At 45.9% G+C, this 288,358-nt stretch overlaps 1 protein-coding gene across 2 annotated transcripts; it reads right to left on the bottom strand.

The window, feature by feature from the left end:
* Nucleotides 1–4,829: 4,829 nt before the first annotated feature.
* On the bottom strand, nucleotides 4,830–217,467 carry SLCO3A1 (solute carrier organic anion transporter family member 3A1). Of its 2 annotated transcripts, none has more exons than XM_044980959.1 (10): nucleotides 207,649–207,967; nucleotides 179,415–179,880; nucleotides 54,527–54,625; nucleotides 45,193–45,456; nucleotides 29,719–29,883; nucleotides 25,139–25,337; nucleotides 23,048–23,186; nucleotides 16,315–16,490; nucleotides 12,554–12,618; nucleotides 4,830–7,404 (listed from the first exon to the last, which is right to left on the bottom strand). In XM_044980959.1, exons 1-10 carry the CDS (start codon nucleotides 207,817–207,819, stop codon nucleotides 7,025–7,027), a joined length of 2,124 nt encoding a protein of 707 aa, XP_044836894.1. In that variant the 5' UTR covers nucleotides 207,820–207,967; the 3' UTR covers nucleotides 4,830–7,024. The 2 variants fall into 2 exon arrangements, with proteins under 2 accessions (XP_044836894.1, XP_044836895.1); XM_044980960.1 differs by lacking the exon at nucleotides 207,649–207,967 and adding an exon at nucleotides 217,337–217,467 and having other exon boundaries at nucleotides 4,831–7,404.
* Nucleotides 217,468–288,358: the final 70,891 nt, after the last annotated feature.

The following is a 288,358-nucleotide window of genomic DNA, read 5'->3' on the forward strand; positions in this document are numbered from 1 at the left end:
CTTCCCTGTTGAGCTCTGATCTAGGACAGATGCTTTCCAGGTGTGGATGATGAGAACTGCTTTCATGCACTAAGGAATAAGACGCAATGGCTAGAACTCTTCAGCAAGTGGAAATGTCAGGGAGCCACCAGAGCGTTCAGGTCTGGCAGAAAGCGTCACAGACTAGGGTTGAAGGGTTGCATCTTTATTCGAGTTTGTGTTAGTAAGAGTCACAAGGACCCCAAAAGACAACACTGAGATATGGGTTGACAACGGTAAATGCATCAAGGTTTGTGAGAGACGACTCTGTAGGAAGGATAAGCTTTTTGAAGGGTTAAAAAGTTTGGGGAAAGAGGAAAGATACCTCTTTGTTGTCCTGATGATTGACAACCTGGTTAGGTAGATGGCCTATGACATGTTAGGCCTTTCACAACGCTGACTTCTACGAGTCTATTGTGCCTGATATTATAGCTGTACAAACAATGCAAACAAATTTCCACAAATACTTAACTTTTGGTACCAGTTTGCTTTGCCAGTGTTCATGACCCTATTGTGGTTGCTCTCTGTGATTATTCTAATGAAGGGACTAACTGGCAGAAATGTTCTGAGAACCAGAGACATTTAAGCAGCTATTCATGTACCTGAACAGTGAATTTTTAGAGTCAGATCCTCAGCTGGTATCAATTGGCCTAATTTCAATAGAGCTATGCTCATTTATACCAGCGAAGGATCTGACCCTGGACTCCTAATCATGAATAGATGCACCAAAACCCCAATTCTAAAATTACATTCATCTGGTTTGGAAACAGAGACATCCTGCCTGACTTACATGTCCAATCAAAATTAACCAACCCAGGCCAAGTATCAAATATTCTTAATAAGTGGTTCACAATCAATCTACAGGTGAAGGATTATATGCAGACATTTTTGGCATATAAATTAGAGAAGTTTTAAAGCTATTCACTGACAATTCACAAAGGGGGCAGGGTGGAAACGGAAATTCAGCTAATAAATTATTTGTCCAGCTTTTCCTGGCGTGTTTCTTATTGCTTATTGCCAGCGGTGGCATCCACTTCATGGAGAATCCCTCTAAAAAATGTTGCACTTGAAATTGTTGGACTATAACTGGTATTTTCCCTTTTTATGGGGACTCCTCACATCAGACTGTGACTGTCTGCTCCAGCCCACTTGACAATTGGCAGCTTTTGTTCATAATTTTCTCTCTTTTCTTTAATCACAAGGATAATACCGGTACATATTTTTTACTCATTCCAAGGAAAAGAATGTGACTATTTTGCTCATAATTACACAGAGCCTGCCCCTGTCCCATTGAATTCGGGGGACAAGATCAGAGCCAAAGATTTTACTAGGCAACACAAGTTAAAGAAAAAATACCCAATATCTAAAAATTATCTAGAGAGTATGTTCGAGTGAAGCAATTGAGTTAAGACTTGCATTTGCTGGAAAAGTCAGTGGAATAATGGAAAAATGTCATTTACAGCTTATAAGAAATGACAGATTTAATGTGTAAAAGCAAGAAAAAATGGGTCATGTGTTTAGTGTAGCTGATGGGCCGAAACCAAATGAGATGTTCTGGTCTCTCAAACCAATGTAAATGACAGTGTTAATGTCTTTGAACAGAGATTATTGGCTTGATAGGACTGCATTTCATTATTTGCATTTGACATCATTAAGTGCGGGGGGGAAGGCACCACCTAAGCAAAGGAACTTTAACAGTCCTTTGCAAAATTACTGGTGTGAAATTCAGGCTGGTGAAAGAGCCCAGGAGACAGCCTGGAAGAGATGCCTAAAGGCTGAGGCTTTGAAATGGGGCTAAGACAGTTAGATGCCCAAATCCCATTGAAGGCCAGGTGAAGTTGGGTGCCTAATTCTCGTAGGGACCTTTAAAAACCCAGCCACAATGCCCTCTCATTGTCATGGCTTCCCTTCTAGAGTCGGTCTGATCCATCATAAGATCACACCGAGCTGAGTTTATACCAAGTAACAAGTGGCTCTCTTCCCTTCAGTCTGCACGCTCATTTACAGGAAGTGTATTTTGGCTATCTCTAAGCAAGGACATACTGCAGGGGACTGAAACCGCCAAGTCACAGAAAACTGAGAGTGCCACAACCGTCCAGGATTGAAACCCCGCTCAGCGGAATGGTGAGTCATGACCAGAGTAGGTAACATGGGAGCAAGTGAACTTTGTTTTAGACAAGGAGAAGAGCGCAGGGGCCTTTGCCAGTTCTCTCTTGCTCTCTGAAAGGTCAAAGCAGCTCAGAATCATGACCTTTATTGCTTATACTTAGGAGGTGCTTTTCCAGAGCCCCAGGCACAAAGAAATGGTGTGAACTTTGCACACATTAATCACATCTAGAGAGCGAGAATGTGTGCGTGTGATTTGGAAGCCTCATATCTTTAAAGATGGCTCATGTGACATTAGGGAGGGATATATGTGGATAGCTGGCTTTAAAGGCAGAGTGGGAATTTGTTTGGAAACCTCTCTGAACAAAGAACAAAAAAAAAAGCAATTCAGTCCTATGAGGTATTTGCCTAAGGGCTTTTAACAGCAATTTTCCCCACTCCCTCTGATAAAAACAAAACAAATAACGCATCTAGATCATCTGAATCACAGGGAAGTGCTGAGCCCAACATGTCCAGCTGTGAGAAATAGTCTTGAACAGCAGCAGCAACAGACTCTGTCTCCTGGTAAAGTTTCACAACTCACAGTGTTGGTAGCCTTGAGGTTGCCTCTGGGTCTGTTGTGGAATGAGACTGCTGATTGCTAAATTGAGTCTGCTTTCCCTCCCAAGACACCGTGCACCCTGGGAGAAAGCACAGTTGCCTGATGCAGAAAGGTGTGGGTAAGATGCACAGCCCTTAGCATCCCTTTAGTTAATGAAAAATAATTGGGGATGACACTGCATTTTGAAGGGAGAATATAAAGATTGTCTAAAGATTTTCTTAAAAGATTTTTTTTACATGCCCTAGCTATTTGGATATTCTTAAATCCCTCTTCAAACGTCTGCTCACCCCACCATTTCATTTTTAAGCATTGCTAGTTCAACTCCCTGAGAGTGAATTCCCTCTCTCGCCCATGAGGCTCACATCCTGCTCAGACAGGATAACGGTAGCATGAGAGCTGAGATTTGATGCCTCGAATGCATCCAGAGAGTATTGAACAGGGGGAAGTGGGTAGGTTTGGCTTGGTAATTCAAGTGATCTTAAAATCCCCATCATGTCATCGTGCAACCAAAACCCTGGGGAAGGTAGACCGGGAATTTGAATGGAAAGATGTCTCCTCCTCCCGAGAATGCTCTTTGCTCTGGTGAAATGCACAAATAGGTGGGGCAGGGACTTTGAAAGATGATTTCCACAAGTATAAAGGGATGGTCTCAAAATGCACCACGTCGTTTAAAGAGCCCAATGTGCAAAGTACTAATGGCCTGATTCTGCTCTCACTTGTACCACTTTCACACTGGGCACCCCCTACACCGATTTCATTGGAGCCACTCCTAGTTTACATCTGTGAGAGTGAGAAGAGAATTGAGCTCCAAATGGTATGTTCCATTTCCCAAAATATCTCCCGAGAAGGCTGTCACCAGGCAGCGAAGCACAGGGTTTGGGGGCACTGCTGAATCCAAGATAGGCCTCAACAAAAAACCTGAATCCAAAAGGCCCTGAACCTGGGGGGAATGTAGGATCTGAGCCTCAGAACTTGGAGCTTGCCTCTGCTTTCTCCTCTCAGGAAGAGAATCTTTCCAATTCCATCTCCTGCATGGTTAAGTTATTATTGAAAAAGGAAGTGAAGTACTCCCTAAAGCTATGTGGCACCCATTTCTGGGGTGAGGGAGGCTGAGTTGAGATTATTCACCCCTGATTGTACAATTAAAAGTAGGGAACATGCAAAACTGGCTTGGGACTTTGAAATCAGCAAAGCAAAGCAAAAGCTGGGGCACTCTGAGTATTTGGTTTCATGTTTTGTTTTACATGCATGGATACACCTCTTTCCCCTGTGACAGCACCAAAACTCTATGAATAAAGCCCTTGATGATACTGGGATCTGATGCTTCCTAAAAAAAAGAGCTTTTCAAAAGCAATGTTATCAAAAGAAAAACAAAATCACGATTGCACAAGATACAAAATAATTAGGTACAAAAGTAATAAAACAACCCAGCTCAGGCTGAGTTTTCCATACACAACCAAGAAATCAGATTAAAATAAAAAAAATCCCCCAAACAAACAAGTGAAGCGACAGTTCGTGCTTTGCAATCTTGTTTTCCGTAACACTGGTCAGATGGGCTTTTGATTGTACATTCAATTACTGACAAACCACAGCTCTAGGACGCCTTTCAGTTTGTTTTGCGTCATGCCCACATGTTATTCTCATTCGCCCTGGATTTTTGGAGGGGGAAAAAAAAAATCCAAACTGCAAATGGGTTTATAGATTTTCAGGAAATCAGGCATTGCGACAGGTTGTTTGTGATGCGTGCGTAGTATAAAACTCTGAGCTAGCATCTGAAAAAGGCGGCATTCTATAAGCAATAAAATTTCAAAATAAGGAAAACTGTACAGAAAGATTTCAAAGGCTTATACTTGACAACTATACATATTTTATGAGACAGTTATGCAACCTGTCCCTTTGTTTAATTCATTGGCTTATGGATGCAGTATCTCTATTTTTGCAGACAGGATATAATAAACGGATCTAAATATTGTGGTTTAAAAGCATCATTTACCACCCAATAGATACAAATGGCACTGCATAATGCTCCTTCCCCCCCCCCACTCCTCTCTTTATCAAATGATTCTGTACAAGGCTCCAAGCCAAGAATAAAAACATATATAGTTACAATATTGGTTGAGTATTTGGCACAGTGCAGTTTATTTGATATACTGGGTTCTTTGCCCTTACTGTTGCTGAACATTTAAATGCAGTGCATAAATTACAAAACACACCAGTAAAGTAAGTCAGCTGGAAGCGGTCTTAGGCTGCCAGCTTTTAACTGTCTCGATTAGCGCCAGGTCTGCTAAAAGGGTACTGAACACGAGTGGCAAGTTAACCTCACTGCTCCATTATGAGGATTCTGGTGTGTCCATTGCCAGCAATGAACGTGCCTCTGGGAAGCTCACCCACTCCTGGGATCCATGGGAGCTACATCCTGTGACAGGTTATGCTTCTAAATGTTTGCAGGTTTGCAACAGCTTTAAAAGACAAGCCAAAACCCCCAAGATTTTGAATTAACAATGCTAACCCTTAAAATGCTACTGACATTTACTCCATTGGAAACATGGCTGGTTTCAGTTACGGTTGGAGAAAATTCATTAAACAGCCACTTTTTATTGCTTAACAGTAGGAATGCCCTGGAAAAAGATTATATAGGAAAAGTCCAATCCAGTGTCCACTGAAGTCTATAGAAAGACCCCCCTTGATTTCAAAGGGCATTGGACAAGACTCTAATTCAAAAGATAATGCTAGTTCTTCCCCAGGATCCATGGGGGCAGCTCCTATACAATTTGGGTGTGATTTTCAAAAGTGCTCAGTGTTGCCCTAACTCTGGTCCAAGTGAGTAATGGGTTAATATGAGCAATGGGTTAATGAGCAATATTGGGTGCTTTTGAAAATTCTGCCCCTTTATGGGAGCCCCGAATGCAACTCTAGGGGCAACATCTGGCCCATAATAGGTCACATCCTGCACCGTTTCCCCATGAGTGGTCTCCTTGAAATTAATGGGACTACTCGTGAATAGAAATTGTCTGAGTAAGGGTTGCAGGATTGGGCTCAGTATTCACTCACACACACACACACACACACACACACACACACACACACACACACACACACACACACACACACACTCTTTAAGGAATTCTCCCACCCGACCGCAAATAATATATATTTAAAAACCGGAGAGTACATAAACAAACGGTCTCTCCATCTATGTAGTCACCGAGTCATATGTCATATGAAAAAATAATCTGTAAATTATTATATCATACTAGAATTCTCCAACTTTTAGTTATTTTCATAGAGAGACAGAGCATTCACTCTCTCTTTTAATCTCTTTTTAATAATGCACGTCCTCATTGGTTTGACAGTGCATCAGAACGAAGGCATACAGACTAAAAAAAAAATGCACTGGATTAGCTGAATCCCTCGCATGATGTTGTGGCATATTGAAAAGAAACTGAAAAAAAAATGCAATTGGTAGAATAAATTCCCCTTATAGAACTCTGTTGGTGATTTAAGGGTTAATATAGATTTGAAAGTAGTTTAAAAAAATCTTAAAAGGATTATATAGGCAAATGTTTGAGTTTAAAAAAAAATGACAGAACATTTGGCAAGTGTAAGCAAATGACTTGAACTTTACTGGGTTTTAAAGATCTGAGCACAGCCGTTCACAGAGAACCGAAATCTGAGATCTGCTGGAAGGACAGTGGAGCCTTTGACCATTCATGTGTGCTGGCTAGAGGGTATACGGCATCATTCAAAGTATCTAACATGGAATCATGGCTGGTGACAGAGTGTAAGTAGTTTAATAACTCCAGCACTGTTCCCTCTTTGACATCATTGAGAGAGTGCATTGGACTTGAACAGCACCCTGGCTAACCCTTTAGCCCATATTGCAGAGGTGACAGGGCTGCACAGATCCCTAATGGCATGCAGTGTCTCGAACGCTTATTCTGGAATTGCTGTTATTTGCTTGTTTCTTCTCACCAGGTGCCCAAGAATGTCCATCTGATGAGTTCTCCCACAAAAACCTGGGTTTGCAGCTCCCAATGCCCTGGCAGGTGATTCTATCCTGGAAGATTGTACCATCATCACAGGGGCTGGTACCCAACTGGAGTGGTTTGGGGTTCTCTCCAGCACTCCGACAGGATTTCAAAAATGATCCCCTTTAAAGATTTTGTTATTCTGAATCCTTGGCTCTGGTTTTTGAGACAAAGACAAAAGTTTCCTGTTTTTTAAATTTTATTCTCTCTCTCTCTTTTAATTAAAAAGGACCCATATATTATTAATATAGAGTTCATCCATCCTTAGTCACTATAAAACAGACTCCATGTTTTCACACCATTCGTGATCTTCAAGGTTATAGATAAATTTTGTCCTCTGTGACTGGTTTTGGGGCACAGAGTCCCGCCCCAGATTGTCTAGGGTGAGAGTAGAGGCAAAGAATTCACTAGTGCTGAGCCCACCTTCGTGGTTCTTGATGTATCTTTTATAGTTTTTCCTCAAGCACTGCCAGGTGGTTGTGTATAAGATGAATGCGAAAGATTTCAGGGCTATAGCAATGCTAACATACAGGTATCTATAGACGACATTGTCATACAATACGCAGGCTCCTTGCTCGCCACAAAACGTGCTCCAGAACAGACATGTTGAGTCAATTCCAGCCCCAAAGATCAAGGGTGGCGGGATAAAACCTGTCAAAATAAAAGAGACATATTGCACTGTAGTGACCCTTGGGGTAAAGGGACAGGACTCGGCCATAGTGAGTGGAAAGGGGATTTTTTATGAAGGCTGATGGACACCAACAAATCTTGTGGTTCTCTCTGGATCTCTCATTCGTAGGCAAACTAAACACATCTGGTGGGGACTGTCACCCCACATGATCCCCTGAAGAACTGGCCTGGGTTCAAAGGTTATGGAGGTGATCGCTCACTATCCCATAAACACCGCAGCTCAGTTTTAAGTAGTTTGTCCTTACACTTCTGATTTGTTGTTTGAACATAGCCTATTAAGGCTGGTCACAGAGTTTCACAAAGGAGCAGAGAGGGGCCTAAGCTACAAAACGTGGCTCTGGATCCAGATCAAAATGTTCATGGTGTTCGCATCCAGGGTTTTGCTGAAGTCCATTACAAAGCCTGAAATTAGCCATGGAGTTCAGATCCAGATCTGAACTTTCCCCAAGTTCTGGGGGCGTCCAGATCCAGGATCTAAGGAAGAGGGAGAATGATCTCTAATAAGTGCAGGGGAATGGACCTGAAAGAAAGTGATTCTGTCATTATCCCACAAAGTGAAATACCACAGCAGAACTCTCTCCTTGAATCACTGCAGTTAAGGGCAAATCAGCATTTCTCAGCTGGACTCTGCTGCGAGTGGTTTATAACAGGGCCACGACCTTAAAGCAACGCCCGAAGTCTCATTAAACCCACACAGCAATGCAATCTTTGAGTTCCCCTTTCTGCTTGGATAACGCAGGGGTCTCCAGTCTTATATCATCAAATACATAAATATCTTTCATTCTGACAAGATCCACAAGTGCTTTACAAACAATGGGCACCAAAAGAGGAGATCTAAATCCCACCTTTGAGCACATAAATTGGCATTTGCACGCACCTAAATACCGAGCCCTTAACAATCAAAAGAAAGTTCTGGATGCTTTATGTAGTAGGAATCATTTCACTCACCTCTAAGATATTTTTGGGGGGTGGAAAACAACATTTATTTAAAACTGGTTAATAACATCACTGCTAGAGTTTAGGACAGGAAGTGAAGAAGAATATCATCTCCAATAAAACCACAGAGCCAATTTTAGGTTGGCAGAACAGAATTTCTCCTATTGGAATTTGGCCAATAACACCCCATTTCCAGATACTGAGGTGACTAGAGCTCTAGAAATATGTATCTAGACAGAGAGACATATGGGTTGCACTATCTGGAAGAGAGATGGTGAATTAAAGATCATGTTTCATCATTAACCTTGGATTTCTTAGCTTAAATGAGACACTGCTCCTTAGCTTGACATGAATGCCGTTTCTTTGCTGTATGACAATATATGGCAGGAATACAAATACATTGGTTGCCTTCTCCTTTGCCTCTGGGATGTGAAACCTCTTTACTTCACTCTGTTAATGACTAGAACTCTGCAGATTTTTGTTTGATCTTTCACATCGTCTAATAAATGCAGAAGTTATTAGGCTATGTCAGCTTTCAGTACTTCCTTTAACCAGTTATTAACACCAGGGATATAAAACAGTAAATAAAAATAGATAACTGGCTAACAAAAAGATATTCCCTTCAAATGTAAAGTGTGGGAATGCCCTGAGAAATGACACTGCACAGCTTGCTATTTGTTTTCTCAGTGCTTTCCAGATCAAGCTGGGTCGGTTGGCAAGTTAAAAGGTGATTTTCTTTTTAAATAAGTGCGGACAACCGCAAACTCAACCTGAGATCTGAAAATTTGGCTGGGGTGTCTCTAGAACCAAGCTAACAGATGGTGTTGATGATACGCAAGGCAGAATGGAATCCAATTTACACTCCCAGAGCTGAACTGGCTCTAGAGTGCCATAATAAGAGTAAAAATTAGATGTTGGCTGATCTGAACACCCTTAAGCTCTTGGGATCTGTTTCATTGGTCCCAAGAGCCAAACCTGAGGTACATGGAAGCTGTGAATAAACTGAGGCCTTTAGGAAAAACAGCTGTGAAAGACTTTCAACCCTAGCAACCAGTTTGTGTTGTTGACCTTTTCAGGGCTATCTCCACAAGGACAAGGGCTAGAGACGTCCAACAAGTGAGAGTAGACTTGACATTTAGAGTGCTTTGGAATTAAGGGAGGTCTCTGACTGCAGGCTTTGTGGCCTCCAAAGCCCAGATCAATGGGCACGTCTTGCACCTTCAGTGTGTCACACTGAGTGATGCTAGGAGGCTGGATTTAAAATAAAAATATCAGAAATTCCATTGGTAGCCAGATATTGCACTTGAGCTGCATGTTTTGGGGACAAACTGCAAACACCATCTGGGAAGGGAAATGTCCAGGATCTTATTGTCATGCATAAATCTATTTGCCATTTCAGCCGTGCATAGTTAATGCTGACAGTTGCCAGTGCAATCAGGATGGAATTACCAGACACGTTTGACTTATGTCATTTGCAAATGTTTTTTCACCTTTAGATAAGCCTGAGATGCAAAGTTCCAATCCAGATCTGAACTTCCCCAGCTACTAGGGATATTTAGATATGCACTTTCGATTCAGGTCCTTTCAATGACAGCATATATGAAGAAGTGAGATGGTATTTGGAAAAGAATCTCCATATCAGAGCCTCGTATACAGTAGCTGCAGCTTTCAATACCATTGGGGCTCCACTGGAACTGTTTTAGTTTCTTTTCTAAGAAATCACGGTAACACTTTTATACCAAGACATTAATATGCTGCTCTATCATACCAGAATTCCTATGGAATAAGATAATACATCCAGCAGGATATCAGGAGAATTCAGTCATGTTTCATGTTATTACAGTGAATATTAAAGAGATTCAATCATGCTTTACTTATTACAAAGTGTTGCACAAATTGCTGCTATATATATTTTAGTTCAGAAACTGCAGAGCTGTTTAAAGAAGCATTCTCTGTCTTACTAAAATGTATTAACGCAGATTGCACCTCCGGGTCTCGTACCTCAGATATTTAATACTCTCCTTTGGTTCATGAAGAAGCTATTATTGGTCGCTTTTTAAGTCTAAGCTTAAAGGTGAACTGAAAAAAGCTTTTAAAATCAATCTAGCCTCAAACCTCAAATTATTAATGGCGAGTTTTGGATCTCTCCACTCACATTGAGTAGTGCCTTATCCTTTGTGTAGTCCCATAGCTGACTTCCTCCTGGATGTATTATTGTATTCCACAGGGATTCTGCTGTGACAGGGCAGCATGTGTTTTGCTACAAAAAAGAGTCACTGCAGTGTCAAGGGGACTAATGGAAGAGTAATATGCAGCTAATGTAAGAGTAAGGGGGGGAGGGATAGCTCAGTGGTTTGAGCATTGGCCTGATAAACTCAGAGTGGGGAGTTCAATCCCTGAGGGGGACATGTAGGGATCCGGGGCAAAAATCTGTCTGGGAATTGGTCCTGCTTTGAGCAGAGGGTTGGATTAAACAACCTCCTGAAGTCCCTTCCAACTCTGATATTCTATGATTCTATCTTATCCCAAGTATGGGTAGCAGAACCTAGGCCTCACAGAATTATACATGCAGACTTCTCAAACAATAATAATAAGCTACAATACAACTACAAAATTAGTAACTACCATTCCCAATACATTTACATTTAGAATGCAAAATCAAAAAGCAGCTTCCCTCCCTTGCTTAACTGCCAGGTTCTGCATTTGGGATTCTGCATTCAACCTGCAAGAGCTGAGAACAGGACAAGAACCTATAGCAGTATGGACAGCAAAAGGAAACAGTGTGTGTTAGGGCCTGATTCAAAGTCCAAGCAAGTCAACCAGAAGACTCCCAGTGATTTCCATGGGCTTTGGATCAGCCACCAAAGGCTTGTGGTGTTTTCTTCCTTTCTGAGCACTGAGCAAAGCATTAAGCTTTTGATGAGGGAGTGCATTTCAGACCTTTGACCAGTGCTGAAAGATCCCCACTGACGTCAGTGGGAGCTGGATGGGGCCTTTATGCTCATGCAATTCACTGGCTCCTGGAGAAAAACTTGGCATCAGAATTCTGATGCAAAATAAGGACCTTGCACTCAGAGACCATTCAGTAGGATACATGGGACTGTGGGGTTTTCAACCCCTCTCTATGAAAGAAAACAGGTTGCCCTGGTGAAAGCCAATGAACTGCACAAGTAAATAATCACCTAGTAGAGAAGAAACGAATAGCCAAATCCTGAAGGGCTTCATTGGAATAATGGCACTTGCGTCTATACCACACTGTCATGGTATGGGGTAAAATCCTTCTCCTACAACCACACAGTGGATGGATCTATGCTGCAGAAAACTTACGCTGAGCCAGATTCTAACTCTCATTGATCTGTACCTTGCTCAGTGAAATCACTGGGAGCACTCATGGAATAAGGGACTATTCAGCTTCTACTGGGCGAGAGTGAAATCTGTCCCACTGGACCAGCAGAAACCCACGAGTAGAATACCAACAGAACACATCCAGAGCAATGGAGAGGACAGAATTTGGTCCAAAGTTCTGAGAAACAGGGGCTGTGCCTTTAAGCCGGCTCTCCTACAGTCAGCCCGTTACAAAGGATGAAACAATTACAGGTAACGTTTTCACTTTCATTCAGGCATGAAGAGACATACATTGATCCAACGGTCTGACCAAATGTATTTTAATGGGAGATTAAGCCAGGTGACAGCATTAAGGTTCAGCTTGGTTTTTTTTCCCCCTTTTGTTTTCCTCCCCCCAGAGACGAGGAGGACTCAGCTGCCACCCCATGGAGTAACAAAGCTCCTATCCTCAAAGTGTTGTGAAATTGTTTATCCCTGTAAGTCAGCAGCACAATAAAGAAGTAATTTCACAAGCTGCTGACATGTTAATAATGACTGTGGAAAATTAACTAGTTGGGAGGGAGGGTTTCGCACTCAACACCATGATTTCCAACGTGAGCGTGACTGAAATGGCAGGAGAGGCCTGAGCCATGACCCTTGGAGGCCTTTCCAGCCGCACTGCAGAGAAAGGGCCTGGATCTTGCGGGTTTAGACCCACTGATAAATGACAGCACTGGACAGGCGTTCAACATCCAAAGGGGGGGAAATCAATGGACACTCACAGCTTGACGCACAGCTTGAGTTCGTTTTTAGGGTGTGGGGGAAGAAAGAAAAAAATCACTGCACGTACCTAGCAAACGGAGCAGCAGGAAAAGCACCCCCAACGCATAAGACTTAAGTTCAGGGCTCACTGTTCTGTACAGAGGAGAAAGGGAGAGAGGGAACTTGATTGTTATCATACTGCTTTAATTAACAAACCCGTCGCTGTGCTTTGCTGTCAATCAGGATGCCACTGTCACCTCTTCAGAAAATCATTAACAGGCTTCTTTTCTTTTCTTCCCCCTTGGTCCAACTGCCTGAAGCCTGAAAAATAATTGCAACTGCAGCCGCATGATGGGTTCTGGAATTTAGTTGCGTTGTTAATAATGGGAACTAATCTTGTCATTGGAAGGGAAAAAAATGCAAATCCCATCCCAGTAAATTATCATTTATAGAATCCCTGTATTACCTTTCAGGCCTCGGATGCTCTGAATCCGCAGGATATAAACCAACAAAATCCTTTTTCTTATAACTTAATTGTGTGTGCGATGGGGGGGGGGGGGAGGGAAATGTGGGTGAAATAGCAGAGAGGACAAATGACCAACTTGTCATTCCCAGGTCCAGCTATTAAAATCAGCCAGATCAGCAAAGGTTGATACGCTGACCTGCCCATACAGGGTGATGTTTTTGAAAGTGAGATTTGTTTCTGATTAGTTTTAAATTGGGAAGATAATAGGCCAGGCTAATCATGGCCCTTCACTTTGAATGTAACCCACTCTATCTGGCTGGCATTAATCTCTGAAGACACCTTAAGAACAAGAATTAACTTCCCATTCACATAATTCATATGATGCTATAGGCTAAAGTCATGCCACTGGTATAAACCCACTGGAATTTTACCAGGGATTAATTTGATCATGAACATGCATTCTCTTATTCAGCACTTTACGTTCCACAGTGCATAACGGTTCAGGGAAGCAGGGCAATGAACCCCTGATGAAAGGGGTCTGTGTTGAGAGGAAACTTAAAAGTGTCAGGTCCCTGCTTCTATTAATCCCCTGTTAGGTGTTCTTAGTGACACCTGTGCTTGAAACGGGTACCGCTGTACATGTGCAATGGAGGGGAATAGCCTTTTGGAAGACATCCAGTCTTGATTTAAAAAGACTTCAAGTGATGAAAAATCTGCCTCAATACTTTCAAAGGCATTCCAGTGGCTAATGGCCTGGCTCAAGGGAGGTCCTGTGAAAGGGAGGGAAAAAGTGAAGAACAGAGGGTTACCAAACGTAACCTCAGTCAGTTTTCTTACATAGGTGGTTGTGTTTTGGTTTTTTGGGGTTGTTTTAGAAGTGGCTAAAGGTTTTCAGTTGAAACTTTTAAAATAAAAAATGGCGTTTAAATTTTTTGTTTGAAATGTTTTCAGTTAAAAAAGTGAAAAATTGTCAGTTTTCGATTTTTAATTGAAAAATGTGAAGAGGGAATTTTTTTCTGATTTTTGTGTGTGTGTGAAACATACTTATCAACCAGCATTAATGTTCCTCCTTTTCTTCCACCTGTTCTTGTATATTTAGGATCTTATCTAACTCCCACTGAAGTTAGTGTGATTTTTCCCATTGAATCTAATAGGTACTGGATTGAACTCTAGGGGTGTAAACTCTTCAGGGTTTTGACCTGTCTTAATTTATGTCTGTGTAGCACCTACCACACCTTTGGGTGATGGATAAATAATAAGAATAATAATACCAGAGAGTCCCCAAAACGTCCTTTATATCTCTGATCACAGCACTGTTAGGACTTCCCGGAATGACATGAAGTTATCTCCCATAGTCTCCTTAGTTATCTGGTTCCAGGCTGTGTTGAAAACTTCAGTGCCTGAAATTACAGTGTGGACATTTAAACTAGACTCTGGGGTGAGCAAAGAGCCAGATGTCCTGGTGAATCCTCTGAATATGCCCCTGCTGGCTGGGCCAGGAGAAGACACTTCTCTGCTCAGCTGCATTCAGCACAATTGCAACCAGGTCAGCCAGGGATGGGCTTCATTTTGCCTGATTTGGGAGAGCTGAGAGTCGCAATTCAAACTCATCACCAGTAACATCTGGGCCCCTCATACCAAATGAGAGTGGTTTGTGGAATCAGTTGATTCAAACCCGTGGAGTGTCCAGAACACCAGGTGATGCTTGGCCCTTCACTGCCTCTTCTTCTGTGCATTTATTATAGTTCTTGGTGGTTCTGGTGGGAATATAGTTAAGATATGACTTTCAGTGCTGTGAATTGTCAGTTTCAAAGGGTTGTGAACTGAAGCTTTCTAACATTTCCTCTTTTCTCTTGTTTTCTCTTTCCTACCTGGCCATTGGCTTGTCTCATTTGAAAATGCACATTAAGAAGACTCTATTCAGTATCCTATAAGTGCTGATAATTTCTCTCAACAAAGAACCCTTCAAGCCTCAAATTACCTTTGCCACAATATTGATCGCTGAAAATTTGATTTCCGTTTAGCTACTGTAGATGCCAGGAGAGAAATGAACTAGTAGGTGGAATATCTCATTCTATACTCTGCAGGGAGACATGACCTCGCATAAGAGATCAGCCTGAGATCCACTCAAAAGTGTTTTTAACACAGACCCTATTGATTGAACTTTATTGGAATTTTCCAGGACGCAGAATGGATCTGCTTATTGCACCTCTGATTAGAATAGGCTGTAAGCAACGGCCTGGACGAATGCAGTGATTCTGAATAAAGGCAAAGTTAGGTACGCACGTGCATCTCAGGGGGCAGATAGATGTGTGTGTTTGTAGCTGCCTGGAAGGTCTGTGTGTGGAAACAGCACACAGTAATTCAGTTGGAGATGATGCTTTTGTCTTTTTATGCATGTTTGGCCAAATCCAGAGATACTGAGCATCTCTAATTCCCACTGATGTGAGCATTTGGGCCAGCATGAGAGTTTTCGTTTCTGGTGATGCGTGCGTATTGTCCTACACCAGCCATAAATCCATCCGTAGGCCATTTTGGGTTTGTTTTTGCAGCCTCCTAGGATCTCTAGGCTCTCTCTAAAAAAGCCTCATGAAACCACTGCCTGCTGGTGTCACGCAGTTGCAATCCTAACACCTGACTGATTTTAGCCTTAACAGAAGCGGAACTTTCCTGATTTCCTTTCCACTTCACGGTTTCTAGACGGATGGGGAGAACAAGGCCTGACCTTTTCTTTTGCAGCATACCTGCATGGACCCCTCCGTACCAGATTCACAGCCCTCCTTGCCACTTGAGCTGCACAGAATCAATTCCCTTATTCTTTCCTCAGGTCAGTATTAGACACTGAATTAAGTGGAGCTACCCCAGCAATGAATGTGGTCATGCTGAACTTATCAGAGACCTGCAGAGACAAAGAGACTGATGCATGCACAGCATCCAGCAGCTACCACTGCGCTTGGGATGCTGAGTTCTGAAACTCTGGCTGCTTCTTTCAGGGGCCTAAATGGGAGAGGAGCACATAATAAGGGACCTGGTTTTCAGAGGGCCTGAGCCCCCATTGAAGCCAAAGGGAACTCTCAGGCTGAATTCAGTGCAGCTGAAAGTATAAGGGTGGGTCATTTTGTAGTGCCCCCCCCCTCAAAGCAGGTCAACTCCTGAGATTTGCTGAGCGTCTGTAGCTCCTGTCAACTCCAATGCTAGTCAGAAGCACTCAGCGCCGAGAGTCCATCCTCCCTACACACCCATGGCCCGTGGGCAACAATGGTCCCCCTCGATCTAGAGCCAGGGAGGAGCCCTTCAGTTTTCAATTAATCTGCGGCAGCCTGATGAAAGAAGCGATGGATCGAGAGCCAAGCAACTCATCAGATCCTCAGCCCGGCTCTTACCTGATGAGTATGATAACTGACGGCGTCTGCGCCATGGCTCCAATCATGCTGCAAACACACATCACGCAGAGGAATGTCAAGAAGGCCTCTTGGCAACCAGGACTGGGGCATTTTCCGTGCATTACTGTAGCGTTCTCGGCTGGGACCAAACTGAGGCATGAGCAGCCAGTGAGATTCTGGAAGGCAGCACAGGGCATGAGGGTTAAAGGAGAACAAAGCCCATTTTCCAAAACAACAGGCACTTTACAAGGAGGGGTTTGCCAACTGGCAAGTGCGCACCCTCCAGCGATCAATTAATTAGTCACTAATAAGTCATTTGCTGAGCTGGTTTGGAAAGGCTTTTCCAGCATTCTAGCGGCAGTGAAGCTTCTCCTCCTCCTTGTTCTTTGCTTCCTGTCCTTTCACATCTCAAACAAATGTGTCTGTAAGAAAATTACCACCAAGTTGGACCCTCATGAAAAGAAGAAAGGAAGGCTCTGTGTATCCGCATCATGATAAAATATTGCCATATTAAAGTTACAACTACTTCCCAATATACCCCTGGCTGTTATAATTACCTCAGAGTGCATTACACGGAGGCATATTTCCCTGCTGCGGGTTCAACTGCCTCATTCTAGTGCCTTGAATGACGGCAGGGAGCGTACCAGGATGCGTGCCTACTCTCATAGCGAGGTAGGTATCAAAGGGAAGGTGGCAGAGACACTGGTGATTATGGAACCAACCTCAAGGGTATTACAGGGCTAACAGATGCCATCTAGTTTAGAAGGATTTGCACAGAACTGAAAGCTGCAGTCAGACAAGATAAAGTTTATCAATATGCGATCAGAAGGAGGAAAAAGCGACTGCATTCCCTTTGATCTTTCCTGCAAGCACAGGACGTCAAAAGCGGCTTTGTTTTCCAGTCACAGATGTTTTTTTGCGCTCACCCCTCCCAGACTTTCTGATGGCAGGGATGTCAGCACAATTAAGGCACAGAATAATAGCAAGGAATCCCTTCATGACTACAGAGCAAAACCGATCATAAATGATTCATTTCTTGTCTGTCTTTGCAAAGCTGCTAGGCTTGCAGGTCACATGCGTATAAGAAAAAGGAGCACAAAAATAAAATACAATACAATAAAATAAAACCTCCAAGGTTCAAATAGAAATTCCTCCGCTTTTATGCTGGGGTTTCTTTAGGGCTCCACACTAGCACATGTTCTAGTTCAGTGCCTCCACAGCCACAAAGATCCGTGGGGACCCCAGTCTATTCTTTCTGACATTGATCTCTTTCTCTGCATGGGAGTCGGAAGCATTGCCTTCTAAAATAACTGCATGGAGTGCGGCGGACACAAAAACCTCAGAGCTCGGTGAACCTAGTAACGTTAACGATATGACTGCAGGTGACTATACGGCTGGCAGGCAATAATGAATGTAAAGAGGCCCTCTCCCATCACTGACATGGCCACCTGAAGGCTCGTCTAGACAAGGGCAAATAACACCAGTGTAACGATATCGGTGTAGTTACACCAGTGCAAAGTCCTAATGCAGATGAGCTGCACTAGTGTGACTCATCCTGGTAAGTTAACAGGGTAAACCGCAGCCATGCAAGCCCTGCACAATGCATCTCCATGGGGGGTTGCACCAACGTGCTCAGATTGCAATAACTATCCTAGTGCAAAAATCCCAGCATAGACAGGGCATACATTAACTTTGCTAGCCCATCTATGGGGATCGTACCAGGGTGGTTACCTGCTCCTGCCTTGAGGGGTTTAAAACAGCCAGGGAGGAGGGCTATGGAAGGGCAAGATGCCTGGGCTGATTGGGAGGAAGCAGGCTCAGATGAGGCCATGCCCCAATCAGGGCCAGCTGGCCCTATAAAGGCTTGAGCCAGGAGCTCAAGCAGACAGTCTCTCTCTGCGTTCAGAGAGAGAAGGGCCTGGCTGCAGGGAGCTTAACCAGGTATCTGGAGTGGAGCAGGGCTCGGGAAAAGTCAAGGGAGCTGGGGAGCTCCAGCCTAGGAAAGCCCCAGGCTGCAGGCCTGGTAAGGCCTATTAGGTACTGGGTTGTAGGGGCAGCCCCCGGGTAGCCAGAGGCAGCAGGTCCAAACCCCTTTGTCTGTGATGAGTGGTTGACACTGCAGTCTGCCCCAGGGAGTGGGGGCTAGGTGATGACTGGCAGTAGCTCAGACTGAGGCAAGGTAGGGATAGTGGATGGGGGTTCCCCGAGGAGGGGACACCCTGAGTCTGAGGGGTGTACGGCCGGGGGCTGCACCCCATATAACGGGGCACCGGGTCTGGGAGGGACACGGGGGCCAAGCAGCAGCAGGACACCGGCCTACAGAGGGCGCTCTGGAGGCTGGATAAGCTAATTCCCCGAGACAACCAGCAGGAGGCGCTGCAGGGGTGAGTCCCGCATCGTTTACAGGGATGGCTGACTGTTCGGGAAGCCAAGTGGGTCACATCCCTATGCACTGAACTGGCTGATAATTCCATGTGACTTATATACAGTTGGAAGGAGAGACCCATCTCTTCTGTGCAGTTGGCCCAATTCTGCTCTTACTTACATGAATCCAAATCTGATGTAACTCTACTGAAGACAACGTAATTAAACTAGAACAAGCTGGCATGAGGTCAGAATCCAGTCTCCATACATCTATGGTAAGTGAAGGGCTAGAATGTGCTTTAGTTACTTTAGAGAGAATGAAAAGGGACTGCATAGTAACTGGAATCTGATTTGGCCAGGAATCCTGGATGCTGGCAATTCAGATCAACAAGCAGTTACACCATTCATAGGGAGCTCATGGCATATCCCCTAGTCCCTGTGCATCTAGCTCCGTTGCCTGATCTTTCTCTCCTCTTTACCGTGCACCCGAGGTGTTATCCTAAAGTACTGCAACGTAAATAGAACTGAATGCAACAATTTTTTTGCTGCTCTTCTGAGTTCTTACCCAGTAGACCTTTGATCCTTTGTTACTGACACCATAACATGTGCTATAGTAACACACTGACATCGAACACTGACTTTCACCCTCTTCTATGAAGAAGCAATATTTTGCTACATGTGCTAAATTGCTATTGATTTTCCTGGACTACTCTGCAATCCCATCACCATTCTGTGGTAAATTCATCTTTGTCTTTCTGCAGCTCAACAGCTCATGCACTGGGAACGGGATTTTTGAAAGTGCACGTGTACAAAATTTGCACACCCAGGGGGCTCAATTTCCGGTGGAAGTTATGTGTCTAATAACCCATGTTTTGCGGTTTTAAAAACCTGGTTCTAATTGGTGAGGAACAGGCTGGCATTTTGATGTGAATCCCTAAGACTTCAGCGCTACAACATTAGATTTGGAATTCTTATGCCCCCAGCCCAAGGGGAAATAGAAAAACAACTCCATGAAACAAAAAGGATATATGGACAATGGCTTAACTCGCAAGGGTCACCGAGAGCAGAGGACTGGCTAGAAAAAGAATTTGCTGAAATGAAAGTCCCACCCTGCGCCCCTTTAGCAATTATAAACCCGAAGCCTCTCTGCAGACCAACTTCACCACAAAGAACAATGGCATTCATATGAGAAAGGCAAACTGGAGAAGGAAAGCAGAGATACAGGACTGGACACATACAGTACAGTGCAGTAAAGTTAAATAAAACATTCGGAGAATTGCATGCCCCAGTAAAAAGCAACTCTTGGCTCATCACACGTATATAATAGCCACAAAATCCTCTAGACAGGCCATTATCTGGATTATGGGCTTAAAGCCTGGTCTGACAATTTGGTGTTGCTTCAGGGCCATTACATGGCCAAACTGGTCCATAATTCTTGATAATGCCCTTTCCAGAGGATGCTATTTGCTTCATTAATTCATGTCCAAAACCACTACTTTGAAAAAGCCAAGATGATGGTGCCAAAGAAGAGGTTAAACAGGAGAGAAAAGTGGAAGGGGAGGAAGAGAGAGGGAGACTTTTGCTGGATGGGTTTATGCTTATAGCAGGTTAGCTCTGATAGTTACATAGCAGAGAGACCTGAAACAATTCCTGGAGAGAGAGTCTGAATTTTCTTTACCATGCTCATTTCTAAGGAGCAACAGGTTTGCTTTGAGCAATGCAGTGTAAATGCCACTTTTACATCCTGCCACTAGCCAGCATTATTTTTCTCCTTGCCAATGAATAATTTGGCACATCAGAAGGACGCTTCTTTCCTACTGACACTTTGCTCCGTCCCAAAAATTTTGCTGTCAAAACAATCACATTGGAGTGAAGTGCTGGTTGTAAGGCAAATGCCAGAGGAAATGCACGAGATTAACATGTACAGCTTCTGCAGTTTTGCCTGCAATGATCCAGGATAAAATTATTTTCTTAGCTATAACATGAAGATCCAGGAGTTGGCATCAGGCTTTCTCCTTCGCTGGTAAGCACTTTGGTAGCTCAGAAGCCATTTCATTCATCTCAGTAGAATGCAAACAACTCAGGTGCTGGATGGGGAAGCCAGAAGTCGGGGTAGTAAAAATTGCCCATGTAGCACCTGCCTACTGACACTCTCTGACTCTGTAAAGATGTCTGTGAAGTCAAAGTGCCATTGCCGCCGCTCTACGGAGCAAGGGAGCTAATGGAGACAAGACTTCTGTTCAGCGGCTGCAGTGATTCTTCACTTGTTAGTCGGGAGCTTTTGTCTCAGCTTCCTGGCACCTCCAGGTCCATTAAGCCCTTCAGGGAAGGAACCAAGGCTCTGCTACGCACCTCACCATTTGGGTTTGACAGCTCCTCTTTCTTTTCCTAAGGCACCGGCCTGCCCCTCCCGCACACCCGACAGCAGCACCGCGAGTACGTCTCTGGACTCTCCATCTGCGCGTATGGCACAATGGAGAAGTGGGGATTTACACTTCCTGCCAGAGTGTTTTCAGACTAATCCGAACTGTCCACACATGACAGAATGGAAAGGAGAGGCCGAGCTTTGAGAATATCAGTGGTGGGGGGGGGGGCAAGCCAGGGGAACGGGAATGCAGTACAGTCTCGCAAATAAAGAAGGGCAAAGCAGATCAGGGATAATTGGATACAATGAGCGTTGCTGTTTCAGCAGCCATGAACAGCCACTCTCATTTAATAAGGCCCTATGTGCACAGAAAAGTGAGGCACTCGGAGTTCCTCAAATGGATTTTTGGCCAAGGCTCTTTGTGATCTAGGCTGTAGCTCTCTACGGATGCGACTAGCCACGGATTCCCTTTCATTCCTGCACTGACTCTTTTGCAGCATCACTCTTAACACACTCAAACTTTAAGAAATAAAAAAAATAATAATGAAAGATCGGCTCAAGATATCATAAGAGATTCCTTATCTTAACAGGTATCGTAGGAGATTCTGAGACCCCAAATAGCAAGTCTCCTTCACATAGAGAGAGTTTGCATTTTTTAAATGAAATAAACCAAGTCTGGGGATACAGAATATCCATGGCTATTAATTTCAGGGGATTGCTGGAGGCCACGCTCTTCATTTGGCCCCCTGCTGTTGGTGTTGAATCAGAGAGAAGAGGACAGGAAGTGGGTGAAAGAGGAGAGGAAATAGAAGAAATGGAGGGAAGGAGAGAGAAGAGGAAATGGGGAAGGCAGCGCAAGGGGGACAGCAGGGAGGGGAAGAACAAGGGCAGGAGAAATGGAAGTGAGCAGAAACAAGAAACAAGATGTCTATATAACCTGCCCGTAACAGAACCCACTAGTCCCCATGATGGGACTAGACTCTGCCTCAGGCTGGTTGGTCGGCCTTCGAGTTGTGCTCTCTCTGTTTCGGTCTCTGACTGATTTGCATTTGCAGTAAGAAGAGGTGGGTCAGCTGATTTTCATCACATCTGAGAGGCTAGAAGCCAGATGGCAAAGGTGGCAAGTGCAGACTGTCCCTTAAGAGCTTCAGCTCTGCCTATGGTCTCCCTTTGAGTGATTCTGTCCATGATGTGGCTTCCCACAGAGCCTCAGCTATGGCTGGGCTAAGAGGAGACAAGCTTCACATGTGCACCCAAGAGCACAGCATCCAATGGATGGTGTAGCGGGAAGAAGGGAGCTCCCTCCTCACTTAGAGACGATCCCATCGGGCCATGGCCAGAGCTAAAACGGCATAATAAAATGAGGTCCTCAGTTTCTCTCATCCTTAGGTGTGAAGACACAGAGGCCCTTAACAGTCAACCCTCACCCTACCTATCACGTCTCATTCACAACTGAGCTGTCACTGCTCACCTCGGATTGGCCCGATACCAGCCTCCATCGCCCACTTGGTACATTTTAAAACAAGCACTTTTGCGCTTTCTCCCATGCTGCCCCCTACGCTTGGGAGGTGCAAAAACTAACTCATAATCCTCCTTCAGAGCCCTCCTCAGCTCTCCTGGGATGCGACACCTACAAAAACACTTGACAAGGGTCAGGCTATTGGTATGCATAGACCACTGCCAATCATTGACCGATATTTCCTTGTGCTTCCCCGTCTGTCTGTATCCATCTGTTGTCTCTTGTCTTACACTTAGATTGCAAGCTCCTTGGGGGCAGGGAGTGTCTTTTTGTTCTGTGTTTGTACAGCACCTTGCACAATGGGTGCCTTATCCATTGCTGGGACTCCAAGGTACTATGGTAATCCACATAATAATAATAATAAGTCGTCAATCTCTGGGGCCTTCAGCCATCCTCAGCTGTAAATGAATGACTCTTACTATGTATACACACTAACCTCTCAACCACACACGGATAGGAGATGTTGAGTAAATCACGACAATTACCGTGCTCCTGCAGCCCGCGAAGCAGGCGGACAAGTAGGTGATCCCATCTGCCCCACAAACTGGAGTGAAGGAATCGGTTTGGCATTCACAGTTGTTATTGCAGGGGGAATATGGGTCCAAGGGCAAGGTCAGAGCTGAGCTGCAAAAGAAGCAGAATCAGAAATGGATGCACAATGCAATAATGCCAGCTGGCTTTTCTGAGAAGCATCACACAAAGGGGGCTTAGCCAATCACTGCAAACCAAGGGAGAGAAGGGTGGGTGGGATGTTTGGGTGCCGGCAGAAGGAACCCGAGGCCACACATTCCTTCTGTGACAGAAACACATTGAGGTTTATTATTTCCGGCTCCCACCATCTCCCCAGGGTGGCTCAGGACGGTGCTGGAAAAATCTAATGTGAAGTTCTGTGGGCGTTGTCTCAGCCCTGAGATCAGACCTCCAGGACAGGAGAGGCTGTATTTATCTAGCACAATGACAGCGAGCTGAAGACGTGCTGACGTTTTCATCCTCAAAGAGCCACTGTCCCATGTTGAGAAACTTCAGAAGAATGCAGAATCATTCTATCTGTGGTAGGTCCTAGCTCTGCGGGGCTTCCTGAGTCCGAACACCCTGCCTCAAAATGGGGCTCATCTGCAGCCAAGCAGCAAGTGGGAAAGCGCCTTTTGCTCATCATACAGGCCCCAAATTTCCAAAACTGGGTGCCTTGAGTTTGACTCCTAAATCCCCATTTAGGCCACCTCAGTAAAAGCACCCAGAGTTTCCCTAGATTTCAGTGGGATAAGCGGGTGCTTAGCACTTGCAAAGATCAGGCCGGAGCAGCTCCACTTATCTCAGTGGATTCACTCTGCGTTTACACCAGCCTACATGAGATCAGAATCTGGCCTCGTGTTTCTAGCCACTTGGGTCAGTTTCAGTTAAGCTCAGTGGAATTCAGCTCTCAAACTTGTTATTGTTCTGATTCCCCTCCAGGCACGTCTATAGAATGGGCCCAATCCAGCCATAGTGGAAGCAGGTGCCTCTCCACTGACTTCAGTGGAGTCCTCCCCACTTGCGTCAGGAATGCATTTACTGTAACACTATTACATACTCCTGGAGAGACAAGGTGGGGGAGGTAATATCAATAAACAGAAGTTGGTCCAGTAAAAGATATTACCTCACCCCATAGGCGCCAACTCTGTGGGTGCACCAGTGGCCCCACTGATCAGCTCCTCCCCCTTTCATCTCCATCCCCGTCAGGGCCGGCTCCAGGCACCAGCATTCCAAGCTGGTGCTTGGGGCGGCAATCTGCAAGGGGCGGCAGTCCCTGTTGTTTTGCCCCCAAGCAGTGCGCCGAATTGCCGCCGGTGACAGCGGGGGCAGTCCCCGTGCCCTTAGGGTGGCAGGCGCGTTTCCGCGGTGGCAGCTTCTATGTTTAGCTGTCCGCGGCAGCTTCAGCTAAACATAGAAGCTGCTGCCGAATTGCCGCCGCCACTGCGGAAACGCGCCTGCCGCCCTAAGGGCACACGGACTGTCCCCGCCGCCCGCGGCGGCAATTCGGCGCGCTGCTTGGGGCAGCAAAAACTGTAGAGCCGGCCCGGACCCCCGCACCTCCTGCTTGCTGGCTGGCCCCACCAATCAGTTCCTTCCCCTTCCTCCCACAGCCTCCCACCCACTGCGATCAGCTGTTCAGTGGTGGGCAGGAGGCGCTGGGGGGTTGGGGAGGTGTGAGGGTGGGGCGCACTCGGGGAGGGAACAGAGGGGTGGGAAGAGGTGTGGGGTGGGAAGAGACGGGGTGGAACTTTGGGGGAAGAGCTGGAGTGGGGGCGGGGCCTGGGGTGGAGCACCCTCAGGGAAATGAGACATTCGGTGCCTGTGCCTCACCCACTCTGTCTCTCTGACATCCTGGGACCAACATAGCTAGATCAACACTTCATACAACTTAACCCTAGAGGCACTCAAATACCAGTTATGGATGTGGTATAAAAACCTAGAAAAATAGAGAAACAGCACTGATAAGGGCAGGTTAGTTTAGCTAACACTGCTGTGCTATACTTTCTGGGCAGTATCATAGGGCTGGAGGTGGGAGATGCAGTTGAAATCCTCTCTGTACTCACTTGTTTCCATAGGGAACAGTAACCCCAGCTACAGGCCCCGTATCGCAGCCCAGGAATAGGAAAGAGACATAGCAAGCTGTGGACACTAGGTTAACGAGCATGGCCATCCTGATGGCTCCTAGAGCAGACAGGCTGAGCTTCTTCACCAGGAGACCACCCAGGAATATGCCCAGACATGCACATGGGATCGCTGTCATCCCTGCAAGAAGGAAAAAAAGAGTCAGGAAGATGCACAAGGAGAAAGTGGGAGCTAAAAAAACACACTGCATGTTGAAGCATTTTATTAGATCAATGACTAGATCAGTGCGCTAGTGACGGAGGAAGTGCTAAAGGCTCAGAGTACCCACTAGATGTTTATCCATTCATGTGGGTTCTCCTTAAGAGTGACCATGTGAGACTTCAGGTCCCAGAAGCTGTTAGCACTCACCTGTAGCAGAGTTGCTTCCTCCCTGGGATGATGGAAAGGCTATAGGTCACCGCTCCCTGCCTCCCTGCTGCCACAGCCAGCAAAGAACTGGTCCTCTGCAGTGCTTTGTCCAGGCAGTGGCGTCTCCACTGTTTTTCCCAAGGGAGACAAATCCACAGTCTAATAGAGCTCGTGCAAGATTTCCAAAAGTGACCAGTGATTGTGGATGCCCAACATGAGACGCTTTCAAGGGGCTTGATCTTCAGAGGAGAGGTGTTCAGTACTGTCTGAGAATCAGGCCTCTTTATGAAGTCTCAAGTTTGGTACTCAAAATCACTAGTTGCTTCTAAAATCTCAGACCCTCACTTCAGAAACATTCTCACAATATTCAGCCTCTTTTTGCTCACTTTCACCTCATCACTGCTGGTCAGACCCAAGACCATTCTGCAACAAGGTCTCTGGATTCTGCGGCAGGTGGGAAATTCTGCAGCAATTTCATTTAAATTTTTTTAAAATGGAGGTTTTCAATTAGTTCTGCAGAAAAATGCATAACAATCAGGACAGCAGCCTGCGTGCTATTCCTGTTGATATTCAACCAGACTCATTGTAAGCTGTCAGTGCTTGACAGGTCCATGCCAGGGGCCCATTTGGATGATGGTGATTGCAGGTTATTCAGAATCAACACCTAGATGCCTTAACCGGGTGCTGGGGAAAGGACGACTGTCACAAAGAGAGCCCTGGGACTTTGTGGGGAAGAAGTGTCAGGAGCAAATGAATACAGAGCCTGTGTTTGTATCAATGTCCTTCCATGTACAGGAGGGAAGAAGAGAAGCGCAGAGAATGCAGGGGCAGCAGCAGGATGGCTCCAAAAGAAAATGTTGTTGGAAAGGTGACCAGGATGCAACAGCTGGGCTGCAGAACAACTGCTTGCAGCTCTTTTGTTGCCTGTGTTTCCAATTTGATGCAGGCCAAATTGCAGGGGAGATGGGAGCTCAGCTGGGGAACTGGGCTCTCGATCTTAACCTGAGAACAGAGGGCAACTCTCGACTGCGTGAATCATCAGGCAGGCAGTTACAGGGGCAGCACTCGCTCAGACAAGGAGCTCTTCTCCCGTGTTCCCAGGTTTCCCGCATAGCATTGTGGGCAGCAGGCTGGTGTCTCTGCTTTAGGTGAGGAGCTTTAAAGACTATTTATGCCCTTGCTGCAAGAATGAAGAATATCATTTCTCACAGAAAGAACTGATTCTAGATAAAACAACTTCTGTGAGCCCTGGGGTAGGGAACATGATTTAGAGCAGTGGATCTCAAAGCTGGTCCGTGGCTTGTTCAGGGAAAGCCCCTGGTGGGCTGGGCCGGTTTGTTTACCTGCCACGTCCGCAGGTTTGGCCGATCGTGGCTTCCAGTGGCCGCAGTTCACCGCTCCAGGCCAATGGGGGCTGCTGGAAGTGGTGGCCAGTACATCTCTCAGGCCTGGTCTACACTAAGGGCGGGGGGGTCGAACTAGGGTACGCAAGTTCAGCTACGCGAATAGCGTAGCTGAACTCGAAGTACCCTAGTTCGACTTACTTACCCGTCCAGACGCGGCGGGGTCGAACTCCGCGGCTCCAAGGTCGACTCCGCCACCGCCGTTCACAGTGGTGGAGTTCCGGAGTCGACCGGAGTGCGCGGGAAGTTCGAACTATCGCGTCTTGATTAGACGCGATAGTTCGAACTCGGAGAAGTCGAACTCACTGTGTCGACCCGCGCAGTGAGTATGGACCTGCCCTCAGTCCATGCTGCTTCCTGCAGACCCCATTGGCCTGGAGCAGCGAACTTCGGCCAGTGGGAGCCGCGATCGACCGGACCTGCGGACGCGGCAGGTAAACAAACCTGCCCGGCCCGCCAGGGGTTTTCCCTGAATAAGCGGAGGCCCAAGTTTGAGAACCACTGGTTTAGCCCTTCCCTAAAATCATTGATACCTTTTCACATCACCACCCCTTAAAATATGTATGAAAATAAGAAAAAATATGAGGAGGACATTATTTCACTTAGGCCAAAATAGCCTCCCTTTCACATATTTTTATTATTTTTGTGGCTGAACAGGCACCTAGGACAACAGCCTGTATAACTGACACATTTTCACTATGTAGCAAGTATCCTAATTTCTGAGCGGGTGTGGCAGAAGGCCTCTGAGCCAGGAATGAAGATAGCCATTTAGTTCTCGGGTGGCAGTACAGGTCAGAAGACATATAAATAGCATGGTCAGTCTTCAATCTGGCCAGACCAGCATGGACAAAGATGATTATGTCTTTCAGGACATAACTGCATAGTTTGGACATGGAGACCTGTACAAGCCCTTCCGGGGTTGGCACTGACATGTTGCACGACGGACACTTGACAAAATTACCGTACTTAGTGACAGACATTGGTGGGCGAGGGATGTTATGTCATTCAGTCATACAATTTTTCAATTGTTCAGACTTCTTATTCAGCATTTTTTTAATATTCGCTTCTAAGGATAACAAATTTCTTACTAGAATCTGGGGAACCATTATTTCTAGCAGCCCCTGCCATGATCTGAAGCTGTTTCTTCTGGCTGGAGCAATCTGAATCATACCAGATGCTTTTACCTTTTAAAGGTAAACATGACCCTTGTTGGTGGTTAGGTCATCCTGTAATTTTTCAACAATCTTAATAAATGTTACATGGACTTGTGCTGAATCGCTAAAGTGCAAAAGCTTGTTCTTTAAAACTAACAAATCATTGGACGAGAGTTTCTTTCTGATTTAATTAATGGATTCAACTTAATTTGCCTTGAGTTTACAGCTTCAAAATTAGGAGTAATGCACAATCTGCCAGAATTTATCTGGGAAAATGTGGCTGGAGGGCAGAAATTCACTTGCAGGGGTTGGTGACAGCTGTCCAGTTTAAAAACCACTAAAAAGTTAGAGAAACAAGACCAGCATAAAATCAGAACTGTGATATAATCAGTCGCATGACTCCCTCTAGAAGAGGTGACTGTAAAATGACCCTGCAGATGATCACCACCTCTACCACTTCAAATCTAAAATGACAGAAAGTTTATGGCCCAAAGAATTTCTTACTGGGAGAGATGGAGGCAATACTCCTTTACTGAGTTAGAGGAAACCTTTACAATTTCCTTATCCTCCGCACCGAATTAGGTGTTTAAAGTTCCCAAAAGTACAAAATTTGCTATTGGAACCTTTTCCATAAACTGGTCAATGCCCATCAAACTCTGTCCATAAAGATTCATTATACAAAGGAGAGCCCAAAGGAGGCAAATGAACATTCAGAGCTAACAAACTAGATTTAGCTGAGAAACTACTACTATAGTCCTGGAAATAAGGGTTATTGAAGGCATTGACATGCTAGTTATGACTCTTAATTTGGTAGAAATGAAAAGGACCAGCCCCCATGCCAGTCTAACCATGCTTAACGTCCCTTCTCAGAAGGATTCAAAGCCCAATAAACAAAAGGATTCCTCCTTCGTGAGCCAAGTTTCCCGGAGGAAAACTAAATTAAATGGAGACAAATAATTCCTAAAATCCAATTCCTGGGATTTACTTTTCAGGCCTGTAATAGTCCATGAGGAAATTTTGCTAGAAATGTTACAAGAATCCTGATCAGGCCCACTTTGTCAATCCACCTCCCTTTTTAAGTCTTCAACTGAGAAACTGTCACGACAATGGCACCATTGTAGCTAGGCCTAATTCTCCCAGAATTATCATCTTCAGCCCTCTGAATGTGATCTTGGTCAATTCACAGAGGGCCACATTTTCTAATTTGGGGCAAATCATTTTTGGTGTGCCAGAGTTTAGACAGCTCGGGCTTGATTTTCAGAAGTGCTGAGCATCCCCGCATAATCAGTGAGTTCAGCTGCAGTTGTGAGAGCTCAGAACATCTGAAAATAGGCCCTTGGTGTCTAAATTTGGGTTCCTAAAAGCCAAGGCATCCAAAATGAGAGGATTAAATAGATATAAACACATACACAGCCTCTCCAGGACCTGTTTTCTACCCTGTAAAATGGGGATTCTAACACACTCTCTCTCTCTCTTTCTGTATACCCACTCATTTCACAGAGAGCTCTGAGATCCTCAGGTGAAAGATCTTCACGTGGAAGGCCAACGTATTAGAGACAGCAGAGGGACTGGTGGCCGGTTAATGTAGTTACTTACCCAAGAGCTGATTGGCTGATGAGGTGGTGAGGTTGAACTGCTGTTCCAGGTACTTCCCCAGGAAGGCTGCAAAGCCAGCGACCACAGCAATCTCCATGCAGGCAGCAAGTATGATGCAAGTGAAGACAGGATTGGCCAGCAAGTGCTTTGTTACTTTAGGTATCACTGCAACAGAGGAGAAAAGACGTGGTTTCATGAAGGTTCTTCCCATATGCTTCCCCAGAGGCATGAGATGCTTCTCTTTTCTTATGTGGGACAAACCCATGAGTCAAGGGCAAATTCTACATCCTATGTAGAAAAGGGGTCAGGCCCATTGTGACTTATTGGAATTTAGCAACATCAGAGCAGAAAGGTTAGCCCACATTGAACACTGATGCCATGAAAATCCTGACCAAGCACCAAATGTCACTCCAAACCAAGAACTATCACAAAGGGAGCTGGTTCCCAAAGCCACATGAGACCCCTTACAAGACGCCAGCATCTCAAGAGATTTCCAGAGTCTATTGCTGAGCCACAGTCCTGCTTGTGAAGTCCAGGAGGAAGAATTTTCAGCCCAGACCTGGGATACTTTTAATTAAACACACTGAAAAGCCTCCAGTGACGAGCTGTTTAACGGCTTCATCCTTTGTAAGTCAACTTTTCTGCAGGACAAATGACCGACTGCCCCCCCGAAGTGGGACATCAATATGTAAAATCACTGTGCTGTGAAGTCACCTCACAGGACAGAGCATAGTGACATCATCACTTTATCTGCTAGCAGAATCCCATGTGAGAGAGAGAGAGAGAGAGAGAGAGAGAAAGAAAGAAGTGAATGTAATTTTGTGAGCAGTGCTGGTATGACGGCCCTGGAGACTGAGGTCAATAGCTGGGCAAGCTTCCTCCTCACACCATCATCCTCTCTATGCCTTCCCGATACGTCTACACTGAAATTGGGAGGTGCAATTGCAGCACGTCGGCATACACAAGGTAGCTTTGATCAAGGCAGCTCACTATAAAAAATGGTGTAGACTCAGCAGCCAGGATGGCCGCATGGGCTAGTTGTCTGAGTAAAAACCTGGAGGAAACTTCCTCAGCACTGATTAGGCCTCAACTGGAGTGTTGTGTCCAGTTCTGGGCACCATACTTAGCAAAAGAAGTGGACAAACTGAAGAAAATCCAGAAGAGAGCAACAAAAATGATTAAAGATCTAGAAAACATGACCTACCAGGAAAGATTGAAAAAAGTGGGTTTGTTTAGTCTGGAGAAGAAAAGACTGAGACTGGACATGGTAACAGTGTTCAAGTACATAAAAGTTGTTACAAAGAGGAGGGTGACAAATTGTTTTCCTTAACCACTGAGGACTGGACAAGAAGCAATGGGCTTAAATTGCAGTAAGGGAGATTGAGGTTAGACTTTAGGAAAAACTTCCTAACTGTCAGGGTGGTTAAGCACTGGAACAAATTACCTAGGGAGGTTGTGGAATCTCCGTCATTGCTGGTTTTTAAGAATAGGGTAGACAAACACCTGTCACGGATGATCTAGATAATACTTAGTCCTGCCTCACTGCAGGGCAGTGGACTAGATGACCTAACAAAGTCCATTCCAGTCCTACATTTCTATGATTCTTTCATTTCTTCTGTGGGGAAAAAATATTAAGAGTGCCCTGTGATTCCCCGCTTCCTTCTCTATACCTCCATCTGCTGTCTTCCTTGTCCATCATTATTCCATCCAGTTCCTGCATTAGCCGGTGTGTGTCACAGGTACTTGGGTCAAAATACACCTTGAACTTCTTTCCTTCCTTTTTTATTTATTTTGCAAACTTCAGTCATAGGCAGAGGTAGATTTTAGCTGCTTTCACTTTTTTTCTGTAGTATGAAGAATCTCTCTCTCTCTCACACACACACAGAAACTCGCAGCTGAGACTTGACAGCTGTGACGAACTGGGCTCCACCCTCCCGGACACACCCCACCAAATTCACTGACTGGGAACCTTGTACTAAACTGCAATGCACACACTGAGTGGTTAAATATGCTCACTCCATCCCCATGACTCCCTGGCCCCTCTTTATCCATGAAGGCCTGAGATCCCCGTGGCCCTGTTTCTCTATTTCCAATAAGCCAAACATGAGTTGGGGAGCAATTACCGTACAAAGGGAAATCTGGCTAATGAATCAGATAGCACATTTTCTACTTCAGCGAGCAGTCTAATTATTCCAGAGATAAGACAGCTTGAACAGGATGGAATCCTAATACAGGCGAGAGCCTTGCTTTATCTTAATACCTGGTGACTAATTTCTCCCTGAATTAAATGTGAAAATCATTTAGGTTTAAAAATTCTCTCTCTGAAGCGCTGGTGAAGCCTCCATGGGCCTTGTTTGCATTTTAAAATATTTCCCCCCTCATTCCGCTCTGCGTATTAGGCTCTGGCAGCCAACTGATTTCTCCAGTGCACACCTCTGTTTTCTCGCAGGTTTTTCCTTCTGTTTGCAAAGTTTAATAGCACTGGGCAAATGCAGGGTCTTTGTTAACACTCTGCTTGGGCTCCATTGGTGAGACTATAATTAGCTCAATCTGGCCCTTTGCAAAGGGCTATTTCAGTTTCATCACAATGGTTTTCCATGCTGAACAAAATCCTTGCTTCCTGAGGATTTACTGGACATAATGAATGTTCAGTGGAGACAGCATTTTTCAGATAAACAGAAAAAAAATGTCAGTCTCACATCAGTTCCCAATGGCCACCCTGCCATCTCATTCAGCCCTTTGGTGGCCATCTACTGAATTTGTCCTCTTAGCGCAACTTGGAGGAAGAAAACAAAGCTGAGCTCAGAGAGTCATATTTAACATGTTACCACCTATTGTGCCTCTGGAGTTCAATTAGTAAAATACCAACGATTCCTTAAAATGCTGGTTTGCTCCAGCTCAAAGGCAAAGACACAAAAAAATCTGATAGTTTTTTACAACAGCAGGATACCTTTTAAAGTGATGGAAAAATATATCTCGGAGAGTCATTTAGACACTCTACATGGCCAGTGCCAAAGATACGTTGAAGGACCAAGGGTGAAGGCTTTATCTTGCACTGTACTGGCTTAGAGAGAGCCAAGATTATCTCGCAGTATCAATTATCTTGTACATCAGAGGCAGTCTGATCACTAGATATGAGACTGGATGGAGAGGCAGGAGACCTGGGTTTATTCCCAGCACCACCACTGACTCATTGTGTGATGTTCGGCAAATCACGCCACTTCTCTGTGCCTGTTGCCCATCCCACCCTTTGTCTAGTTAGGCCATGAGCATTTTGTGGTAGGTACTGTCTATTATTGTTGGTATATACCGTGCCTAATACAATAGGGATCAATATCAGTAGGAGCTACTATAACATAAAATAGAAATAGTTCAAAAGGGAAGAGGACAGATATCGTGCAGCCTATGCCTTCTCATCAGTAAGGTCCACATCATTTCCTTTAATTTTGCACAGGAAAGAAAAATAAATTGGAAGCTTTCCGTAGAAATATATCTCCTTTCATCACAGCTCTGCCATTTGCTCAGTTTGCCATCTGCTGCTGGCTAAGGTGCATCACTGCCTGGGGTGAAATACTTTTGGGAATGAAAGTAAAAGTTGGCATGGAGTTTTAAATCCCCTACCGGGAGGGAGGAACAAATGTTGTGCTTGTGGCTGTCTAGAGTAGGGTGCGGGAGTGAGCAGTTTGATGGAGAAGGGCTAATCCATGTGTAAAGCTGGCTAAGTGTGCCCATGTACTCTGTAGCTGATCCACAGTGGAAGCCACCAGCTACTGCTCCCAGCTAAGGCCTTGATTCAGAAAAGCAAGTAGGTGCTTAACTTTAACATGTGGTCAAGATTGGTCAACTTTACTGGGACTTAAACACATGCTTAAGGGCTTTGCTGAATGAGCACTGAGTTGTTTAGCTCACATAGTGGACAGTTGTACTTTGGCCTTAGTTTCAACTCCTACTGATAGCCAGAACGGAGGGGTTTGTTGCATGCAAAATAGACCAGGAGTCTCAGAAGAGAATCTATCAGCCAGAGCAGATGCTGTGAAGGAGGAATCACACTGGGACACTCGAAGGGAGTAACTCATCAGTTCATGTCCCTACCGCTATCACCACATACCGATACTGTGGAAATAGATGTCACAAGAGAGATTTTTGCCGTCATTGCAATATCTGTGTCTTTGATCTCCAGCACAGTCATAAATGCCTGAGTTTCTCCTCACTATGAAACATTTAATTCAAACTCTTAACAGAACAGAGCCTTCCACTTTCAGCCATTCGCTTCACTCAGACCCCTCCTTCCTTTTCTTAACATCTCCGCCCCCTTGACTTCACTTCTATAATATTCCATACTCCTTCCAGAATCAACCACAAGGGGGCTGATTCTCAGAGGTGCTGAGCAGCCCTGGCTCTAGTTGTGGTGGCAGTATGGGTGCCTGACCCTTCTGACATTAAGACCCTCAAAGTCATTGGCAAGGACTTTATTTCCAGTGAGTAGCTTTGATTTGCATCTAACCAGTGGAAAATACAGGGGAATAACCTCCTTTTACCAGGTTTAGCTATTCTCCAGAAACAACAAACAACAATTATTGCATCAGTGTTTGAAATTAATTGTTTGGGAAACTATTATCGTTGGGGGCCATTTTTCCAGTGGGCGCATCTTACGGAGACGTGTTTTCAATTTACAGTAAAGACAGGAACATAGAAAGCATTGGGGGAGAGGGGTTTAATAGACCAGTCTTCCAACAACAGTGCAATGAGAAGGTAAAATTAGATGTGAGCCTAAGACCCAGTCCCAAGCAGTACACATCTTGTATCTGAATAGGAGAGACAGGCAAAATATCAACCTGGCTGCAGGGTAAGGGAAGAAAAGGAGGCAAAGAAGATGAAGAAAACATCTCATGAAAAGAGACAGCTCATAAAAAAGAGAAGATGGAAGAAGCAGAAAGACATCAAAGATAATGAAATTTACCTTAATATACCAAGCTGTACAAGGCCTTGAGTAAAATTAATATCACAAAGGGCATGAAGAAATGAGATGACACCACGTCAAATGGGTTTCTTGTAAGAGACATGGGCTCGAAGCAGCTACAAATATTCTTACATTGCCATGTACTATGAAAAAGAGCGCTGGTCCTTCTGGCCGTGGCCTTTATTTGACTCTTCAGAGGAAGATGCAAACCTCCCTCACCCCTATAAACATACCTAGGCAGTCAGCTGTGCAATACCACCTCATGGAGACAGATTCTCTTCCTAACCCCAGCTGCTGATCAGTTTATTATGCCCTGAAGCATGAGGTCTGTGAGCCCTTGTGAATTAATCATAGCGAGTGACATGCAGATGCTGTACTTGAGAATGGTGAGGAAAGAATGTGCAGATAGAGGTGACGCTCAGACAAAAGCTCAGGTCACCAGGAACTCTGCTACATGGATGAGAAGCATCAAAGCCTTCTTTGACATGCCCCTACCTAGTTCAAGGAGCTACAGCCAGCAACTAGGAATGTGACTTGGGGCCATGCTGCGTCACTTGCATTTTTATGCTGAGGAACTATGTCTAGTTAACAGGTCTGGAGACTGTTCCCACTGCTCCTTTTCCCACTTCAGAGTCCCTCTGTCCTCTTCGCCCATCCCCAGCTCCATCCATGCTGCTTCCTTATGCCTAGAATGCCCCCTGGCCTGGTGTCACAAGCTCTAACCCTCTCCTTTTAATCCACAGAGCCCATCAGGGTTGCCTCCCCACCCTACTGAACAGCTGAAATATTAGGATTTCTCAACGTTCCTTCTAACAGGCTGCTGAGACATTAAGTATCTCTACTATGTGATGGCCTGGCACCAGATCCTGCAAGGTGCTGAGCTCTTCCAGGGTGATGCTAAATCAATGGGAGTTTCAGGGTGCTCAGCCCCTCTTAGGATCAGACCTCTGGTACATTAGGAGCTTTAACTATGTTTGACATTGTCTTCTTAGAATCATAGACTATCAGGGTTGGAAGGGACCTCAGAAGGTCATCCAGTCCATGCTTTGAGCAGGACCAATCCCCAGACAGATTTTTGCCCAGATCCCTAAATGGCCCCCCCTCAAGGGTTGAGCTCACAACCCTGGGTTTAGTAGACCAATGCTCAAACCACTGAGCTATCCCTCCCCCGTGACTGTAAGCTTCTTGGGGCAGGAGCATCAAACACTGGGGATGCACAAGAAATAAACTGATGAATAATAGTCATCAGGTGCTCATTAGAAGAGTTTTAGGCCATAACCCCCCGTTCACCTTTACAGAGTGACTTTCGTGTTGGGGCATACTAAGGGGGATCATTCTAAACCATGAATCCATTTGTCACCCAGAATCTTCCTTGCTACTTTAACAAAGATATTTGGCGGGGCGTTTCGAAGGCATCTAGGAATGAAAGGGAATTGTGCTATTTAGCTTAACAAAGAGAAGGTTCAGGGATGACTTGGTCACAGTCCGTAACTACCTACAGGGAGAACAAGTATTTAATAATAGCTCTTCAACCTAGCCTAGAAAGATACAACACAAGTTGTCTAGTTGAAGCTAGACAAATTCAGACAAGATATAAGGCACACATTTTTGACAGTGAGGGTAATTAGCTCAGGAACAATTTACCGAAGGTCAGGGTTCTCCATCACTGACCATTCTTAAATTGACGTAGGATGTTTTCCTAAAAGCTCTGCTCCTGGAATTATTTTGGGGAAGTTCTGTGGCCTGTGTTATACAGGATAGCAGACTAGATGATCACAGTGGTTCCTTCTGGCTTTGGAATCTATGAACCCAAATCCTCTGGACAGCTTTTATGTGCAAGCAGGAGGGTTTCATTCGTAATTGAGCTTTGTAATGTTACAGTGTTTTCCACACGAGGATCTCAAAACACTTTACAACCAACCAACCAAATAATCCAGGCCTGGAAGGCAGGTCATTAATGTTTCTTTCTTTCTTTTTTTTTTTTTTAAATAGACGGGGACCACCCAGTGAAGTAACTTGTCCAGGGCCACACAGAGAGGCAGTGTTGGAGCTGGAGCTGAGAGCCCTCACTCCCAGTCCTGTGCTTTAACCACCAGACCATGGTTCGCATTTATCAAATATCAGAATAGCACCAAGCGTTAAGTCTTGAATGATCCTATAGTGTCAGTATAAGGGCAGTATAACTGTAATACCTCAGTATTGGGGCATCCTGGGCTAACCAGGGCAGGAAGCAGAAATACCAGGGCACAAGAAAAGTTCATCTCATGGCATCTTTGACCCAGCCAAAACCGGGCAGTTCTGGGACTCTTGCAAGAGAGCTTGATCATGGTGTGATTGCCAGACCAAATTGGTTCACATCCTCATAAGCACCCAAACCTTTGGAGGCTTTTCCATGTATAGACAGAATGATTAAATCTGTGGCACCATTTCCATGGTACCAGAATGCAAAGCGGTAAACCAAGGATTATAACTTGGCTGCAGGATTAAGGCTCTGATTCTAACACATACACTGCGACTCCCCTAGCTCCCATTCCACTGATGGGATGCAGAAAATGACAAGGAGGTTAAAAGGACAAATCTAATCCCATTAAAGTCAATAGCAAAACTCCCACTGAGTTCAGTGGGACCAGGCTTTGGCCCTTAGTGCCTGATTCATTGCCAGTGCAATTAATTGGAAAAATTCCCATTGACTTTTAAATGGATTTTAGGGAGTACATATTATTTATATTACAGCCGAGCCCAATTGAGATCAGAGCCCCATTGTGCTAGGTGCTGTACAAACATATAGGAAGAGACATTATTTGCCCCCCCAAAGCTTCCACTCGCAATACCTACAGCAGCTTTTAACTCTCTTCCAGTATCACACCCCTCTTTAAACAGACGAACAGCCTGTGGAAGTTGTAGGCGTTCCTCACCCCACATGATCAGACCCAACCTGATTCATCTCCGATGCTGCTGCTCCGAAACAAGCCTTAAGGGCAGAATAGTTCAAGCAGAGAAGCTGGAGAGTGGGATGGAATGTAAATGTTATCCAACAGATTATGCTCAGCAGAAGCAAGACCTGCAGACTCCGAGTGCTAAACTCTGTTCTAATTTACTCCAAGGTGAATCCCAGAGCAACTTCATGGACAACTATTTTACATCAGTGTAAGTGAGAATAGCGTATGGCCCAGAATGTGATCGGTTATGCCCAAGAATACCTGTGATTTGGGGCATCCTTCCCTTTGCATTACCATCGAGCCCAGACAGACAAATGCAAGAGGAAACGTGCTAGGTGAGAGTACATCTAGGAAGACAAATTGCAGAATGAAAACCAATCTCCCATTTAGCCTGCAGAACAAGGTCTCTCCAATCACCAGCTTCTCACAACAACATTAGGGCTGAGAGGCACAGCTCCTAATTAAGAAAAATGTAGCAGAACGCTAGCGCTAGCTGGGGAAGGATGGAAAGGGCATTGACAGGAGACAAGGACGGAGCGAATCACACTAGCCATGGGCTAAAAAGTGATCGCCAGGGGCAAAGTGCAAGGAATGGCCCCAGAGAGAGCACACCCCCACCACGGCTGCAGATGGGATACACAGGCTGCTAGTTGACTGCAGGCACACTCACCCAGCCCCCGCTCACCAAGGCATCTGAAAGTTTTCACTAATGATCAGTTAGTGCTTTGAAGCTGAAAACCACTGTGCACACTAACTGTTAATTACCATTATTACTATTATGTCCCACTGTGGCGTACAGCCCTTTAATTGCCTGGAACCCACCTGCGGGATCTGGGAGCCTCTTGCCAGCCAGCAGCTTTCTGTTCCCAAGGCAGAGTTTCCTGGGAGGCGGAACATGGGAATTTGGCAGCTGTCCCACTCAGGTATCCAGAAGCACAGCAAGGAAAGCTGTGAGGATGGCACTGGGCAAGGAAACAGGGCAGCTGTTCTGTGCAGACAAAAGCTCATATATTGCGTCAGAGATGAGTAGGGGACTGTGAGTTATTTGCAGAAGGCACTGCCAATTGTCATTCACTTGCAATGGTAGAGCTAGGTGGCAATCTCAGGCCTAGATCAGCTGGGGTACAGGTGAGGAGTGAGGTGCAGTGGCAGAGTTGTACACTGTCCCAGAGCTGGAATAGCAGGGTTAGAGGGGCAGGTCAGGACTGAAGCTATACCTATCTCATACAGCTGGAAGGGACTCAGAAAGGTCATCGAGTCCAGCCCCCTCTGCCTTTGCTAGCAGGACCAAGTACTGATTTTGCCCCAGATCCCCTCAAGGATTGAACTCAAAACCCTGGGTTTGGGTTTAGCAGGCCAATGCTCAAACCACTGAGCTATCCCTCCCCCAAGGTGCATCAGCAAAGCCGATCTGAGTGCCAAGCACTAGGATAGCAAGGGATGCTGCAGGTCAGCAGGGAGGTGCATTCATGGAGCTGTATATACGGGGAGCCGAGGACTGGAATAGCGGGGGGCACTCCAGATCAGGAATAACGTGCATTGGCAGAGACGCCGGGGAAAGCCTGGGCAGCATCTGCCTAGCCTTTCTCTGCTGCAAACCTGTGCTGTTAACTCTTCCCTTTCCCGCACTCTAAAACACATCCACGTTTAATGACACACAACAGAAGACAGGGAGTGTAGTATCCCATTCTCAGGTGCAACAGTGTTAAGCCACCACCTGGATTGATCTAGAATACTCCAAACTAGGGGAAAGAAGGATGGGCCAGTGATTAGGTGCTCGTTAACCGGTGTTCAGTTCCCTGTTCCACCCCAGACTTCCTGACTGACCTTGGACAAGTCACTTAAATCTCTCAGTTCCCTACCAACAAAATGGGCAGAACACCATTGCCCTATCTCAGAGCAGGGCTGTAAGGATAGAGACGACGAGATGTTCAGACACTGCAGTAAGGAGGGGCCATAGAAGAACCATAGATAGATAGAAACCCATGTAGGAATCCACTCTGTGGCGCGCCCAGGATGTAAATTCTTTCCCACTAGAACCAGAACCCCAGGGTAACCTCTAATAGCCCATTACATAGAGTTTCATCCTTCCCACCTTGTGAGTGGGAGCAGAGTTCCTGGGTCACTCCCCTAGGCTGGCCAGGGCACAGCTCTGTTCAAGAAACGGGATTTGATGATGAAGCGTAATTTTGAGTTTTTTACTTCTGGAACCATGGATCAAATATACAAGTTAAGGCATCAAATGACATGACCCGAGCACCCCAGCCACTGCTAGGTTCTTCAGGGAACAGGTACAACCCACACAAGTAATGACCAATTGCGTCCGCTCAGAAGCCGTGGGACAATTAACTTCGTTAGCTCTGGAACCAGATGAGCCTCCAGCAGTTCCTGGTCATCCTCTTATCACCTGCCCAGAAACGCTGGTTAAACCAGATGGCACAGCTCCCATTGAAGTTGGAGGGGGGGAGGGGCCATCACGGTTTCCTTCCTCGAGGCCTGCTCAGACGTGATGCTATTCCACCATCAGAGACCGGAGAAAGCTGTGCTAGGAGCGGCTGTGCAGGCAGCGTGACGGCGAGGCAACTCTGCTGCCTTCGATTGCCACTTCTCCTTCTGATGTGCAAAGGCACAGCTTTCGTTTCAGGTTTTAAACTCCTCTGAAGGGCGCGTCTCATCCCAGCATGAAAATACCCCTGGGGCGAGATGCCGCTGCCTCAGACAGGTCGGTCCCTCCCTCCCGTTTAGACCTTGGCAGAGATGTGAAAGGCATTTCCAAGGCTTTGAGCTGCTTGCTTTTATATGAGAGTCACAGCCCTTCTGTACACTAAGATTTGCAGAGAACCAGAAGTTTCAGCCAACTCCTACATTTTACAGTCTCCCAACAAAGCTTGCTAGGCCTCAGAACTTCCTTCCACACTCCTGACTAAAGCATGCTGGTGTCTGACGTGAAGCACACCGTTGGAAACATCTATCTCAAAGTAACATGGCTCCTCAGTGTCCACTCACTTCTGAAGGGTGCAAGGTATGGAATGGACTGGAGAAAAGCATCCAAAAGAAGCTTCCATTGAGCCCTGAAATTCATCCTTTGTATACAACATACACATACAACTCCCCCAGACAGACAACATTTGTCCACACCACAAACACACAAGACCCTCGGGAGAGAGACAACACATACAAAACCCCATCCATCGACAGAAATGCACATGCACAAACACACACACACAACCTCCCTACAGAAATATGCACACAGAACCCCATGCAACCGGACACATATATACACCTGCATATTCACAAACAACCCCCACACCTACCCAAAGACATATTACATAAATACACACACACGCGCAACCTACCTGAGCACAGAGATGCACATCCACACAAATCCACACACACTACCACATGCAACACATGGACATACACACCCATCCTCCCCGACTCAGCTGCACAAATACATAAATACCACAACCCCATGCACCCAAAGACACAAACGCACACACACACACTAGCCCATATATATCAATGGCCCCTACTTAGAAGAGACGGCACTTATTTTTCAACAAAATAAATGCCAACTGCTTAACACTCCCAAAAGTAATTCTAGTCCAATGGATTTCATAGAATCATAGAAATACAGGGCTGGAAGGGACTTCAAGAGGTCATCTAATCCAGCCCCCTGCACTGAGACAGGACCAAGTATACCCTAGACCACCTGTGACAGGAGTTTGCCCAACCTGTTCTTAAAAATCTCCAATGATGGGAAATCCACAGCTGCCCTTGGAGTCTATTCCAGTGCTTATAGTTAGAAAGTTTTTCTTAATATCTAACCTAAATCTCCCTTGCTACAGAATAAGCCGATTGCTTCTAGTCCTACTTTTAGTGGACATGGAGAACAATTGATCACCATTCTCTTTATACCAGCCCTTAACATATTTGAAGACTGTTATCAGGTCCCTCCTCAGTCTTTATTTCTCAAGACTGAACATGTCCAGGGTTTTTTTTCCAAACATTTCCTGAGATCGGGTTTTCTAAACCTTTTAGTTTTTTGTTGCTTTCTGCTGTTCTCTCTCCAATTTGTCTATATCTCTCTTAAAATGTGGCACCCAGAATTGGACACAGGCCTCATCTGCAAGTAGAGCAGGAGAATTACTTCCCATATGACACTCTTCCTAATATACCTTAGAATGATATTAGCCTTTGTATTAACTGCATCACATTGTTGACTCATATTCAAGTTTTGATCCACTATCCCCCACATTCTTTTCAGCAGTACCACCATCTAGACAGTGGTTCCCCGTTTTGTAGTTGTACATTTGATTTTTCCTTCCTAAGTGAATACTTTGCACCTGTCTTTCTTGAATTTCATTTTATGATTTCAGATCCATTCTCCAATTTGTCCAGGTAATTTGCAATTCTAATTCTGTGCTTGCAACCCTCCTAGCTTGGTGTCATCAGCAAATTTTATCAGCAGACTCGCCACTCCATTATCCAAGTCTTTAATGAAAATATTGACTAGATCCAAGAGAGTCACCCTTGGGAACCCACTAGATTCATCCTCCCAGTGTGACAGCAAAGTCCTCTTTGAACATGTTTTTTCAACAGTTTTGCACTCACCTTACAGTAATTTCATTTCCCTAGTTTCCTTATGAGAATGTCATGTGGGACTGTGTCAAAAGCCTACTATAATCATGATACAGTTCATCTATATTTCTTCCCCCGCCCCATCCACTAGGCCAATAACCATGTCAAAGGAGGAATTTAGGTTGGTTTGGCATGATTTGTTCATGACCAATCCATGCTGGCTAGTCTTTATAACCCTATTGTCCTCGAGGTGCTTACAAACTGATTGCTTAATCATTTGTTCCAGTATCTTTCCAGATATCGAAGTTAGGCTGATTGGTCTATAATTCCCTGGGTCCTCTTTTTTCCCCATTTTAAATATATGTGCTACCTTTGCCCTTCTCCAGTCATCTGGGTCCTCACCTGCCTTCCCTGAGTTCTCAAAGATAATCACTAATAGCTAGTTTCAGCTAGTTCCTCAAGTACCCTAGAGTGAATTTCATCAGTCCCTGGCAACTCAAATACAACTCACTTACTTAAATATCCTTTAAGCTGTTCTTTCCCTATTTTGGCTTGTGTTCCTTCCCATTTCTTGTTCATATTAATTGTGTTAGGTATCTGATCATAATTGCAAAATAATGCAAAATAGGCATTAAACACCTTTGCCTTCTTGATGTCATCCGTAACTAGCTCTCCTTCTTTGCTAAGTAGGGAACTTTCCTTTGTATTTCTCTTGGTGCCTTTTATGCCCCTTGCTCTGTATAACTCATTTTTTCACTTGGTCTTTTTGATTTTGTCTCTACAGGCCTGCACTCTTCTTTGGTACTCATCCGTAGCAATTTGTCCATCTTTGCACTTTTTGTAGGATTCTTTTTTGATTTTCAGGTAATTAAAGAGCTGCTCATGGAGCCATATTGGCCTCTTACTATTCTTCCGAGCTTTCCTTTGCATCAGGACAGTTTGCTGTTGTGCCGTTAATATTGTCTCTAAGAAACTGCCAGCTCTCTTGAACTCGTTTTTCCCTCACATTTTTTTCCCATGGGACCTTACCTACCAGTTCTCTGAGATTGTTAACATCTGTTTTTTTGAAGTCTGTTATCTTTATTCTGCTGCTCTCCCTTCCCCTTTCTTAGAATCTTGACACCTATCATTTCATGATCTCTGTCAGTTAAGTTGCCCTCAATCTTCAGATTCGCAACCAATTCCTCCCTGTTGGTCAGAATCAAGTCTAAAATGGCCGTCCCGCGGTTTACTTCCTCCACTGTCTGAAACAAAGAGTTTCAATGGCGTTTGAAGGTATGTAGTATTCCCTTCCAAACACCCCTAATCATACTTTGCTGTTGTTTGCAAGAAGTGTCTCCTCTCAAACATACACACAGCCAGATTTATTCCTGGTCTGAGCCTATCGACTTCAGTGGAATGGTTTGTCCCTGTCTGCTTTCTATTGTAGTACTAACCAATCAGAACATAATAACCCTCTTCTGTAGTGCATTTCTAGGGATACAAACACTATCTGGTGTAACTGGGTGATGCATAAGCCCCTAGAGCATACGCAGTACCTATGCTGCAAGGCAGTCATTCAACAAATAACTCAATAACGCAGTCTGCTCCACACCATGCTTGAGCAGAATTCCTTCCACTTGGTGCAGCAGGTAAATTGTGTTACATGTTACAATACACCAATGTCTGAAATTGAGCAATGACCCAATTGGTCTGAACCTCTGCTGTCCGTCACATAAATACAATGCTTAGATCCAAATACGGACATTCAAATGCTATAGTGCTGACAGCCATGGAATTATCTGGATGGATGGAACAAATGTGTCCACTGGCAGAAGGGACTGGCTGGTTGAACAGCCAATCTCCACCCATGGAACATTCCATTTCCAAATCCTTGCAGCTTGAAGGACTGGATGACAGCAAATTTTTGAATTTTTTCCCCCTTTTTTGCTCAAATTTTTGAAATTTTCTGATCACAACTGACCTTCTCCTAAGGAGCAACAACATCCATTAATCAAAGCGTTCTCTATTCAAAATACGGCCAAGTTTCCTTACTCCCCTCCCCTCATTTGCACCATGCACGCCCCAATGAAGTCAGTAAGGGTTGCACAGGATTACGTGGTTTGGCCCTGGTTTATCAGGAAACTTTAAGGGATAAGGAAACCAACTCTCTGCTGTGTTGACAGCGAGTGGGAGGTGACCAGATGCCTTAGCAGAGCTGCCCTCTCACCTAAAGAATTCTGTAATACTACACATGTCCATAGTGTGTACACACACACACACACACCCACCCCTCAGCTGGTGTCACTTGACCTCCTTGGAGCTATTCTGATTTCCACCAGCTGAGGAGCTGGCCCAGGTTATTCTATTCTGACACGTGTTGGCTGTTTTATGCCCTAGCAAGGGTTCTGTTGATACTCTAGACTGTTCTCTGGCCTTGCCCTCTCTAAAGGCTCCCTCCTAAACCTATTCTGCATTCTTGTATTTTGCTCTGTCAGTGCCCAGCGTTTGCTGTTTTACACTCAGAAGCATGGGATTCCGTTGGCCCTGCCATGGCGCCATCAAAAGGCAGCTCCAAACCTCTTTGAATCAGCCATACTTGCTTTCTGCCCATCCCCACTGTGCGAGCTGCAGGCAGAGCCAAGCTACGAGACGGTGACGTTCCTGAGATTAGAAACTCAACTGTCTTGGAGAACTTCTGTCATCCGCTGCTTTATTCCCTCCATTCTCCCCCTCCCTTCCTTAGCCCCATTTTTGATGAACCCCAGTGGCTTACTCTGGATTGCCCCATCCTGTAGCTTAAACCAAAGCCTTTCAAGTGGAACAATGCCTCCCATTCAAATGAGTGCACTATCACGGATAAGTAAAAGTGAGGGAGAGAAATTCTAGCAGGGTTTTTGGGGTGGGGTGGGGGGAGGGAGGCAAGTGGGGCAGCCAAAATCAGAGCCAAATTGTGAATCTAACCAACGATGAACCTGCTGTAGAACTGCAATGAGTTACAGGGGAGTTTGTCACCTCTCAGCTGCTGGAGGCAGGAGGCACTGTCCTCCCCTTCGAGCGAGTTCCGCAGGACCCCATTGCTTGGCTTGGGCCGCTCGTAGTCTCGTTCGGGGAGCATGGCTTGCTCGCTCTCCACCGTGTGCTCCACCGTGGGGGACAGGGACTGCGGGAATCCAAACATCAAGAGGGACGAGAAGAAAAGTAAGGCACCACACAGCAAGAAGCCTGCCCACCACGCGCCGATCCACCGAGGGTCATCGGGGGTGATATCTAGTTTACCTGCAACGGCAAAGCCACACATCAGTGATTCCAATGGAGGGAGAGAGACACAAAGGGTTAAAGACCCAGAGGGCTAAAGTCAACCCCAGGGTATTTCCACTGATTAGCAAGCTAGGTATAAAACAGACACAGAGAGAAACTGCTTGGGGCAAGGAACCTGGCACCTTGGATTGTACAATACCTAGCAGAATAGGATCTTGATTCTGATTGGGACCTGTAGGTCATAGAACTGTGAGTTAATATTATTACTGATGAAGAGGGATGGAAGGATCTGGATCACACGTTTTAGGGCTGAATGCTTCTGAAACTCAGAAAGGCCCCTTGGCTTTTCTGCGTGACACAAGCTTGCAGACTGGAAACAGCAAGCTGAAATGACCGTTATCTGTCAGTAGCAACAGGATCCGAACAGCGATCTGCTCCATGACACTGCCCCAAGATCACTCCTTCCTCCCCAGTTACACACCCCTGCTCACGCTACTGTTATTTGTAGGTGCTGCACAAACACACAGGAAACAAGCTCCCCGCTCAGCAGTTTTCTCATTGCAGGTTCATGATCACTTTCAGATTTCACATGCGTCCGGCACAGGAGGTACAAAGCGATGGATGCCAAGTCTCGGAGGCACAGAAGGGGGACCTCACTCCCCCATGGGACCGAAAAGAAAGGAAACACCAAGAAAGGCAACTGGGAAGGAACCTCCCCTGCTCTTTTGCATTCCCAAAAGTTACCCCATCGCTCCTTGAGTGAAGAGACCTGTTGCTGGTGGCGGTGGCTCACTGTGAATGGGGGAGCAGAGGGATAGGAGGGGGAGTCTCGGCTGTGGGGGGAAAGGAGGGGAAGAGAGGGGCTGGGAAGACAGTTCCTATTGCCATTCCTATGGCAGTTCCTCTGCAGATGGTGCCCAGCACTCTGTGCTTCCCCTCTGGCACCCTGGGTGCCAATCCCCCCCTGGCCAGGTGCTGGTCCCCTGTCCCCCACCCCTCCCCGGCAGCTGGCCCCCATGCTCCCATCCCTCCCTCAGGCCAGGTGTCTCCACAGGAATTCTGGTGGCTGCAGGGCAAGGAGAGGAGCGCTGACCCCACCTACTCCCCAGCAGCCAGCCTGGTCTTGTGTGCCGAGATGGTTGCTCCAGGCCCTCCCCCCTGGTCCCACTCCCACAACGCACGTATGCAGAGGTAGAAACATAGCCGGGTCCCCCTCTCACGTCAGTGAGATATTGTGGGGGTGAAAAACGTTGGGGAGGGTTCATACGTCAGTCCTCCAACATTTCCACTGTGGGGGTTCTATCCCTCTCTGCCCCCCAATTCTGCTGCTCCCACCTGTCATTGTGACCAGGCGGTGAACCCCACTCCACTGCACGCACTGTCATCCACACCACATTTGTTTGGTCCCCACCTCTCAGCAAAAGACTTCCCGAGCAGTTGGTTCAATCAGTTCTTGCATTACAAGCAGAGAAAGGTCTAACATGATCCAGTGGCTGCAAGTTGAAGCGAGACAAATTCAGACTGGAAAGAAGGAGTACATTTTTAATGGTGAGAGTAATTAATCATTGGGACAATTTACCAAGGGGCATGGTGGATTCTCCATCACTGACCATTTTTAAATCAAGATTGGATGTTTTTCTAAAAGATCTGCTCTGGGAATTATTTCGGGGGAAGTTCTCTGACCTGTATTGATGATGATCACAATGGTCCCTTCTGGCGTTAAAAAAAAATCTGTAAATCTAGGTACCATCATGAGCAATGAAAATTGAAGGTCAATTGGTAAAAGATGAGAGGCAGATAGTCCTATGGATAGAGCTCTGGGCTGAGAGTCAGGAGATCTGGGTACTGTTTCTGAGGCTCTGTCGCTGACCTACTGAGGGATCTTGGCCAAATCACTTCATCTCCTCGTGGCTCTGTTTCCCCTCCCATCTACTGTCTGTTTGTCTATTTAGAGTATAAGCTCTTCATGGCAGGGAATGGCTCTCACTCTGTTTGTACAGCCCAGCGCAATAGGGCTGATCTCAGGTGGGGCCCCTAGGTGCTCTCGTAACAAATCATAATTAAATGGGTGAACAAAGCACATTTAGTGATGCGTCGGCCTTGCTCCCCTTTGGCATTTGCTCACTCATTCGCTGCCCAAATTCAGTGCCTGGCACCCGGTCTCCCAGGTGCCTGTGTGCATTAGTGAGGCTGGGCTGGACATCTCCGAGTAACTTCTGAGCCCCTGGAATGCGTTACTCTGAGCAGGTCCCTCAGCCACCCACATCCGTAGGTGCCTCGGTGGGACAGTCTCCCGGGAGAGCTTCTTGCTCTGGTGAGCGTATGAGACCACCCCATGCCTGACTCTCACTCTGAATGTGATTAGCGTGGCCGTCCAGCGGAGTGCAGGGGAACGATGGGCATGCTCTACTGAGCATGTATGGGAGCCTTTTTGCCTCACTCCAGTTTCCCCTGTTATTCCAAGCCAGAAATAGGTCCAGCTTCACTGAAGGCCATGGCTGCAACCCGTTTCCTGGATGAGATTACTAGACCAGGATGGGATGTCTTGGCTCCCAGTCTGTAACCCCCGCCACCCCCAGCAATCAATCAGCACACACAAAAAAGCCCACCTGTAAATCTTAAGAGTCATTTGGGGAGGGAGGGGGATAAAATCTGTGGTAGATGAGAAATTGTCTTTCAGACGGAAACCATAACATTGCGTCTTCTGACTGAGGAGATCCCCTGGGAAAGCAAGGCCAACGTGTGTCTCAGCTCCTGGGAGCTCATTCTGGGTGGGGGTTTGCGCGCGTGTGCTGCTCGAATAACAATCTCCTCTGTGTGTCTTGTGTTATAGTCAATCTGAAAAGCTGTGTCTGAAGTGAAGTAATCAAGTTGTCTCTCAAGCGGAGAGGGAAGGAGACTCTTCAGTCCCAGGGGAAAATACCATATAGCTCGAAAATATTTTCATTTTTGAGGGATTGAATTCGTGTCCCATTATTTCCCCCTGCCGAGATGCATTTCTTCAGCTCCTGGGAATGGTGTCAGATTGACAGCCAGGCCTTCTGTATATTCCCCAGACAGGTACAGTATGGGCAATGGAGCCACAATCTCTCCCCCTCACTGCTCTGTCATCGTGCCTGAGCCCTGGCCTCGGGATACGAGCACAGTTCAATCTCCTGGAACATTCATTTCCTGGCCGCTGGGATGTGGCCACCTTCATTCATCTGAAAATAGACTCAGGCCTCCAGTTTGGTTTCCATACAGCAGACCTCCGAACAACCCTCAGCTGACAACAACAGGCCGTCACCAACCACCCAGACCAGATCTAGAGAGCTCTCTATGCCCCTAATAATCAACTGAACCATACCATCCCTCCGGGTTTCCCAAAGTTCATGGTCCAATGCCCTCGTCAGCAGTGCCATAGTGGTACTAGGAACAGGCCATATTTGATTTTATTGTTCAGCAGTAAATGTGATCATCAGTATGGCTTAGTGGGCAGAGCACTGAACTGGGACTCAGGTAACCTAGGTTATAATTCCTGATTCTTCCACTGGCCTGCTGGGTGACCCTGGACAAGCCACTTCCCCCTCTCCATGCCTCAGTTTCCCCATCTGTAAAATGGGGGTGATGCTACTGACCTCCTTTGCAAAGTGCTTTGAGATCTACTGATGGAAGTGCTATGTAAGAGCTAGGTATTATTATTATAGGGCCAAATTCATCAGTGGTTTAACTCCACTGAAATCAATGGATTAAATGGGCCCACTCTATGTCTGAACAAGGAGCCCCCTGGCAGGGAGGCTGGGCAGCCAGAGGCGCTGCCCAGTAAGTTATATTTACAGGTGGGCAAGCAGCACAAAGAAAGCCAGTGAGTGTTTGGTTTTCAGATGAATTTGTACATGCCCCTTGTGCATGAGCAAGACACAGTGGCCATCTTTGAGGCAATTTTCATAGGTCTGTTCCGAGCCCTGCAAGGCAGCCTCACGGGATGTACAAAATTCCATATTTATGGTGCTGTGATGTGTTGCGATGTCACAGAAGCACAGCACGTTCCCAAAGGGGACAACATCCCTGAAGCAAGATGAGAGACGCTGATAGAGCCTGTTGGGATGTGGTGGAGTGGAGACATAGGCAAAGGCCTCTGAACAAGGCAGAGAAAAGTTCTACAAAAGGGGAGAAGCCCCAGGTTTGTTATCTAGCCAAGCAGTTAGGAAAACAGAGGAGAGGATTGGTTGGTTTGTAGCACCCTCTGGTGGCAAACGAATGACATTGGCAATGAACAAAGGGTTCTGCTTTTTCACAGAATCATAGAATATCAGGACTTTAGGAGGTCATCTAGTCCAACTCCCTGCTCAAAGCAGGACCAACACCAACTAAATCATCACAGCCAGGGCTTTGTCAAGCCTGACTTTAAAAACCTTTAAGGAAGGAGATTCCACCACCTCCCTAGGTAACTCGTTCCAGTGCTTCTCCGCCCTTCTAGTGAAAAAGTTTTCCCTAATATCCAACCTAAACCTCCCCCACTGCAACTTGAGACCATCACTCCTTGTTCTGTCATCAGGTACCACTGAGAACAGTCTAGATCCATCCTCTTTGGAACCCCCTTTCAGGTAGTTGAAAGCAGCTATCAAATCCCCCCTCATTCTTCTCTTCTGCAGACTAAATAATCCCAGTTCCCTCAGCCTCTCTTCATAGGTCATGTGCTCCAGCCCCTTAATCATTTTTGTTGCCCTCTGCTGGACTCTTTCCAATTTTTCCATATCCTTCTTGTAGTGTGGGGCCCAAAACTGGATGCAGTACTCCAGATGAGGCCTCACCAATGTCAAATAGAGGGGAATGATCACGTTCCTCGATCTGCTGGCAATGCTCCTACTTATACAGCCCAAAATGCTGTTAGCCTTATTGGCAACAAGGGCACACTGTCGACTCATATCCAGATTCTCGTCTACTGTAAGCCCTAGGTTTTTAAATAATAATGTATCCATCCACCTACAAAAATTTAAGCAGGACATAGAAGTTACTTGCAAACGTTTTGACACTTGCACATAAGAGTGGCCACGTGGATCAGACTATTGATCCAGCTAGGATCCAGCCTCTGTCAGGGACCAGCACCCGACTTTCCTAATAGTCTGAGTTTGTGGAATGGCAAAAGATATTGCAAAGGCAAAATGTATTTTCCTCACCCCTTTTAATGTATTTTCTCTTTTTTCCTCTTTTCCTCATGCAGAGGCAGTATGAGCTAGTGAAAGTGGGGAATCAGGACTCCTTGGTTTCCTCCCCAGTTCTGTCTTACTGGGAAACCCAGGGCAAATGACCCATCGCATTGCATCCTTTTCCCCATTGGTCACATGGGGATAACAACTTGGAGTCCCTGACCTACCTCCCCTGAAGTTTCATCTTTGGCTAATGGAATAAAGTGAGAGTATTATTACTGGTACGCTCTGTCACAAAAATGGGAATTCTTTTCCAATAAAAAAGTTTCAAACAAAATGAAACATTTTCATTTCATTCTAAACCTCGGTGCAATTTTTTGATGAAATGATTCAAAATGAAAAGCGATCATTTCCAGTGAACTTGGAAAAGTCCATTTGGTATTTTTCAGGCTTTTCCTCCCCTGTTCATAAACCCCATCCCGTTTTCCAATGGCAAGAAAGAACAAACCAAACAGAAACATTTTCATCTTGAATCATTTCATCAAGAATTTGGAAATTTTCAAACCCACAAACATTTGTCATGAAAAACGTCCCCTAATTCAAAAATATTTTTAACCAGCTCTAATTAAGACATTTTTCTGTTGCTAAGTTTTATCAGCATCCCGGCAGGAATTATTATTTGCTTTTGTGAGGGCTTTACCCCCCTAATTAATACCAAGGTTCTATCAAGTCTTATCTATGAGCTTGCTTTCCACTCACAAGTAGGCTCATTGACTGAAGTTATTGCATTGGCTTCAACTGAATTACTCCCAGGCATAAAATTAAGTGTGTGCTAAGTCCAGGGGCGGCTCTAGGAATCCCGCCGCCCCAAGCAGGGTGGCGCACCACGGGGCGCGCTCTGGCGGTCGCCGGTCCCGCGGCTCCGGGGGACCTCTTGCAGACATGCCTGCGGAGGTTCCGCTGGTCTCGCGGCTCCGGTGGAGCATCCGCTAGCATGCCTGCGGGAGGTCCACCCGAGCCGCGGGACCAGTGAACCCTCCGCAGTCATGACTGCGGAAGGTCCGCCGGAGCCACCTGCCGCCCTGCCGGCAAAATGCCGCCCCAAGCGTGCGCTTGGTGCGCTGGGGTCTGGAGCCGGCCCTGGCTAAGTCTTTACTGGATCAGGGTCTAAATAATAAATGATTTGAATTCCCTGTCCTGGACCATGAACATTTTTATTACCTATCTCCCTATAGTTTCTTTCCTCTTCCCCTTTCAGAGGCATGCTGGGCTAATGGATAGTGTAACCCAGGGGTGGGCAAACTACGGCCCGCGGACTGGATCCGGCCTGTCAGGGCTTTGAATCCGGCCCACGGGATTGCCACCCCTGTGGCACCGTGGGCCTTGCGCCGCTCCCAGATGTCCAGCACCACGTCCCTGTGGCCCTTGGGAGGGGGGGCAGAGGGCTCCGCACGCTGCCCTTGCCTGCAGGCACTGCCCCCTGCAGCTCCCATTGGCCAGGAACGGGGAACCACGGCCAATAGGAGCTTCGTGGGAGGTACCCGCAGGTGAGGGAAAAGCGCGGCGCCCTCTGTTCACCCCCCTCCCCAGGGGCCGCAGGGGACGTGGTGCTGACTGCTTCCGGGAGTGGCGTGGGGCCAGGGCAGGCAGGGAGCCTGTCTTGGCCCCGGTGCATGCTGCTGCCACCAAGGAGCTGCTCCAGGTAAGTGGTGCTGGGCCGGAGCCCGCACCCTGAACCCCTTCTGCACCCCAACCCCCTGCCCTGAACCCCCTGACGCACCCCACACCCCTACTGCACCCCACCCCCCTGCCCTGAGCCCCATCGCACCCCACACCCCTACTGCACCCCAACCCCCTGCCCTGAGCCCCCTGTCGCACCCCACACCCCTCCTGCACCCCAACCCCCTGCCCTGAGCCCCCTGTCGCACCCCACACCCCTCCTGCACCCCAATCCCTTGCCCTGAGCCCCCCGTCGCACCCCACCCCCCTCCTGCACCCCAACCCCCTGCCCTGAGCCCCCTGTCGCACCCCACACCCCTCCTGCACCCCACCCCCCTGCCCTGAGCCCCATCGCACCCCACCCCCCTACTGCACCCCACCCCCCGCCCTGAGCCCCGTCGCACCCCACACCCCTACTGCACCCCAACCCCCTGCCCTGAGCCCCATCGCACCCCACACCCCACCTGCACCCCAACCCCCTGCCCTGAGCCCCCTGTCGCACCCCACCTCCCTCCTGCACCCCAACCCCCTGCCCTGAGCCCCCTGTCGCACCCCACACCCCTACTGCACCCCAACCCCCTGCCCTGAGCCTCCTGCCACACCCTGCACCTCTCCTGCACCCCAACCCCTGCCCTGAGCCGCCTGTCGCACCCTGCACCCCTCCTGCAGCCCTGAGCCCCTTGCCGCACCCTGAACCCCTCCTGCACCTCAACCCCCTGCCCTGAGCCCCCTGTCGCACCCCACACCCCTACTGCACCCCAACCCCCTGCCCTGAGCCCCATCGCACCCCACACCCCTACTGCACCCCAACCCCCTGCCCTGAGCCCCATCGCACCCCACACCCCTACTGCACCCCAACCCCCTGCCCTGAGACCCCTGTCGCACCCCACACCCCTACTGCACCCCAACCCCCTGCCCTGAGCCCCGTCGCACCCTGCACCTCTCCTGCACCCCAACCCCCTGCCCTGAGCCCCCTGTCACACCCTGCACCTCTCCTGCACCCCAACCCCCTGCCCTGAGCCGCCTGTCGCACCCTGCACCCCTCCTGCAGCCCTGAGCCCCTTGCCGCACCCTGAACCCCTCCTGCACCTCAACCCCCTGCCCTGAGCCCCCTGTCGCACCCCACACCCCTACTGCACCCCAACCCCCTGCCCTGAGCCCCCTGTCGCACCCTGCACCCCTCCTGCAGCCCTGAGCCCCTTGCCGCACCCTGCACCTCTCCTGCACTCCAACTCCCTGCCCTGAGCCCCTTCCTACACACCCTACACACTGCACCGCCTCTCACACCCCGCACTCCCTCCCACACCCCAACCCCCTGCCCTGAGCCCCCTCCCACACTCTGGACCCCTTCTGCACCCCAACCCCCTGCCCCAGCCCTACATTCATGGCCCTGCATGCAATTTCCCCACCCAGATGTGGCCCTCGGGCCAAAAAGTTTGCCCACCCCCGGTGTAACTGGACTCTACTGACAAAAGGAATAATATACCTAAAAATAGAAGAGGAGACAGAAAGACAGATCGAGAGAGAGAGAGAGAGAGACATTCAGAATATCAGTAACTGTGAAAAAATAAAGAGCAGGGCTCAGGGAGGAGAGTCACATAGCAACTATCACCAAGAGAGGTAGTGCACAGACAGCACCAGAAGCTTCCTTATTGATATGCCTCTACCCTAGGGTGAACAGACAGCAAATGTGAAAAATCGGGACAGGAGGTGGGAGGTAATAGGAGCCTATATAAGAAAAAGACCCAAAAATCAGGACTGTCCCTATAAAATTGAGACATCTGGTCACTCTACTCTACCCTAGGCTGCAAAGACTTCCTGTAGTGGCAAAACGGGGGGTTTGTTCTCCATGGCCTATACTGTCCTCAGTCCCTTGGTGGAGGCTGCATGCATGGGAGTTAGCTAGCACTAGCTGTGATGGTGGCATCTCGATGCGGATGTCTGTCTACTAAGAAATGGGCTATGATCCCCTCAGACTCATTTAACATAAGATTCCAAACCACCCCAGATGGTAACAATTTCCAGCCACTTCCATCTTCTTCTCCACTGGAATCGAGGTGAAAGGCTTTGAATCCCACCCAGCAGCTGAGTCTCACTCAAAAGGATTTCCTTGTGCCTTGTTATGCTCATGAGCCTAAGAGACTCAGTGAGAGGGGGCTTTATGGGTGAATCTCAACATCTTAGTCCTGCCGTACATCGTTAATGCTCTTTAACAGCAACTCAGAAACAATTCGCCTTACTTGTGTCAATGAAGACAGCATCCACATAGATTTTGGTACAGAAGGAGCCCAAGATAAATCCACAGGCTGGTCCAAATACCAGCATTGTAAACAGGATCCCTGCAAAGAAGCAGAAAACAACACAGGGAAATTAAACACCAGGCACAAATTGTTCATCACACATTAGGCCAAATCCAGGCCGTACTGACATCGAGTCAAGATTTGCTTCCAAAGAATATTGTAGAGCGGGGTTCTCAAACATTTTTTTGCTGGGCCGCCCTTTGAAAATATTTCAGGCTGTGACACTGCTCCCCTTACAAGTGATAGCAAATTACGGTATATAATCAGAGGTGCACACTCATGGTATTGCCACCCTTATGTCTGCAGCGCTGCTGGTGCTGACTTCAGAGCAGGGTGGCCAGAGAGCAGCAGCTGCTGTATCCCCCACAACTCCTCTTTACCCCCAATGACATTGTTGTGATCTCGTGATCCCCCTACAATGGCCTTGTGACCCCCTTTTGGGTCGGGACCTCCAGTTTGAGAAACACGGTTGTAGAGCATGGAGATGTCATGCCGATTGGACACACGCTTTGAACACAAGGGCTCCCCCATAATGCTCTCTGCGCTGTCCCGGCTCCTCAGAGGAGAGGGATGGGTGGGGTTGAATGCCAGGAAGGATTCTATACACCTGAAGGGATGGTTTGTAAGTGAGACATTTTGGGGACCACCCAGACATTTTGGTTCTGTCACCTCCTGCCCTGTAATCTTGGTGCTTTTATGCTGGGCCTCTTTGGTTCAGAGCCCTGACACCAGTAGCCCCTCCACACGCACAAAGTCTTATCCTGGCCCCCTCAGCCTAGTTACACTTTGCTGGTGACCCCAAGCCCTTCCAGTCCCGAGTCTCCCCAAACCTGTCCATGCTGAGTTCTTAACTAACAGATACTCGGACTTTTCTCTTCTGGTTTGTCAGCCCCCACAAGGCGTGAAACCAGCCCCCAGCCTGCTCAGACATGTACACTCCATACAGTTTGCATACGAGAGACCCGCTTGGGGTAAAAATGAACAAAAAGCTTATTAAGCAGAACCCCCCCCAGAGCCAAAGATGAAATCGTGAGGGGAAGCAAACACATGCAAGTTACACAGAAAATAAACATCAAAATGGAACCTCAGGCTTTACTCTTAAATTAGATGAAACCCCTGTTTTAATACAAGGTACCTATTGCCTTTGAACAGTGTCCGAGTGTAATGCCGACAGACCCCGGTTGTCAGTGGACAGGATCGAACCGGAGATCTCTGGAGCTTAGTGCATGAGCCTCTACAGCGTGAGCTAAAAGCCAACTGGCTGTTAGCTAAGGCTGTAGAGCAGACTCATTTTATCTCTCTCTCTAAGTGGGCTTAGTGCCACTAGATGGGACAGAACACCACGCCCAGGAGGTGTGTGGGTTACACCAGCATACCTCCTAACTGCAAGGGCGATCAGTGTTTCCCAGACAGCTTCCCGCCTAGATGCTGTCCCTCAGTTTCTGGCTAGATTTCACTTCCAAACCCTTCCCTTTCAAAAGGGTTTGCAGTTCTCTCTCTCTCTCTTGCATGGTCACTGAGAGCAGGAGAAGTTCCTCTTGACTTGATAGCCAGGGTGTCTCAATGTCTTCCCATTAACTGTAAAGGCCCACCATTTGTCTTCTCCTAGGTGCTTGGAGCTAGTCTCATCTGGTTGGGGAGGCAGCCCCTCCCTGGCTGACTGCCCACCGCCGCGTCAGGAGGTGGAGCTGAAAGTTGTAGCACAAATTAGGAGTACAGTTTTATATATACAGACAAATACATGAACTCATGACCACAGTTTGTAAACATATCTCATAATGACCATCAAGTTCAGAACATTACAAGCTTTCATAGGAGACCTTACTCGATATATTTTTATGCAGAACAACATTGTATACGAGCAGTTAATTCAATTGCTTATTCTTTGGGGTTCAGACCCCCTGTTCTTCTGTTGGGGTGTCTGGACCCTGACTTTCATGGTAAGTGCAACAAATAGCTTAGTAGCCAGATGTCCCCAGGTCTCAACTGGTAGGGTCACTTCCCAGGACGCCTTGCTACGAGCACAAGCTACAGCAGACACAACTTTTCTCCCAGGGCAGATTCCATCAGAGAAATCCTCATCTGTGTCCAGCCAGGTTTAATACTGGCCATTTACCAGACAGGCCCGGATGCTTTCAGTGCCTGGGGCCAACCTATCCGTGACATATCGAGCTGGTATAACAGATGGTGTAAATGTGCCCTTTCAGCTGTTGAAATGCTCCCTGAAAGCTGCAGCTCCCACCCTGCCACTCCACTGATGTGCCCCAGCATAACACTGTTCATGGGGGCAGGTGAAGGGGGTGTTGTCTTGACATCAAAGGAGCTGGATGGGGCTCATCCCCCCTTGGGGCCTGCAAGGAGCTATCTGAGCCCCAGTGCAGCTGGGCCATTTCTCTCCCCACCACCCTGCCTCTGCCTGCGCTCTATATATTGAACTCACACTTCAGTTTGGCAGTGGGATGCATCCCTTGTCCCCTCTGCGAAGCCAGCCAGAGAAGCTGTCTGCCGCTGCCCTGACACCTTGACGGATCGATAACGCACTGGTTAACTGCAGCCTCCCAGCCCTTTAACCCGAAACATTATTTCATCCCGAAGCATTTTCTCATAGCGCAGTTCTCAGCAATCAGAGAAATGATCTGCACAGCTGGGGGCAGAGAGGAGCTGGAGAAAAGCAGTGGCCTGTTAATAGCCATGAAGGAACACCAAGGCTACTGAAAAAAAACAACACGTGCCCTGACGAAAGCCTGCCTGGGCAGAATGTAAGAGTTTGCCTGGCCAGAAATAACTTTGCCTTAGTTCTGAGCATATTAGTTCCTTTAAAAGCGCGGCTTGGCTTTAATAACTGACACAGTGGAGCAACCATTATCCCCTCCAGCGTCTTGAATGCAAACAGAGCTCACCGATACTGGTACCGAAATCAAGACCAATAAGGGGAGAGAGAAAGGGAGAGGCTGGGAAAAAGAGAGGGTCTCTGAGGAGATTTTTGTAAATGATGTAAGGGAGAGATGGTGGCCTTGTGGTTAAAGCACCAGGCTGGGAGATCAGGATTCGATTTCCCTCTTCAGTGCAAACTATGGGTGTGACCTTGGGCAAGTCACTTAGGGTAGGAATTTCAAAAGCCCAGTGTGTGCCTAAATCCTATGGAAGGTCAACAGGACTTGTGCTCCCAAATCACTTGGGCTCCTTTGACACTCCAAGCCTTAATCTCTTTGTGCCCCTCTGTAAAATGAGGATACTCCTCCTTCACTTCACATTGGTGAGGAAAGGGTATGTTTACTAATGTCTGTGAGGTGTTGTGAGCCTCTTCACAGCTCAAACACTAGAGGGATGGGATCTCTCTCAGAGGAATGGGGTCCAAGAATGACTGTTGCAGGGGGTGGGAGCTGCAGAGGAGAAGGATCTCTTGCCATCCGTGTAAAAATGCATGAAGGAAGCTGGTGCGGGAGGGGGCGGCTGGATGAAGACTGCAGAGGTTTCTAAAAATAAGCAGATCAACTTTCTGCTGGCCCCTGGAGTACTGTGGGGGGCTAGTGGATTTGTTTATGGATGGCAGTGACATGGATGGACGGGGGTGGGGGCAGAGGGGAAGGGAGCATCTCTAGATACAGCGAGAAGGGATGGAGGCAGTGCTAGGGCTGGATTTGTCCAAAGCACCATGCTAGCCTGGTGCTGTTACCGAAATGGATGGTTTTTAAAGGGAAAACACTTCTTGAGGTTATTAGTTATCTAAGAGGATTCACTTGTAATATTGTCTTGACGCACTTTGAGAGGCGAAGGTAACATTGCAACAGACCTACTGAGAAAGAATAAGTCGCAGCCTACAGAGCATGGCTGAACTCAGCATAATGGGAAACACTGATCTTGAGCGAAGATAAATCCCATTCAGTCCCCACTGCAGACTGTGTGCTGGAGATTGCTAGATACGAGCCCAGGCTGCCATCTGCCACATTTCAGACTCAGGCATATGGCACAGCGAATGTGCAGGAGAAACGTACTAACCTGAAACTCTACACTAACGCTGGCAGGATCTCCCCCATCTAGCTGCACTCCAGCAAAACCACAAGTGACGGAGACAATGGTACTTTTATCAAATACCCCACAGTAGACTTACTCAAACTCTCCGCAGCATCAGCATTCAAACCAAACTGCAGCTGACGAAAGGAAAGGAAAGCAGCACACTTTTTGCAATGCAGCATTCAGGTGTTATCAGCGTGTTTGAACACTTTTTCGCTAGTTGACAAGGTTCACTGATTCACAGGTGCTTTGCCAGTCCACATGGGCATGGGCAAGGATCTGCTGGGTGTGTGTGTGTGGGTACACACAGAGTTATGCACTAATCATTTGTTTATATGCCAATATGGAATATTAATCATCAGAATAGTGCTAAACAGTAATAATAATTGTGTGCGCATGCAAAGTCCGAGTTTTGTTGACTGAGGGATCCATTGCGAATTAGCCCCGTATGTGTTATTTCTAAGGCTGCGTGTCTGCCACGGAGGTCACAGATTCCGTGACTTTTGCAGTGGCCAGTGCGGCTGGCTCAGGGGCTGCCCGACTGTTCGGGCAGCACCTGGGCCAGCAGCAGTTTGGGTGTGGGAGGGGCCTCAGGGCTAGGGCAGGGGTTTGGGGTGTGGGGCGGTGCTTACCTGGGGAAGGCTTCCCCGGAAGTGGCTGGCATGTCCCTGCAGCTCCTAGGCGGAGGGGCCAGGGGGTTCTGTGCATTGCCCCCGCAGCTCCCATTGGCTGCGGTTCCTGGCCTAAGGGAGCTGCAGAGCTGACGCTTGTCGTGGGAGCAGTGTGCAGAGCCCCCCGGCCTTCCCTCCCCCTAGGAGCTGCAGGGACATGCCAGTCAGAGCCAGGTAGGGAGCCTGCCAGCCCTGCCAACTCCCCACTCCTGCAGCGCCAGCCAGGGTCCTGGGCTTCCCCCCTCACCCCCAGCGCCTGCAGAGGTCCTGGGCCATGTGCAGCCACCCACCCATCTCCCCCAGCACCAGCGTGAGTCCTGGGCCACCCTCCCAGCACCTGCATGACCCCCAGACCTCCTTCCCCAGAGCACCCATAGTCCCCAAGCCCAAGTTTTAGTCAGGGGGATATAGTACAAGTCATGGACAGGTCACGGGCCGTGAATTTTTGTTTATTGCCCATGACCTGTCCATGACTTTTACTAAAAATACCCGTGACTACAACGTAGCCTTAGTTCTTGCTAGATACCTGTAGGCACACGATAAGGCCTGGATCCTGCAAGTCTTTGCACAGCACACCATGTGCAAGCCTGTTGCACTCTAGGGTACGTATGAGCAGAGGCTACATAGGGGGCACGTATGGTTAAGCATTAGGCTTAGCCCTCTGCAATGAGCAGCAGTCTCAAAATCCCTGTCTCCCTGCTCTCATGTGCACAGGGCTGCAGGGGCGGGGAAAGAACAGGCACGTCTGAGCAAACACAGGGGCAGAATTTCACCTGCTGAAAACTGGCATAGCACCACTGAAGCCAATGGAGATGGCTCTTGTAAATCAGCGTGAGAATCAGCCCATAGGCTTAACGTGATCCCCAGCATATGAACGAGACCTTATCTAACAGGGACTCTTTGGGCCCTTGCCTGGGGAGTGCACACGGATGATTTGCTACTGGGAAGTACAATGTTTTCCGGCAAACACGTCCCCATATTATCGTTACAATAGTTACAGAGATTGCTCTCTTCCTGAGATAAGGTCACACATGGCAACAGAAGGGCTTAGAGCGGAGACAGACTCCCACAGACATCAGTGTCCTAATAGCCACACCAAAGCCAAGACTCAATTCCCATTACTCCCAAATGGGCAATGTGTATGTGGATCGAAGGTAGTTTCGGGTCAGCAGACAGGCTTTTCCAGGGCCATCACAAGGGCAGGCGATATGTAGCTTTCTGCAGCTTAGACTGAAATACACATGGTGTTGGGCTGGCGCCCAGAAGGCCGGCTAAATCAGCTGTGATTTGGGTCTGACCTGTTCTCCAGAGCCAGCGGGCGTCAGTCCTTTCTTTGTGACTGGGAATTGCAGCTGCTGACTTTCACAAAGTGTTTTGCGCTCTCTGGAGAGCTGTGAACTTTCAGAGGCTGCAGTCTGCGGCTGACGCAGGGTCACTGGGGTAAGTCACACATGGCATGTCACAAGAGGCCAAACCCTGAAATCCTTAATCCTCCACCAGTGGGGTCATTGAAGTCAGTAGGACTGGCCAGTTTTGTCTCATGGTGTTTGGCCAGTTTTGTCTCATGGTGTTTGGCCGTATAGCCACAAGTCCCAGCTTCAGTTGTGTCAGACTCCAGGAGTATGTAAGCAGGCCCACTTGAATCAGAGCTTGGTTTGGGACTGCAATGACCGAGGGAGGGACAGAGACAGATCTGAGGGAGCAAGACATCGGCATGGGACAAAGGGGACCCATTTTCTAAAGCAGGGAGCGAACAAGAAGGTGTTAGGTGAGCTGATAAAGCATTAGAGCCTGGTAAAACTGAACACTGGAAAACTGTTCACTCTGAAAGTTCACCACTAGAGGGCACTGTGGGATTAAAGTGTCTGCTAAAAGAAGACTTTTAAAGTATTTTATGCTAAGACATTAAATTATCTTTCACCTCCAGGTTAATTGCAATTACGTCCCCCCTCCAAAGTTAACTGTGGTTTTGATTTCTCTTAAAGTTTACACTAAAATCAAGTCTACAGGAAGCTGTTCCTATGCTCCTCTTCAGAGGATCCCATCTTAACACTCTCCATGTAACATCAATATATTACAGGCAGTCCTCGACTTTACGGCGTTCGAGTTACAAACAACAGCATTTACAACGTTTCCAAACTGACATCCTATTTCAACTTTCTGATGTTGCTTTCGACTTTACGACGCTCAAGTCAACATTTGTTCCTGTGAGAAAATCAAGTTATGTTTAGACTTAAGATGTGATGTTCAGGAACCACTTGTGGCGTGAGTCCGAGGACTGCCTGTACAGTATTACCGTTTAAAATAAAATGCAACTCATCTGAAGGTTCCCAAAGAACAGCCCGTATGTACAGCTATTCTGCACCTGGCATAGAGGTGAAGCGGAAAGACAGTCCACTGGGTAAGGTGATTGCCTTAAATTTGTGAGACAAATGTTCAGTTTCATGTGTGACCTTGGGTGGGCCACTTAGTCTCTCTGTGCCTCAGTTTCCCATGGTTACAATAGGGCTAACCGTTCTGCCATACTTCACGGGGGTGCTGTGAGGACAAACACATTACAGATACCTGTTGTGATGGGGGCCATATAAGTACCTAAGATAGGTGGACCATGACAGAGGTTCAACAGAGCGAGCCATGATGCACTACAGTTTGGGACAGGAACTGAAGAATACCGTAGCCAGATTTAGGGAAGAGGAATAAGTCATGTTAAAGTTTGCCAGTCACCTCCTTCCTCTGTGATCTTTAATGACCCCACTCATTAAGAATGCTTCCATCTCACCCACCAGCAACAAAGAGCCCCTAACGCCATCAAGGAGCAGGAGCTGCTTATTAGTAGAGATAGGCCTGAACCAGCACCCTGTCCCAAACTTGGGGGGCAGGGGGTACAGTATGGAAAGGAGGGTGTTTTAAAATCCTGAATCCTGAGGCTTGGCCTATCTGTTCCCATTAGTAAGGCCATTTCCAGTGTTTGTCTCTTGTTTTGAAATCAGTCTCATAAATATGCCCAATGGCCTGTGATGGGATGTTAGATGGGGTGGGATCTGAGTTACTACAGAGAATTCTTTCCTGGGTGTCTGGCTGGTGAGTCTTGCCCACATTAGCTGATCACCATATTTGGGGTTGGGAAGGTCCTGGGGGTTTTTCACCTTCCTCTGCAGGGTGGGGCACGGGTCACTTGCTGGAAGATTCTCTGCACCTTGAAGTCTTTAAACCATGACTTGAGGACTGCAATAGCTCAGTCACAGGTTTGATACAGGAGTGGGTGGGTGAGATTCTGTGGCCTGCATTGTGCAGGAGGTCAGACTAGATGATCATAATGGTCCCTTCTGACCTTAAAGTCTATGAGTCTATGATTTGGCTGTGGAGGGCATGGGGGACCCTTAGGCCATGCTAACCTGCTAATGGAAAACTACTCTTCCAAGCAGGTTGTGATCTGTTTTCAGCAGCAGAGAGATTGTGGGTCAAATCTTGGCTCCACTGTAATCTGTGGCAAAACTCCCACTGACTGCAACAGGCCCCAGGACTGGCATCAGCCTCCTTCCTTTGGTTGTCTCTGTGTTGGCTCCTCTCTCCCACCTTGGGCACACCTGAGGAGTGTCATCACCTCCCTGCCTCAATAACAGGCGTGAGCAGTGGTGGACACAATGCTGCCTTGGAAACGCAGCTCTCCTGGTCTTTGGGCCAGCTGCACTCACTCCAGCCAGCGTTCTGTTTTCCCAGGTGATATTCACCTGTTGTGCCCCATGTTTAACCGACTTGGGGAGCGACAGTCTTGTTTTCAGCATTTGACTCCTATTAAGGGTCAGTAACAGAGCTGGGCAGGAACTAGTTTTCCCATCCCAGGGAAACTTTTGAGATTTCCTCTCCCAAATCAGGATGAAAAGTCATAATCTAGAAAATTTTCACTGACTGATAATCCAATCGAGAGAGAGAAAGAGAGAGAGCGTGAGAGAGAGATTTTGTTCATATGTTTTGATTTCAAGGTCTTAATTAACCCCCCCCCGTTAAATGTCAAACCAAAAGTTATTTCAAACAGAAATAAACGGGGTTGTTGTTTTTTTGCTTAGAAAATGTCAACATGAGACCTCTTTGAAACATTTTTCCAATTTTTTTTTCAAAATGAAAAATTTATAACAAAAAAATCCCCCCCCCAAATCAGTCCTTTCCCACAAGTTTTGGTTTCAACAAATTGGCATTTCCCAACCAAAAAAGTTAATCCAAAAATTCCTGACCAGCTCTAGTCAATTATAATAAAACCTAGCACTTCAGTCATGCTTTTCATTAAAACTCTCCAAGCACTGTACAGAGGGGAAGGGAGGAGTGATAGGAAGTATCATTATCCCCATTGCACATAAGGAGAAACCGAGGCACAGGGCAGGTGAAGTGCTCTGCCCAAAGTCACACAGCAGGTCAGTGACAGAGCTGGGAAATGTTCCACTGAATGAATGAATGGATTTCAACATTGCAACGAAGCAGAGCAATCCTTAGGCAAACCCTGCTACACACTGCTGGCTAAGAGATATTGAAGAAAACTCAAGCCCCCTGTGTTTGCAATGAGAAGTGGGAAAAGCATCTGTCCTGAATCCCTGTAGTGAGTTAACAGGGAACAGTAACTCACAGCAGAAATGCCTCCTGGATGGAAACAAGACACCAACATGAAAAATACATGGACGAACATGCTTGTTCTTTAGGGAGCCCATTTCACGTTCGTTTCAGGAAGAGATCACTAGTGAAGAAGAGCAGCTCCAGTGCACAGTGGTGGGCTGGATAAAGGCAACAGGTCATGGAACAAGAACCTTTACTTCAAAACCCTTTAGTGCTAAACACTAAATGCCAGTCCCAGTGCAGGTGCTTCAGCAAAAGGAGCAGCGCGCACTTTGCAGAGACGAACATGAAGTGAAGCAGGTCAGAGCAAAGCCAGAAAGCTTTGCTGTGATCTCTACTGGAAAGCCTTGCAGAGCGATCCATCTGCCATGTCACTACTCTGGCAGCTGCCTCTGACGGGGGATTGGAGCCGAGGGAAGCCAGGTTGTGCCCAAAGCAAAAGATCAAGCGATGGCTATATTTCACAGCATTCCTGACAAGTGCGTAGAGCAGGCGAGAAATGCCAAGAGGGTGACAATATTCTCTTATCCACAGGGCATTCATGCAAAGGTGCATGTGATCATCGGCTATTCAGAACCCAAAACTCTAATTAAGGTCACATAACAGTTTCCATTCCTAACCTCCCGTTTTCACTCACTCAGAAATTTCCCAGGCTTGGTCTCTGCCCAAAGATGAATTTATTTTAGTGAATGACTGAGACAGAATGGTTGAGCTGTTTTTGAAGAGAGTAACGTATAATATTTATACTCACATGCACCCCCACTCCCCGGAGGATATATATTTATGCATTGCTCCCTGCAAGATTTAGAGTTACTGATTTAGGACCTGATGAAGAAGGGCACTTACGTACGTGCTTAACTTTAACCATTGACGTCAACGGAACTTTCCATGTGCTTAAAGAGGAGCTTTGCTGTATATTGGGGCCTTATGCAGGTGACGAGCCCCAAGCCAGAGACAATGACAGGGGAAAGGTTAACAAGGGGGGTGAGAGGTGCAGTGACGCAGCAGGTGTGTTGAGGCATCATAGGAGAAATATAAATACATAAGCAGATGTCTTTATTTAGCAAGTCTCCCTGAGATGTCAGCATCCTTTTAACACGCTCATCAGAAGCCAATGTAGAAAAGGGCAGCCATATGAAAAGGTGCGAGGGTGATATCCTTGTGCCTAAGATCAAGCAGAGTAACAGTTTATTTTAGGGCCTCTCAGTAACTCATTTCTTATTTGTGAGCAAGGGAGAGAGTGCTCTTACTGTGTCCCATTAAGTGTGGCCATTTATTCAGTAATCCTTTCCCCAGACAGACGATTTTGCTGTCTTGACTTCATTATTTTCAACAAATTGAATGTTTGGAATCAAGTCTTGCTGCAACTTTTTTTTTTTGGGGGGTGTTTAAAAAATTGATTGTAGAGTTCACAGATTCACTTAGATCATACTAGGAGAAAACAAAATAAATGCTAGTGCAAGAATCCAGAGGCAATCCCAAACAGAATTTGAATATGCAGCTCTCTGTGCTAAGCTCTCATCTACCGGTAAAATGAATGCACATTACACTGCAAATAGTAAAGTTAACTCATTTTTTAAAAAAACAGCTGAGAAGTATTATCCACCAGAAGGCGCACCTTCAATCCCAAGAACTAGCAGAGACACACAGAAACTGACAAAATCTCATTAATGATTTTACATATGGACTACATAGTTCTAGCAAAATGCATCTCCTAGTTCCTGCCAACCTCTGCAATCAGACCAAGTTATTGGAAGAACTAGGAATTAAGTCCTGAGTTCTCAAACTGGCTCTGCCACTGACATACACTGTAGTCTTGCCAAGTCCCTTTGCTCCCCCATGCCTCAGTCTCCCCACTGTAAAACTGGCCTAATACTACTAGTGTTGCCAACTCTCACAATATTTGATGTTGCACTTAAAGCCCCAGTTCCCAGAGGCAGCAATCAGGTGAGACTCTCTGTTTTCATTGTTCTTTAGTCCTGGTGGTTGCAGGGAAGAGCTTGGAATCACAATCTGACCCAAGGACACCTAAAGGCTCAGGAGGCAAAGAAAAGCCCATGTTTGTTCGATTAAAAAAAATCACCACAATTTTTAGGGACCTGACTCATGATTTTTGAACCCTTAGAGTTGGCGATACCATAGTACTGACCCATCCTTCGGGGCAGTGTGAGGATTCATTCATGGATGTCTGTGCAGCGCTCCATGTGGAAAATGTTATGTATTATTAGGGTTTCCAAAACTAATCATTGGGTTGGGACAGGCCTTTAAAGTGAGACCACATAGTCTTGGCAGCCAAGTTCAAACATAGAAGTTCTTATAGTCACTGGCCTGCTGGGTGTCCTTGGGCTAGACACTGCCCGTCTCTGTGCCTTGGTTTCCCTATCCTGCCCTCCTTTGTAAAGCACTCTGAGATCTACTAATGGAAAGAGACTTAAGTGCAAGGTATTATCTCTAGCATATGAGAGACTCTGCCACTGAGTCCCTGAGTGGCCTTGGCCAAATCACCTTATTCACCTCCTTGCCCCATGTAGAGTTGTTAACTGTTCCCTGCTTCATGGGGCACTTGCGCTGCTGAGTTAGTGTCTGTCCTGAGTGCTAATCTTGATGGTTATTTCTAGCTCCCTATCACAGGCATTATTATTGTTTATGCCGGCTATTACCACAGCACTAATTTAACTGTAAATTCCTTTATTAAATCCAGTCTGGATGCTATTTATACAACTGCTCTAACCATGCCTAAATAATAAGCCAATTGACTACATCAAAACAGTAACAAACCATTTATAAGCATTTGATCAAGATATTTACAAACAGCCTAAACCCTGGGGTGCTCAGACTCATATTGGTCGGCTCCTGCTTGGTCAGGCAGGGATTAGCAATGAATCCTTTAAGAATCCTCTTTCGATCCTTGAACAAACAAGTGATGTCACTGCCAGTTATTGGGCCTTAGCTAAGACCAGCTGAAGCAGTTTCTTATATAGCCAGTTATTTACTGCACCTGGTACCCAATTAACTGCGTTTTATTTCTGTTACTTCAGCCTGACCTTAAATAAGAGAACGCTAATATTTCGAATGGTCACTACAAGTTTAACACAACAACTCTTCTTTCTCATGATCTCATTCTTTCTGGTCACATACTCTGGGGCTATTGCTCATGTTATATTCCCAGCTCAATTTAAAATCATCATTCACCCAGATCTAACGTGGGCCTATATTCCCACACAGAGGCCTCTCTCGTCACCTGTAATACCTGCTGGGCAGCTGTTCAAGATAAGGTTGCCAATCCTCCAGCATTGTCCTGGAGTCTCCAGGATTTAAAAATTAATCTTTAATTAAAGGTCATGTCGTGTGATGAAACCTCCAGGAATAAGTCCATCCAAAACTGGCAGCCCTAGTTTGAGGGAGAGGCCCGCATGGGGAAGGGGTGATGCGAGCAGACAGATATAGCATCTCTCAAGGCTGCGTTTGAGACATGTTTAATAAGCAAGAGAGTTGCAACTCATAGAGGAGGAGAGAAGAAATCAGTTTTTAAGGTAGGGATCTACTGAGCACCGAGACGCAGGGAACCTAGATTTAGAATAGCTCTCGTCACGCAGCTTCCAGGCAAGGCACAAAAGCAACTCGCTGGCCCATAAAGATTCTGAGTATCGTTTTCAAAAGCACCTTTGTGATTTAGGAACCTAACCCCCATTTCCAACAGTGACTCGGACGCCTAAGTCACACTGCCTCTGAGAAGGTTACCCGTTCTCTGCACTGAAAACCCTACACACCCACTCCTACCCACCCCAGCAAAATCATCTTCCCTTCGGCAGAAGCCTTAATCCTGCCTTGATGCCTAGCGCCGGCAGAGCAGTACAATTCCAGAGCCCAGAATCCTCTGCCTAAGAGCAACCTGCCCCAGATATACACATCTAGGGCTACCAGGCAAAAGCATCGGAGCTGGGTTCAAGTGCAGCAGCAGCAGGTTAGGGATAGAAAGGGGGAGGGGGTGGATAAGAATTGCACTGGGTTCCCTCCCCAAATCCCTCCCCAAAGACAGACAAGTCCCTGGCATCAATACTGAGGCTCCAGTGTTGGTTTGTGAAGGAGCAGTGGTTGATCTGGCCTGCGATGGGTTGAGATCCAGAGCCGGGCTGCCGCTGTTCCAGGAAATCAGGGTGTAGAAACCTGCGCCCGACTCGGTATGAAGCACGTGGGCAGAGTGCTGACAGGAGGGATCCCTGCGCTGTGCTCTCCCGGACACCAGCTGTGCTGTCTAGTACTGAGAGCTAAGGGCAGAAAGGGACCGGCTCTCCCTGGGCCTCTTTGGGTTGCCAACTTTCTGACTGCAGGAAACCGAGCAACCCCAGGAGCGGAGGAGTGAATGGGTGGCTTAGAAGCACCTTTCCCCATAGCTCCTAGCCCCAGGTTCTGTCGAGTTTAGCTCAGTTGGGCCCAAGGGCCCGGCCCAATGTATTACACCTCTACCTCGATAGAACGCTGTCCTCGGGAGCCAAAAAATCTTACCGTGTTATAGGTGAAACCGCGTTATATCGAACTTGAATTGATCCGCTGGAGCGCGCAGCCCCACCCCCCCGGAGCACTGCTTTACCGCGTTATATCCAAATTCTTGTTATATCGGGTGGCAGAGGTGTATTTATCAGTTTGGATGCAGTGCTGTCTGGTGGGTAAAGACAGGAAGCGAGGCACTGAGTGTATTAGATCCTGGCCCGATCACTGGGTCATAACAGATTTGTTTTTCAGTTCTTTGGTTTGAAGAGAAGAGAAAAAACAAACAAACTCCTAAACATCCAGATCTGGAAATGTTTAAATTCTTAGTTGCTGAGAATGATGGTGAAGAGATCATTCAAGGGCAGCAAATGGCTGTGCGCACGTGTGTATGGTGTGGGGACGGGTTGCATGCGTGTGCGTATGTATGGCAGAGGATGGGATGCACATGTGTGCATGTTTATGGTGTGGGAGGGCGGGGCCGACTCCAGGCACCAGCCCAGCAAGCAGCTGCTTGGGGCGGCCAACGGTGAGGGGCGGCATGTCCGGGTCTTTTTCAGCAATTTGGCAGCGGGTCCCTGGGTCCCTCTTGGAGCGAAGGACCAGCCACCGAATTGCCGCCGAAGACTGAAGCAGCAGCAGTGGAGCTGCAGATCGCGATTTTTGCCACCTCAAACAGCAAAATAAAATTTTTTAAAAAGCCACAATCGCGATCTGCAGCTCATTTCTGATGCAAAGCACAAGGGAAGCAGATCATTAAGAACTTTACTATTGTTAACCTTACATCGTTCATTTTAGCTACCATTTAATAATTAAATCTCCCGGCGCCTCTGGAGGTAGGGAGGTGTCATCACCCCCATTTTACAGACGGGGAGCATGAGATGCAGACCAGAGAATGCCTAAGGTTGCATAATTACCAGAACAGAACCGGGCATTCCCACTTCCAGACTCCGTGCTTGTCCCCTAGACGTCATTTCCTCCCACATCCATCCTGCTGCTTGTGTCTGCTGCAGAGGATACTTCCTTGTGCTGAGAGCACCATGGGAACACAACAGAGCACTTGTAACAGAGATCTCACTGACAGAGATCTCACCCATTGCCCCATCCAGCAACGCCCAATGGCTATGAATACAAATCGCATTCAGGTTTAGGTGGGGTAATGAGCGAAGCCGCATTGCGCTTTGGAGAACTCTTCCAGAGTGCACTGGTGAAAGGTTATGGAGGCCACAAGCACCGAGCCCCCATCCTTTACGCTCACATACTTCCCCGTTATGACACAACTGTGTGAAAGCCAAATAACCAGAGCTGGAAAGACTCACTACAGCGTCTCTTCTTGCAGACTGATCCCACTCTATCAACGCAAGCGGCAAGATGCCCGTTGAGGAGGCCTTGAAGCTAGGAGCTCCCTTATCATCCATCACTGAATTGCTTAACAAGTACTCACTCAGTCCTTGAGACCCAGACAAGCTACTCACCAGCACGTGGAGAGGTCTCTCGTTGCTCCCACAGGAGAGCAGTGTGTTGATTGACTCGTATTATAATGTGTTCTGTTCATGATCATTCAGCGACAAATGATTTACTGCCTCAGGCAGTAGGTTTACTGAGGGAGGAAACTTTTCTGCTGGGAAGGAACTTCGTAAAGCTTCCCCAATAAAGGCCAGGCCAACTGGCTGGGTGACTGGAGGAGAGTGGGGGCTGGAATCCAGTGCATACTACTAGGAATGCACTTTGCAGGGACGCTGCAGGAACCTTAGTTTGTTCTCTGCCTCTTGGCAGGGGCATGAGCTTTTTAGCCTGGCTTCAGCATGATACATGTTCTTTTGCCAGTCGGGGCTAGCGCTCAAGTCAAGTCATTTTGAAGGGTTCCCTACCTCAGCCACAATGGCCTTACTACCTTACCATCCCTCTTCCTCCTGCTCTCTCTCTCACTTCCCTGACCTCCCCATTGATCTCCCTCCTTCCCCCCGCTTCAGGTGGGTTAATTATCCTGAGACCGTCTGGAAGATCAGCTCCTGGGCCCAGATCCTCAACTGGTGTACATCAGTAAATGCCTTTGACTTCAGCGGAGCTACTCTGATATGCACTAGCTGACGATCTAGTCCTTGAGGCATGCGGGGATCAGGATGCCAGGAGGAGAAAGCTGGTTTGATAACTTCTTGTGGTGAAATCCTCTCTAGTCATAATGCACCCTACCTCTCTCGAAATACAGCATGCCAGACAGCTCTCTGTTCAGCATGTGCATCCAGCTGCCCCGTCCCCATTCCTGCCTACAAAGCCTATCAAGAACCTTCTACCAGGATGCATCTCCTGACATTTCCCCAACCCCATTGGGGCATTTTTCATCTTTTTGCTCCATGGTTACCCAAGAAGAGACATCATTTTCCCTGACGTTTATTAACTCACATGGCATGAAGCCTGCGTCTGTGGCACCATTACTAACACCTAGCTTTATATTTGTTGTTTAACGCAGAAACCAAGATCAGGCATCACCAAAAAAATGGCTCATTTTGATTTGTTCTGCTTCCTCGGTGCGGCCAGTGAAGCAAAGGGAATGTCAAAGCAATCCTGACAGATGTTTCAAAGTGCCTGCAGCTGCTAATTAACGAGGAGCAGTGTTGAGATGGTTCACTTCAATGTTTAGCCTCTATTCTGATGGGGATCAAAGCAGATCCAACCATACACTTGCATCAAACGAATGGGGGGTGGGGGGGGGAAGGATTGAGTGTTTTCTTATTAATTAACATTTTTAATATTGATGGTATTGCACAAACGAATCACTGATTATGATTGCACCTGGCTAGCTATATCTGATGCCAAGTGCAGCTGGGTTTCACCGACAGCCAAAGGGGATTCAGGGACAGTGCACAGATTCTAAGAGCTGAAATTTCAAGTGCTCAGCGCCCACAATTGGGGCCAAATTTTCAGGAGAGCTCAGCACAAATGGGTCCCACATGTCACAGTGGAAACTCCTAGCGGGGAGGATGGACATATGGTTTGTGCTGCAAAATGAACTGCGGGTACCAATCCAAGCCCTTGTGCCTCTAAGGCAGTGTTTCCCAACCGTGGGACGCCGCTTGTGTAGGGAAAGCCCCAAGTGGCGCGGGCCGAGGGACGTACTGGCCCCCGCTTCCAGCAGCTCCCATTGGCCTGGAGCAGCAAACCACGGCCAGTGGGAGCCGCGATCGGCCGGACCTGCAGACGGGACAGGTAAACAAACCGGCCCGGCCCACCAGGGGTTTTCCCTACACAAGTTGCGTCCCAGGTTTGGGAAACACTGCTCTAAGGGTATGTCTACACGGCAACCAGACACCCAGGGCTGGCCCATGTCAGCTACAGGACCCTGCGAGGTGGGAGGGTCCCCGAGCTCGGGGCCCAGCTTGAGCCCAGAAGTCTACACCGCAGTGAAACAACACCGCAGCCAGAGCCCTGCGAGCCCAAGCTGGCTGGTACAGGCCAGCCGCGGGTTTTTCTTTGCTGTGTAGCCATATACCTGTTGGATCTCTGACTGGAGTTGGAGAGTTAGACCATTCCTACAGAGGATGTTTTACCATCATCATCAATCATTTGTTTGGCAGTAGCACCTCGAGGTGCCAGTCAGGATCCCTGTTTGCGAGGCGCTGCACAAATGTGTAGTAAAGAGACCGTCCCTCCCCCAAAGAGCCTACAGCCTTGTAATTGCAAAGAGTCAACCCAAGTGAATGAAACAAACGAGTGATGGGGTGAGGCAGCGAGGACAAGGGAACGCTAATACCAGCATGATTTCCCAGGGACCAACTGTGTGCAGATTCTTTTCCCAAGTTCAGCCTTTGGCATTCATTAGCCAGTGTTTACTAACCAACGAGACTATCAGCACGCTGCAGAACGGAAGCCTTATACTGAACTGTATTTCTCCAACCACCCCCAAAATAATGCCCCTCCTCCTACGCTCGTGGTATATACTTCTCTCCAAAGCCCCTTGAAATGCATGCCCCATCGCCCTGATTCTGATTGTGAACTGTGATCATGGCTTTGACGCTTCCAGTGGAATCTGCATTGGAGCTAAACTATGAATTTTATGCAGCTCAGAATGCCTGTCTTAGGATAGCTTCCCTCAACCCCCTTCTCTACACACCCTTAGAACAGTGGTTCTCAAAGCCGGCCCGTCGCCTGTTCAGGGAAAGCCCCTGGTGGGCTGGGCCAGTTTGTTTACCTGCCAAGTCCACAGGCTCGGCCGATTGTGGCTCCCAGTGGCTGCAGTTTGCTGCTCCAGGCCAATGGGGGATGCGGGAAGTGGCGGCCGGTACATCCCTCCGCCCGCGCCGCTTGCCACAGCCCCCATTGGTCAAGGGATGTGGTGGCCGCCCTTCTCGCAGCCCCCATTGGCCTGGAGCAGCGAACTGTGGCCAGTGGGAGCCACGATCAGCTGAATCTGTGGACACGGCAGGTAAACAAACCAGCCCAGCCCACCAGGGGCTTTCCCTACACAAGCAGCAGACCAGCTTTGAGAACCACTGCCTTAGAAAACTATTCTTCTCTGCAGCTAGACAGGGATTTACTAAGTCACTTGCTGGTGAGGAAGTTAACCCGGAAAACATCCATCAGCGACTATTTCACAATGTTTCTTTTAAGATGTTCTACTCTCCACGGTTGGTAGCTTATACTCCGGTGCTGAGATACGACTTTACTCCTCCTATTTAACAAACCATTATGTTCATATTTATTTCGCAGTGGGAGGCTGGTGCAGCATTTGCTTTCTCAGCAGGTGGCAGCACTGTGCTAGGGATAGAGATTTCTGGTAACATGACCCCGCAGAGCAGTAGAGGGAGTTCACACAGTATGCTTTCAGCGTCCACACCAAAAAGAAGGCTACTTATTTCAAGGTCTTTGTAACACAGTAACAATATCTTTGTTGTGAAAGATATTTAGAGTCAATCCACAAAGAGATTGCTAGAATTTTAAGGTATATAAATTTTAGGCATTTACCCAAGTTGGCAGTGTCCTTTTAAACACCGATTCCTATCAGAGTTTAGAAGGATATCTCCAAGGAGATCTCTGTTGACAGAGAGATGAAATGTGATTCCTGTATGCAGTTATTTTGCCTGGTGAACCATCTTGCACCTTCAATTATTACCGAGCCGTAACGTTTGTTTTTTCAGCAAATCCTCATTCCCAGGGCAACATATGCCATTAACTTGCCGTCTCAGGAGATCCAGATGAGCACGCAGTATTGTTTGTGCAGGAGCTAACAAAAGGATTGGACCCCTAAATTGGGAGCTGGGCTGACCAGCCAGCTCAGAATTTCCTGTGACTATAATTCCACTTCACCAAGTCCAGAGACACGGAAGGTCATTAGATCCCTGATATGATCTGAAGTAACAAAGACACAAACAAAAGGCAGGCTGTGGCTCGTATTGCCTGTTGGGTCATTGCCTTGGCCAGTAGCTGAAGCAGGGTGGGAATTAAAAACAAAAAACAAACCACCGCCCCAACCTGAAGAAGATTGCAAAAGTAAATCCCCTGGAGGGCTGTGTTAAAAATATTTGAATTAAGCTGACACACTGCAGCTGGCATTGAGAGTTTGTTATTCCCTTTGTCTGAAATATTCTTCTTGATTAGAATTCAAGCAAGGGAGACGCTGCTCCTTTTCTATCATCAGTTGTGATAAATCTTAGGGCCAAGTTGTTTATGTTAAACAGTCCACTGTGTGACTGGTACTAGATGCTAATCCTGTAGCAATCTCCATCAGTCTCTGCATATTTAACCAAGGCAGTGAACACTCGAGTAGGATTAAGAATGAGCCTGCATTGTAGTAGTATTTTCCTATTTAAATCACAGCAATTCTTTCCCGGTCTCCTAATATTTACATACGCTGTGTGTGTAAGCAACCTACAAGAGTCTCAAGAGACCACAGAATTGCCTTTCACCATGCTGGCAATCTATGCGTGCATTCTCTGCAAATCTATATAGTCTGACTGCCGTTTTAATGGGCATCTACTTGCACTGTACAACACCATGTTTCCATTACATTGACCTGCGTTGGTTTTTATTCATTGTTATTTATAGAGCATTATCTTGGAAGGTGCACACATTCCTCAGCAGCCCTAAAAGACCACATCTCTTCCCCAAAGAATTTAGACAGACACGCAGCAAGAGATAAGAAACTAACAACAAGAATTGGATCAAACACTATTGGAAAGGAGGCTAATGTTGATTTAGTCTAGTGTCCCATCACCCACCGTAACAGAAATGAACCCGTGTCCATCCCATCTGGTGTCCTGCTTTCGGGAACACTAACAGAACAGCAGTTTGGTATTCTGGCCCCTGCCGTACCTGAAAAACAATGGTCCAGCTAGTCCCCTATCTTGTCTTATTGTGTGCTTGAAGACACCATTGACTTGCTTCATTCATATACACCTCTACCCCAATATAATTCTGTCCTTGGGAGCCAAGAAATCTTACTGCATTATAGGTTTAAACCGCATTATACTGAACTTGCTTTGATCTGCTGGAGCACGCAGACCCCGCTCCCGAGCACTGCTTTACGGCGTTATATCCGAATCCATGTTATATCAGGTCACGTTATATCAGGGTAGAGGTGTACTTTTGCACTGGAACTTGTCCATTGCCAGATCATCAACAGAAGCCAATTCAACAGGCTCAAGAGGAAGATCCTGGCCTCAGGATGCATCTAGCTGTAGTTCACTATTCCATGCTAGATTTATTATACTCTGAAGTCTGACCCAGCCAGGATTTGAATTCTCTGCCTTTGACATACAATGCAAGCATGTTACTAATAGCCTTGGACCTGAATGGGAGATTTCCACATTGCAAACAAACATCTTTTCACTAATTACGGTGGGAAGCAGCTGCCATTTACTCCATGAAAGATAAGTGCACTTAGAAGACAAGTACACTTACAGGGTTTGAATAACATGTTTTTGTACCGTATTCATTCCAGTGTCATCCCATCCATTTAAAACAATACCTGTCTTTAATACCAAATATGCAGTGCTGCTTCATGCCAATTCAGAAACACAGCAGGCCTGATTAAATGGCATTATCTCATCCACTCCAGTGGGATTGCTCAGGATAGCAGATTAAGGCAGAACTATACTATTTGGTCAATTTTGGTAGCTTGCCCAGTGGCTAGAGTGGGGACAGGGAGCCAGGATTGCTGGGTTCCCTTCCAGTTTGTGGGTTGTCATTGTTCTACTGAGGTCTTCCTCCTGCTAGCGTCTACAGGAGCGCAAAGAAGATGAAACCCTGAAGAGAAATTGGGCACTAATAGTATAGTAGCCTAAGAGTGACTATTGACCACGGCTACATTGCTATTTCCAGTACTCTAGTTCAATCACAGCTAGCGCGGGTATGTCTCCTCAAGCGGGGAATTAGGCCTTCCGGTTCCAATGTAGCCATATGTTTCTGAGGGCAAGTGCAGAACACAGGCACAGCTCTACAGCTGGACTGTTCCACCTGGCAAAGCTTTCGGCCATGCCTACGTTATGGTGCTATTTCCTACACAGTCAGTAGTGGGCAGGTCTCTCAGTATTGTTTTTGTGGGAAAACTCCCCCCTACACCCTCCAAAGATGCATAGAGACCCCCAAAGATTTTCCTTCCCTCCAGCGTACGCGGCACCTGCCGTCATCAGCGTGGGGATTTTGCCCATAATTAAGCAGCTATAGCCAAAGCTCCAAGGTGAAAAGAAAGCCCCTTTGTCTTCTGTCCAAGGCAGGGACAAGATGGCCGTGCTGGATGATGTGAACACAATCAGCAGCCCACCCACCAAAGCTTCACTATCGTCTGGCGCTTTCTCAGCATGAGAAGCGAATTAAACAAATCCAGATTCTCCCCTTCAAGCTGGTTCTTTGGGGTCAGCTCTGGGTCTGAGGAAAGCAACAACAGCCTGAGATAACGGGCCAGCCACACAAATCCTAACACGAACATCGGGGTGGGGGGTGCCAGTGACCTGCTATATTAGCCTCTTGCCTCCCAAGACAGGAGGTCCAAATCAACCCTTTGCTTATCACTCAGAAGTTGCTCAGCAGCCCTTCTTAGTTGGGGTAGTGTGGCTCAGTGGATGCCCTAAGGCCTGCATTAAAATGCCAGCACCATCTCGCTTGCAATCTCAACAGAGGCTAAGGGCCGAATGGGGCATCAAGTCAGGGCAGCTCTTTCGGGCAGCTCTGCAGTTTGACACATGTCAACAGTAGGGAGAGGGGTTGCTTAGCATGAGATGACTGCCTGGCACTTCCCGTGCTGGGGCTAACTGGAAGCCTCCCATTTCTGGTGCTATCAACCATCACTAAATTCATTTATGAATTTAAAAAAAAACAAAAACCCTAATGCTCTCAGCATGAATGAGGCCCAGCCAGAACACTTATTCTTAAAACAGGAGACCATTATTCTGTCATGATGTTCTATTTCTTTCGTATTAAACAAGTACAACAAATTACTGTAATGGAAACCTGTGAGCAATCTGAACCGGCGGGACCAGCGGACCCTCCTGCCGCCAAAGGCAGCCTGCCTGCCGTGCTTAGGGCGGCAAAATGTCTAGAGCTGCCCCTGGCTGTCTGTGGTACAAAGCATTGCAATGGCTGCTCACTGCATGATGGCTGATGAACTGGTAAGTGGACATGGATTGTGCTCCGACCAAGACATGACGTAGGCTGGAACTCAGGGGGATCACAGATGCAGACAAAAAGATTATTTTAAAATGAGAAGAGGTGTGTTGGTGTCAAAGGGTGATGTAGACAAGTCAGAAGAAGCATTTTCTGATTGGTAAACAAACAGAATCAGCCATCTCCACCCTTGGGTATCTTCCTATAGGTTTCCTGCCCCTTTCAGCTAGGGCTGCCAATTTTGGCTGGACGTATTCCTGAAGGTTTCATCACATGACGTGATCTTTAATTAAAGATTAATCTTTAATTCCTGGAGACTTCAGGACAATTCTGGAGGGTTGGCAACTGTACATTCAGCCTCCCTTGCTATTTGCATAGGTGGACACTCATGCCTGCGACACAAAGACATTGGGAAAGGGATTCATGGGCATATCAAACAGGAAGTAGATCTCATGGGACGTAGTTTGTGTCGTGATTTTTGAGCTCGTGGGTTTTTGCAGTCCTGCTATTTACCATTTGAGGGGCACCACATCAAACTCTTCTGTGTTCTGGTCTCTGTCCCACTTCTCCACTAGCTTCCCAGCACCTGGCACAGTCACTCAATACTCCACAAATGGCACATTCAAACCCTATTACCCCTGTCTGCTCCAACTCCCCCACCCTTCTCAAAGAAAACAGGTTTTCTGGTTTTGTAAGTCACTAAATGCAATACAAATAAAATAAGAAGGGGGCAGAGGCCTGGAAATGCCACAGTAGAGGTTGGTCAAAACACCATAACTCTGCCCTCATGCCTTCTTACATCTTTACATACAAATCTCAAATAATGCAATATCGTTCATACAGTTTCGACCATAGTTGGTACAGATAACAGGGATCTTGAATTACTGTGCACTCTTCTGTACATCACACAAAAGAGTAGGTGATCACTGATCAGAAGTGTAGCAATATCAAATTTCATCGATCCAATGTACTTGAGCAACATAGGAATGGAGACAGTATAATAAATGGTTGTTAGGAGCGTTATGTGTGGGCTTACACAATATGAGAAGAAACAAATGGATAGCGTCAAAACTCCGTCAGTTATTACAGTACATCACTCTCTGTTTTGCTTCACTAGACCATTGTATTGGAGCAAATTCTGTAGTACTTTTCCAGGCTCAACTCCAAATAGTTTCAATATGATCAGGGAGTGACAGCTTCAGTTTGTCTTTGAGGCCATTTATAGGCTTGGCTTCAGCTAATCAGAACCTAGCCTCTTTATTTTTTTTCCCTAATCTTCTCGTTATGACAAGAAACTGGGTTGTGCTGGGTTGAAGTTGCCAGAAACCATCCCCTGCAGTATGCCAGTTGCCTGACAAGTAGCTACTGCCACATGTTTCATCTGGTATCATTTTGGAGGATGATCTACTTCTATTATTTTTGGCAGAGTTTGTTGTATTCTTTAGAACAGTAATTACATTTTCCAGGACAGGCTGTCTGCCAGAGCTCAATCTGGTGACCAACAGGCCCACTTTAATCACTTGTTAGGAATCCAGCCTCGAGTAGTTATTAAAACCCTGATGGAACCATTGCGAGAAGCATTCAATTCCAGCTATGATAGCCATCATGTCAATCTTTCTGCTAAAGTGCGATGTATGCTTGTAAGGTCTTTAGGAATAGGGGGGGAACATCAGCAGCAGCCCCCATGGCACAGGCTTGTAGGACATAAGCCAGCACAGATTTTGGAGAGTGGCAATGCACTGGTGTAAATACCGGCAGAAACTGGTTCATCTTTTGGCCTCATTTCAAATAGGGATGGTCGGCTACAATCAGAACCGACCCTGCCCCTCATCTCCACCCAGAACTTGAACCAAACTTATTGCAAACCTGGAACTTTATGTCTGAACAAGTTCCAGTTCGCTTTTCCCATTTATTTTTGTTTTTTTAGGTTGTTTTTGTGAAAAGCATCAAGGGCTCTTGGTAAGGGTGAAGAACTCAATTTTATCTCTCATCTACCCCGCAGCACAGTGCACCAACCCTAGGCTGGGGCATTAGCTCGGTTGACTCGGTGAATGGCAGCCTCTTCTGAATCACCAGAACTAGCCCCTGCAGCAGAGTCTAGAACACGGTGATAAGTACTGGCGCACAAGGACAAACATGCCCTCGTCAATCATCAGCATTGTGTCCTACAACACCCTGGGTTTTCCTTGCATGTTTCCCATTCAAATTCCTACCCAAGCCCAGCCCTGCTTTGCTTGCGAGAGCAGATGAAATCCCTACCTAAGGCGGTATGATCACTATGTGCTAAAAACAGAAAATCGTGTTTGCAACATTGGCATGGCCATGAGACCTCATAATGGCAAAGAGTCATTGCTTACATCATTCCCTAATTTCAGCAAACATGCCAGGTAACACCTGGATTCTGGTATGAGTAATTTGTCTTATTTTGAAGCCCAGCACTGATGTAACACCCTCCTTCCAATGATACAAACAACACAGGCTGATACATCTCCCACCTCCTCCAAGTTGACACAGCTGTCCCTTTTTACTTGGTCCCCAGATGCTGACATTCGCCTGAGAATTCCACTTTGGTTCCAAGTGTCGGCTGTGTGAAGTCAGAATTGCTAAGATTGCTTGCTAGCTCATTAGCACATATTCCTTCTCTGCCAGAGCAGGGGGAGGTCACAACAGGAACTTCTGCGGTGGCTGCAAATAAAAAGTCCCCTGCTGCGACTGAAATGACATCATTCTGACCTTTCTACCATTCTCAGCCCCAGGAGAACTCCAGGACCAAAGGCCGTGAAGTAGCAAACTGACCATAAATGTGTCCCCTTGTAATTTATAGAAATTACATTTATTTACTGCAGATATTTGAAATGAAAAAGACCAAAGGATGTGACTTTGCAGTTCATCTGCAGCAGGTAAGAGGTAATAATTCTGCCCTGACAGGAGGAGAGGTCTTCTTCTTCAACTTCTACCATGTTACAAGTTTCTCCTTGGAAGAAATGGTGATTGCTGACAGATACAATTCATGATGGAGAGACAGCCTGGTAAAATCTGAGTGAATGGCGTTGTGACTTGGTGCAGGGGATAGTTTAATCTCGGCAAAGTATGTCTGTAGAGGCAACAAAGCCCAGAGCCATAGATGCAACTTCTGAGAGGTGAGGAGGCCACGTTTCTTTTTACTAACCTATTGGTGTCCCCACTTCTCTGTGTAACTGCAGCTCTAAAGCATGCTCAGACCTAGTTCACTTCCCCTCATTTTTTTCCTGATGTGTTGGCTTATACTCACTCATATTCTAGTCATTTAAATGGGGATAATGCTCTGTAATCACCTACATGTACAGGCACAACTGGGCTCATCAGCACATCGCATACAATGCAGCTCAGGGACCAGAACTCACAACTGGCAGTTTCAAAGACAGGTCTCTATGGTAGGCTAGAAAAGCAGGCCAAGCAGAGCTGGTCAAAAATGGACTTTCCATCCTATGGGAAATTCCAAGATTTTGAAGTTTCATGTACTCCTAAATCAGGACTAAAAGACAAAATCTGGGATATTTTTTGCAAAATAAAATATTCTAAAATATTTCATTTCACTTTTATTTAAATGTTTCATCTCAATAAAGTAGAAATGTTTCATTTAGATTTTACTGTTTCAATAAATATTATTATATTCACGTTTTACCTTATCAAACCAAAACATCTCAACAATTTCCTTTTAAAAATTTCAACAAGTTCCTGTGAAACATTAAAGATTTTGCCAAATTAGTATTGTCTGGCAGAAAAGTGAGCCATCAAAACATGTTCAATCAGTGCCTGCTACCAGCTAAGCCATAGAGCAGTGGCTCTCAAACTTTTTTATTGGTGACCCCTTTCACACAGCAAGCCTCTGAGTGCGACCACCCCCCTTATAAATTAAAAACATTTTTTAATATATTTAACACCATTATAAATGCTGGAGGCAAAGCGTGGTTTGGGGCGGAGGTTGATAGCTCGCGACCCCCATGCAATAACCTCGCAACCCCCTGAAGGATCCCGACCCCCAGCTTGAGAACCCCTGCAATAGAGGGAAATATGGGAGGAGGGATAGCTTGGTGCTTTGAGCATTGGCCTGCTAAACCCAGGGTTGTGAGTTCAATCCTTGAGGGGGCCACTTAGGGATCTAGGGCAAAAATCTGTCTGGGGATTGGTCTTGCTTTGAGCAGGGGGTTGGACTAGATGACCTCCTGAGGTCCCTTCCAACCCTGAAATTCTATGCTGCTGCTGAGAGAGTCTGGCATTTTCCATCCAGTAGAGGGACACACTGATGCAATGACAAGTCAGAGCTTCTTGAACTTAATGCAAATGTTATGAACATTCTCTGAGAAACGGATAGTGCATCAGAGAATTTGAACAAGGCAACATGCACTTTTGTGACATCTTAAATGAGATTGTAATTGGAAATACGCTACTCAAGGATATTGTCTGGGTATTGGATGATGTATTTTATCATCTGCTGTGAAGAAATTGAAGACCTCAGGAAAGTTATTACATGTTACCATTTAGGAAAAAGAAAAGCAGGTTTCTTTCTCTGTGACTGACCATTACGCAGACTTGTAAAGTAGGTTAGTAACAATTCTGAATGTTAATGGAGGTATGTACACTTACACAGTAGATTCAGTTTGTAGTATCAGATCAGACCATCTAATCTGGCACCTGACTTCATTAGCAAAGTTTATAGTTAAATCATTGTATTATTTACCTAGGGACATACAAAATGCACATGGAAAATACTTATTAATTAGACCATTACTTGAAGCTCCACGGACGATGCAGGATTGCTTCTTCAGAATACTGTACTTTCCAGTCTTTGCGTAAGGGATTGATTTTCAGACATGTACATAATTGTGTAAAACTGAGGAACTAGAAACTACATGCACAGATGTCTAACTTATTAAATTGTAAGCATATGGAAGGCAGGGAGTACAGGAGAAGATCTGGTCCATTATATGTAGAAAAAAACATTATTGCTCTTAAAGAGACAAGGTGGGTGAGGTAATATCTTTTATCTGACCAATTTCTCTTGGTGAAAGAGAGAAGCTTTGGAACTTACTCTTAATTGAAGATTTAACGGCTCAGATAGTTTTGCGCTGATTGGGACATTTGCAAAATAAAACCCGTCTGGGTATATGTAGATCAACGATCCCATTTGTAAGGGACCCTTCATTTATTCCAAAATGACAGCTCAGTGGGGCATAGCCACCAAAGGGGCATTTAATCCAGCCTTTGAACTGCTCACACGCACTGAACCTGTTTGTGAAGAAGTGCATACTGTGACTGCCACATTTCACTAAAGGAGACCGTGAACAGAAACGCCTGCAGCTTGAATGATCACCGTGACTCATTTCTCCTCCACTATACTCTGAGTCTGGAAAGTAAAATGCCCACGGGCCTTGCGGCAACAGTTGGAATAAGGAGGTAGGAAAGCAGGTCTCCTTTTGGTACACAGACAATTACACAGAGCAAAACCAAAAGGCTCCCACAGCAAGAGGGGTTTACTGGAAGAGGGGGATAAAAAAAATAAGAGGAAGTGCTGTTTGGATGTCTCTTTATTCTAGAGCAGTGGTTCTCAAACTAGGGCCGCTGCTTGTTCAGGGAAAGCCCCTGGTGGGCCGGGCCGGTTTGTTTACCTGCCGCGTCTGCAGGTCCGGCCGATTGCAGCTCCTACTGGCTGCGGTTCGCTGCTCCAGGCCAATGGGAGCAGCAGAAAGCGGCGGCCACTTCATCCCTCGGCCTGCGCCGCTTCCAGCGGCTCCCGTTGGCCTGGAGCAGCGAACCGCAGCCAGTGAGAGCCGTGATCGGCTGAACCTGCAGACGCAGCAGGTAAACAAACCAGCCCGGCCGGCCAGGGGCTTTCCCTGAACAAGCAGCATCCCAAGTTTGGGAAACACTGAGGTAGAGAGTGACAGCATTCATGGGTGGTAGAGAAGAAAATGTAGTGGGGTGGCCACCAGGAAAACTCTTGATGCGTCCTACAAGGCCTGCTCTGACCAAGGAGTACAGGTCAAGAATGAGTTTCCTCTATCTGCCTATCTTGGGGTATTTATAGAAGGCCAATTGCTGTAATCCATGAGTATTACTTACATTATAACAACCAATAATGTGCTCTGCTTTGCCATCTTAGTAACTAGGCATTAAACATAGAAGTTTTCTGTCTGTCTCCTTATCTTCTTCCCAACCTTTGTCTTTCAGCTGGCATTACTGTGAGTAGGATTCTGCAAAGAAGTGTGGTTTGCCCCGAGCACGTTCTGACCTCATCTAAAAACTGATCAGGTAGGCAGTGAAAACAGAGGAGGTTAGAGAAAGGGGGAAAAGTAGTATGAAGCTGTGGGATAACGTCTGAAACTCTTCCTAGCCCGGATCATCATTACATACTCTCAGCTCCTGACATTCAGAATAGAGACTTCAGAGCTCCGTTTCTGTGCAAGAGAATGCCTTTCATCTGGAAATGCTGAATGTCTACTTCAGGTCAGCATTGTTCGGTGGCCCAGGGACTGGACTTCCACAAAACCATTACAACTCTTTCATTAATACTGGCACTTTGAGCAACTCTAGGGCTATGCAGAAATTTCAAAGACAGACCAAAAGTTCAATGTATTTGTTAAGAACAAGGCCCGTGCTTAAGACATCAAATGTAGCATTGCTGGAGTATCTGTGGCTCTGATCACCTGCCATTTAAGAGGCCAGTGAATTGCTGACAGCACACTCATCAAAAACGGGAGGTTGATGGATTTGATAGTTTTCTCCTGATGTTAGTCAGAGGTGATGCGGAGAAGTGAAAGACCCTTCAGACTGAATAACTCTGGACTCATGGTCTGCTGGAGAATTTTTTTAAGGCATCTATAATGTGCATTTTGCTACAGTTCCGGTATTCTGACACATATGTTGTGAGCCCCCCTGAAGTAAGCAGCAAAAGTCACAGGCTTAGGTGGCAGAGGGACCTGCGAGAAAACCACATTTCCAAGCATACATGCCCCTGCCATCTCTGGGATCTGTTGGCTATGCTGAGGGATAAGTGCCTACAACCTCTCAATGCTGCCTTCTGTACCCAGGGCCAGGCAAGGGGAAAAATGGAACTGATACTTGTCCCTTCCCCCCCACAAAAGAAATACAAGAGCATCTTAAGACGAGAGAGAGAGAAGATGGAGGTTAGAAATGGGCTTGAACCAACCCTCCAGAGCCAAGCACCCTGGGGTAAGTTCTCCATCAGATTCCAAATTTCGCAACTGACCTTATTTCTCTAATGGACCAAGGCAAAACTGCACGGCCGAATACCCTCCCTCCCCCAAAGTGTGATCTGGATCTGAATGTTGTAGCTCAGGGAAGATGTGATTTGCCTGAGGAAAACTATTCATATGCAGCAGAGTCACAAATCACATTTGCTTTATATTAAAACTGTCGCTCTTGCTAACAGTGAAGTGAAAGAGGTTCGCAAATGCATCAACATAAGAAGATTGAGGAAGCTTAGCCCTATGGTGGATGTGTCACCCCAGCCCCAAATCACTGTCCCTGTGACGTCACAACCAACTCCAGCTCAACTCCGAGACTTGCCTTTTTTTGCACCAAAACATCAGTTAAGCCTGAATACGAAGAGCTAAATTGTTCATAATAATGCAGTTACATCGTAATGCACTTGATCCTTACGATTTGCTATTGGTATTTAGGCAGCATGTTGCCTGGTTGGTGAATAATCCACAGGGAGAAGGCGAAGGCAGATAGTATATCTGAATGAAATGCTGCAGCTTAGGAAGAGTTGCAGTGCACAGACTCTGCCCTGCACAATGGCTCTGTTTAATCTTTGCTGGCAGAAGGAATGCAAATTCCTTTCCTGTCTCTCTTTAGCCCTACTAGTAAAGGAACAGCAGGGTGTTATGTTGTCATGAATTAAACAACAACACAGAACAGCAGACGCTACCTGGCTGAATGTTCTGCTTTGCACCCTCCTAGGCTGGAGTTCAGCCTGTAAGAGTCACATGCTCTGGACTTCCATAGCTATTAAGGAAGGCTGTGCAATGGTTAGAACAGGGGACTGGGAACCAGGTCTCCGGGTTCCATATTCAGTTCTGTTAATGACTCAGTGATCTTGGACAATTCACTGAACCTTTCTGTACCTCCATTTCCTCCTCTAGATAATATTGATATTTAGAGGAGGTGCTGTAAGATGTAGCTTTTATATAGCACATTTCATCCACTGATCTCAAAGAAGGATCACTATCATTATCCCCATTTTTAAAAATAAGGGAAACTTAGCCACAAAATGTCCTTGTCCGTGTTCATGCAGTAGGTAAGCAGCACAGGAGGCAATAGAAGCCAGGTCTTCTGACTCCCAGCTCCGCACTCTATCCACTGAACTACATTACATTCCTTCTGTCTCAAAAGCAATTTTGCATCCTCCAACAAGGTGCCAGGGAAGTAGAGATGGGGCCAAAACATGCAGCATCTGGAAACTTTCCTCAAAGGGTCTAAAGAAGTTAGACTGTGGGTATCTGTTCTTTCTGCTTCATAACACAAGAGGCAAAGGGACATTCAGTGAAATTAAAAGGTGGGAAAATCAGAACTGATAGAAGGAAATGCTTTTTCACAAAAGTTGTGATTGGACTGTGGAACTCATTGCCACCGGAAGTTGTTGGAACCCAAGAACTTAACAGGATTTAAAAAGGGATTGGACACGTATATGGAAAGCAAGAATATCCAGAGTTATCACTATTAATGATACCAAAAATTCTGGAAGAAACATTAAACCTCATGTTTCGAGACTGAAGGCAATCTCTAGCTATTGGAGACCAGGATGAGACCAAGCATAGGGGGCAGATTACCCCACATCTGCTCACTACTGCATTATTGCACCTTCTGAAGAATCTGGGGCTGGCCATTCTCAGAGACAGGATACTGGACTGGATGGACCTGCCAATTCCTACATTTGGGGTCTGTCATAAATAAACAGATCAGGGTTAAGGTCTCTTTTCCCTGGAAAGGGTTAACATGTAGTACCTGGTGACCACCTGACCAGAGGACCAATCAGAGATAAGATTTTTTTTTCAAATCTCTGTGGAGGGAAGCCTTTGTCTGTGTGAGAACTGTTCTTGAATCTAACAGAGGACAGTCATGTCTCCAAGTTCTCCTGGAGTAGTTTCTACTAATTAATAGTGAGTATTAATTAGAAAGGCGAATTAGTCTTATGATTTGATTTCTATATTTGCAATTGTGTGTTTGCTAAAGGAAATGCTTTATTCCTGTTTGCTGATATTGCTTTTACTGAGAAAAGGGGGAGAGGGGATTCTCTCCAGAGATTGATAAGGTTATACCCTATGAGTGTCCAGCTTGGGCTCATAGAGATTCTGTATTTTTCTTTTTATTCTTTAATAAATTCTTTTCTTTTCTTTGGACTTGGTTAATTTCTTCCCTTGGGGAAATTCAGGGGAAGGGGAGGGGGAAGTGGGCTGCTTCCCTGTGTGTAGAGATTCAAGGCGTTTGAATCCAGGCATCTCTGTCTTCAGAGCAAGCTGGAGAGAGGGGGGAGGGGGAAGGTTCCTCCTCTGTGAATTGATCTGTGTTCCCAAGGGGGGAAACAGGGGTGTCCCGGCCCACGGAATTGACCGGGTGGTGGCAGCCGAAGGGAAGACCTACCCTAGGATTTTGGGGTGGGGGGAAGACATGCGGGTCCTCACTTTGAAACCGCCCAGTTTCAAGTGAGGGTAGACTCCTGACATGGTGGCAGTGGTGTTTCGGACCCAGAGAGAGAGGCTAGGCTTTTCTACCAGAGGCACTCTGAGGCAGTTTCAGGGTTAGAAGTATTTTCAGTTTTTTGCAGGGCTTTCTGTTACAAAGCCCTCTTGCGTCCATTGTGATACGAGGTACCACTCAGGATTCCTCAGGTGGGGGGAAGTGCTCGCCAAAGTACATTCCCATCCAACAGGAAAAAACAGGTTTGGGGGGGGAGACAGAAACCCTCCAGCCAGGTTTTTTTTTCTCCCTGTGTCTTTTGAAAGGATCAGGAGACAGGAGAACACAAATCCCTGAGGAATAGACCAGATTTTTCTCAGGGGTATTGTTAGCAGCAGCCTTTCAGCTGGGCTGCTGAGTACAGCAACTCAGAGCAGAGGCAGTTTACAGTTTCAGCCAGGTTGGCTGGAGGCAATTAAGTTTCCAGCAGGCTTTGTTGGGAAACAGATTTTCTTTCTTGAAGCAGTTTTCAGGGAGGAGTTTTTTTTTCTCTGCTGGCTATGTTGAGGAAAAACTCTTCCCTAGAGGTGTGTCCTTCCTTTGTGATATCAGGTATCAGTCAGGATTCCTAAGGTGGGGGGAAGTGCTCGACAAAGTACATTCCCATCCAACAGGGAAACAAGGTTTGGGGGGGGAAGACAGAACCCCTCCAGCCAGATTTTTTTTTCCCCTGTGTCTTTTCAAATCCTCTGGAGCCAGGGAATACAAATCTCTGAGAGGATTTACTACACTTTTCTGCAGGTACTAAGTAGCACCAGCCGCTCAGCTGGGCTTATTAGGAAGATTGTTTTTCTTGGAAACAGATTTTCAGCTGGGTTTAGCTGAGGCATAAGGTTTTCTAACAGGCTGTGTTAGAAAAGGATTTTTTTCCTTCTTCTTTTCTTTTTTCTCCTTTTTTTTCTTTCTGTCTGCTTAAAAACAGCTAGGAAAGAGGTGCAAGTTTTTCTAGGAGGCTTGTTAGAAAGGACCCCCACTGTGAGGTACTTAGCAAGTGCTAGAAACAGGACAAACCAGTTTTTTTGGGTCTTCTCAGTATATCAGCAAACAGCAACTACACATTTGCAAATGAAAAGGTTTTGTTTCTTTTCTATTCAGTCTCTCGGGAATAGAGAGGGTTAGGAATTGGGGAAACCAATTCCCTGACTGCAAAGGGGTGTGGCCAGCACCAAAAAGCAACACCAGCAAGCCACACATAAAATTCACTGACTGCAGAGGGGTGTGGCCAGCACCAAAAAGCAACACCAGCAAGCCACACATAAAATTCACTGACTGCAGAGGGGTGTGGCCAGCACCAGAAGGCACTGTTCCCCATCCCAAGAAATTTCCCACCTACATGGCAGGTGAGGACACTAAGGCCTTCTTCAAAAAGGTTAAAAGGACCTGCCATGGGTACAGCATCCCTGAAGACCAGTACAAGGACTGGTCAGGAAAAAGGACTTTTGCTGTCTATTACAATTATTCCATCCCCATGCTACTGGGGGAAGACTTGGCCAACCATGTGCAGCTGGCCAAGAGTGGGGGAGTGGTCACCTGCGGCCAGGCCAAACAAGCAGGCACTCCCATCCCTGTTCCTGAGCCATCCACCAGGACCCTGTCTGTGTTACCAGAGACCCAGACAGAGGTGGTGGAACCGGATCTCATGCCAACAACTACAGCAGCCATAGTACATCCAGTCCCAGGACCGGAACTGGAAAAGCAACCAGCGGCAGAACCAGCGCCAGCACTGACGCCAGCGCTTGCAACTCCACCGCCAGGGGGCGCCAATGGGCCTAAACTGGCAGAAGCAGCAGACAACTCTACCCAAGAGGCTCAGCCAGAGCCTGAAATATCACCTTGTGCACCAGCGGAGAGCGGTCCACAGTCAATGAAAACAACCTCATCACCTACATCGCTCCCAGAGGAACTGGTGTCTCCCGCCTCAAGGGAACAGTTCCAGACTGAGCAGGAAGCCGATGACAGCCTTAAGAAAGCTTGGGCGGCGGCACGAAGCAACCCACCGCCTCTCAGCTCTTCTACCCAATTCCAGTTTGTTGTAAAACAAGGACTTTTATATAAGGACATTCTTTCTGGTGGACACCAGGAAGGCCAGCATCCTCAAAGACAGTTGGTAGTTCCAACTAAGTACTGGGACAAGCTCTTAAGCTTGGGCCCTGACATCCCAGTGGGCATTCTGGGGTCAACAAAGCAAAAACAGGTTAAAAACATTCCTTCCACTGGGAGGGGATGGGCAAGGACAATGCCAAGTATGTCCGCTCAAATGCATACAAAGTGTTCTTCAATGTCAAATATCTTGTTGTTACATACTTAGTAGTATATGTAATAGTGCATGTGTTTTGTTAATCTGTTTATTTTAAAGTTCTAGAAGGAAATCACCGCCAGTGTGGTTCCCCCACTGTCTGCGATTTGGGGGGCGTGTCATAAATAAACAGATCAGGGTTAAGGTCTCTTTTCCCTGGAAAGGGTTAACATGTAGTACCTGGTGACCACCTGACCAGAGGACCAATCAGAGATAAGATTTTTTTTTCAAATCTCTGTGGAGGGAAGCCTTTGTCTGTGTGAGAACTGTTCTTGAATCTAACAGAGGACAGTCATGTCTCCAAGTTCTCCTGGAGTAGTTTCTACTAATTAATAGTGAGTATTAATTAGAAAGGCAAATTAGTCTTATGATTTGATTTCTATATTTGCAATTGTGTGTTTGCTAAAGGAAATGCTTTATTCCTGTTTGCTGATATTGCTTTTACTGAGAAAAGGGGGAGAGGGGATTCTCTCCAGAGATTGATAAGGTTATACCCTATGAGTGTCCAGCTTGGGCTCATAGAGATTCTGTATTTTTCTTTTTATTCTTTAATAAATTCTTTTCTTTTCTTTGGACTTGGTTAATTTCTTCCCTTGGGGAAATTCAGGGGAAGGGGAGGGGGAAGTGGGCTGCTTCCCTGTGTGTAGAGATTCAAGGCGTTTGAATCCAGGCATCTCTGTCTTCAGAGCAAGCTGGAGAGAGGGGGGAGGGGGAAGGTTCCTCCTCTGTGAATTGATCTGTGTTCCCAAGGGGGGAAACAGGGGTGTCCCGGCCCACGGAATTGACCGGGTGGTGGCAGCCGAAGGGAAGACCTACCCTAGGATTTTGGGGTGGGGGGAAGACATGCGGGTCCTCACTTTGAAACCGCCCAGTTTCAAGTGAGGGTAGACTCCTGACAGGGTCTTTATAGGATTTTGATTCAGGCGCATCTCTTTATATAAGTGCGAAGTGTAATGATTACAAACCTCCCTGGGTACGTTTACACAGCCCACAGGCGTGAGCCTCCCAGCCCGGGTTGACAGACTTGGGCTCATGCTACCACACTAAATATATTTGTGTAACGTTGTGGCTAGGGAAGGGGAGTGGGCTTCAGAGCCCAAGCTGCAGCCTGAGCTGTAACTTCAAAGCGCTGTCCACACAGCTACTTCCAGTGTCGTAGCCTGAGCCCCCCAAGCCTGAGTCTGTCGACCTGGCCTAGGGGGCTTGCTGCTGAAGACTGTGTAGACATACCCGCTGTGTCCTCACTCCGGGACTAAGAGGTCACCGTCGGCCTAATTTTCAATGGCAGGCCGACACAGCGTATTGCACAAAACCAAAATGTGCAATCACCTGCCTAATGTGCACGTACAATGACTGTAATATTACACCCACCGGCCGTTTGCATGCCCGGCTGCAGTAAAGGTGCATGCCTGATTTGGAAAAGTGGACCTGTAATGGCACAAAACAACCTCATTCACTTTTAATACTTAAGCTGAATGCTGCAGGCTCACTCAGGCCATTTGCTTCTGCGTTAAAATGCATCACTTCCCTGTCTGCTTTACAGGCTCAGTAATCTCTGGGCAATTGGTCACTGCAGCAGTTAATGTCCCGTTCCGTCAGAGCATTAACTGCCCTTGGCTTTGTCATGGGCCATTAGCTGACTAACTCTTCATTAATTTGCTGGTAATAATTTCTAGAGGGCTGAATTTTTGCTCTCCTAAAGATCAGCTCTTGCATGGTGCTGAGCCATTTCAACTTCCACAGACTTCACTTGGAGCTGAAAACGCTAGCTCAGGAGACGTTCAGCACCTCACAGGATCAGGCCCATTAACTGCTAATACAGGGATGGGGAGTTTCAGTTATGGGGCTGAACAGATCATTTTCAGGGATTTGAACCTGTACAGGCATAATCCGCTGCATTCCGGTCAATGTAATCTGATTGTGGACCGTGCTGCAGGATGATGCTCTGGAGTTTCACATCTGCAACTGTGTCACCAAGAGACAGGCACTGCGGCCATATTACCGCTCTCATGGCAGCTCTGTTCCTGCTCGACCGTCTCTGCAGATATTTTTATTCATACATGAACGAGGAAGGAGATGCTGAGCTGAGACGCTGGCTCCCCCCTCATGGAGAATTCCTCCCCCTCCTTTCCTTCTCCTCTCTCTCCCTCCTTCGGATGAAAGCTCCCCTTTCATCCCGCTGTCATGACCGAGGCGTCTCACTTTCACTCGTCTCACTAAAGCCCTTCAAGAGCGGAGGCTGCTGCATTCTGATAATACCAACAAGCACCAGGATTTCAAGCAAAGGCTGCCAGGCTGCTGCCAGGCTGCGGAGCACTTGTGGAGAGAGCGAGGCATCCAAAGATACTCTGAGTGAGGGGGTCTAAACAAAACTGAATTGTGCTCTCTAGCCAGTAAAGGCTTCAAAAGCATCCCTGGCCCCTCTCCTTACTTGGGGAATGGATTTCCCTCTGAAACTTCAGTATGAAGAGTCCCATTGCACCAGCTAATTTCCCAGGGCCAATGGGTCTCTGGTAAACCCACATAAACATGTATTAGTAGTAGAGCTTACACAGGCTCTGTAAGCTCCAGCCACCAGAGGGCAAAGTAGTCACACTCAGTTTAGAGATGTCAGCACCGCAGGTCCCTAACAGGAGGAACGTGGCTAATGAGACACACTGGAGCAAGGCTGACAGGAGGACTGGTGGACACAGAAACACAGCCAGTGTTCTATCCAGCTGCACCTTTTCCATGCTTCACTAGAGGAAAGCAACCAAAATAACCATAAAAGATTGCTTACCACCTCCATCGGACTGCAGAATGCTGAGGCTGAGATGGGCACCGGGAAGACACTTGATGCTGGTGTTTTTTAAGAGGTGCCAATAATATTTGCATAATTGCCAGCTTTTTGAAGTGTCCAGCCAGGCTCCTCTTGGTCTCGGGTGTTGTCACCACACGCTCGTGATTAAAGGGATAGCGTGGCAGCGTTGCCCTAACAAGTCACTTGTGATGAAGTCATTCTCACAACAGCATCGTTAGCCTAGCTTTGAATCAGGAGAAACCACTTGGGGACCATCCAGACTAGATGGGGGCTGGGAGCTCCACAAGGAAAAATTGGAGGTCATTGGTCCAAACTTGAAGGGATGGCAAGTAGCTATTTAATTGGGACACAGTGATTTCGGCTATCAGACCTGAGTGGATTGTTTTTCCCTCATTTTGGAGAATCCCACTGCCAAGAAAGATAAAGCCAACTTGTTCACAGATACACAAAAGCATATCCAGGGTCATCAGGGACCGTTCTGCATTATGCTTGCTGCCCAGAGTATTTCCAAGGAACGAGGCTCATCCTTCACTTGTAACTTTTCCTAGTTTTTCTGATGGAGTGATACCACTTTTGTAGCTACCTGATTATTATGTTTCCTACAACCCTCCCTAGATACAATTTAATCAGGTCTCAAGCTAAGCAGTGTTAGGCCCAGTCTGTACTCAGACGAGAGACCCCAATTTGGTTGTGGGATAGCCTTTCTATAAGATTCCATAGCTCAGGAACAGCAGGGAACGCAACACCACTCTAACCTGTACAAGTGATGGTACAACACATCCAAGAGATGGCATCGAAATGTAGACGTGCCAGACTGTTAGATCCCATCCTCCAGGAGCCCACTGCTTTGTGTTCAGTGGACAAATAAAGACTGAGAGGTGTAGTCACAGAATTAAGCATCTACCCCCTTCCTATCTAACTACATCTCTACCTCTATCTATAAAAAGGGGAATAAAGACAACTCATGGAATTGCACACCAGTTGGCTTCACTTCCATGCCCGGAAAGATAACGGCACAAACAATCAATCAGTTTGTAAACACCTACAAGAAATAACGTGATAAGTAACAGTCGACATGGATTTGTCAAGAACACATCATGTCAAACCAACCTAATATCCTTCTTTGACAGGGTAACAAGCCTTATGGATAGGGATCAAGCAGTAATATCTCAACTTTAATTAGGCTTTTGTCACTGGCTCACTTAACCTTCTCATAATCAAACCAGGGGAATATAGCTTAGAGAAGCCTGTGATAAGGTGGGTGCACAACCGGCTGGAAAAGCATACTCAGACATAGTTGTTAATGGTTCACAATCGAGCTGGAAGGGCATATCGAGTGGGGTACTGCAGGGATAGGTCCTGGGTCTGGTTCTGTTCCATATCTTCATAAATTATTTGGAGTGCACGCTTATAAAGTTTGCAGACAATATCAAGCTGGGAGGACAGGATTAGAATTCAAAATGATCCAGACAAACCGGAGAAATGGTCTGAAATAAATAGGATGAAATGCAAAGTGCTCCACTTAGGAAGGAACAATCAATTGCACAAATACAAAATGGGAAATGATAGCTTAGGAAGGAGTACTGGAGAAAGGGATCTGGGGGCTATAGTGGATCACAAACTATGAGTCAGCAATGTAACACCGTTGCAAAAAAGCAAACATCATTCTGGGCTATATTAGCAGAAGCGTTGTAAGCAAGATGCAAGAAGTAATTATTCCACTCTATTCAGCACTAATAGGGCCTCAGCTGGAGTACTGTGTCCAGTTCTGTGTGCCACACTTCAGGAAAGATGTGGACAAACTGGAGAAAGTCCAGAGGAGAGCAACAAAAACACAGCCTATGAGAAAAGATTGAAAAAAATAGGTTTGTTTAGTCTGAAGAAGAGAAGATTGAAGGGGGACATGATAATAGTCATCAAGTATGTAAAAGATTGTTATAGGGTGATAAATTGTTCTCCTCATCCACTGAGGACAGAATAAGAAGTAATGGGCTTAAATTGCAGCAAGGGGAATTTAGTTTAGACATTAAGAAAAACTTCCTAACTGTCAGGGTAGTGAAGCACTCGAACAAACTACCTAAGGAGATTGTGGAATTGTCATTGGAGATTTTTAAGAACAGGTTAGAGAAACACCTGTCAGGGATGGCCTAGATAATACACAGTTCAAGGGGATGACTAGATTACCAATCAAAGTCCCTCCCAGCCCTACCTTTCTATGATTTTATGGTTAAAAGATCAGCAGAAAGCCTCGTTGCTTGCTTTTGGCTCCCTTACGCTTTCCCTGTACTGCCAAGAGCTCAGGTCATTGGGAACAGAGAACAGTGGTCACCATTAACAACTTTAATACTGCCATTTGCAAGTCATTCATGAATGTTATAGCTAGTTCTGTTAATCAGCCTAAAGGGAAATTGTGTAGATGTAATGGTGCCTGCGGTAAAACATTGTAAAGGGTTATGAATATGGCTGCAATCTCCTTCCAAAAGTTCCCTTTCTTAGTCAATTTAAAAAACAAAAAACAAAAAAAAACCAACCCACTACAGCCTGACCTGAATGAAATGGGTGCTAGTGGGTTTTTAAAGAGATTGCATTTTGGTAAATTTCAAATAAATGCCATGCAATTTACTTTCCAGGGCTTTAGCCAGGAGTAATATGATCCTGCTGTGTTGTCTTCATCTGTCTTCTAATAAACTGATTAGAGACTAACCCGTTAAAGCCCCGTGCACCATTATCTATTATTCAGGGCCCTAAAAGATGTTAATTAACCCACATGTCCTGAGACGCTCTATTGTAAGCTATACAATAGGTGGCCACATGGCACAGTCAAGGCACGTGTTGCTTATTCGTTTTGACTTAATTACATGGGCAACGAGCCAAGGTGGTTTGGAGGAAAAAAACATTATTGCTCAGACGCTATCCAGATAACACACATGCTGGTTTGTGGCTCATTATTTCACCAGAAAATGGAAAAAACAGACTCTGGCCACTTTTACACTACCAAAAAAAAATGTGCACAGGCCAGATCCTCAGCTGGTGTGAACTGGCACTGCTCAACTGTGTCTTGTGGTGCTGATTTACACCAGCTGACAATCTTGTCCAAACTGCTTCTGTGCCTCAGGACAGTTGCCCCAGAGTTATCAACAGTGTGAGCTGCTCTGCACTAGGGCTTTCACCCAGATTAGCACCGGGGAAGAAAAACACTTAGATTTTTCCCCCTAGTGTAACGCACACTCTGTAATGGCGTGTCAGGGAGTGCAGATTTCAGAAATCAGAGCACGGATTTCCCTTTCTAAACCCCCTTTGTCCAGCTTGGCCGTCAGAGCTTCTCACTTGAGTCTGCACAAGGGTGAAAGTTCAGGTTTGTGTTGAGATTCAGGGGTACCATCTCTCCAAGAGCCACTCATGAGATTTTAGGCTTACAACAGTGGTAATCTCATGAGAGCAGCTGATCTCGCAAGATTTTGGTCATCTTGGCGTGTGTGAGGCAGATCCAGAAAATAGGCCCCTTCTGGGTTTGGATGTAACCTGTACCCAAAATCGTTGTGGCAGGCCTCAGTCTGAGGGTTCAAATCTGGCCCCTCGTTGCTTGGTTTTTAGACCCTACACTCTACCAGTTTGCCTCTGGTTCCCTGGAAATTCAGGAAGTTCTAGTTTGGCTCCATCTCCACCATCTCCTCACTTCCCTACTCCCACTGTCCATTCCGTTTTGTGAACGATGTAATACAGGGGCTGTGGTTGGACCCTTTCCCTTGCCACCTGTTCCCAATGGGTGTATCTCTTCCATTATGCATTTGGGGTGAGTGTGGTCCCACTGAAGTAGGTGACAAAACTCCCATTAACTTCAGTAGGGCCAGATTTCACCCTCAGTGCCCACTGGCTTGGGGAAAAAGATAGACTCTTGGCCATCCTGGTGGGAAAAATAGTAATTAAAGTCTCATCATGCATACGCACACAGGGCCTCCATGTTGCAAGGGCAGACAACAGGCACGGGAAATTTCAGCCAAAATGGTTAAAGTCTGGCAAAGTTATAAGCAACTGAAAACAGCGTCTTATAATGAGAAGTGTCAGGCAACCTTAGCACTAGGCATTGCTATCTGCTCTGCTTATAATGAGGGACCCAAAGCTGAACAGGGTTCACACTGCGCCATGCTAGCCAGCCAAGCTGGGTTTAAAGTGTGTTGGCTGAAGCAATTTAACACTGTGTTTTAAACCCAGTTAGCAAATCCACATTTAGCTCCAGTGTGAACAGGGAGGGAGAGAGGTTGTCAGCACCTGAGCGCTTGCTACGCAGGGAGGTGTTGCTGGCTGACAGGGTCTTCAGGCCCTATTTGTTTTATTAAAGTATTGCTCTGAATTGTCTTGTGTATTTGTGTATTATTGCCCTCTACTGGATGGAATACGTAATCCAGCTAGAATTTTGCTCCGAGCTGTGGAATGGGTGACCTGCTCCTTCCACTCAACCCCGTAGAGTGGAGTGATTTATTACTAGCCAGTAGAAGTCATGATGAGTGCCATGTGCTGCAGACATGAAGTCAGCTGGTGCCTGTTTTGTTTCTGTAGGTGCACATCCATGGGTTGTAACGTGGTAACCCACAGGAGCACGTCACGCCCCATTTGTATGTTACGGGTGCCCTTTTCCTGTTGTGACAGTCAAATCTTATCTTTATGCTTAGTCACAAGATACTGACTGCTGCTCAGATAACAGGCCTTCACTGTCTTAGCTTACAAGGGGGTTCTCACAGCTCGCATCAGATGAAGTGCCACTGTATACTGCAAAGGGCAGAGAAACAACATAACTAAGAGAGAGAGGAGCAAATTATGAGCAGGGGAAGCCTGGTACTGCAGGGTGCGCAGTGGAACAAAATAGCATTTCATTGGCCAAGGAGGCTTTAGAGACTTTAAAATCCAGCCTTTGGTTTAAAGACCAATGATAACTTAACAGAAGGAGGATAGTGAACGCACGTATCACCCCAGTGACTTTAAATGGGTGTTGGGATTAGACCCCCTGCACACACACAAAGGACACTTGGCTTGGTTAGAAAACAAACACTAGAAGAAGAGTTTAGGGCTCAGATATAATGTCTCTGTGGACATTCGAATCCATCACCAGGGAGTGGACCGAGGCGTAATAATCTCACTATGATCCAGGCCACTGAATTCCTGACTGATTCACCCCATGCACATGAAACCAAATCAGAGAGTCCTTAATCAGGCAGAATTTCCACTGATACCAGTGGGAATTTTGTCTGAGTGAGGCTTCCAGGATCTGATCTGTGGTTTCTTCTGCCATGCACCATGACTTCCTTTCCCGTAGACACTGGTTGATCATACTGGTTCAGTTCATAAGTACCATGTGCTTTCCTGGATTACAATGGTGTGAATCCAGAGAAACTCTACTGATTTTCACTAGTGTCACCAACAGCAGACTTTGATTCCTGTTGCTTTGTTTTCAGACCCTGTATTCTATCAGAAAGAGATGGCAGGCTGCACTCTGTGGTACTGCAATGCCACCAGACGGATCTAGGTATTTGGGCCATATCAAGGAAGGGATTGTATAGAGATGCTGAGGCCAGTGTAAATCTGTGCAGATCCAGTAACTCAGAGAAACCAGGCTGAGGATGGCTCAAAGATGTTCAGAGCCATTCAGCACCAAGTTAACAACAACAGCTTGGTATCACAACCAGCGTTCTAATGGCGATTCTTCAAGAGGTAGCACAGTGCCCATTGATTAGATAATGCCAGTGGTGTCAAATACAGAGATCAGCCACTCTTTAAACCTAACATACTAAAGAATGACTAGTGTGGTCCCATTCCATGCACTGCCCCTTCTGGGCTGTAATATCAGCAGACAAAAACTTCTCTTGCCAGGCTGAAACTGCTGTTTCTCATGGGGGCGATTAAAAAACCACAAACAACCAAGCTGGTGGGTAAGAAATTATATTAAAAATACCTTTCTAATACCTCCACAAAATTTGAGATCAGGTCACCATCAAGGGCATAGGTACCAGAGTGGCATGACTTGCTAGGAATAAGTGTGACAAATGTATTTAGAGGTGTGCTCCTTTATTATGGATTCATCAAAAAGGTCTTTTATTGACCACTGACATTAATTGGTACAAAGATGTATTCATGTGAGAGCTTCATTCATCCAGCAGCTCTGATAATAATCATATTTCACTGTTTGATGCACAGGAATTTAATCCTCGAGCAAATGTATCCACTTATGTATCTAGGAGTTTCACACATATATAAGGGGATCTTTACCCAAAGATTCACACACACTATAGAAACTGCTCAGCCATCTTTTTATTTTCTTTCTCCACATTTCCATCGGTTTCTCCTGTCTTCAATTAGCCTACTTATCTAGGTGGTCATGGAAAAATATGCTGCCCACGAATAAGCATTCCTGAGAATAAGTCCCTCTCCAACTGGTATATTTCAACTCACATCACTCAAATTCATTGCATGAAACTAGATTTGTGGGAAATTCAGAATTTCCATCCCATGGAAGATTCTGACACTTCAATATATGTTTCTGTCCCAAATCGGGATGAAAAGTTGAAATTTTGACATTTTTCATGGAAGTGGAATTCTGAAAAATGTCAGTTTGGAAATGTCAGTGCAAACTGTTTCAACGTTTTTGATCAAAACGAAACATTTTGACATTTCCCAAATCAAAACATTTAACTTTTGACTTGTTGAAATGACCCAAATTACTTCATTTCAAGACATTTAAACATTCAACTGCATTTTCCCATTGTGGCGCATTGCTTTATGGAAGTTGTAGCTTGAGAGCCTGATGCCCCAGTCTCCTCTATGAGCAAGGCTCCTTGGCTGGACTACGTCTCCCATGATGCACCACATAGACCATGGTCAGAAGGAAATCTACATTGAATTATGGGAGATGCAGGGAGCTCAGCCCATAGGAGAGAATGGGTGCCTGAAATACAATTCCAATACAGCAATGAACTGACAGGAACATGCAATTTAATATTTTATTGAACTGTTCTGAAAAAATGTTTCAGATCAGTTCAACAAAACAAGTTATTCTAATTTAGGTCGAATTGACCCAAGCCAAAATATTTCCTCAAAGAAAAACTTTCCTTCTCTTTTTTCTTCTTCCAAAGAACCCAGCTCCAGCAGATTCCACCTCCTCACCCCCACCCGACACTTTGATTTTGTGCAAACTACAAATTCCTGACCAGCTTTATGTGAAATGTTCAGACTCCCACATGAAGTGCATCAGAAGCAACTTTAAAGCACAGAAAATCCCACAGCTCTCGGCCTGGCTCACGTTCTTCTATTAACTCTTAGTGCAGTAGCAAGGGTACCATCTGGTCCACCTCCACTACATATGGTGGAACCAGATCAGACACATCTAAGAGTGGCTCTTCTTGAAATTGTCTTACAAATGCTGTCTCTGCTGAGCACAAATTTCAGCTAACGTACCAGCCACTTCTGGGAGACCGGGGACTCCACAACATACAAGGCCTTTATGAGGTCATTCTGGAGGTCTCAGATTTCAAGATTTCTTGTGCAAATCCATAGGGAGGATTACAGATAGTCAAAATAGATGAGAACAGTAATCCCAAGACAAGACATAATGTTTGCTCCGTTTCTCAAAACTCTCTAACAGTGAGCACGAAACAACTTTTTTGGAAGGGGTATTAAACCTCATGTTTCAGGACTTAAGCCAACTACTAGGAGGAAATCTAATATGGGGGTGGGGAGGCAGACCTGTCTATTGTGGATTTCTTACACCTTCATTGAACCATCTGGTGCTAGACAATGTCAGAGACAGGACACTGGACTAGATGGGCCATGAGTCTGATGCAGTCTGGCAATTCCTATGTGCATACACTTTCTTTTGAAAGTAAAAGGAAACCTGTAGTTCCTGAAAATCTGCTCACTAAGCTACAATGTGCGTACTCTGGGTCTTGTTCTGTTCTTGGTAACGCCACTGTAAATCCACTCTGGGTCCCCTGATGTCAGTGGAACTACACCAGATTTGCACCATGCCACTGAGCTCTTTGCATCTAAGCTGCCTCTTCTGCAAGTCTACAGAATAGTTTTCAAGGTTGAAAACAGCATTTTTGTGCTACCAACCAATATTGATGTAGTGTCATTAATACAGCTGTATTATTTCAACGTTAAGTAATAGCACTCTATTACTTGAATTGTTCACCATTAGCTTAATCAAACATTAACACCGTTGAAAGTTATATAGGGAGCATTTTACCCTGTGCCATAAACTGCCTCTAGAAAAAGCACAGACAAAACAAATCAGAGGAGGATTAGAGGGTTTTCAAATCTCCTAGAAAGGGGAGAAGCTGCTGAGTGCCTTTATTTTATCAGCTTTGTTTCAAGTCTTTATCACGTGTGATACTATAGAAGTAACTGCCCCATTTTTGGTTCCTGTAGCATAAAATGTAATCAAATAGGGTGGTGACACAATTATACCAGAATCCTCCAGCCAAACTCGGCGGTTCCGTGGCAGACTGTGCAAAATATTAATAATCTGCTCCGAGTGCTGCTGCCGCAGTGAATAAATCCTGTATTTCATAGCACCCTGGCACGTCTCTTATCCCTAGTGTTTTCATAAAGCAGAACTTGTCATTTGTGGAACGGTAAGGTTTGCAAGCCAGAAATCCAAATCTACCCAGTATAGAGTCACAATGCTTTTAGAGATTACCTAATTCAGTAAACACCCCCCACACCCAAGTCTGAAGCTGAAGGTCCCCAAAGTTCATAGATGTTCAGTTCCTTCTCGTCTGTTTAGCTGAGTCAGACTGTAAAAAATGCACAGAAGCAAGGGATGATAAAAATCCCTAACTTTGGCTGCAATCTCAGCTTTGATGGGAAACGTATTGTAATAGAAAAGCTAATTCCAGCCATTACGCCTAATTACAAAGAAGATAAATCACTAAAAAATAATGGTTTAAGTGTCTGAAATATAATGAAGAATAATAATTAACAAATCAAACAAGGAGCTGCCATCTTGAGAGCCGAGTAAGTCTGGGCCTCCTGCTGGGACGCGCGGGGCCGTATCAATAAAATGGCAGACTCCACCGCCAGAGACGCCAGGCCCATTTCCCACCTGAAAATACCAGCAGAACAAAAGGGATCACTGACTATTCCTCTGAAAATTCAGCTTCAATATAATATAGCTGGACCCTGCGCCCAATGGCAATACTGACCGGGGGGGTGGGTTGGGCCCATAGTGTTATTTAGGCAATATCTATTTGAGTCTCCAAGAGAGATTGTGATTTTACCGGGAATAAGGGGCAGATGCCCTTAGAATACCAGGGACTGTGTTATGACTCAGAGACTTACTGTGTGGGCAGTAGTCCCTTCCCTTGCTCCATAGGGGATATAATCCTTTTAGCTGGCAGAGATTATTCCCCTCTGTGCCAGTTTAGCTGTGCTGGCTAGCACATCTGGATGGGGGCCCTGCCCACTCTAATTTCTGCTCACCCGCCTCACAACCACCTTCGCAAGATGGGAAGTAACAGCTCCCACAATATCACCTGGATAGGAGATTCAGGAGGTGCCATGTGCCTCCTTACTCCCCTTTGCTGGTACATAACACAGGCCACTGTTGTGCCCTAAGATAGTACAATCAGTGACAGTTCTAGGGACAGTCATGCAAGGTGGTGCCAACTTCCAGGGGGCGCAGTACTGCTGGGCCGCTCATCCGCCCATGGGGCAGAGGGAGGCGCAAAAATGTTTTCTGCCACGGCCAGCAAAACAGCTAGGGACGCTCCTGATCACTGATCAATGTTCATTTTCACGGCACATTAAACACTGTGAAGCACTTAGATACAATGGTGATAGGGGCCATATACGTATGACAGACAGACAGACACCACAGTGCGGTAACATGCCCACTTCCAGTCCTGATCCATAGGTAAGCAGACAGGATGATAACACCTCTGGGAAGTGTCATGGACCTCAGAAAGGGATTCCAGTTACGTTTGTGATATAGAATATTAAGCAACCCAGGCCTTTGTCCAGCTGAATGGATTTTCCCATCCCTCATTCGAGCATAACAGCATCAACCTTTTTCCCTCAGATAATTTCATAGCTAGGACTGGGGAGTTAATCTGCCTTTGGAGCTGAGGTCTTGTCCCTCCTCCTACTTTCCACATTCTCTTGATGGATCTAATTTATACATGCAAAATGAACAGAGATCTGCAAGAGAAGGAGCGATCACAAGGAAATCAACATAGCAGATCAGATCAGGAGAGAACCAGGACCACCTAGCAATCCAGGGGCAGTGCATGAGAGTTCAGGCACCGAGGTGGGAGTTCTCATCTGTGAGACTCCTTGCCAAAGCGCGACCGTGCGCAGACTAAAATGCAAGGCTCACTTTTTTTTTACACTAATGTCTTTCCCCAGTTATGATTTTTTTACCTATTAAAAAAGAGTGGCGTTATGGGAAGGCAGAGAAAAGAGAGTACCCATTGGGAATTCATCGATTTTAAGGCTAGAAGGGACCATTGCAATCATCTAGTCTGACCTGCAAAAGATACCCAGTCTTTATTTAAAGACTGTAAGAAAAGGATAATCTATCATATCCAAGTTAATTAATTACCCTTACTATTAATAATATGCACCTTTTTTCTACTCTGTATTTGTCCAGCTTCAGCATCCAACCATTGGATCTTGTAATGTCTTTTTCTGCTAGAGCTACCTACTATTGGATATTTTGGTCGATTTAAATAACTATGTCTGGTGCAGAGATACCAATGTAATAGACGCCTTAAAAATATGAGATTATAAAGTTAGATCAGACAGACACATACATACCTACAAACAGACGGCATTCATCAGCCCTACAAGAACCACATCTCCCGCATAAACGTGCTGGCTAAGCACAGAAGTGCCGAAGGAAGTATGCCAGCAACCAACTTCAATATAAACAAAGGCCTCACTCAATACAAATTCCTTTATGGGGCTTAATAGCACTTCATAAAATCTGTTAAGTAACTTTAGAAACATTTGTGCTGCTGCTTTAGAGCTCTTTTTCCAGTGGGAACTCCCAGGCAGTATTGGCTCTTCGAGCGATGTGGTGCAGGCTCTCTGAAGCATGGCTAAGCAGCAGCCAATCACACATACACACAGGACTGAAAGAAACATCTGTATTCAACGGAAAAAAAAATCACTCAGCAAGGAAGCATGAGGCACTTGGATTAAACAGTGCTGCCTAGTAAACAGAGCCACTCAGGGACCTGGGTTCTGTTCCCAGCTCTGGCATTGGCTTGCTGGGTGTTCTTGGGCAAGTCACTTCCCCTCTGCGCATCTCAGTTTCTCCATCTGTAAAATGGGGATAATGATACTGACACCTTCTTTGTAAAGCGAATGGAGATCTGCTTATGAAAAGTGCTAGGTATTATTTATTGTTGATACTATTAAACTGAGAAAGGGCCAATTTGCTTACACCTGAACATTCACTACTTTAAAATTATGAAAGCCAACTAAGGAAGAATTTCTGAATCTTTAATCTCTGAAATTCCTTTATGGGGCTTAATAGCACTTCATAAAATCTGTTAAGTAACTTTAGAAACATTTGTGCTGCTGCTTTAGAGCTCTTTTTCCACCACACCACTCTTGAAAAATGAACACAGCTTGGTCCATATGCTTCATAGCCCATGTCAACATCTATTAATTGGTTAGGGCTGGGATTCTACCCTAGGTTAAAGAATGACTGGATGAACCACTAGAGAATGTGCAATAGGGAGCAATCCTGCATTGGATCCTTGGGAAGGGGGATGAACTAGATGGGGATTAAGCCACCTTCTCCAGCTCTGAGCACCTGAGCACCTCAGATTCCAGCTCTGCCGCAGGAAGGGCCTGTGTTTCCAGATGGGGACTCCCAGAAATGCTGACAATCGCCAAAGCAAGTTTAGCCTTGACTGCTGCTGCGATGCCTGGTTATGGGTTCTCATTGGGGAGCTCGGGCGCAGGGTCTCTGATCTGCATTAAAGCCTTGGCAATTCCCTTTTGTTTTAGTTTTCTCCTACAGGGCAAAGCAGTGGGGCAAGCAGAATCCCCAGTCGAACGCGGCTTCCGAGACGCATGAGCAGTGCTGTCCTGTATCGTCTCTATCAAGTCAGACTCTGGGAGGGCTTCTCCCTCCTGCTACATCCCTCTGCCCGTGCAGACTGCAGAATAGCTGGGGGTGAAAGTAGAGAGGGGTGAGAACTACAGCAGCCCAGGGGCCCTGTGCTGAAGCAGCACAGAAACGGGAGGGTGTTCCAGCCGGTAGAAGCAGCTGCAGAAGCAATCAAAGCAGGGTCTGTTGCACTGGGCTGGAGAAGGTAAAATGGGGTCCAGCCAGGGCCACTCCTCCCCCCAGCTCCCCCAGAACTGTGCAGGGAAGACCCACCATTTTGGGGGCACTAGGGGCCCCACCCTCATCACATAGCTTTGAGGAAAAATGGCAGGGCAGATCCAGCCAGAGACTCAGAACAGAAGCAGCCATGTGTCTGGACGTTCAGAAAACTCCCTACAGTTCTGACTGGACTTTCTCTGCCCGGGGAAGATTGGCTGCTCCAGCCCTCCCACTCCTCACCCCTCACAGTCCCTTCACCTCAGCTCCACTCCACACCTGCCCCTCTTACCCTCTTCTCCCCTGCCCTGTCCCCCCTCCCCCTTTCCCTTCAATGTCCCCCTTTTACTATCCATTGAGCGGATCCCCTCCTAACTAAACTCACCCCCTAAAAAATAAAACATACTGGGGAATGAACACAACATTTGCTACCATTGCATTGTGCACTCTGCTTGTCTCTCCTACCCCTTCCCCCACTCTCTGTCGGTCTTGTCTAGTTAGATTGTAAGCTCTTCAGAGCGGGGACTGTCGTGTGTTCATACAGCACCTAGTGCAATAGGATCCTGGCCCATGACTAGGTCTCCTAGTTGCTACTACAATACAAATCATAAACAATAATATGCTGTGTCTGCATAGTGCCTAACAAATTGGGGCCCCAGTCTTGGTTGCTTTTTATGCACTACTATTGGGAAGGGACCATTTCTTGGACTAGCAGAGCCCTGAGGTAGAAGTGAACTGCTCGGTTTCTGGGCCCAGGTCATTGCTGCTCCATACTGGTAGTGGTTCCTCCCATGATTCCTCTTGCTGGCACACGATGTTGCCTTAACGCAATCAACCGAGGCTGGTCAATGTCAGGACCAGGTGATCCAGCGTGAGAAGGGGACTGGAATGAGAGAGTGGGTAGAAACATAAGAACTCAGTCTGTAGAAGGATCTAGGCCCATATCCTTGGAGCTGGGATACCTCTCACACAAAACTGAGGCTGGAGCCTGGTGGGAACCAACAACCAAGTCTCTCAGAGATCTCAGTTGGTGACACCACTTGTCTCCATCCTCCTGAGGAGCAGGTGCTCATTCATTTTTCTCTTGGTACTGGCTGTCTCCCCTTAGCCTTTGCCCTCTACGCCGACTACTGCAAAGCTCACCCTTAACCTGAGAGAGCGGAACTGCCATCTCACATCTTCAAGGGAACGGGGCTGCAACTTAACTGTGGGGAGGCTACTGCCTCTATAGCTGATCAAAGCAAGATAGTTGGATGCACAGTCCCATTAGCCCAGTCTCCCTTTCCCTAGCCCTCAGGAGGCAGCGAGCACCCTCACCCCATGGCACCCTCACCCTTCCCTGATCTTGAGGAGCAGAAGTGCCAAGCTTACTCTTGTAGCTGAGGCCTCCAATGGGGGCTACACAATACTCTGTTAACTTTCCCATTCGGCCCCTCTGATTCAACTTGCTTAATGCCTCTATTATACTGTAAATGTTGTGATGGCTCAACCAACATGTGCAGTTTGCTCAGTCATTGCTAACCTGAATTTACTTTTACTGAGCCATTGCTGGGAACAAGATTAGCTAAGCCCCCGCTGCGGGGGTGGGGGGTGGTGGCTAGGAATAATGGCAGAGAGAGAAAAACAACATACAAGTCATACAACTCAAAGGTAACCACTTTGCCACTGAGAAACCCAATGCAATTAGCATGAGTCTATTGCTCTGTAATGCCCAACATGCTTTCAACCTAACAATAATATGGGAATGGTGTAAATCCCATCGAGGAGCCATGCTAGGCAGCATTCCTGTTTAAAAATAGCACAGCACATGGAAGAGGCAGGATTTGCAACCTCCAAAAATAGCCTGCCTCAAAAGGATGCCCTTTACCCTGTTCAGATGGCATGTGTGCACCAGGCCTGTTAAGCTGCTGCCAGCAGCCATATCAGGATTTCTCTCAGCCCCACCTCCATACTGACGAAACATTCAGCTCTAACCTAAGATTTAAAATAGTGAGCACTCACGGTAATGAATAATCCCAGCAACTGCATCCGCAAGTGCTGTCTCTCTCAACTTGGCCGCAGACAGGTATGTGAGAAAAAAAACCCAAAATGCAAGGCAGATTCCGGACAACATGGGCTCGATTTCCTCAGCATGACACACATCTTTTGTGAGCCTCTGTTTCATGTTTCAGATGGCAGTCATTTCCAGTAACAGAAGCGAGATTAGAGAGCAGCTTTGCGTGGAACCAGAGATACACGGGGGTCGGAAAATTAAAGTTCATATGAAATGGAGAAGAGCAATGTTGTCACAGCATAATGGTCTCCAGCTGTTACGCTACAATACATGGCTACATTTACAGCACATGTATATACAGTTTAAAAGCATGTACAAATCTGGCTGGGCTGATGGCAGAGCTACAGGATAGAAACGTTAAGACATGGGCGTCATTTCAGAAAGTTTCTGGGATGGGGGAGGGGAGTTGTGTCAGCATATAGAACATTACATGTGATTAGATTATATCCTGCAGAGGACAAAAAATGGAGCACATAGACCTATGAAAAGTTTTGGAGGGACAAAGCCAGGTTGAAGGGAGGGGACAACTGCCCCTTTTGTCCCAGAGCAAATGATGCCCCTGGTTCAGGCAGGGCCAAAGTATTTATAGGATGTGGAGAGTGTGATTCCTTGATGACACACTCTTAAAATGACTTTAATTTGGGAATTCTAAAGGCTGGTGAAGGCTTAATTATTGTATATGACGGATGCATTGATTCTGCCATTCCCAGCCTTTTCAGAGTCCAGACTAGAATCTCCGCAGTACCCGCTGCCTTCTATTCAGCTGCGTGCAGTCTAAACCATTCCAGCACTTGAGCGTCTCTCATCTGTGAGAGCAGCCACGTAGCTGTGTATCTCACTTACAGAGAGATGGGCAGGTACCGCAGCAGGAGAGCAGGGAGTTTAAATCCCACCGACCCCTTCCCACCCCCATTTTTACCAGTGGATAATGGTCAACAATCCAGTAAGCTGGGAGGTCACCACAGATTTGTGCTGATGTCACAAGAGAGATTACCACCAGGACTGCTGGGAGACGTGACTGGAACGGGTGAAAATTAGAGAGGTCTGATTTCCCCTTGATCCAGTCAGACTGAAGGGAGAACATTGTATATCTCTAGATATTTGGTATTTTTAAGCCAAATGGAATAAGCTGCCCCCTCTAACTATAGCACTGGCCATTACCAGTTTTCAAAAGTGACGAGAAGCCTCAATTCTTGGGAGCCCAGCCATGAAGATATCTTAGAGGCCTGGTTTTCTATGGGCTTTCTAAGGGTTATGCAGCGCTTTCAGACAATCACATGCCTTTCGGATATCTCAAGTTGGGGGACCCAAAAACTAAGGCACCCAGAATCACTGGTCACTTTTGGAAACCTTGGCCTCAATTCCTTACTATGCCCACCATGGTTACTTTTACTCGTCCTTTTAAAAAAAAGGAGAGCGAGAACTACAAAAGTAACATTTAAAGAAACTGCAGCACAAGGCGGCCTGCACTGAAATTGGAGGAGTGGGTGTGTGTGTGGCGGGGGGGTGCACCCGTGCACAGGCATGTACGATTTTTGGAGATGTCATTAACAAACCAGTCTCTGATTCTCCTGTAACTTGATCCGGCTTTACTAGCTTAGCACAGGAGCTGTATAAGGCCGGCTTTCCCATCCACTCTTTCTTCCACATGGTGGGCTGGCTGCATTTATAATGATGTGCTGGTTGCTGACAGGTCGGTTCAAATGTCACAGAACAATTGTAACAGAATGCTTGAAAAAGTCTGAAATTTCTCAGGGGACTCTGGCTATGATGCTCTACGGTATGATACAGTTGCTGCGGTAACCCTAACACGCAGCGACTGTGCTTCAGGTGCATTCAAGCCGTTTGTCTGTTAAACCTTCCTCATGGCCTCCAGGAGAGGCTTGAGACATGCTCACTTTCCATGACCTGCCTCATGGCTTTTCTTTCAGGTTTACTTACAAAAGACAGAGCAGCCTATCAAAAAGTCATGGTGTACCTCACACCTGTCTGTGCAGCCCAGATGTCTACTGGCAACAGGCTAGGAGAAAGACAACTCTCCTGATGCCACAGTGTTGGCCTTGCATAGCTTCACAGAGTTTAAGGCCAGAAGGGACCACTAGAAGATCATCTAGTCCATGGGTCAGCAACCTATGGCAGGTGTGCCAAAGGCGGCATGCGAGCTGATTTACTGTGGCACACTGCTGCCGGCCTGGGGTCCTGGCCACCGGCCCCGCTCAGCATGCTGCCAGCCTGGATGGACAGAACCCTGGGCCAGCAGCGGGTTGAGCGGGACCGGCGGCCGGGACCCCAGCTGGCAGAGGCCTGCGGACGGAACCCCAGATCGGCAGTCTGAAATTTCTGAAAAACAACATACAAGTCATACAACTCAAAGGTAACCACTTTGCCACTGAGAAACCCAATGCCCAGCCCACTGACGGCCTGGGGTCCCAGCCACCGGTCTGCTCAGCCCGCTGCCTGTCTGGGGTTCCACCCGCCGGCCCCTGTAAATAAAAATGTATTACTGGCATGTGAAACCTTAAATTACAGCGAATAAATGAAGACTTGGCACACCACTTCTGAAAGATGCCGACCCCGATCTAGTCTGACCTCCTCCACAGCATGGGCCAGAGAATTTCCCCCAGTCACTACTATGTTGAGCCCCAGAACCAGGGCTGGCTCCAGGCACCAGCTTAGCAAGCAGGTGCTTGGGGTGGCCACTCCGGAGCGGGGCGGCATGTTCAGGTATTCGGCGGCAATTCGGCGGAGGGTCCCTCACTCCCACTCGGAGCAAAGGACCTCCCGCTGAATTGCCGCAGATCGCGGGCTTTTTTGGTTTTTTTTGGCTGCTTGGGGCAGCAAAACCCCTGGAGCCGGCCCTGCCCAGAACTTATGCTCATCTAAAGCTTATCTTTCAGAGAGGCTTCTGGTCTTGATTTGAAGACATCAAAGTCTACTAGATTCTACCACTGCTCTTGGTAGTTTGTCGCTATGGGATAAACTCTCTCTCTCACACACACCCACACCCACCCACCATTTTATATCTATATTGTATACCTTGGCATGGCGGAGCAGTGGCAAAGGTAACACATTATGCATGAGAACGCCAATCTCTGCTCCCAGGCCTTTTGGCTTCCAGACCCATGGTCCGGTTGAAGGGCTTGTCAGGCACTTAATCATCGTTGTGGTACAGCATCCGACTATCTTAGGATTTGCCGGGTCCTGTGCAAAGTCTGATGGGTAGAGGCCTGAGGCAGACCCTGCAGCTTGCCCTATGAAGCATAATAAGCTTCCAGTCATTGGGAAGGGGGCCAAGGAACTTGTCGTCACTGTGGTGGGAAGATTTTGGCACCTGAGAGTGGAATAAGGGCCAAAAAGTAGCTGCTAGGGAGGATTGCTTGTTGCTGGGACTTGGGTAGGGTTGAGTCTCCAAGTTTGTATTTCAAGGGGGGAAGCCATGGCAGGCCAGGAAGGTTGTAGATAAATGCAGGGGAAAGGGATGCTGATGAGAGGGAACCCAAAAGCACACATCAGGCAATAGGGCTGGCCCTACCCAGCTTGGAGAAGCCTGTTCCTTTATCAGGTCTTACCAGGGAATATGCATGTTCTCTCCTTTATTATTATTAAGCGACTGAGGCTGCACCTCAGCACTTTTAATGGTCTCCCATAGAATCATAGGAGTTAGAGATGGAATTGAGCCATGAAACACTGGAGTCCATCCATGCAGGACACAGCCAGCGTGAGGAGACGACATAGTACTTAATGGCTTAGCTGGAAAAGTCAGCAGCAATGAGTTTACAGTAATTGTTTTCTTCTAGCAACAGACGACTCACTGGGAGAGTGACACTCCCATCATGTAACTATACGGTCTAACTGCATTTGCTAAAATAACCGAGCGCTGAAATAATCCACTCTTGAGGATGAATCAAAGGCACGTCAGTGCATAAACCGCTACAGAGCCTTCCCCATGAAGCAACTGAGTAACAGATACACTAAGGGACAGCTCATTTGAGCTTGTTTTCTTCTATTTCTATAATTTGTATCCTGTTTTCTTGCTTCTCTTCTGAACCTTGTGCTTCGAAGCCAGTTTTCTCTGCTAGCCCCAACATGTAGCATGTTCAAAAGTCATAGAAGGTCACGACTAATTGACTCCTCTGTCCAGTGTGGGACGATTCCCTGCAGAATATTTTCTATTGCTTTATCTAGTCTACTTTTGTAAGTGTGACCCACGGGCCAAATGCAAGCTGGGAAGTTTCACACGATATTCTGCAGCAGCTCTGGAAACTACACGTCCCAGCATGCAATGTTCCATTTTGAGCCAAGCAGCCTAATCATTTGGGAGGAGGAGCATAATTTGCTCAGCCCACAGTCTCCATGGTGCACACCTCCATACAGAAGTATAATCATGATGCAGTCAAAGGGAGCTTTGCCAGAACTTAGCCCAGTGATAACGTTTTGCACTTGTCTGACACCTTTCATTGGATGATCTCAGAGCACTTTGCAAATCTGAAGGAATAAAGAGCACCCCCAGGAAGCAGGTCAGAATCAATATCCCCATTTACAAATGGAGAAACTGAGGCATGGAGCAATTTGTTCAAGGTCACACAGTGAATTAGTGGCAGAGGCAGGAACAGAACCCACGAGTTCTGGCTCCCTGTCCCCGGCTTTAGCCACCATTCCTAAAACGTGATGGTGAGACCCACTCCACCCCTCTATCCTTCACTGCATGGGTGTCAGTCTCGCAGTGTTCTTGCCGGGGAGCCTGGGCAATGCTTGATTTGTGCCACGACTGCATCTCTAGGCTTGGCAGTTCTAGCTCCAGCACCTCTGGGCTTACCACATCAGTTATGAAAGTAGAAAAATTGCTTGAGCCCCAGCACCTAACTGTTTGAGCCCTGACACCTCTTTCATTACAAATTAAGCACTGGGCAAGCAGGTGTTCCAGTACCAAGGCATCTCATGCTGCCAAATCTCCTTTTTGTCACTGCAGGTGAATATGTGATCAGCAGTTCTCCAGGATGCGCTCTATTTTATACCACTCTACAGATGGGTAGGCATCAGGCCTTAACCTTTGCACTGCTGCAGCGCTCTCTGCACACCTTGAATGGATGCTCTTTTCAAAACTGATGCCAAACAGCTGCAACACCAGAACATCTGGTACCTCCACGTGCACTCATATCATGGATCTGCAGCATCAGCTACGTCTTCCAGGGTTATATTATTTCAACACTCTGCCCTTTGCATGGCTGTCTTTTAAAGCAGCACACTTAAGTTGGACTGAACATTTATAACACCCCAAAACTCAGCTGAATGCACCCAGAGGTTAACAAATACCAGACAGCTCAGCAGTTATGGGAGCTAACACAACCACTTCCTCTCCCAGCCCAGTTCTATTAAGTTCTTGGCTGACTAGCAACTGGGTAGGTTGGTGGCCAGAGGCTTACACATCTACACTTCTTAGAGGCAGAGAGGAGATGGGATGATCCCAAGGGCAAAAACTTTTTATTTATTATTCTCTTGAATAATGCAATAGCAGCCATACAGAATCCTGCCTTGTGCCCCAGTCATGATTTCCCAGTCATCAGGATTCCAGTTGACGGGTCTCTAATGCTTTCTGCTTTTTAAAGATAGGTGCTTGACAGCTCACTAAACTAAACTGAAGTGAAGGCTCAAGAGAGCACAAAATTTGAGGCTAGTTGCAGCCCTTGATCCAGACTGATTGTGGGTCAGTGAGTAGGAAAACAAGTTGGGACAGAGAAATGTCAAAGTGTAACAATGTCAGAAAAAAAATGTCAAAAACAATATACTTGAATTCCTCTCTGCTGATGACTCAATCTATGATGATACAAAATCATTTTACACATCAGAGATCTATAAAATCTTCTCCGATAGAGTGGCTGCAGCAGAGATCTTGCTCTGGACCGCAGCTGTGAGCTTCATTACTCTTGATTTCATGTTTCAAGAGATGATTTTGACCATGACATTCTACCAGTAGCACATAGGATTTTAGATATACATAGGCTGATGCATGGCACCTCTTAAAAGAAAAGAATGTGTGCTCTGTTCTATCTTCTCAAAAATAAACCTAGGAAATTAATTGCAAAAAAACTCTGCACATGTAACTTTAAAGTTAAAAAGGGATTTTTTTTTAACTGTCAGGAAATATAAAACAAAAAGTTTTGGCACCAATTGTTACACTTGGCACCAAAAAGTATTACAGATACATTTATAATGTTGTCTTGTTTTGTAAACTGACTTTTCAATATAAGATGTGTAATATGTCATTGGAGAGATCATTTATGGAACACTGTAAAGACATTTAAGAGATCCACATTAGCCAGTTTTGCAAATAAATATTTTTGTTAAAGTCAGTGACAACAAAGGGATTAAATTAATTCACGATGCAAGTTCATTGCTTCAGTGGAGTTACACTATTGGCCCATAGATCAGTGACTAGTATAAAGGACTGGTGCCCAGTTACTCAAAGGTATTTAGATGTCTAACTCCCATGGATTTCAGGCCCAACATCTGGCCTGACAGCTAGGATCATGAGTTCTAGTCCCATTTCTGCCACTCAACCACTGTATGACCCATTCAAGCTCAAGAAGAGTTTTGAGATTCTCAGAAGAAAGAGGTTTCACGCTGTAAGTGGAAATATTGCTACTACTACTAATGAAAGGCCAGATTCTTCTGCCCTTACTCCCTGAGTAGTAACTTTCTCTATGACTAGTCCCACTGAAATTGATGGGACCTTACTCCTGGAGAATGGCACTGTTCATCACGTGTAAGGGTGGCAGAATCTGTCCCCAAAGAAAAGTACCTGAGTGCTTTTCGGTTTGAAATATTAAGCATACAAAAGCAACAAGAAAACATTTTTTTTTCTCCAGAAGCAACCAAGTGAGACTGACAACTACCAGCTTAATACATGTAGAAATACTGACTGGCATGAAAGTGGCCAGCATGTCCCAGGCAAAGATTTTTTCCATAAAAATGAAGCTGTGATTGATCATTGTAAGACGCTTGGAAAACAGGGCATCTCATAGGTGAACATTTTGAAGATGTGCCCTTAAAATAGAAGGTGGGAGAAGCAACTTATTACAACTGGAGCTAGACAGTGTCCCTGAAAGGACTCATTTGTGTAAGGAGGTGGTTGAAGGATCTAGATGGCTCACAGGATTTGAAATAGAGAGGTTTACAGGTGCTAATCAGGAATCAGGTCATTAGAACTCAAAAGTCACTATCACCTGACAGCTGTTAAGTGACCTATGTAAAATGAGTTGGCAGGCCTCGTCCTGTCTCTGGTGATTGGCTGTCTACATGACAAATGGTCCCCATCCCCAAATCAGTACCAACTGGCCTCATTTGATGGATATCTCAGCAGCAAAGCCAAGAATCTGAATGGACATGAAGAATGAGTTCACCCCTAGAGGTGATCACTCCCAGTCTGGAATGAAGCAGATTGGCAGGTGGTGGGCACTGTGTGGGGTGAACACTTCACTGTTGTTCCTGTTCTGGGGACAGAAAGATTGCTCTCCAGGGCTGTCAATCTGGCAGACCTCAGGAGCACTAAAATCACTTTCAATATTTTTTAAAATAATGGTTTTAAATTAACATCCTTTGGATATAAACCGTCAAATTGAGTAATCCTCTTGTTCTCTCCTGGGGGATGCTAACCGTAGGACCCTTTTGTCAATCATAATCTATTAGACTGTAGAACAGATTCCCATGGGGCACCCCATCAGATGGGTCGTTTGAAACTTGACTGGACAGAGCGCTAGGAAGTATACTATAGGGAATACTCTTGCGTTCAGCACTGGGAGGACAGACATGATAACGTTATATATGTTCCCTAGTTCTAGTTTCTCTGATTCTATGGTGTAAAGACGATGAAGCTAAGAGAAAAAGCCAGAAGTAAAACACCCACTCGCAGTACATGTTGTGCTCGGTCTAGCTGGGTCAAGGTCTTCAGCTTTAAATCCAATACAGGAGAAGGCTGTGAAATAGGCAGGCTTAATTGTTTTCAAGTGGGTCTGTTTCTACAGGAGAGCTTCTTTTAAAACAGCTGTGGTGCTCTCTGAAATAGGCAGTGCCCACAGCAGAAAATCTGTGGCAGAGCCAGGAACTGACCCAGGTCTGCCAAGGCCCAGTCCAGACCTGACATGGTCATTCAGGTGCTTCAGCTTGAAACCTTCCAGCCGATACAAACTACAGGTGCTGTGCATAAAGTGACTGCTGCCTTCATGGTTCCTCATCATTTTCCTCTTGTCACAAGGGCTTTTATTTTGTGAAGACTGACCATGTTTCTAGCTCTTATTTGCTGGCTCACAACAGCTACAAAGTAGTCAGCTCCCAGATTTCTCTGTCAGGTTAATAATGCGGCTAGCCAAATAACATATGCAAAGATTCAGTGTTTTAATTGAACCTTTAAAAAGCCCTTAGACTTTCAAATACATCATCCCCCTTGCAGTTATATGATTGTTTTTGCCTGTGTGATGCTGGCAGGCCAAATGCCAACTCCTGCCAAGATTGCAGGCATTAGCTAAAAACTAACAAACTCATAGTTGGAGACCTGACCAGTTCACCTGTATGTTAGTTTTGCTCAAAATAGGTATTAGCTTTATAAGAATGTATCTAGTGTTTAGACTCTGTGAAACACGTGTAAATTGCTGCATGCATTAATCTCACCTGTAATGTCTGTATTCCATGTGGTAAGAAAATAAGTTTTGCTTTATAACTTTGAAATTATTTGCTCTGTACTTGTGAACCCATAAGAACGGCCATACTGGGTCAGACCAAAGATCCATCAAGCCCAGTATCCTGTCCTCTGACAGTGGCCAATGGCAGGTGCCCCAAAGGGAATGAACAGAACAGGTTATCATCAAGTGATCTATGCCCTGTCACCCAATCCCAGCTTCTGGCAAACAGAGGCTAGTGACACCATTCCTGCCCATCCTGGCTAATAACCATTGATGGACCCATCCTCCATGAATCTATCTAGCTCCCTTTTGAAACCCATTATAATATTGGCCTTCACAACACCTTCTGGCAAGGATTTCCAAAGGTTGACAGTGTGTTGCGTGAAAAAATATTTTCTTGTGTTTGTTTTAAACCTGCTGCCTATTAATTTCATTTGGTGGCCCCTTGTTCTTGTATTATGAGAAGGAGTAAATAACACTTTCTTATTTACTTTCTCTATACCACTCATGATTTTATAGACCTCTATCATATCCCCCATATCAAATCATATCCTCCCCCCGGCCCATCCAAAAGAACTGTCAAAATCAGATGGGCCATCAAGGAACATTGCAATATAAAGGTCTGGTTAATGGCCCTATCACATCCATGGAGGAGAACATGCAGAAGTATCATCCCGTCGTTTTGAATGCTGGGACAGGGAAATAAAAATAGTTGATGTGTCTCTGCCCTGAAGGACACTTTGAATGGACAGAGCACTACAACTATGTCACTCTTAGGATTTAGATTGCAATTCATTGGTGCATATGTTTGCTTGCTTTAACCTGTTAATAACTTCTATTTCTCTGTCCTAGTTAATAAACCTTTAGATAGTTTATTACAGGATTGGCTACAGGCATTGTCTAGGCTACCAGTTGATCTGGGGTAAGTGAGTGATCTTTTGGGACTGGAAGCAACATGAATATTGTGCAATTTTTTTGTGTAGGTGACCATTTATCACTAAGTCCAATTTGTCTGGATGGCAAGATAGACCTGCCACCAGTTTTGGCTGTCTGCTCTTTTTTTGCAGTTTTCTTGTGAACCACTCCAGACAGCGTGACAGCATGTACCTGGGCAAGGCAAACTCAGGGCTCTATTATTTGGCAGAAATAGAGTTCCTGCAGCTGACATCTATGAAAGTCTTTTATTCCTTAGAGGTAGACATGGGCTCATCCCTCCAAGGCTACAGATTCAACCAGTATCAGAGGGGTAGCCGTGTTAGTCTGGATCTGTAAAAGCAACAAAGAATCCTGTGGCACCTTATAGACTAACAGACGTTTTGCAGCATGAGCTTTCGTGGGTGAATACCCACTTCTTCAGATTCAACCAGTACATCTGCCCCCATCCCTTGGATTCCGTGCCAATGACTGCACGTGGAAGATGTCCATCAGTGGGTAACACTACTCATATTCCAGCCTTCTCTTTCCAGGAGATTGGAAAGTTTCCCAAAGAGAATTGGATCCAACAATCTGTCCTCAGCAACCTACAGATCAAAATCCTTTCCTGAGCTCCCACCATGGCGGTGCTGCTTCCCAAACACGGGCTGTGTATGAACGACACAGCCTGGCCCTAAAAACTTGAGTAGGAACAGCATGAGCTTTCCTCAATTTAAGGAAGACCAGAGCTGGTTGAAATTTCCTCAACCAACCTTTTTTAAATGAACCTGGCAGCAACGTACTGCACCCAATTAGTGTGATGGATTTTTTCCCTCCAGGAGGCCAAATTAATATAAAATATTAGCGTAATCTAGCATACATCAGCATCTTCAATTCCTTGGGCAAGAGACATCAACCTGGCCACATTTTGGAGATGATAAAAAAAATCATCCTCTAATATTGGCGTGTTGGCAAACAGAAGATCAGGATTTGAGGGAACCTCAGATGACGGCATTGAGACCTCAGCTGAGGTGGGGAGCTCCAAAAAGCCACTAATGTCTTTGCAGCCTTGGTTTCTATTCATTAAAATAGCTCCAGCTTTGCCCAGGATTTTCAGTAAGCTTCTCTTCACGCAGCAGATCCCCTGCCTTACGTCTCCCCTGAACACCAAGCCAAAAGGATTCCCCATCCTTCTCAGCGCTGCACCAAGCGGATACCCTTTGGCATAAGAGCCGGGCGAATGCTGAATGCTGACTCCAGATAGCGCTTTGCAATCCGCTCTGCAGAGACAAAGTGAATGGACACCTACAGGGCACTGGTTTTCAAACTGTGGGGCTCACCTCTCTGAGGGTAGGTGCAATGAGGTAACGGGGGTGGAGGGCGCGAGATGGGACACGGGACTGCAGCTGGCCAGATGTCTGGGCCAGGGCACAGCAACAGAAGGGAGAGTGCACAGGAAGTCCCTAGTGGTCAGGGGAGCAGGGGGCGGGGGAGAGACAGAGCAGCCCCACCCTGCCCTGGCAGCAGATCTGCTGCACCCTCCTGCCCACCCCCCTCTCTTCCCTGGCTGCTCTGCTCACTGCTGCCCTGGCCTGGACACCCGGCCAGTCACAGCCCACATATTTTAAACTCTCTGGAGCCTGAGTGAGAGGCTCTGGGCAGGGGGGACAGAGGGCAAGGAGCCCTGGTTCCAGCTGCACTGCCATGGGCTCCTCTAGGGATGGAGCCAGCCAGGTCCTGCCACCAACCCAAGTGTGAGCTGCCACCCGCTCCCCGCAGTGAGTCACTTTCTGCCCCTGACGGGCAGGAATTTCTGGAGGAAGAAGGGGAGGGCGGTGCAGCAAAAATAAATTTGGGAACCTCTGCTATCCAGGAAATCGGCATAGAGTGAAGCCACTAGCGGGTCAAAGACGGATGCTGCAGTTACCGGCTGTTAGCATGAAGCAAAATTCCATCCATATACGAATCCAGCAGAACTTTCCTTTTCTAAAACGAACAGTAGAGACAACAACACAAGACTGAGTCAGGAGCTAATGTTTTGTGAAGCGCAGAAGGGTCAGAACACCAAAGCCTCCAGACACTTGGATCCTGCTACATTCCAGGCGACCTGAACTGCTTAGGCCTGCAGAACCGGACCAGAAATCTCATGGAAAGAGGACGTTGTGCCTTGCTTCTGCTGGGGCTGGAGATATCGAACAGAAAGGAAGGAGGGTCTTGTGATTAAGGCCCTGGATTGGAACTCAGGCGCTCTGGGTTCCATTTTCAGCTCAGACAGACTCCTTGTGTGACATCTCTCTGGGTCTTGATTTCCCATCAATGAAATGGTGATAGTAATACCTCCTTTCTCCCCCTCCTTGGGCTTGTTTCTTGCTATGCGTATGTACAGCGCCTAGCACAACGGGGCCCTGATCGCACTGCGAATGCGTGGGCGTTACTGTAATGTAAATAATAGTCACAGTGATCTCTCATGGTATTTGGGCTGTTCCAGGCCTAGCTGGAGTCCTGGTGTGCAGAGGCAACCACAAAAAAGGAAAAATAATAAGGGAGTCGGAGAGGGGGGCCCAAAAAAGGATTTTTTTAAAACAAACCTCAAAAAAAGTTCGGTCTGAGTTTGGGGTAAATTCTTATCTTAACTAGTTCAGCTGTATCTACCAATAAACCCAGCATGGGATCTTGACAGACAGCTGGGTTCAGAGCAATCATGGGTATTCTAACTGCAGCATAAGTATAAATATTAAGCCAAGCTTGTGCTAAAAAAATGGTGCCGAGTGTATCTACAAACAAACACGGGGGAATCTCCCTAGAATAACATCAGTGAATGATGCACACAACACAGTCCATCTGTCTGGCTTGACGTGTGCAGTTCCCTAAGGACAACTGTATGACAGGCCTTTGGTTCCTTTGCAATGCATGATGCCCTGGGTGCAAATTCTGTAGGCAGATTTCAGATGTTGCTTGCTTCTATGGGTTCAGCATTACTCATGGTAGTTTATATGCCGTGACTTTGCCAAGAAAATTTGACTACCTGAACACCAGAATAAGCAGAAAGTTCTGAAAACTGCCTGATCTTCTTACATAGGACAAGATCTTGCCACGCTTATTTACGATGAGCAGTGCCTTATCCTGAGAACTGTTCCCAATTAAAAATCAGACCGTTCCCAACTAAAAATCAATCAGACTGTAGCAAAACCTGGCCCTTAGGAACTTCAATGTGCCCAGCAGTTGCGCTTCAGCACAAGGTCAGCTATGCAGCAATAATTCCCCAGTACAGACTAATGGTTTTTATTAAATCCACTGAATTATTTGGGAGTTTGTCTGTGAAATCAGAAAACAAGTAACAATAGTTCCCGAGCTCCACAGCAACATAGAAAAACAGAGATTTACCCTTGATAAAGGCCCCGAAAGGGTTGTTTTCTCCTGTGTAAGGCATATTGCAAGTGCATTTAAGAACCTTACCCTGTGTGGCTGTGCAGCTATGAGAACACTTGTTCTTTTTCCCTTTTCTTAAAGCTCCTTTTGACAGGTTTACCCAAGAGCACAACTAAGCGGAACCTATATTAGTTCCCCTTTTTAAGTCTGCCAAGAGAGATCTACTGGGTCTGCCTGCAGATGGGATGACTCAGCCTGCAGGTATTACCCTGATCGCATCTCTTTAAAGATTAAAAAACAAAACCCCAAATCCACACACATCCACAGCTGCTGTGCAGTCTTCAGTCACAATCTCATGCTACAAGTAAACACCTGGACTCCTCTGGTCTGCCAGAACTCCAGTCACTGAGAAACAGAAACTCATCCACCCATGCTCACAAGAAAAGAGGAATCTGTCTCTTGGAAATAATGCAAATGGATTACTTCCGCAATAGAAAGGTCAGGGGACATGATTACTTGGGGTGTATTTAGGGTGACCAGATGTCCCGATTTTATGGGGACAGTCCTGATTTTTGGATCTTTTTCTCATATAGGCTCCTATCACCCCCCACCCCATGTCCCGATTTTTCACACTTGCTGTCTGGTCACCCTAGGTGTATTTTACCAGTAAGTGAAGAAATTCAGTCTCCCCTGCGGGGGTCACGTGTTCAGAAACATCTCTTTCAAATGCTGACATCTCTCAGGTTAACACTATAATGTCACAGCTCCATTGTTTCTGCTAACAAGATGTCTGCACTTAGCGAAATTCATCGCTAAGAGAGGCAGCTCCCTTATTCATGCAAGACTAAGGGGCCCCATTATCGCTGTTTTGTGCAGATGTCACTGTCCATTAAAGGCGCGTGTGCCACTCTGTTTGTATCGTGTTGACTTGCACTCACAGGCTGAAAGACTGGGTTCAGAATGGGTTTTGCAGGCACTGGCTGAATTATTCTCCTAATCAGAGTGGTGCAGCATTTACCACCATGGTTAGAGTGTTAATTGGCAGCCAGTTTCAGCATTGGAGACAGGAGGGGCAACTTTAAAGGTCAATTATGCAACGAAAGAAAGAAACAGCCAGGTCTGCAGAAAGTAGTGGCATGGGAGGGACAACTGATGGAGTGGCAGATGGATAAGCAGCAATGTCCTGCCCTCCTTGGCAGCTAGCAGGGCTGCCCTTTGAAATGTTCCTGTGCCCCTGGCAGTTCCACTCTTGTTGATAGCCCGTGATGACTAAATGTTCACTCTCTGGTCCTCCTGCATAAGCCAGATGTTCCAAAGCTCAGGGCCCAAACACTGCAGGAGGGTGTTGTTCCTTTAAAAATAAACATTTTCCATTGCAATTTAAAACAAACAAGATATTGGGAACATGTCCAATGATTTTAGGATTCTGTTGAGTCATGTTAATTTACGAAAGCTAAATTGGAGACCCAAACTGACTTTACACTGTTTCTCTAACAGTGTTTCCCAAACTTGGGATGCCGCTTGTATAGGGAAAGCCCCTAGTGGGCCAGGCCAGTCTGGCCGATCGCGGCTCCCGCTGCCCGCGATTCACCGCTCCAGGCCAATGGGAGCTACTGGAAGCAGTGGCCAGTATGTCCCTCAGCCCTCGCCGCTTCCAGCAGCTCCCATTGAACCGCAGCCAGTGGGAGCCACGATCGACCAGCCCTGCGGACGTGGTAGGTAAACAAACCGGCCCGGCCCACCAGGGGCTTTCCCTGCATTAGGTCAGTGTTTTGGGAAACACTGACCTAATGCAATTACAGGCTCCAAAGTTTGTGATGTTCCAATGATGCCTTATGTGGTAGGCAAAATAATGCAGCATAAACAACCACCAGTGCTGGCCCACATACCTAGTCTCTACTGAAATGTCATTGCTGCAGTGGAGTTAAAAAGAGAGAGAGAGCAAGAGAGAGAGCGCACCAATGGCAAAGGATCCATTCAATATGACTGTTTAAAGCAGGATAGAGCCATCTATGTAGGGTTTGGAAATTATAGTCCTTATCCCTGGGAGAAGCACAGCTGTTGGAACTACTCACCGGAGTACAGCTGTACAATCAAACTAAGTGAGTAGTCGCCATCAAAAAGCTAACGTTGACCAGCAGTCACCACAGGACCGTATCTGAGATTCTACAGTTATTTCCTGTTGTAAGTTCAGGATAAGGGCAGTAGGATCTCAGGGGCAGGCCTCATCCTGCTTCCACTGAAATCAATAGATGTTTTGCCACTGACCTCAAAGGGATGAGGGTTGCACCCTCATCATGCTTGACGAGGATCATTCTACTTATCCAATATGCCTAACAGTGTAATGCAGGTATCATTAAGGAATATGAACTCTCTAAAGACCAGTTAGCGTTAACCAGCCAAAGGGACCTGTGGAAAATCTGGAAGGAGTTCAGTACAATGGGTCTCCCTGCACAACATATCAAGACGGGGGCAGGTATGTGAGCAAACCCACCTCACAGTCCTAACGTGTTACCAATTCTAAAGCCTCATTCCCTTTCCCAGGAAAGAAGAGCAACAGTGGGTTCAAATGTGCCTGAATGCAGGAAAATCCCAGAGAGAAGTTCCACAGGGTCAGCATCTCTTGCAGATGTCACATGCTAATGAGTCTAAGGACGTTTGTTATATTGCTGCTATGGAATTATGATAATAATGATATAAATAGATGATGATGAGCTGTCAGGGGTCTGTTGTTCTTGGCCAGGTGCTGCATTAGCAGAGACGGCCCAGGACAGGGATTAAGCCCACAGCCAATGATAGCTATTCTACAGCCTCCTTGGACAGTTTTGTTACATTGCTGGTACCATTTCCACAGCTAAAGTTTGTTTTTTCTAATAGCTAACCTGAATTTCGCTGCTCTCCCAACTCCATCATCTGTATCAACCAGGAGTCATTTCCATCACACACTAGGTTACGCAAGGTATCACAGGGCCTCAGCAGTGCCAAAAAATTGTACAGAGTAATTACACCATTTCGGGCAGCCAGACACACTGAGATCTCACATACAGCCAGGTACTCTCTAAACTGCTTGGTCTCTCTGGTAGCAAATTTAGGACTCTAGTGCTGTGTAGTGACCTACATCATAAATAATATGACCACAAAGAGAAGCTATTTAGAGCTAAACGAATGGCCTAAAAACGGGAAGATCTGGGGGATTACCAGATATCTGAGGCTGGATTTAGGTCCTAATCCTAAATATTTGTCTGATTTTCTGCACTAAAATGAGATTTGTGCGTGCTAGAAGTTTGCACCCCCTGCACTCATACACAAAGGAATGTCCATAATCAAAGCCTTGAGGATAACCCCCTCTTTTACCCTCCGTTTTCCTCTATATTCGACAGTACTGTGCTTAGCCACAGGATTTCATCTGTTACCCACATTCCCATCCTTAGTCCCATAAACATCACAGAACAGGAGAATAGAACTTAACAGACTAAAGAGGCAGCAGGAGGACAAGACTGATTAGAGGAGAGAGTCAGACAAAAAGGATACTCCTCTACATTCATATCCATGAGCTGCTCATCTGAGGATGAGAGCTTTAAAAGGTGTGTGAAAACATGACATTTAAACAGAAATTCATTACCTTTTCTCATTAAGCTTGAATGTTTATCTCCAAGCATTCAATTACTGACAGGATAGCATCAGAGTGGGGAGAGTACTTAGATTAGAAGGTCAAGAAGACCGTTTAAAAAAAATGTTGCACTTGCATGGTGAAGTATGCAAGTCTCTTTAGAGGATCCACAGGCTTTTGAGGAGAACGTGATCCAGTGTGCTGGCATTTTCTGGAGCAGGCAGTTCAAGTCAAGGGCTTGTCTACACTAGAAAGTTTTGCTACTTTAACTATATAGGTGTAGTTAAAGAGGAAACCCCTTTCAGCCCCCCATAACGTGGATACCGTTATAATGACATGAGTGTTTTTACTGGTATAGCTTATTCTGGATTGGAAAGCAAAATAAGCTGTACAAGTATAACTTCGTCCATGCTAGGGCTATCACAGCAATAGCTATTAGCAGCAGGGGAAAAAGTCACACCCCTTACTAACATCCTTATTCAGTCCTGGTATTACTTTTCTAGTGTAGACCAGGACTCAGATACTGCAGTGAGAGGGCCACAGAAAAACCTGAACAGAATGAAGTCTCTGCAAATGTACATGGATTCACCAGTCTCTCTCATTGGTGGTACTTCACTGTGTGTTTTCCTCCAGGCAAGACCACACGGTTAGCAGTCTCATTCCACTTTCCCCAGCATCTCTGAGCTGTACCACCAGTGGTTTAGCTCAATATAGAAAACCTCTCTTCTTAAACAATATAAAACTTCTCCCGGTAGCAGAATGAATTCCCCCAGTGAACAGGGTCATTACCATTTTAATGCCAAATCTTGCTCACTTTACCCAATGGCCCTTTACCCTTGAATGGGATGAGAGACAGGCACAGACCAATGACATGGTCCCCTTCCCCCACAAGAGAGCAGGATTTCCTATAATAATAAATGATGGTAAAGAATAACAATGCTTAGCACTTACATAGGACTTCTCAAAGCAAGGGAGCATTATTATTAGAGCGGGTTGGGATTTGCCAATTAATTTTTTGTTGTTGGAAAATGCCGATTCATCGAAACAACCCTTTTGTGAGAAAGGGTCACTTTCAACAGTTTTCTTGAATCAAAACATTTTAAAAAAAGTTTCAAAATTGTTATTTTGTTTTGACTTTCTTAAAAACAAAAACCCATACAGTTTTCCTCATTTCAAATGATTTTGTGTTTCAAAATGTGAGCTAACTGGAGTAAAAAGAAATGTTAAATGGTCAAAATTAAAATGAAACTTTTTGAAAAAATTCAGATTTTCAGTTCACGAAAATGTTCAGGATTTTGACTTTTTATCCCAGTTTAGCATCGGAAAAATTATTGATGTCTTGAGAATTTTCATGGGACAGGAAAACCATTTCCCACCCGGTTCTAATTGTTACCCCTGTTAGGGAAACAGTCACACAGAGGTGAAGTGAATGGGACACACAGGGAGTCAATTGCAAAGCCAGAAAACACCAAAAGTGGCCTGCCCATTGGGTTGTGTGATGCTTCCTTTGCATTAGAGCTTTGATCTATCTAGTTCAGTATCCCACTCTCCATGGGCGGTGCGTGAATTCGCCTTTCGGGGAGGCTAGCCCCTGGCTCCTCCCCCTATGCATGAGGCCCCGCCCCTTCTGCTCCTCCTTCCCCACCGGAGCCCGGCGCAAACTGCCCCTCATGGCCGCTGGCTCCCCGTATGCCCTGAGCCCCAGTGCTGGGCAAGCAGCATGGCCGTAGCACCCCCAGCCCCAGTGTGGTTGCAGCACTGGGAGGATGGGCGGTGTGGCACGGCATGGCCCCAGCCCAGGGTTCTTGTGTGCACCACAGCCCCCAGCCTGCCTGCCCCAGCCTCTCAGCCCCAGAAGGGAACAGCAGGCAGGAGGGAGTCTGGGGGTGGAGTGTAGGTGGGGCCATGCCAGGCTGTTTGGGGAGGCACAGCCTCCCCCTGCCTACGATACCCACCACCCATGCCACCCACAGCAGAGGACAATACCCTCTTCCTCTTCCATACACAGACATTTGCATCCAGCCCCATTTTCCCCCCTATTGTTCTCACTCCCTGTAATAATCCGTCATTCAGTGAGTCCCCGCCCTAGGAGCAGCTCCCCCTGCCCTGCTGCCGTTCCCCAGTGAGGCTGAGCGTTTGATGGCCGTACTGCGGGTCAGAAAGCTTAAAAGCCTTCAATTCCGTAAATCCCCTTTCCAAACACACAGACAGTAGCTGCTGCCGTGGCAATGGCTAATCCACTCTTAATGCTGAAGAACCCAGTATTTTAGTAACCAATGTGGTTTCGGTGTGGGAGGTATTTAGCTTGTAATCCTTACAGTGCACCTTCTCCAGACGGATCCAGGAAGTTTCTTCGCCCAGCAAAACCTCAGACATTCATGCTTGGAAGCCACAAGATTAAACATTATATGCACTGGGTTCCTGCTTTTAGTCCCACATCCTGAAATTCATGTGCAGCTAAAACAGAAGCAAAATATACCCGCACTCCGTGCACACAAAGCTACCAGACAACATGAAAACAAACCCTACCGGAGCTTTAACCCACTTTTATTTTCTTTTTGTTGTTTGAACGGCTCTGAAAATTATCAGTCTGGGATCCCAACTGCCCACTCCACTAAATAATGTAATTAAGCACTTGGATGTGGAGCACTGTCATTAGTCAGCAACCTAACAATGGAGGCCAGAGGATGTGCAACTCGTACATTTTACTACAGAGGGACTCAGTTCATGGCTTAGGCCGGGCCACACTGTGCCCAAGCAGCACAGGAGAATGCTATATGCGTCTGGCGGAGCTAAGGAGCCTGTGAATACCCTCACATTTGTGCTCTTGCTGGGCATAATTGCCATCCCTGGCTCCTTCCCAGAGCTTTCCCCGGGGGAGTAAAGATTCTCACTCCCTCTAGCACGGGGATGTACCTGAACTTGCTCACCTGCACCTGTACATCTTCAGCTTGTGATACATTCAGAACACACAGGACCAGGTCTGACTATATTTGGACGCAGAGAGGTGGAAGTGTTCTCTCTCCTGTGGCCCAGTAAGGGTGCCAGGGGGAGCCCCATCTTCAGAGATGTTCACCATGTTCTCTCTGCAGAAGGCCCAAGTAGCACTGTCAGCCCACGTGGGAGCTGCGTACTGGGGCAGTGGCTTCCTTAGGCTACCCAGTGTGGGCACAGAGAAGGGCAAGGACTCTCTCTTTTGTTCTACGTTTAAACAATGCCTAGCGCAACAGGGTCCTGGTCTATGGCCGAGGTTCCCAGGCTCAACTACAACACAAGTAAATAGTAACAATCAGAGACTAAATTTGACAAATGCGTCATTCACCATTAATGGCTTGTTCGGCTCTGCACTTGGTCTTTCATAAGCGCCTCTTTGTCTGAATACACATTTTTATATGTGGCTTTATTAGGTTTGCGGAGTTCGCTCGAGAGTCCTCCACAAGCCCATCACAGTGATACATGCACAAAGGGGACTCATGAATAATGGATGCTTTCTAAAAAATTCATTGTTAGTCTCCCTGTTACATTGCTGTTTCGGCAAATAGGTTTTCATTAGTTGGTAAATGCAGTGATAGTACAATTATTCTATGAGAAATCAGATTGCAGAACAAATTAATGTGGCCACAATGCCATCCACAGTACCTTTCATTCCAAGGGGACTATTCTTTCCCCCACTGATCAATGCACAGGGAAAGGAGATACTCATTATTCCTAATAATACTTTCCCTTTCATCCAACAACCTGAAAGCACTCTACATGATTACTGTTTGTTACAGTAGTCCCAACCGAGATCAGGTTCCCATTATGCTAGGCCCTGCACAGACACCTAGCACTGGACAGCCCCTTCCATGAAGAGCTCACCATCTAAATAGACAGGACAGACACAGGGTGGTAGAGGAAACAGAAATGAAATGACTTCTGCAAGGTCACACATCAGGTCAGTGGTAGAACTGGGAGTAGACCGCAGCTCAGCAGAGTCCCATTGCAGTGCCCTGCCCATTGGATCACGCTACAAACAATACATGGAGACTCATGCCACCAGATAAGTACTATCCCCATTTTATAGATAGGAAAATAGAGATGAAGACAGGTTAAATGATTTGCACAAGATCACACAGTAAGTCGGAAGGGCAACAGAACACAGACATGCCAATGCAGGGATCAGCAACCTTTGGCACGTGGCCTGTCAGGGAAATCCATTGGCAGCCCAGGATAGTTTGTTTACCTGCAGTGTCCACAGGTTCGGCCGATCGCAGCTCCCACTGGCTGCGATTCTCTGTCCCAGGCCAATGGGGGCTGCGGGAAGTGGCGCGGGCCGAGGGATGTGCTGGTTGCCGCTTCCAGCAGCCCCCATTGGCCTAGAACAGCAAACTGCAGCCAGTGGGAGCTGCGATCGGCCGAACCTGCAGATGCTGCAGGTAAACAAACCATCCCGGCCCGCCAGCTGATTTCCCTGATGGGCTGTGAGCCAAAGGTTGCCGACCCCTGTGCTAAAGCCTAGTCCTCTGCTCTAACCACTAAACAATGCTCCCTTCTTTGTTCAGATATTCCCGTGAGACCCAGAGAGACGTGAGTTCCCCACAAACATCAGGAAGAATCTATCTATATCTGTATCCTCTTTGCCTTTAGAAAACTCATCTTGTTTCCCACCCGTGCTGCTGGCTGATTATTACGAAGCTGGCCTGGCAATGCTAGCGAGCTATTTATTTATTTGCTCTTTCAAACTCTATTGATATCTGCCCCAGTGATATCGAGATGGCAGCTGAGGCCTCTTTGCCAGCTGTCCTGAAGAATTCATACGTGAGGAGATAATAACAAATCTTATTAACTGCTTGGAGATGGGAGCCAACAAAAAATAAACTTGAATAGAGAGTTGGATAGGCATCTAAACCAAGATCGATCCAGAGCAAAACACACGTGAATAGCATTTTCAAATGCAGTCCATAGGGAGAGACCTTTAATATGATTTTAAATATCTATAATGTTGCACATCTAATTAGAAAACCATTTTCTCAGACTTTGAGTAGCCCTATCTGTGCTAGGACACTCATTCCATGCTGAAGACAATAATCTCCCCTACCTTTTCAAGGCCAGACAGACCATGAATTTCCCTTCTCTCCCTTGCCCAAGAAATTTAAAGGACCAGCACACCTCTTATTTAATGAGATCTAGATGTTTTTAGGCGTCTATTAAACACTGTGCAAAAGATGCCATTTCTCCCCAAACCTTTACACAGGGTTGTTCAATTAGCTGATTTAAATACGTAACAAGGTGCTTTTTAAAGACTTAATCCTGAGAAGTAATAGGATTACTTTTCAAATCAGAAAGTAATAAGAGTTACTTTTCCTGGTGGTTAGAGTTGGTCAAAAAGTGAGAACATGCTTCATCAATTGTTGTGAATGTCCCCCCACCCCCACCCCGAAATAATCTGGTTGTTTTTTGTTTTTTTTTAAATCAGAAATGTCAACGAAAAATAATAAAATTTTCAAAATTCGGACCAGCTCAACTTCTGATTCGCTCTCAAGTGTGAGCTGTGACAGCTCTGAGCATTATCACATACGCTGTGTGACCCGCAGTCGCAGTCAGAGTTGGGACATTGCTAGCTATTCCTGAAGTAACGCCAGTACCTCGCCAGACCAAAGGAAAACCGACCCCCTGCCTCCACGCTAGCATTTGAAGACCAACACCATGCACAATACACAAGTACTTCAGTCTAGTATTTCCACGAGAAAGTCTAGTGATTTCCAGAGAGGCATGGACTCGTGGTCTGGGCACAAGAGTGGACTTTAGGGTCTCCTGCTTATTAACACTGACATCAACAATTTCTCCCTCTGTGGCCATATGTAAGTCACTGATCTCTTTGCCTCTGTTTCACTCCCTGTCAAATGGAGTTAGTACGCAGGTACCTACCGCACAGAAGAGGTGAGAGTTACTGTACTATTTGTTAAGCCTGATGGACAGCGTGTTTGGCCCAAGATGGAGACATTGCTCCTGAAGGCACGAGGAGCAGATATTGCAGTGGATTTGACAGTCAGAATCATTAGAGCAACGCCGGAGGTGGGTGATGCTCTGAGGAGAATGTTTGCACTAATCTAAAACCGTGTCATTCGCCACAGAAGCATCAGAGAGAGAGAGAGGCCAACTATTGATGCCAAACTAGGGATAAACCCGGCAGTCAGGAAGGAAATTTTCTCCAGGGCACATTGGCAATGACTTCAGGGGCGGGAGGGAGGTTCACTCTTCTCTGCAGGATGCAGGTGAATGTCAGTTGCCAGCATTATCTGGGTGTAACTTACTTAATTATTCCCCTGCAATTATGGGTCCTCAGGCACCAGTGCAGCTCAGCCCCTCCTATTCTCAGCCCCAGTCCTGATCCCTCTCCTGGCCTCTGAACCCCTTGATCCCAGCCCGGGGATCACACCCTCCTGCACCCCAAACCCCTCATCCCCAGCCTCACCCCAGAGCCTGCACCCTCAGGCGGAGCCCTCGCCCCCTCCCACACCCAGCCAGCCCGGTGAAAATGAGCGAGTGAGTGAGGGTGGGGAGAGTGAGTGACAGAGGAAGGGGGGATGGAGTGAGCAGCGGGTGGGGCCTCAGAGGAGGGGCGAGGCAGGGGTGTTCGGTTTTGTGCAAGTAGAAAATTGGCAACCCTAATCCTGCCTATCCCTCCTGGTGCCTACTTGGTACTCTCTAGGGGTACAGAAGAAACAGAACCTATGTTCTCCAGCATGCAGGGGCTGCACTTCTGGCTGGCCCCAGTGCAGGCTGTAAAAGGGAAGTGGGAATTTTTCCCTAGGCCCTTGGCTTCACACACTGGTGGGGGATCGATCTGCCTCTTGGTTTTCACTCAGGCAAACTCATTTCCACTGTCCTTTCTCCCGGCAGTTCTGTGTCTGCACATTTATACTGCAAAAAAACCCCACACCACATTGAGTCTCAGCACTGGGTCTACAGTTTCTGGCTTTTGTTACGGTGCCTAAAATAGCCCTGTAGATGGTTCTGCTCAGGCTCTGAGACCATTACCCTGTGTGGAGTAAGGTGCTACTCAAGGTAAGATTGGCAGACTCAGCCTCTCAGGAAGGGTTTCCTATCATTATTTCTGTCTGCTGCTTCTCCCAGAGACGTCCATTTGAACAGCAACAATGGAAAGAATGAAATAGGCCAGTTCGCTCAGCCTCTGTCTGGCACAGCTGGGGTGTTTGCTCTTTTCTGGACTCGCATCAGGAATTTTGTTTGGAAAGAATCTTTGCCAGATCCAACTGCAGGAGCCGTTCTTTAAACCCAGCAGCAGTGAGGGTGCTCATGCAACCGCAGAGATTCTATCTCTCCTGGTGACTCTGCTCCCTTTATTAACAAACTTTATATAAACTGATTCAGCTGGAAAATAGACTATGGCCTCTGGATCCAGATTATGGCTGTTTTATGGACTAGAAATGTAACACTATTTGAGCACATTTTAGATATATTTATATAATCAGAGTTATATATAGGTGCTCAGAAGTTATGACCTCTCGCCTCTTGGATGAAGTTTCCATTGCTTTTGACAGCAAGTATTATGGCAGAATTTCCCACGGGGGGATCACTTCCTTCAAAACTCAAACCCATGTATTTTTAGTGCGTCTAAACTGCAATGGGAATTTGTTTTTTTAAGTTGGGCCAAGTAGTTTCATCAGTTTCTGACCATGGTAGCCTAAAAATCTTCATATAAAAGATTGTTGGAATCAGGCCTATAAAGAAAAAGAACACAACAAAGCTTGTTGTGATTGCAACAGAGCATTGTTTTCATTCAGTCGGCAGCACTCTTACCTCTGGGGCTGCAGGTTGTGGGGTCTAAACCCCCACACCAACAGATCTTGGGTTCATATTGTGTTGGATATGGCAGGAAATTAATTGCTGACACTATAATGCAGAACAAGGGAAGGATGGGGGGTTGGTGGACTGTGTCATTCTGTGGATGTGGTGTTACTGTGACATCCCTACTGACTAAGGGCCAGATCCTTGATTAGTGTAAAGCAGGCAGGGAACTGGCCCTGTGTCTGATGAAAGTTAAATACCTTCATGGCACTTCTTGGAAGGAATAGGTGTCTAACCCTGGTACAAAGAAAAGGTTAAGTGGCACAGCCAACAAGCACTGGCCTGAGGGCATGGACGGCTACTTTATTGCCATAGCTGATGGTGGATTCTGCAGGTGTACAACTGCACATGACTGCACGTTTATAGGAGAAAATTGCTGTCTTCCTTTTCAAAACTGCGCTTTAAAGCCAAGGAGAATTTTCCCTGCCTCTCAGTCCCGCAATTGTGCACTTCCACTGCTGACTGTCAGGAAAGCAGCTCATTTGGCCTCCAAGATCTCCCACATCTGGCCATCCCTTCCCTCCTCAGTCTGGTGCTATATCAGTGGTTTTCAACCTGTGGTCCATAGACCACTGGGAGTCCGCAGACTAGGTCTATGATTTCCAGAGGGGTCCACACCTCCATTCAAAATGTTTAGGGGTCCGTAAATGAAAAAAAAAAAAGGTTCAAAACCACTGTGCTATATGCTTATTAAGTGCAGGCGTTTCAAAACCATAAACCAGTGTTTCCCAAGCTTGGGACGCCGCTTGTGTAGGGAAAGCCCCTGGCGGGCCGGGCTGGTTTGTTTACCTGCAGGCTGCCGTGTCCACAGGTTTGGCCAATCGCAGCTCCCACTGGCCGCAGTTCTCTGCTCCAGGCCAATGGGAGCTGCTGGAAGTGGTGGCCAGTACGTCCCTTGGCCTGCACCACCTCCAGCAGCTCCCATTGGCCTGGAGCATCGAATCGCGGCCAGTGGGAGCCGCGATCGGCCAGATCTGCGGACGCGGCAGGTAAACAAACCAGCCCGGCCGCCAGGGGCTTTCCCTACACAAGAGATGGAACAAGTTTGGGAAACACTGCCATAAACCATCAGCTATTAAAGTAGTGGTGGAGGCCTACATAAGAACACAAAAACGGCCATACTGGGTCAGACTAAAGGTCCACCTAGCTCATGCCTCCTGTTTTCACACCTCCACCTAAAGATCGTGCCTTGCCAGCCCTCATTAGGCACTTATAAAGAAATACATCCCTGTTTCAGGGTAGATGGAGTTCCAGAGTTTTGTGGCAATTCTCCTGCAAGCATATGTTTCCTGTGACCAGATGTTTTTGCATTTTATTTCACAGTTACTGCATCGGCTCATACGTTTGTACACTCTTTTTATGGGGATGTCTAAAGTATATGTACCGTGGCTTTCAAAGGATTTCACACACACAAAGAAATGTGTATGTTAGATAGGTTTAGATCCTGATTCAGCAAAGCACTGGAAGCATGTGCATAACTCCATAACTAAGGTAGCCGTAATCGTGTTACCTTTTAGCACTGACTCCAATAAGATTTAAGCTTATGCTTAAGTGTTTCCCTAAATTGCGGCCTTAACTGATCAAATCTCACCTAAATATTAATTCCAACAAACAGCTTATTGACTGTACTCAATTGTCTGTGTCATAGTGTATGCAGGGAAATAAAACATATTCCATAAAATAGAGATGATTACGGTCAACGTCACCAGGTCTAACCGCTCTATCGATTACTGAATGACTAGGTCACCGGGGCTCAGAGAAATAAGGAAATATAATTGATGCTGCCTGGATAGCTATAGTAACGAGTTTTCTAATAATGACACAAAACAAAGAGCGAGTGAGCGAGCGTGTACTTAGCTTTCATATAGCACTTTTCATCCAAAGATCTCACTCCAAGCACTTCACCTGGAGGGTAAAGTACAAATACTCCCATTGTACAGATGGGGAAGGCCAGGCCCCGAGAGAAGTGACTTGCCTGAAAGCACGCAGCATGTCGGCGTGTCAGCTGGAAATAGACCGGCCGAGCTGTGCATACAAAGAGCAACTGATCTATTGCCAGCTGACGTGGGGCTGGAGGGGAGTAACCGAGGCGCTCGGCGATTTCAGCTACTCAGCCAAGAATGTGGTTTGCAGCCTTCAGCGTTTACTGCTTCCCACCTGGGCATTGAAGGGAGAACATTGAGGGCAGGGACAGGAATGGAACGTTGACCTCCATCATACTGAGCCCTGGCTATTTGCATGGCTGAGACGTCGCTTCTTAGATGTGTGCGAACACTGCACACTCCCTATTTATAGCTTCTACAAACCCGCCTTTGACAAGAAGCGAACAGCTGCACTACACTGTATTCTTTATGGGACCTGCATTTCCAGGGAGGGTCATGATGGTTGTGTGCGTGAGATTTTGGTTCCCATGCACTGCAAGGACAAGTATAGAAAACTCTCCTGCTTTTTCGTCAAATGTATCACCCCAATTCTGGGAAAAGTAAGCTTGCTTCTTTTGTTCAAGGCTCGTTAAAACAGGAAATGAGACATCCCTGGGATTGTGTTTGTGTAAGTATTGCCATGGCACCAAGTAAAACCCATGCCAAAGTTAAGTCTGTGATCCCTCTATAACTCAACGGGGAGGGCTTCCGTTACAAGCTTAGCAAGGAGTGCTTGTGCTTTCTCTCCAACAGCTGGAGAATGGGAGAGGAGAGGCCGCATCCGTCCCGTCAGACCTTTTAATCCGTCCCTCAAGCTCCCGTGGGGAGTGGGGTCAGAGGCTTGCCCTGCTCCGCACGTGCCATAGTTCCCAGAAGCAGTGGCATGTCCCCAATCCAGCTCCTAGCAGTAGGGGCAGCCAGGGGTCTCTGCATGCTGTTCCCGCCCCAAGTACCAGCTCTGCAGCTCCCATTGGCCGCACCTCCACATAGAAGCCAGAGGGGAGACATGCCACTGCTTTCAGAAGCTGCTTGAGATAAGCGCACCCACGTATCAAATGGCTCAAAATGAAATGACTTGATTGTTGCCCTTGTTGCTCCATGTATGGAGTCAGAGATGGGCTGGGCATGCACAAATGTCGAGACCGTAGGCCAGATCCCAGCAGGTGTAAACTGGAGCGGCTACACTGACTTTACTAGTGCTTTGCCAGTTTAAGCTAGCTGAGGATCTGACTTTAGGTCTGAAAATTCAGGCTTTATCGTTTTGCAATAACTGCTGTGGCTTGGTTCTCCCACCTTTACACACAGTGAGCAGTGCTTTAGTCTGCCAGTAGGCCGTTCACACAGACTGCACCTTCTGGGCTGCTCCATCCTCCAGGCATCTCCACAAAGGAGGAGACGTTATGGGCTGCCAAACTTCTCCAGTGTTCTTTGTGGCAGGGACTGTCTCCATTGCCTCTCTGATACCATTCCACGCATAAGGGGCTTCCCCTCCCCCATTAGCTGGGTTGCAGGCGGGCATGGTTTGTTGAAGGCGAGGCTGGGGGGACAGAAACAAAGTGTTCTTCTGGGCGTGGCCACTCACCAGGTCTAGAGGCGGGCGCTGCCGTGTGACGGCGCTGCCTGCCTTAGAGCGTACTGGGTGGTTTAAACAATGTGGTCTCACCACAACGTGGTCTCACCGCATGCCTTCGGTTACCCCGGATGCTACAATGCTGGAGGCAGCAAACACTGTAATAAAGTAATAATAGTGACTATTAAAACGCACGACGATAGAATCATTCATGGCATGAGGAGGGCAGCGTGGTTTGGCGGTTACCTCCATTGACGGGGCAATGCTCTGAACTCCTCTCCTACTGGCTCCCTTGGGCACAGCACTCTAATGCTACCCACAGCTGTGGAATTCAAGCAGGACTGATGGCCAGCGGCAGTAGCCTATCAAAGAGTGCCACCGACTTGTTGAGCTAAGCTGGTAGAGACTGGAGGAGGGAGTGGGCAGGGTGTTTTATTTATAAAAACGTCACCTTTGGGGAGAACGGAGCAGCTTGAAACCGCAGCGGCAGGTGTCTAATTGAGACGCCGTCAAGGAGAGGCATAGTTTCTGCTCAGAGATTTCTCTCCACTCTGGTGGCACAAACCCAGAATTAGAATTGGAATTAAATATGAATGATGTTCGTGACGTTAGGCAGGCTGCCGCATTCAAGTGAGCTTCACACAGTGAGCAATGCAGGCCCTTTATCACTACAGAAATCCCCCGCCTGCATGGCATCAGGAAATCGGAGCTCCGGGCAGATGACCATAAAGTGAAAAGGCAGATGCCCGTCCCTTTCCCTTTCAGCCTTTTAGGAATCCTTTGTATTTGCTGCAGTATTTTGATTCTGAAAATAAAGCGGTGGGAATAAAATAAATTAATATATGCGGGGAGAGGAGGTGGTAACTGCTGTCAGATATCAGTCTTTGAATCTCAGCTTCGTCCGCCAGTGACTTACTATTACTCAGAGTGTACGCTCTTTGGAGGAAGAACCATCTTTTTGCGCAGTCTTTATACAGCACCTAGCACACAAGGGGATCCTGGCCCATGACTGGGAATCCTAAGTACTATTGCAGTACTAAATAACTTAATATGTATAGAACAGTAGTGTTTAGAAGCCCCAGCTGAGATCAGAGCACCACCGTGGAACGTACTGTACACACAGTAACAGACAATCCCTGCCCTGGCTTCAATGACACCTAAGCACATACTTAACGTTTAGCATTTGCCTTCACACTTTCCCAAATTGGGACCGTGAAGTCTATTGAAGTCTATTGATCCTCACCCCCCACTCATTCAGACATTCATATTAGTGGAGGATCACTGGCTCCTGGTTTTAGCTCGTGCCAGGTGTAACATCTGCAGCATTTTGCTATTTTTGCCTCTAACCCTAGCAAAAATCCAGGGATAATGATAACATGGGCACTTACCACCAACACTGGCCTCGCTGAAATATCAGGCTTCCCCACAAGTGATGGAACTTCCCCAGCATAGGAAACACCACAGTGAAAACACAAGATGTGGTAACTGGAATTCACGACCAAGGAGAAGTAAAACTCTGTGGCATGACAAAGGTTGATACTCTAGTGGCAACCACTGCAAATAGCACTTTATAGATACCAATCTGTAATAGCCCAAACACCATGGGGGGGTTACAAATGGGGAAACCAAAGCACAGAGAGAGGGGAAATCATTTTTACCTAGTTCTCAGAGGGAGCTAGCGTCAGTGTGGGCCACCTGGGGTGGGGCAGGGGGGGGCGGCAAGTGGGGCTATTTGCTCCAGGCCCCAGGCCCTGCAGGGGGCCCCACGAGAATATAATATTCTATAGTATTGGAACCTTTTTTTTATAGAAGGGGCCCCCAAAATTGCTTTGCCCCAGGCCCCCTGAATCCTCTGGGCAGCCCTGAGCCATCCTCTCTTCCACTCCTACACTCAGAACACTGGATCACACTCATCTCTCTACAGAAGAGCTGAGGACTGAGAAACGGCTAATTTTCACACCGCGAAGATCCACTTTAGCCAGGCTTCCTTGGAGGTCAGTATTCCCACTCAGTCAACTAAATATCGCAGTTACAGGAACACAAAGGAAACATCTGACAATGAAAAATTAAACAGCTTCCATCAACCATCTCAGCTCTGTACAAAGAGCAGATGTTAAAACCTTAAACTGGCATCAAATTCTCTCTCTCTCGGAGGTGGCAGGCTTTGAATGGCTTGGTAATTAAAAACTCTGGAGATTGTTGGCATTGACTCAGCACACTTTATGTCCATAGAAAAGGCTCATTTCTTTGCTCTGCAGTGACAGATATAAAGGCATAGCAGCAATATTTAAAAAGCCACTCAGCAGCCAAATTCTGAGAGTGGAAAAGCTAAAGCCAGCCGTGCGCAATCTCTGTAACACCTGCAGGAACTCCTGACATATCATTAATCTGCATGGACAATAAAGTGAAGGGAATAAAAACAAACGCACACGCAACCAACGTTGGTACTTTGCAGGTGAGCAGCATGGATTACGTGTTTGCTTTCTGCAAACATTCTGTCCTCTCAATACAGAATCTGCTTACTGGCTTCCACAAGTATCTCCCAAAGACCTTTTTGAGAGCGCGCCTCAGCAAGGCAGGCAGTGTGTGTGTTCTTTATCAGGTAAATCTAATGAAAAAACCTGAAACTAGCTCATCCACACACTTGGAAAAAGAAACATGATTTCCCTGGCCCTCTTGCCACTTCACTGGTGCTACTGACCCTCTATTGAATCATTCTGCTAAAAAATAACAATTATTCACATTACATCTAGGCCAACTCACTTCATCCTGAGGCATCCCATCTCTAGCAGGAACACCCTCAAACATGTTGTCTGGGACACTGATTTGTATCATCTCTATTGCATGTTCTCCCCATAGAGTGGGTGCTCAGGATACTTACGTAGGTAACTGTGCACTGTGTGCTTATCCTAGACTAACATAATTCAGTTGCACGGTGAGGCATAGACTGATTGTGGAAAGGCAATTAGTTGGTCTGGATTTTCCATTTCTCCTTAGCTGTATGGAAAGCAGCTTCCCCATAGCAAGGGGAGAGGTAGAAAAGGGAAGACTCTCCAGGCACATAAAGACTAAGGCAAAAGTACAACAATCATGGTTTATCCCTAGCACCAGGGACATGAAGGGTGACCTCAGAACCCTTTTCTGGCAGCTGGAGAATCAGGTGCCCCACAGAAAGGTGAAACTTGGTCTCCAGGGGAAGAAGAAATGAAGATCAGAGTGGGTATTACTAGGAAATGAAAATAATCACAACAGGGTAGTAGGAGCAGATATCCTCGAGCTCTCTGTCTCTCTCCCTCTCACACCTACACCACACACACACACACACACACACACACACACACACATGGAATGGGTGGGATTTGCAAAAACCACTCACTGTTGACTTAACTTTCCTCCTGGGAGGAGGGTGAGGCCTAAGCCAAGTGCTTTTGAAAATCCCATCCAGTATGTACACAGCATACCTATACACTCAAATATCCCACAGATATCCTATGCACATGTTTAATATCCTGGAGAAAACAAATTCTTCCCTTTCACTGAAATTATTTTTCCATACCCAGAACTTCACAGGATGTCCTCTGTGTTTATGAGATTGATTTTTTCCACTGAGAGAGTTTAAAAATGAGAAATGACAATTTCTGAAAGTGGCTCATGCCGAAGTTTACATCACCCACCCTCCCATTGACTTTAACGAGTACCTCATAGCTGCAACTGTGCGCGGAGCTTTCTAGAATGTGGTGGGCTGTAGTAATTTTTACTTTAATGGGCTTAGAGTGGTGCTGAGGACAGAAATCCTGGAAAAACCCCCACAACCCTAGTGTGTGAGAATATGGCTGTGTGGGAGAGACTGTATGTTCTCCTGAATGATTTCAGGGATTAGAAATATCCATTACAGTTAGCTAGTTTATGTAGATGCCACAAAAGTTCTAACAACTGACTAGCAGGGATCATTTGTTTACAAGATGAGGGAACTGCTCCTTTATACACAGGGAGGGGATTGTGTACTGGGAGGGAAGGACACCTGGAGACTTGGATGGAAGCTGAGAACTGGGGATGGAGGAAATTGGATTGTGGAACGATGTCAGGGGAAGAGGGAAATTTCAGGCTGTGTCATTGCGAGAGCTGACTGGGAACCAGAGTTCAAGTTCCACAGGAAACTCCAAAATTTCAAATCCATTTTCATTCTGAAATGGAACGCAATATCAACATTTTTGGAATTTCTCACAGAATGAAAATTCATAAATTACATTTGGGGGAAAAAAAGGGCAAAGTGACATTTTGTTTCCACCTTTTCAAAATGTTGCCAGCACTCCACACGCTGCCTGGAGCCCTGGTAACCTGGCAGGTAAAGAGCAGGACAGCTCAGGGAGGCTGAGAGTTGGGAGCCCTGGAAGGCTGTTCCAGAGCCGTGGAGGCGAAGCTTCCTGCAGTGCTGAGGAGTGCAGGAGTCAGGAATCTGGGAATCATTTTCCCATAGAAAAAAAAATCAAAATTTCCCAGTAAAATTTAAATTTTCCCATGAAAAATGTCAATTCTACAGAAAGTCAGTTTTCCATCTGAGAATCATCCTGAGGAAAAGTTCCCAGCCGGGCCCAAACATTACCACAATCACCCACCCAGTTCCCTTGTTTATCTGGGGGTGGAGGGAATAAACTGTGCCAGGACCATACTCAGTGCTGGGCATGCTGCTGGGCATACTGGGAGATGGAGCCTCCATTCCACAAAATCCACCCCTCCCTCTTGCCCATCTTCATGGGTATGTGGGAGGTAGCAGCTTCGTAGAGCACACTTATTCTCCATGCTACATCCTGTGATGCCAGCACAAGGGAATATGTGGGAAAAGTATTCCATGATTTTGCCCTTTAGTTTAAAAAACTAAATTGTGGGATCATGCACCATGTGACTATTACTACCATGACTCCATCTCTGGGGATGTCCTATCCCTTCTCCCCATCTTTCTCCTGCCCTTGTCTTTCTAGATTACACAACCTTCAGAGCAGGACTGCCTTCTGTGTTTGCAGCGTGCTTGGTTAGCGCACTCTGTGTGCTGTAGCAATCTCAGTAAATAACAATAGTCTCGCATATCGTATCACTATAAGCTGTCTCTCTCCTGTAATTACTCTATTCAATAAAGCTCTCTCTGCTCATTTAATTATTATTTTTTCAAACACTTATAAGTCACCAGATGAGGCTTCAAGCTGCAAAGCCTGAAACATGATGCAGGGAATTTGCTTCATTCACATCTCTTGGAAATTTTCAACTGAAACTCCAGTTTTGCTTCCATCTATTCTATTCCTCTGCTCTTCCTTCTTATCATTATTCTAGACAATTTGCATGACAACACTGAATCGTTGCTTTATTTTCAAAACAATTCTCCTGCTGCTCCCAACATCACATTAATAGTGTTTATATAATGTTTCAAAGCCCTGTGCAAACATTAATTAAGCCTGTCAACGTACCTGTGAGATGGATAAGCAAATATCATCATCCCAATTTTATGGATGATAAAAATAAAACGAAGGTTAAGATGCTGAGGGTCTATTTTCAAGCGTGCACATGAAAACATGAACATGCACTTCTGCTTGAACAGAAAAGCAAGTGGGTGATGCACCCACTGTGCATACATAAACCCAAACTAGGTTCTGTGCTCCATTGGGTCTCAAGGATACACAGCAAATGAGTGTCAAAGCCAGAAAGAGAATCTTTATTCATGGTTCCTGTCCAACGTTCAAGCCCACTAGACCACACAGTGACACCACAGTCCAGGGTGAAGACATTGTTTGTTGCTTATGGAAAAGATAGTGATTACACAAAAGAGATGACTGGGAAGGAAGTCGGAAATAAAGAGCAGAAGCAGAGCTGTTAAAAAACCCCAACTGGGTAAGTGGGTTTTCTCTCTGTCAACATGTAACTTCTATGCTCTGTGGTTCTCCAGGTGAAATGCACTATGAAGTCCTAAAAGGCTAGGATCTGCTTACTGAGAGATGCCCCCTCTCTCCCTGGACACAGTCACAACTAATCAGCTGAGGTGCTCGAACAGGAGCTCCTTCAATATAAAGAAGAAAAGAGCATGGACAAGGCATCCTCCATGAGAGGCCCTCAGCTTTGAAACGTGCTCCCTCATTGGTTAGAAAACAGCCAATCAATGCCTTAGTCCAAAGCTCTTAGTGCAGAGGCTCTTGGAGATGGGGATTGTTGCTTGAGATGCACGGTTTATGAGAGTAGCTTATTCTTCCTGAGTTCCCCTTTTGCTGTAAGGCTTACTCAGTTTTTACTGTATAGGGTGAAGGATGTTGTTGGAGTTGCTTACATGCCTGATGTGTGTTTTAATACAATTGTCAAGGGCACCTAGAGCTTGGGCTAGGTGCATGTTTTTGTCTTGCTCTTAAATGCACCAGTGAATGGATTAATTAATTGCTCAAATGCGAGAAAATGAAAGGAACTTAAAAAAAAAATTAAAAGGCTTCAAAAGGGGCATGTCCAAAACCCATTAAAACCAGGAGGATAAAGAAAAGTGCACTGGAATCTGCGCAGTCTAATTCACATGACCCAAAAATCTTCTGTGCAGTGTACATCGAACTGTGAAACAACTTTGATCTTGGGCCAAGTGATGTTTCCTAGCCTGATGCATCATTATCCAGCATGACATTGCATTATGACACAAGGACACTGATGTAATCCGCAGGAAGGAGATGCAGCGCAACGGCAGGTGAAGAGGAGTCAAAACCTGAACATTTTCATTACAAACAGGACTTAATAAAATACTAAATATGAATGAGCTCAGGCCAGATCCTCAGTGGTGAAAATCAGCATTGCGCCACGGAAGTTCAGGGAGCTATTCTGATTTACCCCAGCTGAGGAGCTGTATAAACTGTGTAGGTAGGATATGTTCAATCATGGACATGGTCACTGATCTTCAGAGCCAGCGTGACCTAGTGATCAGAGTAAGGACACCAGGGTCCTCCTCACAACTTTGTCATGGATTTGCTGTCTGTGTCACTTAAGGTCTAGATGCTCAGATGCCATTCACACAACTACATTTAGGCACTCAATATGCTGAGCTCTTTCTAGATTGCCCAATACCTAATCAGTCAACCAACGGCCAAGCTCTGCTCTTGGCTACCCCAATAAAGTGGCTCCCGATTTACACCAGCATACCTGGAAAGCAGAATCTGGACATAGGATTTTATTCCGTCTCCCAGCTGGATGCCAAAGCTCCCTGTTCTGGCCAAGCTGGATACTGGAATTTGAAATCCAGAAGCAAAGCAGAGATGGCTGTTGACACCCAGAATCCGTAGCCTGCTCCCAGCTATTTCAAAGTGAGGCTGCAAGCTTCTGAGCTCCATGCAGGAACCAGCTGCATGGCTTGGGGAGTGCTTGCAAAGACACCCAGAGCTTGAATTTTTAAATGTATTATTTATTTACTTACAGTGCGCTTTTAAAATTCACTAAATGTTCTTTGCAGTAATTGCCTCCTCATCCCCCCTCCCCCCGCTCATCCTCATTGCAGCCCATAAAGGAACAAATAACTCCCATTCCCCAACTGTCTGTTCTTATTCACTTGACTCCATTATTTCAGCTCTTTCTGGCAGGCTGCGTGGGAACGAGTGCCTAGCAGCTGAGTGTAAAATATGTCATCAGATTTATATTGGATTTTTGTGGTGTGCATGTGGTTTGACTTTCTCGCTGAGCGAGTCGGATAGAATCTGAGCTGCCTGGGATGTGGCTCAGCTCACAAGGTTCCATTCCCAGTCTGTTCTGTCCTCATATTCGATGGCAGCGTAATTTCATATTTAGGTATTAATACAAAAAAGATTTATTTTGCTAACCCTGTTTCAGCCAGAAACTCTCTAGATGGATATAAATATTCTGTTTCCACGTGCATCCCAGAACAACAAGTCAAAACAAATAGAACCTGCCTTGGTTTGTTGTTTGATTGGGGGGGATGCAATGTTTATCAGAGATTTTAGGCCTTTCAGTTCCATTAAACATCATGTTCTTCTGCAGTCACTGGTAAATACAGCAATACTGAGGCAACGGGGCTTACTACTTGTAGTTCATGGGCCTCACTCTTCTGCCTCACTCGATAATGACCTGTTCTGTTCATTCCCGCTGAAGCACCTGGCACTGGCCACTGTCAGAAGACGGGATACTGGGCTAGATGGATCTTTAGTCTGACCCAGTGTGGCCGTTCTTCTGTTCTTATGCCTTTGGACAGATGACTACCAAAACAAGACAACTTATGGGCATCAAAAAAAAAAATTGCAAGAGGATTAATTCCATCTGAGAGGCAAGTTCTCAAAGATGGGCTCTTGATTGTTTACTAAGACCTGGTCTAAACTCTGTTTTTGTAGTTATATCATCAGGGGTATAACTTTTTTCCAATATAACTATACAAGTGTGGATGTTGTAGTGCACTGGTTCCCAAACTTGAGATGCTGCTTGTGCAGGGAAAGCCCCTGGCGGGCCGGGCCGGTTTGTTTACCTGCCGTGTCTGCAGGTTCGTCCGATTGCGGCTCCCACTGGCTGCGGTTCGCTGCTCCAGGCCAATGGGAGCTGCTGGAAGTGGCGCGGGCCGAGGGATGGACAAGTTTGGGAACCACTGTTGTAGTGGAATAAAGATGCCGTACACCACTTATTCCCCTTCCTGCACACACATTTATACTGGGAAAAGGGCATCCACACAAGGGGTGTACTGCTTTGCCTATACTGCTGTAGTTAAAGTGGTACAACCTGTGTGTGTAGATAAGGCCTAAGATACCAGGCACCTTAGAAATATTTAAGACAAAGGCCTTGCACTATTTATTTGCTTTCAATGTCATTATCTCAGGAGAGGAGATGCACTGAGCACAAATAGTGCAAAGAAGCATGGCATGGATAAATGCACATATATTTAAGGGAGTATGTGTTACCAGGTGGTTAATACAGAGGTTGTGACTCAGGAGACCTGAGTTCTGTCCCCAAATCTGCACCTGACTTGAATGCTGGGTGGTTTGGATGCTTATCAAACCCCTTATGCCTGCAAAACCAGGAAATGAGCTTTCATGCAGGATCTCCCACTTCTTGTCCTCTCCAGAGAGATCGGGGAGGAGGGTATTTTGGGGCTCTGGCATAAAAATAGAAGGGGATATTTGTGTGCATGGAACCAGGCAGGAGGGTTTGATTTTGATGGGAGTTAGGCACCTAAACACTTTTGGATCTGGCCTCAGTTCCTTGTGCTATGCTGGGGGGCGGGGGCATTATCTCTGAAATTAATTGGTCTCGTGTCCATTTTTATCTCTCTACAAAACCTCTGACATTTCCAGCTCTTGTAAAACCAAGTCCCATACTAGTGATTCTAAAGCCAGCTGAAGCCTTTTCCAGCAGGGAACAAAGACTGGAGTGTTCCACGCTCATTCACCCGACTCTCCACTTCCCACTTTCCCAAGCACCGGGGCCGTCTCTTTGCGATGAAGAGTCACGATCTGCAATGCAGGCAATTATTTAGAAAACAAAACTGCCTCCCAAACATTCTACAGAGCTCAGTACTACAGTGCGGGGCCTAGTCTTCCAAAGCGACAGCCTATGGAGTGCTCGCCCAAGTGCCCATTTCTGAGCACACATGTGGGGCTTGTGGGTACAGTCTAGGGGAAGGGATAGCTCAGTGGTTTGAGCATTGGCCTGCTAAACCCAGGGTTGTGAGTTCAATCCTTAAGGAGGCCACTTAGGGATCTAGAGCAAAAATTGGTCCTGCTAGTGAAGGCAGGGGGCTGGACTCAATGACCTTTCAAGGTCCCTTCCAGTTCTAGGAGATTGGTATATCTCCAACTATTACCTTATTACCTTAAGTGACCATGTTTGAAAATGAGTGCTAAATAATAAGCAGAGGAAAACCAAAGCAGCCCTGGCATGAAGGTCTCCAGCTGAGATCTGAAAAGCAGTGAATATTAAGAGTAAATGCTGGCAGTACAGTGGGCTCGGCCACAGCCACTTGCAGGTGTGTGGGTTAGCTGGGAGGTAGATGCACTTATGTATTGAGACAGAAGTGTGCAAATGTGCGGTTCTGCAGCCAAAATCTAGATTGGCTTTGCTTTGACAGGTCACTGCTGCAGCCTTTTGTTAAATGGAGAGTTGGTGATGCAGAGAGAGACAGCAGGAGGCTGTTCCAGACAGCGGAGGCTACAAAGGAGAAGGCTCTCATGACTGGGCTGGAGTTACATGGCATTTTATCAGGATGAGAACAAAACGTGGCAACTCCCTCCCTCAGCGACAGTGCATGATTGAGCCTAATACAGCACCCAGACAGCTGACCCTGCAGAGGTAAATGGCAGAAAGGAGGGAGGCGTTAGCTGAAATTAAACAGACAGTGGATTAGTAAAGGATTTTCATCCTTGACCTGGCTTTCTCCATTGCAGGCAGCTTACACCCAAATATACTGGTAAACAGAAACCAGCAGAGCAATGATGCAGCTTTGATTTGGTGCAGCCTCGGGGGAGGGAGGGCGGAATTAGGATCTATTTGTGTTTTACTGTAAAAAGGGTAAAATTTGTTTTCTTCAGAAGTGGGGAAGTTCCTCTCTGGGAACGACATGCAATGCAAACCATAGTTACAATGCTGAACTCTTTACGAGGTTACCGCCACTTCTCCAAATGGAATAAACAATAGTAATAAAAAAATAAACCAACTTCTTATTTTATATGTGATGAGGGAACAGGGCATCAAAATAAAGTCTTACACTTGAAAACAAAAGCAGCGAAGAGTCCTGTGGCACCTTATAGACTAACAGACGTATTGGAGCATGAGCTTTCGTGGGTGAATACCCGCTTCGTCAGATGAACGCTTATGCTCCAATACGTCTGTTAGTCTATAAGGTGCCACAGGACTCTTTGCTGCTTTTACAGATCCAGACTAACAAGGCTACCCCTCTGATACTTGAAAACAAAAGTAATCATTAACGAGCAGTGAACATGGCTACGAACGGTGACGCAAAGCGGGTCCTCTCCTCTTTCGGTGGCATTTGGAAATGCTTGGCTGAATCACAAGAGCTGCCTAGAAAACTTGCTCTGACCCATTTATTCAACTCCTTCCTCATCTTTAAGAACTCAACTTCCTTCCACAAATAAGTCATGTCAACTGCTGCATGCCAGGGCCTGATGTAAGAGAGGTTCTAGGCCAAAGTCCGATTCAGTTACACCAGTTAAAAACCAGAGTAAATCAGCAGAGCTACCAGATTTACACTGGTGTGAGGGAGACAAGGTCAGGCTTGACAAAGCCCTGGCAGGGATGATTTAGTTGGGAATTGGTCCTGCTTTGAGCAGGGGGTTGGACTAGATACCTCCTGAGGTCCCTTCCCACCCTGATATTCTATGAATCTAGCCCTATATTGGTAAGTCATTGCCACTAAGCAACTATTATGGGGTTTGTGTAACCGCCAAGGTGTGGGCAGCCAGGCCTAGTGTGTGGAGCCAGAGTCAGAAGCCAGGGAGCAGGGCTGGAGTGGACTAGGCCAGGAAAGGAACATGGAAGGAGCAGAACGGGAGCAGGACAGGAGCAAGGCCTATTGTGGAAGCCAACTGGGGAGCCACCAAGTTGCACAGACACCTTCCTGGTGTTCCCTCCAGGCTTAAGTAGCGTGCCTGGGCCAATCAGGGACCTCAGGAGCACTGCGAGTCTGGTCCTCCGTGGATGGCACATCTTGTAGTGCTCAGGCCACAAGGCTCACAGCCTGCCAGTCACTGCTCTGCCAAAGCTGTCAGGTGGCAGCATGGATGCAGCAGTGGCTCAGGGAGCACTGGCTTCAGCTGAGCAGGGGAGGGAGGGAGCAAAGAAGCCCTTTGCATCTCCCTGATCCTGAAGTCTGCTCTGCACTTAACTGATCCCCAAAGCAGATCAGAGCAACCTCCGAGCTGTCCTAAGCTATGCCCGCTCCCAACAGCCTCAAGGTTCATGTAGCCACAGACACACACCCCTGCAGCTGAAAGTAGCAGTGGCATAGCTGCTGCCAAGGTGGCTTTGTACATCCAAAGGATTCTCCTCCTCGGTCCAAAGCTTTAGAGCAGTTTTTGCCTCAGAGCTATGGATACAGAAGGGGACTGCACAGGCTGCATCTGTACGGAGGTACGATATGGGTGTCGGGAAGGCCAGTGAGGAGGAGTTTGCTGCATCCCCTAGGACTAGAGCTGCACCGGTGCTTCCAGGGGCAGCACCGGGATCCCATCAGTTCTATGTCAGTGCATTTATTGCTGAAACAGCGCCCTGTTCAGTGGCTTCCAGAAAAGCCCTGGCTGTAATGATCTTGGAATGTTCAAAGGTGCCAGAATCATGAAGCACTCAAGCCATCCAGAAAAGAAAAATGCCTCTGCAGAGTAATGAAACAGCAGCTTTGCAGGAGAGGCTACAGCAGCAGGCATCTTAAAGGGGATTGGGCACCATTCACAAGGGTAGGGAAGCTGAAGGCCAAGCGTTTCTTGTTCAGCAGGCAAAGCATGTGGGATTTGATCTGCTACAAATGAACAGCGCTCACAACATGAGCCTTCTTGCTCCTGGACCAGAGTGCGGTGGGTTTAAGTCCCTGCTAGGATCTGGGTTTTAGGCTTACACCTGTGCTGACACTCCCAGTGTCCTGAAGGGAGAGGAACAGTCTCCAGAGTAGCTTTAAGCCAAAACTGCTTCCTCATGCAATGTGAAGGTCCCATGACTCGGGGTGATGAGGTCCAAGACTTTCCTTTCCAGAATATTTATAAAATAAGGTGATTTCCTAATCACTTTCAAATCCCTTATGCTGTTCTTTATTTTACTGCACTTAAAAATAAGTTAGCATAACAATACAGCTGGAGAAAAATGCCATCTTAAAGATCCATTGTGCTCTAAAGACAATATACATGTATCACTTTGCCCACCTCTGAATTGCAACCACCTCTGGGGTAGAACATGGAAGCTGATTACACAATATTTTTCAGGAGAGCAATTGATGCTGTTATTTTAAGCTAGAAAGACAGGCCTGGGCCAGAACCTCAAATCCAGCTTCACTCTAACTTCCAGATCTGAACCCACCACAATAATTTTGGATAAGAGTTGGTTCTCACAATAGAAAAGGCCTTTGCCTCCCTGAACTGGATTGAATGAAGCACATGAGGGCAGAGACCTTTAGAAATCAGTCAATTTCATGAGTGTTCCAAATTTTACAAGGAGAACTTGTCAAAACCTTACCCTGTCTGAAGCCTAATACGGACCCATTTCTACTAATGCGTTTCAGAACCTTCTCTAATTTTAATTGCAGTGAGCATGAGCCACCAATATAGCTGGCTGGAAGTTTTCCATCAAAATGTTTTTTTGACAGAAAATGCAGTTTCGGCAAAATCTAAGTTTTCCACAGAAAACTTTCAGTTTTGCCAGGGTTCCCCCTCCCCAAATCAGGAAAATTGAAATAAGTTTAATGTTGAACAGGACTGAAATATTTTGGTTTGTTGAACAGAACTGAAATATTTAGTTTTGAGTCAGTTCAACAAAAAAATCTGTGTCTGTGTGAACTGACGTGGTGCCTCATGAGAGCTGTGGTTCAACACCCCATTTTCATCTGTGGTTCAGCACCCCATTTTCATCTGTGGGTGAGGCTGCCCCACCAGACTACACCTCCCTGGATACTCTATAGTCATGGGATTCCCATGATTCAGCAAGACAGGAGGCGATAGCCCACCAAGGGGCATGCAGTCCAGTTAGACAGCCTTTCCCATGGAGCAGAAACTATAACTGCCATGAGCTACTGCAGCACCTCAAACTCATGCAGTTCAAGGTTGATCTGAGCCAAAATGGAGCGCTTCAACATTTCCAAATGGAATTTTTTTCTGAACTTTCCATCTGCAAAAGACGGTAAATTTTAACTTTGTCCTTATTCAGGATGAAAACAAAATGTTGACATACCTAGATTTCCCATGGAATGGAGATTCTACTTTCCAAATCAGCTGGTTAAGTACTCTCAGGTGGAATATACACTGTACGTATGTGTAGGCATGCCTGCACAACACTTTACAGATATTGATTCACATGCATACATAGTCCTTCCTCACATGTGTAACGCTGGCCCTGAGGAATGTGAATCAGGTATTTGGAAAGCAGGAAGGTTTGGCGAAGCAGAAGGAAATCAATATGTGACAACTATAATTCTTTGCTCAATAATTACACAGGATTTACACTGCTGAGTAGGCTCCTGTATTGATTTTTTACACAAATATTTACTGCACGAGCAACACAGGTGTAAGGCTAAATCTGTGGCTCTGTCTTTTCTCTATACTGATTTTAAAAAAAACCCATCACTATTGTATATAAAGCTGTAACTCCTTCGCCCATATGACTACACACACACACGCATATTCCTTTCCCATATCCGCTTTGCAATTCTTTATCTGACAACTACTCCCTACCCCTACTCGCTGCTCTTGTTGCAGTTCACCAAATATTAAGCTAGGTGATGGAATCAGAAGGACTTATTAGCTAGAGGTGCTTGGAATAGGTAAGTATGTTTAATGAAAAATTTAAAGATTTTTTTTAATTTCAGGTGAAATTTTTATTTTGTTTGTTTTGTTTTAATGGGCTAAGTCCCACTCTTTTTTAAAAAATGTCTCCTCCTCCTTTTTCCACCGGGAAAGAAATGAAGGTATAAAAAATGAACGTATGGGGAGGGGAAATTGAGGTAAACACATATTTTTAAGTTTCTGAAAAGGTTTAAGTAGTGAGAGAAAGTGGGATTTCCCCATAATTTCAGAACATTTTGAAAAACTTCAAATTTGTCATTTAAAGAAGTTGATTGAAAAAGGATTTTCATTTTGGCAAAATTAATTTTTTTCTGAAATATATTTCACTGGTCATTAAAACCTCATTTTTTTAATGGATTTTTTTTGGGGGGGGGGAGGTCAACTGAATGAAAGGAGTGGTTACATATAAAATACCACAGGAAGCAGAGACGCAGAGGTGTTATATACTTGCTAAATGATTGGAATGTGCTTGGTTCTTTGCGGTTCCCAAAAAGACCAAGGGTCCAGAACCAGCTGGGTGAGGTCTTTTCCATTTTTTGGCAAACATGGCCGAGTGCCTAATTTCTACTAGAAACAGGGCCCATCTGAGAATTTTGACTCAGTTTTGCTTTATATTTTTGGGTGTTCCAAAACCTGAACTAAATGCTAAAAGATGAATTGTGGAAGGAATATAAAACCTCATGCTTCAGAGCTGAGAACCATCTTTTACTCATCCTAGACTTCCATGGTGGTCTACTGTGGGCAAGTTATGTTCCGCCACATTTTCAAAGGCATTTAGGCACCTAAAGATACAAATAGATGCTTTTGACAATCCCAGTAGGAGCCTAAACAGGTTAGGTGCCTAACTCCCATCGATCACAATGAGAGCCAGGTGCCCAATGTACTTAGGTGCATTTGTAAATCCCACTGGATGCCCACTGGCAACTTTGGGTGAATAAATACCTTTGAAAATCTGGCCTACAGCGTCTTGCACCCTCCTCTGAAGCATCTGGTGGCGAGCTCTGGTGGAGGTGGGGTAGAACAGTGCTTCTCAAAGCTGGTTCACTGCTTGTTCAGGGAAAGCCCCTGGTGGGCCGAGCCGGTTTGTTTACCTGCCGCGTCTGCAGGTTCAGCCGATCGCGGCTCCCACTGGCCACGGTTCGCTGCTCCAGGCCAATGGGAGCTGCTGGAAGTGGCGCGGGCCGAGGGACGTACTGGCCACTGCTTCCAGCAGCTCCCATTGGCCTGGAGCAGCGAACCGCGGCCAGTGGGAGCCGCGATCGGCCAAACCTGCAGACACAGCAGGTAAACAAACTGGCCCGGCCCGCCAGGGGCTTTCCCTGAACAAGCGGAGGACTGGCTTTGAGAAGCACGGGGATAGAAGACTAGATGGACCGTGAATCTAAGCTAGTCTGGCAATTCCTGTGTTTCTATGCAGTGAGACAGACACAAAGAAGGAGAGGGGGAAAAGTCCTCAGGAACTCCTGGGAACTGAAACTGACACTAGCTCCTAAAAAAGCATGCGCTGTCTGAGAGCAGTGGTCCATGTTTACATTAACAACGCACACAGAATGATTCTAACAGGTGAACAGCAACACTGTTATTTTCTGCGGTGTCTAAATAACCTGGAGCCTTTACATTTCAGAGTCTGATTTCCTGCCTGACGTGAAGAACCCGAGTTTCCAAGCGCACGGAAAACAGAGACAAGCAAAAAGCCGATTTTACAAGAGAGCCTTTTCTCCACAATCCTGTGCAAGAACATTTACACTATTAATGTGGCCCCAGTGCCAGACCGGTGACTCATGTTTTCTGTAATGACTTCATTGTTTTTTATCGATGAAGTTCTCTCTAAGACAAGGATTTTTAAAAGAACAATACTAGATGGCTTGTGGAGAGCCAAGTTCACCTCTTCTGAGCTCTTCTGCAGCATACTGTACAATATTTACACTTTATAAATCTTTCTGGGGCACATTGTGCAGCAGTGTGGCGATACCAGGCAGATTAGGTCTTGACATGCTGCAGGAGACAGTTTCTTGCTGTTGTCTGTTGTCATTACAAGCAAAGCGGAAAGGAGGTGGCAGGGCTTCCAGGAGAGGAGTCTGAAAGGTCGACTGACTAGGGAGTCTTTAGGGCGTGGTAGATGCCCTGTAGATATACTGCCATTCCTTTGTTTAACCCGCTTTTGTGCTGATCCCGTACCCACAACCGGGGCTACAGCGTTTCCCTTCATATGGCAAACTTCAATAGCAAGAATATTTGCAAATATTAGGGAATTAAATCTCACTCCACCACTATGCGGAGGGTTAAATATTTATTATCCTCAGTTTGCAGCTGGGGAAAGCTAAGGCAGAAGGAGGTTATGGGTATATCTACACTGCAATTAGACACCTGTGTCTGGCCCGTGCCAGCTGACTTGGGCTCAGGCTAAGTGTAGATGTTCGGGTTCTTGATGGAGCTGAGGCTCTAGGACCCAGCGAGGTGGAGGGTCACAGAGCTCTGGCTGCACCCTGAGCCCAAACATCTACACCTCCATTAAATAGCCCCTTAGCCCAAGCCCAAGTCAGCTGGCCTGGGCTAGCCGTGGGTTTTTAATTGCGGTGTAAACATACCTTAAGTGACTTGCATAAAGCCACCCAGCAGGTCAAATTCTCTGCCCGTGTTAATGGGTGAAATCAATGGAGCTGCATCTATTTGCACTGGCACAGAATATGGCCCAGCAAGTCCATAGCAGAGTTGGGAACAGAACTCCCTTCCCTGGATGCCTAGTACCTGGCTTTCAGCACAAGGCTCTCATTCCCTTGTGTGGAGAGGCTCTCTGTCCCACTGCAGGTGAACCTGGTTTCTCAAGACCTTGGTAGCTGTGCATGATAACACAGCATGTCCATAGTGACAGATGGGTAATACCCTGAGACCACAAAATGGAGAATACTTTATCATCAAGTGTTGCAAACAAGTATTTGCTGTTTTTGAACAACCCCACGATTAGCAACAAGCCAAGTTTCTAGATCTCTGCTCTCTGAGACCCAAACCTCATTTTTCTGTCCTCCTCCCTTCCAATGATGCCCTATTTTTTGTAACTTTGCACAGCAGCCCTTGTCAGTGAAGCAAAGGTTCCCCTGAACCCCTTAACCAACTGCACACCAATAGGACTTTGTCCCCTTTTCACAGTGACAGAAACACACATGTAACACAAAAAGCTGTGCTAAATCAGCACGACAGATTTTATTCTAGACCGGTGTTTCCCAAACTTGTTCCACCGCTTGTGCAGGGAAAGCCCCTGGCAGGCTGGGCCAGTTTGTTTACCTGCCGTGTCCGCAGGTCCGCCGATCACGGCTCCCAGTGGCCGCGGTTTGCTGCTCCAGGCCAATGAGAGCTGCTGGAAGCGGCGACCAGTACATCCCTCAGCCCACGCCACTTCCAGCAGCTCCCATTGGCCTGGAGCAGCAAACTGCGGCCACTGGGAGCTGCGATCGGTCGAACCTGCGGACGCAGCAGGTAAACAAACCAGCCTGGCCCGCCAGGGGCTTTCCCTACAGAAGCGGTGGAACAAGTTTGGGAACTACTGTTCTAGACTAAAGGCTGATCTTATCAGCATCAAAGTGCAGATATCAAGAGTCGACTAGGGTAGTTCACATAGCAGCATGTAGGAGATGGCATCAGGAATGGTGAAAATGATACTGATGCCAGTAAATTGTGACTTATAGCAAGGAACCACAAATTAAAATTCAGTGATAGTCAGAAAACTGACATTGTGCACCTTCTAATCCTTTCTCTTTCAGCAGCTTCCAGATCATATTTGTTCTGTTTACGAGTCAAATAAAGCCAAATTTTTTCCAATAGCAAATTTCCCCTGGGAGCTGAAAACCTGATCTTCCTGTCCGTACATCACCACCAGTCACTGAAACACTGCAAGTGGAACTTGCTGGATGTTTGGCTGAGGATGAATAAGCAGAAGAGAATCCAGCTAGCACTCCCAGAGCTGTACTGGCTCCACAAAAAGATATTAGTCAATAAGGTAACAAGATCTGAGTCAGAAACACAGGAAACAACCCTTTGAGTAAGAAGGTCTATTCTCAGAGAGTCACTTTGCAGATCTTAACCACACCATAAACTTTTAGCATTGACAATGGGGTGGGAATGTGGAGTTCACCCAGGGTTCAACAGTAGGTAACAGTAGGACCGCAATACCAATTCCTAGAATCAAAGCATTAAAGGAAGGGGGTGGGGAGCCTATAAACTGTTCAAGACACATTTCTTTCCACAAATGAACAGCTGAAGTGCCTCACACACTGCCAGAGGCCTCCGAAGAAGCATGTAATGTGAATTAGCTCAAGAGGAGATGGAGGGTAAATTGGGCTGGGGAGCAGAGGAGGCAGCTACAAATTGGATTCCTGGACTAAAGATAAAAGGAGAAAGACTGAATGGAGGGGTTGTGCGAGAGGGAGGTTTTGGGGAAGTATCTCCAGGCGTATCCACCACAGCAGGTGAGGCAGGCATGACTTCATGCTCCAACTGCTGGCCTTTCGAGCGGCCTCACCATCCAGAAGTAAGAAGCTGCTATTCCGTTTCCACGTGAATTCTGCCCACCATTTCCAGGCTTGGGTTTGTTTTCCCTCCACCTCTGAAACAGCTACACTAGATTTAAACGCCACTTTCTTTTACAAAAACACTACGGTTCTCTATTATTCAGCACTTATTCCACATGAATGAACTCTGTTGTCCTCCTCAAAGAGCCTTCCTGCTGCGGGTCACATTTTAATAGCTGTTCTGAGCTGAAATTAAAATTTATTTTCCAAGTTCTTACTGTTGACACTGAAAGAGTGTCCTTCAAAGTGCAGGAGAGGAGAGACAGGAGCTTTGCTTGCCCTTGTTCTCCTAGGGCAAATTCTGCCTTGAGCACTCTAGGCAGAAACATACTGACTTCATCCCCTCTTGTCCTTTTGCTGGCAACACTAGAGAGCTCGAGTGAGCCAGTCCATACCAGTTAGCCCTGAATGTCATACCTTCAGACTGCTGCTCCAGGACATGATGCATAAGCTTTATCAATCTTAAATCAGTGGCTCGGCAGTGGAGTGAGATCCACCACACCTCGGGGGGGGTGTAAAACAGTGGATTTTAATACAGCTTCTGCTGCTCAAGGAGTCTTCCACCTGGGAAAGCAAGGGGTGTGTTACCAGGGCCGGCTCCAGGGTTTTTGCCGCCCCAAGCAGCAAAAAACAACCACCACCACCACCAACAAAAGCCACGATCACGATCTGCTCTACTGTCGCCGCTTCAGTCTTCGGCGACAATAGCTGGACGTGCCACCTCTCTCCGTTGGCCGCTCCAAGCACTTGCTTGCTAGGCTGTTGCCTGGAGCCAGCCCTGTGTGTTACACAGAGGTAGCTTATGGCTGTCTTCAAGGGAGCTGTGAACTAGACTGTTGGAGCCATAACATTATAAAGTGAGTGAGTTTTCAAGAAAAAAAAATAGTTGTCTAGTCATCAGAAAGGATACGAGGGCCCAGACCCACTTCTGCTAAGGTTCGAGGAGAAAAGGTGGAGGGGGAACCGAATCAGGCCCTAAATAAGGTGCACAGAATGAATGGTTAAGAAAAAGTAATAATAAAAATGACATGGCATTAATTCCTTCCTCTCACATGCTCAGCCAAAAAAGTTAAGGCTCCCCACTTTTTCAGCTCCAGTACTCACTGGCAACTCTTGCTGCATCTGCAACAGAGCACTGAACTACGACCTAATCAAACAAAGGAGGAGCTGGCCCCAAATCTCTGCCTCAGACAACCCTCCATTTGGGAAGACTCAGATAAGGACATAGAAATTGCCAGACTGGATCAGACCTGCAGTCCATCTATGACCCTGCTTGTGCCAGGGGCCAGTCCCAGATGTTTCAGAAGATGGTCCAAGAGCCTTCCAGAAGGCAGATGTGTGAGAATCTCCCAGACAGGTCTCAGCCAATCTAAACAATTGGCTTAACTCCTGAAGCGCGGTGTTTAATGTTCCTTGCAAATTTTTTTACTATTATTAATTCTGATAGATCCAAATTTCACATGTGGCCCTGACACAAATTCTATAAGGAGCCAGACCAAAGCCTCAGATCCAGCCACCAGTTTCGGTGAAAGTTGGTATCTAAAACATTGCACCTCGGGCCCATGTCGACATCAGACTAGAGCTCAGAGGGTTCAATTAATTATAGGACTGCCCCGTTAAACATCATTTTGTCAGAATTCAAATTTATTAACCAGAGGTGTTCACTGGGGACAAAAGAGATCCTGTTTCTGGGTGGAGAAGGACTCTGAATGAATGAGAGAGAAAATGAATGAGCAAGGCAGAGAGATGGGCTGATGTCCTATGCTGAAAGGCACTTTAGAGGACCCTCAGATAAAGAGAATCACTGAAATAGGAAGAGAAAAATAAAAGCCTAGAAGGGCTCAGAGGCAGTCAGTAGAATCTACCCTAGAGGAGAAGGAGAAGACACCATAAGGACAAAGGAGAGAATAAAAACAAGGTAAAATGTTGCACAGGAGGGATTTACTCAAGAAAGTAACTGCAGAAGTAAGAACACAATAAGAAAAAAAAAGGTATGGGGATTAAAGAGAGAGAGAAAACAGCGAAGAGGATGCAGAGGAGCCAGCAGAGTTCTCTCTCACCCTATCCTTTGCTTTAACATGTCCTAATTTTTATGAGGGAGGAAGTGACAAGGAAGGTGATGGCAGCACCACCCAATTGCTGGCCAGACCCAACCCTACTTAGCAAGCAATATCTGATAAGATTACAGCCCAGGAGATACGACCACCACTGAAAATCATAGGCCAATTAGAAAAATCAGTAATTGAACCAGCAGCTACAATTCAGGAGCACACGAAAGGAGAGAGGAGAGGGGAACATTAAAAAGCCAGTGAGTTAAAAGCTTGGATCTCTCCAACTGCTGCGACAGCGGCTTGCATTTGGCAGCACTGTGAAGCTCAGATACTAAGCTTAAACTGTGATATTAAGGCTAAGAAGATATCGGCATTCAGGCAGACGTCAGCAATTTTTTCAAGCGAGTTACAGATACAAGGGTTGGGGAGGCAGCAGGGTTTGTGCTGTGTAAAAACGTGACCTACCGGGACACTTATTTTGTTGCAAACAATGATCCTCATGCTCTGAGCTTAAATGCTGGGCTTTTCAACCAAAAGAGAAACATTCCTCCATTCAGTGCATCTGTCCCAACTGTACCTGGGCCCCATGGCCACCCTTTCCATATGTTCACAGGACCTGGGCAGGCCTCAAGCCTGCTTGGCTCATGTGTGAGGGGAAATGGTGGGGAAATGCCATTGCTTGAGACATTGAAATGTTTATGTCCGCAGATCAGGTAGCGAGACTCCTGTGGACACAAAATCAGAGGCTGCTTCTGAAAGTCAAGTCTATATTGTCCGTTATATAATCAGCCTATAGTCTCATACTGTTTCTGTAGCCTGACCCTTTAGAAAGGCCTTTTTTGCTTTCCTGGACTGCGCGTGAACAAAGCAGGATGGAAAAACAGTCTGCTGGAGAACTTGTGGGTGGGAGCTCTGTCAATTCCCACGGCCAGACAAACCAAAAAATCACTGGCTTCCATGACTTTGCTTTAAGGATGTGTGTGAGTCTCTTTCTGAGTGGAGCCCTGGAGGCTAGAGTCGCTCCCTCAGTGGTTGATCCTGACCCCTCAGACAGAACGCAGGCTTCTTGGCTGTAGGCCAAACGTAAATGTCACTTTCAGCTTAATTTTCAAGGGCAGGCTCAGTTACCTGGAGAACGTGCCAAGGACACATCTTCACCAGGAATCAAGCCACTCATGAACTGTCAACACCCCCACCCCACCAAAACAAAACTAAAAACTTGCTGAAAATAATTTTTGCAGGAAAAAAAAATTCATATTTGAGTTTTTGGCTAAAAACTGATTTTTTTTTCAGTACAAACATTTGATATTCAGTCATTTTTTAAAAACCAAAACCAGTGGGTTTTTAAAGACAACGTTTTTATGGGGTTTTTTTTTCATATAAAAAAGCCACAAGAAATTTTTGAAGAAAATGCTTTAAAAAAGAATTCCCAATAAACAATAATTGGCATTTTCCGCCCAGCTCTTCAATTCACCCTCTTCCTTATCTACAGCAGCTGGAACGCCATGTAGGGAGTGGAAAGGGGAGGCACCCTATGTCTCACACTTAGGACCAGATCATACTCAGTTGCTCTGAAGATGCAGGCAGAGGGGAGGGAAAGGGTCATTCGGCCCACTGTCCTATGCTCCTGCACAGCAGCCAAGCACAACTGCAGGCCCTGTGGTGCTCAGACCTCTCTCCTAATGCCTCCTGGAAATCAAGATGCCACAAAAGGAGATCAAGTCATGACACACCTCCCACCATGTGCTCCTGCGAGCAGAGCTGGCTGGCGGTGCAGGAGACAGCACGTGGCATCCCTGAGCCGTGGCAGGCATGCTCCTTTCTGCACATTGGGGAGCTCCCTAGGGTGGGGAGACTCTGCAGTGCCCCTTAAGTAGACCGGAACCTCTAAGGCACAATCAAACCCATAACTATTAGTAGCTTTAATTTTGCGTCATAAATAGATCCCATTACATTTAAAGCATGTCAATTCACTTCTCCTTGTGATGCACTTTATCACTCTGACCTGACCTCAGGCCTTCTTGGCTGTTCGTAATAATCTAAAAATCCCCCATGAAGAGAACTTGCCTCTAAATGGACATTGACTTGGACTCCCGTGGTATTGAGGGACATCAGTGGGGTTACGTCATGGTCATCGGTTTTATAGCCCCATGTGTGCCCGTGCAGCACTGTACAAATGGAGAGCAGTACCACACGAAGAACAGGTCCCCATTCCAAAAGGGGTTTACGTTAATTGCATTAATCCAGTATAGACAGAGCAGCGTGATCAAGCAATCTGAACTGCCTGGGAGTGGGCTATTATCCTGCAGTAATCCAGGGCAGCATTGTATTGTTTGGTGCCGAATGGAAGAACCATGGGGCAGGGACCACACCTGCCTCTAGATGTTATACCACATTAAACACAATGACAGCACTCAGCGAACAGTAAATAAATGGCACGTGGCTGTTTTCTAAGTGCACCAGCAGGTACAGGACAAAACAAGCAGCTCAATACAACACAGAAACAGAGTGACTGATGCTCAGCTATATTGATTCTCACTCAAAAGCACAGGGATAGATTTGCGATTTCCCTGTGGGGACGTTAGCAGGAACTTTTGTCCACCTTCCTCTGGAACACTGGGCAGTGATTGCCCTTGACGATCAGGTAAACATATCAATTTACTAGGATTGAAGGGGGAGACCATTGGTGTCTTTCAGCCATTCTTCTTCTTCAGCTATGTTTCTATGTGATAGTTGTGCACGCACCAAACTGGACAAGAATACGGTATGCAGGGTGGAAGCATGGTCTAGCGTAGTTACGGACTTGACTAGGGGCCAGAAACCGGGGGCTCTGGTTCTTGTCTCTGACACAGACTTGCTGTGAGCCTCTTGGCAAATCTCTTGAGGCCAGGTTCTACCACGTGGCAAGGGCCTCCTGGAAAGCCAACTCCTGCTGAAGCCAGTGAGAATTAGGGTCTTGACTCTCCAGTCCACTGTCACTTTGTGCCATGTAAGCAAGGCAAAGTGGCTTTAACCAGCTGGAGAATTCCACTGCCCTGGTATAAGGGAATTCTCTACCACTGGAAAGCTGGGGCTGCCTCCTGCACTTGGCACTACAGGGGTAAGAGGAAGGAAGGGTCCTGCGGGGTGGAACAGGGAGAGGAGGGAGTGTAGTAGAGCAGAGCTGTCCTTCTGCAGTGCTAGCCCAAACTGGGGAAAAGCAGCCCTGAATCAGGGAGCCTCAATGGGCTTCAGACAGGCCCCCTCTCCTGCTCATATGCTCCATTTGGGCTGAGCTCAGATACAGTGAAGAATCAAGTACTAAGAGCAGATGATGCTTACAGCTTGCAGGATTGGACCTTTAACGGTGCTGTGTTTTAGTCTGCCCACCTGTAAGTTAACAGAATCCATTTCCCCACCTCACCTCAGTGCACTCGTGTTCATAAAACGCATTCTGACTCTATGGAAGTGCACAGCGTCACTCTTACGGGAAGCGATATAATGGGAGCTTTGATTTCACTCTGCTCAGCTCTTGCATTCTCAGCCTGGCAAACGGTTCTCTCAGCTCCTGACCTAACCAGCCGTGAGCTCCACACCTGTGCTCTGATGTCTCTGCATACCTGCGAGACACCTGGTGTCACAGGAGCTCTGGCTCATTTGTTTTTTTACTCTCTGGCATGCTGCCTCCCATCTTCAAAAGGAGCCTCGTGGGAAAGGGGAGGGATCAAGTAGAGCCCGCCAGGGTGACCAGATGTCCCAATTTTATAGGGACAGTCTGGATATTCAGGGCTTTGTCTTATATAGGCCCTATAACCCGCCCTCATCCCCCGTCCCAATTTTTCACACTTGCTATCTGGTCACCCTCCCACGGTTGGAGATAGAGAACTCACACAACCTGCTGTGCAACTTGTACAGCCTTCCGTTTGGTCATAAATATAACAGCCGCCTGCTTTCCATGGACTTTGTGCCACACACCACAGCTCAAAAGAGAAGCTGGCAGGAGAAGCGACGAGTCAGCTGCTGAACTCCTAAGAAGTGATGCCGCTGGGCTGACCTCCATCCTGCAGCTGCTGGGTCCTCTGCTAAACCAAGCGATGAACAAGGTCAGCCCCAAGCCTATTGGAAGTCAGAGACACTAGGGCCTAACAACTAGGGCCCATTTCTGAGAGCCTGGAAATACTCGCAGCCTACAGGCATCTCTGTTATTTACCCTGCCCCCTCTTTTGATTGCTTCATGCGTACCCCATATACTAGCGCTCCTGTACAGCTAACTGTGCTGTACCACTCTGTTAGCTTTGCGTTATTCCATAGTTGTACCGAGTGAAGGGGCACCAGCACAAGACTGACACCCGAACGTCACAGGGTCAGCATCCCAAAGGATGGAGCAACAACGGGTTTCACTGCATATAGAGCCCAGCAGAAGGAAGAGCAAAAGGGTTAGAAAGCTTTCTAAGTAGATCAGTTTCCTTGACTGCCCTGTAGCTCTTCAGGGTCGTACCACTAGGTAAGTGGTTCACTCCCTATCCCCTTGTGACGTTGCTGCTGTTACTGTACAGAGACAGAGGGACTTGGGGCCAGGAGATGAGCCTCTGAATGCTTCACTCTTGTGACCACTTCCTCATCCTCCAGAAACCATTAGTCCCACTGGTGCAGGGTACCTAGAGAATCTACATAGACTCTACTACATACGCTGTGGAGAAGGACCTGGAATGGGGCAGCTGGGATAAAGAGGGCATACATTGAAGAGGAGCCTAATGGGTAAAACTAGGACTAAATCTGAAGTTCCTTAGAGGTCTAAGGTGTCTAGATTCTGTGTTTTGACCTCAATTCACTACAGAGATAAAAACAAGAAAGCTTACGCCCAAATAAATCTGTTAGTCTTTAAGGTGCCACCGGACTCCTTGTTGTTTTTGTGGATACAGACTAACATGGCTACCCCCTGATACTTGACACCATATAGAGATAAAGTAACCCAAATCAGCCAGACTCAGCAGTAGGTGGAACTAGGCCCAGTCTTTTGGTTTAGACCAAAACTGACAAATTAAACTTCCCTAGAAGTGGTGGATCAGTAGATGTAAAAATGGCTTTTTATAGGTTCCATATATAACACCTTCAATGACCAAGCTCAGGTGATATTACACTAGTTATATCTATATACTTATAGATCAGTCAGTCTTCCTTTATACAGAAGACAGTGTGGCAGAGTGAACCGATCATGTGACTCGGAGCTTCTCCTGAGTTTTCATTCCGGCTCTGTCACTGACATGTTGCGTGGTTTGGAGGAAATCACAATTTCTCTGTCTCAGCTTTCCAATCTGTAATGCCAGTGAGTAAAGGAATAAATGAGCTGGAGTTTATGTTCCCTATCCAGGGATGTTGTGAGGATTAACTCATTAATATCTGGATAGTGCCCAGCGGATACTGTTAAGTGCAGGTGTTGTTGCCTTCTTCCATGTGAATATCATTTGCAAGACTTTATTTATTTATTTGCATACTGCAGTAGAAATCTACACTAGAGTAACCTCCAAGTTTTGGAGAGCTTTAAAGCTCAGACTCATCTCTAGTGCCACCAAAAATCATATTAGCCTAACTTGGCCTGTTAAAAAAACCCACTGTATTTCTGCTGGTTGTGTCATCCTCGGAACCTCTGCTCAGACGAAACGCATTTTGACAAGTTTCTGACAGGATTTTTATTCAAATGCTCACATTCCACTCAAAAAATGGTCATTCTCAGAATAAACGAAACAACATTTTCATTGGGTCAGCAGAATACGGCAAATGTCACTTTTCCTCCCTGATCCATGGCATCCCCAGGAGGCAGGTTCACACAAAGAGTAACTATTGTTGGTTGCACAGTTAGGAATACGTTTTGCCTTGTAGCTGCATAACAGCATCCAGTTACACAGCTGAAGGCTCCCCAGTTAATGAAATGGCCACCTGGGTCTTTTTTTTTTTTAAACTATTTCCTTCCTCCTCCACCAAAGAAAAATTGCCTCTCCAAAAGTGGCAGCCAAGAAATAAGCTCTGGAGGTCAATAGCAGGCAGCCTCACAGTGACTGGGATCTTTTTACTTATTAGCTGCTACTCTTTTTTAGCACAGTTGTCAGCATCTTTGTGCAGTGTGTCTGCGTACCGCTGTCGGAAGACAAATAACAATGGGCTTGAGGCGATAATCAGGATCTTTAGAAAACACAGAGATCTCATGGGGAACAAGGAGGCTAGACATTTCCCCCAACACTCAAATGTACTGTATATTCATGAAACAGGCTCCCCTTTCAATAAAAATAAGATTGCTTGCATGGAGCTGTGCCTTTGGGAGGTACTCAGTCATTTCTAGCAGATTTTTAATAATCCAGAATCTCCTTAGATGTTCAGCGTATTTAAATCAGGATGCATCTGAGCTCTTATGACCCATATTGTGGACTCTGCATTTCTCAGACTGTAACTTTGGTGTGTAAGGCCAGAAATTCCTGACCGTGAGCTTTCTTTTGGCTCTCGCATTCCACCAGTCTGTAAATATGCGGATCCCCACCTTTATGCCAATATTAGAATCCTCTCTTATCTTATATTCTTGGCCTAATCATATCCAGTCTCCACTCATGGATTTCCTGAATCTTTACCCTTTAGGGAACCACCCCATTCTTAGTCACCTTCATGAGCTTCCCGGTGCTCTGTAGATTTAATGCAAAATTAACCTCCTGAATTTCGGTGTGCTTTGTCGACGTGCTTTACCGTACCCTATCTGATGTTATACCTTCTTACCTCTCCTCCTCTCCCTCCTGCTGGAATTCACCACCCTTATAGGGCTGACAAAGCCCAGCCTTGCTGACCACAGAGCATGGTGTCAGTCTCATCTGTTTACTCAGGCTTTGGAATCCAGTGAAACTGGGATTCAAGCCAGTATTGATCAATATGCCATTAGGTTTTTGGTAGGTGTTGAATATTGGGGATGCTCTTCGAGACCTAGTGATGGGAAATTTTTATAAAACTAAACAAACTACCATTGTGGCTTCCCTGTGTCCCCTCTCCACAGCTCTCTAAAGTTAAGGGTAACTTTCACTTCTACTGCCCTATTATGTGGAATTCTCTCCTTCCCTTTGAGGCACTGAATACTTTTGGTTTCAACTTCACTTTACAACCTTCATGTCCCACTTTTAGCCTATCACTGATGCTCACTCCCATTCCCCCTCCCTGACCCCACCCACATTTTTGCCCCTCTCCCTTTTCCTGTGCCTGGGGCTAGCTTGCAGGAACACGTTCTTCCATCTTTCAAGTTTAATTTCTCTTAGCCTGGGTGTGTGCACTCGCTCTCTCTCTCTCTCTCTCTCTCTCTCATTTTCCCTCTTCCTGCCTCAATGAATCACCATACCCTGCTGAATAAAACACTCTCTATTGTACATGTCTGAAAAGTGATTTCAATACATTTTATGAAGGGTTACATATGAAAACACTCACTGTATTTGTTTTTAATGGGACAGTTGCATGAGTTACAACACGTTGGTGCATAAAAGGAAGGAATGGGTTAACATCTTCAGTGCAATATACCTTTGATTATGAGGTTTATGCATACCTCAACCAGCCGAGACCCTCCCACAACATCTGTTAATCAGTCGCCATTATATTAAGGGTTATGAATGTCTCTTCTTTCACTAATGGCAGTGACTTGAGTTCTTGAATGCTGGAATGACACCTGGCTGTTCCAAAGCGCATACAGAGATGCTAACGTTTACCTAGTTGTGCGTCTCTCTGTTGTGGCAGCCATCTTAGATTGGTACACAAATGATCACTGAAGGGTTATATAGTGACCTTGACCCACTTTGCCACTCTAGCTGCTGTCATTGGAACTGCTGTCAGAAAGAGGGTCATATACAGCATTCAGAGATGTTATGATCAATATACAATTTGTCGGCAGTTACTCAAATAACAAAGTTCACTGTCTAAGCTATAATACTGTGTACCAGGAGAATCTACTGATAACACAGGTCCCATGGAGTGCTGCAAATTGGATTCATCCACTTATTTGGCAGAAGTAAAATGCTGTGGGCCCAAACTCACAGTCCTTACTCGGGCAAAGCTCATGTACCACCCTTACTAACAAAATGTACCTCAGTGGGAGTTTTGCCAGAGTAAGGTCTGCAGGGTCAGGGACAAAGGAAAATAGCTTTCATTTTTAAAAAACGTCAGCTCAAACCATATTGTTCAGTTATATATGTAGATGTTTTACAGATAGGTCAAGTGAGACAAAGAAAGGTTTACAGAATTCATAGATTCATAGACTCTAAGACTGGAAGGGACCTCGAGAGGTCATTAAGTCCAGTCCCCTGCCCTCAGGGCAGGACCAAATACTGTCTAGACCATCCCGGATAGACATTTATCTAACCTACTCTTAAATATCTCCAGAGATGGAGATTCCACAACCTCCCTAGGCAGTATATTCCAGTGTTTAACCACCCTGACAGTTAGGAACTTTTTCCTAATGTCCAACCTAAACCTCCCTTGCTGCAGTTTAAGCCCATTGCTTCTTGTTCTATCCTTAGAGGCTAAGATGAACAAGTTTTCTCCCTCTTCCTTATGACACCCTTTTAGATACCTGAAAACTGCTATCATGTCCCCTCTCAGTCTTCTCTTTTCCAAACTAAACAAACTCAATTCTTTCAGCCTCCCTTCATAGGTCATGTTCTCTAGACCTTTACTCATTCTTGTTGCTCTTCTCTGGTCCCTCCAATTTATCCACATCTTTCTTGAAATGCGGTGCCCAGAACTGGACACAATACTCCAGCTGAGGCTTGACCAGCGCAGAGTAGAGCGAAAGAATGACTTCTCGTGTCTTGCTCACAACACACCTGTTAATGCATCCCAGAATCACGTTTGCTTTTTTTGCAACAGCATCACACTGTTGACTCATATTTAGCTTGTGGTTCACTATAACCCCTAGATCCCTTTCTGCCATACTCCTTGGAATTGTCCAAGATTATAAAGCAAGTCAATGGGATTGTCAAAATAGAACCCAGGAATCCAGTCACAAGACCCTGCCCTCATTGACAAGCATCAAAAGTTATGCATGTGTATGGAGAAGATCTCTCTTACAACCAGATACAGAATCTTGTACCTCTACCCAATTTAAGAGAAGTAACTGTGACTGTAGCCTCCTCTGCCAAGGCTAAGTAGAACTCCTGCAAATTAAGCTAGTTCATTTACCCTCAGTTGTGCCTCTCTAAATACCTCCATGCTCACAGGCAACTGCTCTGGAGAGCTGCCTGCTAGCCTGCCACCAGAAATACTGGCAAATGCTGCTTTTTACATGGACATCAATCAAGACCATCTATTCCCATAAAGCACTAAGCTGTAAAACATCCTTACATTTATGGGGAGGGGGGGGGAGGGAATTTGTTTGTCAAAAAAGTGCATGAAGGAAAGAAAAAGCAATCACACTACATTTTAATATTGCAAAAGATGCTGCATTGCTATGATACAACATAAATTATCACAGCCCAGGCCCAAAGGAGTGATTCGAAAACAAAAAACCTTTGGCCTTGGTCACTGAAGAGTTGACTAGCACTCACATATTCTTCCTAGTTTCCTCCTGATGGGAGGTAATTCACTTCCCGCATGCCCCATCCCACTTCTATCGCCACAGTGCATCAGTCTCTCATGATAGATCCAAAGACTGAAAGCTCTCAAACTTTCTCCAGCTAGTATATTATTCTTTGGATGATCAGTCTGATTGAATTGAGAGATCCATATGTCATTAGCTGATTGTTAATAAGATGCAGGTGGTCTTTGATTGGGGGGGTAATTGGTATGTGCAGCAATTACAAACAGCATTCGTCACAGCAAAGCCGTCAATTTTTTATTTTATTTCCTTTAATTTCTAATAAGAGCCATCCCTTCCCGGCACACAAACAAAGTCAGAAACGAACTAGGATGACTAAATTAAGCAAGTGGAAAAGAAAGCCACCCCCACCCCCATTGCTTTCCTATCTAGAAAACATTCTTGTTGAATTTCCCCTGCTGCTTTGATCAGAATGCCTTAGGGTCAGAGCCTGCCCTTCCCAGGGTAGGATTCAACCTGGAGTAGGCTTTAATTAACATGAAATACTCAGAGTCAAACTTTATAACAAGTGAGAAATCTGACCCTGCTGCAAACCGCCCACGGAGGCTATTTAAATCCTCAAATCTTGGACGCCAAATCTTGATGTCTTCACTCAGACAAAACCTGCACTCTAGTCAATGGCGGGTTTGGTCGGAGGAAGAAGATCCAAACTTGGCCTAAGGGAAACTGCAGTAAGTAATTGGCATTGCAGTTAGAGGATCTGTGGTATCTTGGCAATAAGAAATTGGCAACTGATGTAAAGCACTGCAGTGCCATTAACATAGCAAGCGAAGAGCTAGAACATCAGTGGCCAGTTCCTGAGGGGGGAAAGCCATTCAGAAAGCCAGCAGCAAAGCTGTCAGAGACCCCAAGTCCCAGCCTAGCATGTAGGCCACAAGCCCAACATCTCTGTCCCAATGAACAGTCTCCTTTTCGTATTGTCAGGGGATCTCTCTTTCACTCACACACACTTTCCTGTTTTGGGAGAATCACTTTCAGTTGAATCTGCCTTTCTGTCCACACAGATGGGTAATTGAAGTGGTGCGCATAGGTGCTGGACCTAGGGGTGCTGCTGCACCCCTTGGCTTGAAGTGGTTCCCATTAGATACAGGGTTTACAGTCTGGTTCAATGGCTCTCAGCACCCCCACTATACAAATGGTTCCAGCACCCCTGGTGATGCACCAGTAACATGAAAGGCATCTCATCAATTTTCACTTCTGTTGTAGAGTTGCCATTTTGATTAATTCCCCCCCTACCACCACCACCTCGTGCTTCCTAATATCTGTAAAAACACCAAAGGACAGAAAATCTGAGTCTGACTGCAGGAAGTCTAGGCTGAATGATAGAATTATAACATTTTAAAAAGGGGTGTGGATTTTGTATCTGTCCTGCATTGTTTTTCAGCCTGAGCCAGCAAACACTCCCCTAGATTTGTCATTTGTGATAAACTAACTATTTTATTTATTTATTTTTAAAAAAGGAACATGCAGCACATTCCTTGTGTGACAAGCATTCTTATTTGGTAGATTAGGCAGCTCTGAAAGATACTAAATCACTCGTCAGTTAGCACTAACACACCTTGGGGGCAACATAGAGCAGGGTCTCTCGCTAACATCATGAGCCAGATTCACAGGAGTCTATGCAGGGTTTTATAGACTCATAGACTTTAAGGTCAGAAGGGACCATTATGATCATCTAGTCTGACCTCCTGCACAATGCAGGCCACAGAATCTCACCCATCCACTTCTATAACAAACCCCTAGCCTATGTCTGAGTTATTGAAGTCCCCAAATTGCAGTTTGAAGAACTCAAGCTGCAGAGAATCCTCCAGCAAGTGACCCGTGCCCCATGCTGCAGAGGAAGGCGAAAAACCTCCAGGGCCTCTGCCAATCTGCCCTGGAGGAAAATTCCTTCCCGACCCCAAATATGGCGATCAGCTAAACCCTGAGCCTGTGGGCAAGACTTTGATGGTATAAACCCGAGTGCTGGGACCCCAGTACTGGAAAGTCTGTCAGAGTGGGAAGCTGGAGAGTTCTTTAGAAAGCAGCCACACCCTCCCCCCACCAGGGGCCCACATACTGCACCCATTAACCAGTCTCTGTTGGTTAATAACATAAGTAAGGGCAGCAAAGAATCCTGTGGCACCTTATAGACTAACAGACGTTTTGCAGCATGAGCTTTCGTGGGTGAATGCCCACTTCTTCGGATGCAAGTGGTGGAAATTTCCAGGAGCAGATATATATAAGCAAGCAAGAAGCAAGCTAGAGAAGTAAGGGGTACTTCCTAGAAACTGATCGGTCTTATCCATCTACGATGCACACATGAAACTGTCCCATCTAGTGGTCAATTGCAGCTGTCTGTGCCCCCTAATAATAAAACCTCACTGGACTAGTTATCTTGTCCTAGTTCTGCCTGGAATGACCATACATTTGCTGTTAATGGCATCATGCTGATGTTTCAACAGCCATGTAATTGCTCGGTCCCTTGGCCTCATGAAAGGAATACCAGATGTTGTGATGGGCCCTTTAACACCTTTGCCTCACGTCATGTCCATTCCCCTGGCACTCACCGGGTGCACGTATCGAACCCACCACATTGATTAGCCAGCCCCTTGGATGTCTGATACCACTTACGCTTGCAGAGTTGAAGGCCATGGGGAAATCTCCTCTATCGTTTGATCTGTCATCAATCCTTAATTCCCCCTCTAAGGTTTGTGTGAAAAGCTCACTCTCTCCCCCCCCCCGCCCCTGCCCCCCATGCATACGATTCCTAACAGCTCTGCTGCAAGCCAGCTGCTAGATCAGTGAGTGACCTACACTGAAAAGCCAATGTACAGGAAGGCCATCAGATAAAAATTTAGCTTAATGGTAACCTTGCAAGGTCTTCCTACCCTCATATGTCAAGGGAACACGCCCTGACATTTATGTTTTATCCTGCTGTATTATTCAGGGCTTTCCAAAAAACAACTTGGAGAAGGTTAGGCATATTTCACATGTCTGGCATCTGAAGAATGTAAGAGCACATTGGGCCAAAGATCAGGAATTGTAGGGAGCCCCCCGGGCAAGTGATGAAAATTGGGTTAACGTGCCACCCAGCTACAAGAGCAAGTGGACTTCATTCTCATAAGGACATCACAGGATCCCAAAACTAAGCCCAGAGGGCATCGCTTAAAAGTCTCTCAGACCTCAGTATGTGACCCTGGCCCTTTGTGTGTGACAATAAATCATAACGAAGTGCCAATACATGTGTGGGTGTGTTACATACATAAATGTGCACTGCACAGCAGGAAGCATAAAATAAACCAAGGTTCTTGCACGGAGTGAGTTTCAGGTTTGCTTAGTTCAAACACCTTGCCCTACAGAAATCAACAGGGAGCCAGAAGCAAAGATGTTTGGGATGATGCAACCCACATTGTTGTGCACATGAATGCAGTCACTCACAACGAGGTACAGTCAAGAGACATGACAGGGCAGGTACGAAGGGACGCACACGTCTGTGCATCAGTACACATTCAGTTAAGCTCTGGTAGCAGTAAGATACCAGCCCTGGTCGTGCATGAGTGTGTCAGGATATATAATAAGAGTGGTAACTATTTCACAATTGTTAAGGCAGTGATTATCTTTTAACACTACTGCCCCTGACACTTTGTTCACTGCTCATCACTCATTGCAAGGTTACAAGGACAGAGGAGACATTTCCAAAAACCCTCTTTTGCTCATTTGGCTGAGGACAAGTGGGATAATCTTTTCTGACAAGTATTAAGATATTTTCCACACCAAATTCTATATTTGCTGCTATTGCTTGGAGGACTCACATCAGAGGCTTCATGCCAGGCTAGGGAGGCTCTCCCCTCTAGATCATCAGTTCAAGTCGAGGACCCTACTCAGTGTGGACTGAGGAACAACACAGCAGGTGAAGCCCAGAGGGCAAAATATGGCCTTAAGCTTCCTTTATATTTGCCCAGATCCTGGGCCAGATAGGGACCAATGTATCCTCAGCATAAGTTACTGCCCCTAACACATGCCTGACAAGCCCCCTCTCACTCTGGCCTACTCCCTTCATCAGGGGCTTTGTACTCTTTCACTGGAGGAGATCTCCTCCAGCGAGTTCCGGTGCCTTTATGGCTACAGTACACCACGCTGGTAGCATTGCAGAGGCAGAATTGGCCCCTGGAAGTTTATCACCTGAAATGTGTTTTTTGTTAAATAAGTTCAGGGGTCTCAGTCCAATTGCCATGACAAAGGAAAAGGGTTGAATTATAGAACACAGCAAATTGACATCTAGATCAGCCCTCCAGGGTACCATTATGGGAGAAGTCCCAGTGCTATTGCCCATGTGGTATCTGCTTGATGAATAACAGTATGCTGTATAGACTCAGACTTTAAGGTCAGAAGGGATCAGCATGATGATCTAGTCCAGGGGTTCTCAAACTGGGGGTCACAAGGTTATTACATGGGGGGTTGTGAGCTGTCAGCCTCCACCCCAAACCCGGCTTTGCCTCCAGTATTTATAATGGTGTTAAATATATTAAAAAGTGTTTTTAATTGATACGGGGGTGGTCACACTCAGCGGCTTGCTATGTGAAAGGGGTCACCAGTACAAAAGTTTGAGAACCACTGATCTAGTCTGACCTCCTGCACACTGCAGGCCACAGAACCTCACCCACTCACTCCTGTAATAGACCCCCTAACCTCTGGCTGAATTAGTGAAGTCCTCAAATTATGATTTAAAGACTTCAAGTTACAGAATTCACCATTTACTCTAGTTTAAACCTGCAAGTGACCCGTGCCCCATACTGCAGAGGAAGACAAAAAACCTAACTGTAGCTGGGTCAGTCCCAGGATATTAGAGAGAAAAGGTGGGTGAGGTAATCTCTTTTATTGGACCAACTTCTGTTGGTGAGAGACACAAGCTTTCGAGCCACACAGAGCTCTTCTTTAGTCCTGGGAAAGGAACTCCGAGTGTCACCAAAAAATGCAAGGTAGAAGAGATAGTTTAGCATAAGTAGTTAGTATATGGTCCCTTACAATATGTGCCAACTACTCATGCTAAACAATCTGTTCCACCTGGCGTTATTGCTGTGACACTCAGAGTCCCTGTCCCAGACCTGAAGCAGAGCTCTGTGTGGCTCGAAAGCTTGTGTCTCTCACCAACAGAAGCTGGTCCAATAAAAGATATTAGCTCACCCGCCTTGTCTCTCTGATGACTAACAGAGCATTCAGAACCAACTTAACTTCAAAGAAGAGCCCCTCTGTTTAATTGTCTCTAGGAACCTTACCACTGAGAGTTCTGGGCAGTGTGTATTTTCCTTAGCGTGCCTGCCAATTAAGCACGGAGCAGCTCTCTCCATGGGGATGGTACATCTCATGAGACTCTCCCCACAGACAACCAATTTAAATACAGCATAAAAATCAACACACATACACTCAAAGTGAGACTGTACTACAGCCCAGCACAAAATCAAAAGCAACTGCAGAATGCTTAAGAACTCCAAAGTAACATGCAAACAACCCCCAGCATCACCTACCCCCCAAACACAAAATGAATTGTGGCTGTCTGGATGCACACTTTGTTTATTCAGTTCGTGACACAGAAAGCTATTAGCAGGGGGCTAAGGGAACTCAAGCAATTGATGCAAAATAATGGAGCTCGCAGCCGTTATGACTGTATATTTTTTTAATTGAATAAGTACATCCATTTAACAGCCTCCATTCTCAATTCTCCCGCCTGCAGTGTGTCAGGTTATTTCCATTAATTGGCTATTGTTGGCTCTCTAAAGCAGGCTACACGCTTGTTTATGTTTCCATTTAATTTTAACTACCTGCACCATGCTGTAAAACGGGGGCACGTGTAACCAACCCAGCCCCACTCAAATACAGCAAATGAGATCAACATGGATTCCTCCAAAGCGCAATAATTTATTTTAAAGGTTATCAATGGATCAGTGGCCTATGACAGTGCCGGGATATCCCTATGGAGCGATGCAATTTAGTCTTATCAGAATCTGTATGGGGGTGGGGGAAGAGAAATGAATCTGATGTGAGGACACCTTTTAATGATGAAAAGATGTCATGGCATTCAAGCGGGGGATGGCTCTCCTTTTGGTTTGGCATTAATACATTGTCCCTTCTCAATATATGTCCCGTGGGGAGTATGTAGCAGAAAGAAAAGGTTTCCTCTAATCACCAGCCAGGAAAGGAGTTTACTGCTGTGCTAGCAAATATGATTACAGAATACTGTCAAATCCTTAAGGCTAAAAACATTACATACCTTTAAAACTGTACATACTCATAGGGAATTCAATGCCTGTGCCCAGAGTGTGTGTGAATGTGAGTGACAGAGCTGGAACAAGCAAACCTATTATATGTTTATGGCTCACAATATAGAGGATGCTTTCCAGCTATTCAAAAAGGATGGTCCCTACAGTAGTGTAGTCAACTCAGCTGGAGAATCTGGAGTTTACCCACTTCTCATTTAAGGGATAAAGCATTTATTCATTCCCATGCTCCTGTGACAAGTAAATCCTGGCTGTATGAACATCACAACTGCCATGCACGTTATCTACTAGTTAGTTATGCTCACCCAAAAGTGCATTTTAATGGCACTTTCGGGCCCTAATGTCATCCTACTCTAAACCCAATTCAAAATAAGGGCATCCTCAGTGTCTACCAGGCCACTGCCCTGGAACACCAGAAAGGGGAATTTACCCGCTTCATTTTTTACCGATACATCACTGGTTCCCTACCCTGAGGAGCTCGTACTGTCTGAGAGACAATCAGATAGAGATTAAGGGGAGGGAACTGGGTGCATGTAGACAAGCCAACTAGAGTCACTGTAGCTGGCATGACGGAAGTGGACTTTTAGAGGGTCTTAAATATGGATAAGGCAGAGGCCTTGTGGATGAGCTCAGGGATAAAAGGGCCACAGGAGAGAAGGTACTGATGTGATTGTGTGGGATTGACACGTGTATGGGTCAGGGGTGGGGAGAACATTGGAAGGATGGAGAGGCCTGGGAGCAATTGGAAGATTCAGCAAGGGAGGGGCAGAGTTTTCATGGTGGCAAGGAGCTTAAATTCAATGCAGAGGCATCTCAGCCCACCCAAATCGCACCCCCACCTCGTTCTCCGGCAGGAGCACTGGGCAGGTGGGCGGAACGGGGAAAGCCCCCACGCCTGGACCCTGCTCCCCAGCAGGAGCACTGGGTGGGGGGACAGGGCAAGCCATGTCCTGAGCCCATTTCCCCGGCAGAAGCGCGGGTTTCGGAGGGGTGGGGGGAACTGCAGGAGGAAGGAGTGGGGAGGGACCCCACTTGTCCTGGCCCAGGGCCCCACAAAACCATACTTCCCCTCTGTGGGGGGAGGCGGCCCCTCTGTCATTGCCCACCTACCCGACAGCCAGGGCCCACCCAATTTTTCTATCCTAGCTATATCACTCATTCAATGTGACAGCAATGGGTGCCAGCAGAGGGATTCAAAAGAGAAAAGTGATATGGTCAAACGTCATTCTAAAAGGCAAATATTTTTTGTTTTACAGTGTAGGTCCTAAACATCCATTTCAGGAAATTGAAGGGAAATTCAGAAAGACGGACAAGACTGGGTGAGATATTAAGTTTTCTTTCAAACTTGTCAGCAGCACCAACAAACTACTTGGGTTCTCATGGAAATCTGAGTAAATTTGCTTGCAGAGGGGGGAAAACGTCATATGCACATACTGCAGAAAGAAAGAAAAACAGCATTTGGCAGAATTTCTTGCATGAGTTCAGGGGCCCCACCCGTCTACAGTTTTAATAAGATACTATACTTTGGTTAATGTGTTACACAAGGAAACATAGGAACCAATTTCCAATGGAGCTTCTCAGCAGATTTTCAAGTGTTCAGCTCCTATTTACCTAAATAAAGGCCAGACTTTTCAGAAGTACTCTGTCTACCCAGTAGCATATACTGCAAAATGTATGGCCGGATTTTCAAGGACCTCAACTGATGTGATGAGCTCATTTGACAGATCTGGCCCTTATTCGAGTGCTCAGTTTCACAAAAATATATTTAATTTAAAATCTGATTTTCCATCAAAAAAGGGACAGACATGTTTTGACCAGCCCAAACAAAATGAACATATAAAATATATGGTCTTGAGGTTCACGTAATTGTTTAGCTTGCTAAAGTGACCTCTAAAATAAAAACGTGTCAACGTTTTGTGTTGTAATACAAAGCAGTGGTAGCCAGAACACAAAATCTGATGCCTTTGTATATTCAGCATCCTATGCTTCGAACTGGCTATTAACCCATTGCCACAGTTACTGATGTTCAGGTTTAATACCTATCAATAAAGAAAATACTTCTGCTTCTCCCAAGCACAATGGTTGCTATCTTTTTGACTGACACTAACTAATTTGAGTGGGTTTTAAATTGGCATTTATCACGGAAGACTTCAGGATTCAAGCTACTGTATTGCAGCTCAGCAGACTTGAGCTGGTGCTTAAATTAAACAAGAGCTCACGAGAGGCGAGTATCAGCACTTCTTGGGAATTTAGAAAAAAAAAGTTTCACACATTCACATGGAAAAGAAAACAAAAAGATGCTCTAACTCCAGGAATGAATGTGAATACTGAAAATAAAGGGCCCAATTCCCTCCTGCCTCATCAAGTCCTGTGCAAAGTGAATGGAGATAATACTGAAATCAATTCTCCATTCCCACACCAGTGATGGCATTTCACCTTGCCTAGGTGTCAGTGACTACATATGGTGCAAGGACATGGAGTCTGGAAGATGCAACTAGGAGAGCCTAACTGGACCTGTCCTTCAGTGGTTTGAGCATTAGCCTGCTAAACCCAGGGTTGTGAGTTCAATCCATGAGGGGGCCATTTAGGGAACCGGGGTAAAAATCTGTCTGGGGATTGGTCCTGCTTTGAGCAGGGGGTTGGACTAGATGACCTTCAGAGGTCCCTTCCAACCCTAATCTTCTATGATTCTATTTTCTCCCTCCTCTCATTCTCTACTTTCCCTGCAGCATTACACGAGTGTGCCTGCTTCCGGTGCTACTCGTCCTGGCTCAGAGCTGCTTTGCAGCATTCTGGAAGTTCCTTCATGCAATTCCTCCATCTTCCAGATGGGAATCATTCTTGCGATCCCATGGGAGATTTAAAGTGATGGGAATCCTGAATTCAGAGGATGTGTCAATAAAGGAACCAATCTTGGGGAAGGACAAATTTTGGGGCCCTCTCTTATTTAATAGAAATGTAAAGCCAGTGCAATCCGATGTATTCTTTTTTAATTTTCTATATCAACGGAATAATTTAGATAGTAATAAATCTCCTGAATGCATGTAGCCTCTTTCATCTCTAATTATGCCAAGTCAGACACTGACTATACAAAGGTCATTCACTCAGCTCCAAAAGGCAACAAGTACTGGGTTGCAACGGGGCAGCCCTTAGTGGCGACGTTATGCAACAGTTAAGGGTAGGAAGTGAAGGAAAATGCCTTAATCCACTGACATGTAGAAGGAATTTAGGGAGATGGCTTATTTTACTTTAAGATGGCATTTTGCCAGGCTATACAAATTAATGTAGAAACTGCTGGATGTTTTACGACCACAGAAACACTCCTCCAGAAGGCAGCAAGTTTAAAATGGTAAACAGGGACTTACATAAATATGTTTTCCCCAACTGCACTATACGTCCCATATGGCATCCAATCCTTCTAGTAACAAAATCCCCATTGGCTTCAGTAGTGAAGATCAGACCCACGGGCAGCTGAACAGTATAAACACAGAATTCGTCATAATAAAGGTTGTTAGCAGGGGTAATGGGAGACAATGTCATCATTTAGAAGGTAGCATTTATTTTATAGAAGTAATTTACTGTTTAGAAAATATGGACATCACGAGGGAAGCTTCACTGTCAGTGAAGGCAGAGGAACAATGAGCTGCACAGATTCCCCTGGGGGGGAATTCCCCATCCAGAATTGTTTCTTTACGATGACTACAGAGAAACATATGTGGTAAGCTGCTTTGGAACTGCTCCCCGGCTTGGGATCTTTTGAGATGAAATCAGATTTGTTTTAAAGAGATGAAACAATATGATGTTAGATAAGAGAAAAAAAAGTAAATAAACAAGCACCGAATCAAATGCCTTTTACAACTTCAGTGATCTAACACAGGGGTTCCCAAACTTGTTCCGCCGCTTGTGCAGGGAAAGCCCCTGGCGGGCCGAGGGACGTATTGGCCGTTGCTTCCAGCAGCTCCCATTGGCCTGGAGCAGCGAACCGCGGCCAGCGGGAGCTGCGATCGGCCGGATCTGCGGATGCGGCAGGTAAACAAACCGGCCCGGCCCACCAGGGGCTTTCCCTGCACAAGTGGCAGAACAAGTTTGGGAACCACTGATCTAATGGGTTTGGGTTTTTTTTTAAATCTCTTTGGCTCCTTTTGCTATTGTCATGACCTTTGAGCTACATGAACTCTTGGTTGATGAAATGAAAAAAAATTTGTATCCTGTCATTAGTAGGAACAGATATCAAAAGACAGCAGAACCTTGTCTATGTTAAGGCAAAACTGTCTTTTCTTTTAAGAACCCTTGTATAGAGTGGGGCTCGCTGATTTGATATTCCTTCAGTTACCACAAAGTTCCTCCTCCTTATTTTCCTAGGGCTGGTTACTACAGCAACAGTCTGTTTGCGATTGGAAGCAACATATTGCATGCATCATAAATCCAAAGCACTGCTACTGTCTCTAGAAATTTGAAATACAACATAGCAGGAGTGATGAGATATCCTTTCGTTAGCATATCGCCCCTTGCTCTTTGCAAGGATGAAATCCAAAGAAGCCTCACCTCTGACTGAGCAAGGTACATGTGCCCGGCTTTAACCACCCAAGTAGTCCTGTATTTCAATGGGAACACACACATGCTTAAAGTTAGGCACATGTTTATGTACCTTGCCAAGTCAGAGCCTTGGGCACTCTCCCCAACGCCATGTGTCAGATTTTCCAAAAGTGGAGTGGGGGAAATTGTGCATGCATGAATTTGCACTCAAACCTGTAACGGGACCCTCGTGGAATCCCACTGAAGTCCATGATGATGAGCACAGGCACAAGGATCTGCCTGCATGGATCCAACTGCTGGATCAGAGCCCTAACTAGCACACACACTTTTCACAATTGTACATGCAGCTGTGGTAAGGGTAGCTAATTAAACATTACATGCACATATGCCATATGAAGTTATGACATATCTAAATTTTGTGGGACTATAATACACTAAGTTTGCAAAGTGTTTGCATTTTAGATCCAGTGGGATTATTCACAGAGTGCACCGTTAAGCATAAGCAGAAGTCGTCGCAGGTTTTGGGCCCAGATAGAATTGTCGAACTTCATCCTTTTCTCCATCACCTTCAGTGGAGTTACACCAGGAATGGATGGCCCATCAACTGCAATATCTGTATTATGTAGTAACAAATTTCCAGCCCTGAGGCCCACACAGTTGCAGTCCTATTTTTTTTTAATCCTTCCCTTAATTCTATCCGGTTTCACAATACTTTTCAAATCCATGCTCCACTCTCCCCCTCCCCCACACCCCATATTATGGTGGAGTTTCCCCACCACAAGCATTTCCCAAATGTCAGTTTCTCACTAGACAGGTGGCATTAGACACCTTCTACAGTTACTTGCCAGAAAGTCTCACTCTTGCGCAATGCGAATAAAAAGAAATGGACACAGTACACTAGGACAGTTCCATCCAGGTATGAGCACGCTTGAAGGCATTCTTATCCTTTCTGGTCAAGTTGGGGTGAGCAGATATTAACTAATACCTAGGAGTCAAATAAATGCCTTGCCTTGCTCAATCAGAGACCAGACACAATATGCACATTACTGAAGTGAGCCATATGGCAAAAGTTACATAGTTTGGCCAAGAAATGATCATTTCTTTGCAGCTGTCTAATGTGACAAGATGACTGTCTGGACTATCATTATTAATTAGTTTCTCTCCTAAGGCAGTAATCTGTGCTCACTTTACTCTTGATTTAAAATGATAGAACTCATCCCAGAAACCTGTTATCCTGGATGCATATAGCACAGCCCCTGCGGAGTGAACACTTCATCATAGGAGAAGGTGGTTGGTATAAAATACTGCATGGTGACAATACACAGGGAATAACTGAGGACGTATAACATAGTGGAGAATGAACCAGTCATGACACTGAACTAGCTTTGCTGAGAGCTGATATGCTTCTTTTTGCCAAGGTCACTGAAAATTCTATCATCCGACATCACTGAAAAAGTCAACTAAATTCAAAGCTGAGCAAATAATTCACAATCAGTATTTTATCTGAAGAATTTAACCTTCATTCCTGCTCGTGACAAATACGATCCAGATTTCTTCTTGTTTATTTCGTATTCATATTTATTCAGAGAATGACTTTCACTCTTTTACTCTATGAATTGATCACAGTCTGAAGAAAGCATTCGATAAACAGTATTTTACAAATCAAATAGTGAGGCATGGGTGGGATGGGTCAGAATTTACTCATGGATACTGCTGGTCCCTGATTGGATGAGTGCACACACACTTCTAGCACAAATAGCCACATTTTGAACTGCTAGGAATGAGTTTTCATGGACATTCATGCCATTAACAAAAAAACACTGTTTGCAAAAAAGTGAAAACCAAAACAGTTGGGAAGCAAGTTTATGAGGAAATTCAAATGATTGTTGAGTGGATTTTGTTTTGGCAGTATTTTCCCAGCATCAGTTAAACCATCAACTCTTTAAAGGTAATGTTAACGCAGCAAGTTTAATGCCTCAAACAAAATTCCTGATGGCCCCTCTTCCTTACCACCCTGCGCACATACCCCCCCCCCAGTCCTGATCTGAGAGCTGTCATATCTATCTTGCCAAGGTATTTACTCCACTGACTTACGCAAATCGCAAATTTTTCAAGATATTTCTTTATGATCAATAACTCTGAAATCATTATAAGACTTAATTTAAACTCATGGTTTGTGGCATTGACAGAGTTGCTCCAGTGAATTTGGCTTTGTGTTTACCTTGAGGCCATTTGTTATCCTGTATTTTACACACAAAGTGATATATTTCCAGTCCTCTTCGTACAGTGGAATCCTCACACAAAATTCAAGTAAAATGATCAGAGCACAAAATTCCAGTGTGCAGAGTTAAATGCTGAGATAATGATTTTATGACCACTTAAGGAATGAATGGGCTGTGCCATGCACATGCTAGAACCTTCTTAAGTAGATGCAAGAGGCGTTAATCTAGGAGAGGACTACGACAGCTCTTTAGACAATCTATCCAATAGGTGTCCCCACTGTTTCACTAAGTTTGATATCATGGGACATATTCAGAAAGGCAACAGAAGCTGAGCAGGGTTACACGAGTGGCCATTCCAGCCAGGTGTATTTTGGTAACTCAACCAGAGAGGTCATAGCAAGGTGGTTTGTTGATGGGATTGCCTTTTGGCTTCCAGTCAAAGTAGGTTGGGATTGAAGTTTCTGTTAAATACCCTGCTGAGGGACACAAGAGAAACACAGGCAGGCAAATTAGATAAGCACATGCCTCGGTGCTTTGCTGAACTGGAGCCAGCAGAATTGGTGGCTAGCTACTACTGAGTCCTATGGAAATGGAGCAGATATTGTATAGACAATAGATGGACACAGAGTCTAGAGGCTTTCAGAGGACAACTTCACTCACAAAGTTTTCTGAAGCATAGTCAGTGTGGGGTTCCTCACAGAAACCCATGAGCTCTTTACCCTAAGGCTAGGATATTTCAATTGATAACCAAAACCTAGCGTTACCCCTTAACCCCATCATGTAACACCATGCAACTAACTCCAAGCTGCCTGAGATGGACTGAGTAATTTTGCAGCATGATCACCACCATTGGGATTTAGATGGCTAACTCCCCATATATCACAATAGCCTTACCAGCTTTGCCATCCTGCTCCCCTATAAGTAACATTTTCTGGGGGTCTTTCCACAAGATGCTGAGTAGGAGCACCTGCTCTACAAAGAGAACTTTCTTTTTGTGTGTGTGCTCAGAATAGCTTTTCTAAGGAATTATTAGAAAACTTGCAAGGAGAAATGCCCCTCAGATCCAGTGCCTTCATACAGTAATCATTAGACATGTCAACTAACACACTATAGAGGCAGCTAGAGTACACTGGATAAGTGGTTAATTATTGTTTTATAAGCTATTTTGATGTTCTGCAGCTAAAGCTCAACCACAAGTGACCAATATCATTAGAGTTTAAGGGACATGGGAAATTGCTGTGAAAAGAGAACATCTTTCCTAATCATCCACTGCCTCATTATGGCTGCCAGCCCAAAGGATGACAACATATCACCAGCTTTCTCTACTAAGAGCGAAGACTCCTGCATTTCTCTGCCATGGTATTTTAAGTGGAAGAGGGGCAGGGAGGGCACAATGGTGATCAGTGGCAGAGAGATGTTTCTTGTAGTAGTTAGTTCTTGGTAGATCAAAGCCAAGGTACCTTCACAGACATAGAAGCACAGAGAAGAACCCCAAATTCATCCTTTCTATTGATGCCGGATAAACCAGACAACAGAATGAGCTGCAATAGCAGGAACACCTCAACTGCATTCAACAAACTTCAAAGTCTTACCTATATACAGGGAGGAATCTTTCCGTCTCACGTGGTCATCGATGTAGGAAACTCCTAGTGGCTGTACAGGGGTAGCACCAATGCCTAGGAGCACTTGCGCTCCAATGAGAAGCAAGTACATCATGTTGGTGGTAGTCCTATTCCTGCAGATAAGATCCGGGTCTGGTCCCTCGTTGCTGGTGGACCCGTTGGCAGCACATACATCCCTCCCTTCAGCCCCCCAGCGTATTTCCCCAGATTCATATTCGTACTGATGGGTCAGAAATTCAGGCAATGCCGAAAGGAGGGCGCCCAGAGCCATGACTATTCCTCCGCATCCTATCAAACGTGGCCTATGCCCCCGGGCTCCAAAGTAGCTCACAAAGAGAATGAGGGCCAGGTTCCCAATCTCAAAGCTGCTGGCTATCACCCCCACATCAGCGCTCTGCAGGTTGAATCGCCGCTCCAAGGTAGTTAAAACACTCACCTACAAAAAGAGAGAAATCCAGAGACAATTACTTAAAGAGCACATAACTTACATAACATAAGAACGGCCATACTGGGTCAAACCAAAGGTCCATCTAGCCCAGTATCCTGTCTTCTGACAGTGGCCAATGCCAGGTGCCCCAAAGGGAATGAACAGAACAGGTGATCCATCCCCTGTCCACCCTTCCCAGCTTCTGGCAAACAGAGGCTAGGGACACCGTCCCTGCCCACCTTAGCCAATAGCCTGTATTCTGTTTACTCCATTTGCCGATCTTACAACGATGACTCCCAGCTGTTAGTATGTTTGGGCCTGATCCAGAGCCCTGGGAAGTGAATAGGAGTCTTTCCACTGATTTCAACAGACTTTGGATCAGACCATTACACCGCAAGTAGTCCCTTGGAACGACGGTCTGCTTGTGAAGCAAGGGGCTATGGGACATGATCAAGGGTGCTAGTATCAGATGCTGTATTAGCAGCACTAGGCAAGGCAACCGTAAAGCCTTCCAGACCTTGGTGTAAGACCACAGGCAACATTTTCAGAAATGCTTGCATGACTTAGGCACCTAAGTCACATTCACAAAGAGGCTTGGAGTCCTAAAAGCCAAAGGCTCCTAACTGCCATAGGCACTTTACAAACGTTGACCCCAAAGCTTGAATCTGATTGGCTGCATGGGTATCATTCCAGCACATCCTTAGCACTGAGCAGCACAAGTGGTGAACCCCTCAAACTCACCCATGTTCCTCAGTACTAGTTCGAGTTCCCATCAGAAGTAGATATGTTTTGGAGGAGCTGGTGTGTGCGGAGAGCTCCTTGCTACTGTGCACGCTGCAAAACTAAACTGCCTGTTGTCATTAGCCTAACTTTTCACCCCTTCCCTTTTGAGACTGTGGTTTTAACACTGAAACCCAACTCTCCCATGGAGCAGTTGAAGAACGCACACCAAAGCACACATCAGACAAGTTAGGCACCCGATCCCTTTCTGTCTGAACTCATGGCCTTGCTGACACACTGACACTTGGCTCACACGTCGGCAGCGTGTCACATAACTGACTCAAGAAGCAGGCACAAAGGTAAGGAGTTGAGCCCCGACAGAAAGTTTCTTTGCAAAATTAAAATTAAGTCGAACAAACATTTTAAAAGAATCTTTTACAGCTTAATTAATGACTGGGAGCTTCGCTTACTGACAAGACAAGACAATTTCAAAAGAGATAGGCTAATTAAGATTTACATAATGCAAAGAAATACGCTTGTGGGTTTTATGCAACATCAGTTGAGATCCAAGAAGATGCAGCACTGGGTACCACAGCTGCTCTCTGCCACGCTCATGGAAGAAATCCAACATACTTATTTTCATGGCCATGTCTCCTTAAAAAAAGGCAACCCAATTCCATCTTGGAAACAGGTCTGTTTTTTTCAGAGATGGAGATTATATTTTTAAGGTCATCCTAAGACATGCAGTTAGGATTCAAATAAAAAAAAGTGATAGCGATCTCATAATATAAGACAGCCCCTGGACAGTATAAAAATAGTCTCCCACTGGAGGCGATCAGAATCTTTGCTGATATACCTCAAAAAGCAGGAAATGTTCTGTCCAACTTTAAAGTATTCTGACAGCAGCTCTCCACCCAGGGCAGCAAGACCCTATTAGGATACACCAGGATGCTGTTATGCCAAAGAAATGCCTCTTGGCAATAAAATGGACGAACAGAATAGCCTACTTCTGTTACTTTACTTGTGTGAAAGAGAAGGACCTCGGTTTCCTGAGCATCCAAAGATTCCAACATGAAAAACGATGTTCATCATTTTTGCAGATGCAACTGTCCTCCCCCGAATCCAAACCACTATTTTTTGATGCTTGTGACTTGGCATCCCCTTTCTAATGTACCAAGAGCTGCATTTAGACAACAGTATAATAGGCAGCCCCCCTAGTACACCACAGTTAGGAGACACCACCATAGTCACTCATCTGCAGGAGGTCAGCAAAATGCACCTGGCATGGGGAGAGACCAATCTCAGCTATGTGGGGGCACCAATCTCAGCTATGTGGGGGCACCAATCTCAGCTATGTGGGGGCCTCTAAGAACAGCCATTATCGAGATCCTCACTGCAGTCAGAACAAATGATTCTGGAAATGCTTGGGAGTGACAGTGGTGGTTGCCAGAACCAGGCACCCCAAATCTAGGGTGCAGCCTAGGGCCAAAATTCTAATGATTACATACCTAAAGGATCAAACACATGACCACGGGCCAACTCCCATGAGATGCTGACTATAAGCAGTAGGCTGGCTCTCCATAGACATTCTGCAGCAGGAAGAGGTCAGGTCAGATATGGGGTGGGGCTGAATTTGAAGGGGTCCACTAGTAATATTTGCATATGGAATACAAGACAACATGGGGAAAAAAGTCCCATGCTTCAAGACAAAGCACCCCAAAAGGGGGGCCCAACCCATCACACCTATTTTAAAGGGGAGGAGTGGCAGGCTCCGTTAAGATTTATAAACAATTCTCAGCAAGAGGCATCGTGTCTATTATCCCATTTCCTTTCCATCTACAGCTCAGGAGATTTGAACAATTATAACTCTTTCACATTATACCTTTTATCTGAGGAGTGCAAAACAGTTTGCCACAGTAACATCTGCCCATTTGGCCCTAGGCTGCATCTCCATCTTATAGGTAGGGAAACCGAGGCACACAGCAGTGATGATTCCCCTATGTATACTTTATACGTTTCTTGCTCTTAAAAGACACTCTCTAGAGCAGTGTTTCCCAAACTTGGGACGCCGCTTTTGTAGGGAAAGCCCCTGTCGGACCGGGCCGGTTTGTTTACCTGCTGCGTCTGCAGGTCCAGCCGATCGTGGCTCTCACTGGTCGCGGTTCGCCACTCCAGGCCAATGGGAGCTGCTGGAAGCAGCAGCCAGTACGTCCCCCGCGCTGCTTCCAGCAGCTCCCATTGGCCTGGAGCAGTGAACCGCGACCAGTGAGAGCCACGATCAGCCGGACCTGCAGACGCAGCAGGTAAACAAACTGGCCTGGCCTGCCAGGGGCTTTCCCTACACAAGCGGCGTCCCAAGTTTGGGAAACACTGGGATAGAGATTTTATCCTTCCTCTGGGATCAGCAATTTCATCTGTCCAGAGATGTTCTTTGCAGTAACACAGGAAACGCTTCCCTAGAGCTTCTCTTCTGGGGATCCCCACTTCCCCTATGGGGCAGATCAGAATAGGAGTGACAATTCTTAATGTGGGTAAACTGAGTCACAGGGAGCCAAATTAATCAACGAGGCAAGTATGAGGATGAAGTTACTTGAGTTGCAAGGTTAAAGTCAAAGGGAGAGTTTGCAAAGGTCAAAAGGCAGCTAGGGTCCCCAACTATCCCTTGTGCCTTTGGCAGTCTCTCCCAACAGGATCCAACCTGGCTGTCTAAATTTAGCCCCTTATCACCCACGCATATTTAAGCACTTTAAAAAGTGGCCTGATTTTCAAAGATGCAGTGAGTCACGTCCTCCTGAAGTCAAGATGCCCAGCGGGGAGCTCAGCACTGCACAAAGTCTGGCCTGATTTTAAACAGTTTGATGTGAAAATTCCAGCTGAGGTAACTTGCAGAGCAGGCCAATGGCAGCCCCAGAAATAGAACCCAGGAGTAGGGTGACCAGACCTCCCAGTATTATTGAGACCATCCTGATATTAGGGGCTTTGTCTAATATATGCAACTATATGCTCCCACTCCCGAAAAAGAGTGTCCCACTTTTTCACCCTTGCTATCTGGTCACCCTACCCAGGAATCCTGATTCTTATTCTGCTTCTTCAGCCACTAAACGTGGGGGGGGTGGCTTGGTTTTACCTTTTCCTTTCCTGAAAGCTAACATCCCATGTGGCCCCGAGTCTCAACAATTCTCACGTTCCACCTAATAATCATGTCCCTTCAAACACACATCTGGATCCTCCCCGCCCCCATCACAAGCCCAAGTTACATGTGAACAAGGACAGCAGGCTCTTACTTTACGACACAAGGATGTGGACCATGGGAGACTGGATGGGTGGAGTCAAGGGTTATATCCAAGGGGAATGTCTGCAGGGAAAGTGCTATTCCCTCTCCTCTGCGAGAAGCAGATGGGAGTTCCCTCTTCCCTTGCTTGGCTCAGCCACATTTCCCATGCAGCCCCCCGCCTTCTCCATGGCTGGGGCACGAGCCCCTCCCTGTCCCATACTGGGGGCGGTGGTACTGCCCAGGTGGCTACTAACACTCTCACAGTTAATATAAACGCTGCCCTTAGCTAACTGGCCTTGGAAGCAAAGGGACGGGGACATTGGCTGCACTTCTCTGGTAAGGGCCAACCCCATCATACCAGCTGCAAGCATCCAGGGGAAACTGGCATCTGCAAGCAAAGTAGCTGACATCAGTGCCAGCAAAGTGGCCTCCGCCATTTCCAAAGAGTCATGGAAGAGCAGTAGTGAAAGAAAGGGGGCGGGGGGCTGGGAGAGGGGACTGTCGACGAGCTGATTTTTAACTGGATGATACAGAAACATGACTAGGTGATATCCAGGATGGCAGCTGCAGCCCAAATTCTTGCTTTGACCTTGGCTATGACCTATAAACATTCAGGCCCCCTGAAATATTGCTGTGAGCATAGCGGTGACAGTATCTGGGATTACAAGATCAGAGTCTGTGCAGGACAGCCTCTTGCACACGGGAAACATTTTTCCATCTCTGTCCATCCCATTTCTTTTTATACAGCTTCCTAAGTACAACAATCTCAAAATGCATTAGGTTTCCTTTGTGACTCAAATAAACAGCTTGGGTTGTGTCTGAGACCACGTCATTGCCAGATATAACAAGAGAACTGTTTGTTACTGTTCATATTACCTATGGGTGAGCCTACCCCCCAGTGTATTAGGAATCAACTACTCACCATCCTTATTGGCTTGGTGTTACAGAAATGTCTGTCTCAATCTCTAGGCATGTTAAGAGCAACACTAAACATACAATCATATCGGTTACTAAACACACAGTCTAATCCTTACTAGCGCTGGCTGGAAAATAAACTTCAAAACCTCAACTTTTCATGAAATAGAATTCCTATTATCATTCAAAAAATTTTATGAAAACACATGAGAAAAAGAGAAAGACCTGAGTCCGAGAAGGGACTCAAGCCTAGTCTCTCAATAACTACCAGACAGGTGGCTATTTTGGGGATGGGTGCACCCCCCAAAATCCCATCTTGAACCCGTGAAACTTTTCTGTAACATGTTGCAATGAATTTTTGGTTTTTCCATCCAAAAAAAGTTGGGAAAAAAAAGTTTCAGCTAGCTCTAATCTCTATGCATCATGCACACCACATATATGTCTGCACATGGATGTGGGTGATACAAGCATTCTTCAAAAGTCTGGATAGCTCCACCCCTGCCTACATCTCTGCTTCTGCTACCTCATGTCCTACACACTTCCTAATCTTTAATTAGAAAAGGTTCAGAGAAGGGCAACTAAAATGATTAGGGGGTTGGAACGGGTCTCATATGAGGAGAGATTAAAGAGGCTAGGACTTTTCAGCTTGGAAAAGAGGAGACTAAGGGGAGGAATATGATAGAGCAGTGTTTCCCAAACTTGGGATGCCACTTGTGTAGGGAAAGCCCCTGGCAGGCCGGGCCGGTTTGTTTACCGTCCGCAGGTCCAGCCGATCGCAGCTCTACAATGCACTGAAAATGAGTACAGGCGAGTCTCATCTTACGCTCAGGTTACGTTCCGCTGTCAGCGCATAAAGGGAAAAATCACGTATAGTCAAAATTACATTGAGTGTAATGGTGGGCGGAATCGCCCGCACTACAGGTACAGTATTTAAATTGTTATTTTTCTCTTTTTTTTGTTTTGGTTTTGCCCACCGCGCAAAGCTGAATTTGCGCATGTTAAATGAGCGTAAGATGAGACTCGCCTGTATCATATCACTCATATCTCTAGTGATCAAGTCATATTCCCTCCCCCATCCCCGCAAGTCTGAAGAGAAGTTCATTGTATTAGTAACAGAGGGTTATATATAGAAAACACATCGGCTTTATGCCTGGAGGGCATTTCTTTAAAGGCTTCTTTTTTAATGTAAAATACATTTTCTCAGCTACGTGGTAAGGGACTGGACTTGAAGAGACATGTCTCCAGTGCTACAGGGTATGAAATAATTGCCTGGTAACTATGTCCCCAAAGGAGAAACAAAAGAGAACAGGTTCCCAGAGCCTCCATTACAGATCCATAGAGCTTCAGATTTCTTGAAGAGCCAACAAAACCATACCAGGGTGCACAGCTTCCATCTTATACTCCTCAGACTACTTCTTTGGAACACATATTGTCCTTTCCTCCAGCAAAACCCACAGAACGGGAACTGAGCCCAGGAGAATCCCTAGGTTAGATAGTCTCCCTTACGTGTATTTGGGAGTGGGACGGGGGGGGGAAATGAACTCCTTTCCTCAGGAGTACTGGCCTCCCTGTTCCCCTCCAAGCAACAGAGCTGGATTATTTTAAGGCCAGATGGGGCCATTATGATAATCTAGTCCAGGGGTTGGCAACCTTTGGCACGCAGCTTGCCAGAGTAAGCACCCTGGCAGGCTGGGCCGGTTTGTTTACCTGCTGCGTCCACAGGTTCGGCCAATCGCAGCTCCCACTGGCCACAGTTCGCCGTCCCAGACCAATGGGGGCGGCAGGAAGCGGTGGCCAGCACATCCCTCGTGCCCATGCTGCTTCCTGCAGCCCCCAGTGGCCTGGAGCGGCGAACTACGGCCATTGGGAGCCACGATCGGCCAAACCTGCGGACGCGACAGGTAAACAAACCAACCCGGCCCGCCAGTGTGCTTTATAGGTGAAACCGCGTTATATTGAACTTGCTTTGATCCACCGGAGTGTGCAGCCCCCCCCCCCCCCGGAGCGCTGCTTTACTGCGTTATATCCAAATTTGTGTTATATCAGGTGGTGTTATATCAAGGTAGCTGTGTACTTAAGGGAGTTAAATTCTTTTCTCCTCTACTTACCTGCCAAGATCTGAATTCAAGGCTCTTGTGTTTCTGCTGCAACCACTGATGACATCTCAGTGGCAGGTATTTTGCTCCCCTACAGTGCTCGGAAATCAAGTCTTGGCAGGTGAAGGAGGAAAAAAAAAAAGAGCTTTCTATGCACAGTTAAATAAAACACCAAATCTGATCAGAGACTGACTCAGTACCCAGCTGGCTACTGCTGCCAATGCAAGCCCGAGCTTTGCTCTTTTCTCCTTGTACTGCCGTCGGACCACTCCGTTTCTCCTGCTCCTCATATTGGGGATAGATAACCCAGGCCACAGAGTATCTGAGGGCAATAGCTGCAGCACATGCAGCTGGAGTACTCAGGCTGTATAACAGGAGCCAGCCATCCCCAAGGTTACGTTCTACAGAGCTGCACAAATTCCAGTCCGAGATACTCTCTGAGCAAGGGAATGTGAAGGGGCACGGCTGCATGCCGTGCATTAAGCTGGGCAAAGCAGAGCCACCAATATCTCAGTAAAGAGGAGCATGCATACCCTGAGCCTGGAAGCGGAGAGTGATGTTAGGTGGATGGTAATCAAGCGATTCACAGACTAGAGCAGGGGTAGGCAACCTATGGCACGTGTGCCAAAGGCGGCACACAAGCTGATTTTCAGCGGCACTCACACTGCCCGGGTCCTGGCCACTAACACCGAGAAAGCAGGAAGAGGGGCATCTGCTGGATGTCAGTCTCTCCCGCAGAGCAGGGAAAACCAAATAGGCCTGATGCATGATAGGAGAATCTTTGCTCCGGTCTCTTGCCTGTCCCCCTTGACTTCCCTTGTCTTCTCCATGTCCCTCTTGCCCTCTCAGCTCCATTCTCCCTACTAGCTCTTGTCTCTCCTTCGGTTCCTTTCTTTTTATCTGCATCCTCAGTTCTTCACTCTTCCTTTTAAACAAAGGACCCCGTGGAGCTAGTTCTCCTTCCTAGAACACAATGGGCACTTCCATAGGTTCCCTGATATAATTTAATGGCCACCATCCTTATGTTTAGGCCTTAGAGCTGCTAGAATCCCATAAGTCAGGTTCTCTTGAGTTTAAGTAGGGTTACATTTTTCAAAAGCACTTCAGTGACTTAGGCTCCAAAGTCCCATTTTCGAAAGTGACTTAAGCACTTAGAATGAAGTCACTGTTGAAAATAGGACTTAGGTGCTTTATGAAAACCTAACCCTAGATCTCTTTGTAAAAGCTCCCACTCTGCTGCTGAACGAGTAAGGCAGCCCCCAGTGATCACAGCTTACGAAAGATTTGAAAAGCAAAGAGCTAGATCCTCAGGCCCACCTGATTTCTGCACAGTGCACCTGGGGTGAAAGTCACATGGGTAGTTTTCCTCCCCCAATCATGGGAACAGCTGAACACTAGCTGAAACAGCAACCACAACCTCCCACATCCCTGGCATGACGCCCCCTCCCCACCTCTCCTCCCCCCAGTGTCTCCAACACTGGGCTGTGTGACAGGAGCAGGCACCAGAGGGCTGGCTATACCAATTCTACAGCCCCCAGAGATTCCTTTCTTCAAGGTTAGGGAAGCTCCCCATCCCTCCCCCATGCCTCCCAGGGGACAGCCCAGAGAGTCTGAAAGTTTTAACTGACGTTCGTTTTCTATCCTAGAGCTGTGCTGAGATTTCCACTGGTGCCCAGACAATGGCGCTAACTAAGGCATGGTAGTTAGCACCCCTCTCTATTTATGCCTGTGGTCATGATCGACATCCCATCAACTCCTCCAGCCACAGACTACAGTTCAAACTAATATATAACAGTGTCTTTACACTGCATTTATAGGTATCACTAAACAGTGGGTCTGATCCTTCCTTTGGATGGGGCCCTGTGCCTACACTCACAGCACCTCTGTTCCATCGCAACTAATATGCTTTTTTCCCCCCTTTTGGAAGTAGAGAGTGACAAATCACGATACTGACCATGTTACAGAAATGCAAACAACCCGACTAAGTGCCATCAGACACAGTTTGTAACTGTGTGGAGCACATGCCAGGGTTTGGGCCACATAGAATAGTGCGATCATTCCAAACCTGCGCCAGTGAAGACTTAACAGCGTCAGATAATAGTTGGTGGTTGTGAGAACCTCACACACTAATGTATTTATCTTCTCAACACCCATGCTATTATCCCTGTTTACATATGGGGAACCGAGGCAATGAGAGATTAAGTGACTCACTGAAGGTCACACAGGAAGCTTGAAACAGAGCCAGAAATTGAACTCAGATCTCAGATTCTAGGCCAGTACCTTAACCACTAGACCAGGCACCCATTCTTTGTTCCTTAACCACTGGTACCATGAGATATACAAGGGTGCCTGCTCCCATGACTGCCAGGTGTCGCATCTGCTCAAATGCCAATGAAAGCTGATTTTTCTGGGCATGGAAATTAAAGGCTTGATTCATGAAGGGAGACAGTTTGGATGTGACAGCTCCAGAGAGCACGATGCAGAGCGAGACTCTGGTTTTAAAACACTACCAAGTGCGGCAGGAATGTTGAGCAGTCACTGCCAAAACGTCACTATCAACATTTTCTGCATAGTGAGTCCCGGCTTAAAGCAAACAAGTTACTGTTTCCCCATGATTTAATCTCTCTCAGTTGTGTGTGGGGGTGGGAGGGGTAGGGATCAGGGGGAAGGCTAGGGAAACACATGATGACACTGTGTCCTGGATATATTCCATGAATGTAATTTTTTGTGATGTCTTTTGGATACAAAGGGTTCCAAGTGTAACCAGGACGCTGGGAACCAAATCGAAAAAATGTCTGAATCTATACAGTACAAGCCACTGAAAAAAGGAGAAAGCAGAGGTCATTTAGTTATCAACTTACATTTCCAGTACCTTGGAATTTTGTTTAGATTTATTCAGAAGCACACTTTGCAACATCACAATGATGACACGCCGTGAAAAACTGGATAGCATCCTTGGCCAAATTCTCCCCTGGTGTAAAGAAGCAAAATTCCATCCGTGACATTGAAGTGGTGCCCATTTACAACAGGAGAGAATTTGGTCCTCTGTTCAGAGCCCCTTTTCTTCAGCTAATAGAAATCCTTTGCCCATCTCGATTGCCACCTGTTCAAGGATCCCAAAGTGCTTGCAAACGTTAATTCAGCCTCCCAGCTCAACGCTCCCAGGAAACAGTCATTTTTACAGATGGGGGAACCGAGGCACAGAGTGGGAAATGCACAGGAAACCTACGGCAGAGCTGGGAATGCAACCCCCAACTCCCATCCCTGTGCCAAACTCACAAGCTCCACCTCCAATGTGTGCTATTTTCTATATTTTTATATTATATAATTTCCAGTGTTTTTGGTAAGTAGGAATAAATGCATGAAGACTAGGATTTCCCATTGGCTCCAGGTGCTCATACACCTGGATCCGTCATGATGGTGATGCTTTGATGATGTAACTGGGGGACAGACAGCAGGAGCAGATGAGTCCTGCCATGAGTGCACAGGACTGGACTCGATGACCTCTAGAGGTGCCTTCCAGTCCTATGATTCTATGAAAACATGAGGTGAGCGCAATGCCTCCACTTGCCAATGCAAAGTGCTCAAAAGTCGTAAGACTGGCTTTACAACCAGGCAGTTTTAAAAATATTTTTAAAAATTGGGGATTTTTATTTGCTTTCTGGTGTCTGAGTCTTTAGGGGCCTCTCAATTCTTATTTTCAAGCTTTTTTCCACCACCACCAGGGAGAGAAATTTACTTTAAAACAAGCTGAGATTCTCATGTAGTCACAGGAGTCCAGGAGCTGGGGCTTAAACACCAAAATGTTATGAGATTCACAATGAGTCATAAGATAGGCCAACACTGCCTCCTACCGGAGAGAAAGTAAACTTCCAGGAGACTTCCCTCCAGTAGTTTCCTGAAATCCTTCCATCAGGAGTAAGGTTTGCCTCCTGCTTGCTGAAATCCCCAAAGATCTGTGGTTAAATACACAGGACTAACCACAAAGAAGCCAGACATCCCCAGACTCACTGTGGCTTCCTCTAGGTTCCTGGAAATGCAATTCCAATGGAGCCACATTACCAGGATTTCCGCGGTCGCCGCCCCCCAAATGTTAGCGCCTTAGGCAATCCCCTAGGTCGCCTAATGGGTTGCGCCGTCCCTGCTCCTGCCTCCCTTTCAACCTCTCCCCATGCACAAATCCCCAGATCTAAAGAGAGCACATATGGTCCAAAGTCTGAAGACTGGGGGTGGGGAATGGGGAAGCCCAGATGCAGCTGATCCACAGACCCCTCAACTCCATCCCAACCAACAGAGTGAACACTACACACACACACACACACACCTACCCAATGGACATTATCTTGCCCCGGATTCTGTTTTGGAGATAAATTCCTACTGAAGGAAACAGACAAACATGCCACACATTTACATTGTGGTAGCCCCAGGCATGGACGCAGGCTCGATTGTGCTAGATGCTGTACAAACGAACACAGAGATGGGCCACCCCGCCAAAGAGCTTACAATACGAGTTTTAAAAACACGACGTAAGCATAAATCTTCCCAGGAGCTATCAGGTACCATTACTGTAAGAGACTAGAGATCTATTTAAATTATAGATGGCAACATAAAAATACCGGCAGAAGCTTAGCCAGGTTAGAACCAAGTTGATTGCTCCAAAAAAAATTAAAATAAAAATCAATCAATACTGCCTCAGCTCTCAGAGCCAAAACCATAAAATTAAAGACAAAGACTAGCAATTTGAAATGCTCTCCTCCCTAGCAGTGAGAGAGCCCTGGCTCCCACCAACACGACGCTCCTAGGTGTATAGAATGACATCTGCAGCAGTCCCTCGGCAACAGAGTCACTCATGGAAGAAAACATACCAGAGTTCTGCGGTAGGGCTCCAGAACACTAGAGATTTTATCCCAACAAGCCAGCTCAAGTTTCCAATTGCAATCGAACAGCCGAGGCCACACACTTAGCAGAAGAGCATGCAAGTGCCCCAGAGGCTGAAAGCAGCCAGCAGTAACTCCCACCAAACAGGTTTATGGAAACTGATCTGTTTGGAGAGGGACGCATGAACATCCACCAGGCAAATAAGCCATTTGCTGTGGATGAGTTTGCCTGGCTGTACAGGTGAGGTTACAGCCCATTTCATTGGCTCAGCTCTTGCTTTCAAGCACATTGTAGTGGTGGACTTCACTCCCAATCCCTTATAGGAAAGGATTGGGGTAACCGTGGCTGGTTCCCCACTCTAGGGAGGTCTCTAAATCTAGTCTCCCAGCAAAGGACTTCAAACAGAAAAGAGAAAAACTAAGCTAGCACCTGGATTCCAATGCTCAAACTCACAATAGGGAATTCGATTCAACAACACTTTGAGGACAGAGGTGGAGTGTAGGATGGGATCATTGCCCTCCAACCCCAGAGCTGGAGGAACCAAAACCACCAGCAGATTCCCTGCAGACGCATTGTTGAAGAGGGTGCTCCACGCTTGTTAGGATTAAGCCAGTGCCCAGGATCCATTTTGTGAACTACAGTATCTTCTGAACTGGCTGATCTCACTACAGCTAATGCTCCTGCCCTTCGGGAACAGTGACCAAAGATATGTTTGACTCCCCCTTTAAGACAAGGCTTCCCTTCTACTAAAGCTACCAGCGCTCAGCGGCACTAACTTCAGACATAAGGGCTTGCATTATAACCAGCAATATGCTGCAGGAAACACAGTGCACGTCTCCCATGAAGAGGCTGAAAGGCCTCATTGTAATTAAGTTGCCCTTAGTACTGTCTGTCCAACAAGGCATAAAACCAAAAAACACAGGCTTCTCTCTGCTGGTCCTAGAAGCCCAAATAAATGTTGTCCTTCTAAATGCCACATGAAGAATCTATACTGCTGAAGACTTTATAAGAGCATGTATTCCTTCTGTGCACTCTGGGTATATAATCTCTTTCATTCATATAGGGCGGCTCACGCCAATGAATCTCTAGTTTTATATCAGGGATCGGCAACCTTTGGCATGCAGCCCACCAGGGAAAGCCGCTGGCGGGCCGGGATGGTTTGTTTACCTGCAGCGTCTGCAGTTTCAGCCGATTGCAGCTCCCACTGGGCGCAGTTCGCTGTCCCAGGCCAATGGGGGCTGCGGAAAGGGTCGGCCAGCACATCCCTTGGCCCGCGTCGCTTCCTGCAGCCTCCACTGGCCTGGCACAGCAAACCGCGGCCAGTGGGAGCTGCAATCAGCCAAACCTGCAGACGATGCTAGTAAACAAACTGTCCTGGCCCACCAGCGGCTTTCCCTGGCAGACCAAAGGTTGCCGATCCCTGTTTTATATGCACACAAAATGATTTGAGATCACTTTACATTTAAGTTACATCCACATGAATGGTTTCGCCCACCACTGAAATGCACCCCTCACTTGGGTGGAACCTGGAAGCATCAAACAGCAATACTACACAACAGTTTTGGTCAGGATACAGAGACCACTGTGTACAGTTGAAACAGCAGGAGGAATTCAGGGATGGAGAATAGACTCACAGACTTTAAGGTCAGAAGGGGACCATTATGATCATCTAGTCTGACCTCCTGCACAATGCAGGCCACAGAATCTCACCCATCCACTCCTGTAACAAACCCCTAACCTATGTCTGAGTTATTGAAGTCCTCAAATTGTGGTTTAAAGACCTCAAGCTGCAGAGAATCCTCCAGCAAGTGACCCGTGCCCCATGCTGCAGAGGAAGGCAAAAAACCTCCAGGGAGAATATTGTTTCCCAAATGGAAATTTGGCCAGGACACTGGAGTTAATACCCAATACTTGTACAAAAAGATCTTTAGTGACTGCAAATGACTAAGCCTTTAGTTTCAGGTCAAAAAGATGGCACCTTTCTCAGAAGAGCATACCCCATACTGGACTGGGGGAAATTTATGCAATATTGTTTCAGTAGGATCAGGATTACTATCAAATCACTCACACCACTTCCGGTCTTATCCTCGGAGGTCTCCAATCTAAACACTGGCCAGGTTAGCCTTATGATGGGTGCACACAGGGGCGGCTCTACCTTTTTGGCCGCCCCAAGCAGTCATGCGCGGGAGGCGCCCCGGAGCCGCGGGAGCAGCGGACCTCCCGCGGGCATGACTGCGGAGGGTCCGCTGGTCGCGCGGCTCGGCTGGACCTCCCGCAGCTGTGGATGGTTCGCAGGTCCGGCGGCTCTGCTTGAGCTGCCGCAGGCATGCCTGCGGGAGGTCCACTGGAGCCGCAAGACGAGCGCCCTCTCCGCAGTCATGACTGCGGCAGGTCCGCCGGCCCAGCCTGCCGCCCCCCCGGGAAAGGGCCGCCCCACGTGCGTGCTTGCCGCGCTGGGGTCTGGAGCCGGCCCTGGGTGCACACTTTGCCGAGAGGATGGATACAGATTGGAAAATGTAAAGCTTTGAGAGAGTGACCGAGATAGACTTTGCTAAGCGAGCTGTCACAATCAATTCTACCAGCAGCGGAGTCAGAAGTTGAGAACCAGGCAATAGGACTGAAAACTTAAATCCCAGCTCACATCTTTAGAGACCAAGAATCTTCCATCTGTTATACATGGTATTTGTCCCCCTTACCTCCCAATTATCTGTTGATCTTTTTTTAATCTGGTATCTTAAAATAAAATGATGCAGGATACAAATGTCAAAGTGAAAAGTAAATATATCTTCACACTAAAAGAAAACCATGAATATGGCACAAAAGTGACTGGAAAAGTTCAATGAATATTAAAAGTACATCAAGGTGTTTTTCATAATTTTCCAAATTGTTTTCTTTTACTCACCTTTTATAACTCCTCTTGGAACCTTGAAACTGATGTTGGTGTTGGTCCTGCTTTGAGCAGGAGGTTGGACTAGATGACCTCCTGAGGTCTCTTCCAACCCTGATATTCTATGAATCTTTGCATTCGGAATACTCCCCATTACATATGTGAATGCACACACAAATGGGTTTGTTATTGTAATGTTGCTGATAAGGGCTAGACCACACACACACACACACACGCGCGTTTCTTATTGTAGCATTGCTTGTGGATGCAAGGCTGAACAGTTTGCAGGGATTTCTGTTTATTTTTTTTAATATAGGGTCTCATGATAGTTTGGCTGCATACAGGTTTGTTATTGTAGAGTTGCTCATGAATGCTGGGCTGAACAATCTGGTTTGTTATTATAGGGTCTCAATCACTGGGCTGCACAGACACATTTGTTACTGTAGAAATGCTCCGGAATAGTGCTAGGCAAATATTTTTTTGGGGGAAAAAAACTTTTCACTGAAAAAAAAATGCAGATTCAGGTTGACTAACGCATTTTGAAAGCTCATCAGGTTTGCCTAATTGCTTTGATCAAAGCAAATAAACGAGATCTGAATAAAATCCTTTCTAATTTTGGATTCCAAACAATTTTTGTTTCAAATTATATTTCAATTTTATTTTTTAAAAGGTAAAGGCCACTTAAAAAAATATCAGTTATTCGCACAAGTTTCCTTGTGAAAGCTGGTCTGTTACTGTAGGGATTCCATGAGCTTTGGGAAGAGCGCCCTCTGACGCTGTAGCATCACGCACAACGGCTGGCCTTATAAGAAAAAGGAGCAGATGAAAGAACCCTCAAAATAAGATGACAATATTTGCAAACAGATACAAGAAATAAAAAGTAAGCTGACATTATTGCCTGCTAGTCGCATAGTATCTCTTTAAAAGAAAGGAAAAATGCAGAGCGTGACATTCCTTTCGCATTTTGCCCTGTTCGCTCAAATATGTCATACTCTGAACTTAGGCAGCAGTGAGGATTCTTCCTGGTGCTGCGCTCAGGCCAAAGCTCCCAGGATTTCTGTCTGAGTCAAGACTGCACAATTCGGCCCCAACTCCTCTGTAATAATGACACTCAGCAATATACTAGTCCTCTGTTAATGCCATGCCAATTTATATTCCCTGGGTGAGAGGCCAGAAGTGGGTAGAAGTAGCAGCTAATTCACATCCTCCCTTTCAAAAAGGCATTTGCAGCACTTTTCCTGTTGGAGCGCAATGAAAAACACATTCATTGTTTAACACGATGGGCTGTAAACCTGGGTAGCACAGTATTTTCTCATTCCATTGTTCCCTCACAGAATGGAAGTAATAAAGCAAATCTGCAGCTACATGAAATTTAGGGCCCTGTCCTGATCTTTAACACAGAAATGTGTATCCATCAGCTTGTCACAATGAATCTAGGCATCCTATGAAGCATTTTCTGCCCACCCAGCATTTAGGTGCTCATAGGCATCTGAGAATGTGAGAGCCTAACCAAATCTAATGTAAACTCCAAATGCATTCAAGGGGGGGAAATATTTACATTTCTGCTTATGTGAATTCACATACAAATTCGTCTGTTTCAGGGCACACATGACACCTGGCCACAGTTGAACCTAGGTGCCAAGTGACGGTGCCACATGGTTTCAGAGACAGTGAAGAAACTGAATAACCCCATGTGAAGTGAGTCACCCTGCTTTAGATGCCAGTGAGGGGGTGGGAGACGGGAGAATAGATTCAGGTTTCCAAGCAGAGATGGATTAGTATGTGAAATAAATAGGATTGCCAACTTTCTAATCACAGAAAACCAAACACCCTTGCCCCACCTCTTCCCTGAGCCCCGACCCCCTACTCCCTCCGCTACTCTCTCTCCCTCACCCTCACTCATTTTCACCGGGCTGGGGCAGGGGCTTGGGGTGCGGGAGAGGAGAGGAGGAGGGCTCCAGCTGGGGGGGCTCCGGGATGGGGCCAGAAATGAGGGGTTCAGGGAGGGGCGAGAGCTCTGGCTGGGGATGCAGGTTCTGGGATGGGACTGAAAACTGGACACCTGGCAACCCTAGAAACATAGAAAAAGAGAACCGTGAAAGTTAAAAGCCAAACACCCATCTTTTGATCAAATATTGTAGTACAGTGCTGGGCAATCTGCAGCCCGTGGGCCGCACGCGGCCCCTCAGGGTAATCAGCTGGAGGGCCACGAGACAGTTTGTTTACATTGACCATCTGCAGGTACGGCCACCCACAGCTCCCAGTGGCCGCAGTTCGTTGGTCCTGGCCAACGGGAGCTGCGGGAAGCGGCGTGGGCCACCGAGACGTGCTGGCCACCACTTCCCACAGCTCCCATTGGTCAGGAACAGCGAACTGCGGGCACTGGGAGCTGTAGGCAGCTGTTCCAATGTAAACAAACTGTTTCACAGGCCGCAGGGTGCCCACCACTACTGTAGTACAACATTTGTTATTTTAAGTATTCATTCACAGAGAATTAACATAGAACAAATCATCACTCGTGCTTGTATCTAGGCCTGGCACTTTTTTTTTTTTTTTAATGTCAACTGATATTGATATTTATATAATTTTTCCACATTTGTGGGAAATTATAGGCGGGGGTCAGACATTCGGGGAATCAGACAATTTAATGACAGAAGTTGTGATTCAAAACGTTAAAGCTTTATAATCATTCAAACACAAAACTGTCAACATCACAAGCCAAAATATACACAGGAAATATCCTGAGAAAGGCTGAAATCAAACGAAGAAGTTCTCAAACAGCATTGTTTTGCCTATCTGAAATGTCGATTATCGAAGTTTATCAGTTTGTGTGGGTACGGTGAAATCAATGTTTACTGACATTTACTGATAAAAATCTAATCCTCCCAAGCCTAATGATATGTGACCATTATATGCCAAACCTAGAATTAAAAGGGAAAACACATCGAGTACTTTAGCCATAAAATTCAGCCTATTGGACATTACTTTAAAATGTATTTTTGTTCTGTATTTGTACTGTGCTTAGTACAATAGGATCCTGATCCAAAACTGGAGCTACCAGGCACTACAAATAACTATATATAATCTGCAAAGCAACATGCTCCAGATATAAAAGGTGGGTGTCAATTTTATTTTGGCCCAGAGTTTATTTTAAATGCCAACTAAAGTATTTCTACAATTTCCCCCCAAAATTTTGACAAAGACAGCTTGGTCTGTTTGTTTTTACAAAACCCCTCCCATTCCCTATGGCAGTGTTTCCCAAACTTGGGATGCCGCTTGTGTAGGGAAAGCCCCTGGCGAGCCGGGCTGGTTTGTTTACCTGCTGCGACCGCAGGTCCGGCCAATCGCAGCTCCCACTGGCCGCGGTTTGCCACTCCAGGCCAATGGGAGCTGCGGGAAGCGGCAGCCACTATGTCCCTCAGCCCGTGCTGCTTCCTGCAGCTCCCATTGGCCTGGAGCCAGGGCTGGCTCTAGCGTTTTTGCGGCCCCAAGCAGAAAATAAATAAATAAATAAAGCCGCGTTCGCGGTCGGCGGCAGCTCTACCACCACTTCTTCTATGGCGGCAATTTGGCGGCAGGTCCTTCGCTCCGAGAGGCAATGACGGCCCCGCCGCCCAATTTCCGCCAAAGGGCCGCACGTGCCGCCTCTCTCTTCACTGGCCGCCCCAGGCACCTGCTTGCTACACTGGTGCCTGGAGCCGGCCCTGCCTGGAGCAGTGAACCGCAGCCAGTGGGAGCCACGATCGGCTGGACCTGCGGACGCAGCAGGAAACAAACCGGCCTGGCCCATCAGGGGCTTTCCCTACACAAGCGGCGTCCCAATTTTGGGAAACACTGCCATACAGTATCAAAAACAAACACTGACACACCAAGCACCTGAAAGTGAAACTGACTTAATTACTTCATGCACTACAGTGATTGGTGTAGTATAAGGACCTCGAAAGAAGAAGAGTTATTCAAGCACATTCATAAGGTGACTGAACTTTTTAATAAACACCATAGAGTGACAGTAAACTGGCTGTTTTAAATTTTTCCACTTCCAGTAAGCTCAGGTGCTATTAGTAAAATAAGTGAAGAATTTAGATTGTTTTTATGCTGTAAGGGCTTTCCAATGACATTTAAATCTTTCTTTTTAAAAAAAATCTCCAAAATTCTATTGCCGAGGGGAGGATTGTGGAGACAGTAACTCATTATGTAGGACCTAAACAAATACAAAGTTCTGTGCTCGCATAGCTGTTAGCTAAGGCCTGGTCTACACTTAAAACTTAGGTTAAGTATTATGCTGAGTTAAAAAAAAATCATGCCCTCAAGTGCCATCGCTGTGCCAACCCAGCCCTCTGTGTAGACCCAGCTAGGTCGACAGAAAAATGCTTCCATCAACCTAGTTACTGCTGCTCACAGAGGTGGTGTTCGTACAGTGACAGAAAAAATGCTAGCCTGCATCTGCACTGTGGGCATAGAGGCATAGCTATTCTATAATAGTGTCCATAATGTAGATATGACAGAAAAAAAGCCAACCAACCAAACAAAAATACCATGCTGTTCCCACAGTGGTGCTGACATCCAGGAGGTAGATGCAGAAAACAAAAAATAAAGACGTGTTAATTTCAAGGTCAATTAGAAATGCAGGGAAATCAGATCCGTGATTGCCAAATGGGAAGGGACATCATCAGGGAAAACACATTTTGCTTTTCTGCTTCCTAGGCAGCAAGGAAGAAAAACAATACACACACAAACAACTCTTCTCTCTTTAGTTACTGAGTTTCCCCTTTAATGCTGTAAGCAGTCATTTCAAATCCTTGATTATTTGAAGTGAGAGAGCCTAGGAGCCCCATTGTGCCAGATGCTCCACAAACCAAGCTAAAAGATAGTCCCTACCCCCAAACAGTTTAGTTATTATATGTATAGCTCCACTAACATGCTAGGGTTTCAAGTAGGACTTGGAAACAAAACAAAAACAAAAATTTGGCTACTGGACTTGGGAAATCTGAATTCAGTTCCCATGTCTGCTACACACTTACTGTGTGACCCTGGGAAAGTCATGTTCCTCATCCCTAAAACAGGAAGTATTATTGCACTCTTCTCCTCTCCTCGGTCCCTCTTGTCTATTTAGATTGTACGGTCTTTGGGACAGGTATTTTCTCTTCCTATGGGATTTTAGTTGGGACTTCCAGGCACTTGTACTGGTGAGGAGAAGTGCCAGAGACTCCATGAATTCCACTAGGCACTTTTCTGTTGCTATTGATTTTACATAGAAGGCACTCAGATATCAGTATAAAACCCAAGAGAGATCAATACTGTAATACAAATAATCAGTATGAAGAAGAAGAATGGCTGGTGCTTATAGTAGTGTGATGTCGAACCAGGGCTCCTGGGTTCTATTTCTCAGTCTGCCACTGAGTTGTTATGAAACCTTGTAAGTCTAAAACATCTCAGTACTTCACAATTTTGTTGGTCCACCTAGACAACAGAAATAGTAGTTCTTACCTTCTTCAATCAAAGGCGTGTTTGGCGGAGAGGTAGAGTGCAAAGTACTGTCACGTAGTATGTATCAATTTCATACCATCGTATAGATATCCATTGAAGTACCTGGCCAGATCCTCATCTAGTGTTAACTTGAATTTGTTTGAAGTCAATGGAGCTACACCAGTTCACATTTGATAAGAATCTGCCCTATTTAAATTGTGTGTGGAATTCGCTTATGTTTGCTTGTATGGAAAGATGGTTTGGAAGCAGGGTAAATACATAAATGAGAACAATCCTTCGTTCATACTGTACATACAGAACAAATCCACCAAAGCAATGGAGTTCCTCTGGATTTACACTGGAGTAAGAGCAAAATCTAGCTCTTGAACCTTTGAAAGGTTGAGAGAAGAGAAACCCCCCCCAAAAAGGACATTTGTCACCAAGTGACCAATTTGCATGGAAGGGGAGGATCACTCCTCTTTTTCCTAACAGAGCAGAGGGACACTGCAGCCCAGGTGGCCCACCGTTCAGTGGGGCTAGAACTAGGGGTGCTACCGCCCCCCCCCGGCTTGAAGTAGTAATAACCACCACCAAATACATAGTTTCCATCAGCAGCGCCCCCAGTATAAAAACGGTTCCAGCACCACTGCCATTAATGCAGAAAGGGCTAACAAGGCTAAACGCTGTTTACAGACTTAACACAAGAGACTCCTGCAATGCAACTCTTCTCACTTGGAATTGCATTCAGCTGCACACGCAAGGTCAGAACAAGACTCTTGGATGCAATTCATAGCCCCTTCAACCACTGATTATGTTTATAATACTTCAGGCCATTAAAATACACACGGATACAGGGCCGCCCAGAGGATTCAGGGGGCCTGGGGCAAAGCAATTTTAGGGGCCTCTTCCATTAAAAAAAGTTGCAATATTATAGATTATTATATTCTCGTGGGGGGCCCTGCGGGGCCCGGGGCAAATTGCTCCACTTGCCCTCCCCTCCCCCGGGCGGCCCTGCACGGATATGATTGGCCATTGCCATGCATATGTGAGGCAAAGATATTTTGGAAGCTCAGGCTGGCCAAAGACAAGGAAAGCAGTAGAGGACTTTGGTCTTGTGATGGATCTTAGTACTTTTAAGCAGCTGATCATTCTTCCAGAGATCAAAAGTACTTCTTGTGCCCCTAAGGAAAACAGCAGCAGAAGCTACTGTTAAGCATTTCTCTACTTAAAAAAATTAATTCATGAAACTAATCAGCCCAAACGCCTGCTATAGGATCAGACATTTAATCCTTTACACATTTAATCAAAAGCCATAATCAAAACATGCATTCTGCAAAAGACAAAGAACAGACACGTACTGTAGCATTCTTCATCTTTATAATGCTACTCATATAAATACCTCTCTATTAGCAGCAAGTAAAAGAAGGTCCCTAACCAAAATCCCAAATACGATCTCCCCCAAACTTCAGGGGTGCTCAAAATCCAAACCCAGATCTGGATCAGATCTGATTTGCAGTGGTTTGCTGTGCAAAAGCTTTACAATGGGTCAAACCCAAACTCCTGATCTAAACATCCCCAAGAATCTGAAAACGTTCAGCATCTTGATCTGGATGGCGTTGATTCCCATTTTGCAGACACAGACCCTCTCTGGCCCCAAAATAGGAAACATCAGAAGGATCCTCGCACAGTAAGTAGAAATGTTATCAAACCAGCAAGTTTTGTTCAGTGCCAAAATGACTTTCAGCTGCAAAACGGACAATATTCTCTAATGGGAAAGGAGCATCAGCGACAGCTTTCCAGAAATAACACAGCCAGCAAAGATGTATTACAGAAAAATGAACTGTAAACGACAACCAGACAATTCCTGGCAAGTTCCATCCCAACCAAAACATTTCTTTTCTCTCTACATTATTTCAAAAATACCCAAGTGGCGAACACATTAATTTCACAGCTAGTTCCTCAGCACTGCTAAAGAAAGAGGTTTTAATGCAAATTCTCACTATGGAAAATAATTACTTGAATCAAAAGTATGTGATAAACTAGGAGGAGAAAGCTTGCGGTTAAGCCATGAACTGGAGCTCTGGGTCCAGTTGTTTGCGTTGTCACAGTCTGACCTTGGATTAATCAGTTGGGCCCTGGTCCTGCAGTATTTAACTCAATGGAAGCTTTGCCACTGATTTCAATGAGTGTAGGATCAAGCTTCTGTGCCTCAGTTTCTCATCTGAAAAACTGGGATAACAGTTCCCTCCTCCCATCCTTTTTAGTTGTCTTGTCTAGTTACATTGCAAACCCTTTGGGGGCAGGGAATGCCTCTTACTAGCTGTCTGTATTGCACCAAGCACCATAGGGTCTCAGCTGGGGCTTCAAGGTGCTACTGAAATACTGCTAGTATACTCCAAACATTTCTAAGAAATGTCTAACGAAAGCCTGGATTCAGATCCTCCTCCCATGAGAGTTTTACCTTTGGGTTCCATTGGAGCATGACTGCAGCACTGGAACATCTTTTTCATTTGTTTTTGACATACAGTAAAATAACTGCATAATTAGCATCATGTTTGCTACTCTTTGGTGTCTCAGTGGTTTGGGTTTTTTTAAAACTGAAGCAAGCAAAAGATGTCAGAGCCAGCTCAGTTATGCTGGTCACTAAGAACTATACTCATGTATCTAAGAGCAGAGTCTGGTTGAGGGGCTTTTTGATTGTGTTTACTGCCGCTGGAATCATTTGGAGGATTATTTCTTCTTGAATTCGGCATTTAAAAAGCTTTGTAACATAATTCTGGATTAAAAAAAATAGAACAGGCCGAGTATTGCCTCAGATACCAAATGCAAGCACATTCCAAACTCATACAAACCTAAAGCACTCGCAGTTTTGTACATATATTAAGGGGGCCTGTTGCCAGCTCCAGCTAATATTTATTGCACGATAAAGCTCTGCAGAGGGAGTTGAGTACAGTCCTCTAAAGTTTTCTTTCAGGAAACTAAAAAAAACAACAACACAGTTTTACATTCATTTCCATGTGAGCTCCTCCAACATACTAAGAGGTTCCAACAGTCATTTTTCCTTTGCATCCTTTACCCTAACCAATCCTCCTCCATCACTTGACAAAACACACAAATAGCTGCATTCAAAGCTGTTTATAGCAAACAGACATCTCAGTAGATTCTTGTAAAAACAGGTGCACGAAAGCATAGTATTTGTCAAACGTATTTCCCATATACATGCCCTTTATCTAAACGGCCCTTGACTTCAGCAGATGTTATGTCCTCGCAACTAGGTCAGTTTGCACTGGAGCTATCTGAGGCTAAAGGCGGAGGAGAGAAAATTAAATTGTGCTCCTGCTCCACAGACTGTGGCTGTCAAACAGATCTCTTCTCTTATGCTAAAGCAATGAATTCACCACCAGTTAAGCAGAGATTTGAGTGGCAGGGCGATAAAACAGCTTGGTGATCAACGGTCAGGTGCACTTGCTGCATTATCTCCACTTAAACTATTCCAAAATATAATGAAAGTAAGAGTTCAGGGAAATAACTGTTGCCAAGGTATCTGGATCAGCCTCATCTAAATCACTGTCACTAGGCATGGCCAGCATGACTGATCATACTGCTGCATTCGTTTGAAAGATCTTGGCTCCGGCCTTTCATTGCATGTGCTATTGGCACTTTATTCGTCATACACACAAGTAAAGATAGTAAATCTCGGTTTTCACCTGTGGGCCTATGCTGCAGAAGAAGGAAAAAAAAAAAAAAGCTTTTCAAGTTACTGCTTAAAATCTTGAGCAACTTGTTGGCAACCTTCTGCAGCAGGAAAGCCTGCAGTTGATGAGCTGTGCTTTCACCACTGTCACTACAATTACTGATAAATTCTATTTTCAAAAAGGACACGGGACAACTCAACTAAGCCAAACACATTTTTCAGCGAACATGCAAACAGGGAGAATGCACCAGCCTCAGAAATTAAGCACGCAGGGTAGGTTATCATTTGCATACGCGAGGCAAAATAGGCTCATAAGAAAGATAGGTTATTTCACACAGTCATTTCACATATGTAAATTACAGCAGACAAGTGCAGTGTAACTGACAAATGCTCTGGAAGGTAATGATCATCAAACTTTCCATAAGATTTCACATATAATCTCAAAGAGACAGGCTGATTAAACATATACATCTATTATTGGAGCCCTGGAGTATTTTGCCACTGACCTGAGCAGGAGGATTGAGCTATATAGATTATTAATATAGTATCATAGCCATTCATGGTGCTTTACAGACACAAAAGCAAGAGAGCCCTGACCCAAGAACACAGCAGCTACAGGATGTATAGAGAGAGCATGTACACACACAGAGCACATGCTTGCATGGGTATATAAATAAGATTAGATAATACACATGCAGAATCTGCACATATGTACGAAGTTTTTTATTTTCCTATGAAGCCAGTGACCACTAGCAAATTCCATAGTGTCAAAGCAAAGCACACTTGCTTGCTTGTTAGGCCTGACTGAATAACTCACTCCTGGCTGTGCTTCGCTTTGACACTATGGAATTTGCTAGTGGTCCCTGGTTTCATAAGGAAATAAAAAACTTCTTACATACGTGCAGATTCTGAAGTTAAGTTTTCCAATCATCCTCACTGTGTGCATGGCACAGCAGAAATGAATTCTGAGCAAGCCAGTCTGTCACTCCCCCATAAAAAGGTAAGTGCCCCCTCCTCACACACACACCCCCCTTCAGGAGTTACAAATAACTGAGGAAAGTTATCTTGTCAAGCAAAATGGAACCATTAATTCACTAGTTGGTTATTTCTAACAAAGCAAAATAAGGATTTTATTCAACTTGCCAGCAGTATTACATATTGTAATTATACCACATAGCATTTCTCTATTTGCTTTTCCTTCTCTGTTCTCACTGGCTTCCTTCTCAGACAGAGTTGTCACTCGGGGCTCAGTCTTGCAATCCATGCATGCTCATGCAAATAGTCCTTACTCGTATGAGTAGTTCCAATGGGTTAAGTTCTGCTCCCCGTCACCGCCGTGCAATTCTGTAGTACTTCCATTGATTTCAATGTAGTCACTCCTGATTTTCACCACTGTTACTGAGAATAGGATTTGGGACACCTTGGCTGAATAAGGACCTTGACATCAGTATTTTACAAACATTTCCCACCTCTGCTCAGGGACAAGTTCAGCTCCACAGGTGCTAACGCAGGTGGGGAAATGCTAGTGTAGACGCAGCCATTTATATATTGCCCTTCGAATGAAATTCCACATTTGCATCTGTTAGTTGTACTAAAGACTGTCTGGCGTTTGTTGAAGCTGAATAATGAGTGATACCGGAAAGCAGCTCTAACCACTGGCCTGGGTTCACGCTGTGGTATTTTTCATTGGCTAGTTGTCTAGTGCTGTTTATAGATCTGGCTAGGTGTTAATGCAGGATATCCTGCTGAACAAGATAAAGTCTGACTATATCATGCTGTTAAAAGAGATGGAGGAGGGTAAAGTTTAGCAAGGCCTATGTAGAATGTATACCCCCAAAAGGCATAGGTGCCGGTCTCTCCCTGAATTCCATCTGGAGCTTCACTGTTGCTACTGATTTTACATGGCCAAGGTTCAGATACTACGGTGATGGATGTGCATAAACCCCTAAGATAGTAAAAATTCATATAAATTACCTCTACTGCTGCCACTGAAAGCAAATGGCACTAGGGTGCCACTGAAAGCGAGACCATCTAAGTGGTATTTTATTCCTTGGTTTATTAGTTTAGCATCAGGTTGTGCCTCACTCATTCACACTGACAGGTAGCTCCCACTGAAATTGGGGTACCTACCCATGGAGTAAGATATTACTCAATGTGAGTAAAGCATGGCACAATCTGTCACTTAACAAAATTAAATATCCATAGAAGCCCATATAATATGATTTCATTGCTGAATTTAAAATGTGGTGCATTTTATTATACATATATAAAGCAACATGTATCACTATATGGAAACAACAATGTTTATTTAATATGGTAGGGTATATTAATGGTGCTTATGATTGTTAGATTTCACTTTAAGTTAAATACTGTCTACCATACTATGTGGGATGAGAGAGATTTTCAAGAACCTATTTAGAAACGCAAGAGCCATGGGCTTTCAATTGGATCTATGCTCCTAAATCACATAGGCTGTTGAAAAAATCCCACTCATATTTACACACACTGAAAGATGACTCCTTTTCCGCTCCGGAGGCTGTCCCAACACATATACAAGGGCGTGCATGTTTATACAGAGGTGGATCCCTAAGTTGTTCACCCAGAAAGCAAACTCAGTTTGATGGACATCGTTTTCTCGCTCTTTTACTATTACCTCTGCTTTTGATACCAGACACAATGAGTTTTGCACCTTCCCATTATAACAGACCTCATTATGTAGCTTCTGTGATAGACAAGCTACAGCACTCTTACCTAACAGTGAAGATTTGTGGGAGTGTTGTACTCACCAGTGTATCACTTGACTAGCACAAGGAATACTAGTAAGACGGGGGAGATGGAATACATGCCCTATTCTATCTACTTCGTATCTATTCAACAGAACTCGAGCACTGTGACATTTGATCTCAGTTACCGGCCAGCTGGAAACCCAGCAACCCTACCAGTCTATTCTGTACGCCCATTAAATGCGCTCGGGTTTGGAAACCAGCCCCCTAGTCTCCCTGGAGTTGGACACGCACGCGAACAAGAGACACAGAAGAAGGGTAACCCCCTCAGCAGTGCTGAGTCATTTACAACAGTCAAGCGTTTCACAGCTGAAGCACGATTGCTCCCACTGGGGTTGGCAAGCCACGTTGCTGTGGGTTAACGGAAACCCCCTTCCACTTCCCCTTGTCTTTCTCTGCAATCACCAGACCCATTCACAGCAGCAGGGGCCGAGAGGAAATTCACCTTTTTAAGCATTAGCAGGAGAAAGTACAACTTGCAGCTGTTCATCAGGTATTGTAACTTTAGCCACCACAGCGGTGGAAGATGGCTCTCGAGGAGAGCCGACGAGGAAAAAAAACAAAAAATCCGCTACCCATACAGCCTGGGGCACAGATCTGGGCCACACACTTTACTGCATCGAGCTTGGCTGTTGCATCAAACAATTGCGGATTGTCAAGTAGGACGTACAGAAAATGTTCTATCAATTACGCGCCTGTGTCTGTCTGTCTGTCTTCCATTTACTGACCCAAAGACACGAAGTGAAGCGAGGAGCACACACCTCTGGCACCTCTAAATCCACAGCAGGAAGCGGAGGCAGTAGATTTGAGCGGAGATGGGTCACCCCGGCCAGGCTCGGCGATACCCAGCCAGGCTACCTGAGGATCGAAAGCCCGGCCCCAGGGGAGCTCCCGGCCCTTTCCCTCTGCAATCTGGGGCGCTAATACCTCCCGGCCCCCTCCCCTTTGGCGGGGACTCCCCATCCCCTCTGCAGCACTTGCTGAGAGCCGCCTGCCTGGGGGCAGGGGGAGCGGATCCTGCCGTCCCCAGCCATGCCCCGGGGCCGGAGCCGGGGCGCACTCACCAGGTAGGCGCCCACGGTGCCCTGGGCCAGCATCAGGGCGCACTCGGACACCAGGAAGATCTTGATGTTGGAGAAGCAGGAAACCTTCTTTTTCCGCTTCTTGTTCCGCTGCGCCTCGTCCCCCTGCAGCTCGCCGCCGCCCGCGGAGCCCCCGGGCTTCTTCCCCGGCATCCTTCCCCGCGCCGCGGAGCCCGGCAGCTCGCCGCTGCCGCCGGGGGGATGGAGGGGCGCAGCGGGGCTCCTGCGTCCCCGGCTGCTCGCCGCCTCCTGTGCCGGAGCGGGCTGTGCCAATCACAGCGGCAGCTGCCCGGCCCCTGCCTCTCCTCTGGCTGCCAGGGCCAGCTCCAGCTCCAGCTCCCCCCCGCCGCCGCCGCCTCCTCCTCCCTCTCCTCCTCCACTCGCCCGGCCTCCCTCCCTCTCCTCCTCCGCTCGCCCTGCTGCGCACGGGCTGGCAGCGCCGCTGCCTCTCGCCAGCCCGGCTCCCGCCGAGCGCGCTCCCCCGCCTCCTGCGGCTGCAGCCGGGGAGGGGCTGCGTGTGGGCAAAGGAGGGGGGTTGCGCCCGGGCGGAGGGGGCTGCTCTGTCCCGGGACAGGCAGGGCAGGGAGCGATGCAGCCCCTGCCGGAGTCCCAGCGGCAGCTCTCAGCAAGGGGCAGTGCCCACCGCAGCCCATTGCCCCGGGGTGGCAAGAAGGATCCAGCTGCTGAACGGATCCGGGCAGCTCAGCTGCCCACCCGCTCCCTGGCACCCACCAGCCTACAGCTCCTGGGCACTGCCTGGCGGCCCCCTGCTCCCCTGCCCATGCCAACCCCAGGCAGACCCACAGCGCCCTGGCACTGACCAACCGACTCCAGGCAACAAATAGACAATTCTCGGGCACCAGCCAAGGAGTCAGGCAAACCCACTGCTGCCCGGCACACCGGTGGAGTCTCCTTTCGCACCTGCACGCCCCAGCTCTACATACTGACTGCTGGGGGCCTGCCATTAGCTTGTAAGAGCCCCCATCAATATCAGGCTATTGGAGGGAGAGATTTTTTTTCTCCCCTTCCCAACTGCTTCGTTCAACTTGGTGCTGCTCCATATGGCACTTCGGGAGGAAAGTGGGGGAAGTGTATCCCAGGCTACAAACATTACAATTCGCTCTAGTTTTTGGACCCTTGTGACTTTTTCCTAGTGCAACCTGCTTTACTGCCTCTAGGAGCAAGACCAGAAATGTTAGATGTTCCAATCTGGACAATGGGGAAGGGGGGAAATTCTGATACCATGGTGAGTGGCCCAGTACAAAGTCTAGGTAGAGAGAAAGCAACATGCAGAAGTTTGTTTGAACACAAACCTCAGCAAAAAAAGGGAACTGTGGACAATAGAGCCAGACCCTAAGCTAATGTGAATGGACATAACTCTACTGACTGCAGCAGCAGAGGTGCAATGAGCTGCAGCAGCTGAGGATCCAGCCCCATCTAGTTTCTTGTCATGCCCTGATAAAAGCACTTGCTTTTATGTGTCTGAAAACACACGGACTTTCGGCCACTAAGAACCCTACCAAAAGCAAGTTATGCTGCTTGCAAACAATTAATGAGAATGGAAATTCGCTCCCAGTACCGCTTTCTATGCCCCTGACAAGCTCTTATTCTAAGGTACATGCATTATATGCGTGACCCCTTCTAATCGTCACTTGCTTTAGATTATCGCCAGCTCCAGAGTTCTAATGTCAAGAGATCTCCTTTTAAAGACCACTGTATAGCGCTTCTACCATTACAGATCACATTCCTTCTCCGTCCAGCATCAAAACCTGAGCTCCTGCTTTGCTCGAAGGGCATACCTTTCAAGTTTGAGTGTGCATTCTCATATTCTGTCATGGTTTCTTACCTATTAATTCCCCAACCACTGGTATGTGGACCAGGCGTTACTGGAAATTCTGGTTTGAGGATAGTACTTGCATTTGGAAATTCTGCTTGTTGGGCTTTTTGTATGGATAGCTGGGCAGTGGCCTGTGACATAAAAGTCAGCATGGATGATTTGGTAAACCCTTCTAGCCTTCAGTTCTATGGGGATATAGGATAAATGCCGTAAAAAGTGCCTAAATGACTCAGGAACACAAGTCCCATTTTCAAAAGTGATATAGGCACTGATTGAAAGAGTCACTTTTGAAAATGGGTCTTGGTGCTTTTGAAAATGTTCCTCGTCATCAATCAGGGCATACGATAACCACTCACTGACTTAAAGTAGTGGGGGGATGTCTTCATTTTTCATTTGAAAAATTGCCTTTTTGAAAAACTGGGAGGGTTGCAAAAGTCAATGAGCAATTAATAACTAGTCAAACTATTGCAACCATATTTAAAATAATTAATTTTATTTCTCTTTATATTGAAAAAAGGTCTGTTTCAAACACAAAAAATGCTTACGTTGTTTTCATTTTAAACTAGTTTTTCCATTCCTTGACCAGCCCTCCATTCAGGTTAGTCCATATAGTTGCCTAGTACAGGGTTCAATGATTAAACAAAGAACAATCACCTTCCTCTGAAGTGTGCAACAAGCCACTGTTGGGGCAGGATATCAGAGGAGATGGACCATGGGTCTAACAATTGTATTCATCCTCCTTAATAAGAGAGGGTGAGAAGCTTCAATGCCTGGAATCAGGGAAGGGAGAGTCTTAGGTATCCTTGGAGTGTCACAAAAGATTTCTATGTTAACATTTCAAATTGAGAAGGCAGATGCACTGACACATCTATGACAAAGAGAACAGCTTCCTAAGGAATCCAAGTTTCATACCGATTGCCTGAGACTTTTGGCTGGATTGCAGGGCATTTTTATTCCAGCAAATGGCAGACATCAAGTACTCTGTCCTCCAGAGACAGTGCACCTGATTCTCTTCTCATTTATAGTTGTTTTCAAGCATTATATAACTCCATTGACTTACTGTGAAATTGCTCTGGTGTTAAGCAAAAGAATTAAATTCATTATATTTTCAGTCAGATACATCAATAGCCCTGGAATTCCCTTTTCCAGGTTCCCATAAATCTGTTGCATTGAAATATTTTAGCAGAGAATACATTGCAATTCATCTGTCTTGCTGAAATGTATTCTACTTATACTGATATTTTAGTAAGATATGTCATGTTCCCAGACTTCCAGGCCAGAAGAAACCATTCTGATCTAATCTGACTTCCTGCATAATACAAGCCAATAATTTCTACATCAGCCTAATAACTCCTATTTGAGCTTTAGCATCTCTTTAGAAAGATATCCAATCTTGATTTAAAGATTTCAAGTGATGAAGATCCACCACAACCCTACCCTAGGTAAATTGTTCACCACAATCCAACCCTAAGTAAGTTGTTCAGTTCTAATGGTTAATCACCCTCACTTAAAAATTTGCACTTTATTTCTGTCTAATTTGTTTAGCTTCAGCTTCCAAACAGATCTCATTATTCCTTGTCTGCTAGAACAGTGTTTCCCAAACTTGGGACGCCGCTTGTTTAGGGAAAGCCCCTGGCGGGCTGGGCCGGTTTGTTTACCTGCCGCATCTGCAGGTCCGGCAGATCGCAGCTCCCACTGGCCATGCTTCACTGCTCCAGGCCAATGGGAGCTGCCTGGAGCAGCGAACCACGGCCAGTGGGAGCTGCGATCAGCCCGGACCTGTGGATGCGGCAGGTAAACAAATCGGCCCGGCCCGCCAGGGGCTTTCCCTAAACAAGCGGCGTCCCAAGTTTGGGAAACACTTGCTAGAGTAAAGAACTGTCTATCAGTAGTTTCCTCTCCATACAGGTACTTGTAAAACTGATCATGTCACCTCTTAACCGTCTCTTGAATAAATCAAATAGATTTAAGTTTCCTTAGTCTCTCACTATAAGGTGTGTTTTCCAGACATTGATTCATACTTGTAGCTCTTTTCGGCTATTTATCAGTAGTCTGATTGAAGAATTACACCTTTGTTGTAGGCTATTTTAGGCTCTAATCTTTTCCCATTCCTAAAATCAGCAGCTATTGTTCACATCATCAAGCAAACATTTTCCTCATTTCTAGCCACATCTTTACCAGTTGATAAAGATTTTATAAGATAGGACTAACAGTCTATCTCAGGAATGTATATAGTCCCCCCTTTACAATAACATCTGAACACTTCACAGAGGGGTTGTGAGGGTAAATACATTAAAAGTCATGAGGCACTGTTACCCCCATTTTATAGATGGGGAACGGAGGTGCAGAGAGACTTAAGTGACTTGTCCAAGGTTACACACACAGCTTCTGGGAAAACAGGAACTGAATCTGAGTCTCGGTGTAGACAGAGTCATATTGTAGACAAGCCCTGAGTCTAACCACTGGATGAACCTTCCTCTCTGGCTAAACACCTTTCTTTGAGTTTCATTCACAAATAGCAACCATAAGTTTTTGCAATAAACTAGAGAATCTAAAATATTCGTAGCAAAGTAGCCAAGGGCCAGACATTTAAGTCATATCAAATATTTTCAGGAATCTGCTTCCACCAAAGTTTTATTATAGATTATAAATTACTTTAATATAAGCCTCCAAAAAGCAATCAAATTGTGATTTCCCCCTCACTGAATAATGACATAAATTTAAAATTTTATTGATGGCAAGGAAAGAAAATATTGCATGTCTCCATAATATGTTCTCCTTTTTATAAAAAAGGGAAAATGATTCGTTAAGTAAGAATCTCCTGATATGGTGTGTGATTGGGACATAGGGTGACCAGACGTCCCGATAAATTAGGTGTTTGTCCTCAAAGATAGGTCAGGATGCAATTTGTCCCAATATTTTGCTCCGTCAGCAGCACTCAGCTTTTTTTTTTTGTCCTCCACTGGCAGAACCCCCTCCCTCCCCATGTGTCCCGATATTTTCTCCCTCTCATCTGGTCACCCTACATTGGGACAGCATTTCCTGTCTAGCTCCTGATAGTGTGTGCAGATCTACACCATTGACATCCATAGAAAACTACTGGTTAAGAGTTTCAAGGAGCCCTTTGATTTCTCTTTGGTGTTAAGCTGGAAGCCAGCTCTATAATAAATCTTGACTTCCCCATCATGCTTTGCTTCAGGAAAATACAAAGTAACCATTGATGCCTATGTTGTTCATTAATACGTTTATAAGCTTGGTGAAAAACATACATATAGAACACAGAACTAATAAAGAAAGCTAATTCTGTCTTTTAATGATCACCGCCTCCCCATCACGAGAATACTTTTCTGTGCACATAATTCCAATAAAGCCAACGGAGCAAGGATATGGGGGAGACTAAGCTTTGGACATTTTGCCCATTTGTTTCTTGAGGAAAAAAGTTTCTTTCTTTAAAGGTGAAGTGAGATTATCATCATCTGCTGAGGCCCAAATGGGTTGAAAGGAAGGAGGAAGAAGAATGGGAAGGTGGCTCAAAGGGTTTGAACAGGCACCCAAGCTTTCCAGGATTTCTGCAATATGCCACACCCTGAGAGCTTCACCATCAGAACCTGCCAAAGCACCGAGCAGATGAAATACTTCACATTTCTCCTTTACCTTCCATCAAGAGGCAGTAATTCACAAAGACACTGCTCCCCGAGGTCACTAGTGGGGAAATTGAGGCACAGATTAAGTGACTTGCCCAGTGTCACACCCCGAGATAGTGGCAATACTAGGAATAGAACTCAGAAGATCCAGTTCCCAGCTCAATTATTTTCTATATACACCTCCATTGAGCTAACAGTAGTAGTACTAGGGTTGTAATTAAGCCTGAGTAGGTCACCTTTAACCTCAGCTCGATCATTTCTTTAAAATGGGGGCCGTCACAAACAGGCCTCTGTGTAAATTAAATCTGTAAATTCCAAGCCAGACATGGCCTGGGTGAAAGTGGGATTTTGTGCTGTCTCCTGTCATTTGCTCACTCCCGCCCTCCACAGCTCTACCCTGTGTTATTTGCTCCTCCTAAAGGGCGTCCTGTAGGCTCAGTCCTCTGCCATGCCCTACAATTCTTTGCTTCATTCTGCTTCTAAAGCAAGTATTGCCATGGGTGTTGCAAAGGATTCTGGGGCACCTATAACCCAGAGGTGGACACTGCAGAGGATTGAGCAGAAGTGGATGCAGGCCCCAAAAAGCTGTTCAGAACTGTCCAGTTAGCAGCTGATTGCAGTGACAACCCGCCAATGCCCTCTTGAGGTGTGGGGCCATAGGTAGCCTTCTGCATAGCTTGTGCCTCAGGTCAACCCTGGTTCATTACAAAGCACGCCAAGATCTCTCTTCCCTACCAGGGCATCAAGTTGTAGAGCGATGGTCCCCAAACTCTTGACCTCACACCCCTCCACCCTATCAATGCCCTGACCGCCTCCCCTCCCCCCCGCCCACCACGGTTAGGAGCTGGAGGCCAAGGCTGGGGCCAGACTCACGTCCATGGCTGGGGCTGTGACTGGGAGCAGAGCCTCAGGTGGGCTGCGATTGGGGCTGCGGCCTGGAGCCAGGGGCTGAGGCCAGAGCTGCAGTTGTGAGCAGGGCCGGGAGTGGAGCCACAGCCAGGAGCCAGGGCAGAGCGGCACTCCCTCCTCGCCCCTAATGGGGATTGTCCCAGGCTCCTCCGCACCCCCTCCGAATGTCCCTTCATGCTCCCATAGAGAAGCATGCCCCCCAGTTGGGGGACCACGGTTGTAGAGGCTAAAAACTCTGCCCCTCTCCCGCAAGTTCATACATCAACAGTAGCTGTCACCATTAATACAGACTTCAGAACTCACACCTAGCAGGCAATTGTATTAATAGCAGGAGGTGGAACGCAGAACAGCTTGCGAGTCCCCTGCAGAGGGGAAGGGAGTGAGCACCTCCTTTAGCTGCAGGGTGACCAGATAGCTCTGAAGTTACACAGGAAACTAGTCTGTACCATCAAGTGCCATCCCGGCAGTCCCATTCAGAGTCATATTTACAGACCTCAGACTGACATTTTAAGCTTCAGCACCTCAATGGGATAAGATACGCCGCACACTACACTAGAGAAGGGATAGGGCGGAAGGGCTCCTGGTGTCCTAGGCGCCGCCTCAGGAGGCAGCTCAGGAGAGCAAAGAGAGGAGTTCAGTTTGACTGCTGCAGTGCTAGGACTCTCAAAGGGGACAAGTCTATGCATGGGGGGGAAGTTTGCTAGAAATTCCAACTAGGCAGAGTACACTGCTGCAAGCACAGGCTACCTCTTTTCCAAGGCTTCTTGGCCTACTGCTCCTGGTAGCTCTGGCAGTATTGTATAGGCAGAACGGAACTGATGAGCCTTATGCTGCTCTTATTTCAACTGGTATAAACCAGCAACAGCTCCATCAACGTCAGTGGAGATTCCCCAGTGCGCTGAGAGCCAGGCCCAATGGCACTACTCAGATGGTGCATTTCTTTTCCTGTGCAACTTGTTACGTAGAGGCTGAGTTTAGCTCAGCATGAGCCATTTGGATGGAGAGAAAAGCCTCACATGGTGTGAGGTTTGCTCTTTCAAAATGCATTTACAGGTACCATAAATCGCATCTGCTTAATATCTCCCCACCCTGCAAAGTCCCACGTGGTATATTTGTATGGAAGAACAATGTCATGTTAAGTAAATAAGGGATAATTTCAGAAATGGTTCAAAGCTTGGAACTAAACTCCCCCTCCTACACAAAACAAGCCCCTCAACACCCACCCCGCCCCCGCAATGCTAGATGAAAGCCTTCCATCATGACTTGGACAGAAGTTATATTCTGCAATTCTCTGATGCAAAATCTTGTGGAGGAGTCTGCCCCCGTAAGGTGGTGACAGAGAATGATTTTAATTACTTGCCAGTGCAGAATGCATGTGTGATTAAGGCACACATCTGGTTAAAGAGTTGCAAGGAAGTCCAGTGAATTGACTACAACAGAGATGGTGATGGGGAGTCAGCTTTACATTGCAGTGACTTGTGGATCAGCAACAATAATTACAGGGCACCAACGACATGCTAACTTTCTTAATACAATTGCTTTTTATACAGATGTCAGACTTGATCACATTACTATTTTGAGTTCTGCCAGAGACTTGGGCTCATTAAAAAGGCATTTCCTACAGACTGATTAGGTGCCCAGTTCCTTTCCCCTAGATGATGAAAGGCTGGAGAGCATCTCACTAAAACTAAAAAGTGGAAAATTAAGAAAGACCTCCGTTTAACAAGAGGTACAAGTTCACCTTGAAGTCTCCCACTTAGCAAGAGGTCATAAAATAGGAGAGAGTCACAAATGAAAGAACTGGATGACAGTCTACATTTACACAGTATAAACCTAGCTCCGAACCCATAACTAATCAGGGCCCAAACCTGTAAGGTGCTGAGTAACCTCGGCTTCCATTGACTCCAGTGGGAGAGGAGGGCACATTGCATTTTGCAGGAGGCCCTCAGCACCTCACAAGATCAGGCCCCAAATGGAAGCCAGAGTAACTTTTGGATTAAATCAATGTGACCTAACAAATACAGGATAATTGCAGCATACCTGCAAATATTGACATTGGCCTTACATTGTATTTAATGGGAGAGGTCATTTGCAGATTCAGAAATTGCAGAGCAAGGTACATAACTAGACAGTAGACCACAGCTTTCCATCCTCTTAATCAACATTTCATAAAGGAAATTATAATCCAAACTATAAATCAATATTCAATAAAAACAGTTGCTTAATTGCTTTCTTGTAAAGGAAGAGAGCTGGAAGCTCTAATGCTAGAAAATGATTCTATCGTTGTCTGTCATTATTAGACCCATTTATAGAAGGGGAGCCAGAAGCATGTATTGGACATAGAGCAAAGATAAATAACTAGCAGTACTGCAGTATACATGTTGGAAAATAAAATGGGATTAAATGCTAGTTTAGTTCAAAGGGGTTTTACAAGGATACATTTCTTTGTGTTTTGAAGCACTTTAGAGACAGAGCTTAAAGCCTTCCCAGTGACACGAGCTCAGTGCAGTTGTGGTGCTCAGATTCATGTGCACTTACAAAGCCAGGACAATACTGGTAATAGATATAGATTTCTACATAGCTAGTCTTCTACTTACTGCTGTAATAGCACTTTGGCTGTGTTCTCATCCAATCTTATTAGCAAAGCTGCACCAGGCCTAGTCAGCACCTGAATGGGGGGGTATGTTTCCCTCAAAGTCAGTCCCAAACTAGTTTTCCAGATAGTTGGGAGTGCAAGGGTAGTGGTGGTGTGACCTTGCTGATGAGAATTCAAACCAAGGTCTTTCACTTAATGATGCCATGACACTTTGTGTCCCAAATACTAGCCCTAGCATGTCAGGAGCTCTTTGTGCATTCATAGAATATCAGGGTTGGAAGGGACATCAGCAGATCATCTACTTCAACCCTCTGCTCAAAGCAGGACCAATCCCCAATTTTTGCTCCAGATCTCTAAATGGCCCCCTCAAGAATTGAGCTCACAACCTTGGATTGAGCAGGCCCATGCTCAAACTACTGAGCTGCATTGTAGCTCCCTACTTTGTTTCTTTGCTTTCAACTGGATACAGAACAGTTAAAGTCATGTAAAGACACCTAAGTGTTGTCAGACAACTGCTTCTTCCCCCATATAGGTTAATACATTTCAGCATTAAGGGAAGTAAACTCCTCTATAAGTAAGTTGAAAGTACTTTGGGATAATCAGGGATAGAAGGCAATTGAAAGCAGGTGGAGTTCCCACTCTGTTATGAATAGGATATACACACTCTAAAAAAGCCAAGCTTACCCTTTCTTGAGGGTTGTTTGTGTTAGTAAGAAACAACAGCAGCTCATCATAAACCTACACCTTCTCCCAACACACTTAGCGGCTGCTAATACCAGCACTTTCTCTGCAGTACTTCTCTGGTCTTACTGTCCACCCTCAAACTGGCTTCAAACCTCTTATAATCTGGTTTGAGCTAATTGAATGCACATGCTAACATGACTCAGCAACCATTACTGAGCCCACATGTTCAAGCACCTGATAACAGGATGACTTCAGAGAGGAATCCAGTGCTGGGTCCTAGAGTCTGCTAACATCTTACAGAGTTACATAATTGCAAAATACATTACTGCACTATGGTCATCATTTGGTTAAATCCGCAAATTGCATGCAGGACTGGACTGTTAAAAACAATGTGAAGACTTGTACTGCATAAATAAACAGCAGGAAAATATGTCTTTTTTATTTTTGGTTCACAACAAAAAAGCAGTCTGAGCCTTAGGTCTAATGGTTTTGGTCATGACATAATTTGCCTATTAGGCAAACATAGGGAATAGTTTTGTTTTTTTAAAGACTTCTTTGCAATTGTAGCAACTCCCTAGAGGGCTAGAACTCAAGACCTATATTATTATAGTGCAGAAAGCTAACATATGAGCTAAAGGAGCAACTCCATGAAGAGATCACTATTAGGCTATCATCTTATGTGGACCAGCCACTAGACCAGGCTACACATAAAACACATTAAACCAGTAGGTTACATTCAGATAACACAAAGACAACCATGGTTGGCTGCTCTTAGTAGGAGAGTGAGTGACCAATATAATTGAAACCCTATTAGACCAAATTTATCCCTGCTGTAACTCACGTGAGGGCAGAGCAACAGGATGAATTTGGCCCCATTATGTCTACCAGTTAGTAGCCAGACAACCTGCTGGTGGGGTTCCCCATTTGTTGGTAGGATCTGCTGTCTACATATTACTGCTACAGAGATATGAGTTAGATTCCCTGGGATGCAAAACCAGTAGTTCTACCAAGTAATCACTCTGGCTCAACCAGTAGGAGATTGGTCAACTTTTTTTCTGCTTTTTAACAACATTGCTTACGTGCATATGACTAAGTCCCAAAATCCATGGAATTTTGCCTGAGCAATGTCTAAGGGAAAACAGAGCCAGGCTTTAGATTTGGGCCTATATTGAGTTCAGATGTCCCAGTTTTGCCTAGGACTGAAAGATGTAATTATTTTTATATTCTTATAGCTACTACTAAACAACCAGCCAAATCATGTTCTAATGTGTATCAGCCTCTTTAGTCATAGTACATTAAGTACTAGGCACAAAGATCTGCCACTTTCCATTTTGGAAGATGCTAATTCTGTCAAGTAAGGTCAGTGATACTCATGAAGCAGTACCAGATTAACCTTTGCATGGACAGCAGTAGATACAATGAGTAATCAACCAATAATAAAAGACCCAAGACCGTTATGAAACACCTAATAGAAATAGCTTGATTTTGAAATAAGGAGAGAGAGAGAAACTGTAGAGGTTCCATCCTTTGTTATGATGGCTTCTTAAAAAGTGAAATAACTGCCCTAAGCCAAGTAATATATTGCAGTTCTCATTAGCCAGAGTTGGAATTCTCACCAGCTGTTGACTAGTGGACTCTAGGAATTGAGTAGAGGGATCGATGGCTCCCTTCTAGGACCACTTAATATGATTGTTGGGTGTTAACCTGCATCTGTTCAAGTGTTATGGAGAGTTCCAGTTGTGCAAACTGGATCAAGCTAACCATTTAAAAAAGCACCTTTTTAATCATCTAGGCACACCCTCTGTGTATTCATTTCATATAACTGGTCACAGAAGTCACATAGTGATGTGTCCTGAATTGGATGGCAATCTATTGGAGAAATAATCACCAAAAATAGCTTTTACAAAATGGCAGTGACAGCATTTCTGGAATGAACACTCAAGTGAATATTTATTTGTGCCAAATTTCATGATGCTTCTACGCTGTCTTAAATTCAACTATAAACTCATTGGGTGCAGGGTCTCTCTCTTACTAAGAAAACTCGGCATAATAAACTGAACATTCTTGTAGATCACATTTGCTGTCCAGACTATTTGCAAATAAGCAAACGGATGGTGTTAGGAATACCAGCAAAGCAATCAGAGAGATTGATTAATTTTATTCCAGAGAGTATTAGTTAATATTCTTTCTCCTGAATCCATCCAGCTTTCTTCCTCAGGCAGGAACCTTGCCTTCCTCTGGGTTTGTAAAGCACTTGAGATGACTGTGGCTCTGTACACTGAAATATCTATAGCACTAGCTATTGTAATAAATAATATTTAATTGTGATATTCAAATCAAGATCCTCAGCTGGTATAAATCAGCACCGTCCCATTAAATTCAAATCTGAATAGAAAGACGATTTGGGGGTTAAGGCATTGGATTAGGGCTGGCTTCATACCCCTCTCTACACCAAACTTCCTGAGGGACTCTGAGCAACTCTCTTCTCTGTATCTCAGTTCTGCATCTGTAAAATGAGGATAATCAGCCTTCTTTTGTCTGTCTTGTCTCTTTAGACTTCAAACTCTTCAGGGCAGGGACTTTCTTATTGTGTGTGTGCACATGGCACTTAGCACAATGGAGCCTCAGTTTCACTTAGCCGCTGCTGCAGTACAAATAATAATGCAGAACCTGAGGAATACAGACAGGGGCGGCTCTAGGCTTTTTGCCGCCCCAAGCACGGCAGGCAGGCTGCCTCCGGCGGTTTCCCTGCGGAGGGTCCGGTGGTCCCGCGGGACCAGCAGACCCTCCGCAGGCAAGCCACCAAAGGCGCCCTGCCTGCCGCCCTCGCGGCGCCGGCAGAGCGCCCCCCGCGGCTTGCCGCCCCAAGCACGCGCTTGGCGTGCTGGGACCTGGAGCCGCCCCTGAATACAGAGGAGGGGAGATGTTGTTCACCGTGCTGGAACTTTGATTAGCCAGGGGAAGATAAAGAAGATTCACTTGCTCTTGAACTTACTCACAAACATATACAAAGGGAAGGGCAAACAAAGGGTCAATCAAAGGATAAGAACAGGTTGTTTAACAGAATCTTAATTCCTCACCAAGCCAGCAAATGGTTTTCTCAGTGACCCCAAAACAAGCTGTGCCTTTGGGGAAACAAATGCGACAATTCATTACTTTCTTATTATCTTCCAAGCCACAGAGCTAATAAAGCCAGGATTTTCAGCTACGATAACTGCAAAACCTTCATGTGAAAACCACAGCAGAAAATGACAGGCCTTAAAGGCAAGGCCTGGGAGGGTAGGGAGTTATTAAGGGAGATTTGCGAGCTTGTTATCTGGGTCCTGGAGCTTCCCAAATGTAACCTCATCTGGCTCCAACTCTAGAACTCACAATGAATGTAAAGAAAATGGAGCAAAATGAACAGAAGGGGCAAGGAGAGGAAAAACTGGCAGGTACTTACTAAAATTACATTCCCGCTCCAGTTTTCACGGCTGTTTTTAAAAAAAGAAAAAAGTGGGTTCATTAAAATGTCCTAGAGTCTGTGCCATGGATGTTGGAAGTTACAGTTAATTTCATCTACGGGCAAGCCCTTGGAATTTCATAGGTTGAATTTGCTCCTCAACAACAGTTCCAGATGGGTGTGGGGGATTTCAACCCTGTGATTCAGTGGGAAATTCAATTCTATGGCTACCTTCTTCCCCCTTGAGGATATAGATGTGAAGGCTTTGGATTATGATTATCTATCAGATCACTGAGTGTTCATGATGTGTAAATATACAAAGAGAGAATAGTTGTCAGCTGATTTCTCATGGCACATTCAAATACCCCTGTCCTCCTTGTGATTTTATTAATGATTTATTTGTATTATGGTAGTACCAAGAGGCCCCAATTGAAATCAGGTTCACTGTGATAGACAGTATATATAGACTTAGGAAGAGACAGTCCAGGCCAAATGAGTTTGCAGTCTAAACAGACAAATAGCAGAAGCATCATCTCCATTTTACATATGGGGAATTGAGGCACAGAGAGATTAGCCCAAGATTACACAAGAAGCCTGTGACAGAGCCAGGAACTAAACCCAGATCTCCTGTATTGTAGCCCACAATGCCATTCTGTCTCCCTTTAGTGTAGAGTAGCCTCGTTCCCATTAAAACTAATTAACCACAGTGAAACTTTAGTCACACCCAACATCCTTACTTGTGCAAATCATCTCACTGGTAGCATGAGGTCCCAAGCTATTTTCATCAGAGAAACTTCCCTGGGCGCAGCAATGTGGCTCAGTGTCCATGCAGCCATGGTGACTGGTACCTTCTCCTTAAGAATGGCAACTGAAGAACAGTAGTAAATCTACAGCATGGCTAGCAGAAATAAAGACTTCACACACGCTGGGGGCCTGATTCTCCACTATCTTGCACAGAGTATCCATTGAAACCCATGCAAAGTGGTTGTAATATGGAGTGCTTCTCCAGTCAGTCCCATTATCCCACTAACATGTGTCCTCTTGATTTAGGGGAACAATCTCTCTTCATTCATTTAATGTCAAGGCTTGTCAGCAAAAGAGCTAAGTAGCAAAGCAGGTCAAAATATTTCGACAAACTGTTTTGTCAAAAATTGGCCTTTTTAAAAATGAAACTTTTTGTGAAAAATTGTTGAGATTACTGAGAGGGAGTCTTCCCCATTTTTGCTTGTGAAATTTGCCACAATATTTTTATCACTAATTGGATCTAAATCAGTTTTGAAATCACTATTGAAATGATTCATTTCCTTGGTTATCAGTAAGAAGATGCAGCTTTCAGTAAACAAAAAAACCCCAAACTGTTGACAACGATGCTGTTGAAAATCAAGTTGATAAAAATTATGATAAAAATTTTGATTAAAAACTATCATGGGAGATTCCATGAAAAATGGGAAAGGAGTCCATTTCTAACCTTGCGAAAGGGAAACACCTTCAAAATTTCAAACATTTCCATGAAATTGTGTTCCCCTTCCCCCGCCCACCTAATTAGCCAGTTGTATGTTGTACCCCCTTGGCTATTAGGAACGGGAGTAATAGCACTACTGAGCTTACATAGGTCTCTCAGTAGCCATCAGATGATAATGACTTTCACTGCCAACTTGGTTTTGAATGACTTCCCTTCCTCCTGCCCTCCCCCAAACATACAGTCTCTAGTGGGATACACTGACAGGCTTCCCCTGATTTATGAGTACTTTTTATTTGCAGAGAGATTAGGTTGTGGTGAGTCGGATCCGTTTAGATTTCCTTGATGGTTCATGGTTAGTTTTAATGTAGCGTCACAGTAAATCAGGTGACTGTGCTTATCTACGGCAAAGGGAAACTGATTCATTAGCTAGCAGAAGAGACTTTCCTAGAACAACAAGTCATTAAGCTTGAAAGCTTATTTACAATAGGCTCCAGTGGAAGGTGGCATTTATAGCATGCAGTCACCCCCTAAGGAACCCGCAGGACTTTGCTGCTTCCTAGGAGAGGCATTCCGATGGGGACATTGGTTTGCTTATCTAGTAATTTATTTTCCCAGTTCTGATGAAAGATGTAGCTTTCATTGAGCTCCTGTGTTTTAATCAGTTTTCCAGCTGGCTATACCTGGAGGCACAAGAGCGTCAGGTGACTTTGCCCAAGGTCACGGACTGAGTCAGTGTATTTGGAACCCCAGAATCCTTAGGTCTCTCATCCCTTTGCTTTAATGGCTGCACCACAGAGCTTCAGAAAGAATGTTCTTGTCTCTTTTAAGTGCTAGGGTACATGCAGTAGAGGGGACTTGAGCTTTCTCGGTCCCAGAGATGCATGCCACATACATTCATTTGTGAGCGACATTATAGTACAAAAAATTCTTATTGAGCTTAGACCTGGCTGCCCTGGAGTCCCCACTCCACATGGCAGCATATGAGAAAGCCAGTCCTGTCCCTGGGCCCAGGTTGGTTAGGGAGTGGGCACATAAAAGGAACTGGCCTCTGTGCCCCGCAGAATCACGGATGGCTAGGAAAATGGCACGGCAGGGCACTCCAGCCCTAACTTCCTGCTACCAGCCCTTCTCTCATATGGAAATCAGGGATGCCACTCTACTGTGCAGTGTGGGCTGCAGGCAGGGGTGCATGCAACTGTTGCTGGGACACAGCAGGCCCTGAGACAGAGATAGACCCAGGAAAAAAATTGGGTGAATGGCCACTACAAGTTTGCACTGTGTGCAAGAATTGGACAGAGCCAAAAGGGAAGGAAGTGCCCTAATCTTCAACAAAGGAGCAATGTGGTCTGTCTGTTTGACGGAGTTAGAATCCATTTTGTTAAGCATTTTGGATTTATAGCATGCAGCTCTCATTAATTGCTCATTTCAATGATGCTTTGCATCTGTCAGTACTGATCAAGGTGTTGAAATAGATCTGTACACTGGAGTGATGCCTGGCTGGGTTCCTGCCGCCAAAAAAGTTGTAGGAGCCTTTTCCTTTCCGAGGCAAGAGGGTGGGAATTTGGCACAGCCTAGCACACTAAGGAGCCCCCACCACAGTTATTTCAAAATGTCTCGACCTGTCTGAGGTGTTTCCTCCCGAATGAGAAAGTGGATTTTGGAACTACCCCAGCATTAATGAGATTAGTAAGGAAAGCAAAGCTTTCCTGGGCATCATTTTTATCGCCTCTCATCCCTCTTGGTACTTTCTTCCACACTGCCTCTTATGCTTGAAATGTCCTTCCAAAAATCCTTTCATTCAGGCCCTATCATTGCCTCATTCCTAAAAACTCACATGTACTGTTACCTACCAAAAAATGAGTGTATTTTCAAACTGGTCAGGAACTTTCCAGCTAAACGTTTTTCCTCAGAGAATGACAAGTCATTGAAATGAAACTAGTCCTGGGAAAGGGTTAATTTCTACAAATCTCCGCATTTGAAAATCTTTTGAAAAAGAAAAAAGTTTCAAAATTCCTGAAATGTCTCATTTTGACATTTTTTAAATCAGAAGTTTTTGGTTCAAAATGACTTTTCATTTAGAAATTTCAGTTAATTTATGCTAAAAAAAAATTAAAAAACTAAAAATAGGTCAAAATTGAAACAAAACATTTTGAAATTATCAAAACAAAACATTGCAAGTGATCCAGTCAGGATTTATTGGTAGGGGGCATTGTTGGTGTGTGAACATTTTTGAGATTTCAACTTTTCTTCTTGATTGAGGATGGGGAAAAAATTCAAAACGTCAAAAACTCACATTTCCTGCCCAGCTCTATTGGATTTACATTCAAACAACAAATAAAATGCACCATTGGGCTGCGTAAACTGAGTAACCTTACAATCCTACAAATGTAACCTTGTCCTTTCCCTTCCTGATGTATGTTGCATGTTCGCTTGCCTGTCATGTCCATCATTTAGATGTTAAGTTCTTTGAGGCAAGGATCCGTGTTTATGTGTTTTCTGTTAAGTGCCTAGCACACCTGGGAGATAAGGGAGGGCTATTAAATAATAATGATAATAATAGACCCTTGTATAGCTGAAGTCCCTTTTAGCATTAAATAGAAGGATGAAAGCCTCCCAGTGTCTCTTTCATCTCAAGCTTCTATGATTATAACAGATGCATCTGGTCTAAATGAATGCCATGCATGACAAATAATACTGAACATGAGTACACGTGCTTAGGAATTCTGTGAATAATTGGCACATTTTGATTAACCCCATGTGCTGACACTCCCATGTAACCCATGAAATGCCCAGATGTGGGCCAGATTCTTACCTGAGGTAAAACAGCAGAGCTCTATTAAATATGGCTGCCAGTGCTCTGGTTCCTCATCAGCACTGCCTTAGGCTGTTGACTGGGTTGTATCTCATTCCAGGTCAGGTCTCTCGGGTACAGTCAGAAGGGGACAGAGTCTTTGTCCTCCAGCCGAGTCCCTCTGGATACCTACTGCTTATGGTGTCACAGGGGAACAAACACGCAACCGAGGAGCCAGAAAATAAACAAAGAACATATACAGAGACAAGGTGGGTGAGGTAACATCTTTTAGTGGGCCAACTTCTAGTGGGGAAAGAGACAAGCTTTTGTGCTTACACAGAGCTCTTCTGCAGTCAATCTCAGCCAGGCAGCTGGCCTAGCTTCTTTCAAAGGAGCCTTTGACGGGCTGCCTTCTGGCTCAAAGTCTGCTGATTCACCGGCAGAGGTGCATAGTACAGCCCCCTCCACCTCAGGGGCATTGGACCTTCTTTTAGGCAAGGGAGTAGGCTCTGCCGTCTACCACGCCTCTAGCTGGGTAGTGCAGCTCTCTGCTCTCTTTCCACACCTGCCCATGACTGAGCTGAGCGTCTTCCCTTCGAACTCCATTCTTGACATGATGTGCGGTTGCACTGGGTCAGGGTTACTCCAGCCCAGAGCAGCTCCTTAATACCTGACTGCCTGGTGCAGGGTTTAGACACCCCATCACAATGGCACATGGCCTTCCCTCTTCCTTGGTTCCAGAACTTCCATTACTGGAAGACGACCCAATGGACATCTCTGCAGCTGAAGTAGTTCAGTCTTTGTAACATTACCTAGGACATACAACAGCTCCATAGGAACACACTGCCTCCCATGCCACATTGCTGAAATGTTCTACTTAAGATTGTGAGCTCTTTGGGGGCAAAGGCTGTCTTTTTGTTCTGTTTGTACGACACCTAGAACAATGGGTCTTGGTCCTTGACTGAGGCTCCTAGGTGCTGTGCTAATAAAATAATAATTATTATTATACAGATGGTTCAGTGAATGTCTTGTTCCCATTCATGGGCATTTTGGTTGCAATGAATTTTACCTAGTACTCTACAGAGGGGAGAATTGTACAGCTATTAGGGTCCAAAGCTATGGGGTGTTGCGTGCTCTTCACAGGAGAGGACCCTTTGTGTCTCTGTGTTATACCTCTTTCCCCAACCCTCTAGCTGTCTTGTCTATTTAGATGGTAAGCTCTCAGGGATAGGAACGGTCTACTTTGTGTCTGTATGGTGCCTGGAACAATGGGACCCTATTCTTAATTAATTCCTAGGCAATATCATAATAAACATTAATATTAATAATAATAGTCATCATCATCAGGTTAATGAACAGAATATGAAGAGCCTTCTGTGGGCCATAAAGTTCTGTCTATGATATATACAGCATATTTATTCAAAAGAAAAGGAATTAAGGAAGTGCTTTTTAACAAAATAAACCCATAAAATAATGACAACAGCAGTGAGCAAATGCTCTTTTATGGTTGCAAGAGCATCCACAAACTATAAACCCAGAGTTCCTAAAAACAAAATGAGAGGACTGGAAAGAACATTGTGTTTTAGATGAGAACAACTGATCTCTCTGAATAAAGATGGAATGGGATTGGCAATACACTGAAGGAGAATGTTAAATGGACACAAGCTATTTATTTTCACTGAGGGTGAAATTCAACCCCATGCAAAGGACCAACACAAGATATTAAGTGGTGTATGAGCCTATGCTGACCCCTTGCACTAGGGTGAATTTCACCAGGAATACACAAGTTCTTATTGAAGTAGCAGAAATATTTTAATTTCACCTTTAGTGGGCAAACGTCTTTTTGGCATCAATGGGAGATTTGCCTGCTACAGGACTGAGTAAAATCCCAGTCAAGATTTTGCCCCTCTTTTTATAATTAAAATATTGACTTATGGGAGAAAAATCAATCTATTCAATTTCACAAACAGCTACTCTTCCTAAGCTCTAGGCCTGTCTCACACTGTTTGAAGGACAGCCTTTAAAAAAGAAACAGGCAGCACACCTTCACCAATTGGGACTGTTTGGAATCTTGCCATGTCACTGCACCATCATGCAGCGAGCTTTTAATCTCAAAGGGTGGGGAGGACTCTGGGAAGTGGAGAATGTAATGCTGGAGAAGGTTTTGAACAGATGCTGTGAAACTGGAGATGAGGTACAACTGGGAAGATGGAGAGAGGCCAAAAAGGGGTAGGAAATTGAGGGCAAGCAACTGACAAAAGTAAAAAGAACAGACGCCAAATATTTTGTTTGTTTGTCTGCTATTGATAGGTGGATTTGTCTATTGATCCCAATCTTGAAAACATTTACATACATGAGGAATGTGATTTTCCTTAATGGTTAAGGGGTCCTCATGGAAGCAGACTTCTTCATAAGAACAGAAGAACATCCATACTGAGTCAGATCAATGGTCCATCTAGCCCAATATCCTGTCTTCCAACTGTGGCCAGTGCCAGATACTTCAAAGGGACTGAACAGGACAGGGCAATTTCAAGTGATCCATCCCCTGTTGTCCAGTTGCATCATCTGGCAGTCAAAGGTTTAGGCACACCTGGATCATGGGGTTGTATTCCTGACCATCTGGGCTAATAGCCTTTGACAGACCTATCCTCCCTGAACATATCTAATTTTTTTTGAACTCAGTTATACTTTTGGCCTTCACAACATCCCATGGCAATGAGTTCCACAGGTTGACTGTCCATTGTGTGAAGAGGTGCTTCCTTTTGTTTGATTTAAGCCCGCTGCTTATTAGTTTCATCATGTGAGCCCTAGTTCTTGTGTTATGTGAAGGGGTAAATAACATTTCTCAATTTACTTTCTCCACACCAGTCACGATTTTCATATACCCCCTTAGTCACCTCTTTTGTAATCTGAACAGCCCCAGTCTCTATAATCTCTCCTCACATGGAAGCTGTTCCATCCCCATAATGATTCTTGTTGCCCCTCTCTGTCCCTTTTCCAGTTCTAATATATCATTTTTGAGATGGGGCGACCAGAACTGCATGCAGTATTCAAGGTGTGGGCGTACCATGCATTTATATGGTGGCATTATAATCTTTTCTGTTTTATTATCTATTCCTTTCCTAATGGTTCCTAACATTGTTAGCTTTTTTGGCTGTTACTGCATATTGAGCAGATACTTTCAGAGAACTATCCACAACGACTGCAAGATCTTTTTCTTGAGTGGTAACAGGTAATTTAAACCCCATCATTTTGTATGTATAGCTGGGGTTATTTTTTCCAATGTACATTACTTTGCACTTATCCACATTGAATTTCATCTGCCATTTTGTTGCCCTGTCACCCAGTTTAGTGAGATCCCTTTGCAACTTTTAGCAGTCAGCTTTAGATTTGCACATTTTGAGTAATTTTTGTATAGTCTGCAAATTTTGCCACCTCACAGTGCATCCCTTTCTCCAGATCATTTATGAATATGTTGAACAGCACAGGTCCCAGTACAGATCTTGGGGGACCCCACAATATGCTCTCAAGGGCATAATTATTTGTAGGTTCGGCACCTTAGATGGCAAGTTTTTCAAGGTCTGGGGTCTCTTTCCCCTTTATATTTGGAAACCACCTGTCACATAGCACACTGTTGATCTATCTCAGGGTGTTTTACTGCACTCACCCTTGTAGCGTTTGAATGCCTTCCACATTAGCTTGGCAATTGTGAAGTCTCTAGTGGATTTCAAGGTGTCTCTGGCTCTTCTCCCATTTTGAGTTATCCAAAACTCTGCTTTGGGAAATTTCTTATAGTGGGGGGAACTGGGAAAGGCAGCATGGACAGCTGATGTTGTGAATGCCATTCTGGTTGTTATGGAAAGGTGGTCAGGCTGGATACAGCTAGTGGGAAATCCAACCCAACTGAAGTAAATGGCAAAATTCCCTTTGGCTACAGTGGGGGCAGGATTTCCCCCCTAATCTTTTTTGGAAGTTTGTTCCATAGCTGGATCCCTTTGACTCAGAATGCTTTATTTGGTGGCAGGTCTACACTACAGGGCTAAGTCAACCTAAGTTACGCAACCCCAGCTACTTGAGTAATGTAGCTGGAGTCATCGTACCTTAAGTTGACTTACTGTGGTGTTTACACCAGGTTGGGTCAATGGAAGAAACTCTTCCGTTGATTTATCTTACACTTCTCATTCTGGTGGAGTACCAGAGTTGACGGGAGAGCAATTGGCGGTTGATTTAGCGGGTCTTCACTAGACCTGCTAAACCAACCCACGGTGGACTGATTGCTGCGCGTCGATCCCCCGGTAAGTGGAGACAAGCCCTAAGTGTCTCCATGGTTCATTCTGGGCCTTGTGATCTATAATGTCACTGGGTGGTTACTACCAGAAATAATTAGCATAATGATAACTATAAAAGAAAAGCATCCAAGAAATGCTACAATTTATCCATCTTATTCCCTTGAAATATTGTCCCCTTTTATAAAATAAAATAACGATACCCAAGATCGAAAGGTGGAAAAATACGCCCTTATGTACGAAACCTTGAGATCCAAGGGTTACCAGGTTCAGACACACAGGCTGATCATCGGAGTCCTGGGTGCATGGGACCCCAGTAACGAGCGAGTGTTGAGAGAATGCGGAATCGGTCAGCGCTACGCTTGGCTGATGCAGCAACTCATGGTGTCGGATGCCATCAGGTGGTCAAGGGACCTCTATATAGAACACATCACTGGACATCGGCAATACCAGGAGGAATGAGCTGGAGTGCAGATGAGAAGTGCAGTCGGGAAAGTAACTGAAATACTTCCTTGATACATTGTATTTTCTAAATGGACAACCTACCCTATATGCTCAATTACTGAGGGACAATCTACACTCATTCCTATATTTGCTTTCTACAACCAACTCTCTGTATAACTTTTCATGAGTGATGTACCTGAGTATTCAGATTCTAATATCTAAACTATTGTTAAATTTATTCACCTTAATTTGGGTTATTGCTGATTATGCACTATATGTATCTTATTACTTTAAAAACAAACTTTGTATTGTGGATAATCGAAGACAGGGGTTCTCAAACTGGGGGTCGGGACCCCTCGGGGGGTCATGAGGTTATTACATGGGGGGTCACAAGCGGTCAGCCTCCATCCCAAACCCCACTTTGCATCCAGCATTTATAATGGTGTTAAATATACAAAAGTGTTTTTAATTTATAAGGGGGGGGGGTCACACTCAGAGGCGTGCTATGTGACAGAGGTCACAAGTAGAAAAGTTTGAGAATCACTGATCTAAGCACTATACCCAGATGTACAGACACGCTTTTCTTAACCCATGTATTATATAATTTTTTAACAGTAGCTCATAGACTCTGATCAAGTCATCACTTAATCTTCTCATTGTTAAGCTAAACAGGTTGAGCTCCTTCAGTCTTTCACTATAAGGCCTGGTTTCCAATCCTTTAATCACTCTCATGGCTCTCTTCTGCTCTTTCCAGCTAAGAAGGCTTGGATTGGTCACACCACTTGGTTGGAAGACATCCAAAGAAAACCCAGGAACTGAGGTGCGTGAGCCAGTAGGTGGTGTTCTTCCCTTAAAACTCCTGGATCCTGCAACTCCCTCCTCAGATGAGTTATCCATACCTATGCAACTACAGTAGTCTCATTGAGGTCAACAGGACTACTTGTGTTAGTAAAGATTCGGGTCATTTTTTATTGTAAAGGAACCTTTAGATTTTTCCAAAAGCATTGTATTTCCACTCCCCACAAGAGAAGTATGTCTGGACATAGCTGAATATATTTTGAATGTACATTAATTTACATGGTGTGGTACAAAAGTCTTTTTTCCCCTTTTATTTCCAGCCTGCTGAATTATAAACCTGCCAGAAGCGAAGGTTTACTAGAAATATGTTGTTGACACAACCTTAACAATAGCCATGCTTCAAGATGAAGCTGTAATAGCTCTTTCCTTTATATGTGCATAGTAATGAAATATGTGACAAATGTATTACTGCGGACTTAACAATCCTTGATAATGAGACCATGTCAAAGCTCTTTGAATCTGATTTAAACATTGACATTTATAGGGGTAAGTTTGACATCTGACTCTGTATGTGTTTTTCAGCTGCATTTTTTTCTATCTACCCTGAGAATGCAGTTGGGTTTTTAAATTCTGATGTGTCCTAAACAGAACAAACAAGTTGTGCCTCATAGCGATTTTATTATCTGCACTTACAACACGTTGATCCTGAGTTCAGAAATGTCCCCATTTCCAAAGTTTTAGTCATGAATTTTTAAGCACATTTTATTTATGGCCTTGGAAGTGAAGTGAAATATTGAAGCATTTAGCAAATGCTAACCTTGTGTAGACATTTTCCCATTTATTTTTAAAGAGAAGGAGCATGCTTCCTCTTTGCAATGAATATTCCAGCTCTGAAGCTCCCGGGCAGTTATACCTTTAAAATGGGCCCTGCCTAGGAAATGATTAATAATGCTAACTAGAGTCATAGGTGTACAACCTCTTTATAGATGAATCGCTCGGACTCCGGTGAAAAGAGGAACACCCTGAAGAAATGGTGGTTCTAATTCACATAGGGAGACAGTGCCCTGGAGGAGCAATTGTTTATGTCTAGAATTGCTTTAAAAATAAGAATCTGAAAAACTCACCTATAAAATAAATTGTAGTCAATGGCACTATTCCCACTGACTTCTCTTTGCCAACAACAATTGGTGTATCCACAAGCGTACAGCTACCCCTTTTATTCCAAAATTGTTTCCACCTGGATTAGGTTCTAAGGAGATGGTTTGCTGAAAGGGAAGAGAGGCAGGGAAACAACTGCCAGAATCCACGTGTCTTATTACTGGCTTTTGTAATGAAAATACATTCATCACAAACACCTTAAAAAGGGCATAAGAGAAAATTAAATCTGGATATTCTTCATGTCTCCCAGCAATTTTTCTAGCTAGGTTACAAGATTCAATTCTTTTCAGTTGTTTAATTTAAAAAAAAAAAGGCAGAGAGAGGGTAATTGTTAGAGTGAGCAGTGGGAAATGCAACAGCTTGACAAGAAATTACATGTCTTATTTATCTCGGCATAAGCTGCTCCTTCAGGAGATGTGTGGAAAGTAGAATGCCTTGTGCTTCAGAGCAAAGGCTTCTGTTATTTCTCAGAAATGCTGCCCCTCGGTTCTGTATTGGTGTCCTCTCCATTGCAAATCCCAGAGACGCAAATGCAAGCCCAAGCCTGACTGTGAACTGAGAAGTGTTGGAGTAACCCTGCTTGGTTCTCAGTGCAGGACTGGGGCTAAGGGATCCAGGCGGAGCTGGCTTAGCTGGTGTCGAATCTTCTGGGCATGCTTTCCATTTGCATAGCATTAAAAAGCCCACTTATTTCACGGTTCCGTTATCAATTAACATGGGGCATGCTGGAGGCCAGTTTGCTACCGCTCTACTCAATTTTCCTCCCCTCCTTGATATTTACACCTTTCAGACATATGCACATGGTTCTCATATTTCCCTGTCATTCTCTTGCAGCCGGCTAGACATGGTTAGTCATTTACTCTTGCCTCATTTTCTGCATGTTTGTGGCTTGCCTCAGATTGGTTTCCAGTTCTCTGGCATCTCGTGATGTTGGGGTGCCCAAAACAGGACTTAGACAGACTGTTACCAGAGCCATAGAATGAGGGGCCACCCCCCAACCATCCATTATGTGAGACACTTGTGTATACAACTCTAAGTATTATTGACTTCATTTGCTGCCTTATTGCCCTGAAAGCTCACTACCCTTCAGATTTACTTCATGATACTGGTAATTCCTTCTTCCATGTCATTAAAGGTATTGGGCAAATTGATGTAACTCCATGGATTTCAGACGAGCTGCACCTATTTACATCAGCTGAAGGTCTGTCCCATTAAAGTGGATCCTGTCACACCCCAAAGGACACTTCCTTTCAGCTTGATATATTGCCAGACCTGATCTTTTGTTTACAGGCCTTGACAAAGATTTCAGCCCTGCTGTGCCAAATGCTCCCATCTAAGGTGGTTTAGCTCAGTGGTTCTCCACCAAGGGTTCACAAACCCCTGAGGGTACTCAGAGGTCTTCCAGGGGTACATCAACTTATCTAGATATTTGCCTAGTTTTACAACAGGCAAATATAAAAAGCGCTACTGAAGTCAGTGCACACTAAAATTTCACACCGACAATGTTTATACCGCTCTATAGACTATACGCTGAAATGTAAGTACAATATTTATATTCCTGTTGATTCATTTTATAATTGTATGGTAAAAAAATGAGAAAGTCAGCAATTTGTCAGTAATAGTGTGGCTGTGACACTTTTGTATTTTTATGTCTGATTTTGTAAGCAAGTAGTTTTTAAGGTGAAACTTGGGGGTACGCAAGACAAATCAGACTCCTGAACAGGCTACAGTCATCAGGAAAGGTTGAGAGCCCCTGGGTTAGCTTACAGGCATGCAACAGAATGCCAGGTATTAGCAGTTATAAAACTAAGACTATTCCTACCCTGATTGTATGTATAACCAAAAGTATCAACAGATTATTTGTTGGTGCTTTTGTTTTACAGAAAATGTCAGAGGGGATGTGTAGACGGGTCGGACTCACCCCTCCGGCGCCTCCTGCTGGTGACTCCGGGAATTAGCTCTTTTCCAGCGCTGGAGCTCCCTCTGCAGGCTGGTGATCCGCCTGTCCTCTGGCCCCCATGTCCCTCCTTGGACCCGGTGCCCTTTCACATGGGGTGCTGCCCCCTGGCAGTAACCCCTTTCTCTTAGGGTCTCCCCTCCTCAGGGAACCCCCAACTTCTATCCCCACCTTGCCTCAGTATTGGCTACTGCCAGTCATTGTCTAGCCCCACACTCTGGGGCAGACTGCAGTATCAGCCTATTCATCACTGGCAAGGAGGGTTTGGACCTGCTGCTTTGGCCTACCCCTGGGCTGCCCTCTGCAACCCCCAGTACCTGTTGGCCCATCACTAGGCCGCAGCCTGGGGCTTTCTAGGCTGGAGCTCCCCAGCTCCTCAGCCTTTCCCCAGCCCTGCTTCACCCTAGGTACCTTGTCTTAGTTCCCTGCAGCCAGGCCCTTCTCTCTCTGAAGGCTTCCCTGGCCTTTTATAGGGGCCAGCTGTGGCTCAGTTTGGGGCGTGGCTTCACCTGCAGCCACTTTCTCACTCAGCCCAGCCTTGAGAGCAGCCGCTCTCAAGCCCTGCCATGCCACTTTTAAACCCCTCACAGCAGGAGCAGGGTCCACCCTGCTACAAGATGATGTCCCACAATTCCAGCTGAAGTCAATGGGAGGATTAAGTGCTTAGTGTCTCCGGGGAAATAAAATCAGACCCTAAGGGGATATTTAACGCTACAGAGGAGAAGGGAGTCAGGTTTAGTCCTTCCAGAATCTTCCTCTGAAGCTGATTGAAAAATTGACTGTGTGCATGGGTGTAGCATGCAATCATTCTTGGAGAAAGATCTGACTGGAAGCAAGAATGTCCTGGGTCTTTTTGCTCACACAGGAACTATATGGAGACTCAGAAATAGCAGCAAACTTCAGGTGAGAGGTGGTGTGACGGATGAAGGATTTAGTTATTCAGGGCTCTGAGACACAAGATGCAGTGAGTGGGGAAAGGAGGATGCGTGGGAAGTGTCATATCAGAGGCAACCAACAGAGTTTTTCAAAAGTTTAACCTTATAGGGGCTGGAAAATGTTGAAATGTCTTGTGAAAGGGGCTTTTATCCATGTATTTCCAATTAATTCAGAACCAGGCTGCCTGAACATTTCAGGAAACTGCCTGATCTTGTAAGACGTCCATTCAGCTCCTATCAAAGAGATGGGCAAACTATGGCCCGGGGGCCATATCCGGCCCGCAGGACTGTCCTGCCCGGCCCTTGAGCTCCCGGCTGGGGAGGCTATCCCCTGGACCTTCCCCTGATGTTGCCCCTACCCTGAGCAGCCTCAGCTCGCTATGCCACCAGCACTCTGGGCGGTGGGGCTGCAAGCTCCTGCCGGGCAGCATGGCGGTGTAGCTGGCTCTGGCCAGGTGGTGCGGCTGCCAGTCCTGGTTCTCTGAGCAGCATGGTAAGGGGGTGGGGAGTGAGGAGGTTGGATAACGGGGAGGGGTCCCGGGTGGTAGTCAGGGGACAGGGAGCAGGGGGGCGGCTACGGGGCAGGGGCCACGCTTCTTTGGGGAGGCACAGCCTTCCCTACCTGGCCCTCCATACAGTTTTGGAACACCAATGTGGCCCTCAGGCCAAAAAGTTTGCCCACCCCTGTCCTGTGAGAACCTCTGAATCTCTTTGAGATTAACGCATCTCCATTTGAACACTACTGCTGTCCTCCTCACTGCCACCTCCGTTTGTGCCATCACACACACAAACACACACACACACACACACAAACTTGAATGCAAACATGACATACTACACACCAAAGACCAAATTCTGCCCTTGGAGGCCTACATGCTGCCATCCTTGAAATCAAAGGGAGCTCTGCACAGCACGCTGAGGTGAGAAGAATGAATTCCTGTATTTAAAAGATAAAAAGAATGAGGCAGAAGGACATTAAACATCCCCATACATCTGATGTGTTGAAGTCCTAGGAACACAGAAGGATGGATATGATACAACCCCTGGTACTCCAGCACTATCCTGGGATATTGTAAAAGGGCCTCAGGGGAATCCAGACAAAGGGAGGAAGGATTTTTTTTTGTTCCACTGACCCCAGTAAATGTACTTGCTAAGTGAAGAGGAAAAGGGATATACAGACCTCACTACCTGAGGTTTGAGGAAAGCCTCTTTGTGCTTCAAATGTTGGAGAAATTGTTAAAAAACAGTTCATTTCCACACAGAGCGTACCCCTGCAGTACTACCAAAGTGAGGGAGATCTTGGGGCTATTTGTTTTACAAGTGCCAGTAGCATCACACTTAACCTGTTGGGAGCCATTTGAACAGGATTTTAATTTTTCTCAGGCTTCGAGTTATTGCATTTGTGAAGTGAGGAAGAAAGGAAAATCTTGTGGGTAAGAAAGTGAATGCTTTTTTCTTGGCTCTGCCAAGGCCTTTCTGGGTGAGGTCAAGTACAGTGCCCAGTGTCTCAGTGTCATTTGTTCTCTGTCTAGTGGTGGTAATACTTTCCTCCAGAGCTGATTAAAACTGGAATTTCCATTATGTGGAAAATTTAAACCTTTCAACTTTTTCATCCTGAAGCTGAAATATCCAAAAATGTTCACAGCATGAAAAGTTCTGGAAATTTTTGATTCAGAAATGTCATAGAATATTAGGGTTAGAAGGGACCTCAGGTGGTTATCTAATCCAACCGCCTGCTCAAAGCAGGACCAATCCCCAGATTTTTCACTCCAGTTCCCCAAATGGCCCCCTCAAGGATTGAACTCACAACCCTGGGTTTAAGCAGGTCAATACTCAAACCACTGAGCTATCCCTCCCCCTGGTTTATTTTAAACATTTACTATCAAAACATAAAGTTTTAACATTCCCAAATCAAAATGCTTCATTCTGGGTCTGTTCAGCATTGAACTGCCACAGCCTCTCATAGGGGAGGGGGTGTAGTTCAGATGCCCTATCTTCCCATTCTCCCCAGTGCACTGGGCTCTCTAGCTAAACTACATCTCCCCTGATGTACTGTGGTGGTGGGGAGAGACCAGAGTACCTCATGGGAGATGTAGTCCAGCTTGGAGCCTGGTCCACTGAGGAAAATGGGAGCATGAGGCACCTGAAATACAACTCCCACGAGGCATTACGGTATCTCAGGTGGACACAGATTAAAGTTGACCTGACCCAATATGTAAAGTTTTGATTTGGGTTGACAAACCACAAATATTTCAGTTTAGGATGACCTGACCAGAAGCAAAATATTTTGTTTAGATTTTCCTGATGGGAAATGAAAAAAAAATTGACAAAAATCAACATTTTCCCATTGGAAATGTCAGTTTTGCAAAACACCACATTTTCTGTAGAAAAACATTTTGATTAAAATTTTCCAACCAATGCTACTTACTTCCTTTGTAAGGGTTGCAAAGTATGTTGAAACTTTGAGAGAAAAGGTGCTGGAAAAATGTACACTACCACAGGCGCTGACTCCGTGGGTGCTCTGGGGCTGGAGCTCCCCACCCTCAACTCACCTCTGCCTCCACCTCTACTCCGCTCTGCCTCCTCCCCTGAGTGCACTGCCGGGTCCTGCTTCTCCCCTCCTCTCTCCCTGTGCTTGCGCAGCGAAACAGCTGTTTCGTGCAGCAAGCCTGGGAGGGAGTGGGGAGGACGGGGAATGCGGCACGCTTGCGGGGAGGAGGCGGGGCTGGGGCAGGGATTTGGGGAGGGGTCCAATAGGGGCAGGGAGGGGTGGAGTTGGATCAGGGATTTTGGGGCAGGGATGGAGTCGGGGCAGGGGCGGGGGCAGAGCAGGGGGCTTGCGAGCATCCACTGGCTCCGAAAAAAGTTGGCACCAGTGTACACTACTATCATTATTAGAGTATCTTTTTCCAATATGTTGAGTCAACAGAATCCAGGCAGTGACTGTAAAAGAGAAAAACAATTATATTTCTTCTGCCAGTAGCTTCTCCTGGTGCAGAAGGACAGTATTATCTTAATAAATTGAGTTCCTTTTGACAATAGAGCCGAGTTTTGGTATCTGAAGAACAGTTTTCCTACTACCTGTTCCTACAGGAAATAGATTGACTACAGAGAACACATTAAAGAGTGTGTGCAGAAGACAGCAGCTGCATAGCGGAGGATATAAGCAGGGACTGGCTACTGCATGGTAAAATCAGGCCTTATGGTACTAAATTTCACTGCAGATGGCTGGGTTTTTTCTCCCATTTTCATTGCAAGGAAAGCCTTAGTGGATTAATTTGCATGTTAGGGAAACATGGATAGACTGTGCAAGTGAATGGTGAGTGGGTCTTGGAGAGTTCTCCTACTAATCTGGAGATAGCTAACCAACCTGTTATTCCCACTGTGACAGAGTGTTTAGAGATGGCGCTTGAGCCAGCACTCTGATCACTATTAGCACCAATTAGGTGCCCCTCTCCTCCCGAAGGCCTGATTGATCAGAGGTGTGTCTGATAACTAGGCCAGACGGGGGTTAAGCAGTTAATTGGTTAGTTAGCCCATTAGCAGGCAAGAGGTTTAAAAAGAGCACAGGAAGGAAGAGGTCGAGTCGAGGAGGAAGGTAGCGGAATAGAGACAGAGACAGATGGGGAATTCTCTGAGTAGAACCACCTCCACTCCCTTCCCTGGAGACAGGGGCGGCTCCAGGCCCCAGCACGCCAAGCGTGTGCTTGGGGCGGCAAGCCGCAGGGGGCACTCTGCTGGTGCTATGAGGGTGGCAGGCAGGCTGCCTCCGGCGGTTTGCCTGTGGAGGGTCCGCTGGTCCCGCGGCTTCGGAGCCGCAGGTAAACCACCGGAGGCAGCCTGCCTGCCGTGCTTGGGGCGGCAAAATCCCTAGAGCCGCCCCTGCCTGGAGAAGGGGTCAGAAAGCTGGAAAACACTGCAAAGGTGTGCACGCACTTCTATGGATTGGTGGAGAAACTGAAACACTTTAAATAAAGTACACACTGGTGTTTACAAGCAAGAAGGTCTCAGAAAAAGGAGTAGGTATGATAGCCGTGTCCCATCACACCCACTGAGACAGATTCTGCCCTTAGCTATACCATTGTAAAGAAAGAATAAGTCAAGTGAAGCCGAGTTACACCTGTGCAAATATGAAATCAGCCCCACTAGGTGCATTCTTCTTCTCACCAATTAATAGGCTCTGCCTCTGGAAATGAACAACATGAATTTCTCTAGTCTGGCGATTGAACTGTCAATACTAGTCTGTATCTATTACAAACTTTAGCTAACCTTAGACACCACACTGCTGCCTCTCTGCCGATTTCACAGTTCCAGATATCCAAAAGACAGAAGGCTTTCCCAGGAGGACAATTACGTTTCAAATTGCCTCAAATCGATCTTTTTCTACTTCTTCAAATGAAAGAAACGAACTGTGAATTCCTTTCATATTATGATAGTTTCTAAAGACCTTTAACATCTTTTGAACAGCATTTGCTAAAGCTGACAGGTCCCATAGATCCAAAACTTTAAGGCAACTTTGCTAGCCTCAAAGCCACACAAAAAATTTGCCAGAAGTCCAAAGGCCACATTTAAGACCTGATTTTCAGAAGAACTAAATGCTCACACATCCCACTGAACTCAAGGGGAGCTACAGTGGCTCCGCACCTTTGAAAATGAGCCCACTAGCTTGCATGGCATAGAGCAGATTGTTACTACCACCACCTTGAATACTGGTGAGCTTTGACTACACTGAACCTTGACCAGAGTGGCCTCAATCTGACCACCTTTAGTTCATGGAAATGGACACCGTTTTTCATCCCACCAGGGATTCAGGCACCCAGGTCCCTTAGCTTTCCAAGATGAAGCGGATTGTATGTAGTCTCTGGCCTCTGAGGGGAAAAAAAATAAAGTTAATCAGTCAGAATATTCAGTCAGCTTTTAACTTTTCCAGACCCCTTTGAGTCCCCCCTGCTCTCCACAGAAGTTAATTAGATATCAGGGGAAGAAAATATCATGAGCTGGGGCTTGGGCATTTTTCATGAAAGCACCTGTATAAAATCAAAGCTGGATTCTCTGCCTTGAAATTCTTCTCTGCGACATTGTTTTAACAGTGTGCTAGGGCAGTGTTTCCCAAATTTGGGATGCCGCTTATGCAGGAAAAGCCCCTGGCGGGCCGGGCCGGTTTGTTTACCTGCTGCGTCCGCAGGTCCAGCTGATCGCGGCTCCCACTGGCTGCAGTTCGCTGCTCCAGGCCAACGGGAGCTGCAGGAAGCGGCAGCCAGTAAGTCCCTCGGCCCGCGCTGCTTCCAGCAGCTCCCTTTGGCCTGGAGCAGTGAACCACGGCCAGTGGGAGCCGCAATCAGCCGGACCTGCAGACACGGCAGTTAAACAAACTGGCCTGGCCTGCCAGGGGCTTTTCCTACGCAAGCAGCGTCCCAAGTTTGGGAAACACTGTGCTAGGGCATCAGCATCACTTTTTGCTCAGGTGAGTTTAGGGCTTATTTTGTATACTACGGCCCCAGTCCTGGATACTGTATAAAGCATGAATATGTAGCCGCAGGATCAGGGATGTCAGCCATCTTCTGAGGTCGATACTTTCAGCATGTGAGGCACCCAGAAATGATGGTGAAGGCTGCAATGTAAAAACCTGATTTATTGTTGTTTGCAGATTTGATGAAAACTGGAGAAAGAGAGCAAATAATGAGAAATAGGACAATTAGACTCTGAAGAGTTTGGATCATTTAGGGCAATTGGGCCAACAGATGGCAAATGCGTTTCAATGTAGAAAAATGTAAAATAATTAGTCTGGGCACAAGAAACTGAAATGAGGGTGTGTGGGTCACGTTGAATGTGGATCAGGAAAATCATTTAACGTTATTATGGAAAATCACTGGCGCCTGGTGCACAGAGGCTGCAAAGGCGGGCTGTATCAGGAGAGAGAGAGAAACAACGCAGAAGAGGCGAGACTGACTGTGTATAAGACATGTTTTGGCTCCCTGTGAGCAGTACTAGCATCCAGGCAGGAGATTGTTACCATGGGGAGGTGTGTGGAATTATCTACATTCTCGAGCAGGAAAAGCTTGGAATTGGGCTGATTCTCACTGGAAAACAAAGAGGCATGTGGCGATTGTAGAGAAATGTTCACAGTTACGGAACACCCCATCAAGAGATTAGATTTCTTACCCTGGCACATGTCTAAAACAAGGGGACAAGATTGAAATGTCAGTGGGACTTGGTGAGAAACTTCGGCTAAATGGCTTCATCTGAAGGGTCATAAAAATACAGAATAAGTTTAATGAGAAATTAACAGATGTTAAGTTGAACTAGGTTATCTTCTGGAGGAGGTGGTGGCTGGAATACAGGATTAAATAAAATAAAAAGAGCATATCAAGCATGGACGGTCTTTGCTTGTTCATGAAGTTTATGATGTTTGATGTTATTTTGCTGTCTTCAGTGGTGATGTGGATTCATTAGGATCTCAGGGCTTAAAGCCCAGATTCAAGGGGATGATTCACCTTTCCACTGCTCTAGTTTTAAGCCAGTGTAACTCTATTGCCTACATGGATTTACACCAGCATAAAACTGGAGTAACATAGAGGTGAATCAGACCCATTGGCTGCAAACACTATAAAGACAAAATGAAAGAGGGGGGGGGGGAAGATCAGGCATAGATCATATAGCACCAGAGCTTGAGCATATTTGGTAGGAAAACACTGATTTTCATTATGTTCAATATAACAACCAAACCTGACAGGCCCTGATCAAATATCAAGAGTCCTACTGAACCATGGAGTCCTGCTGTTATTTCTAACTCATCAAATGCAAGCAACACAATATCCGAATGTCTCCTAGATCCCGGAAGAAATATGGTCTAGTTAGAGTAGGGAGCTAGGATGTGTCAAGAAACCTGGGCAGTAATTCTGGCTCTGCCATTAATGACCCACGTGACCTTGGGAAAGTCATTTGATCACTTTGTAAATCAGTTTACTCCTTTGTATTAAGATAAGGATAATATTAACCTACATCGTAGTGCTATTGTGAGGCTCAGTTCATTCACTTTTGTAAAACACTTGGCAGAAAAGTGGAAGGCATAACAATATCAACAGATTTTAAGCACCAAAAAGGGACGCCTCAACTTGTCGCATGCCTAACTGATGCCTCTTGTGTAATAAAATGCACATAAACACAGTGTGTCACACCCAGACAACCTGGAGTTCTGGGACTGTTCTTCATTCTCCCTTCCTGTTGTACAAGTCAGTATTCTAATTACTTTGTTCCTTTGATCTTAACTTTGATTCTTGAAACCTTTACCTCTGCTTTCTTTTGTATATATGATCCTGGCAACACTCCCCCCTTCCCCCACAGCATAGCTATACAAATATTACACACCTGTACAGATAATCATTAATCATATCACTTAGCATTTATAAAGTGTTTCACATCTTCACAGTGCTTTACAAATATTAACCAATGGGAGCTATCCTACAAGTCAATCCTGTTTGACAGAAAAGTATTTCCTTTGGTTTTAGTGCAAAAGCTTGAAAGGAAAGGATGTTGGCACAACCCTTAACCAGCAGGAAGCCAAGTCAAAGTATGGAAGAGCCAAGCTGGTTATAATTAGAAATATATATCATCCTCTTTTTCTTTCTGTAAGAAAAGTGATCAGTATTTAAAGAGACAGTTCACACTTTCAAACAATGTTGTTTATTCTTAGCTACAGATAATACCTTGTCAATTGCTGTCCATTTAAAAAAGATGTAATTAAAGTATCTTTCCCCTGGTTATCAGTAATGCATTGTAATCTGAGTTTAAATTAATGTTATACTGTCTGAGCTGCTATTTTTGCCAGCATCAGACTGTTCAGTACCAAGGGTAAAATGTATTTGTTGATGTACAGCAACACTCAACACAATAAGCTGCAAATATGCACACATCATGAACATAGAGGTAATATACAACTGGTACCTGTATTAGCTTGGCTAATCATTTTGGATGAAGTTGTCTGCAGCAAACAGGAGAAGGCCTCAAGGAGGTTTTCCTATGAGTTAACAGAAGCATGCACAGCTTCTTCCATACTATGAGCAGAGGGCTGAAACTGAGCGTTAATTGATTTGTATTTACCGGGGTTTGTTTGAAAGTTTTCTGCAGAATTGCTGCAAGACATTTCATAGTGGTGGGCCAGATGAACTGGTATGTTCTGGCCACTATGCACCATTCTGATTATGTAAAGTAACTGTCAACCCAGCTTCTCTGGCTGGTTCAGGGGAATAACTGTTCATATTTTGTAAAAAAAAAAAAAAAAAAAACACATGCAAATAAGATTACAGCAAACATTTGCCAAATGCTACATTCAGTGAAATCAGAGCAAACACTTCTTATGGAAGTTTTTTTAGGGTAAAATTCTTGAAATATGAGCAAAAAATCAATGCTTTTGCTTTAAAATTTCCCCAAAACAAAATCCAGCCTTTCTTGTTTCTCAGACACAGCCCTCAGTGAACTCCCTTTCCCAGATGCTGAATTTTGTCCTGCACCATGTCTGCAGTTGCCTCCACCCTACCAGTCGCAGAGGATTATTTGGCATTGCCACGTCTGCTCATGTTGCAGGAGGAAGGATCATTGTCCAGTTTGTGCCTATGATGAACACCACTGAATCAATAAAAGCTGTGTCAAATTCAAACGTCTTTCCAATACTCTGTGTTCTATATTGCTGGAGAAACATGAACTATTTATTTGGTGATAAATATTGATGCACTATCTATATCACACCGATGCATGAACTGTATACTGGATGTTAGATTTATCTACACCCATGTCTGAAATAGATGCAACAGATACTTCTACTTGTTGACAGGTATATTATGTACCAGTAAAACTCTTAGAATGAAGTAGCTTTCACAGAGGTTGAAAAATTATCCCCAAAAGTATTTTGGAATATTGTTATTAGATACATAAAATGCCAACTAGAAAGCATGAGTATCTTCCTATTTAGATTAAAGGGGGCAAATTGGATATAGTTTTCCCATTATTGCTTTGTCTAAACACACACATATACTATCAGTATCCTGGCAAATAGTCTGATTGGCAATTCTGCTTTTGGTTTGATCACTGTGGGGATAACTGAGCATATGTTCCCTAATTTGAGGAAAATATTGTATTTCATCCCCTGAACAGCTTGCAGTCTAGAAGGTTTCTCTCTCAGTAGAAAGGTTATAAAGTAGATTACCTATTTCACATTGTATTGTGTAATCCAAGCTCTCCCACTGTCCTCTTGACAGTATTTTTAAACAGGGTTGGTGCAGCCTGGGTCTATAAATACTCATCTCTTCTAGACCAATATTTGAGATGCCAGCTGATCAAATAAATCCTTTTATATCCGCCCTTTGTGTACCATGCATTAAAGCAGCTCAGTACTCTGCTCTCATGCTCACTCCTCTCCCGCATTGCCAGGTTACCGTTCCCATGTAACACCCGTGAGGCTGCTTCAAAGAAGAAATGTGTATATTTCCCAGGCTAGGAGCCCATAAATCAGAGCCCCGTCTTACTAGGATGGGAGATAACTCACAGAGCAGGACATGTCAGTCACCAGCACAGTCCAGAAATAGCACATGTAAGGCCAAGCTTGAAGGGCTAGAATGTTGCACTCAGAGTAGATGTTTATAAACCAGTGAGCGGGCAACCAGTTTGTTAGCCAGGCTCGATCTGATGTAAAAGGCCTTTTGGCAGGCATTAAAACCGTTGGATCAGGCAGTCTCATCTCCACTGAAGGCGCTAGAGAGCCGCCATGATTTCATGCTTAATAATCAGAAGAGTTAATGGGTCTAATCCTGAAGGACTAACTCAGACCCTAATCCTGCCCAGACAGGGTCTCATTCCTTCCTCAGGCAAAACCCTCATTGACTTCAATGGGAGTCTGGCCCGAGGAAAAACCGAGTAAGGACTTTTATGGCTCAAGAAAATTTTGCCCAAGGAAGGATGGAGTAATAACAGTTCCTTTAGGATCAGGGCTAATTCTTTATTCATGAAGGACCCTTAGGGGTCAGGTTCCAAAAATGGAATATGGACATTAAAACCCAGCCTATTTTAAAATAAAATATCTGAGGGAGGAAGGTCCCGGCTGAGATGGTCTGAGTGCGAATGAAGGCTCTGTCTGTCCTCTTCTGCATCCTCAGCATCTGCCTAATTCCACAGCCAATGACATCATGGGGAGCAGATTTGGGCCAGTGCTGAGCTCTTCTGAAAATCTCAGCCTCCATATCAATAGGCTTCTTAGTCCTGATCTTGCTGGGTATCATGCCCATATTATGAGGTGCCAGGACCCTCAACTGCCATTGACCACGACGAGAGAGGAGGACACATGGTACATTGCCTGCGACACCCATTTTTCAGGATGGGCCTTTCCCATGGAGAACAAACTCCACTATAGACAATGAGGTATGAGCCCGAGCTCTGACAACATGACCAGCAATAAACTAAATATCGTCCCCCACCCTCCATTTTCATTTTATATTTTGCTCCCCACATTTCAGATTGGGAAGCAGTAGTTGTGTTCTCTGCTCCCACATGGTAGGCGCTGGGAGCATGACCACAGCAGGAGTTTCATAAGGTGTGAGCATGGGCACAATGTTAATCAATTCACCGTTGAAGCAGAAAAGCATCAGCGCTTGGGGGAAGAGGGGGCTCCCCATAAGCAGCTGCCAAGCTACCTCATTGTCACCCTTAAAATTCTCCTCTGCCTTCAAAACGTTTGCAATGATTAAGGCAGTAGTGCACTGAGACTACTGCCCACCCGGCTGGCCAGTAGTGTCTTACCGTCTCCTTGTGTTCCCCCATCTGTCTGTCTGTCTCCACCTGTTGTCTCTGGTCTTATACTTAGATTGTCAGCTCCTTGGGACAGATGGTTCTGTGCTTGTACAGTACTGTAACCTAGCACAATGAGGCCCTGGTACATGACTGGGGCTCCTACGTCCTACTCCAATAGAGAGAAATAATAAGTCATCAGAATGATAAAATGCCTCTCTACAACCCATCTTCTTGTCCCCACTGGGTACCGAGAAAGCAGTTGGAAATGGCTTTAGACGATGAGGTAAATGTGACATCATCATTTTAAATGGTTTTTATTGCACAAGGACAAGACTGTGACCTTTTGCCTTTTCTAACTCTGTTCAACCTTCGCTTTTATTTCCACAGGTAGAAGGTGCCCTTTCCCACAATTCACCGTGAGAAACCACCAGCCCTAACAACACTGCTCAGCCCTTATAGCTTGGTGTGGAAACATTCGCTAACATATTAAGTTAGAAGCCAGGGGTCAACTTCCACCCTCAGATGTGTCTGTACGAGTCCCATTTGCCCATTCATGTAGAGGTTGGCAGGGAATCCTCTCCCAATGGCTAGCGGAAGGATCACTGCCATATGCTCTGAGTGCCAAGTTTTGCAGTGTAGAAGGGCTGGGCTAGTTAGAAAAAATTTAGTAATCTCCTCGCCCTTCTTCCCACATCTACCAATAGCAACACATTATAAGGGTGAGTTGGGTCCTGAGTCGGGAAGAAAGGATTCGTAAGAAGAGGGTTGGATCTGAAAGGAGAAATGAGGTGGTGTGCTTGGCAGAAACAATGGGAAGATAGCAGTAATTTTCCTCTGATTCTTGGCTGAAGGGAGACATGTGTTAGCCATTTGCTATGACCATGGCTGAAGCCAGCTATGTACCATATGTTTATTTTGGACACTGGCTGAGGAAAGCCCTGTTGTGGTTGCATTTGGTCCTTTAAGAGCTAAGGTTTCCTTTTTAATAAAACCAACCACAAAATTCTTTCCTGCTCCAACCAGCCTGTCACTGAGCTATCTGAGAGCTCATCTAGGTGCAGAAAGTAGCTTCTAAAGGGGAAGCCAGTGTGAAAAGTGTATTATCTGGGAGGTTGGGTGGTGGTAGTGGGGATTTGTTCATAGAGCAGTAAAATAACTGAAAACAAAATCATTGGACCAGCTGATAAGATCAAGTTAAACTTCCTAACAAAAGTCCATTGAGCAATTCATTGGTATCCCTCCAGAAAACTAGGAAATTAAATTCAGCTAAGAAAATTGTTTATATTTTTTCTTACAGAAACCTGTGTAAAATGATGAATTTTGCTACAACAATGCATAGATCTACCCTCAATGCATTGACTGTGATTCATTCATACAGAAGTGGGACTGTGAGTAACATGGAGCCTGATCCAAGGCCTGTAGAAGTCAATGGAAAGGTGTTTCAATCTGCATTCATCCTCTCTGGGTTCTACTAACTGAAGAAAATCAGGTGGTAGGGGTTTCCTAGAAAGTCAGCGTGCTGAGTGGGTGGGCTGGGAAAACTGTCTCATGGGGACATAGATTTAACAGCGTTCCACTCCCTCTATTCAGCTCCGCACTAGGTTACATTAGCTCTTGATTCAGTACATTACAAACTTATATAGTTCCCTAGCCCAGTCTGTCCTGTTTTCCTCCAGATAGGGCAAGGCCCTCTGCTCCTGAACAGGGATCTCTGTACTGTAACTGGAGGAGGCTTCAGACTCGCCCAGGTCAGAAGCTATGCTCTCAGGACTCTCTTTGACAATTCCTAGGCAGCATGTTCCATGGATGAAGAGATAATCCTCTGTTTATGCCATCACTCATAGCAATGCGAGATCACAAGCAGAGTTTGGAAGAAGGCATTGTAACTAATGTACATTGCATGCATTGCCATTTTATTGAGCGGAAACTTGTGCACCATTTGTTGCACAGGTGTTAACGTGACAGGCCATTTTGTCATCTGTATCATGCATAGATCACTGTTAAATGCACCATACTTCTTGGCTCCTTAAATGGTACCAGAGGAAGTGCTGGAAGCTGTTGTTTGACCCATTTAAAACTGGAAAAAGCACTACAAGTGTACTAAAGAAACTAGTCTCATATTTGCTGGATGGGGAGGAGATTGGGATGGACCCTATGATATAGTAGGTCCTTTCCATCTTAACTTTATATACCGGTAGTTCTATGAGAGGGTATTGTTCTGTCCTGTCTGTCACGGGTAAAGGCTAGCTGCATCTCTGGCCTCTCTCTTCGTGCTCCTCCACTGGAGTTGGGCCTCGTGCCTTTACCTTTCCTGGGGTGGAATCCCACTCTCAGACCGGGCCCTGGGTTTCAGTAGACTGTGTATTGTCTGTGCTTATCCAGTAGGTCTGACCGGGTTCAGCACCCACAGTTCTTCCCATCAGGAATCTGTGACCTGTGGTGTGTACAGTGGCCAGACAGCCTTGTCAAACAAAAGTATTGTTTGATCTTACCAGTAGGAACCAAGCTAACAGAAGAGAAGATGATTTTTAAAACAATCAAAGTTCTGCACACATGTCAGTCTTACCTAAGCCATTCTGCTCTGTGAAGGGAACCTCGGAAGGCCTCGCTTCTTTAGATACCTTAGCAGGTGTTTGTGTTCATTGTGTGCCACCACAAACAGCTCACTGACACAACCTGACTTTTGGCCACAGAGAGTCTGCTTAACCTGCCTTTGCCTTTCAGTATCCCAGGTTTGGCCTCTGCTGACAAAACCAGTTTGGTGATTTCCATGGGAAGTCGAGCTAATCTCTTCTGAGCCAACTGCCATTCCACTGCAACAGCTCCCCAAGTGTTTGTTGAGGGATGTCTTATCTCCAGTCATTGTTTGCCTTCCTGCTGGTTTTTCCAACAGCCTGCTATTAAATCAAACCAATATATTCATACAGTAAACGTCCCTTGCAACAATCAGACAAGCACATAGCATTCCAGAATTATTTACAGAGTAGCCCCACGTCCTTCACACTGTCACTGGTCTCCATGTCGTGTAGCAGAGCAATTCCCTCCAGCCAATCTCATCGCAGGCAAGTGATCTGCAGCATTGGACATGGAGCCAGGAGTTAAAAATCATGACTTCAGACCCCCTTCTTTACACACAACATTACAGATGACCTGTTTGTAATTGAACTCCCTGGGATGAAATGTCATATTATAAAATGAGATTAAATAGATCAAGATGTCACAACAACCAGCCATCTGAGGCCAAAGGTCCTAACCCATGTCACAGATTCTCTCCCCATTATTTCAATCCATTTATCAGAAATTTTTTTGTCTTATCAAGAATATAAAGAAAGCTACTGCAAATGTAAATGCAACTGCAGTACATGCTTTATAAGGAGCTGTCTCTCGCTACCTTGGAAACCTTGAGAAAAGCTTCGAATTCTAGTTTATTGCTCACACTCTCAAGTTATATAAGTCTTACTCATTTAGATTTGGATTCTGTTTGGTTTTTTTCCTATTTCCTGTCACATTGTGAGCCTGCTTCAATATCAAAACGAGCTGGTGTGAGAGCAACAGTATTATGAACTCCTTGAGGACCCAGGATGTTTTCCCTGTATTAGGACTGCTGTAAATTTGATGCAGTAGAAGGCACCCTGTGTATTCATTGGGGTGCCACTGTTAAAGTGCCAGCAGCCACACAATCCTGTCAGTCATCTATCTCATCAATGGGATAGCTAACATACCTAGTTTGATTTAATTGTCTATAGGAGATTCTGCTTAATGGGGGCCCTTGATAAGCAGCATGCCTGCCTAATTGGTACAACAGTCATAGAAGAGACAGACCACTGCATTGCAATCATTTGTTGAAACTCCAGATCAGCTGCATATCTAGCTATGTGCAAACCGCTCACAGGAGTAACAGTGGAGGGCCCTCAGCTCCCAATTGACTTCCCTTGCTGGTCTGCCAGAATTTGAGTCCTTCAACCTTGAGGGCGCAATGCAGAGATTCTCCCTTAATCCTGACCCTTTGCTTCAGGAGGGACATTAGTGAGGGTTGAGTTCTGCAGCAGTGAAGTGGTCATCACGGGGTTCACTGGGATGCTCAGAGTACTATGGGTTGGATCTGCACTCCACCCCACCCTTACTTGCTGTTCAGTCAGCAGTGTTTTCCTCCACTCTCTTGCTATGCAGTTGAATAAAGCAGCATAGTCCCAGCCTGCGGTACTGTAAGTAGGATGTGTTTCTTGTGCACCGAGCAGCCCCTTTACAAAATGTATGGCTGGTGGACTGAAGAGTGTGACGCAGTAGGGAGCGGGGTGGATTGACCTGAGAATGTCGTTTAGTTTTACTGGGACTGTCTGCATGGGGGATGGGAGAGCAGGGGATGACTTTAGGTGAGGGACGGTACCTGAGCCTGTAACCTGAGCCAGGAAGGGGGGGTGAGACGAGTGGACACCTTTGCCCAGGAAACTGGACAAAGGGAGAGGGAAAAGGAGGGGGAGATCCTGCTGGAGGGGTTTTTGGTTTCAGTTTTGGGCTGGCTGGGAAGAGGCAGGGAACCCCAAGTCTGGAGTCCAAGATCCTTGCCCCCCAGAGGGACCTGGCTGAGGGATCCTGGTTGTACCTACAAGCCCTGCTTGAGACTGTGTTCCTGTCGTTTAATAAACCTTCTGTTTTACTGGCTGGCTGAGATTCACGGTGAATCACAGGAAGTGGGGGGTGCAGGGCCCTGACTCCCCGACACTCTGTGACAAAGAGTTCCTTTAGAATCAACTTAATTTGGGCCCAACTGCAATGTCCTTACAGACCAAACCCTCGCTGAAGTCAGTGGGTCCAAAGTGAGTAAGGCCTGAGGCTTGGGAGCTTTTGTATTGGGCTGTTTTTCACACTCTCTGTACACTAAACCTAGCAGTATCCTTCAGCACTCTTTTTTTTTCCAAAGAGAAAAGGAAACCAATTAGTGTGAACTGACGTTTGCTGGTGTAAACCTCCTTTGTTTACACCTGGCGGCTCCCTGGCCTATAACAAAACTTATCTCACCCTAATATAGTTTTTCAAAATGTTGCAAGGGACTGTGCATTGATCAATTTCTAATATTAAAGTGTCCCCCATTACGATACATTCCTGGGAGCCTCTGAGACTCAAATCAGGATTGGCATGTAAGGGGTCTGTGCTAACAGAGAGAAATGTTTATTGTATGTATTGGGCATTATGATGAATGGCATATTAATGAAAGGCCAATTTAGGTGGCCATTGCTGTAACAGTTACCAAAGTAGTTGGTAGTTTGATCACAGGGCAGTTTGGTTTGATCTTCTACATGTCCTGTTCATTTCCTCATGTGAGCTGTGCCACAGACTTCAGAGGAGCTACCCATGTGAATGAGGCGAGCAGGATTTGGTGACTGGCTATCCCTGCTGTGCTCCTGCCGGCAGGCACATTGTGCGGATGTTAATAAATCTTCAACACTTCATTCGGAGACGGTTTAGTGTTGCTAATGACACAAATGCTATGACATTAAAGGTGTCAAGCACTGGCATCAGTACTTGATGACATTATGCAAACTCCACAATGATCTGCTTGTTGGTTCAGAGTCTTGCTTATTTATTCATTCCTGCTCCACGTGATCGGTTTTTCCCTTAGTGGGTGGCATGTTTCTCTCTTCAATTCTGTGTTGCAACAGTGTCAAAGAACTGAGCATATGAGTGAAATACCCGAAAAAAGAAAATTGTTCATCAGTTGTTCATCATGGCACCTAAGCCACATTAGGCCCAATCCTGCAAAGGGCTGATGGCCAGATTTCAAAGGTATTTAGACACCTAGTGGGAGTGTCTATGGTTCCTGGACACCTCACTCCCACTGAAGCCAATGAAAGTTAGGCACCTAAGCACCTTAGCCCTAGTCTACATTGAGGGGTGGGGGGATCGATCTAACTTATGCAACTTCAGCTATGTGAATAACATAGCTGAAGTCGACGTACTTAGATAGACTTACTATGGTGTCTTCACCACGGTGAGTTGACAGCTGCCGCTCCCCCATTGATTCTGCTTGCACCTCTCATGGCGCTGGAGTACAGGAGTCAATGAGAGAGGGCTTGGGGGTTGATTTATCGCGTCTAGACTAGACGCAATAAATAGATCCCCACTGGATCGATCGCTGCCCACCAATCCGGCGGGTAGTGTAGATATACCCTTAGAAAATCTCATTAGGTCCCTATCTGCTCTTTTATGGGCCCAAATACCGTTAAAATCTGCCCCTGAGTACCTGCTGCAGGATGAGGCATGCCCTCAGCTTCTACTGAAGTAGCTCAGCTGTTTGCGGTAGGCACTCCACACCCATCAGGACTGAGAGGTGACCATTTAAAACAAGTGTCACATTTATGTCAGTGCTGTGCCTGTGCCACAAAGGCAGATGCCCCTCCCCATACAGACTCCATTTCCTTGGAGGCAACAGGCATTTTCTGCAGGATCATCCAAGTCTCTGGAATACTATCATCTCTAAACTTTGAGGCCATGCGCTAATCTAGATGCATCTAAAGAAGTGTTTTTTTACCCAGGAAAGCTTATGCCCACAGGGCCACCCAGAGGATTCAGGGGGCCTGGGGCAGAACGGGGGAGCTGCGGCGCTTGTACTCATCCAGCAGCGGTCCGGGTCTATGGCGGCATTTTGGTGTCGGGGGGCCCTTCAGTCGCTCCGCGTCTTCGGCAGCACTGAAGGGCCCCCCGCCATCAAAATGCTACCGAAGACACGGACCGCCGCCGGGCCAGGGCTCACATGGGCGGCCCCGTATGCCCAAATAAATCTGTTAGTCTTTAAGGTGCCACCAGACTCCTTGTTATTTTTGTGGATACAGACTAACACGGCCACCCCCTGATGCTCGAGCTAATCTAGGTCACAGTGTTCCAGCGATGAGAACAAAGGGGTATCAATCACTGCTTTGCCTATTAACAGGGTGATACAGCCACACAGGTCCTTCAAATCCCCTCCACTTGTATTCACAACAGGCCCCCATGCTTCGTCTTCTTCTAAATTGATGCCTGGGAACAGCATTAAGTGTGAATGTGTAATGGTGTTTTCCTTACAATGACCTTGCCTGGCGCTTGGGCCACAGACTGTGAGAGACCCACGATGGCGGCATCCTTGTAAAAATGTATTTAATAAATATGTAAATCAGTCTATCTTTATTCATAACCTGGCAGGATTCAGAGACCCAGATACCAGCCAAAACCACTATTTTATCTCTCATTTCAAGTGGCTTAACACTTCAGAATCTCAAACACCGGGAGAAGATGATGTACAAAACAGGGCGTTTTTCAGTGAAAAACAATTAATTTGTTTTGTCAGTTCCTTCTGCGCTCCAGCTCAAAACCCAGAATGATCTTTCCTTTTCTTTTCTTTTCTTTTTTCTTTTCTTTTCTTGCATGGCTGAGAGGCATTGAATGACACACCTTCAGTGACATAGACAGAGTTTATGTCATTAGAGAAGAGTACCTCACAACGCCTCCGATTCCCCTTTTCAGTAATTACCGTCACTGGCAGGTGCTTTATTCAGAAAGCTGGTACCTAACATCGCACCCAGATAATAGACACTTTAGATGCCCAGGCCATAAAGACCCCTTGTGCTTTCATTTGTGACTTTGTGTATAAGGTCCCAGGATCACAGGAGCGTGCTGAGATTTGAAATCAATTTAGTTTAAAAAAAAAAGAAAATGGAAGCCAGTGGAAGCAAAATAAATAAAGTTTGCTAGTTATAGTAATGTTGTTTACAGCTTATTCTGGGGAGAGATGTGTCCTTCATTCACAGTCAATCTCATTAAGGACATTTTCTCTGTTAGATACTAGCAGCACTAACTGCTAAACCAACAGACCCTAGATAGATGATAGATGGAGAGATAGAGGGGTGTGTGGGGATTGATAGATAGACATACAGACAGACAGATAGAGGGTATGTGTGGGGATAGATAGCTCACATCACCACTGCATCTATTGTCATGGGTCTGTCTATGGAGGAAACAAGAGAAAAAGAAACTCACTGGAAAAATCTGAATTCCAAACCCTCTCCCAGTAGGAAGAGGGCACTATGTGCATTAGAAATTCAGATTCATACCAACCGGTAAGCAGTGTGGTACACATTTCTGCCCCACTGGGCTGAGATGTAATTCCCAAGAGATACAGCATACGGTCTCTGTTAGGATCCTCTTAATTATTTCCACAGTGCTGCATGTGCACCTGGCCATTTAAAAGACAAAGAATTGGACATGGTCCCTGTCCTGAAGGGTTTACCTCATTCACAAACACGGGTACCTGGGGCAATAGGTTAAGGCAGGGGAAGGTATGGAGGCATCCCTGTGGGAGACTCCAGTGTAGAAAGTATTCATGAAGGAAACAAGTGTTAAGGAGAGGTAAGGCACGGGAGATAGAAAGTCCACTGGAAGCTCTTCTGGCTGGAGGATGCGGCACAAAGGAAAGTGTGAAGGTACAGGCTCATGTTCAGCAAAGAACTGTTGCCCCTTCGACCCAAGCTGTTAGCCAAAATTCAGGGGCTTGCAGAATTGTTTCCATTAGAAGGAGAAATTGGTGATCCAAGTCAGGGGTAATTTGTGCTGTAATCTTGTTAATTTACAAAAACGTACACAAAGTCCTGTTTCTTTGATCACAGCAGAACCAAACAGCAGCAGGCAGTTTCCTTGTTTAGAAATCCCTAAGTCCGCCACTCCGCCAAGCTCTGTGCCCAAGAAGCTCTGTCCCTGTCTTTCTGCTTCCTCTCAGGGTCACACTCATAACTTTTTATCCTGATTTTCTCTGCCTCCAACACTCATAGACTGATATCCTAGCATCTGCATTTGCAGCCCTTAGTCCTGACAGCTTACTTTTGACCTACAAGGCCTATTGCTTGGAGGATCCCACCATTATCTACAAGTGATTTTACTACATGAAGGGGCTTGATTCATCCTTCTTTTCAGCCTGAAAGGGAGTGCTTGGCATAGTGATTGGTCTGTGATTGTTTTGGGTCTGAGAGTCAACTGTTAGCAACCTTTAGCACCTGTCAGCTTAACAGTATTTCAGCATGTGTTTAAATCAGGGCCTTAGCTCCCAGGACCTCTATTTACACATCAGTATTTCCCTGTATGTGTTATTTCCAAGCATGGCATTAAAAGCAATAATAATGAACATATAATACACAGATGCATTCTGATAATATAATCTACTTACGGGCCTGATTTTCAGAGGCACTGTACACCTACTTGTAATCAATGGGAGCCTGGGTGTTGTTCCTTTTCAAAGTTTACTAATCACTAATTAAATACAAGAAAAACAACCTGCCATGGGTACTCTCTGGGCATTGTAGACGTGTCCAGATTAGTATTCATATTTAATACTTATGTTAAGGTCGCACCTAGAGGCCTTCATAAGGATCAGGCTCTGCTGCGCTAGGCTCTACACAATATGTTTGTGGTCTTTGCCACAAACAATCTACAGTTTAAGGGTTTAGACTGCAGTTTTACTGGTTTAACTTAGGGTACGTCTACACTACCTGCCGGATCGGCGGGTAGCGATCTATCTATCAGGGATTGATTTATCATGTGTAGTGTAGACACAATAAATTGATTCCCGATCGTTCTCTCATCGACTGCTGAACTCCAGCAGTGCGAGAGGGAGAAGCAAAGTCGACGGGGGAGCTGCGGCAATCGACCCCGCGCTGTGAGGACGTGAGGTAAGTCAAACTAAGATACGTCGACTTCAGCTACACTATTCTCGTATTCTCTTTCCCCGCCCAGTGTAGACCAGGCCTTAAGGTGTGATCTGAAACTGATTTAGTAAAACTGATGCAAAAAGGCTGTGTGGACACTAATTTTGGTTTAAACCAGGTTTTTTTTTTCATTTCAGGTAAAATTGCTTGGGAATGGGTTGTAGCCATTGGCGGAGCTAAGTGGGGCACAAGGGGTGATCATCCCACACATACTCCCTTTAGTGTGATGCCTTTTCCAGCTTATTATGCAATTGACAATGGAGATGTACTAACTACACAAATTCTCACACGTGGCTGGAGAGCAAGACTGTCCCTCATTCACCCAGCAGTGGTGATTCCTGCTGGCTCCCCACTCCGACCATTGCGACCTGCTGCACGGGGCTGCATGGGCAGTGATGCCATGCGTTATGTTGCAATGCCACTGTCAGGGTTCCCTCCCCACTCTGAACTTTAGGGTACAGACGTGGGGGCCCGCATGAGGACCCCCTAAGCTTATTTCTACCAGCTTAGGTTAAAACTCCCCAAGGCACAAATCCTTCCTTGTACCTTGGATTAGGTAACACTGCCACCATCAAGTGATTTAAACAAACATATAGGGAGGGCCACTTGGAACCCTACCTTCCCCAAATATCCTCCCAAGCCCCCACGCCCCTTTTCCTGGGCAGGCTTGAGAATAATATCCTCACCAATGGGTACAGGGGAACACAGACCCAAACCTTAAAACAATGAAAAATCAATCTGGCTCTTAAAAGAAGAATTTTAATGAAAGAAAAGGTAAAAGAATCACCTCTGTAAAATCGGGATGGTAAGTACTTTACAGAATAACAAAAGACTCCAGAACACAGAGGATCTCCCCTCTAGGCAAAACCTTAAAGTTACAAAACCAGGTATAAATCTCCCTCTTAGACAAAGGAAATCACAAGCCAAAACAAAAGTAAGCTAATGCATTCCTTCACTAGTACTTACTAATACTAACGGAGTTGGATTGCTTGCTTTCTTGATCTGTCTCCGGCAAGCACACAGAACAGACAGACAAAGAACAGACAAAACAAAGCCGTTTCCCCCCTCTCCAGATTTGAAAGTATCCTGTCCCCTTATTGGTCCTTCTGGTCAGGTGCCAGCTAGGTTACCTGAGCTTCTTAACCCTTTAGAGGTAAAAGGATTTTGTGCCTCTGGCCAGGAGGGATTTCATAGTACTGTATACAGAAAGGTGGTTACCCTTCCCTTTATATTTATGACAGCCACTCACTCAAATTTGGCCCAGCAGCTCTCTGTTATGACAGATGGGTGGCCAGGCCAAACCTGAGTGGTGCAATGAGTCCCTGCACCAGGTTGCAATGCCCTCACTGAGGAGACAGGCCCACTCCCACAGATCAGGAGCTGCCACTGCTGGGTGAGTGCAGGGTGGGCTTGCACTCCAACCCACCACCAATGGCCCATTGCGACCCCCTCCCCACCCCCTCCAGGTTGCAGAACCTGGCTCTGCCACTAGTTGATGTTAAAATGGAATAAACTACTTTTCAGTTTAAATAAAAGTGCCCATAAGAGGATTTTCCTCAGTGTAACTAAACTGGTTTAATTAAAGCAGTGCAAGATTATGTATAGAAAAGGCCTAAGGAGTTCTGAAGCCACTTCCTACTACACTCCATGCATCAGCTCTGTAGATAAAATTTCTACCATGTTAATTTACCACCAAACATGCTCCTGTGTTCATGTTCTGAATGTTTTTATGAGGCATGAATGAAGCTTTTTTTTACTCCTACGTGACCTGTGGGATTGTGGTTGATTATATTTTATTTTATTTATTAATTTTTCAAGGATCAATACAATTCCTAGAAAAGATACAATATTTGAAACAAAGCAGGCAAAACATTCCAGTAACGCAACACAGGACTACAGTTTACGTGGAAGATTAATAGGACTGTACCAAAAGTAGCCCCATAATGTGAACCAACTCAGAATCAACTGAAGTTGTTTTTCCTCATGCAGGAAATTGAAAGAAAAAAAATCAATAAGTTATACAAATAATGGAGCTGTAATAGCAGTTCTGGGAGCTAGGGAGTCTGGGTCTTCGGCAGCAGTTTGGCAGCGGGTCCTTCACTCGCTCCGGGACCCGCCGCCGAAGTGCCCCGAAGACGCGGAGCGGAAGGACCCCTGCCGCCGAAGACCCCAGACCCCCTGAATCCTCTGGGCAGCCCTGTAGAGGTAGGACTGTACTCGGACTGCGGCTGCTTGTTATAGGGTCCCTGGACTGCAGTGCTTCTATATCCTGGGAAATTTCCCAAAACCTGGGAATTCGTGAGTAAAATGTTTTGAATGAGTGAGAGTAAGGGTGGCAGAATCAATCCCATGGGACCACCTTACTCCACCCCTCCCCAAAATGCAGTCATCTCTGAGGTGGAGCTTACCAGCTATTACAGATGTCAACAACAACGCAAAAAATATTAGGGAGAGACTGTGAAGGGCTGATGGGCTTTCTGCTTTGTCCCCCATACTCCCTACACCCAGTCCTGCCAGCTTAGCAATCTGTTTGTCTTCTTCTCCCAGAACCTTCTTGTGCCTCCCTTTAATAATGAAACACCAGGCCTGGACTAATCCTCAAGGCCACTATCGTTTCCTCCTTCCAATCCCTCCACTAGGCCCATCTCTACCATGCTACCTACACAAAATTAGCCACCTAATAGTGGTAAGATAGACAATTGGGCGTAGTTGATGAAGATTCCCACCCTTTTCTCCTGCTTTTCTCTTAGATGTTAAGCTCCTTAGGGTGAGCGTTGTGTCTCCTTGTAGCTATAGACAGCACCTTGCACGTGGTAGGCACCACTGTAATATGAATGACAGTAATTGTCCATTCCCAAGCCTTTGACACATACCATCCAGGCCATAATACCAGCTGATAGGGTCAGTCCAGACTGCGAGTATGCCAGGTACACTGCCTTTCAATGATATTCAATCAGTGATAAAGAGGGAAGGTTCCTGTCTTATCACCTGGATGCTTTAACACTGCATGAAACCAGTTACTTTCCATTCTGATCAATATCCCTAAGTACTGCATTAGGATTCCTTACACTGGAAGTGTGTTAGTTTCCTGCCCATATCACAAGTACAATGCACTTGGACAGATCAAATAGAAGCATGAGAATAACCATTTCTAAAGCAAAGCAAGGCTTTCTTGAAAGCAAATGAAACTCTAGCACCAGGTTATTTTCCTCCAGGTGGATTATTATCATCACTCCAGTTCAAGAATTCTCTGTATATATTCTCTGTAAGCGTATGGGAAAGATTTGCTAGCCCAGCCGTAGCTACAGACTTGGCTTAATAACCCTTTTGGCAGCAGCATCTTTAGAGTGGGAGTATATAAATTTCACTGCAGAGCAAAATAATAGATTAATTTATGACATGATTACTGTGCATTAAACCTGGATTGTTTACAGTCCTTAAAGCCAGGATGATAAACTATTTAAACTGTCAGCTCTCTGGGGCAAGGACAGTCTTTTTGTTCTGTTTGTACAGCACCTGGCACAATGGGGTTGTGGGCCGTAACTAGGGCTGCTTGGGCACTACAGATAATATATAATAACAGGTTTATATTAGGATGACAGCTATAGAAAATAGTGCTAGTGTTCTTCTCTTTGAGCCAGTCTTCCAGCATAGGAAGGTCTGTGCTGCTAACAGGTTTGCAATTGGCAAAGTCCTGACCGTTTGTGGTAATTGAAGAACCACACATATATTGAAGTAGCATCCCTATCAAACTCCAGCTGGGTAATTACATTCTGGCTCCCTAAAGCTCTCACCCCAATTTCATATGGTAAATATGTTTCTCAAGTCCTACCCATACTACTGTGTAGTGTTGCTCTGAGCCACTAAATAACTGCAGCATTGCACCCCAGAGGTGGCTGCATTTCTGCATTGCATGAGGTGATCCCTGTATGTATAGTTAGTAAATTAGTTTATAATTTTTTCCCAAAGTCACTGTGAGGTCATTGAATAAAAGACACTTTTGACAGGATTTATTCTTATTATAATAGTTGATGAATGCTGACAATATGCTCATCTCTGTACCATACACAAGGTGGGAGAAGAGAAGAGCTTTGCAAGCTGAAAGACAAAAACACACTCTAGGGACCACGCTTGGACATGCTGAAGGGTGGACGACTTATGCCCTGCTCCTGCCACCGGTGTGTTGCAGGCTGTTACAGCCCCTGTCCCCTGATGTAAGTTAAAGCACCTCCAAGGACTTCTTTAATTTTGCAGCCTTACCTGAATTGCTTATTTGCCACTCTGCAGCCTAGAAACCCCATAGCATTCAACACTATAGGCACCTCCTCTCACACCCCCAATCTGTCCCATTCCACTTCCATCCCTGTCCCTGGCATCCCCCCTATACCAGGAGCTGTGAGGGTGCAATGGAAGTCACCCCCTAAGCCAATGGCCTATGCATTACATCCCCTGGTAATACCGTAGTACTCCACAAGCAGTCTTGCAGCCCACTCCCTACGTGGCATATAGGGCTGTTGCAATAGCCGGAACTGGCCCCTGATTGTTGCATGTGAAAGTCAGATGGAGACAGGGAAGTGGCCAGACTGCTCTTGTAGCTGCAAAAGCTTAAGCGGAGAGTTGATAACTTCTGCCTGACATTTCTGAAAAGCCCACTGTATTTTCTCCATGAAGTGTGCACTCAGTTATGAACAGGAGCACTGGGATCATTAGGAACATAAGAACGGCCATACTGGGTCAGACCAAAGGTCCATGTAGCCCTGTATCCTGTCTTCCCACAGCAGCCGGTGCCAGGTGCCCCAGAGGGAATGAACAGAACAGATAATCACCAAGTGATCCATTCCTTGTCACCCATTCCCAGCTTCTGGCAAATCATTCTTCCTGTTCGCTTCAGAGGTGGGTGTTTGGGAGAGATGCAATTCATCTCTGGTGACCAGTTTTTTCCCCAGCTGTTAATTGCAAGGTAATTAGGTTTGGGGGAGGGACTGTAGGGTGGCAGTGGGTAAGTGGGGGGGAAAGGGGGAGGTCAGTTTAAAACCAGATGACTGGAAATGTTACCAGGGCCGGCTCCAGGGGTTTTGCCGCCCCAAGCAGCCAAAAAAAAAGCTGCGATCGCGATCTGCGGCAATTCAGCGGGAGGTCCTTCGCTCCAAGCGGGAGTGAGGGATCCTCCGCCGAATTGCCGCCGAATACCTGATAGTGCTGCCCCGCGCCAGAGTTGCCACCCCAAGCACCTGCTTGATAAGCTGGTGCCTGGAGCTGGCCCTGAATGTTACACTGTTGCTTCGTAACCTGTGAGTTTCTGTTACCAGAACACTTTATTTTGACACACAGTAATTATGCTTCCACCTCCATTTTTGTCACTTCCATTTGTTGTCTCCATTGATTTACAGGCATTTTGTGTCATGCTAGGGAAAGGCCTGAGAAATCCATTAAAAGGTTCCACACAGAGAGTAATTTTTCAGGCAAATGTACAAAGCAGCAACTGATTCCCTGTAATGATTTATACTGGTAACTGTTCATCAAGTCAGGTGCCAGGCTTTAGGGTAGGATGGGAGCAGTAAGAACAGTGATGATTAAGTCTTCTAGACCTAATCCTAGAAACTAAGTACATCAGCAAAAGCACAGAGAGCAGAAATTTTAACATTAGTTTTAGTCACTGGACTATTAAAATGTGTATATTTACTAACAGATGCAATCCCCAAACCCTCATAAACCTTTCTACAGAGGTGGTATAAATTACACAGTCATCACTGGCTTATCTATGCCTCTTGGATTTTTATATTCTTGCTCTCACCCACACATACACACCCTGAAGCTCTTACTTGGGCAGATTTTCCCATTAATTTCAATGGAAATTCTGACTGACTACAGAACTGAGCCACATATGTAGGTAGGCAGTGATTATTGTGATCTATAAACTATGGAATGGTAGTGGAGGTGTAACCCATTAGTTAGTGTGTATTATAGCCTCCTCATCTCTGGAGTGATACCAGTCAGCTCTGTGTTTTTGGGGAACCAAGGCACAGTGTCTGGCCGGTCTGACTCATGAGGGACACTGCCCCCCCTCCCCCGCTGGTCTCTGCTTGAACCAAGACCGATCAGAGAAAAGGCTTGCAGAGAGCAGTGAAGGGCATTGGGAGACACGTCTAGACCCCTCCTGACAAGGGTACCAAAATTAAGACATCTCCATTTGCATACAGAATGGAGAGCAGAGACAACTCCCCTAGCCTCATCTGCATGAAAGATGGGACAGGGATTAGCATACAGAATGAAGAACAGAGAACTGCACTGAACTCTGGGACCAGAAAAAGCAGGGAAGCACTGCATCATGGGAATCTCTGCTCCAGATGTTAATGAACGTACACCTGCCCACACCCAGCTCAGCAGTTATCAGACCACTTCTAGTAATGAATCCATGACTGATATCCAAAATACTGGAACAGTCTAGTTGCATTGTGAGCTCCCTGGCCAAGAGTGATCAGCTCCTATTGTCTAGCCCAGTGTTTCCCAAACTTGGGACGCCGCTTGTGTAGGGAAAGCCCCTGGTGGGCTGGGCCGGTTTGTTTACCTGCCGCGTCCACAGGTCCAGCTAATTGTGGCTCCCACTAGCTGCGGTTCGCTGCTCCAGGCCAATGGGAGCTGCTGGAAGTGGTGCGGGATGAAGGATGTACTGGCTGCCGCTTCCAGCCAGTGGGAGCGGCAATCGGCCAGACCTGCGGACGTGGCAGGTAAACAAACCAGCTCGTCTCGCCAGGGGCTTTCCCTACACAAGCGGCATCCCAAGTTTGGAAAACACTGCTCTACAGCAACTCTTCTTTTACCTAAGCTAAAGATCCCTGCAGCACCCAAAATACTCTTGGGTTTGCTCATCAAGTAGGTTACTACCAGTACAATTGTGATGTGAGAGTGGGGATAGGGACATGCTGAATCTGGGACATATAAGGGTGGCAGCTTGAAAGTCCATTGAGTCCAGGGACATTCAAGGGGGTCAGCTTGAAAGTGCTGATTGACCCAGTCCACTCAGACTGTGGGTGTGGGTACAGGAGGTCGCTGGTTCAATCCTTGATGCCCCAGCCAAGCTATGATACTCCCTAGTTAATGTTGAAGCAAGCTTTCCATTATGAGACTGATTTTCCAGCCACCTTCCTCAAAAAGACATCAATCCCCCTTTGAAATTTCACATGCCACATCTCGTCTCTGCCTACCCAATCTTAATTTTCCACCTTTGTTTTATTCAGTAATGGAAACATGCTGTTGATGTTGCACATTATTTATTAAAGGTGTAATACAGATTTTAAAAGCAGCATAGCCCAGAGCACTTTGGTAGATCCGAGCTCTGCATGTTTTCTTCTAGGATGATGTGTTTGTGGAGCAGAAGAATATTTTTTAGGAATAAAACTGGGGTGATTGATCTGTTTGCCATAATGAAATGCATTGACTATATAGTGCTGCGGGTATACACAACTCCTGCACAGAAGGGAAAACAAGGGGGCAAAAACCATACTACTGCATCGCATGACTTTAAAGCAACTGCACAGGTTTGCAGAGCTTTTTCCAGCTCTAGTCCAGTGTAGACAGTCAGGGGCAAATTTTCTTCTAAGTTACATTAATGCAACTCCTCTGAAATCAACGGGCTTTCTCCAGTGTAATGGAGAAGATCATTTGAACAAGTACCGCTTACATATACAGCGCTTGCTCTAGATTTAACCATCATAACCATTTTCTCCTTTCCCACTTGCAGACCCCTTTCCAGCATTCACCTTCTGCTCTGCTCTACTGTGGCTGTAAGGTTAGGGTGAAACCTTCCATTGGAAATCTCAGTGGACTGAATAGGAAAGGAGAGTGAACTTTCTCTAGACACCTTCAAATCCAAAAAAGGACAGAGGCCCAATAGTGAGTATGAGGAAGTTGCTTTGTCGCTGCTCGTTTTTATTTATTTCTTCAACTTTCTATAATACAGCTGTGCAGAACATGAGGGATTTCTGTTCTATTTTTATGAAACGCAGATATGACTCATTGTCCCCAATCTCTTTTGTATTGTTTCCACTGGGTGTGAAGGCTTTAATTTCTTTCCTGGAACAGAGGATAAATTCTGCAAGGACTGGGTGTGGGTCATGTAAACACGCAGGCCTTGGGAGGAGTAGGCTATCACAAACCATTCACATGCTGATTGAATTTCCTTGGAGAGACAAGGGAAGTCCAAGGACAGGACCATTAGCCAATGGGGCAGAACATGTGCAAAGAGTGTGACTGGAACTTGAAACAAAGAACTGAAGTGTTAACAGACGGGAACAGGAATGGTTCTGGTCAGTGCATGTGTGTTTTGGTTGGGGGAAAAAGGGAGGGTGTGTTTGTTGAACTCTGGATTTTGGGCAAGATTAAGTAGATCTCTTTTCCCTGGGTAAGGTAACAGGGGCAGTTCCAGAACAAGCAGGAACCAACTAAGGCAGGCAGGCTAATTAGGACACCTGGAGCCAATTAAGAAGAAACTGCTAGAATCAATTAGGACAGGCTGGCTAATCAGGGCACCTGATTAAAAAGGACCTCACTTCAGTTTGTAGTGTGCATGTGAGGAGGTAGGAGCAAGAGGCACTAGGAGCTGAGAGTGAGAAGACATATTGCTGGAAGACTGAGTAGTACAAGCATTATCAGACACCAGGAGAAAGGTCCTGTGGTGAGGATAAAGAAGGTGTTTGGAGGAGGCCATGGGGAAGTAGCCCGGGGAGTTGTAGCTGTTGTACAATTGTACCAGGAGGCACTCTAGACAGCTGCAGTCCACAGGGCCCTGGACTGGAACCTGGAGTAGAGGGTGGGCCTGGGTTCCCCCCCACAAACCTCTCAACTCCTGATCGAACACAGGAGGAATTGACCTGGACTGTGGCTTCTACCAGAAGGGAAGGTCTCTGGGCTGTTTCCTGACCCACATGGTGAATCTCTGAGGCGAGCAAATCCGCCAATAAGCGCAGGACCCATCAAGGTAGAGGAGGAAATTTGTTACAATACCATATTCCAGTTGACTAATAATTTCTGTGAAAAGCCTGTCCAGTGTCTCTGCAAACATCTGCTGGTTACATAGCTCCCAAGAGGGAAATATTCCATAGGGGTCCAAGCTCATGTGGGCCTGCTGAAGGATCCATGGTGAGAAACAGAGCTGAAGCCAGGGACCCCATCTTGGAGAAGTGGAGCTGCAGGGCTCTCCCCACAAAGTGGAGGCCCAGGGCTTACTGTGAAGAAAAGGTACACTCCCAGGGGGACAGGGTAAAACTCAGAGGAAAGCACACCCTGAGGATCTATTACAACAGCTAAGGGCACCCTTCCAGTGCTCAGAGTGCCAATGCCACAAATTAAACATCCAAGGAGAACCCAAAAATATACCCACTTCAACCCATTCTCTCCTCACGAGCCTTGGAAAACAGAAAAATGATGGGCTTTGCCACACACCTGAAAGGTTAAGAAATGGGGCTCTGAGAGACCAAGGGGAGGGAGGGTGTTCTAAAACCGAAGACCCCTCGGTGAGAATACCCTCTGAGCAGCTCCCTCTCATTTATATTGAGAGAACTACAGCCCTCAGCAGATCTCAAATGTGGGACTATCTCACGGAGACAGACACTCTCAGGTAACCGGATCCCAAACTATTCATGACTTTAATCTCTCTGTGCCTTGGTTGGTTCCCATTTGGAAAGTGGCATTACTACCCCCTACCTCAGTGTTTCCCAAACTTGGGACGCCGCTTGTGTAGGGAAAGCCCTTGGTGGGCCGGACTGGTTTGTTTACCTGCCGCGTCCACAGGTCTGGCCGACTGCGGCTCCCACTGGCTGCAGTTCACTGCTCTAGGCCAATGGGAGCTGCTGGAAGCAGCACCAATATGTCCCTCGGCCCGCGCCGCTTCCGGCAGCTCCCATTGGCCTGGAGCAGCGAACCGCGGCCAGTGGGAGCCACGATCAGCCGGATCTGCAGACGTGGCAGGTAAACAAACCGGCCCAGCCCGCCAGGGGCTTTCCCTACACAAGCGGCATCCCAAGTTTGGGAAACACTGCTCCACAGATTTAATATGCAGCAGGTTATAAAATCCCCAAACCCTTACTCCCTGGCTTGAGGACACACTTCAGGGAGTAGGAGGGTCCCCAAAACAATTTCCCTGACTGACTAACTAAAAGATGGTGCACTCACAAACTCCATGAATGATCCTCAGGTTCAGAGCTGACTCTGGACTCCTCGGTCACTGCAGAGGGGCTGATCTCTGCTGGCAGGGATCCTCTTCAAGCAGGAATCAGGCTGCTTCGGTCCCAGGATTTCCCCTCACCACAAAGGGGTGCAGGGCTTTAGGTGCAGGTTACGCAACTGTACTAAAATCCAAACTGTCGTCTCCTAGCCCAGCGTCCAGACACACTCACAGCAGGCAGCAGCCCTGGACTAGCAGCCAGAGCGGAGCTGACCATGCGGTGACTGGTCTCCCCTAGGGAGCTGGAGGGCTAACTCAGCCTGGCTGGGGAAATTTCCCAGCAAACCTCTACAACCTGGGAATCATCAGTGGAGAAGGAAAAGCCCAGCTGAGGGATCTTGCTTTCAGGTCCCTAGAGGCCAGTTTTCAGGGGGAACCCTGCATGCAGGCCTGGGACTCACCAGCTCCCCACACAGCCAGTCCTGCCCTTGCCCTGACTGGCTCCAGACTGACTCAAAAATGGCTTCTCCCCTTTCCTGGGGAGGTCATCTCACTCCCTACTGGTTGCCAGGCAGACTGAGTTTGCCTTGGCTCCCCCTGCCTACCAGGGACAGTGCCTCTCCCTGAGCTGCTAGCAGACAGAGCCCCAGGAATCTAGGTAATCTCCTTGGGGGTTACACACAAATAGATAAAGGTATGTCTACATTATAGCTGCTACAGCGGCACAGCTATGCCACTGTAACACCATAGTGCAGATGCGTCCTACATCAACAGAAGGATTTTTTCTGTCAAAGTAACTAATCCACCTCTCCAAGAGGTGGTGGTTAGCTCAGCAGAAGAAATCTGTCAACTAAGTCAACCTAACTAAGGCGCACAGGGCACAAAAATTCACAGCCCTGAGTGATGTAGCTAGGTTCTAACTTTTAGTGTAGACCAGGCCTAAGCGACTGGTCCAATGTCACACAGAAAGAATGGCAGAGTAGGGAATTGAAGCTAGATCTGCCAAGTTAGTACCCTAACCACTGGCTCATCCTTCCTCTTAGACAAGCCTTTCTCTCAACTTACGAAGAGTAAGTTGAAACCAATGCAATGAATTCCACTCAGAAGCTTATTGGAAGCTAGCGGGCATCTTTTTTTTTTTTTAGCAGTGAGCTCACCTGCTCCCAGCATTGTATCTGTTCCAAGGGTAAACAGAGGATTTCAGTCAGCCTAGTTTGTTGATCCAGAACCTTTCATCAGCATTAAAATTCACTTTCACAAAGGGAGGGGGGGAAGGAAAAAAAAGTGAAGTAACTTATGAAATACAGCAGCAAGGTAAGGGAGGCTGCATGGCCATTACAATTCCAGTCTGTAACCCATATTCATTAGATGATTTCTTTATTAATTTTATTTGGGAGTTTTACAGTCCTCTTAGTGCACAATATTGAACATGAAATGGACCATTTCATTTAGAGTAACGTCTATAATTCATGACTATGTAACCAAGCCTCAGAACAACAATCCCGGAGCAAAGTCAATCTTGCCCTGTTTGGTGTGTCTATTAGAGCTATGAACCACACTTTAAGCATCTACTTTCTTGATTATTATCCATGATAGGGAAAGGAGGGACTTCTGAATAAAGAGTATCTATGGACCAAGGGAACCCAAATTCCCCCGGCTTCTTTCCTTAAAATTGCATATCAATGTGAAATTGATGGGTCCCTTTTTCCCCCTCAAAATAAGCAGTATCCAAAATGCAAGATTTTGAAATAATAATAATAATAATAAATAAATAAATAATGAGGCTATGGGTACTAGTGCATCATGTCTGGTAGGCCAAGTGAGATATACATAGGCTTGGCAAAATTTCATTTTTATATATAATTTCAATGGATATCAATGTTTGATTTTTAAGCTTTTTTTTTTTAGATTTTCCTCTATTTAAATTTTCATAGTTGTGTGAAATTATGGGAGGAGGGGGAATGACAGACAATTATTTAATGACAGTAGATATTGAGATCCAAAAAGTTAAAGCTTTCTAACCATTAAAACACCAATTGTCATCACATGTCAAAATATGCAAAATAAAGATCCTTAAATCAAACTAATAAATCCTCAAACAGCATTTTTCTTACTTTGCCTACCTGTAAATTTTGATGATTAATAATGGAAATATTTTTCCTTCATTTGTGTGTGAAGGGTGAAATCGATGTTTACCGACATTTACTGACAAAAATCTAATCCTCCCAAGCCTAAATATATACCAGAAAATAGATTGGTTTTTTTTAAAATAAAAATGCAATGTTCTCTTTAGCCAGATTTAAAAGCAGTGGAACACAGCTGGCAGCTGTATATCTTAGGCTCTGAGCTTGTCAGAGCTCACAAACTAAACAGGTTTGGAACTGGTCAGTAGGAGGTTCTATATTGCTCTCCTTTGTGAACTCGGGCAAGTCACTTCTCTGTGCTTCTGTTTCTCCATCTCTAAAACGGTATCCACAAAAATTGCATTAAAAGAATGTTAAGGTTGCAGAGTCAAGAATTCAAAAAATAGAATATGCCAGAATTCAGATAGAATTAAGGTTGCACAGGCACTCTCCTTGGCCATACACCTTATAATACAGACTTTAGACACCTGATCACATCCTATTTTTTCCACAGGACCCCTGCCAGGGTCAGTGTCTTATAATGGAAAGTGTTAGGCAAACTTCACTATAAGCATCACTATCAGTTCCGCCTATAATGAGGACAATAATCCTTACCTCCCACATAAAGTATTGAGATCTACAGAGGAAAAGTGCTACATAAAAAGGTATTATTATTAATGTGTATATACACAAGATAATATTACTAGCCCCGTAACTGAATCCTCATTCCATCACCTAAAGCCCTCTGTCCAATATTTTATTTGATCTCCAAGGAAGCCTGCACCCCTTTGAAATTGAAAGAGAGGCTACATGCCAACAGAGCATATCTAATTGTGCGATGACAGATGTTTGCTGTTGGAACTCTGAAGATTTTTTTTGATCCTAGATCCCAGTTGTCTTCTGGGGTCACCAATTTACTTCAGTTCACACACACAATTAAATGCACGAATCAAATTACTCTTGTCTTCACCCAGCCTTTTATCCTTGCCTCATGTGATTTGTAGGTCTCTGAACTCCTCGTGGGCCATGTTGCTTAGTCATTATGTATTGTTTTCCTCTATGTAGAGTGAATGTTAGTGCCGGTGAACGCTGACAGCTGGTTTGATCCCTGTAGAGATGGCAGGATCCCACAAAGGGGCACCATCCAAAGGACGCATAAATAGCCACCCCTTAACAACAACAGCAAGATCAACTAAATACAGGGGACAAAGAATGTAAACCGAGGAGTAGAGGTACAGATCATAGGATCAAACAAAGTAACCAGAAGAAGACACCAAGCAGAGAACAGCAGACAATGCCTACTGCTCTGAGAATCAAGGGGGTCAGTGGATATCTCCTGAAGGAACATTGCCTGAATACATTAATGTAATAATACAAAGGGAAAAGGACCCACATTCCCAGAGAGCCCCCCTCCCCACACACATGCAGATAGCCTCAACTCCTTGTTTGATGAATGGCTATGTAGCAGGGCGACGACTCACTGGTGCAATACCTCCTGCTGGTTGTCCAGGGAATTAGCATTTCCAGCCTCCAGAGCACCCTCTGCAGGCCGATGTCCTGGTTGCCATTGGGCCCAAGTCCCTCCTGGAACCCGGTTCCCCTTTCAGGCCGGGGTGATGCCCCCTGGCAGTACCCCCACAAATCTGGGTCTCCCCTCCCCGGGGAACCCCCACCCTCTATCCCCACCTCGCCTCAGACTGGCTACTGCCAGTCTCGATCTAGCCCCCATTCACTGGGGCAGACTGCAATGTAAATGCCATTCATCACTGGCAAGGGGGGTTTGGACCTGCTGCCCCTCTGCAACCCCAGTACCCTTTCTAGCCTTTAACAAGGCCTGCAGCCTGGGGGGGTTTCCAGGCCAGAGCTCCCCAGCTCCTCTGCCCTTTCCCCAGCCCTGCTCCACTTTAGGTACCCTGCTCAGCTCCCAGCAGCCAGGCCCATCCCTCTCAACATCTAGAGAGGGACTCTCTGCTCCTGACCCACTAACCTCTTATAAGAGCCAGCTGGGCCCTGACTGGGGCATGGCCCCAGCTGAGGCTGCTTCCCCAATCAGCCTTGGAGCTGCTTGCCCCAGCCACAGCCCTCTCCCAGGCTGTTTTTAACCCCTCCAGGCAGTAGCGGAGTAACCACCCCGCTACAGGCTATCATGGCCCATGCCAGGAGGAGGTTGATGAGGAGGTCTCTGGACTTTGGGGGGTCACGGATCAGATGTGAATAAATAAAGAGGTGCAGGGGAAAGTGTAGCCAGAACTTCAATGAGTTGTTGTGAATGTTGACAGAATGACCACCCTTGAGAATGAAGTCCTCTAGTTATCTTCCTAGCCAGAACAGGTACAATAGGGTAGTTCAATCTCCATGTCCATTCAGTGCTGGGCCTCTCTTCTGAGACCATCAATAAACATATCAAAATGTGAAGCTGTTTGTGTGTGTGTGTTGGTGGGTACATATCGGCTGCACACTGGTCCAAGATCAGAAAGTCATTCCCTATAGGACACTGTGCTGCAGTGACTTTTGCCCATTGTCAACCTGCACTAGATTCAGAAGATCCAGGTTGTCAGTCTCCCGTGGCAACCAGCAGAAGCTTGTTCAGTTTAAAGCATTCACTCTTCCAACTTGCTCATTTTCCAGCAACAAGAGAAACTTGATGAGAGCAGCATCTAGGCCCTTCAAATGCAACCTTCTTGCACTCCTTGTGTAAGTCATTGACTAGTTCTAATGTTCAGAGGCTTGATCAGGTGACCTTCACTGTGATGCTACATCCCTTTTAACAGAGAAAGAAGCTTCATGCATAAATCTTCTACAGCAGCATTTTGAGAATCTTCCAATCTCTTCCCAAACATATGAAAATTAAAAGAAGGAACTTTCCAAATAGGATATGTGGGTGTTATCAGCTGTCAGTGCTGTGGTACTAAAGCAATCAGTCATACCTGGAAGCTAAACTGTCATGTAAAGCGATTGTATCTTCATGACGGTAATGCTTTGTGTCATGGCAGTATGTCTTAAAGGTACCTTTAGCCCAAGCAAAGCTAGCTTAATTTAATCTCTTCTGATTGCAAATGGGAATTTTAGCGGTGGTCAAACAGGCTTGACAGCATTGCTTTCATCTTTGTACCATGCATGCTAAGGATATAAGCAGAAAAATATCAAGAACATTATATCAACTGGACTGTATTGTCACAAGGGATTCAGCAAAGACCCTGCAACTTTCTGATTACACCATCATTAAATCCAACTACCCTGAAGCGCTGTGACTGCAAACATAGATAAGAGGACTTGAGAATAACAAAGTCAGCGGCAATATCTACTCCTAGAGTAATTCAGAGTCATCACTGATTATCTGGTGCATGATCAAGGAAGGAAGCAAGTGGAGCCAAGTTGATTTATGTTGCAAAAGCAACATGCTAGGCCAGATTCATCCTGGTGCATCTTCATTGCCCTTGACATTAACTTAAGTGAATTTACACCAGGGATGAAGTTAGAGTAGAATGTGTTGAAAAATCACTGCTTGCCAAATGGGAATGAAATATGGGGAATGAAATATTAGGTATTGTTATGTTGGTATCTGACTCAATTTGTGATGTGACATTTACCGTACTGTTTGATACTTCGATGTTTGATGTGATTTGCACCTGTGCTGCATATATGGGGATAAAAACCTATCATCACAACCTCTTTAATGTCATACAATAAAACCCATTCATAAAGCCAAATCATGATTGATTCTATTCTACTCCCACGTGGGACAAGAATTTGGCCCATAGTGCATTGAACTGACTGAAGAGTTCGCAGTGCACAATCTGCTGTTTTTATGTAACCTCTTTCTCTAGTCATAAGCACTCCTTAAATGGCTGATCACAAAGTAATTCACTAAATAATTCTGATGAGGAATTCTTGATCTGGAGATAATTTGTGAGAATACACATATCTACAAATATCTGGAAACTGAGCCAGGGGAGTTAAGTGACTGGATCACATGGTCCTGTGTCCGTCCCCTGGTTGGTTGAGTGGAACCCTAGATTCAAGTTCTTAGGGCAGATGCATTTGTATGTTCAAAACTGGCTTTCTGTAAAGATGTGTGTCTGCAGGATTGGGCCCCAAATTCTCCAGTGGGAGAGGTGACTTGCCCACCTGCACTTTACGTCATTCTACCCTCAGCAAGTCAAGTACCAAACCACCTTCTCCGAGTCTGCCAGCAGGGTCACCTCTGGAGCTTAGCACCCTCTGATGTTCCATTTAATTGCCAGAGACGTCTTTGGGGTTCAGTAACAGCACTTGGCATTCCTAAGCTTTTGCCGGGGATGGCTGAGTGATTGCTGCCGCGATAAATGGCCTTCAATTTCCTACGGAAGTTCTTTTTTCCAGTTTACTGGACTTAATGCTCTAGCACAGAAAGACCAAGCACTGGAAAATAGGCTCTGGCATCCAGTGATAATGCTGAATGCATTTGATTAAGTTTCTATTTAAGGAGGGATGCTCTCTGGGAAATCAAGTCTCACTCCTCGTTAGTGACTGTGATATTAGTGCATCACCTGGAGTAAAAGCTGGGGGGTTAGATAACACTCCCAAGTAAACAGCCATTAGCAACTCACTGACCCCTGATTTTGAGGGATTTATTGCAACATCCAATTTAGGCTTCAGTCCAGGGAAAGCCAAATTTACAGGGCAGCTGCAAGGAAATCTCACTTTTTTAAATTAGGAAACCGCAAAGGAGAAAGATACACTGTCCTGCAGCCATTAATAAGATCTCACACCTGAATCTGAGAGGGGCTTTCTAATTTAATGGAAAGTTGTTCTAATCTAATGGAAAGTTTCTTTTCTTGTGGATTTTAATGGTCAGGAACCAAAGAAGGCAAGTAGCTGTTACCTCCATGTGTCTAGCTTACTGTGGTCTGATTCTAACCCCACCCACTTGCCATTCTGTGTGAAAACAGTTCAATGAAAATGAAACTCAAACCTGGAGAAGTCTCTGTAACTTGCCTGTACCTCTTTGATTAGCAGCTTTCCCCAGATCAGACTATACCCCTTCCATTGGGGAATAGGGAAAATAGAGGGACAATGGAATCAGAACCCAGGAGACTGGAGTTCAGTTCCCTGTCCTAACTATTAGACAAGACTCCCTGGTTTTGTATCTAACTTTCCCAAGGTTTGAAAACTATCCAAAGCTTCCTGTGGTTTGACTGAGGGAGAGAGGAGGGGGCTTTGTTTCTTTGGCAAGCTGATGTTTTAATATCTCAGAGCTGACCTTTATGTGGGTGCATGGTGTGTGTGTGTGGGGGCGAGGGGTGCGAGAGGAAAGGCCTGATCTCTAAGGAGCCTTTCCATTCACCTTACGGTGACCAGAGAAGGACCAGGTAGAATGGTCATGTCTGTGAGCGCAAGAGTTCCAGGGTTGCTTCCTACCTATTCACCCAGGGGCACATCGCCCTCCAAATGGAAAGAGGAAGGGCCATAGCTGTGCTTCCCCTTACACTCTGGCCGTCTCCACCAGGGAGCAAGCTGTGCCTTGCAAAGGGGTGTAGTAAAGCATGTGCAATCTCTGTGTACCGGTGAGCTGCCGGTGCCCCTCCCAGAGACTCCGCTGCAGCCCCTTAGCATGGGCTGTCCCTAGAAAGAACCATCCTCAATTCCTCAGTGAAAAATATAACATGAAAATAATCATATCAGAGAGTTTACTGAAGGCAGATAATCCTCTTGGTCATTCCTGTGCATCCCAGCTGTAGGGGCAGGTTCACTGGGGCAGGGGTGCAGCACTGTGGAGAATGCAACATTTTCCATCGCCTCGATTTGCTCACAGGTGCTTGTGTCACTTGGTTTCCTGAGGCTCTGCTCTCCTCACTTTGGTGGTAGGGGAAGATGCTACATAAATGGCTTTGTAACCTCAAAAATCATGGAATTCCCACATGTTTTTGACACAAGGCATCTTTGCTAGGAAACGGGGGGGGGGAGGGGAAATGGCTTTAAACTCACAAAATTGTTGTGCCTCGTGTTAATGACACCATGTTCCAATTTATAACAGAGAATGGGGGGGGCGAGAGGAGGGAGATCTCCGTCTGTGAGCAGTCTTGCCTGTCCTTCCAAGAGTTTTACATACAGCCAGGACCTGATCCAGATTTTGGCCCATTGAGTCAATATAAAGAATCTCATTGACTCTAGCAGGCTTTGGATCAGGCCCATAGGCAGGGGCCCTTCTGTGACTGCACAGGGTTCTGGGGAGCATCCCCGGTTGGTAATAAATAAGAAGTGGAGTTTGCATGAGTGGAGCACCAGGTTTTGTTGGGGGAGAACACACGTCAGACCTAAGTCAGACTGTCCTCTTCAGACCTGGAAACAGGGTCTCCAGATACAACTCCCTATATCTGTTCCAGCTAATACAGCATCAGGCAGATACCAAAACCTGAATATCGCTGCACCTTGGCAGTAGCTTCTTTCACTCCAAGCTTTGCCTGCCTAGCAAATCTTCAGCATTTAACTCCTTAACTGCTGGCATTGCCTGCCTGGAATATCGTGGGGGACTAATCCTCTGTGCTGCAGTGGAATGTGGCTTTGTGCCTCTGAGTACTGACCTTTTATTGGAAAGCTGCAACTCCACTAGTTAAGGCTCACCCAGATATAGGGGCAGCAGGAGAGGTGTCCCATGGAGCAGGGATATTAGGCCTCAGATAAGGGAAGTGGTTAGACGGGGACATTTTCAAAGCAGCGCAAGGGATGTAGTGGTGGGACTTGAGTTGACATTATATTTCCCAGGCATTGCTTTGACAAAATTACAACCTCAGTGCTACCTTCAATCTACAATGCGCTAATGCTATTAAACAGACACAGACATTAAAGCACTGACTTAAATCTTGGAGTGCCATAATGCTATTAAACAGGACAATCGCAAATCTAACATTTGGTCTTGATTGATGATGTGCTAGGGATATGCTGGGCTGCCCAGCACTGTCATAGGCAAAACTGCTTATTTAAAAGGTCATGCTTTTCTTACTGTAACTGAAATGCTCTGTCAGCTCCACTTGTGTAGAGCAGGAGGACACCAGCTAGGTTAACTGCAGGAGGGTATTCCCCTAGGATATCCTGCAGATGGGGTTCTATTCCTGGCTCCAATTGGGAAGTAGTGGTGACCCTCGGCACATCCTCAGCATACCCTGGGGTGTTACAGAACGTAGGGCTATTTCTCACCCACAAGAAACACTCTTTTCTTATTTTGCATTTTTTAGAAGGTCAGATGCAGTGCCCTGAGTTCTGCAGGGAGTACGATGGGAGTGGGATGCTTTCCTGAGAAGCCTCCTACCAGATACTGTTGCATTGCAGTGGCCCTCTAGTGGCAATTTCTGCTGTTCTAAGGAGGCTATGTAAAAATCTCCATTCACTACTGCCGGAGTAGAGATTAGGCTCTGGAAACAGAGGAGCAAGAATCCAAAACTGGGAGGAGGAGGAGAAGGAGGAGGAGGCTGAGAAAGAGAGAGAGAAGGACCCCTTTTGATTTCCAAACCTTTTGTTTAAACAGAATCTATTGGTGATTCTGCCCTTGGCTTAGGGCCATATGTTATTTTCTGCTCACACAAATTGATGGGAATCAGTGGACCTAGGGTTAGTGGGTAGGCAAGTGGCTAATGCAAATACTTCCCCTTCTCTCTGACCATGTGGAAGATCTTCCATGGGGCCGAGTTGGTGTCAGATTTTGCCTGGCAGGTGGAGGGCAGGGGGGAGCAAAGGCACTCTCTGCAACACTGGTTCCTTCTAAGGGGGGAAAATAGCAGCTGAAAAAACAGAGATAAAGGAAGGATATAGGTTAGGGGTTTGTTATAGAAGTGGGTGGGTGAGATTCTGTGGCCTGCATTGTGCAGGAGGTCAGACTAGATGATCATAATGGTCCCTTCTGACCTTAAAGTCTATGAGTCTATGTCAGTTCCTCCTGTGTCTGGAGGATGCTTGTGGGGCAGCCTGATCCAAATCATAGTGGACACAGTGGAGAAACTCCCACTAATTTCAACAGGCTATGGATCAAGCCCCAGCAGCCCCATAGACACAGGCACAGCTACTGGACTACAAGGCTTCACTTTGGATGTTCCTGGCTTCTACAGCTCTATGTAGACTTCAGGGATCTGTGGATTTCTGGAAGCCAACCCCCCTGCCCATCCCGGGGTAATATGAAGGAGGAAGTTCTTTCTTTCTTTCACAGCCAAGTTCCCCTTTAAAAGACTTTTTCCAGCAGGGAGGATGCAAATATTTCTTAGATGTTGTTTTGATAAAATCTGAGCAGAACAGCTAACATATTTCAATCATTTGGAAAACCTTTCCCCCTGCGCTCTCCCCCACCCCCGGGAAATGGAACATACTGTTAACTCCTTTTTTTTTTAAGCTACTGAGAAGCTTAATGAGCCCTGGGCATGCATGTAGCTTTTTCACATTTGCAAACTTTTGTTGCTAATTAAATTCATTAATATTAGTTAGAGGCAGATTGGCCAATATTTACCAAGAGCAGGCATGCAGTAAACAAAATGTCAATGAACTCTGTAGCTCAACTGATAGATTCCCTACAGAAAACCCTACCAGGCTGAAGCTGTCTTAGCTGCATTGCCTCTGTGTTGCAAAAGGGATAAAAACTCAATGATTTTATTATTAGTTAAGGGCCCACAGTGTGCTCAGCCTTGTATGATACAGGCAGAAAGACCTTCCCTCCGTGCTTAATTTGTAATGAAAGAGGTGCTGGGGCTCAAGCAATGTTTTTAGGTTCATCACTGATGTGGCAAGCATGGAGGTGCTGTGGCAAGCATGGAGGTGCTGTGGCTATGAACTGCCAAGCATAATGGTGGCGGCTCAGCCCTGGGAAGCCCTGGCACAAATTAAGCCTACCCTACCCTAGGAAGGTTACCATTGATAGCTACAGTCCTGCAAAGAACTCCCTGTGGGCTGACCCTATTTCCATACAAAACTCATTGCTGGATCAGGGCTTAACCTTGGGAATGATTGGAAGGGAACTCCTCCAATGTAGGTAGACATTTCACTGCTCCTTGTGTAACCCACACACCTCCTGGTGTGGTGTTCTGTCCCACGTAGTGGCACTGTGACTACTTAGAGAGATTAATGAGTCTGCTCTAAAGCCTTAGCTAATGCTCATACAGCTTTTAGCTCATGCAGTAGAGACTCATACATTTAGCTTCAGAGATCCCAGGTTCGATCCTGCCCACCACCGACCAGGGTCTGTTGGTGTTACAAATGGGGGCTCAGCCAGGATTTCAACTGGGAAGTCTCTGAAGCTTGGGACACGCTTCTTCAACTAGGGGAAGTTGAAGAATGAGCTCTTTCCAAGAAAATGAAAATAAGAGACTTTTAGTCATATAAATAAAAAGAGAAAAAGGATGGAGGAGGTCGAGTCACTATGCAGTATGGATGGGAAGGAAATTAAAGGTAATCTAGGTATGGCCCATGAGATAAATGAATACTTTGCCTGGTTTTTCAGTAAGGATGATAATATGGAGCATGTGCATGAAGCAGAATGGCTGAAGGAAATGAGTGTCTAGAAATGGAAATTACCACATCTGAGATGGAAGGAAAAAACTTAAAAAGGTTGATGGGCTCAAATCAGGGACCAGATAATTTTCATCGCAGAATACTGGCACATGAGATTGCTAGTCCGGTAGTAAGGATTTTTAATAAATCCATCTATATGGAAATAGTACCATCTGATTGGAAAATAGCTAATGGTATACCTATATTAAGAGACAGGAAAAAAGTGATCCAGGCAATTATAGATCCATTAGTCTGACCTTAGTATTATACAAGGTTTTAGAAGAAATTGTGAAGGAAAGAATAATTAAATTCATGGAGGTAAAAGGTAAATGGGGTATAATGCAATGTGAGTTCACCAAAGGAAGATGATGTCAGACTAACCTGATTTCTTTCACTGAGAAAATAATTGATTTTTTAGATAAGGGAAATACATTAGATTTATCATACTTGGATTTCAGTAGAGCATTTGACATGGTACCACATGGGAAATTATTAGTTATATTAGAGAAAATGGGGAATCAGCTCAAGAACACTAAGGTGGATAAGGAACTGGCTAAACGAGAGAAGGCAATGGGTTGTGCCGAAAGGTGAATTATCAGGGGAGGCATTATCAATACAGAGGAGGATCGGACTATTTACAGGAAGATCTGGATGGCCTTAAAAACTGGAGTGACAGAAATGGGATGAAAATCAGTAGTGCAAAGTGCAAAGTCATCCATATAGGATCTAATAATAAGAACTTTTGCTACAATCTGAGGACTCATCGGTTGGAAGCAACAGAGGAGGAGAGAGACCCAGGTATGTCCGTTGATCACAAGATGACTATAAGCCAACAATGCAATGGCAAATATAATCCTTGGATGTATCAGGTGAGGCATATACAGAAGCATTAATGCCATTGTAGAAGACACTAGTAAGACCTCATTTGAAATACTGTGTCCAATTCTGGTCACCCATGTTCAAGAAAGATGAATTCAAACTGGTCCAGGTGCAGAGAAGTGCTACAAGGATGGTCAGGAAAATGGAGGGCCTGTCTTATGAGAGGAGACTGGAAGAGTTTGGCTGGTTTAGTCTAAAGAGAAGGCTGGCGGGGCTGTGGGAATGTGATTGTGCTCTACAAATACATCTGGTGGCAGGGATAAATACTAGGGAGGGTGAGGGGGTATTGAAGCTAAAGGACAATGCTGGCACACGAACAAATGGATATAAGCTGGCCATGAACAAATTCAGGCCAAAAAATAGAAGATTTCTAACTATCAGAGGGGGGAGTTTTGGAACAGCCTCCCTCCCAATCGGAGTTATGAGGGCAAACAACTGAATTAGTTTTAAGAGGGAGCAGGACAAATTTATGAGTGCAATTGTATGACAGGATTGCCTGTGATGGTAGGGGGCGGGGCTCAACAGCCCTGAGGCTCACTTCTGGTTTATGGCGAATGTTCCTAAAGGCTTGTGCTTCAGGGTTTCAGCCGGCTGCCTGCAGGAAAGTGTTTTCCCCTCCCGCTCTAATGGATTCTGAAGTGGGTTTTTTTGTTTGTTTGTTGCTTTATTTATTTTTAAAATCTCCTTCCTCTGAAGTATCAGGGGTGGCCCTGGCTGGAGATGGGACATTGGGTGGGGTGGGCCAGGGCTCTGAGATCATACCACACATTCCCTCTCATTGGTGCTTGGGCTGGCTGGCTCTTGCTCACATGCGCAGGGTCTAAGTAATCACCATGGGTGAGGTTGGGAAAGAATTTTCTCCCGGTTCAGGTTGGCAATGACCCTGGAGTCTTTTTTTCATCCTCCTCTGAGTGTGGAACACAGGTTACTTGCCAGGATCACCTGGGTATATCTCACTTAATCAATTCTCTGCCACTACAGGAGCCTCGGTCAGTGGAGCACCTTGGTCCCATCTGTTCTGTGCCTGTGACACACAATACCTTAGTCTCCTGCGGGTTAATACTTTGGTCAATGGGTTTAGTGTATTGGGTGCTGGGTAATGGCCTATGTTACACAGGAGAGCAGACTAGATCTGATCCTTAACTCTATGAATCTATGGCCCTAAATGTTCATAACTTCATTATTTTAAAGCAGGTTTTTACAAATGTACTGCAACATTGGCCGGGTATATGTTGTGTCTCCCTCTGGTGGCTGGCCCACAAGATGATGACAACCTACCACTGTTACAAGATAATAGAACTATTCCTTTAGATCAAACTGTAGAGAGCTGTACTGCAGTGCTGAAGGTCTGAGTGCTAATAGAAGTCACTGTATTTGCAACACACCTAGTAGCCACTGGGAACCAATTGAATGTCAAAGATTCAAAGTGTTTTTTGAACTCTTTGGGGGGAAAAAAAATGGATCAGAAAACAGAACAGGTAGAAGCAATTTGCAAAATCTTTCCATGACAAATACACTTGAACCTTTGATTGAATATAGGACCTTCCAGCTGCAAATATGACTTTTTTACACAGTTCAGAGTGTGTGCAAACAGGGTTAAAATGAGGGCATCAGAGAAGCTAAGGCCTGAAAATGGAAAGAAACTGCAGGTACTTTCATGTCAGGATAACACTTTGCTGGGGGAGGGAAGCTTGCACTGCTGTTACCCATGCTGTACCCATTCTGTGGTTTATTTAGATATGCACATGCTTTGGTCTGCAGGGACCTGCCAATTTGTTGCCTTTCACTAGTACCAAATTCTTTTAAAAGAGAAAAAATGGGAGACTTTTAAACTAATTCCCGGGGGGGGGGGGAAGGGGACAGGAGCTGACTCCCCACCCCATACTCTACCCACAGCCCACATTCCTGCAGGGATCAAGGGGATATGCCCACAAGGCTTCTTTCATTTGATGGGCTAGGAAGAACAGAGTTCTCATTTTGTCCTAGCCCAATGGGCTCTTGGTCCATGACAAGGGCTCCTAGGCACCATGGTAAGACAATAAATAAAAATCCCCTGGTTCAATGGGATCCCTGATATTTGATCAGGAGCAATCAGGCTTTGGTCATGAATATTTATCAGACTGAAAAATCAATACTTCTGAACTAAAGATGACTTGATGCCTAGTGTGCATTCAGAGCACCGAACGTCCTGTGGGTTGGTTGAAGACAAGAAGTACCTGTCAGTCTTTGGGCAGCAGCACCGCAGCAGGTCAGTGCTAACATGCTTTTCACCTTTTGGGTGAACGATTCACCTCCCTCTCTTTGGGACCAGGATTTTAAGGGGAACAGATGGTTCTTTTTAGTCCTACTGAAATACAAAGAGACACACTGATATGAAGCCATAAACCTTCCTGAAAGCCACAGATAAACATTTATATTGACATTATGAGAAGGTGAAGATCAGGAATTTATTCTTTCCTCCAGAGCTCTGGGAAGAAAAGTGTCTGGCTCCTTCCCATATGAGCGAATGCAGATATCAATCTGCAGCCCTGTGGGTGCCACCCTTTTACACGCACTAGTAGGTCATGGTGTTTAAGCTGGTATGCTGTGAACAGATAAGCCTCTTTAAAGGAAAAGGATGGGAGCAAAGCCAGAGAAAAACTCTATGGCTTCACCATCCTTTTACTTGCACAGGAGCGCCTGTCTTGTGCTTGTCTTTTCATCTGTTTTTGCACATCTGCAAATCAAGGCAATTATGCTATCGGCTGGACGATGGGATATTTTAGGGAGCTATTAAGTCTTGCTGACATCACAGCTGTCTTAGTAAAATGGCAGAGAGTGAGATGCTGTCTGCGGGCTTAATAGGATGCTTTAACGAAACCATCTATCTAGACTCTAGAGTCCTTTTGCTGTGGGCAGCTCGATGTGACTGTGATCACAGGAAAGACTTTGATGGTGCTCCTCACCCATGGTGGTGAAATCTGGGTGTGCATCTGCATATAGTATTGCCCACTATTGGATGGAATCATATGTTAGCCGCATGAGGTTTATCAGCTGATAATTGTGGTTTTGTCCTATCTAGGGCATGCTAATTACCATCCAGGTATGTAAGCACCAGTCCTACAGGCCATCCCTCTTCCTCTTCCTATCCCAAGCTCCTTTCCTCTACCAGCTTCCCAGTCACCCCTTCTTTTCCCTCAGATTCTCCCTCAAATCTTATGGTTCCTGCTGCTGCCTCCTCTTCCTCCTCCTTTCCCTTTCCCTCCTGCACATCCCATGCTGGGTTTGCCTCTCTTTCCTTTGCTCTCTGCAGCCAACTGACTTCAGCCCAGATCCTCAACAGGAGCCTTTGCCCAAAACACAGGCAACATGCAATGCCAGTCAGGAATTTGAGCTATGTGGGCAGAGAGATTTTGCTGAGGCCTGAATCAGTGCTTAATTTGTGCCAGGGCCTCTATGGTTGGCAGTTCATAGCCCCAGCACCTCTGGGCTTGCTGCATCCGAAATGAAAGTAAAAAAAATTGCTTGAGACCCAGCACCTAATTGCTTGAGCCATGCCACCTTTTTCATTACAAATTAAGCACTTGGCTGAATGCAAATGCAGAGGAGCTGGGGGTTATTGTTTTTTGTGGAGCTGAATGTGTGTGTGTGAAGAGAAACATAGAAACACCAGAGAAGCTCCGGAAAGCCAAGGAGACAGACAGAGTAAATTCTGGTAACAAGATCTTGTGAAAAATCCTAGAGAGAAAGTGAGCTTTTCAGGCTGAGTGCTGGTTGAAAGAGGCTTGGAGCTGTGAGCAAGGAAACGCTCTCCCGCTGTTTGATTCCTACGGTGTTCAGGGAAACAGGGCATTGTGCAGTATTTGTAATTCTGTTTGTTTACATCAAAGAAATTCCTGACTCCATCAACAATTTCTCCTCCTAATGGAAACAACCCACAAGACCCCAAATATGGGCTAACTGCTTGAGTCCAAAGGGGTAACAATATTACCTCAGATCCCCAGATTTTGAGCTTCCAGAACTCTGAGTTCACTGGGGCCATTTTTTTCTGGGTGATAACTCACAAAGAACCACTTTCCTACTGCATGCTTGCTTAATCTTTTCAAAGACACTGGCAGCAATTTTTGTTATTTAAACAAGAAAGAAAGCCTCCATATTTCCATAGATTTATATGGGCCAAGATTAAGCATCCTCTGTGGACCCATCTGCCTAAAGGCCTACATCTTATCTGATCATTTCCATGGCAACAGCTGTGGGATTAGAAAGGGATGAAGGTTTAGGAAGAGTTGCTGGAATTCCATGGAAGATGATGAATTGAGGATTAGTTCGTTACCTGCCAGTGTTACCATGGCAATGTAAATTTACAAATTACATGATTTAAACTCCATCTTTATTAATATCTAAGGCAGCTTTCCCCACAGATCCCATGAAGATGAGGCACTCCTCAAAGCTAGTGCTGAGATACCACAGCAAGTGAATGCATGATTGATAATTATAGCAGTATTAGCTATGGCTAGGGTTGTGTTAGCAAGACAGATAATATCTATTCTTAGGCCTTATTCTCATTTACACCGCGGCTCCTTAACACAGGTCGGGCAATGTAAAGGGCCTTGGCCTTGACATCACTTTAAGGTCCCTTTACGTTGTCGCAATGAGGTAAAGGGTCTTTTGTGTGAATGGGAATCGGGTCCTATAATAGCAGTTTGGTTCACTCAAGCAATTCCTTTATAAACTATCCACCAAATATTCCAGAGAGAGGTAACATTCTTGATGACTATTTATGGATGGTTTTGACCTAGTTAAAAATGCACCCTAACAATCAAAATGGGTGGGGATCTCAGGCTCAGGGGATGGGCTGCAAAGTTATTCACATTGATATCAGCAGAGGGCTTAAGACCAAGCCAATGATGATGTTTACATTGCTGCTGTTCTGTGGCCTCTTTGAAATGAATTGCTGTCTTGGTCCAGTTTCTCCCATGATGTCAGAAAACCCACCATCGTGACTTTCGCTAATTGGGCCCCACAGGGGAAAGCCAAAGAAGCCCCGAGGACCTCTCTCTCTCACCACTAGAGAAAGTCCTTCTGGGTCAGCACTGAGGCACTCTGGGTAGCATTCACATAAGGTGGTAAAATGCCAATTGACTTCCAGGGGGTGAATTTGTCCAACAGTAGGGTGCGGTACAGGGGATTTGACACTGCAGCTGTGCCCCTATCCTATATTTGGTCTGGGGAGAGAGAGTTTTGGTTCCAGTGTTGTCAGTGCAGCATCTTTGCTGAGCACTAAACACACCAGTATCTGGTGATCAGACCCCTCATTTGGGGCGTTTGTCACACTTTTGGGCCACGGCAGGATGACAGCTGTGAGCCTAGAGTGCACTAATAGCAGGTTCGTTGAACAGTGAAGAAACCAGCTGGTGCCGTGTGGGTGGGAAATCAGCTTGGAAAAGTCACACTCTGTTATGTTGCCCGCTCTGTCAACAGCAGAGATGATTTTCTAGACTCAAAAACCCTGAAGAAAAATGCCCCACAAAATCCACTGCGGGGAGGAAACTAAAGTGAAAGTCAGGATTTTGTGCTGACCATGGAATCATTCACTCAGGGTGACTAGTCACCCATATATATGTATTTCTGAGTCACCCGTCAGGGTGCCTTCTAGCACCATGCGCCAGTAAAGACGTACACTGAGCATGCTCACAAAGGCCCTGATTCTGCAAGGAGCCATGTTCAGGAGACCCTTGCACCCACACAGAGCCCAGTTGATTACAATGGCGCTCCACACGGGGGCAAAGGTCTGCTTGAACTGGGTTTATTGCAAGATCAGGGCCAATGGCTACAATCCCATCCTCTCCTCCCCTTTCCCAGAGGATAGGTTTTTAATTAATTGATTGATTAATTAACCCGATTGCATTACACTCAATGACACGCCTTTCAATTGTATAGTTCATTTCCTCCTCTTCCTGCTGATCTTCTCATGCTTTCCTAAGCCCCCTCCGTTGGCCTGTTACCTTACCCTTTTTATAGGAGGGAAGATAGCTACCGGGCTGAATCTAGGATGACCAGATGTCCCGATTTTATAGGGAGAGTCCCAATTTTTGGGTCTTTTTCTTGTATAGGCTCCTATTACCCCCCACTCCTGTCCCGATTTTTCACACTTGCTATCTGGTCACCCTAGCTTAATCTGGGTGGGAGAAACTGGAGGCAAAGTAGCATCATGCATATAAACACAACTCCGCGCTCTCGCTGCTCTGCTGCCCTCAGAAGCTCTCACAGCCAATTAAGAAATGCCTGAGTGTTTATGTAAATATCAAGAGCTGCTTTTCATGGCTGCAGTTGAGAAGTGGAATTTTACCAAAGGCAATAATATCAGAGGTGAATCAACTGTTTGGAAAATCTCCTCCCTTCCTGTGCAAGAAATGCTACAGTTGAACACACAAAGGCAGCAAGTTATTCTCGTGGCAAACTGTGAGATGATGAAAGAAAATAGCATGGAAAGGGTGGGGTCTCCTGTGCGCCTGCCAGTGACCTTGGGGGCTAGATTTTCCAAAGGAAGCATGCCTGTGAATTGCTTAAATTCCACTTGTGTCTGCTAGGTGGAAGAACATAAGCCACAGGGACTAAGTGAATATGCCTTCCCTTGAGCATAGAGTGGGCTCTCTGGCTGGCCTCAAAGTAGGTAAGCGTCCAAGTACTACATTCAGTGCAGTGCAACTGCACACAGTTACTCCAGTGCGGGTAAGGTTTGCATGCATCCGGAGAGCACTTAGCTGTCCTGTAGGATTTCCAAGAGCTGGGTGGGGAGTGAGGTCCCCACAGTGCATGCAAAAGACTAACATTGTCTTTTTTTCAGTTGCATTTTGCACATGCAAATTGGGTCACAGGTTGCCCTGTTGTCCAGTCTGCCCACACAACACAGGAACTCACCCTCGATTGCAAGTGGAGCTGGCTGCATATTTGGAAATGGAGGCCAGCATTCAGTGTTTGAATCCTTGGAATGATAACTTATGCGCACAGCTCTGAGAGCTGTCGCTGCTATATAGTCCTGCTGCAAGTAACTTGGGATTGTTTAGAGACCAAACGACAAGATTCTGATGGTTTTATTAGCAGTGTTTATTATGGTCTTATGTTCAGTGCAGGGCCGGCTCCAGGCACCAACTAAAGAAGCAGGTGCTTGGGGCATCCAATACCAAGGGGCGGCCCTCCAGCCGCTATAGGGGCGGAACGTCCGGCCCTTTGGCAATTCGGTGGCGGGTCCCTCAGTTCCTCTCGGAGCGAAGGACGCGCCACTGAATTGCCGCAAAAGAGTGGAGCGGCACGATTGCGCTGCCACGGCTTTTTTTATTTTTTTATTTTTTTGCCACTTGGGGCAGCAGAAAACCTGGAGCCGGCCCTGGTTCAGTGCATTAAGATGCTTATCAGCTGAAGTTTAAATAGTGCTGGACAATAGAAAAGCAACTTCAGGGATTCTTACCCTACTGGGCAGGGCCGCCCAGAGGATTCAGGGGGCCTGGGGCAAAGCAATTTCAGGGGCCCCTTCCATAAAAAAATGGCAATACTATACAATACTATATTCTCGTGGGGGATCCTGTGGGGCCCGGCGCAAATTGCTCCACTTGCTCCTCCCCCCCCACAGGCAGCCCTGGGAAAAATAAACCTTCTGCATCTTGGCACAAACCCACTTTTGAGCAAACTTCTTTCCAAGGTATCACTGGTTCTCAGCATCAGCTAGTGCTAAAAGGCACTAAAGCTCATTAAAAGGGTTGGACAAATATTTTCCGTCAAAACTTATTCTGGATCGAAAACTAGAGGTTTTTAAAAAGCAGAAAAAAATCACGGACAATGTCTGCTTTCCTTCAAAATTTGTTGTGTTTTTTTTAATTGAAAAGCTGAAATTCGTCTGCCAAAACCTGAATATGGTTTGGAGTTTCAGAAGTGTGTGGACAAATATTTGCTGCTTGCTGTGTTTGATTGTTTAAAGAAACAATAAAAAAATTGTGCTTAAAAAAAATCCAAAACTTTTGAACCACCTCAGCTTGTGACCAAACACTTGAGCCCATCCAGTCAGAGATTTTTCCAGGTTTCTGATGCTCTGCTGGCTTCCTTGACTCATATCTGTCTCCATAACTTTGGGTTCATTTAGCTTAGAACATAAGAACAGCCATACTGGGTCAAACCAAAGGTCCATCCAGCCCAGTATCCTGTCTACCGACAATGGCCAATGCCAAGTGCCCCAGAGGGAGTAAACCTAACAGGTAATGATCAAGTGATCTCTCTCCTGCCATCCATCTCCACCCTCTGACAAACAGAGGCTAGGGACACCATTCCTTACCCATCCTGGCTAATAGCCATTAATGGACTTAACCTCCATGCATTTATCTGTTTCCTAGAGACTGGCTCCATGGGGTCCCTCACAAACTGGAGACGGTTACTGTGGGTTTGTCTTTAGTATAGACTATGTACATACTCCACGAACTGAGCATTTGAGCTTGTTCCAGAATCTGGGATGAGCCTATGTTGTGAAAACTGAAATGCTCAAAATAGCACATGCATGTGAATGGACACAGGGTGCTAAAATTAAATTAACCCAGGGGTTCTCAAACTGGGGGTCAGCACCCCTCAGGGGGTCACGAGGTTATTACTGGGGGTCGTGAGCTGTCAGCCTCCACCTCAAACCCCGCTTTGCCTCCAGCATTTATAATAGTGTTAAATATATAAAAAAGTGTTTTTAATTTATAAGGGGGGGAGTGTCACACTCAGAGGTTTGCTATGTGAAAGGGGTCACCAATATAAAAGTTTGAGAACCACTGAATTAACCCCTCTGGAGCCTCACGTAATGCAGGGCGGGGTGGGGGGTCTCCCTTGGTAGGGTTGGGAACGATATTGCTCTTTTCATGTGATCCCTCCCCCAGTGGCTAATTTTAAATGAAGCTACCCTCCCCTGCCATGAATCTCCCTATGGCACTGAAATTAAATATAGACTATAATTTGGAATTTGAGAAGTGAAAGGGATGGGAGCCCTAATGGAAAAGCTAACAGCTCGGCTCTTCTGCAAGCCTCAAACTGCTGAATGAGTTTTAGGGTAGGGAAGGCTGTGCCTCCCAGACAGCCTGGCCCTGTCCCCTATCTGACCCCCACCCACTTCCTGCCCCCCGACTGCCCCCCCTCAGAATCCCCTACTCATCCTGCTCCTTGTCCCCTCACCATCCCCCAGAGACCCCACCATCCACCACCACCCCAGGACCCCACCCCTGCTCCCTGTCCCCTGACTGCTCCAACCCCTATCCACCCCCCCCACGCTGAGTCCTGACAGACCCCTGGAACGCCCACAATCCAACCCCCCTGTTCCCTGCCCCCTGACTGCCCCCCCAACCTCTGCCCCCTCCCTGTGCCCTGGGACTCCCTGCCCCTTAGCCAACCCCCCCAGCCCTGACCCCTTACCCCTGGCTCCCCCCTCACCCGGAGCCTCAGCGCATCCAGGAGCTTCGCTCGACAGGAGCAGCGTGGCTGCGGCAGGGCCTGAGCTCCGCCCCGCTCAGGGCCACGTGGCAAGGGGGCGGGGCTGCGAGCCCAGGCCGAGCAGAGGGAGCTCAGGCCCCGCTGGAGTTTGCAGCCCCGCCCCCTTACACGCGGCTCTGAACGGGGAGGGGCTCAGGGGCCCCGCCGGAGCCCCGCTGTCCAGGGATGTTGCTGGATGCGCTGAGGCTCCGGGAGAGGGGCAGAGATGGGGTCGGGCTGGGGCCGGAGAGGGCGCCTCAGCCATTCTCGTGGGGGCCCCTGCGGAGCCCAGGGCCTGGGGCAAATTGCCCCACTTGCCCCCCCCCTCTCGGTGGCCCTGCTACCGGGGCACGGGGACGCTTCCTCATCTGATTTGAAAAGCTAAGGGGCAGCTGACTCATTGTAAAGCTCCATGGTCTAATCCTGCCAAGGTGTAAGCAAATGTAGCTTTATACCCATGAGGCATCTCATCGATTTCGGTTAGTGAACACCTGAGAAAATTTTGGCTTTGAAATCAATGGAAACAAAATCATACAAGACCAGCCTTTGAGAGGAAAGATGATCTTGTCGATTAGGACTTGGGCAACCTAAATTGAGTTCCCAGCTCTGCCACAAACTTTCTCACCTGGGCTTCACTTCCTCACCTGTAAAAAGAGGATAATTACTATCTTCGTCCCACCTTGTGCCCGTCTTGTCTATTTAGGTGGTAAATTCTTTATAAGATTGTCTCTTACTACGTGCTTATTACAAATGGAGCTGATCTCATAGGCATATAAGTCAAGAAATACTCAGTAACCTGTTATTAACATGCTTAAAAATGAGAGAGCTGTAAAAAACCTCATTTAAAATTCCCCCTTTGCAGGATTCAGCCTATCAAATCCATCCCCCGAGATGTTCATTTTGGGGGATGGGAAAAAATCCATATTTGTTGTCACCCTTCCTAAATTATGATCAGAGCAATTATATGGGATTTAGTAGTTTCCTTTGTTGCAACACAATTTTCAGTAGCCTCTGACATGACACATCGTATTGCAGAGTTGGCCTCTGTACACTGCATGGAACAAGTGGAGAAATATTACAGCCAAAAAAAGCATTGG

The sequence above is a fragment of the Mauremys mutica genome, chromosome 11 (genome assembly GCF_020497125.1).
Source record: "Mauremys mutica isolate MM-2020 ecotype Southern chromosome 11, ASM2049712v1, whole genome shotgun sequence".
Classification (NCBI taxonomy): domain Eukaryota; kingdom Metazoa; phylum Chordata; order Testudines; family Geoemydidae; genus Mauremys; species Mauremys mutica.

What these genes read in the sequence shown, in the direction of transcription:
- SLCO3A1 (XM_044980959.1), bottom strand. Translation starts at nt 207,819, where the DNA reads ATGCCGGGGAAGAAGCCCGGGGGCTCCGCGGGCGGCGGCGAGCTGCAG. An exon ending in TCGCGGGCTGCAGGAGCACG is followed by an intron (nt 16,491 to 23,047) that starts GTAATTGTCGTG and finishes GCTGCCTTCCAG; the next exon opens with AATCTCACTGGCTGCTCATG. An exon ending in TCAGTTATCATACTCATCAG is followed by an intron (nt 12,619 to 16,314) that starts GTAAGAGCCGGG and finishes TCCTCTGTACAG; the next exon opens with AACAGTGAGCCCTGAACTTA.